At 33.8% G+C, this 279144-nt stretch overlaps 21 protein-coding genes, 5 long non-coding RNA genes and 1 pseudogene across 47 annotated transcripts; 10 read left to right on the top strand and 17 right to left on the bottom strand.

Moving 5' to 3' along the window:
* Positions 1-4543: 4543 nt before the first annotated feature.
* Positions 4544-8984, bottom strand: LOC105233379 (xanthine dehydrogenase/oxidase-like; annotated as a pseudogene).
* A 16972-nt stretch (positions 8985-25956) lies between these two features.
* On the bottom strand, positions 25957-31382 carry LOC105228339 (homeobox protein B-H1). The gene is made up of 3 exons (XM_011208142.4): positions 30441-31382; positions 28811-29039; positions 25957-27131 (listed from the first exon to the last, which is right to left on the bottom strand). The coding sequence occupies exons 1-3, from the start codon at positions 31108-31110 to the stop codon at positions 26489-26491; spliced, it is 1542 nt and encodes a 513-aa protein (XP_011206444.2). The 5' UTR covers positions 31111-31382; the 3' UTR covers positions 25957-26488.
* A 2162-nt stretch (positions 31383-33544) lies between these two features.
* On the bottom strand, positions 33545-35092 carry LOC125778419 (tigger transposable element-derived protein 4-like). Its single transcript, XM_049455780.1, has 2 exons — positions 34315-35092; positions 33545-34260 (listed from the first exon to the last, which is right to left on the bottom strand). The coding sequence occupies exons 1-2, from the start codon at positions 35090-35092 to the stop codon at positions 33545-33547; spliced, it is 1494 nt and encodes a 497-aa protein (XP_049311737.1).
* Positions 35093-105162: 70070 nt separating this feature from the next.
* On the top strand, positions 105163-122479 carry LOC115066315 (uncharacterized). The gene is made up of 3 exons (XR_007422657.1): positions 105163-105909; positions 105978-106341; positions 121311-122479. It is a non-coding gene; the product is annotated as an uncharacterized LOC115066315 (long non-coding RNA).
* A 1967-nt stretch (positions 122480-124446) lies between these two features.
* LOC115066317 (uncharacterized) lies at positions 124447-128337 on the bottom strand. The gene is made up of 3 exons (XR_003845919.2): positions 128180-128337; positions 126086-126247; positions 124447-124762 (listed from the first exon to the last, which is right to left on the bottom strand). It is a non-coding gene; the product is annotated as an uncharacterized LOC115066317 (long non-coding RNA).
* An 8827-nt stretch (positions 128338-137164) lies between these two features.
* On the top strand, positions 137165-138140 carry LOC105228338 (uncharacterized). The gene is made up of 3 exons (XM_011208141.3): positions 137165-137346; positions 137528-137701; positions 137760-138140. The coding sequence occupies exons 1-3, from the start codon at positions 137289-137291 to the stop codon at positions 137975-137977; spliced, it is 450 nt and encodes a 149-aa protein (XP_011206443.1). The 5' UTR covers positions 137165-137288; the 3' UTR covers positions 137978-138140.
* On the bottom strand, positions 138096-140669 carry LOC105228337 (uncharacterized). Its single transcript, XM_011208139.4, has 6 exons — positions 140327-140669; positions 140222-140257; positions 138919-140070; positions 138668-138857; positions 138439-138603; positions 138096-138368 (listed from the first exon to the last, which is right to left on the bottom strand). The coding sequence occupies exons 1-6, from the start codon at positions 140450-140452 to the stop codon at positions 138202-138204; spliced, it is 1836 nt and encodes a 611-aa protein (XP_011206441.1). The 5' UTR covers positions 140453-140669; the 3' UTR covers positions 138096-138201.
* Positions 140670-141304: 635 nt separating this feature from the next.
* Positions 141305-142335, top strand: LOC105228336 (ATP synthase subunit delta, mitochondrial). The gene is made up of 4 exons (XM_011208138.4): positions 141305-141462; positions 141604-141807; positions 141876-142087; positions 142148-142335. Exons 2-4 carry the CDS (start codon positions 141609-141611, stop codon positions 142208-142210), a joined length of 474 nt encoding a protein of 157 aa, XP_011206440.1. The 5' UTR covers positions 141305-141462; positions 141604-141608; the 3' UTR covers positions 142211-142335.
* Positions 142336-144469: 2134 nt separating this feature from the next.
* LOC105228335 (succinate dehydrogenase [ubiquinone] iron-sulfur subunit, mitochondrial) lies at positions 144470-146794 on the bottom strand. The gene has a single exon (XM_019991058.3). The coding sequence runs from the start codon at positions 146014-146016 to the stop codon at positions 145090-145092; it is 927 nt and encodes a 308-aa protein (XP_019846617.1). The 5' UTR covers positions 146017-146794; the 3' UTR covers positions 144470-145089.
* Positions 146795-146941: 147 nt separating this feature from the next.
* On the bottom strand, positions 146942-150594 carry LOC105228334 (protein obstructor-E). Its single transcript, XM_019991056.3, has 4 exons — positions 150394-150594; positions 147945-148136; positions 147529-147732; positions 146942-147384 (listed from the first exon to the last, which is right to left on the bottom strand). The coding sequence occupies exons 1-4, from the start codon at positions 150452-150454 to the stop codon at positions 147128-147130; spliced, it is 714 nt and encodes a 237-aa protein (XP_019846615.2). The 5' UTR covers positions 150455-150594; the 3' UTR covers positions 146942-147127.
* A 5525-nt stretch (positions 150595-156119) lies between these two features.
* Positions 156120-180659, top strand: LOC105228333 (dual specificity phosphatase 29). 11 transcript variants are annotated; one of them, XM_049455544.1, is made up of 7 exons: positions 156120-156453; positions 158536-158571; positions 158744-158803; positions 171997-172166; positions 175033-175161; positions 180156-180280; positions 180338-180659. In XM_049455544.1, exons 1-7 carry the CDS (start codon positions 156436-156438, stop codon positions 180541-180543), a joined length of 744 nt encoding a protein of 247 aa, XP_049311501.1. In that variant the 5' UTR covers positions 156120-156435; the 3' UTR covers positions 180544-180659. The 11 variants fall into 11 exon arrangements, with proteins under 11 accessions (XP_049311501.1, XP_049311503.1, XP_049311505.1 ...); XM_049455541.1 differs by lacking the exon at positions 156120-156453 and adding an exon at positions 157655-158072 and having other exon boundaries at positions 180159-180280; XM_049455540.1 differs by lacking the exon at positions 156120-156453 and adding an exon at positions 157659-158072.
* A 2484-nt stretch (positions 180660-183143) lies between these two features.
* On the top strand, positions 183144-194444 carry LOC105228332 (uncharacterized). 4 transcript variants are annotated; one of them, XM_011208134.4, is made up of 5 exons: positions 183144-183445; positions 188153-188370; positions 188434-188685; positions 188749-189688; positions 191568-194444. In XM_011208134.4, the coding sequence occupies exons 2-4, from the start codon at positions 188170-188172 to the stop codon at positions 189664-189666; spliced, it is 1371 nt and encodes a 456-aa protein (XP_011206436.2). In that variant the 5' UTR covers positions 183144-183445; positions 188153-188169; the 3' UTR covers positions 189667-189688; positions 191568-194444. The 4 variants fall into 4 exon arrangements, 3 of the variants coding, with proteins under 3 accessions (XP_011206436.2, XP_029406944.2, XP_011206434.2); XR_007422655.1 differs by having other exon boundaries at positions 183145-183445; positions 188434-189688; positions 191568-194162; positions 194237-194444; XM_029551084.2 differs by having other exon boundaries at positions 183144-183441; positions 188434-189688.
* Positions 194445-197368: 2924 nt separating this feature from the next.
* Positions 197369-202009, bottom strand: LOC105228330 (homeobox protein 5). Its single transcript, XM_011208131.4, has 4 exons — positions 201534-202009; positions 200493-200650; positions 199980-200172; positions 197369-199918 (listed from the first exon to the last, which is right to left on the bottom strand). The coding sequence occupies exons 1-4, from the start codon at positions 201585-201587 to the stop codon at positions 197942-197944; spliced, it is 2382 nt and encodes a 793-aa protein (XP_011206433.1). The 5' UTR covers positions 201588-202009; the 3' UTR covers positions 197369-197941.
* A 485-nt stretch (positions 202010-202494) lies between these two features.
* Positions 202495-204607, top strand: LOC105228329 (nuclear envelope integral membrane protein 1a). The gene is made up of 4 exons (XM_011208128.3): positions 202495-202730; positions 202800-203310; positions 203362-203836; positions 203892-204607. The coding sequence occupies exons 1-4, from the start codon at positions 202640-202642 to the stop codon at positions 204348-204350; spliced, it is 1536 nt and encodes a 511-aa protein (XP_011206430.2). The 5' UTR covers positions 202495-202639; the 3' UTR covers positions 204351-204607.
* A 2343-nt stretch (positions 204608-206950) lies between these two features.
* On the bottom strand, positions 206951-210925 carry LOC105228328 (probable cytochrome P450 28a5). Of its 2 annotated transcripts, XM_029551147.2 has the most exons (8): positions 210617-210925; positions 210393-210531; positions 210116-210328; positions 207903-208304; positions 207722-207842; positions 207384-207656; positions 207293-207321; positions 206951-207219 (listed from the first exon to the last, which is right to left on the bottom strand). In XM_029551147.2, the coding sequence occupies exons 1-8, from the start codon at positions 210802-210804 to the stop codon at positions 207202-207204; spliced, it is 1383 nt and encodes a 460-aa protein (XP_029407007.1). In that variant the 5' UTR covers positions 210805-210925; the 3' UTR covers positions 206951-207201. The 2 variants fall into 2 exon arrangements, with proteins under 2 accessions (XP_029407007.1, XP_011206429.1); XM_011208127.4 differs by having other exon boundaries at positions 206951-207321.
* A 128-nt stretch (positions 210926-211053) lies between these two features.
* Positions 211054-223488, top strand: LOC125778365 (uncharacterized). Its single transcript, XR_007422656.1, has 3 exons — positions 211054-212339; positions 219391-219594; positions 219648-223488. It is a non-coding gene; the product is annotated as an uncharacterized LOC125778365 (long non-coding RNA).
* On the bottom strand, positions 212415-219012 carry LOC105228327 (dynein axonemal intermediate chain 3). 2 transcript variants are annotated; one of them, XM_049455537.1, is made up of 10 exons: positions 218651-219012; positions 218435-218594; positions 218236-218376; positions 217515-218176; positions 217279-217453; positions 216877-217067; positions 215714-216811; positions 213888-214063; positions 213629-213831; positions 212415-213554 (listed from the first exon to the last, which is right to left on the bottom strand). In XM_049455537.1, the coding sequence occupies exons 1-10, from the start codon at positions 218778-218780 to the stop codon at positions 212939-212941; spliced, it is 3552 nt and encodes a 1183-aa protein (XP_049311494.1). In that variant the 5' UTR covers positions 218781-219012; the 3' UTR covers positions 212415-212938. The 2 variants fall into 2 exon arrangements, with proteins under 2 accessions (XP_049311494.1, XP_011206428.1); XM_011208126.3 differs by having other exon boundaries at positions 218435-218586.
* Positions 223489-225859: 2371 nt separating the features above from the next.
* LOC105228325 (adenosine 5'-monophosphoramidase HINT1) lies at positions 225860-226597 on the top strand. Its single transcript, XM_011208121.4, has 3 exons — positions 225860-226021; positions 226074-226215; positions 226267-226597. The coding sequence occupies exons 1-3, from the start codon at positions 225972-225974 to the stop codon at positions 226534-226536; spliced, it is 462 nt and encodes a 153-aa protein (XP_011206423.1). The 5' UTR covers positions 225860-225971; the 3' UTR covers positions 226537-226597.
* On the bottom strand, positions 226594-227741 carry LOC105228326 (rab-like protein 3). 3 transcript variants are annotated; one of them, XM_011208125.4, is made up of 4 exons: positions 227485-227738; positions 227258-227413; positions 226967-227191; positions 226594-226912 (listed from the first exon to the last, which is right to left on the bottom strand). In XM_011208125.4, the coding sequence occupies exons 1-4, from the start codon at positions 227537-227539 to the stop codon at positions 226701-226703; spliced, it is 648 nt and encodes a 215-aa protein (XP_011206427.1). In that variant the 5' UTR covers positions 227540-227738; the 3' UTR covers positions 226594-226700. The 3 variants fall into 3 exon arrangements, with proteins under 3 accessions (XP_011206427.1, XP_011206426.1, XP_011206424.1); XM_011208124.4 differs by having other exon boundaries at positions 226594-226909; positions 226967-227413; positions 227485-227741; XM_011208122.4 differs by having other exon boundaries at positions 226967-227413; positions 227485-227737.
* Positions 227742-228456: 715 nt separating this feature from the next.
* LOC125778423 (uncharacterized) lies at positions 228457-233782 on the bottom strand. The gene is made up of 3 exons (XR_007422687.1): positions 233309-233782; positions 229142-229191; positions 228457-229066 (listed from the first exon to the last, which is right to left on the bottom strand). It is a non-coding gene; the product is annotated as an uncharacterized LOC125778423 (long non-coding RNA).
* Positions 232112-237097, top strand: LOC105228324 (protein obstructor-E). The gene is made up of 4 exons (XM_011208120.4): positions 232112-232395; positions 236237-236452; positions 236511-236705; positions 236758-237097. The coding sequence occupies exons 1-4, from the start codon at positions 232341-232343 to the stop codon at positions 236985-236987; spliced, it is 696 nt and encodes a 231-aa protein (XP_011206422.1). The 5' UTR covers positions 232112-232340; the 3' UTR covers positions 236988-237097.
* Positions 237098-240121: 3024 nt separating this feature from the next.
* Positions 240122-242360, bottom strand: LOC105228322 (kelch-like protein 8). Of its 2 annotated transcripts, none has more exons than XM_011208119.4 (3): positions 241820-242360; positions 240801-241767; positions 240122-240756 (listed from the first exon to the last, which is right to left on the bottom strand). In XM_011208119.4, the coding sequence occupies exons 1-3, from the start codon at positions 242276-242278 to the stop codon at positions 240593-240595; spliced, it is 1590 nt and encodes a 529-aa protein (XP_011206421.1). In that variant the 5' UTR covers positions 242279-242360; the 3' UTR covers positions 240122-240592. The 2 variants fall into 2 exon arrangements, with proteins under 2 accessions (XP_011206421.1, XP_011206420.1); XM_011208118.4 differs by having other exon boundaries at positions 240122-240737; positions 241820-242357.
* An 8271-nt stretch (positions 242361-250631) lies between these two features.
* Positions 250632-259466, bottom strand: LOC105228321 (rho GTPase-activating protein 15). 3 transcript variants are annotated; one of them, XM_011208117.4, is made up of 6 exons: positions 259187-259466; positions 255302-258580; positions 253219-253396; positions 252650-252671; positions 251508-252020; positions 250632-251445 (listed from the first exon to the last, which is right to left on the bottom strand). In XM_011208117.4, exons 2-6 carry the CDS (start codon positions 258569-258571, stop codon positions 251262-251264), a joined length of 4167 nt encoding a protein of 1388 aa, XP_011206419.3. In that variant the 5' UTR covers positions 258572-258580; positions 259187-259466; the 3' UTR covers positions 250632-251261. The 3 variants fall into 3 exon arrangements, with proteins under 3 accessions (XP_011206419.3, XP_049311767.1, XP_049311766.1); XM_049455810.1 differs by having other exon boundaries at positions 255302-255633; positions 259344-259389; XM_049455809.1 differs by having other exon boundaries at positions 259213-259339.
* Positions 259467-262273: 2807 nt separating this feature from the next.
* LOC125778424 (uncharacterized) lies at positions 262274-264788 on the bottom strand. The gene is made up of 2 exons (XR_007422688.1): positions 264326-264788; positions 262274-264267 (listed from the first exon to the last, which is right to left on the bottom strand). It is a non-coding gene; the product is annotated as an uncharacterized LOC125778424 (long non-coding RNA).
* Positions 264789-268305: 3517 nt separating this feature from the next.
* On the bottom strand, positions 268306-269186 carry LOC105228319 (uncharacterized). Of its 2 annotated transcripts, none has more exons than XM_011208116.4 (2): positions 269034-269186; positions 268306-268975 (listed from the first exon to the last, which is right to left on the bottom strand). In XM_011208116.4, exons 1-2 carry the CDS (start codon positions 269121-269123, stop codon positions 268364-268366), a joined length of 702 nt encoding a protein of 233 aa, XP_011206418.1. In that variant the 5' UTR covers positions 269124-269186; the 3' UTR covers positions 268306-268363. The 2 variants fall into 2 exon arrangements, with proteins under 2 accessions (XP_011206418.1, XP_029407010.1); XM_029551150.2 differs by having other exon boundaries at positions 269037-269174.
* Positions 269187-270733: 1547 nt separating this feature from the next.
* On the bottom strand, positions 270734-275175 carry LOC105228318 (3'-5' RNA helicase YTHDC2). Its single transcript, XM_049455819.1, has 4 exons — positions 274017-275175; positions 273749-273956; positions 273074-273685; positions 270734-273014 (listed from the first exon to the last, which is right to left on the bottom strand). The coding sequence occupies exons 1-4, from the start codon at positions 274587-274589 to the stop codon at positions 271057-271059; spliced, it is 3351 nt and encodes a 1116-aa protein (XP_049311776.1). The 5' UTR covers positions 274590-275175; the 3' UTR covers positions 270734-271056.
* Positions 275176-277917: 2742 nt separating this feature from the next.
* LOC105228317 (uncharacterized protein C9orf85 homolog) lies at positions 277918-278820 on the top strand. The gene has a single exon (XM_011208112.4). It carries the CDS (start codon positions 278014-278016, stop codon positions 278674-278676), a length of 663 nt encoding a protein of 220 aa, XP_011206414.1. The 5' UTR covers positions 277918-278013; the 3' UTR covers positions 278677-278820.
* The last annotated feature ends 324 nt before the right edge of the window (positions 278821-279144 follow it).

The raw sequence follows: 279144 nt of genomic DNA, 5'->3' as shown, positions 1-279144 counted from the left end.
CTACGTGTTCCGGGCGTTACGAAACTTTCTACTTCGTTCATTTTATTACTGGTGTTCACTTCACTTTTTAATACGCTTTTTTATTTTTTATTACTAGCTTTGTGGGCATGTTCGTAACATTTTCCAGTGATATTTAGAATATTTGAGCGAAGTAGCCCACCAAAAAGATGTGCAAAATTTAAATAAAAGTTTCAACTATAGTTGGCGACATTTGTGTAGTATACACAGAGAACGTAAATCGTTTTACGTTCTTTGGTTCAACCTTGTTATTGTCAGAGAACGTAAAAGAATATCAGAGAACGTTTATCATATTATTTTATGTTCTCTGGTTTTATGTTCTCTGGCTGGACTTCTCAACTGTTTTCTATGATAAAGCGTGTAAAAACTGCACATTAATGGGAATTATTAATTTATTGCAGAGAACGTGAAATATAGAGAAGGTTCAGGGTGTGCCGATTGTCAAAATGTTCCTCATTTTGGAGGGGTTGAGTTTTCTATTAGTGGATTTCACCACAAAAGGAGGGGTTGAGTTTTCTATTAGTGGATTTCACCAATATTTAACAGGAGCGTCGAAAATAGCAGAATTGAGCATTTTCAGTGTTAAATGAGAAAAATAATGCTAATTTTAATGTTTAGAAATGTACGCTTACAGATTCGCGTATTTACAATGCGCAAACGGCTATGGATATAATTTATGGATATTCTCCATATATTTGATAACAAAGCTATGTATGTACTTATGTATGTGCAATTTGACCTATTTAATGATAAATTCCATTAAATCTGTTGGAATTTATAATAAAGTCATATTTCCATTATTACCTAAACAAATATACATTCATATGTACGAGTATATATTGGGCATTAGAGGTTTTGATAACATTTTGAAGACCAAGCCGACGCACATATTCGCATATGGATGTAATTATGTGTACATACATATAAACAGATTTTTAAAAACCATACCCGTAATGATAATTATTTTTTTTTGATAAAATCTTAAAAGTCATATGCATATAATTATGTATGTGTACATGTAAACAGATTTCAAAAACCGTACGCATAAAGTTCACGTATTCACATATGTATGTATGTAATTTTGTGTTCATGTAAAAAAATTTGAAAGAATTTGTGTGTAAATATACACACCCATTGTTTCATACAAAAACTCCGTTGCCACGGACAACAAATTGCCGAACTTCACGTTTTGTAAAAAAGTCAAACATTGTATTGTTGGTAGAAAATCCAAGCTATGCCGAAAAAAATAAACGAATGGCCGCCGAATGTCACCGCTTTCCTTGCCGCTGTACAGCTCCGCCTACAAACCAGCGTAAATATGTATGTTTGTGCGTGAGCTTCTATACATATCGACGCAGCTGCATAAAAATATTTCAGAATTACAAAATATTTTCTACATTCCTTGACAAATACAGTCAATCCCGTTTATGTGCCACAATCAAAGATGCAGATATTTGTAGTTAGTTAAAAATAAAAATATAATATGGCACATAAGCGAGTGTGGATACTTAAGCGAGTGGTACTTAAAACAAAAATTTTTATGTATTAAAAAAAAAAAGCCCGTGAGATGTAGCAAAATATAATATAGGCTGTTAAGAGTGATGAGAGAGGGATTTGATTTTCATTTAAGCGGAGTACTACTTAGCCGGGATTGACTGTACACATAAATCAGAGGAATATTGAATATTTTCTTTGAAATATGTATTTCTTGACTTGAAAATCGACAAATAAACTATGGTGGCAATTTTATTCTAGATATATATTTGCGGGGTTGTCACTTTTTTCCATAAAATTTCAGAAATATATTCAATTTATGAATTTTAGCTTTTGAAATCGTCGCGAAAAGACGCTTGTAGGCAAGGCATGCTCGGGGAGATGTAATGGCATCTGCTTTTATGAATGAATCGAATATTCTTTTTGAAAGTACGTTTGCGTTCATGAATGAAAATTTTGTTTTTGTGTAATTTACTATAAATTTTGACGTCGGCAATTTGGCTGCCATATTGGTTTCTGATGCTTTTTCAAACGATTGTTGTTTTTGTAGAACAATATTTGTAGGTGACATATCCACATGTGAACGCATGTAAGTATGTATGTTGTGTATGCATTGTTTGTGTGGGAATGTTATACGAACATATTTACATGTGTACTCATATTGTAAGTATGTACATACATATATGATTTTTGAGACTATTGTTGTTTTTCCAGAAGAATGTTTGTATTTTTTGATTTACATGCGTACGCATATATTATTTGTGTGAGAATGTCATACGCACATAAAAACATATGTGTGTACGTAAATATAGAGAAGCGCGCGCTTTTTATATTACTGATAAATGATAATATCTTGATTTGAAATTGATTTGTACTTGCATATATATCTGCAGGATAGATGCGTATGAAAGTTTTAAATGATAAGATGTGTGATGAAATATAATTTTATTGTAATATATTATGTTTTTAGGATATTCCGATAATATTTCATATATACTTATAGCATACATACATACATACATACATGCATACGAAATTATGTGATATTATCAAAGATAAGAAATATTTAAAAATTAGCTTTTATTTGGACATTAACTATAAATATTACCTTGAAAATAGCATAGCGTTGATAACGTTATTATTAAATGTTATCAATTTTGCTTGAATTTACAAAAATTCGCAAAATTATATTCATATCAGTTGATATGATAGCATGTAAACGTATAAAAATATAAGCCAAAAGGCCAACATGCGTCTGTAAAAGCAATGTATATTTCTGAGCATAATTTTCATTGAATTCTCAGCTCTGTTCACTCATTTCTGTTAAAATTTCTCCTGACGAGCCAAAAGTGGTGAAATCCACTAATAGAAAATTCATGGCTCTTGACAGTTCACACGCTTGTCCGTAGTTGAACCTTCTCTATATTTCACGTTCTCTGTTTATTGTAGAAGGGATCGTGTTGAAATGACAGTTTATGAACGTTTAGATTAATATGTGAAAGACTCACCCATACTATTGTTGTTTCTTATGGTCAACAGCATTTCCCGGTAATCTTTTATGGCATGAATTCATCGCACTATATTTATTTTTGTATCACAACACTTTTCTTAACACACACTTGTACAAAATGATCATTGAACGTTTATTGTTTCGTAATTTAATGCTTTTTCCACTACTTTTACACATTTTTCACTTTATTTTCACACTATTTTATAGTTTAAAGAATGCTGCTTTTCACATATTTACAAACCTTCGTTGCAATCTAAATTTGGTTCATATTGAGTATTGAACTCTGTCCATACATTCACATCACTTATTTACACAAATTTTCACTTTTAATCGCACGAAAATTAGTTATTTCTTTATATTACAATTTTGTCCAACTCTGATACGCAATTCTTGATGAAACTTGTTGATGCCTGCATAACACAAACTCAGTGCATTTGCCTGCATTACCTACGGTGACGCTGAGAGTCATTCTCCTGTACTCATGTATTTTATTGCCTTTGAAATTTGTTATTTCTTTATATTATTAATGAATTTACAATTTTGCCCAACTCTGATACGCACTTCTTTCTTAATGAAACTTGTTGATGCCTGAATAACACAAGTAACGGCGCGCCACTCAGTGCATTGCCTACGGTGACGCTGAGAGTCATGCACCTGTCCTCATATATTTTATTTTATATAGTCATATACCAATACTCCCACTACCAACAACATAGTATACTTCTCTCTTCATTATTTCTTTACCTGTCTTCCTTATCCTCTCATATCTCTTTTTCTCTTATTAAAGCTTTTCTATTATGAAATGTTAACTACCTAGCTGTAAGGATTGGAAATTTCCATAATTAATAAAGTTACATTCGAAAAGAACGTACTTGTTATTATATTTTATACGAAATTTTAAAAATTCTGCTTTCCACATGTTTACAATCTGCTCTGCTGTAATCTACATTTGATTCACATTGAGTATTGACCGCTGTCCATACATTCACAGCACTTATGTATTTACACAAATTTTCACTGTTTAATCGCACTAAAATTAGTTATTTCTTGTTGTTATTAATGAATTTACAATATTGCCCTACTCTGATACGTAGTTTTAAATTCCATTTAATTCTTTCACTTTCAAATGCACAAATCAGGAAGAACTTGATATAACGGGATATACGAGATTTGCACTAATAATTTTTTTTAAATGTGCCACGTTGTGACCAATAAACCAAATCCAACCTATACCCCTAGGTACCGAATATGTGGACCCCAGTATCCATATTTAACTTTTCAGCGAAAATATCATTTGTGCCTAAAATAGATACAATTGGGCGAAAACTTGACCTAGAGCCCATATAACTATTGTACAGATTTTCGATCATCCGGCTGACTTAACACTATATGATTGGTGATTGTACTTATGTACGGTACTTTAATGAAATCCAGGGAACATATTTTTTATATGTGGAATGAAGAAATAAAATTGGGTTGATACTTTTGAACACATGCTTATGTTTTGAAATATAATTTTTTTATTTATGAATTCTTGTGTTAAAAATATAGACATAAATTGCGAAATCGAGGATGATTTTGCAAAACATTCTGCCGTTAGGACCCTCTCCAGGACTAAAGGAATACAAATTTTTACGTCTTTCCGTGCTGTGGTTCTATCGTAATGCGCGGACATACAAAAAAGGCATTTCATTTTTATATACATGTACATATGTATAAGAAGAAGATTATAAATGTACATATATATGTACATATTTGTATGCTTTATAATTCTCTAAGTAAGTTTCTAAATTAATTATTTCAGTACATTTTAATTAGTACAATTAAGTATAATTCAGATGCAGCATGCTCGGTGCAAAACTCGCTCCGGCGTGGTAGGCGCACTTTTTCGCTAAACCAGCATCAGAACTTGAAGACTGTGAGGCTTCCTGCAAAGCAAAGCCTACAGCTATTCCCAATTGCTGATTCGCCAGTTGCTGAAATTAGAAATATTATAAAAAAAAAACATACATGATTAGGTACAAATTAACAAATAATACCTTTAGATCACATAAAGCCAGCTACATTTGGACAGCCGCTTAACATCTCAATGCGAAAATCTATCGGTATGTCTTTAGTGGTTTATAATTCCATGTTCGGTTCGTCTTCATTTCCCCAGTATTTTCATCGACAACTATTTCTCCAAACGTCCAATAGCCGAGACCCATCATAAATGCTCCTTCAATTTTTCCAATATCTATATTTGGATTCAGACTCTCACCTGCATCTTCCAAGATATTCACACGAGAAAGATGACAATTTCCGGTAAGTATGCAGACTTCCACTTCAACAAGGGCTAAAGCACAAACAGTATACAAGTCCATGTCGTTAGGCTTATAATCTTCGCTTACAATTAAACTAATGTGTTGATTGTAAGCAATTTGTATTATTTCTAACCATGAAGGATTTTTAAGTTATTGCCGTACATTTTTTAAATGTTCGTTAATTATATTACAACATTTAGGCACCGCCTAAAATATATATAAATTTAATGAAAGAAATATGCAATAATCGGAAAATATATACGTAGCAGAGTGTTTCGCTGCCAATGGATTCTCCAGTCACCATACTATAAGCACCATTAACAGTATTACTCCCTTTGAATCGAATCATATCCACTGGTATGCCATCACGATGATAAATAGCCAAGATGGCGGGAAATTGTCCAAAATATCCAATATGGTACTCCATGATGGCGATCCCTAGACCTTTCTTTCGTCAGCGATTATTCTCATTAAAAGTTTTAACTTTCTGCTTTCGCATGTTGTAATCAGTCGATTGTATAAAGTATACCAACATTTGTTCCATTTTATGACCTGGAATTAAGTTGGCTTTTCGTACGTCGATTGGGTTTAGTCCTGTTTCAACTGAAATATGTTCGAAGCCCTCGGCACGGTGTGTTACTGGGTGAATCGGTTAAAACCATATAAGCCATTCAATTTGTAATTGTCAGTAAATTAATAGCAATTTACTAAAACAGTATGACCCATCGGTGATTCATTGGATTGGTATCCTGCGTCTTCATAAAACTCACTAAGCAAAGCAACTACCGCCAATCCACCTTCGAATGGTATAACTGCAGCGGTATGCGGTTCTAAGAAAAAATGATATTGCAGACCCAAATCCAATTTTCCTAAAGCACATACATCATAATTATCTTCAATATTTATATTTTCTATGAGTGACTTAACCGTATGATTGATTCTATCTGAGCGGCTGCTCTTGAGAACATCATGTAAAGTAGGAAAAACTTCACTTCCTTCGCCGTCACAAGTGATCTTTACTAATTCGGCAGCCATATTAGCAGTAGCATTTGACTCCGCTACTATTACCCCGATAGGCTGAATGTAAAATTTAATTGCACCGCTAACAAATAGTTCTTCGTTTTCCAAGAAAAACATGGGTTCATCGCCGCAAATTGTATTTTTTCCTGGGATATCTTTGGATGTTAAGAATGCAACGACACCTGGTATTTTAAATGCGGCAGAAGTGTCAATACTTGCTACTGTAGCCTCCACAAGTTTAGCAGTAACAAAAGCAGCCCACAGTTGGTTTACTGCTACGGGAATGTCATTTGCATAAGTTGCTTCCCCTGCTGTTTGCTTTAAACCTTCGTATTTTTCAATGGGTTGGTGCACAAGAAAATCTTCTGGTATACTCTCATACACTTGTTTGCCTGAGGATAGTGGACGCTTGAGGATTTCTGTACCGCTTTATAATCTCTGTGAAATTAAGCTTTCTGGAATATTTTTCAATATGGTTTTATAAAGAAGACCACAGACAAGTTTCTGTCTATATTTAGGCGAACTACTGACTATTGAGAAAACCTTTGCTATAACTTGTGAATCGTATAGCTGCTTTCCTTTTATAAATTCTTCGATTTCCGTCGCAGGACTTATACCTCCGAAACAAATACGAGCATTTTGTATTTTAAGGCTTGGTCTTTCAACATTTGTTAGAAATGCAGCGTTAACGTGCATGTGCATTTTGTGCTCTTATAATCTATCACATAGCAGATTATAAAAAATATAATATTATAGTGTAATGGGAAATATTTACATTGCAAGAATCAAAAATATATTGCTCACGTATGTAAGGTCGGAGAACAATTTCTCTAATAATTTTACTGCTCATCTCAATTTTCAGACGCTCTGTCATTGTTACTGATTTTTCTTTTACGGGACTTTCTTGAAGTACCACTTGAGCGTTTAGTGATTGAAAAACGATGTACACATCGGAAGATTGTGCTTCATGATATGATTACTTGCCAAAGTACCCATCTGAAAAATAAGTTATATAGCTATAATTGAATATTAAAGCAAAAAAGAAGTTTGAATAGCAGCTTCATCTTTAGAGGTTCGATCTGAACAATTGAGAGATTACTTAAGACAATAATCTATGTCGGATTTCGATAAGATAATTTATCAAAGTTCTCATACAAGAATTTGATTTTCATCGAACAGTTTGTGTGACGGCTATATCTTATAGTGATCAGATATCGTCGGTTCCGACAAATGCGTAGCTTTTTGAGGATAAAAGGGGCGTATGCAAAATTTCAGATCAATATCTCAAAAACTGAGCAAATAGTTCGCTTATATACTGACGGACGAACAGTCAGATGGACGTAACTAAATCGACAAAGCCCGTGAGGCTGGTCATTTATATTCATACTTTATAGTGGCACTTCGTGCAAACTTAATCTGTCATATTCACGATATAATTAGAATCCTAAATAGATTTATTGTTAAAATTATGTACTTACATTTCGGACCTGTAGATTTGCAATCAAATCGAAATGATTCCAAAGTAGCTGCCTCTTCAAATATTGCCATTGTATCTGTTAACGCCTAAAGTTAGGGCAGGAATAAAGGGATGTTCAACTTATTCCAGTGTGAGAGCGCTTTAAAATTTGCGTTTTTTATAACATTTTTCATTATGGCCAGATTCAACAAAATAATAATTTTTGGCCATTTATCAACCCAATACCCAATATTTGGTATGAATAAAAATTACTATATAGTGGTTATTTATTATATGGAGAAACTATTTAAATCCTTTTAAAGTATATTAGAACAACAGACTTTTGACCTTTCAATACCCAATAAAAGAATTTAAGCTTGTCAGCTCTCAATCATTAAATGTTCTTAATCATTTTCGATTACTTCAAATTACAAAACGTTTCATCAAACACTTTTAATTTTCACAAATTTATTTAATTTTCGTTGTTTTACATTTTTTATAAGTGGTCTTGAACGATGCAACAAATCCCTCCGTTTACATATTTTTTTGGTAAGATTTCAATCTGGTCATCGCTCGTTTCCAATTGATAAACGTTAAAATATACTGAACTCGATTAGCTGTCAAAATTGAGTAGGTTTTGACGTTTAGCAAATGCTCTCTCACTTCTCTGACTGTACATATAAACGTTTTAATAAATACCAGTAGCAGTGTTACCAGAAACCAAAAAATATTTATTAATTTTTAATTTTTCGATAGTTGAGAATAATTCACCAATTGACTTGGGCCAAGACCAATCACTACCGTCCTTATAATTTATAGGCGGTCGTTTTGAGAGGATAGTACAAGAACTTTTGCACAAATTTGAAGTTTTAGTACATATTATATTATTGATATCTTCAATATCCTGAAACTCTTCAGAAACTTCGATTGTACTATCGACAGCAAAAGACTCCATGGTGTCTAAAATAGGTCGGTAACCAGTACAGCGACAAATGTTGTTCCCGAAAGAATTCTCCACCTCTTCAATAGTAACATTGCCAGCTTTAGATTTCAGTAAACCGTACGTACTCATTACGAATCCAGGCGAACAACATCCACATTGAGTGCCATTCATTTTGGCCAAACGTTTCTGAATTTGATGATAGCCAACACTCTTATTACCTATACCTTCCGTGGTTGTTATGTTTTAGGTTTTCGGAGGAAATACTTTCTTAATACAAGTACGTATGCTAGTCAAAAATGATTTGAATCAGATTAATAATTTCTTTACCGCCATATATCTAATAGAAAGAATTTCGAATTTTCAGTTGACTTCATACCGCATATGTATATCAATAAATGTGTGAGATATTTTAATAAAATTGAGGGAGCGTGTTTTCCTAATAACGGTGCAAGAAAAAAAAATTACAAATATGAAAATAAAATAAATTATCTGCAAATATAATTAATCTCCTATATTACCATTCACCGTTTGAAACTTATTTCATTTTACGATTTCAAAAATGAAATGAAATAATATAATTATAATTAGCAGCGACTCATTAAAACACATAAACCAACCTTGTTTTGAACAAATACTCAGTCACTTTTCTTTGATTGTAAATTGTAATTGGTCATGCCTTTTCTATGGGTTTCCAAGGAAATAGCAAAAGCACATTTTCTTACTCAAACACAAAGTTTTTATTATACTGCTAAACATGGTATGTACATATGTAATTACTGAGAAATATGCAATAGTTAAATTTTGCAGTTTAGTTTAGTTAAAAAAGTTTTCTAATGAAATTTATCAACAAATTTTGATTATACATACTTGTATTGCATTTGCCTCTGCATCAAGACATTATTCTCAAAATGATATATATACATACATACAAAAATTACAATTATGTATAAAATTTGTTCTGCAAAAGTTTAGTTCGATGATGTGGGTGTTTTAAACAATGGCAATATTATTAATATTACTAATTATCTGCCAAAATGCTATTATCAATTCCCAAATTTTTAATTTAATTTCACAAACAATCATACCTGTCAAAATAAATTTGTTCACAATCCGTAAATTGCATTTTATTTGATATCCTGATAGTAATACATTTATGAATTTTATACTTTGCCCAAATTAATGCAATGTCATTTACGACATGTATACTTTGCATATTGTGTTTACGAAAGCGGTCTAAATTTTTATTTACATGTAATTTCACAGCTAGCACATGATTGAAATTATTTTGCTACGCTTCATTGCATGAAAATTATCATGGGATTTGGTGTAGCATATCTTATAGCCATTGCATATTTTTTGTTAGAAACCTTGAGAACAGCATGATAATCAAGGAACGGGTGCAAGGCAGCAAGTTGCCAACATACAGGATTTTGCGCTTCAAAAAGAAGTTATTTTAACAAAGTAAACATTTCGAGTACAAGTGGGCAAAAAATAGTAAGACTCTGTTTATAATATTAAAACTCTTATTCTTCAAGCTCCATGTCGTCTCCCTCAAACTACTCCTCCTTGGCCATAATACACTTTCGCCAAGGTTTTTCCAATCCTCGGTTGTTAAAGTCAGTTTCCAGAGTAGCCTTCAATGCGCGTAGCGATTCACGTTTAATGTCTTCAATTGACTCAAAACGGTTTTCCCGGAGCGGTCGTTTGAGTTTGCTGAATAGAAGTTACACGGAGTTAAATCTGGCGTATACGGTGGTTTGGCGAAGTGGAAGTAGCCATGGTTGGTGTCCGATTTCGTCCATTTTCACAACGTGACATAAGAATATGAAAGCAATGCCACGTATTGAATTTTGTCGAAATCCGTTGGCCAGGTCCAAAGATACGTCATTTCACCAAAAAGTGGGCGGTGCCTCTCCCATCGTTCAATTTTCACACCGGCTCCCATAAAGTTCTCTCATACCATCTCCGTGGTAAAATTTAATGTTTCTGGCGTATTTAGTTTTTGCTTTTTTATCGCTTGTAGTAGCTTTTAGCAGTACCGTTATATGGGGAGAGAGGGGGGATATATTCGATTTCATCCATCACACTGTCGGTAAACGTTCTTATAAGATTTGTTCTCAGCAAATTTAGTTTTTGTAGCTTAACTGGTTTAAGAGATATGCTCAAGTTATAGCTTGTTCGCACGGACGGGCGGACAGATAGACAGGCAACCGGATTTCAACTTTTCTCGTCATCCTGATCATTTATGTTTATATGTACATATATAACTCTATATCTATCTCAATTAGGTTTAGGTGATATGTACAACCGTTAGGTGAACACAACTATAATACTCTGTAGCAACTGATTGCAAGAGTATAAAAACAAAACCTTTAACGTTATGACTTTGAAGCTTGCTAACTTATGTATACATATATACATATAGTACATATGTAATGTTTGTGTGTTCGAATTGATATTCAACTTTGCAACTTCAAAGCATGGCATTTTATTCCATTGGCTACTTTTACGATGAATTCAAGCGATTAATCGAAAAAATATGTTGGAAAATTGCCTTTCACGCTAACGGCTAATTTTTTTTTATATAAACCGGAGGAATTCTATATACGTAAAAAAACTGTAAAACGTTCGTAAAAGATTCATAAAAGATTCATTTTCCTCTACTCTTATGGCGGACGTCCGTTGGGAAAACTTACTAAAAAGCTGGCGGTTAAATTTGTCAGTGAATATCTCTGTATACTCTCATCAGACATACAAACATGGATACCCACAAGAGTATTTACAATACGCATTTTTTTAAATAATTGTAACATCTAACTATACCGTGACTTTTTTAAACTTTATAAATTCAGTTTCCGCAGACTAGATACGTATGTACTCAGTTTCAAAAATTTACTTAAAGTAACTAAATGAAGTGAGGCGATGAATAATGTAGTGGAAAGAGGGTGAATTAGTTGAATAAGTTGTGTAAATGTATACATCCTTCTTTCAACAGTTAAAGAGAATGGTGCCGTTGCATCGTCAGATGGCACGTGCTTGGTATCGATTAACAATGGATTTATTTTTTCTTTGTTGTATGTTAACTTGTGGTTCAAATGTTCACCGTAAATTTTGTCATGATTTTGTCTACTCAAAACAAATTAAACAAATATTTGATAAGTGTGCAATTTGTCACATGAATGTTGCAACACGTGATCGGATGTTATCGCGTTTAAAAAAGGTTTAGTCGGGAGTACTTTCATAATATTATACCTCAGTTCAAATTTTTATTCATGCATTTTATTAGCTAATTCCAGTCTTTTACTAACATTACACAAGTTATTTTAGACGCTCTCAATTTTAAATGAATGTAAAGGGTATTAAATATTTAGAACGTCTTAAAATTTTTTTACATAAAGGAGCAAAAAAAAAATCAACTAAACAAGAAGTTGAGTAAGTAAAATAAGACAATTATGTTCAGTGAACGAGTGGTGGAAAGGTCAAGGACAATTCATCCCGGACTCGTAGTTTTTAGAGGGCCTCGTACTCTGCGAAAATATGTGCACATACATCTGACTATCTAGATATACATACCTACTATATGCATATTAGTGTATTAACATCAAGCTCCTCCGAATACAAATTGGTATAAAATTTTGGGAAATTGCTTATGCCGGCGTATTGAATTTAATAAAGTATAGTTACTAAAGATAAATAAATAATAAATTTCATGAAAAATAATTACTTTCCAGGTGCAAAACGGCTTACGGTATTTTTGAAAGACCGAGGTTATTTTGAGTAACTATTAATAAAATTAATAAAAACGTTGGTTATCGCCGCTTTAAATTTAATAATTATCATTTAAGCATGAACAAAAAATTTTAGTTACAAGTTTGTTTGTAACAATATACTTAATTTAAAAAAACTTACAGTTACATATCAAAATCTAATGATTTCATTCCATATTTTTTATGACAACCACCAAAATTAACAATTTAACTGGAAAGTTTAAAGAAGAAACGGTTCTGTTGACATGTATTTCAATTATTACGTCAGATATTACGACTTTAGAAATACCGTCCCAGGATTTCGGAAATAAAATTGGTATGGTCGGATAGAGGCGGTTCTCAGGATCAAGAAGAGCTGCAAAAAACTTATAGTTTTCGAGATATTTGCGTTTAAAGTTGAAAATTACCACTATTTAAATAACCTATTTTTTCGATTTAAAATTAATATTACACTTATATTTTGCATTTTTATATCCACTAGCACTTCACTAATTTGTTTGTACACATTTATTTTAGATTATATAGTGCAATAATAGTTTTAATTCAATATTTAACTTATTGTTAAAATTTATTTACTTAACAATAACGAAAGAGCTACAAACTGTCAAATAATCAGTGTTAACGTACTAATATATTTGAACAAACTAACAGAAATACAATAGAAAGAAATATTAACAAAAAGAAATTTAACGCAGAAAAAATTTGACAAACCCCGGTGTTGGACCGGCCAGGGTTATTTTTTTGAAGCGCGGCCGAAGCCGCCAACGGAAAAAATAGTTTTACGCAAAAAAAATTTGATACATCCATTTGCGATAGACAACTTCGCGGTGAAAGTTTAAAGAAACTAAATATGTTTTTTTCCTGGTGATAAAGTGCATTCTCACGTCAGAGTAAACTAGATCATCTATTTGTGTAAACAACTCAAGTTTAAGTATATATATAATTAGTTTACAAAAAAATTATTCAGAAAGCATTTCGTCTTTTAATAAAGCATTGCTTTTTGGGGAAAATACTGTTTTACTCATAACATAGTGTGTGTTTGTGCCTAAAATATGTAAATAAAATGGGGCGAAAGCTTGACTTAAGCCCCATATAACTAAGATCGTAATTTTCGAACATCCGGCTAGCTTTATTCCATATTTTACACCTTAAGGTATTTTCCTGGCTTTGATTCATTCAATTTGCAAGAGTATAAATTATTCGTTTGCACTCGAACTTGGCTATTCCTTATTTGCTCAAGATATTCCTCATACATATTGGCCGTATACAAAACAAAGTAAATTTGAAAGTCTATTAAATATATACGAGGATAGAGGAAGTATTAACGTAATTTCAATCATTTTCGACACTAGGATATTAGCAGAAAAATATGCTTTCACACTTTTAGAACTCTATCTCACACACATTGACTGATATTTTTGGCAAAAGACAGCCATAGGCAATGGTGCCTTCGGTATCTGGTGGCTTAAACAGTGGTAATGACTTTGACAATTCTTACTAAATAGTTTTTAAGAATTAGAATTTATTTAATTATGTCACTTAATAGATTTTCATTTATTGATATTTTGTGGGCATTGAAATGTGATTCCACCCATTTGCAATGGTGCAAAGGAATATGTGTACAAATTTTATATATCTGAATTTTAATCAAGTTACACCTTGCCCTAGCGGATGGACGGAAAGGCAGTTGTCTAGTTTCTAACTCCTCCGGTCATTCTGATCATTTTGATGATTTGTACAAACATCATCATTATTTATTTATTTACTTTTGAAAATTATATCTTAATACAAGGATGTTCTGCCGCCTCCCTTTATCTACCTACATACCTACAAGTTTCATGTGGTGGTTATAACAAAAGTGAATTTTTACAAAATATCTTCCATATTAAGTACATATATAAAATTTAGGAACTAGAAGCCACGCAAATACTCACTATACCTGTATCAGTTGCATCTTGTGAAAGATCTTTTAGCAAACTTAAATTGATCAAATCTTACTTGAGATCGACCATGAGTCAGAGTGGATTGTACAATCTTGCATTTCTCTCATTAGATTGTGAAACTTTTTCAACTTTAAATTACATTGATATGATATGTGATTTTGCAGCGATCAAAGCTAGAAAAGTGCATCTTTAAGTTCTATCACAATTTTTAAGAAAGATACTTATAAGCCAAAAGATATAAGACAAACGTTTTGCCGCCCCCAAGACGTTGCGCCCGGGGCGACGGCTAAGAAATAGAATTAAGGTTGTTAATGAAGGAACCTCTGGAAAGAGCAAAATCAAATAGATCTTTTTCAGAAATCGAAGTAAACTCACAAACAGCACGCTAGAGAAGGGCATAATTATCATAGTCATTAGAATTAAGTCGCGTTTAGAGCTAATATCAATTAAATTATGATAGCAGATCTTAAGGCAAGAGCAATTAGAAGGAGCTGCAGAAAATGGGAGAGTAAAATTTTGATTAACATGCGCATCAACTAGTCAGCAGTTGATTGGCGACACCGGCAGCGAACGTATTGAATTTCTCCGAATTACAGCACAAAGTTTGCAATAAAATGCCTTTTTAGATTTAAGATAAAAAAACTACATCAGCCAGTGACACTTGGGAAAAACTCGTTGGATTTGTGCCACTTAATCTTAGGCAGAATACGATTCACGCTTACACCACATACACACGGCATTAAGGGGTTACATGGGCTTACGGGTTTCAATTGTCCTAATTTTCATTTTGGTCTGCGTAATAGTTTCTGAGATACTGTGTTTTTGAAGTCGGTTGGCAATATATGTATATCAAGGATTATTTAACCGATCTTCCTGAAATTTTACACAGATCTTTGAGATACAATTCTTAAAGAATGGGGCGAAGAACTTTTTTTTCGATTACAACTATTTGAAAAAAATATCGCGAAATATTAATTTTTTTGTAAAAATGTCTGTCAATTTTCAGTTTTTTATTTCCTTCGTCGAAGTTCTAAGTTAATGTTCTTTTTCACTTAAGATGATCCTATAAGGAGTTATCTTGCCAATTTATCAAGTCCCCAAATATGAAATATATGGACCGACAGACTTTTTACCGAAAACAGTGATCAATCCCTAAGATAAACAATGAAATGGTGATAATGTGTGCTGGTGTTACTAATGGGTAAAATCGGGTTATTGGTTCCCATAGTTCTCATATTCTTAACAGAAGGATTTCCAAAGTTCCGGTTGACACCCATGGGATATCTCCTTTTTTATTCCCCCTTTATTCTCTAAAAATCCACCTGGCATAATATCCTAGCTTTGGTGCTGACAAAATTAACGTTTTTTTTCTTTTTTTACTTATGAATTGTTTTACCATTAACATAATTGAGATATAAAGAAATCTCCTAAGTTGGAAGAAACTGGGCTCATGGTGCTAAATTATCAGTTCAGTAGTTTAGGAGTTTACCTCGGAGAAAATTTTTATGTATATCGATAGATTTAGATTTACTTTATTAGAAAATATGCAGTTTCCAGCATCTAATACTTAACCCACATTTTGTTTTAAATTTACATATATTTGATAGATTGTGGTTTAGGTCAAACAGGAAACTAGTATCCTTAATGCAAACGACCAAACATTAATTGGATAAGGCAGTTTTGTACGGTAATGTATTAGTTTAATATTTTGAATGCCGTTGAATTTCATTAGAATTCCTTATCTTAAATCCCATATATTTATTATGTACATATGTATGTATATTTGTAGATTCTGCCAACAAATTATGAACCAAAATATTAATGTGATTTCTTGTTTTCCATCAACGCCTTTTTGACAACCGTAACACCCATGATTCACGCCTGTCATAATTTATTCCGATAGTGACAGGATATTTTACACCTACATGCACAGCAAGTTTATTTATGTACAAACATGGATGTGTCGCATTTGAAGACTTTCAGGATATTGCTAATTTATTGAGCTGTGTGTGCAGTTGATTTACAAAATATTTATTATGCGTTTTTCTGACATTTCAAAGTGAATCCTTGTGGATTCCATACTTCGTTATTTGAAATTACCATATTACTGAATGTTGGGATACATTATGCATATATTTGCGTAATATAGGAAATATATGTATATGTACTAAGCGTATGCTTGACAGAATATGTAAAAAGCAATTGGTTGAATACAAAATATTCTTGATTCGTTGAAATGTAACTTTATTCAAATAAAGATTCAACAGCGCATTGAAATTTCATTCAATATCATACGTTTCAAGAGCCCATTTCGTTATTGGTTTTAATTATTTACCTTATGTTTTAAGACCAGAATAACCTGTGCCAATTAGTCTAGACTAAATCGGACTGCACCATTTTAAATGAGAAAATATTATTTCGTTTAAATTACAATAAACAAATTAAGCATCAGGAAAGATTTGAGAATAAAATCTAGCACAAGCAAAGTGTAACTCTAGCCTCCATGTTTCAAATAGTGAAATAAAGTAAGTGACAAAAGTCGGATAAAATAACATATAGCAATAATGTGGATAGATATAGGGTTATGCAATCCCTGAAAATATAAAGATATAAAACTCTAATTTGGCACAAGAGATCGCGATGGACGATGAACCGTTCTCTTTTAGGTGAAAATACATATCTCGAGACTCACCTGACCAATATAAGAAAATACGCTATCTCAATTTTTTTCAACCCCGTCATGAAATTTCCTTGGAAATACTCTAAAAAGAATCCATGAAAATTTTAGCCCTTAATCTAAACAATAAGGACTGGACCAAGGCATGTAAAAATTTTCCTTTAAAAATACACGACAATCGTAATTTTTTATCTTTTAATTTCTATAGCTCAGAGGCATTTTATGGCACGGCTTTGACTTTAGACACATATTCCTCAGAATTGAACACTCTACAAAAGTATCCATTGCGACAAAGGCGAAACTCACACCAGTGAGGTCGAACGGGGCTCTTAATTTTTTGTATATATCTCGTAAATGCCTAAAGCTAAAAAAAAATGTACATTGACAAACTTGTAGGAAATTTTATTTGCAGGTCCGAGGTCAAAATCGCTATCATTAATACTTCTCGTGATATTCGGCTTTTTAAGTAAGGCTTTATAGAATTTTCATAGTATGATATTTAATAAAAAAATCTATGAAATTTCCATACATGCTCATTTCGCCTATTTTCAACGGTTCATCTCCTTGGTGCAGAGCGCAAATTCACCGGTATTTTCCCCCAAAAAGCAATGCTTTATTAACACACGAAATGCTTTTATGATCCATTTTTTGTAAATTAACACAAGTTGCTTCACAAAAATGCTATGTCTCATTAACTAATGTTATAATCAAATTAATAGAAATCATATAGATGGTAGTAGTAGTACATATTATCTATGTGTCACCCACAGCAAAGCGTGGACGGGTCCTCTAGTATATATATAATAGCTTGGATTGTGATTTCTTGGTTGACGGTTTGTACTTTAAGGTATTCCCCTGGCTTTGATTCCTGCAAGTTGCAAGGCGTTCTATCGCACCCGAACTTTGCTCTTCCTTACATGTTTATAATGAAATTTTGCAAATATCTAACTTACAGTCATAAGTCTTTCAAATTGCGAGATTTAATTTGCTGCAACTTCCAAACATTGTCTTTCTTTACCAAATTACGTTACTCAAAAGTAATTTACGGTTGCTTGACCGCAAGTTATCATAAAATGCACGTGATATGAATTCAAAAAGTGAGTACGAACATTAAAGCTTCCGATTATAGATATATTGATTTCATTCAAAATTGATATATTTATGTTAGGGCAGTTCAAAAAGTTGAGCGATTTTCCCTTCTAACACATATCTTGATATATTAATTCATTAAAGTCACTGTCGAGCCTTCTTCTGATGTACATACATACAATTATACATAAATTTCAATGATTCTTCTAAATACTTTCAAACCATTTTAATCTCTTCAAAATTTGCAAATTATTAGCCTTTCATAGATCCCTTCAGTTTTAGTTATAATTTTTCGCTGCCAAAACTAAACGAATAATGTACCTGTAATTGAAAATATGGCCATACATTTGTGGAACAAAAAAGATAATATACTGTGTATTATGTATAGCACGTAAATTTTGCAAAACCAACTTACCTTTTTAACATTCCACGTAAGAGGAACGCGCAAATACAGAAGCCATTGATCTTGCATGATCGTTCCAATTACGATTTATGGAAATTTGTGGTGATGTTGATAACCTGCAAGGAAGAACAAAGGTATATGCATTTTTAAATCTTATTTAGCTTAAGCAATAACGTAATAAACAGAAACATATGTGATCAAGTTTAAAATTCTACCAACCAATTTGTATACCGTGAACAGGGTATATTAAGTTTACCACGACCAGATATCTTCACTTAATTTAGTAAGTACTTATTACCCAAGGTAATATATCTTAGGAAATTTTCCAAATCGGAGCAATGCGGCTATGTGCTATAGAGCTACCATAAAAAGGGAACAATCTAATTCAGTACGTTTTTATTAGACAAGATGTCTTCACGTAATTTTACAGAGAATATTATCCAAGACAATGATACAATATCTGAAGAAATTCCAAATCAGATCACTTTATGTTATAGGTTTCATACAAACTGAACGATCAAAGTCAAGTTATGGAATTTTACTTATTTCTGAAGGGTATCTTAACTTCCGTATTAGCGAAGTTTTTATACTCTTGCAACCAGTTGCTACAGACTATTATAGTTTTGTTCACATAAGGGTTGTGTGTATCATATAAAGCTAAACGAGATAGTTATACAGCTATATACAATACTATATAGTTGATCAGGATGACGAGAAATGTTGAAATCCGGTTGACTGTCTGTCTGATGAAATGTTTAGTCTCAAGAGAATAGTGGCCAAAGAGAGGAAAATGGTAAAAATATAAATTGGCGATCTTGTTTGCTAATTCTTTGCAAAACGAAAAACAACATGATCAACACTTAATTTTTAGTGACAAAAACAAATTTAATTTTCTCTGTTTTTATAATACTATGGATGAATGTTTTTTTATACTCTTGCAACAAGTTGCTACAGAGTATTAAAGTTTTGTATACCTAACGATTGTACGTATCATCTAAACGATTGATATAGATTTATATACATATGTATATACACCCAACTCTCTTTTTACACGGTAGATATGTATGTTCCTCAGAAATCCGTGTAAAAAACAAACCGTGTAAAAAAAGAGGCGTTTCCTATAGAAAAAGGGGGGATACGTTCCATGTAATCTGAAAACCGTGTAAGATTAAATAAAGAACTAAATTTACTTCGAAAAACCGTGTAAAAAAAATTGAAAACTATAAAATTCCAGATATGCATACAAATTGTATGTTCATAAGGCATTTTAGTGAACATTAAAACTTAAAATACACAATTCATACAGGTGAAAAATTGGTAGATTAAGCAAAAAACAAAAGAAATCTGTTCCATTCCAATCCAGTACTAAGAACTGAAAAGTTAGAATATAAATAAGAAAAAAATATTTACATTGCTACATAATTATTCGTCGTAGGAAAGAGTTATGGAATAAGTGTGGTAAAAACAAATATAATTACAAGACAATGATTTTGAAACGGTAACCGTGTAACTTCAAATCCGTGTAAAAAAAGAGTTGGGTGTATAAAGAATCAGGATGACGAGAAAAGTTGAAATCCAGTTGACTGTCTGTCTGTCCGTCTGTCCGTCCGTGCAAGCTGTAACTTGAGTAAAAATAGAGATATCTCAGTGAAACTTGGTATGTATGTAGGTTTCTTAGTACAAAAAACAATGCGAGTTCGTAGATGGGCGTAATAGGACCACTGCCGCTCCCACTAATCGCTATTAACCGCGAGCTTATAAATTGCCATAACTAAGCACTAATTTTGCAATTTTGGAAAAGTGAGCATGGTCACGCCCTCTAAAATATTTAAAATCGGACAACAATCACGTTTACTTCTCATATAACACAATTTAAAATTCCATTTGATTCTTTCACTTTCCAGTACACAGATCACGAAGTAATTAATATAAAGGAATAAAATTTTGCTGCAATAATTCTCTTAAAGTGTGGTCCTTTTGACCAAAAATTGTCCAAATCTAACCAAAACTGTTTAAGACTCTAGGTGCCGAATATGTAGACCCCAGTCTCCATAGTTGACTTTTGACCGAAAATATCGGTTCTTGTATGAGATATACATATAATTGAACTTCAGGGAATTCCTCCTGTGGCAATGGTTTGTCCGCATGTCAAAAATTGGTCGAATTGAGCAAATACTTCCCTGAGCCCCCAGATACTTAATATAAATATTTAACTTCAAGGTGACTTTATGCTGAATATAACAGCCAATATTTGAGTTATCTCAATGAAATTGGGAGAGCGTGTTTTATTCTTGATAGTGTACCCTTTTGCCGAAAATGGATAAATTTGAGCAAAAACTTGACTTAGCCCCCTTATAACCATTACGAGGTATTTCGTACATCCGGCTGTCTTTGCTCCATATGATTTGTGATTGTATGTGAAGTACCTTAACGATAATAATTAATGGATAATATCGGGTCGACTTATGACTTTCGTTTTTCTAACATATCTCTTGAGTTATATAGAGAATTTATACATATACAATTTCTTATATTCCGATCCTATGGTTGACATTTTACTGCGTAAATACAAGGACTGTCGCAAAAGAAACATATATTTTTTTTTTATTTTTCAAAAGTTATATTTTTTATTCAAAGTAGTTTCCTTGTGCTTCGATACAGCGTTTAGCCCGGTCAATTAGCATTTCAAATGAGTGTTTAAGGTAATTTTTTGGAATGCTCTTGAGAATATCGGTCGTCGCCTTTTGGATAGCTGAAATGTCCTGAAACCAGTGTCCTTTCATGGGCAAATGAAGTTTTCCAAATAGGTAAAAATCACAGGGTGCCAGATCAGGTAAGTAGGGTGAGTGATTAATGGTTAATATGGAGTTTTTTGTCAAAAAAATCAGTGACAAGCGTCGACCGATGACACGGCGCATTATCGTGCAACAGGCGCCAGGACCCTGCCTCACGGTATTGTGGTCGAGCACGACGAATGCGTGACAAAAGACGCTTCATAACGCCAAGGTAAAACACAGCATTAACACAGCCGATGACCAAAAGCTGCTGTCACTTTTTGATCGATAACATAAGATCAAACTTTTTATTTCATATACCCACCAATAGGTGGCGCCACCAGAAACATTTATATTTAAAAAGTTCTGTTTCTTTTGCGACAGACCTTGTATATCCCTTGCTTTAATTCTAGCAAGTTGCATGAGTATTAAATGTTTGGTTGCACCCGAATTTAGCCCTTCCTTACTTGTCTAAATCTACAAATAAACATTAATTTAAATATTGTGCTGTGTTTTAGTAAATAATAACTAAGCAAAATATATGTATGTACTCACCTAATATTTAGTATATGGGTCATTCGGAATGATGAATTAACCTTAATTACGTGTTCATCAGGCTATCTACACTCTCCTCTGAATGGCATGGACGAAATCTCTTTTATTTGTTGGTCTTATTTTAACCAGATTTGTTTTCTTTTATTATGTGTGTAATTATTGTTTGTCAAATTTTTCTTTTGGTATAATATTCCTTTGTTTCGTTTCCCAAATCTTATTTGGTCCGTAGTGGCAGTATATGAAAATTTTTGTCTCATCAAATTATAATATCAAGCCAATACTCTCATAAGCCTAATAATCACACCTAATAGCAAACCTTTTTCCACTTCCAATGCATCTACCAAGAAAAACACCAACTGTTTTAAAATATTGCTAATCATTTTAAGAATTATTTGGAATTGGTCTTATATCTTTAACTTTAATGGTCTGCATGCTGAGTGTTTTAATTCGAAGCAAATTTTTTCGGCCAGGTTAATCTATTACAAACATATGTATATAAATTCTCGTATCACGGTGCTATTTTTTGAAAAGTTTTTCGTGATTCAGCACTGAATAATAATAAATAAAAACATACAGTTCAAAGTTTTCGCTCTTATACGGTCAACCCCTGATTTTTAACTTCGATGTTTATATTAATCTGTTGCGTCAGATATCCAAATATAATTTATTAAATTAAATAAAGTATACTTTAATTGTCTACAACTCTAAATTCCATCTTCAACATTCCCCATTCACTTATAGTGTTAGCTAGTTTTAAAATTCTTTCCTTGAAACAAATATTTCCTAAAAATAACGTATGTATATGTATAATAAAAAACAACGTATCCTGGGCCTGCTAGTTATATCATAAATGGCTTTGAGTTTTATTGAGAACAGGACACATATTTTTGTTGGTATTATCCCTTTGTGGTATTTAAAATAAACCAACTGAATGTGATCTTCCTCAATTCGCTACCCAAGCCTACTTAAATGGTGCTACAACCATTTGTAGCATGTGGTACATCCGCACATCCCTTGAAACGCAATTGCATTCTCATTTAATTAATTTACTAATCTGATATATAATGTAGTTTGCTTCCAAAAATTGGTAAAATCGGTAGAATTACTTACTAATCCCCATGTAACCCAAATATTATCTTTATTCTAGTTGACTTAACAACTCATATATCTTTGTCTTTTTGGTAAAATTTATTCTGTATATCAATTAGGAAGCGAGCATCTGAACAAAACCACAGGACACTTAGCACAAGTGGTTTGATGGCATTACTGTTAAATCGGTCGAAATATTTAGTTAAGCATGTATTCGGCACCATATGAGTTCGTACTTGTTAGTCAACTTTATATATTGAATATTAAACAGAATACTTTAATGAAACCAATTCTGCACAAGATGCACAAGACATATTGAATGAAATTCCCATAACGGACAGTGCTTATATCCGGACACGTCTCATAACCAGACAAATTTCATGAACAAAACTAATTCCTCTCACCGAACATGAGTATGTTCCAACGACCGTCACGGACACTATTTTAGTATTATTTTCTTCAAATTACCTCTGATAAACGGAAAAGATTTCATAAAATGTGTCAACAAAATCTATATATATAAAAGAAAGTTGATGTTAGTTACACCATTTATAACTCAAGAACGGCTGAACCGATTTGGCTCAAAATTGGTGGAGAGGTAGCTTAGAATCAGGGTAAGGACATAGGATACCTTTTATCTCTTTATGTCAAAATTTAATACAACTCATAAATACAAAAATTATATTTTAAATCATAAGCATTTGTTCAAAATTTATGTTTGTAGGAATCATTTAAATTTATCGTACAATTTTAAACAATCTTCTCAAAAATAATACAATTGCTAAATATTTGGAATAGAAGAAAAGAACTGCAACCAAATACGCAGTATAATAGATTATAACTGGCTCAGTAATCAGTCGTTGAGTATGTATTATAGCACGTGCTTCCCAAAAGGCTGATGTCATAACCTTTCCCGCCGTCTTTTTCGTTTTTGCTCGCCTGAGAACCGGTTCATCATGTGCAGTCCACTACAATGACTGTCGATTGGACTCCAGTGGGAAATGATGGAGCTATGTTTCTATCACTGACGAAAAATTTCGGCTTTATTCTTTAGAGAGCACTTAAACACTTCTCAGAATCAGTTATTCGTCGTTTTTGTTGGATTATGAACTTGCGAGGCACCTACTTTGCTCATTTCGCCTGTTTCCAGGTTAGCAAATATCTTTTCAACGGTGGATTTCCCTGAGCCCAAATTCAACAGTATTTTCCCCAAAAAGCCAAATGCTTTATTAACACACGAAATGATTTATAATCCATTTTTTTGTAAACTAACACAAGTTGCTTCACAAAATATTATATCTCATTAACTAATAGTTATAATCCAACTAATAGAAATAATATAGATGGTAGTAGTATTATCTATGTATCAGCCACAGTAAAGCGTGGACGGGTCCTCTAGTTGAGTATAATTTCTAGTTCCCGCTTTTTTAACTTCTTGCGCTGCCGTCGTCTGGTTCGCGATGACTCAATGGAAACTAAGGGCATAATTTTTATTCATTCACTCCAGCCGGACAATGTCTCGCATATATTAGTACAGAAGGAATAAAGTTTTGAGTTGCATCTTCAGACTCTTTTTCAACACACAGTTTTGACACGCCCCCATGGGTGGTCTATGCAGTTCCCATTGCCGGACAAAAACACAGTGCGAAAGCGAGAAACTTGTACTTGTAACAGTTTAATTTTTAAAACAAAAATGAGATATCTAAAATGTATTTAAATGTAAACCATAACAAAAAAATATTCTTTAATATCTAAATAAGTGTGTACATATGTGTATGTTTAAAAACTTTCAAAAGGCAGTTCAATGGTGATCACAATATTTAATTGAGCATAACCAAAAACTTATATTATTACTACTTGCGGTCTGCTCAAGCTGCAAACGGTTGCCAATTTGTCATAGGGAGAGAGGGTTATAATACCGCCCCAGCTATTAAAATTATCAATTCAGTATCTCTGTTCTGTCTTAGCTGCATACTTACATACACAATATGCACCTATAAATTGTACACTTGTTTCCATAAGTATATGTATCAACACATGTCCGCTTTTGGAGCTTGTGACTTCAAAGCAAACATGAACCCTTTATTTATGTACATATGTAAATTTAATATCATTAAGATCTCTGTTAAACATGATAGGTGAAATGAGGTGGCACAAAACTTATTAGCAAATTTTTAATAATAACACTAGGCATTTCTTGACAATTTGTCTTATTTGGCAGTTTAAATGTACATACATAAACAATATTTACAATAATTTTTAGGAACGCAAAAATGAGATTGCTATAAATAAGAACTTTTACAAATTGTATACACATGTATGAATGTACATAATCATCACTATTTCAAGTGCAGATGAACATCATGTAGATGTGCATATGTATACGTTAGTACTCTACCAATTTGTATGAATTAAAAATGTGCGAAATGCATCCGGGTGTCCGAGAAATTATGTTATAAAAATGTTGAGTATAAGTTAAATATTATTTATTAGATAAAATTTTAGCGATATTCTCTAATGGCGCCAATTCTTGGATCGTATTAGCTCATAGCTAGCTCACTTTGTTTCATTAACATGTCACTAATATTTGATTTTGTATGAAAGAAGGCCAAAACAATAAATTTTCTGCTTAAGTTATTGACAAACCTCCCCACTTATATGTCCGTTTGATTAATTATTATTTCTTTATTAAACTTAATTTTTTTTATTAAATTGATCTAATATTTCTTATTGTGATAACAGAAGTTAACTACAAATACTATAGAATTTTAACATTATTAAATAACACATCTTTCTGATTATTGATTAGTCAAGCTTACCTTTCATTCCAAATACCTTACAAAGCCATACCACTCTACAACTGTTGAAATGATACTGCCTATACAGCTCTTTCTATTTAAGAATGATAGTTTCCATTTTAATTATATATCATTTATTAATCAATGCAATAGGTACGTTTAAAAATTCACACAACACTTAATCGAATTGCATACATATATTTTATCAACATTAAAAATTTACATTTGTATATCTTATATATGTAAGACTTAATTAATATATTGATCGCACTATGCATATTAAATAAACAATGGATATTTGCTTAATACGTATATAATACATAACCTTTGTTACAGTTCTCACACTTCCCATAAATTAAGCGCTAAGAATGATCTGTAAAAGTTTTATTAAAAGTACAATATTTCGGCACATAAGAACCGACCCCCCAATCACAACTATTATAAGCAGCTATGTATATATTATGATATAAGCAAATACATAGGTATCATGACATACAATCTTTAATTGTAGAGATCAACCTAAATTAATTCTAATAACCTAATGGTAATACATATGCATACTTTAAAAAAAATATTACGTACATACGTACGTCATATTTTGAATGCGCACGTACGTTTGGCCAATGTCTTTTTGATGCTGACTTCAAACTCAAACCTGAATTTGATCATCATCATCAGACTGGAGCTGCGAGCTTTCACGTGATCTGCCTGGAGGGCTTCCTGGATTAAGAGTTGGACTGGGAGAACGCGATAGTACAATGTGCCTTGTAGGCGACTGTGGAGTAGGTGAGCATGGTGAGTACCGCTGATCTGTTGTTGTATTTATTTGAGTTGCCGGTGCTACTGTTGGTGCTATAGCTGGTAATGGAGGTGAAGAGAGCGGCTTGACAACAGCAATTGAATTAGTGTTAGATGTTGTTCCAGCTGCCGCGGCTACTGCTGCCACAGAGGCACTTTGGTAGTAGCTACTTAGAGAAGTAAGCGAATTGGAAGCTGATAGGTGGGAGAAAGGTGAGGTGGCAGAAACTGGTAAGCTTGCAAGCGGTCCTACATTATGAACTCCTGCGTACAAATTATAAGGAAGCGGCTTTTGCATTGCGGCAGCTGCCGCTGCTTGGCGATAATATAAATCAATGCTCGAAGGAGCCGGGCCAGCATGTGGTGACTGTGAGCCAGGGTAAGGCCATGCTCCCAAATAGGGTGTTCCTCCATAAAGTCGTTGAAATGCTGCAAAGTTCCCTGCCTCCGCTAATAACTCCAATCCCACTGCAGTTTGCCGTTTCCATTTGGTTCTGAACGAAAAAGCAGAAATCATTTTTCAGTACTTATTAAAAATCAGAAAAGTATAAGCGTTTTACATCACAAAGCTCACAAATATGAATCCAAATAATCTATGAATTTTAATAATATTATTCTTATATATTTGGTACAGTTATAGTAGTGTATTAAAAATCCTTTATCATATCATTTACATATCAAATAATTATACATACGTGTACCTGCATTCATACAAATATAAAGGTACATACATATATAAGTAATTATGTTCAATACGCGTTACGTTTAAACGTGTACAACAATGCATAAAACGTTAGCTTTTAAAATTTCTGTTTAAAATTGTAATAAAATTTTGGTTTTTCACAAATATAAAAGAATATTCCCGAACAACAGACGGGACGGCGCACAAACTATATTCGGTCTTCCTAAATTGTGACAAAATAGTACCCTGAAATTGTAATTTAAAATCCCCAGGTAAAAGACATTTAATTTTTTTTTTTGTAAATACATAAAAATATCGGACAAAGAATTTGTCTCAAATTTTGTATTTCTAACCAAATTTCGTGTACGGAATCATTGCGAATGCCGGAAAGGGCTTGCCGTGATTCAAAATACGGTTTTATCAAAAACACAAGCCCACAAGTAATACAAAGCCTTCCAAGACGGTCTAGAGATCGTTGCAGACATGCCTCGTTCGGGCCTTCTGCCTCTTCAACTGCTGAAAATATTAAGTGTTAGAGAGAGCTCGACATCTCTCGCGAGTCCGTTGAAAAGACATTGGTAAATATTTTGGGTATGAAACGCGTTCTTAGAGAGGATTATAACTGCTGATGAGACATGTGTTTATGAGTTTGACATGCAAACAAGTTAACAATCATCGGAATGGAAGGAAAAAAACCATCCGAAACCAAAAAACCACGCCAAAGCCGCTCAAAAATCAAGGTGATGCTCATTTTTTTTAGATGTTCGGGGCTTCATGCACCATGAATTTGTTCCGGAGGGACAGACGGTCAATAAGAAGTTCTATTTGGTAGTATTGAGGCGTTTGCAAGAGAACATCCGTTGAAAATTACCGGAATTGTCGAAGAACAATTCATGGATTGTACACAACGATAATGCATATTGCATCTAGCAATGAATACCACCGATCAACCACTGTACTCTCCAGATTTGGCTCGGTGTGATTTTTTCTTGTTCCCCAAATTGCCGCTGCGTGTAAAAATTCGCAGAAGGAGCTGATAGCCCCAAAAAGTGCTGATGAAAAAAGATCTGAGGGGAATTACTTTGAAGACGACTAAATAAATGTTTGTCATAAGTATTTCTAGTTACATTTTCCACAATTTGTACAATATGTATTTACTATTGCCAAACAAAATAAACATACTAGTTAATCCGCCAGGAAGAGAAAAGTTTTCATTCAGCGTCGGCATAATCCTGTTCTTATTTTCGGCGTTCAGGTAATAATAAAAAAATTCTAACAAATATTAATTTTTAAAATGCCGAATATAATGTTTTCATAATAGACAATGCTAAAAAAACTTCACGAAATCCATACTCAAAACCCATAATCCAGGTTTATATACGCAGAAGCCGATTTTTATACCTACATATTTACGCCTTATGAGTAAAGTAAAATTTTTATCATACATATATCTTTGCCGTATTATGTAAATAAAGTCAAAAGCCAACTAACCGACGATTTTGGTACCAGGTTTTAACTTGGCAGTCGCTTAGGTCAAGCTTATGGGCAAGCTCTTGTCTTTCTTGAACGCTTAAATACTTTTGTCTTTCAAACGATTTTTCGAGAGTTTGCAATTGATGATCTGTAAAGGCAGTGCGCGCTTTACGTTGTTTTTTACTTAAGCCGTGTGTGTCATTGGTGGACCCACTTTTAATGCTATTTCCGTCTTCATCTTTAGCACCTGTAATCAAAAAGATGTTATTTTGTAAATTTTTTTAATACTACATATATGGATATGAAGCAATAAAATTATATTCTTTTTTACACAGTACACAATGATCACACGATTTATATAAAAATAAAGCCATATTGATTGCTAAAACATCTGGTTAATTTTTACTTTAAATTCTTTTATTGTGCTTTCTGATTTTTTTGTACATTCAATTGTTTAAATGCTCTTAACAACTTAACTGCAGTGAAACAATATCCATTTCGCAAAGTTCGAAAACTGACAAAACATAAAATGTAGCAAATAACTTTGAATCCTCTTCCAATAACATATCGGCCACATTGGCGAGATCAGTTGGTACATTTGGTATGCAATATTTATATGAAGATCCCAACACCTAAGTATTTCGGATAATAAGCAAGCTACTACATTGCTATGCTAATGTATGATATACATGTATATAATTCTGTAATATCTAAATTAAATAAAGAGGGGATATGTCGCTGCTTATCAGACACCAGTCTTCCTCTAGCTTTTACATTTTAAATATAAATTCTAATTCTGTTTGGCTTTTAGGCATCACAGTAAAATTAGGTCAGCATATTTTGCTTAAAATGAGTAATTTGGTGCTAAAAATTGGTGACTTTAATCTTTGATTCTCATATAAAATACACAAATTGCATATGCAATATCAAATATCAACTACTTCTTCCAGAATTGTGTATTAATATTTCATTTCGTTTTAAAAATGTCTTCAAAAAATTAAGCAATATTTCGCACCTCCATAATTTAAAAATAATGTTTACATATTTAGAGTTAGTAATAGCGACAATGTGTTAGGATTACAATTTATTATTGGTCACATTTATTAAAATAATTTTCTACTAAAGAAGTAAAAAGCAAATATTTTATTAACTAAGATTAACCGTTAGTTAAAATTAAGTAAAAGTAAAACCATATATGAAATGGCTAGGTTCAAACGTAAATCCAAACTATTAGTAAATAAACAAAATTTAAATAAATTAAAAAATAGCAATAATTCAGCTCAATTTGAGAAGAAAATGGTAGATGGGACTGTTAAAAGAGATAGAAACAAATTGTTCTAATTGGTTTGAGAACTATATTTGAAGATGATCCGATTTTAAGGGAATACTAATATGTACATATATCGAATCTGCTCTGTTAAATTCGTATATCAATCTCTATTATTGTAATTATTAATTGAAAATAATATAATAATATTTGGGATTTTATGGGTATATAATTTCTATGTTGCCTTTGCACTTATTCAGCGTAGTCCTGATTATCCAATTAGTCCTGTGCTTTATATGTACATATATACATATGAGCTATGACCAACTACCCAAAAATTTTTCCGTCTCCCCACCCAATATAAATTGAATCTCACCTCACCATTACTACAAACACTGGTATCGTCCAAGTGGCCACCGCTCCCAACTTCACTGTCACAATCTTCGTTGTCCTGGTAATCACTATTGTTATCAAAGTCGCGAACGACTGAAGTTGCATTCGCATAGTGTTGCTGCATTGCAGCCGCATATTGCACTACATTTATACCATTTGAACCGATTTGTGTTGCGCCGACGGGAAAATGAATTTTTTGTGCAACGGCTGCAACTGCGCTAACGGGTGTTTGAGTATGTTGAGGAATTAGCGTATGTGGTGGACCCCTAGAATGATGCATTTGCGACGGTTGAAGATGAGTAGAGTGATGGTGCAGGGTTAATGGGATTGGCGGTGGATCAGACTGTTGTAGAGATGTTGAGGATTCAAATGGTGGTTGTGAGCATTGAATAAACGGAGTTTGGGAGCTGTTGTTCCCACTGTGATTGTTATTATTTATATTTTGCTGTTGCTGTTGATGATGTTGATGCTTGTAAAATACAGCGGCCGCTGCCACGCCAGCTGCGTTAGCTGCCTCTACTGCGGCGGCGGCGGCGGCACTTCCAGCTAGAATATCGTTGATCATAAAACGTGACCGATTCGGTTTCAGATTCGACATTTTTTGCTTTTGTTCACTAGTGGTTGAAGGTGAAGTTATAAATGTCATTGAATCTTTCATGACCACACTATTTGCAAACACGTAAGGTGTAAAAATTTTGTTACAGCACTGTATTTTTTAAGAGTTGTATTTGGATTAATTTAAAACAAAAATATCACTCAATCGTTGCGGTATGTAAATAAATTTTCACATTAACTATTATTAATTACACAATTAATTATCACGTTTTTTTTTCATATAAACCGATTTCAACGGATATTCACGGAGTTTTAACTTTCTTTGCCACCGTCAAAACAAGACTAACCGCACCTGCAAGAATTTCAGCTACCAAGAGTATCGTATTCAACCGCGTCTGACTTCGCCAAGGGAAACTTGATATTGCGGTGGATGTTTAATGATGCATATATATTGTTCTCTTTTACGTTCGCTATACGTGCTACTCAAACCTACTTGCTTATTCACTCACACCAAATAACACCGCCATGTTTTACACTCTCCGCCTTAAATCCAATGCGAATGTTTTCTACTGATGGCAATCCACAAGTTCATGTACATATGTACATATGCATATGTATTTAAACAAATATATAGCATGTGTTATCGTTTAATTATATCGTTCTTTAACATATTAAGAAAAACCGATATTCACAGGTACTTATATATTATATACTATACATATGTACATACCTACATATACTTCTAATGATTTCTTATTTGTTAGTTGTAATATATTGAAGACTAACAGTGTTCTCACTCTTATTAATGAAATTCACCAAAATATATTTATGTAAATGCGTACTATACTATATGCATATACTCGAGGTGAAATGAAGACGCTATAATATTATGGAAAGTACCATATTCCAAAATATGAGCATAATACACATATGAACGTATACGAACTATGTATGTATGTTGCTATTTTAGGCATTAAATCTGCTATGTATTAGCTCTATCTCTAAGCATACTCTAAACTGCGTAATTGAGTACAGGTAAACCTCCTGCAACATGGTTTCCTATAACGCGTTTTCGCTCCAACGCGGTTCCCAAAATGCGGACATTTTCTTACAACGCTACTCTTACAACGCGATTTTTATGAAATTTTTTTAAATTTTTTTTTTTGCGTAAATAAAATTCTTCGCATTTTGTCTATACTTTGATTCCGTTGAAATTGTTGATGCGTCACTAAAGAAATTCGTCTTTCAACACTATAAGCTTGCTTGAAAGCACTAATACCGAAAATAGACGTTCAGGGCACTGTTTCTACACCAATAGAAGATGAATATCGGAACAGAGTAAGATTGGCGCATGCAGTAGAAGGTGATGGACTTGATAAAATAACAATGGCTGATATTCAAGAATTAGTTGCAGACGACGAAATAAACGGAGCAGATTTGGTGACAATGACAAATGAAGAATGACAGTTGGAGGTAGCTCTGGTGATCTTTCCGATGTTGAAAATAAAAACTTTTCACTAGAATATTCGAGAAAGTTTTAAATATGATAAAGCAGTTGGAAGAACACATTTTGGAGAACGACCCTTTGTGACAGAGCTGAAATATTTAAACGAAATCTTCAAAATAATTTAGCTCCCTATCAAGAAATTTTAAAGATTTGCGAAATAAGAGCAAAAAAACTTCAATGCACGATTTTTTCAAACCAATAATCGTCGAAAGGATGCCCTAATATAATAGTGGAATAAGCGCAGATTTTGAACTAGTACGAACAAAACGTTCGAAACAAATGATACTAAGTGATGAGAAGGAGTAGAAAGTTATCGTCCTTTTTGGCATTAATTTATTAAATTATTTAACTTGAATATTTTACGTAGAATTGAAATTTTATTTTATTTTGTTTTGTTTTTTTTTTTTAATAAATGGAATGTTATTAAATTACATAATATGTAGGTTCTTGTGATTCAACAAATAAATACACAAAATTATATTAAGCACATATTTTTACTATGCAAATTCCAATATTTTATTGAAAATTGTTTTCCTTCGGAACCAAACTCTGATTTTTGTATGGAGTTAGAGTCTCCTATAACGCGGAACCTATTCACCGCGTTGTAGGAGGTTGACCTGTACATGCGACTTGATTATTTATTTATATCTCTTTAAGTAATTTTGAATTACGGCTTACCGTTAAATATGATTCCTCGTATTTACAATCAGTGTAACCCGAATTTCAGAGTCCAGGGCTGTACTTTTATGAGTTACAGTAGAATCCAGTTATAACGACATTCAAGGGACCGATGAAAATACGTCGTTGTAACCGGTCGACGTTCAAAAAGAATTTAGAGATTTTTTTTTTGCTTTTGCGCTTCCCCTAGTGTTTTCATACTAACTGTAGTACGCTGGGATAATTTTTTTTTGCTATTAAAAAACCGTTTTCAGTAAAAATAAAATTTATTCCAATTCAAATTATATATACATACATATTATCAACATATGTACTCGTACATAGTAATATACATACGTACAATTATACAAATTTACTTCAAAAAGTCTGTAATTTTACTTTGTTTTTTCTTGTTATGGTGAAAATAAGAATCGCGTACAGCATTATGAAGAATAGACATCATATTTTTTGCAGATTCATCAACGAAATTAGCATGTACAAATTGATTTAAAATTTCTGCAGATTTTAGAGCTTCAGATACGCTTGGAGATGAAGAAATCTGGTCATTTTCATCAGCGCTGTCATCACTATCACTCTGGTCGACAATTACATTTTGCACAATTGCTTCATCGGTTAGTTCTCCACATATTGCAAGATTATTGTCAATACTAGAAAATTCCTCGATTTGTTCTGTTGATATGGGTAGGCTACTTTCAAAAGCACTTGCCCAAACTGAGAGCGGAACATCATCTTCATCATCAAAATCAGATGATATTGAGGTGCTGGTAACGCCTATATTCGCGATAGAAAATCCAGCATGCTTGAAACAGTTGGAAATCGTTATTTCAGAAACCTTGTTCCAAGCATCATACATCATAAGAATGGCATCAAGTATTGTAATCTTCACTTGCCCAACCTTGTTATTTTTATTGTTATCGTGGTCGTTGATTAGTTTTAGAACAAGGAATTTTCGAAAATATGATTTAAACGCACGAATTACTCCTTGATCCATAGGTTGCAATATGGATGTAGTATTCGGTGGTAGAAAAACTAGAGTAATGCTTCTCAAGTCATCGATTTTATGGTGTGCTGGACAATTATCAACCAAAAGTAGGATTTATTTTTTCGTTTTCTCGAGTTCACGATCCCAATCACGCACCCATTTCGTAAAAATATCAGATGTCATCCAGGCTCTGCTATTACTAACATAATCGACAGGTAACGACCGTACGTTTTTGAAACATCTTGGACGCTTTGGCTTTCCAATTACAAGCAATTTTCTTTTTATTGTACCACTCATGTTTGCTGCAATTAGCACAGTTAGTCTTTCTTTCGACAGCTTTCCGCCTAAACATTTTTCTCCTCTAAATTTTAAAGTTTGATTTGGTGTCAACTTATAAAATAATCCCGCTTCATCAGCGTTAAAAATCTCATCATCGCTAAATTGGGCTTTCAAATTTGGCCAAACTTTTGCTAACCAGTCGCTCACATCACTCTTTTGGACTGACAGAGATTCACCAGCAACTTTGCCTGCAACAATATTGTGTCTTACTTTGAATCGGCTGATCCAACTTGTTGAGCATTCGAATCCAGAAATGTTAAGCTTCTTAGCAAAATCATTTGCTTTTTCTTGTAGTATAGGCCCATTTATAGGTATACCCTTATTACGCTGCACTTTAAACCACTGCAATAATGCTTTATCTACATCATCTTGACTCGAAACTCTCACACGTTTAATTTTAAGAACATTTTCATTGAATAGAGATTCAATTTTGCTTTTATTTTTCTTGATTGTAGATATTGTGGAATGACTAACACCGAACTCTTTTGCAAGAAGTGCATTTGATTCGCCAGCTTCTAAGCGATGTATAATTGCAGCTTTTTCTTCAATAGAAAAACATTTTCTCTTTAGAGCACTCATTGTGGCGCATCTTCTTATTGTCTGACCGCGAAAAAATAACTAACTAACTGACATTTATACATTGAAGACGAGATTGATCTACAAAAATTTACAAAATACATATGTACATAAGTAAATAGCTACTTATGTACTAGCGAAAGACATAAAAACATTGTACCGTACTTTACCGTTATTGATTCCGCAACTGATCGGCGACATTCATTCTTAATAAAAAAGCATGCGTCGTCGTTATAACCAGTAAACTTATCTTAAAATTTCGTGAAATTACGTCGCTAAAGCCGGTATGTCGCTAAAAACGGTGTCGCTTTAAGCAATGTTTTTTTCAAAAATTTGTACTAAAACCAAACTTTAAGTTGCGTTTACGTCGCTAAAAGCGGTCGGACGCTGTAAGCGAGGTCGTTATATTCGGATTATACTGTATTTTTCTACCAATAGCTTGTACTGCGTTGCATAAAGCAAAGTCAATCTCACGTGAGTTAATCACAATTCTAAGATTTCACAATGTTCAAAAATGGCCGTTTTCGTAAAAAATGGAGCGGACGTTCTATTACCCGACCTTCTTCTTTCGAATAGCAATTCTTCTTCTTCTTCTTATTGTGTGGCTTTAGAGCCGGAAAATCAATCAAGATGTTTACCATGCGTCAAATCTTGGAAAAGACCCATAAAAGAGAATCGACACATACTACATCTTCGTCGATTTCTACAAAGCTGCTTTTGACACCACGAAAACGAGGGCAGCTCGTGCCGCTATGTCTGAATTTAGTATCCCCGCAAAACTGATATGGCTGTGTAAACGTTTAGCAATACCAAAAGGTTCACTCTAATGTAGTACATATTATGTATGTATAAGTATACATCGTCACCTAAAATGCAAAATAACGTATGATCAAAAAATTCGAAATTGAGTGTTGCATTGATTACGATCCACTACTTCAAACTACATACATATATGTAAATACATATGTCCAACATTTTAAGGTTCTGCTATAAGATGTAACGCAGTTTTAACCAATATTTAAATTTTGTTTCACTCATGTTCCTTTTTATTACGTGTTTCAATCCATCCCCTGCAAATTTCCGAAAATGTTGTTACGTTATTTTGCATTTTAGGTGACGATATGAATGTACATACATACTTATATGAAGTAGTAATATCCGTTTGTTCGTCCGTATATGGAAAACTAGTCCCTTTTGATGTATTGATCTGAAATTTTACACATGTCCTTTTCTCCCCAAGAAGATGCTTATTTGAAATCACCGATATCTGACCACTATAGCATATAACTCCCATACAAATTTACCGACTTTATCTTCTATATTTAAAGTTAGCACATATGATTTGAACTGTTTCCCAATATTTATTAAAATACTATAAAAATTAATCTGATCAATATAAATATTTACTGTTATATAAATTTACAATAAGTTAAAACGTGATGAATATGCTCAAAACAAGATTACAAACTCAATCTCCTCATCGTTCCGATATGTGTAAAAAATTACTCGAGGTTTAGTTTTTCACAATTTGCAGCGAAACTTTAAGTTTTGAAGATCATGAAATTATTTATTAAAATTTATCAAACACTTTTTGCCTAAGATATAACAAAATGTTTTTAAAAGCGTGCCAAGTACACTAACTCTTAAGTGACGTGGAAACGTGTGCATATTATAAAACCATTGTATCTCAAAAAAAGTAGTTCTTAGGAAAAAAGTATTAAAACGTTTTTTTATAAATAACTAGAGTACCCGTCCACGCTTCACTGTGGCTGATACATAGATAATACTACTACTACTACCATCTATATGATTTCTATTAGTTGGATTATAATTATTAGTTAATGAGATATAGATAGAGAAATCCACCGTTGAAAAGATATTTGCTATGCTGAAAGCAGGCGAAATGAGTAAAGTAGGTGCCTCCAACAAAAACAACCAAAACAACGAACATCAGATTCTGAGAAGTGTTTAAGTGCTCTCTAATCGGAATAAAGCCGAATTTTTGCGTCGGTGATAGAAACATAGCTCCATCATTTCCCACTGGAGTCCAATCGACAGTCAGTCCAGTATACTGCACATGATGAAGCGGTTCTCAGGCGTGGAAAGACGAAAAGGGCGGCTGGAAAATGCACGCTGGAGATGCACGTACTCAGCGCCTGTTTATTGAGCCAGTTATAATCTATTACACTGCATATTTGGTTGCAGTTCTTTTCTTCTATTCCTAATACTTAGCAATTGTATCAGTTTTGAGGACGAATCTGCTTAAAATTGTACGCATGTATTCAATTGATTCTTACAAACATGAATTTTGAACAAATGCTAATGATTTAAAATATAATTTTTGTATTTATGAGTTGTATTGGATTCTAACATAAAGAGATAAAAGGTATCCTATGTCCTTACTCTGGCTCTAAGCTACCTCCCCACCAATTTTCAGCCAAATCGGTTCAGCCGTTCTTGAGTTATAAATGGTGTAACTAACACAACTTTCTTTTATATATATAGATTTTATGATCTTCAATTTGTCGTTCTTAAGCAGCAAATTATAGATGTTTGAATCATAAGTAGGGAAACATATTGTTAGAAGCAGTTTAAAAACCAAATGTCATATTCAGCATATGTATGTATCTGAAAGCTTTTCTACATTTTGCTACTGTGTACATAGGATAAAGTAAGACCGATTTTTATCTGTTATATCCTTGCGGTTCTTATTACTGTATAAATTATTATTGTAACTCAAATTTAGACCATTTCTATGCCCTTTTTCAAAAATATGTTGTTCACAGTATAAACATATAAGAAATGAGCATATGCACAATAATTTTATTTTGAAAGTTAATGAACGTAGAATTTAAGCTTGGTCTCTATAACCACAAAATTATTTGCGAAATTGACCGCAAAGTGCCATTGGCAGTTTTAGGTTCCTCAATATTTGTAAAAGCATAAATATATAATATAATTGGAGCTAAAATGCACAAATGCATTTTAATTGCTTGCATTATCATTTGTGTCGAACCCTTATGCTTCCATTCGCATTGTTAATGCTCATCATTAGGAAACCACAATTGTATTTAATTAGAAAATTATAAACACATAAGTATATAACAGGATAAAAAACACACATCATGGCTTATTTTGCTATTGCGGTATACTTTTTGAAACGGTAGGAGGTCATTTATTAAGTGCTGAGTTGGCGCCGTTGAGCGGAAAGGAATCAATAAAACATATTCTCTACCTTCATTTTGATAATTGGTGAAACTCGTATATTTTACTGCATGTGAGTTTTTAGGTTAGTAAATCATTTGGATTATTTCCGCTTTCTTCAATAATTGCTTCAATGGTTAGGACACCCTTATTTTTAGTTACTGACAATTTGAATACTTCTGCAAACGCAAAATGATATATATATAATATCTTTAATTATATACGATGTGTGTACATATATTTTCTATATGCAAAACCCAATTTTTCTGTCTAAATTACATTTTATTTAATTAATTCAGTTAAGGTAATAACAAACCATAATGCTAAGCTAACGATTCAACCATATTACATTTCTCAGGTAGCTTGAAGGTATAGGCTTGGATTTTGCTTTCTTGACATTAACGGCAAAGAAAAACTGAATTTATTATATGGCATATTAAAATTGATAAAGCTCCTTAAGCTTTAATACGATATTAAGTAAAAATTGTATATCAAGTTAAAGAGTCATATTTAAGCAACAAAATATGGATTAATGTATATATTTCCTTCCAAGTCTACGAGGTGTGTTCAAAAAGTATCGCGAATAGTAACTGACAGTTTTCTTCGATTGCAGGGGCGTGGTGCATCATGAGTTCTTGCCACAGGGAAGAACGGTCAATAAGGAATATTACCTGCAAGTTATGCGCAATTTGCGCGAAGCAATCCGCCAGAAACGCCCGGATTTGTGGAAGAACAAAAATTGGCTTTTGCACCACGATAACGCCCCTGCTCACACATCGTTGCTTGTGCGCAACTTTTTGGCCAAAAACAACACACTAATGATGCCGCAGCCATTATTCCCCAGATCTGGCCCCCTGTGACTTTTTCTTGTTCCCTAAACTGAAGAGGCCCATGAAAGGACGTCGTTACTCTTCTCTTGACGAGATAAAGACGGCATCGAAGGAGGAGCTGAAGAAGATAAAAAAAAAATGATTTTTTGAAGTGCTTCGAAGATTGGAAAAACCGTTGGCACAAGTGTATAATATATCATGGGGATTACTTTGAAGGGGACAAAATAGATATTCATGAATAAATAAATAATTTTTGAAAAACACAAAATTCGCGATACTTTTTGAACACACCTCGTATGAGCTCCTAAAATACTTAGCACAACGCCATGTTTCCAGAATTATATGGAGAACGTGATTTCCAAAGAAAACTCACACTTAAACAAAATGCCTGGATGGGAAAACTAGAGCGATTATTTGTTTTTGACATTCCAAATAACTACATTGTTTAAATTGTGATTAAAACACAACAAATGCCGTTAATCCAAAGAAAAAAAATGGATCGAACCCAAAGTAAATAAAAAGCAAAATATCACTCAGGACCTGCACATGTAATGATTTTGAGTTTTCTACCATCTTTAGAAAAGTGTGTAATTGTAGAATTTCTGGAGTCTAAAAGTTATTGATTTGAGTCTACAATATTATTTTTATACTCTCGCAACAAAGTTGCTAAAGAGAGTATTATAGTTTTGTTCACATAACGGTTGTTTGTAAGTCCTAAAACTAAAAGAGTCAGATATAGGGTTATATATACCAAAGTGATCAGGGTGACGAGTAGAGGTGAAATCCGGATGTCTGTCTGTCCGTCCGTCCGTCTGTCCGTCCGTCTGTGCAAGCTGTACCTTGAGTAAAAATTGAGATATCATGATGAAACTTGGTACACGTATTTCTTGGCTCCATAAGAAGGTTAAGTTCGAAGATGGGCAAAATCGGCCCACTGCCACGCCCACAAAATGGCGGAAACCGAAAACCTATAAAGTGTCATAACTAAGCCATAAATGAAGATATTAAAGTGAAATTTGGCACAAAGGATCGCATTAGGGAGGAGCATATTTGGAAGTAATTTTTTTGGAAAAGTGGGCGTGGCCCCGCCCCTACTAAGTTTTTTGTACATATCTGGGAAACTACTATAGCTATGTCAACCAAACTCTATAGAGCCGTTTCCTTCAGGCATTTCCATATACAGTTCAAAAATGGAAGAAATCGGATAATAACCACGCCCACCTCCCATACAAAGGTTATGTTGAAAATCACTAAAAGTGCGTTAACCGACTAACAAAAAACGTCAGAAACACAAAATTTTACGAAAAAAATTGCAGAAGGAAGCTGCACTCAGGCTTTTTTTTTTTAATTAAAAATGGGCGTGGCGTCGCCCACTTATGGACCAAAAACCATAACTCTGGAACTACTCTACCGATTTCAATGAAATTCGGTATATAATATTTTTTTAACACCCTGATGACATATACTAAATATGGGTGAAATCGGTTCACAACCACGCCTTCTTCCAATATAACGCTATTTTGAATTCCATCTGATGCCTTCTCTGTATAATATATACATTAGAAACCAATGATCATAGCGGAATAAAACTTTACTCAAATACGGTATGTGAGCTGAGGTATCCCTTGTGGAAAAATTGTTGTGATCGGACTATAACTTTTCAAGGTCCCTGATATCGAACACGAAGAACTCAGTGCCCAACCTCACCTAACCTAATTTTTCACCGAAAATATCGGTAAATCTCTCAGAATTTAATTCTAATTAATTTTACAGCAAAATAAAAAAATATGTAAATGACGGATAATGAAATCTCGATTTTCACTTTTTCGTGCGAGAGTATAAAATGTTCGGTGACACCCGAACTTAGCCCTTCCTTACTTGTTTATTTAAATGTTTATACTCTTGCAACCAGTTGCTACAGAGTATTATAATTTTTTTATCCTAATGGTTGTACGTATCACCTACAACTAATCGAGATAGATATAGAGTTATACATATATAAATGATTAGGGTGGCATCCCTATCCGGTTGATAGAGTAAAGTCATTTACTTGGTATTACACCTTAAAGTATTTCCTCGGCTTTGATTTTCGCAAGTTGCAAAAGTATAAAATGTTCGGTTGTAGCCGAACTTAGCTCGTTTTAAAAAATAGCACCAATGAGAAACTCTATGACATTCGACGTTCTGACATGAATCCCATTTACAAGAGCTGGTATCGTCAGAGGATATTTCGGAAATTTCATGATGCTAGCTGATATAACTCGGTTTTCAAAAATATTTAACTAGAAAGACGTTACAAAGACCCATTTCATTTCATGACAAGCTGAGTATCCATGCCATTCTAGCATATATCTACCATATTTGGCAAAATGTCTTCACAAAATTTGGGCTAGACTATTGTCTACGACAACGATCCAATCTCCAAAGAAATTGCTCAGATCGAACTACTGCAGCATATAGCTGCCATACAAACTGGCTGATCAATATTAAGTTCTGTTATGAAAACTGATTGGACCTTGTCAGTGTGACTATCGACCAGATTTTCACCATGCGCCAAATCTTGGAAAAGATCCATGAAAGCAAGATCGACACACAGTACCACATCGATTTTAAAGCCGCTTTCGACAGCACAAAAGAGAACTGCCGCAATGCCGCTATATCTGAACCTGGTATTCCCGCAAATCTAATACGGACCGGTAAGAACCTCTCGATTCCAAGCGAGTTTTCAGACAAGGAGACTCCCTATCGTGTGACTTCTTCAATATTTTGCTGGAGAAAATATACGAGTGGCAGTACTAAATAGAGAATGTACAATCTTCTATACGAGTGTACAGCTGCTGGCGTACGCCAATGATATTGACATCATTGCTCTCAACGACCATTCCGTTGCTTTTGATTTCTCCAGACTGGATAGGCATCGAAACATATGGTCTGGTTGTGAACGAGGACAAAACGAAATTGTCATCAAATAAACAGTCATCGCATTCGCGACTTGGCTCCCACGTCATTAGAATGTCCGGTGTGTTTAACGAGGATACCTGCTGACGACAGCCTTACCCCACGGCGCTCAAAAGCGCAGCGGATCAAATCAATGCGTTGATCAGCGCCCTGAGGATGCTAAGCATTTTCAGTACCAATTGGCAGTGTGGAATGGACACACTAACCACCTTACGTCACTATTGACAGTCACAACTATGAAATCGTGGATAATTTCGTCTATCCTGGATACAGTACTAACACCAATAACAATATCAATTTTGAAGTCCTACGTCGAATCATTCTTGCCAACAGGTGCTACTTTGGATTGAATAGGCAAAAGAAAGTCATCTCTCGACGAACAAAGTTTAAACTCTACAAGTCCTTTATTATTCCCGTCCAGCTAAATAGTGCAGAGGCATAGACAATGACATCATTTGTTGAGTCGGCCTATAAATTAAAAATTCACCTTTCTAGTTGATTACAGTAGTAGAACCGTAATTTGCCAAAGGGGATCGCAGTAAAGTCGCCTAGCTAACGAACGAGCAGCTGGTCAGTTATCTCCGAGCACCTGGAGAGTCAGAACAAATTTTTTCGCGTGACTTGTTTCTGTGAGTTAAGCAAGCCGAAAATGCAGCGTTCGTTAGAGCAGAGGTACGCGATTAAATTCAGTGTGGAACTCGGTAAACCTGTGGCAGAAACGTTAGATATGATCAATCAGGCTTACTCAGATGTAGTTTTAGCAAGAAGTGACGTGGGGTTCGGGGGCACCAGGCCTTTTTGGAAAGCCGGGAAGAAGTAGCTAATGAATGAGCAAATCCAAAGTGAAAACGATGCTCATTGTCTGTTTTGACATCGCAGTCGATTAGAAGTTGCACCATGACAAAGAATTGTAACGATTGGTTCAATAAATATTTTTAAATCGACGCAATCCTATTACTTTCAGGACAAACCCCGTACATATCTCCTAAGACACGGAAGCTACAATAACCAACTTCGCCTATCGCAAATATTTTTAAACTCCTACATTCATTGTGAAAATGGATGAAATCGAATGATAACTCTGGTCACTCCCTATATAATAGCCTTGACAGACGGCAGCGTTATTAACTGCGCATTTAATCAGATTCGAATTTGTAGGTAACAGAAGACAGCTATGCGAGTTTGAAACTCTCTTAAACAGCTGATTGTCATTTTTACAATATTTTCAATGAAAATGGATAGAAGATAAACATTGCGGTTGTTAGCCGACCAATTTTTATAAAACCATTTTTTATTACAAAAACGTATCAACACGTCATTTTTAAAACTGCATCATAACATAACATCCTTACATACATATTTTTGTTTTATTATTGAAGATTTGAAAAACAGCTGTCAGTGCTGCTTGTTTTTTATTCACAACGAAAATGCAGCTAACTCTCTAAAATTTTGAGGATTAAATGGGAGGTATCTTCACTAACTCCTGAAATATTAACTTCATTAATCCTGCTGCTGGAGAAAATAGTTCGAGCTGCAGAACTCAACAGAGAAGGTACCATCTTCTATAAGAGTGTACAACTGCTGGCGTATGCCGATGATATTGATATCATCGGTCTCAACACCCGCGCCCTTAGTTCTGCTTTCTCCAGGCTGAATAAGGAAGCAAAACAAATGGGTCTGGCAGTGAACGAGGGCAAGACGAAATATCGAAGAGAAGAAACGACTGGCGCGCTGTTGTTGACTCGGCTATAATCGCGTAAGCGGTGTCCACGCCAGTAAAGAAGAAGAAGAATCCGGATTAACGCTGCTCTGTCAATGTTATAACGGTACTGTTAAAAACGACAAAAAGCGCAGAAAATCAATAACTAAATATGCTAGAGACATTATGTTTTACTCCCGAGATGATACGTAAGGCCTTTAATGGAGCCGAGGTAAAAATTGGACGAAGGTATGAACCCAGTGCTTATAGTAGACTTTTTACCCAAAATATCGGTCAATGTGTGAGTTATATAAATAAAATTCAGCAAAACTCCTTTCCTAATACTGGTATGTCTGTAGCCGCATATACCTAATATAAAGATTTTCGAACTTCCGGGAGCCTTTATACCGCATACATACTTGTATATCGGCCAATAAGTATAAGTATAAGTATTTTAATAAAAATGAGAGAGCGAGTTATTCATATTATGGTACTTAATTGGTCTTAAAATGAATAATATCGGGTGAAAACTTGACCTATATTCCCTATAACGAACAAGCTTGATGTTCCTGAAGGTACCTCCCTGGCATTAAACCTTGAAAGTGGCAAAAGTAAAAAATGTTCGATCTTTGCTCTACCTTCCTTTTTTAATATGAAGTATTTCCAACAATTGAAGGTATCTCCCCACCTTTGGTCCTTGCAAGTTAGAAGAATATAAAAGGTTTGGTTACAGCCGTTAGCCCTTCCTTGTTCCTCTTTATTGGCGGTTATAGCCGAGTTTAACATTTCATTGTGGGCATTTTTTACGTGGCGGGTCCCAAAACCAGCGCGCAACATTGGGGAGGGATGGGTCCTTTTCAAACCGATGTTCTTTGGCTGCCCAGAGGATACTTGGTCTAAGACCGGAAGTTGTGAGTTGTTTGAGCCATGTGTGAAAGAATCAGAGTTACTGGTGGCTGGTCGGCCGCATCTATGATACTTAATGAGTCAGTCGTAGAGTCTTAGAGAGCTCAGCAACGTTTAGCCTAAGCATAAACTTTTTGTAGTCACCGAATTAGTAACGTATGGTGTTAATGTTAACGGTAGTGAAAAACCACTCTTGGTATGTGATCCGCACTAGTTTAGCCTTTAGCAACTAAAATTACTAATTTACTAATATATGCGTCTGTATGTATTCGAGAACGAATTAATTGACCGATGTCACCCATACTCTCCCTGTAATATTCATAAAATGTTCAGGGTAACTTCATTCATTATATGTGGCAACTTTTTCCGAAAAATGTTTGGCTTCACTTTTTTGACTTGAAATGAATACGACAGTAATTAGGATAATACAGCCCTTGAAAAAGGTACTAAAAATGATTCACCACGTTCCGTAATAACGGCCAATGACCTCCGACTTCTATTGCTTATATTCCCAAAACAAGAAACTGCATTTCGTCAGGTAAAAAATTTCTTTTTGTACGAATCTAAAAAATAAATAACTATATTCTAGCCCCTGCAAACTAAGAGATCAATTTAGTTTACTATCGTTAATTTATCAGTGTTTAAAAAACCTAAGGTAATAATGATTTTATGAGCTAGTTTACTACCAAGGTGTTGATAAGATGCATTTTGTCTCTAAGAAAGAGGACAACATCTAAAATTGCTTGGAACTAGAATAAAAAATCGTCTGCTAAAACAAGTTTATGCCTAAAGCCGAGAGGTTATTTGCATGTAAAAATAAGCTTTCGCGTTAAATCTTTAAGTTTCTTTCATTTTGTTTCCTTTTTGGAAATAGCACATAAGAACGGTAATATTTTTATGACTCAATTCAATGGTCTTAAAACGTACATTGTTGCCTGTAGTGTATTTTTATGGATTTTTAATCGGTCTTGCGTTCACGAATAAAAGAGTTGAGTGTTAAGCATTGTTACCAATTATGAGCGAACCAATTAAGAAGTTTAAACCTAAGCAGAGGTATGAAATGTTAAGAGAAACTGTTCGTAAACTTTGCAATATGAATATAAAACATACATTGTAGCAAAACCTAAGGAGAAGAGCATTGGGGCTTGTAATCGCCGTGTACGAATCCGGGAGTACTTTTTAAGTAAAGGTTAATTTAGTATAGCCACATTGTTAGTACCTCATAGATTTTTGCTTTGCTGATCCTAAGCTTAGCACATTTTATTTCTTGTGCCATTATTCACAGTTTCTTGTCAGGCGCAGAAAATTAAGATAGCATTCAACAAAAAAAAAAGAAAACAAATAAACTGTTATATATTTTTTTCATTTGCCTTTGACGATATCAAGTAATCGAATATTAATCAAGCATTGTCATTATATCGAATACAACTCCATACCGAATATACTAGTTACGATGTCATTTTCAATTCAAATAATCGCCGAATTTCGTATACTTTCCCATATACCCTTGTTTGATTAGAAATTTCTGGATCGAAAGCATAAGTCTTGGTAGTAGCAAGTTAACAATTTCACTAAGCACGTTATAAGAAGAAAATAGTTTAGCTACCATACCTGCATTTTTCTGGGTCTTTAATACCTCCAACCAGATGTAGATACCAGTTTAGTATAACTAATAAATAATAATTTAACCGTAATTTCTAGGCTCATAAAATTTTTTGGAATTAAAAAATCAAAAATCTATAAAATTTGTTGGACAACTGTTGAGTAAATAAAAAATGATACCTGATAAATTTTTAAACGTTTCAATTCCTTTCAACTGAGAGGTAAACTTCGTTTCATTCGCTGAATTATATTACTTTTACTTCATGTTTATGTCAACGCTTTTCGCATTTTCAACTCTTTCCATGAATGTAGCAGTAGTTACTGTTTGTATTAATCACATGCAAATATTAAATTAATTGCAACTTTATGTTTTAAAATTGCCACACATGCCAGTACATGCTGATATGTCGCGATAAGCAGCACGATATATTTTTAACACTACAAAACCTGCACCTGCCTAAAATGCACTTCCCGCAAGTCGTGATAGTACTTACGCAAACAGCTTATAATATAAGCATTCAGATATGTGCACCTTTATTCTAAAATAGTGGTAAAAGGTCTGCAAAATTTTTCAAACTTACATGGGGACGGAATCCGTGGAAAGTGTTAACCCAAAACCACATACCTTTTGATTTTTACTAGTTGCCTCGTCAAATTTTCACTCTTTCAACATAGACACATTATGGAAAACTCAAAGGGTTGATTTATGCCTACAGTATGGCTGGAATAGTTCTGATTTGAACGGCCTTCCCGTTCTATTCTACCATAGATTTAATGGGCGCCGCAAATTGACGTACACTTAAGGGAACACGCAATAATTTCTATATGAGCGGTGTTGATTCCAGCACTGGTGCAGTGTGCTTTGTATTTAACTTGCTGGTTTATTTGAATTAGAATTTTTAACAGTATAATTGATTGCTATAACTCGGGCAATTGCCTGAATATTTTGACACGACAAATTTTGTTACGAAAAAATTATGAGGCATAAAGCGTAAAAAATTACGTTGCATAATGTTTGCGGTTGTCGCTTTCATGCCAGCTCCTTGTTAACAAACATAGCAGTATTAGCGGCAACAAAAAGACGCACCAGTTAAAAGACTATTTCAGCACTAGTTCAACCTACTCCATTTCGAATAGTAAAAACTTGTATACTGATCTCTTCTCTTGCCTATACCGACTTGCCCAGTGTTTCGAATGAATTATGTTAATGTAAACATTTGAAGAACAATAAAACATACATATACCATTTTATTATTGTTATCAAACTCAAATAATGCAGGTTATATACATGATTTTTGGTAGTTACATAAGCAAAGCTGTACTAACCATTTAAGTACTACACGTTTACTCATATTTTGAATAGGTTTGCTTTTTATTGAAATTAAACTGTTCTTAAGAAATTGCTATGATGAAAGTAGTAGTTGCCATTATAACTAATTAGCTGGGTTACGTACTACAAGTATATATGTATAAGTGAGGTAACCTAAAACTACTGCGCTTGAATGTGGATAGGGTATATGTAGTGGTAGCCCATGTAACTGACATAGCCTCAAAACATGCATTTATGTCACGAAAGCATTTTAAACGGGCGCCATTTCGCTTCATGGCTACTAAAAATACCATAATTTCAACAATACCAGCGACAGATGAGGAATACACGACATTATTTAGTTGACAATATATTCATATATAAAGATATTTGAAGTTTTTCAAAATTAGGATTTTATTTCTAGAACTTATTTTAAATTTATAATATTACTTGGGGACCCGGCTACTAATCAATACAGTTTAAATTTTATTTACGAATAAAGGCGACAACGTTTTTGTCAGTATAAGAATCCAAGGGATTGTACTTGAGGTTTAATTTTGAACATGTTCATACGAAAAAGTTTCATTGGAAAAAATAACGAATTTAAAGCTGAGAACAATGTCTGGTTAACAGCCTTTCTGTTCAGTTAATAGAGTTGTCCGCTTAATAGATTGTACTTAATAAACATCAACAATTAACATGGTTAAAAGAGATGCCCGCTTAATAGATCGTCCATTTAATAGGGCTTTCACTGTATTTTTTATTTATGAATTGTTTTAACTATCTTCGAAGTTGGTTCAAGCAGGACACAGTGTGTAAAATCGGTTCAGTGGTTTAGGAGTCCATCGCGGACAAACAACGTGACACTTACTTATTATATATAAAGACTAGAAAACACCTGTCCCGTCCAAACTTTATGTACGATATGCAAGTGTGTATGTACCTATGTAATGAGGAAAAAAAATTTCATTAAATCATCAATTATCTTAAAACCTTCTTTAAGAGCTAATTTTATTTTTTATTTGCCTTGAATATTGACATATCGCCACATAGTATAAAATAAAGTAATTGTTTCGGTACCTATGTCCCTTTGTATGCTTAAATCTTTAAAATTACGCAACGGATTTTGATGCGGTGATTGCGGTGGAGGAAGGTTTATATGTATAATAACATCAATTAAATAGTGGATAAATACTGTTTTTTTTTGAGGTTTCTAATGTGATGTCGTAAATAATTACATTTTTTCGGATACATTTCCAAAGCAGTATTGTACACATTGAAAAGGTCTACACAAAACTTCGCGATGGTATATGTCTATCTCTTATGGAAATCCCACAATAACATTTTTTTTGTTATATACTTTTTACGACAAAGAATGGCTAATTTTCGAAGCAATTTTAACCAATACAGCATTAATCGTTACTTAATTAAAAACCCTAAATACATTGTTGATCTAATAAAGATCTACATATATGACCCTTTACAACATATGATTTAAATAAATCTTATAGAAGATACTTGTATTACAGATTTAAAAAATAATACATTTGCTAAATATTTGGAATAGTAGAATAGAATTGCAATCAAATACACAGTGCAATGAATTATAACTGGCTTAGTAATCAGTCTATGAATTATACCACGTGCATCCCAAAAGACTGATGCCATAACCTTGCCAGATGACTTTTTCATCTTTCCAAACTCGTGAACCGGTTCATCATGTGCAGTCCACTAGAATGACTGTCGATTGGACTCCAGTGTGGAATGATGGATGATGTTTCTATTGTCACACACCGACGCAATCTTGATTAGAATTTAATGATGCTGGTTAAACGTGAGGCAGATTTAATATATATGTATGTTGTCATATAACCTTTACCTGCTTAGTATACTACACATTTAACTATTATTATACTTTTTAGAAAACGTTTCAAAATATTATTATTTAATATGTATCACATTCAGACGTAATATCTCACCTTCCTTGCAGGAAATAGGAAAGCTTCTACAGTTTAGAGAAAGCGATTTTGAAATTCATTTCTTATGAAAAAATCATAGATAAAGCCTGCGGTATCATCTTCTATTTCTATGATTTATATGTAGTTATATGTAGATGTACATGTATTTTTAACGGTTTCCGAAAACTTGCCCTTTTATTATTGCATTGCGGTTTGCGTGTAGCTCCTAAAATATAGCGTCAGGTGCCTAACACGAACCTAACCGTTTGAATGCAAGCCCATACATATTAATCATAATTATACTAATAAAATTTTCATAACTTAATAAAACTAGCGAGGGTTAGCGTATTCAAATATACATGTGCATCTTTATATGTATACACATGTAAAACTACATACATAGACTAGACACACCGCGCTTTCAAAATATAAAACAGAACAAAACTGTTAAAACAGGTTTTTTTATATAGCAATTAAGTAATATAACACACACAGTTTTAATTTTCAATTTCACTACATATATTTATTAAACCCTTTGTTTTTTACCTTATTTTCGCGTTTCTGTTATTTAGCTTTTTATAAGATTCGTTTAAATTTGAGTATGAACTCGTAACTTCTCAATAACTAAAACTGTCACAAAATTTTGTAAATTATATTCAGTACAAATCAGCAGAGAGTTAATTGGACAGTTTTCACACCATGGTACTTATGTATATGTATGTATATTTTCAGTAACAGCAAGAAAACAAAGACAAATTGCGTGTTGAGTGGCCTTGCGTGCGTTCAACATCAACTTATAAACGGTAGAAATCAAACCACAATGCGCTCAACCGCTGTTTGCCTTACTTTTCTTTACACCCAGTGCGACACGTCATATCAAGAATATTGTCCCACCCTTTATGTTATACGTAATTTGCCTGCGCACTTACAAAATCAGAAAAATTGTTTACGCTTTAGTCAAGCATTAACCATCGTTAACTGCTAACACCCCCACCGCCGCTTCAGTTTTCTTAAGTGCTTTAGTTCGGTATTTTGTTTCCGCTTGCTATTTTTGCTTCTAGCACCTATTGTTGAAGTTACAACCTTTCAGATGCTCTCTTAATGTTCAATTGTAGTTGTTTTTGTTGTTGCTGGTAATGTTACAATGGGTGAATAAATCAACTTTAACATACACGTGACCACCACAACTACAATCATTTCAACCGCTAATTTGCCCCGTTTCAAATTAATTGTGTAACTGCACTGTGGGAAGATAATACATTTTGCTAGTAAACTGTAGAAGTAAAATGCTTTCTTACTGTATTTCAGCGGTAGTGTAAAATATGTACATACATATACATATGTATAAGTATAAAAACTAAAAAAAAAATTAAGAAATCGCAATGAATCAAAACAATTATTTGGGATAATCAATTATACGCCACATAAAGCTTTTGGAAATATTATTTTTAAACATTTTTAACTTTTTCGTTACAATATGCTTTACGAGTTACCATACCAAAAATTAAACTACCTACATTTTTGTGTAATATTTATTTGTTCCATTTTCATGCTCATCGCAATTGTTTTTCGCTTACTAATTACAGCTTTCCCTGCAGGGAACTTTATTTTATACAAGATAGTATATTTAGGTAATAACTTGGAGTTTATTATGGTTCATTAAATGTTAGGTGCAACTTAATTACGTCAAGGATTGACGCGTTCAAAGCTTTTGTTCTTTTGTCTGTAGTTGTGCACAGACCAATGATGTATTCAATTATTTGTAACGTAACTATTGCTCTATAGTAATCATGCAGAATTTAATTTAGGCTTAATATTAATTATAAAATTTTCCAGCTAAATCTGATATTTTGAGTAATTATTAGTAAACTCTTAAATGCTAACTGTGTTATTACAGACAGAACTAATTACATATTTTCATATTAGTGTACGGTTTAAGGTTGTGTTTTGTAAAAAGTGATTGGTATGTTCCCATAAAAGACAATACTTTGGAAAAGTTGTTTTAATGATTTTAAGAAAAAATGTCTACCCTTGAATGATAAGTGAAAATCATTCGAATGACATAAAAAGATGTTAAGTAAAAAATCTACTATTACATAACCGGTTTAACCTCAAAAGTTTGTAACCTTTTGAAAATATGTACATATATACATATACATTCAAAAAAGTATTTGTACGTATACATACAAACATACATATATCGCCTAAAATTATGTACATGTGTATGATTATTTATATTTAGTATATATATCAGAAGTGTAAGGCACTTCATTTATAAAACGAAGGACTCCTTAAATTTGTTTGTGTTTGCAATTTAATGTTCTCCTGTTGTAATGTCCATAAATGCTAATACTCATAACGCACCGAAACATGGTTTTTACGCAACTTAAGTGCGAACAATAAAGAGATCAACGGAGATTAAAGTCACACAACGTTAGCCAGTTATTATTAAGCTAGCATACGAAGCTGAAAATAAATTGCATGTAGGGTGGATGTTATTGTTAAAGCTTCTAACTGAGACGGTCGGATATAAAAGGAAAATAATACTAATCAGTAACGGTTATTTTCGAGGGTATGGAGTAAAAATTACAAAGGGAACGAATTTTACATTAGGCCATAAACTATAGTACGTACATACGGAACAAATATAAGCACAAATAAATGCCTATGAAACCACTTGACTTCCTGACACGTGTACGCTCTCTCAGTTTACAAAAGGGGATTATGTATACATATGTACATACATATATGTAGAACCACATAGACTTTTGGAGTATTTACCGTAAGTAAATTGTTCATAAATGGGTTTAGCACTCTATACTCTAATTATTTTATGCGTATGTTTTCTAAATAAACTTATAACATATTCTTTTTTATATATAGTACTTATATTTCAAGTCCATGCATAAATAAGAAACAAATTGTACATAGGTTTTAAAACACCCGACCGCTTGTAGTTTACCTATAAGATAGATGTGCATACAACTTTATTATAATAAACTATTTAATACAATGAAAATATTATATATACGTACTCTATAGTAGCTAATCGTATGTTTTACTTATGATTGAAATATGTATATGTTTTTTTATTTACGAATTGTTTTGACTTTAAACATAATTAAGATATAAGCTATTCGATATTTTATTAAACTGAACACAGAGTGCAAAATTTAAAATGTGTTCAGTAGTTTATGACCTTACTCAGGAATAAAAACAGGAAACGTATGCGATTTATATATACATACATAACTCTTGTATATGTAACATTACATTAGCCCAATGATGGCGAGTTGCTAACCAGATATTTGTGATAAGTAGTTCCAAAAGCATTTTCAGTTGGTTAATAATCTAATAACGATAATTTATTTTATATTCTATTTTTTCAAACATTCTTACAGAGTTTTTGTAAGTATCTTCAAATATCTCACACACTTTTAATATCTTATTTGGAGCTGCGTTTGAATCTAACACTTCTCTAACTGTTGTAACTAACGTGGTACCAAATAAATATTTTATGCCATAAGTATATTTAAATGTTCGGATATAAGTATGTACATATGTACTCTTATATACACAAAAACTAATAAAAAACAGTTCCACTATATTTCAACTTCTTCTAAACACAGCTTGGTATTGCTCACCATATCTGAAGTACAAATTAACGATACTAATAATTTAATCGAATCGATAAGGTTAAGAAATCACGTTTCATCCGTAATCGCCGACAAGGTAAAAATGCTTTCGATTCAAACTAAATTTCTACAATCTAATTCTAATAATAGTTGCTATAAATGAACTCTTCTTTCTGGCCTCACGATCTGTCCTCGCTTTGTTAACATTCCCACTTGGTCAATTTGTGTTTATTGCTGTACGATTGTATCCCATATTATTGCACTGATTATTGGTTGTAATGCTGCAAATTAAATGCATTGCAATACAATTTTTAAAGCTTCTTACTCGTTCTCAGGAACTCACCTGGATATACGACTATGCATGAAGGTACTTATTTGTGATTGTTGAGTTTGTCATTTTATTGCAAAAGTTCAAGTTGGATAAATACAGCCGCGTCAATAATCATATGTGTATGTACATAAAAATATTGGTATTTGGAAAGCTATAATTTTGTGCATTTGTGAGAAATTTAGCGAAAATTAAATTGCCACGACCGATCAAATATTCGTGATGGATACCTCCAGCTAATCGAAATATGTATATAAAATACATATATACACATGTATTAATATAAGTAAGTACATATTCGCATAGAGTAGTGTGCATTTATCTTTTGAACACGAAGTCAATCAGACGATGGATAATATACATGTACCAGTACAATACAAAAAAGGAATACATATGTATGTATTTGCCAGTTCAGAATGAACTATATTTACAATTTCAGTTGCAAAAGGAAAAAGAATACTAAATTTTATAAAAATAAAAAGCAGGCATTGATAAAAATGATGTACTCAATTTAAATACTATTTTATATTACCTTAGTCTGGAAAGGGATTTTAAAGATGTTAAAATTAAAATTTGGTATAAATAAGATTCTTTACAATATTCAACACATTTGAAGGGCAAAGTGTGTGAAAATTCCAGAGGTTTTGGAAAATTGCAATAACACTAAAACTATTTTATGCCTCTTCGCCGTTAAACTATAACTATCTATTCATCCAACTTCAGCAATTCAAGTCATACATATACATATATTTAATATTACGAAAGGATGGCATCGGAAGTATGTTAATTAATTTACAAACATTCTTTTGCTTTAAGTAGGATATTTAACATGCAAAATAAATACAACTCATAGAAGATCAATTTAAATCTCTTTTAATTAAAAGACGATGATATTAATGTAACATAAATTATAAAAAGATGAAAAACATTAGTTCCAAGTTTTACAGTGAACAATTTTTATTTTACAATCAAATGTTCTAAAACTATCAGAAAAATATCTCATGAGGACAAAATTCAAGTTAACTGTAATTTTTTTCTTTTCATTGTTTCACTTCAGTTTCTCGGCGAATCGATCAGCAGAAATTAGCAAGCTACTCGCTACTGGCGATTTCCAACTGTAGCGTGTTCAAATCTTCATAATAATAAGAACTTAATGCAAAACTTATCAAAATATTCGATGCAGACAGTAAAAAAATGTAAGTATTGGGTATGCTTGACTTTTTCAAAGATTTACTGCACTGTTCATTTCATTTTCATTTTTAATAAGTACCTCCTAGTCATAGACAGTTATAGCATTTTTATGGTGATTTTGGCTCTTGATGTTATTTGAAATCAAATATTCTTGGTTATTCTTAATCTATAGACATGTCATTCTGGTCGGAACTACTGAAGTTAAATTTCAAGGGTAAATAACAAAATGGCGGACTTTGAAAAAAAAGTACTTTTATTTTAGCAAAGAAAGGGTAGTAAAATAACCACCAGAACGACCAGAAAAACAATGTTTTGAGAAAAACGCGTTTAAAGTTCAACAACTCCGAGAGAGAGGACTCCGAGGTGCTCTAGGAAACTCGTTATAACTCCCGAAATATTTCGAATTTCTGTCTGAATTTTTCACAGTATATTCTCAAGACATTGTACTTTCAAATTAAGCAAAAAAACTTCGAGCTTTTCAACGCAAGTTACCAGACTACTACCTTAAATGGAAAGTTTTAAACTTGGTTGACGTTTCTATTGAATAAGTTTTTAAGTTGCACCATTTGTATTGCTTAAATCATCATGATAGTTTAATCATATCTTGAAAAATATATTGAATTTGATAAAATTGTTGACAGTGTTGCAAATAAGTTATTAAAAAAAATAATTGATTTAAATTTTAAATTAATATTTTTTTTATTTTATAATCCTAAGCACAGGATTAAAAAAAATAATCCCATATACTGAATTAAAAAAAATTATTTTTGATCTCAACCGGATTAAAAAATAAAAAAAAATTTTAGTCCCAAAAAAAATTGTTTTAGAATTAACATGTCTTTGCTTTAGGTTTTTATTAAAAAATAATAATCTAAATATTTTTAAATGATATTGTGCTATGGTCTATTATAATTTGAGATATACGGAAATGTTTTCGAAGCATTGCACAAAGCAGTGCAATATTTAAGTGGAAACGATGAAGTATATGCGTATAATTTCAAATTGATCCTTCCTCAAAAATAATAAAGGACTGATGCCATAACTTTGCCAACCGTCTTTTTTTGTATTTTCACTCTTTAGGACCGGTTCATCATGTGCAGCCCAGTGAACTCCAGTTTGAAATGATGGAGCCATGTTTCTATTGTTACACACCGAAGCAAAAATTCGGCTTTATTACGATTAAAGAGCACTCACACACACCTCAGAATCAGCAATTCGTTGTTTTTTTTGGATTATTAACTTGTGCGGCACCCGCCGAGGCCGGTGTCCTCATATCAAATTAGGGTCCTCTAGTGAAATATATTATATATTTTAAACTTAAAAATTTATCGTTGTGCAATTTCACTTCAGCATGCGATCTCTCCTTCCTAATCAAACGTTATTTTAAATACTGGACCTGGCCTGGACTGATAGACGCGATTTTACTTTCACTTTTTATTAAAATGTTGACATATTGTTGATAGCATAGGAAAGTGCATACCACCTACTAATTAAACTTCATACGACTTTAGATAATTCTCTAAAGAGGTGGACGATACATCAATTATCTACTTCAACATTTTCTAATTAATTTTCGCAATAAAATATCTTTGATGACTTTATTGGCGTAGCCAGTCGTTCTTCCTTTTCGCTCTTTTGCGCCAAAACGATATTCCAAGTGTAGTCAGGTCCTTCTTCACCTGGTCTTTCCAACGAAGTGGAAACCGCCTCTTCTGCTTCCCCCGGCGGTTTCTGCGTCGAATACTTTCAGACCTGGAGTGTTTTCATCCATTTGGACGATATGACCTAGCCAGCGTAGTCGCTGTCTCTTAATTCACTGAACTACGTCAATGTCGTCGTATAACTCGTACTCATTGTTACATCGAATGCGATATTCGCTGTTGCCAATACGCAAAGGACCATAGTTCTTCCGCAAAAACTTTCCCTCAAAAAGTCGTAACGTTTCATCATCAGATGTTGTTATCGTCCATGCCTCTGCGCCGTATAGCAGGAGGGGAATAATAATTGATTTATATAGTACGTTTTTTGTTCGTCTAGAGAGAACTTTACTTCTCACTATTTATCAATATCATCACAATCTTATAGAAGATTGTACCTTCTCGATTAAGCTCTGCAGCTCGAATTATTTTCTCAAGTATTAGAATGAAATAGTCGCATGGTAGGGACTCTAATGTGTTAATTGAAACCTCTTTTGGTATTTAACGGCTCGGAAAGGTCTTTACCGATCCTGACGGAGCTTTTGGTATTGCTTGTATAAGTTTTGCGGGGATACCAAATTCAGACATAGCGGCATAAAGGCAGCTCCTTTTCATGCTGTCAAAAGAAGCTTTGAAATCGACGAAGAGGTGGTGTGTGTCCATCGTATTTTCACGGGTCTTTTCCAAGATTTAGCGCATGGTGAATATCTGGTCAGTTTGTGATTTTCCAGGTCTAAAGTAGTTGACGCAGATTGTGGGGTCTACCTTTTTGTGGATTGGAGAGAGCACACTTAAATTCCAATTGTCGGGCATGCTTTCGTCTGATCATATTCTACAATAAGGCTAATGTTTTCTCCTTATCGGCTCTTCGCCGCTGTATTTGAATAGCTCGGTTCCACAGATTCGCTGTTCTACAGACGGGTAATTGCTATTCGTACTTCTTCATGGTGGGGCAATGCAACGTCCGCTCCATCGTCATCGATTGGGGACTAAGTCAATTGAAAAATATACCAAATCGAATATCTAGATATTCCATTCCCAATTGCAGACTTTGAAGGGAATCGAATTAAAAATTGTATATCGCTCTTGTACAATGTCAATCCAAAGTATGGCATTAAACCCACCATGAATTTTCCGTACTTAAAACAGAGCTAATTGATTTAAATTCAGTGAAATATGTTTGTACATGTTGTAAAACAGTGCGGTTATAATTTTCTAAGCACATCATTTGAGCGATACGAATATAATGAATAAATTCATGTTACATGATGTCAAAATGAAAAATATGCAGAGTGTCCTACAATAAACGCGAAACAATAGGTGTACTTAATTGTGGTCGCACTTATTAAGCTCAACTTTAAACGAAAATCGGTGAAACTAAAATAACAATTAAAATACATACAAGAGCCACTTTTGCGAGCTGGCTGTGAGTTGAACTAATTCTCATTCGAAAGTTGCTCATAGCGAGATAAAATATAATAAAAAATATTTTGTGTCGTGTATTCATTCGTAGGAATACAATGGATATTAAAGCAAGCAAACTATACATGGATTAATATACTTACTTATGTACACACATATCTATGTATCTGGCACATTTAAAAGAACAACTAAACTAGTGGATCAGTAATGAAGCAGTTAAATGAATTTAATAGTGGGAATGTTATGCGCCTTTTATGAAGAAAGGCATCACCATTGCTTGCGTTTTAGCGCTACGTAATTAAACAAAAAATTCATAAGACTGCATATAAATAGATTTTCAGTTACAATTACGAGTACTGGGCGAACAGCTTTAGATCTTAACTTGGCGATATCGTGAAGCACATATGTAGATGTGAAACGTGAAACCCTTTTATTACATATGTTGTTAAAAGTAGAGCACTTTCATATTTGAATTCTATATATTAATGATTGCTCTTATGATAATATGTATGGTATAGTATGTTCATATTTTTAAAGATTATTTATAGCTAAATGTAGATAAATGCTAATGTGAATTCAATGCTTTTATAACCGTTCAAGACACCGGTATATAGTATATCATAGAAATGTAAATTACCACAAATCATTTTCTGGCACTTTTCAGCAGCCGCCTGCAATCCTTAAATGGTAAAATTGACGAGCGACACCCCGAACTCAAACCCGAAAAATTATTCGCATGTACACAAGTACGTGTGTATTTATAACAGATTAAAAATATATATGTACATATGTATGTAGTTAAGGGTGCGACCCACCCATTTGTGAGTAAAATTAGGTAGTTATCATTTGATAAATCTTTGGTAAGCAAGAGCGGATTTGTGTCAACATTCTTATAATAGGTTGCTCAATTTGCAGAAAAGTATTAACCAACTGTATGTGCTAGTGTTGCATTTCGATATCATTCCATCACTGATAAATCTGCTCTGATAACAAAACAAATGAAGCTATATCTTTTAGCGGCCTAATACACAATTTGATGAGTATATGTATGTACATACATACATATATTACTCTGTACTTTATGGATGTGTTAAATTATGTGTGTATGCACTCGTACATACTTAGTCTTGTTATAAATTCAGTTATAAAGTTTACAACGCATACAGCGAGGACAATTTCGAAGGAAAAGTGCTGTAATTTTTTGTATAACCGCGCGATAGAGAATGACGTTAAAATATACACTCCAAAAACTCCTTAAAACTCTTCCTTTGAGAGTGGAAACCGTTTTGAAAAACAACATTCTGAGAAAAACTTTTACTTGAAAATTTCAAATCGACCTTCTAATATCAATCCCTACTAAATAAAAAACACATCTGGGGTACTCACAACGTGTCATAAAGCATCGTAAAATCATAAAATCATAAATTTTTATACTAGTTTAAAAAATTAGTTGTTGGATTGCATACTAAAATAAGTTTACGCAAATACAACTCTGAACGCTATGTTTTCGGATCGTTTTATCTTATAACTTTATGAGACTATGTGAAACCCCTAATTATAGATCGTAGATATGCGGTTGACATACTTTATTGCAATGTATAATACTGTAATCAGGTTGTGTATTTTATCGAAAAATTTCACAAAACAAAACGATGTGGGCCAAGCTTTGAGAATCTTTCGAGGAATTTTTTCTGCAGTGACTTCAATATCATGATTAGTGTGCAGCAACGCCAAGCCGAACAGTCTATCTTGAAGCATGTTCGTCCTCAGCCGTGTTTTATGCAGCGTAGTGTTGAAAAAGAGCGTTCAGAGCTCGCATTCGGCACAGAAGAATAATATGCGAAGAAAAATGTGAATTATGGGGTATAGGTCTACATCGCAGTTCTTCAGCCAGTAGTTTTGCTTCTGCACCCAATGGTACTGCCAGTTATCAAGTTCACCTTTGAGCTTCAATCATCGAATGACGTTGTCATTATCCAAAAGGCCTTTGAATCTATCTATCAAGCAGTCAACAAGGTTTTCCATTTCTTTGGTTTTCAAACTACATACTTTTTTGGAAGCAGTAATTTCAGTTGAAATCCATCCAATAAGTCTCTAGAAAAGCGCGTCTTCAAATCTTCGGAGATTGTATCCAACAGAGGAATGTACATACACTGAGACCATGTAATATTCTTTGCAAGTTCTCACGCAGAATTTTTCGCGTTTTGTTTGTCGTCTGCCGATTCTTGGATAAATCGAAAAAAGATCTTCTGCTTTTTGTCTTCGTTTTTGGAACTTTAGAAGCAGCGTATCTATTATATTTAATACCTGACTATTAAAATTATTAATAAGCCATTTGGCCATTTGGGGGGAAATATCCCCCATTCCCCTCTCTGAATCCACCACTGGTATTACTATTCGATCCCTATCTAACTATGCTATAACGGAAAAGCAGGATAAAGGCATAAACATGATAACAATTAAAACATTATTTCTATGTTTTGGTTTTGGTTTCCTAATGTGAATTATTGCGTTATGTCAAGTGTAAAATGCTAAGTAATTATATTTGCTTTATGCTCACCAAATAAACAATCCCAAGGGCTGGTCAACCAAACTCACGTCACCTGAGTGTCTTCAGCCAACTATAAACCACAAGTATTCAACGATATGGACTGAATGAACGGATCGCTCATTAACAACAAGGAGTGAAAAGGAAAAAATGCTTAAGTCAATTTTGTAGAAAGAAATAAGGATACTATAAATATAAAAATATATAAAAAGTAAATTTCTCCAAGGTTTGTAAAACATAATTTCAAAAATTTGTTGTGTTTTCGTTCTTAGTGTAAGTATTTTATTAAATTTATGATTTTAGTTAAAATGGTTTTTGAATGAAATGAGAAATGTGAGTTAAGTACATTTTCATTCCACACAAAATTGTAGTCGGCACCTTAATTAGTAACATAATACTTGGCAGCTAATTGCCATTGTTGGTAAACTGAAAAGTGCTTCGAAGAACAATTGACAGGCCACAAGCCACAAGCCACAAGCACAGTAAAGCGTAGAGGGTGTTTTACTTAAAGAAGTTAAGAAGCCACTTACTGTTATTTTTATTTGCTTAATTTTTTTGAATACAACGAGCAAAATAAATGAAATATACTTTCATGCTGGATATGTGAGTGCATGTATTTTCGTTACTTTCCGAGTATGTATATGTAGTTACTGTTGTTGAACTTCTAAGGATTCTTCGCGGCTTAAGACTGTTTATCGATAGCTAGAAATATTTCAATTACAGTATACTCCAGATACAAGCACTTTTAGAAAATGTTATTAACAAACGGAAAGAAATATAAAGAATATTCGGTAAAGTATAACGACTGTTTGTAGCTTTCTTTCTCTCTAACACTTCGTCAGCTTTTAGCAACGTTATTCTAAATGAGAGGCGGTTACTTAATATTTGTTAAAAAAAAACACACAAAGATTTTCTTCTTTTATTTATGATGTTTCTTATAGATTATAAAATAAATAAATAAGATGTTGAAACTTATTATAATGAAAAAAAAAAACATTATTTAGTTATGTTCTTACTACGTAAGCGATTTATAATACATTTTCAATTTTATTGCGAAGAACGTATTACTAATGTCTTTTTATTGATTATATACATAATGTATATAATTTCTTGATTAGGTTTCGTAATTTCTGTATTTTTTAGCGGAATTCAAGTAAATAAATAAAATTACTTTCGATTATTTTTAAGATTTGTTCCTTTTATGCTTTTAAACCTTTAACTGAGCCATTGTCGGCATTTTTTTTTTCGAAACATACCTGTATAGTACATATACATATGCTTCACTCCTAAAAGCTGAAATGAAGAGCATCAGACAACCTGAGAAAAAATACTTACATATGTATATACTTATCTATACATTTTTTAATCTGCATATCATATTACAATTTTCGATGCTTTCTCATAACGAGTGTAAGAACATTAATCCCAGCTCATTGTGTGGTCTCTTAAACATGCTTAATTTAAATTCTTCGCATTCATACTGATATCTGTGAAAGTGTGCTTTATTAAAACTTCTTAATATTTTCTTGAACTTATTAATCGATCGTGATGTTCACTTTAGATATTCACAAGCATAAAATATGTATTGTACATAAATATAATCCTATATATATATAAAGTGTTTGATACAAATGTGACATCTTGTCAATAGCAAAATAAAACAACCAATGAAGGAAGGAGTAAAGTCAGCCTGATATTCGAAAATTCTGATATTCGAAAATTCTGATATTAGTTATAGAGCTATGCAAAGTTTTCGCTCAAATTTATCTAATTTAATCACAAAGATACACTGTTATGAACAAAAAACTCTCTTATTTTCATTGGTACAACTCACATTTTGGCCGATATATGCGGTACAAAGCCACCCCGAAGTTCGAAAATATTTATATAAGGTATATGGGGGCTAAGGGAAGTATTGGTCCGATTCAACTCAGTTGCAAAGTTTTATCCCATTATATAATTTTCTTTAATTGTGTACTGGAAACTGAACGAATCAAGTAGAATTTAAAATTGTGCTACATAGGAAGTAGGCGTGGTTGGTTTCCGATTTCGTCCATTTTCAATGTGACGTAACAATGCAAAAGGAATGCCACGTACTAAACTTTGACGAAATCAGTTGGTCGGGTCTCGAGATATGGGATTTCACCAAAAAGTGGGCGGTGCCACGCCCATCGTCCGATTTTAACATCCCATAAAGTTTTCTTCTACCATCTCTGTGATAAAATTAATGTCTCTGGTGTATTTAGTTATTGATTTATCGCTCTTTAGTAGTTTTAAAGTTTGAGCGGGGTTATCCTCTGATTTCACACATTTTCACATTGTCGGGGGTAGAAGTTGTACCGAATTCGGCTCTTCTAGCTTAAGTGGTTTAGGAGATATGCATACTAAACTTGTTAGAGGGCGGGGCCATGCCCACTTTAAAAAAAAATTGGCCAACAAATGTCCCTTGCTACTGTGATGTTTTGACCAGATTACAGCTTTATATCTAAATTTAGCGCCATAACTTTATTTATTTGCGGTTAAGGCGATATGTGAGCGTGGCACTCAAAACGTTTTTTGTACTAAGGAACCCACATACCAATGATGGACATCTAAATTTTTACTCAAATTACAGCTTTCAAGGACCAACGGACAGACAGACAGATCGTTGATCGTCAAAGCTCTGACAAAAATTAGTAACTGGAAAAATAAGGAAACAGGGGCAAAGCAGCGATACTCATCGCAGCTGTGCCCAAGTTTGAATTTATAATTGGGATTTTTCGCCTATGTGATATTCTATCTCTAACTCATTCACTCAGCGTGATTCTTCTATAGTTGGCTTTTTACCGAAAATATAGCTCAATGTGTGAGATATACATATGTCAGTTATAATTGAAGTTTTGAGAAATCCTTTCTTCTAATAACAGTGCGTTTTGCAATTGAAAAAAAGGGTGAAAACTTGACATAGCAACCAGAATTCGAACATCCGGCTGACTCTCCTCCATATAGATTGGTTGTATTATGTGAGGTAGCTTAACATTTAATTAGAATGTGGAATGGTTATACTATGTGGCATTGGCTAAAACAGGTATAATCGATTAAGGATGATTTAGTATAATTATCGCTTTGATTGTAGTTCATTCATGATATTGTCGTACAATGAAATTGAAACCTTTCGCAACATTTTCCAATAATGCCAACACCTGAAGGTACTGCCGGCTGTTTTCCTTGCAAGTTGCAAGAAAATGTCCCCACCTTACTTGTATTTAAATTATTTTTATTTGGTGTGAGTTCTTCATTGAACATATCCGACTTCGTTTACCTGTAATAATTAAAATAACATTGTCAGTAGTAATGTGCGTTGGATAACGGTGCCAGAGTTTTCAGAAGAATACATATATTCGCATTTGATTTGCTAATCATGACTATGGGAATTTTCAATGAATAAACACTACCAGAATATATACCATACGAATACTGCGATCACTACCTGGTTGGTTCGCACAGCTAGTGAAATATGTACTAATAAGCATTACTTACTTGTGTGAATTCAGTCACTTCTTTAATGTTGCTTTTCTTTGTATTTCGAAAAGTTCTTTTTTAGGCCAATTACATTTATTAACATAAAAGAAAATAACAAAACCTAAAAATCAAAAAAATTTAATCGATTTATTAAATTTGTATCTCAGCTGGGCTTATTATTGACATATTATCCAAAAAAATGTATTTAATAGATTATATTTTAGTTGTTTTATTGTTACTTAAATTTCTGTTAATTATTTTTACTATTTTCTGCATTATATATATCTGCCGATTTAGCCATGTTCATCTCTCCGCCTGTATGTACCGGAGCTAGGTCCTTCATTTTTGAGATACCAAACTTTGCTCACCAAGAAGAATATCGGAACATTGTAGAATATAGCTGCCATACACACCGGCTAATTAAAAGTTTTTTGTGCTATAAGTAATCCGCTTGTGAAGAGTATTGAGGCGTCGCTGTAGCCTCCTGTTGTTTGTTTAATATATGTATGTGCATATGTACATATACATACGTACAGTATATGCTTTCTTTCAGGAAGTAAATCAGGCAATAGTATTTAAAATCTCTTGGACTACAGAAAAATTATTAGAATAAACTTGTAACACATAAGGAACATCACTCTGGAACCTAGACACAGTTTCTTTCTCTTATTAAGAAATTTTATTCGACTATATGTTTTTCCGGTTGATAAAATTATTGGCTGATTTCTGGAAATTTTCTTGCACTGTCATATGAATTTAAAAATTCGATTGGCATCCTATTCTTAGACTTTACTTACTGATATCGCCGATATCAGAGATTTAATTTATATTTGTTTTTACCATGGTTAGATATTATACTTTCAAAGTGGTTCGATTTGTTCTGTACCTATGTACAATATGTTTGTATTCAGCTTTCTTTCAATGACTCTGTAATTTTCCACTAATAACCTTTTATGATAGTACTCACCTACGTTTACTAACGAAACCTTACTCCAGTCAAAAGATTCAACAATGTAGTATGTACATATGTACACACATCGGGGTATTGTAATTTAAAATACATAATTACAGCAACGCATGATCCTCCTTATGAGGAAGACCTTTAATGCTGCTATTAGTATATAATTCTGTTAATTTGAAAGTAGCCGATAGGTAGGCGCCATAATACACAGTACCGGAAATAATAATAATAGCCGTTAATATTAAAATAATTTGATCCCACCACACACCTATACTTAAATATGGCGAAAAGGTTAGCCCTGAAGCTATGATGAAATATTAATGAGAATTACGTGGATATGTGTATGTATTGTAGTACTTATTAGGAAGTGGTTGAACGCCGCAACTAATTTATTTTTTGTGAATGCATTGTGATTTCTGATGAAAACCCGAGGTCACTGCCACTAGGTGCAACTTCACCAATTTATTACAAAGCGCATCAAGAGATAAAGCTTAATATTAACAAACATTCCATATTTATTTAAAAAATTAAAAATTTACCATGCATGTATATCCTACTTAAATTGAAAATACAGGTTGGTGATATTGATTTCGGGTTGAAATTGTTGTACAACGTAAACCACAACCCCGAAGGGGTTTATGTATCACTAATGTTATTTTATGAAGACAATTATGAAAACCAACCTTAATATGTACTTTCCAAGTTATTTCAATAGTTTGTTGTTAGCACTAATTTGAACTAAATACTCGTATATCGTCCCCTAAAATTCAAACATAATTCAATAATATACATATATATAACTCGGGCTTACACTTTGCACAAACGAGTACCTAATGTTTTGCATACTTTGGTATCATCGGTAGTACTTGTACCTTGACAAACAATCGAAAGATAATCTATTTCAATGGGTATTCTCACATAGAAAATATCTTATAACAAACTTGAAATTATATCACAAATTATAACACCGAAAACAGTAGTAGCAACTCTAACCAAGCCGCTAACAAATGTATTACTATTATTATAAATATGTACTTTTACAAGAAAGAATATGTGAAGCCAGGCTATAAAATTCATATCTGTATACATATAGTATATACTTTTATGTGCATGCACACTCCTACATCTATCCATGATGAACATTTATCAGCGGTAATGAACTTCAGTGAAAAGAAAATATTTTACTATAGTTCGCCGCCTTTTAAGTCGGCACGATATTAATGCTTTGTTATTCAGAAGTAAAATAAAAATAAATATGTTCATATAATGAAGTGAAGCTTAGGTAGCAACAGAAGAATGGATCATTGCCAAAGCGATTCGTAATGCAGTGGCTGTCGATAGCATTTACGAACGATTGTGGGTTGGACCACTTAATGCAGGTTACGCAGCAAAATGTTGAGTCGTCAATGAAGTTGGTTAGTGGAGTTTAGACAAAAGACGGAGGCTAGATACGTTCACATATGTAGCAATAAATATGTATAAATTTATGTATATATAGTCAGTTTGTGGTGTTTCATTCATTCATGAAATTTGAGATTAAAATGCTTAACTATTCCATTTTCTGTATCTAGCTTCGTTTTGTTATGTTTTCTTCTTCGATTTCTTTACAAATTTCAAACCAACTTTAACGAGTAGCATGAAAAATTGTTTCAAGTCTTGGTTTTGAACAATATACATAATTCTAATGACAATGGCTCTTTTGTGAAGATTATCGAACCCATTTAACTCGTTCAATAATGTTTGAGTTGTTATATTTCTTTTCTTGGCAGTAGTAGACGACATAAAAAAATAATTATAACACCTCGTTAGTTGTTCATTTCATTGATTTTCGGTAGCACAATCGATCTAAATGTCTACACAATCAACCAATCCTATTAAAACTGACACCTCTGCATGTCAGTTATGCCTCCACCACGCACAGGCTGCAGAGAAGGGTCATTACGACTATGTATATATATTTTACCTGCTATATTATGTATTTGTTTGGAACATAAATACACAATTTTGAGAGGACTGTAATTATACCTATGTTTTTTGGAATATAAAATTAATTAAAAAAAATTTTGTAATTATAACGAAATTTAGTTAGGCTTACTTTAGAATAAAGTACGTTTAAAATAATAATGGTCGTTACATAAATCATTTTAAGTTTACTTCATTAATGTACAAAATTAAAAAGTTGAGGACGAGAATTTATCCATCATCACGTACCTGAATTCAAGTTATGAAAAAAAACAACATTCGGAGTATTGATAAACTATATTATGAATATACATATGTGTACAAGTGTTCGTGGAGGAGAATCATACTCATAACCTCTGTTATGTCAAAGCATATAACGCATTAAATGACCATATAAATGTGAGTTTGTTTAAACGAGTCAGCAATCACCGAGCCACTGTGAGCCAAAGCATGACTGCTATTCTAAGCCGGAAGTTGAGCCGATTTTAGTTTTTATTGTCACATCGACGCGAAGTGAAAAGTATGATGGTTTGTGTTATACATACAATAAATATTAATATGATCTCACTTATACATATGTAGGTGTATAAATATGAATGTGCACATACACTTAGTCATGCCAAAAACTGAATTTTTGCGCTTCATGGCTTTATTAATTTCTATATATGCCAGAAGAGCTGTAGGCTAATATATATTTAATAAGGCTCATATATACATACATATACGACAAGTGAGGATTGGGAAGTAAGCATTAAATTTCCATTAAATGGTAAATATTATATATAAATCTACTATAAGTATGACTTTTTTGTACTTTTTACTTCTCAAGTCCTTTCTCCTGCAAGTATTATTATTTATCTATTTCAAGAAGGGAGAACTAATCTCACATTGATCTGGTCGATTATATTGCTATTATTAAAAATTGTGTGCATTCGTAAGATTGTTCATGATGATTTGGATTTGTGAAATTTTGACCGTTAAGAGTTTGATCTAAATACAATATTTTTACTTTTCTGAGTTGTTTCTGAGATTTCTACATAAGTGAATGACATAATGATTGTTGAAATACGTCCGCATAATTTAACTGAGGTGTCATTGATGTATTATCAACATATTAGATAAACGTTCCAAAGAAAACAGACATTTTTGAATCTATCGCCCCCTGCTAGCGCCCCTTATATGTCGACTGGTGCGATAGAATCTGCCATCTTTATCGATTGTCCAGTGAGAATTTCATGACATTTCATGGATTGGAAGTGAAGTTATTTCGTTTTAAGTGTCAGTATGCTTGTGTTATCGGTGCGAAAATGAGCTTCGAACAAAGAGCCAACATTAAATTTTGTTTTTAAATTGGTAAAACTATTACCGAAACGTTTCAATTGATGAAACAAGTTTATGACGATGATTGCCTATCCCGTAGCGGAGTGCACGAGTGGTTTCAACGTTTTCAAAGTGATCGTGAGGACATAAATGACGATCAACATGTGGGAAAATAAAAATCCGTGATCACTGGAAATTCTATCGAATAAGTGCGCGAATTCATCAAAAATCGAAAACATCATTTAAATTCATGGAAATGGAAATGAACATCTCCAAAAATGACTGACGACAAAAAATTGCTCAGAATCCAACATTCGAAGGACCAAATATCACATTTTAACCACTAACCACTCCCTGTATTCACCTGATATGGTCCGTGCGACTTCTTCCTTTTCGGTAAAATGCATTTGCCCATGAAAAGAAAGCGTTATGCAGACATAGAGTCTATTCAAAAGGCTTGTTCGGCATACTGGCAGCCATCCCGACCAGCAACCTAAAACACTCGTTCGACATGCTTTTGGAGCGTGCAAAAAGCTCTGTTGAAGCAGAAGGAGACTATTTTGAATAAAATAAAATGATTTTGCCAAAAAACCATTTGTTTTTTTTTTTTTTAAAGTCCTGTTTACTTTGGAACGCAGCTTGTATTAGAGAAAATATAGCGAATGGAAATATGGGAATGGATATAAACCATATCCACGATAAATATTTATATTAGTTGTATGGGGATTAAAATTCTTCAATTTTAAAAAACCAAATCATATCATGTTTAAAATAAGATGTTTAAGCGTTTTCAGTAAAATATCTCACATGTTGACCTTTATACTTTATACGATATGAAGTCAACAGGAAAATCGAAAATCACTAAATTGAGCAAGCCACGCCTATTTAAACAAGAAGATAATCATAGATGTGCCTACCCAATATGATTCTCTGTCCCGAGTTTAAATTTCAACGTTTTCAATAAGTTTGCTACAATTTCGAACACGTTCAACGTTAGTAAAGAATTGAAACGTTGTTTGGAATATTTCGCCAAAAATTACATTGAGCATTAACATTTCGAACATAGGAATAACTAAACAATGTTTCATTTTTATAATTACTTGTAGTATAATTCATAATGTGCTGAAGCATGACATGAAAAATTGTTATATACAAATTTGTTTAAGTCGTTTCAAAGTAAATATGTAAATTTAATTACTTTTCAAATGTCAGGTGCTAAATGATAGCATCAAAAATGTTAAATTAAATAGGTTGAAAACTGAAATTAAGCCAAATTTACAGATTTAGCTGACAGCTATAGAAGCACCATAAATATTACATGAACCGAGAAAGTATTTATCTAATAAAATAATACAATGAATTTATTTTTCCACCACCGTTCTCTCCCCAGCGTCAGCAGAAGTATGACTTCGATAGAGCCAAAAACAACAAGTGTGGTTATACCTATTTGCTACACACCACTAACCAACGCACTTAAAAAAGTTATGTCTATTCATATAGGAAAGCAACTGACAACACGCAGAGTAACACGAACAATCTGATCGCTTTACCAGCCAAATGGTTTTGCAGTATGACTGGTCACCACCACAACCGGAAGCGATGGTTATCTCCCTCCGTCACCCGTACACTTGACCACTAAAATTATTCCAGCGTGCGTTAAAAAATAATTGCGAGAGCCAATATGAAAGGAAACACCTTTAAAAACTAGTAACACAGTGACTAAATTTATATAATTTGAAACTGTTTCGCTTTTATAAAGGTAAATAATTACAATTAGTATAAATTATGTAAATCTTGTGTTAAATATAGATAGACTATGTGTTAAGTATACAAAAAAAATATGTACCCATGCACACTTTTATTTCAATTACGCATGTGAGTTTCATTAGCTAAGAAAAATAAAAATCGAGCGAAATAAAAAATTACATTTGTATTACAATGGTCTATATTTCTCGATTTAATCTATTTTATTTGTTCAATAAATTAACTCATTTATGGTTCGGACACTCTCTGAAAACGTAAACTATCAACTCAGAACACTTAATACATATGTATGTATGTATATCAGATTAACTAAGATATGCACAGATTGTAAACATTTCTTAATTATTTTTCTAACTCTTTGACTTTATGAGTTTATGCAAAACGTTTTCAGGATTTATACACAATTTCTAAGATGGCAACTTTGTGTGATGTTTTCATCGACAGTTTTTCATTTAACAAATGGCAAATCGAAATGTCATAATAAAGAAATAAATTTCTTAAAGATATCATGTCACATAGATACCTGTAAACATATTACTATCTACATTATATCTCGTCATCGATTTCACAAATGTAAACATAAACTCTCAGCTATGTTTATTGTTGAATTTTATAACTCTATCTAATTGGGAAAATTTTGTTTTCATCATTAAGCTTAATTACTTTTATTCTCAAATTCCTCCAAAAGCAACATATAATAAAAATTAACTATCGTGAACGATCAACTATTGTTGTATCAAAAATTTTCCATTTTGATTAGATTTGATGAAACTATGTATAATTTTTTTAATTTATCATTTAAGTATTTAAAAATACTTGAAAATATATACATTGCCATATTTGTAGTATGTACTGCAACGGTACAACATATCGTAATTATAATTTAAAAATGTTAGAAAAATGGTAAAAAAAAACCTTTAAAGACAGGAGGAATTAATACCGGATAGAAAATCTTTAAGTATTCAATTGTTCAAAAGTCATTTGTTTATTCAATTACAATTCACGGAATATATAATTTTCGGTACGGAATATTCGTAGCTCTTCCTTACTTGCTTAGTATTTCGGGTTACGAGCGAAACATATCAGCAACATAAGGAAAAAATTAATTCATTTAGGTAATACATAGACGTATATACATAAATGCAAAGCTATGTGTACCTACAACTCACTGGATTGCATGTTTACGAATGTATGAGCAAAAATTCAACGTTGCGGAAAACGCAACTCACGAATAAAAAAACATCATGCGATAAGCAAACATTTTACGATTGCATTTACGATTACATAAGAAAATATTATTTACAATTAATCGCATTTAGCACAAGCAAGTTACCACCTGTTCACTGTATAAACTGCAAGACTGCAATTGACGTTTTTTGCCTCATGTTTTAAAGAGGATACATTTATGTATGGAATTTAGCTGTGCAATTAAAAACTAAATCCGAATGATTTTATACATTAAAGTTAGACAGCCATTGATTGGAAACCTTTCAAATATTGCCAAAGTGTCAAACTGCTTACTCACTTATCGCTTAAACTGAATTCAATAAAAAACAAGTAAGGAAGGGTTAAGTTCTGGTGTCACCGAACATTTTATACTCTCGCATGATAAAGTGATAATCGAGATTTCATTACCCGTCACTTACATATGTTTTTATTTTGCTGTGAAATTAATTAGAATTAAATTCTGAGAGATTTACCGATATTTTCGGTGAAAAATTAGGTTAGGTTAGGATAGGCACTGAGTTCTTCGTGTTCGATATCAGGGACCTTGAAAAGTTACAGTCCGATCACGACAATTTTTCCGCAAGGGATACCTCAGCTCAAATACCGTATTTGTGTAAAGTTTTATTAAGCTATCATCATTGGTTCCTAATGTATATATTATACAGAGAAGACATCAGATGGAATTCAAAATAGCGTTATATTGGAAGAAGGCGTGGTTTCACCCATATTTCGTACATGTCATCGGGGTGTTAAGAAAATATTATATACCTAATTTCATTGAAATCGGTTAAGTAGTTCCTGAGATTGAGATGATATCTCAATTTTTACTCAAGTTACAGCTTGCACGGACGGACGGACAGACGGACGGACAGACAGACATCCGGATTTCAACTCTACTCGTCACCCTGATCACTTTGGTATATATAACCCTATATCTGACTCTTTTAGTTTTAGTTTAAATGAAAAAGCTTTCCATACAAGCACTTGATGCCGTCGTTCAGCTTCGATTATAGCTATATGCTTTAGTGACTCGATCTGAACAATTTCTTCGGGAATTGTACCGTTGCCTTGGACTATAACCTACACCAAATTTGAGAAAGATATATCCTCAAATTAAAAAACTTTCCATACTGCCACTTGACTAGTTCGCATATTTACTGAAAGACGAATGGACAGGCAGACGGACATGGCTAAATCAACTCAGCTTCATTTATCTTTAACCTTTTGGGTTTTCATTCACTTTGCAAAGTCATCATGTTAGATATTCACCGATAAATACGCTATAAATTTAACCAGAAGTTTGAAATTCGTATGTTGGGTATATGGGTCCCATGGTTGGTATTGGCCTCATTTTACTTATTTTAAGTACAAGGAAACACTGTTATTAGAGAGACAAGCTCTCTAAATTCTTTTAAGATATTTTACAAGTTCGGACGTTCGAAAACATATATCGCTCATTTGCTGCAAGACCGGCATAAGTCAAAAAAATCGATTTTCCAGAAAACGCGTTTAAAGTTTTCAACTGACTACAACCTTACACGGTGAATCCAACCTTACACCTCTTCTCAAGCGGAGCATATAAGAGGTATTCATATGAATTTTTCACTCAACATGAAGTATGATATAACGAACAATTCTGCAGCATTAACTCAAAAATCACGTTTTTTGATTTATGCCGGTCTTGCAGCAAATGAGCGATATGTTAGCTATACGGAGACTACAAATGGATTATTAACCCGATCCTATCAATTCACTATTATCAAGATGATCTGATTGATTTTTCATAATATGTCAGGCCTAATTTCTCCCATATGACAGAATATGAAGAAATGCTGGAAGAACCCCCTTTATAGATTTATGATTGACGGTATTTCGGAGACTATATCTTTTATTACTCATTTGCAGCTGAAGTTCGAAGATTGATTGGACTTGCCAAACTAAAAAATTACTATTGATAATTAAAAGGCTGAAAATTTTAAACGAAAAATTTTTCACCTTTGACAACACTTCAACCGAAAATTATTTTACGGGTTGAGTTAGAAACCATAACACCGAATTTCAAAACTTCAACCAAAATGCAGTTGGATTGCAAGCCAAAAAGGGACCAAAATTATGGCACAAATCATGTGAGTGTGAATAAATTGGATAGGATATTTAACGTTCCTTCCAGAGATACGATCATGTTTGAACGAGACTTCAGCCTCTTTTGCAAAATCATCAGTAGCGCTTAAAATACTATACTATACTTATATGAAAATTAACATGTAAATACTAATGAAATATTTCTAAGCACTTTCTGTGTGATCCAAGTTTGAACTTTTTGACAATATACTCATAAAGATTTAAGATTACCAAATTTAATACAAATTAAGCACCCTTATTCTGGGAAGTGCGTAAATATTATTTTGCTTTATTACTGAGGAACACGAAATGTTCTGAGTAGTTTCAGTAACCTAGTCATTTGTAACCGCGTACCTCATGGTGTGACTAACGAATGTCGTAGCAAGTAAATGTAATTGTGGCGTCAGTTCATTACAGGTGGTTGGCTTTAATGTTGAAAAATCAACATTTAAATTCCCTGCCCTTCCTCTTAGTTCAACTTAGAAGTACATAAATGCATTGGATTGCATCGAAACGAAACGAATTGTTAGCATTGTTGCAAAAACCCTAACCAGATATAGCCTCAAAGTTGGTCGCCACCACTGCTAACCACGGCACCTATTTGGTTGTAAGCGTGTTCTCCTATGAGCGTACGTATTTATTGTATGTGTATATACATTTACAAGTAAACGTTTTTGTATTAGTTTGTTATGCTAAGAAATTTATTTATTCAGTTATTTACTTATTTACTAAGCTGAGGCGGTCGACAACCAGTTAGTTATAGTAAATTGCTCGCATGTTATTTTGAACTTCTTTTATTATCAAAATGTATGAGGCGTTAACGAAGCATAAAAGCGCACGTTTAACAAATTTACTGAATTTTACAAACAAGAAATACATAGGAAAGAAATGGTTAATTTTTATTCCATGATTGCACAAAACGTAACGTTAAACCTTTAGAAAACTGTCTCGCTCTGCTAAGGATGTACCAATCTGCTATTGCGGTTCATTCTGGTGTTGTATTACTTATTCTAGAAAAAGGAGTGAAGAAAAAATAAAATCAATACAGAAGTGAATAAGTATGGTAAAAATATTTTTTGGTTGCAAAGAAAACTTTATTCTTTATGCTCCGACTATATATACCATTTACAATCTTATAAATAGTTGCCTGTTTTGAAAGAAATTTGGATACTGTTCTAAATTTCGTTTTAAGTTAATATCACACGTTGTACAGCAACCAAATGTCATCAGTTTATTGATATCATTTAATAACAAACAGGATTTAACAAAATCAGAACGGAAATTGACCACAGAATCCGATAAACTTGTGAAAAAATGGCTGAGCTGTTGATGATCACAACAAAGACATTCAATAATTTATAGCTGAATATGTTTATATATATTAATCATGAACTCACTATCGCTCTAATAGCAGTTCTTTAACTATTACTTAAAAACTCATTTAGAACGAATAGAACGTAAAGGTGAAGTTTTGCTATTTTATTCAACTTTTACGGTTTTATTCAATTATCGGTCATTTGTATAATCTAAACTAATCGAAATATTATACTATATCCCATATAAGCTTATATGATATTTACTAATTATTGGTACTAAGCCAAACATTTTATTTCAATGTTACTGAAAATATCAATCTTAATGACAGAAATTCTTTTTGATAAAAGATAGCTAAGAAGGGTCAGAAAAGAAGCTTACTTAGTTGCATCAATATTGACCGATATAAACTTAAAATCGACGAAAGGCGTTGATATATTTATATTGTTACTAATAAATCATTCTACGCTTTTTTGTGCCTATGACAAACAATAAATACTGTTAAAATAAACTATTCAATAAACAATTTTTATACTTGAGCATGTTGCTACAGAGTATAACAGCTTTGTTTACTTAACAACATACAACTGATCTTTCTCTATATGATTGGTAATAGTATGTGATGTATCTTAATGAACCTCGGGGAACATTTTATAATGTGGCATATTAATAGTATGTATAATGAAAAAAATAAATAAAATCGTGTAGATACTACCATCAATTCCCATATACTGCATAAGTATAATGATTTTCGGTTTTCTAACAAACCTTTTATCGAATATGCTCGTCACTGTATGAGCTATATGTTGTACAAGTATATATATGATAACTCGAAGTTCTCCAAAACTCAAACTCTTAAATTGTTAATAGAAGAAAATTTCATATAAATTTCCTTCCATAACTCAAAGTCTCTCTAACTCGATTGTTTGTTAGGGAAGTTCCACTGTATATATACATGTTTGATTCCTACCCTTCGGTTGGCCTTGCCCTTCCTTACTTGTTTTTATTTGAAAACATTTCCATTCCTTATAATCAAATGTTTGGTTGCGTCTGAACCTAACCCTGTGTTCATTGTTTTGTTTACCTTCGAATTGAAAATTTCATATCCTATACACATTCGTAGCTACACTTGTGAGAAACTCAAATTTTGCGATACTAAGTAATTGACATGCTTCAGTTGCAGAGCAAAAAAAGCTGTTATTTCATTTCGTTCCGAAGAGAAAATCAAATTATAAAGAGGACGGACCGCACTGATATCCGTAAGCGGCTTATGGGATTATTGTTTGGAGACATTGACAAGCCGCGCCTTTATAAAATATTCTATATGAATCAAAAATCATTTTTTGAAATGTTTTTGAGTATTAGGTAAATTTATATATCATTTGAAACATTTTGAAACATTTTCTTTCATTTAACATATTTAACACGTACTATTTTACAATATTTGTATTAAATAATCAGTTGATAATTAGCTATGATCAATCGATTTGTACGCATGTAAACGAGCATTGTTTTTGTTTAAGTTATGCTTAGTTCAATATGAAGAATACTGTTCGATTGAAACAAAAATCTTTTCTTTCTGCAGTTAAATGCCATTTTTTAATAATTAAAAAGTGTTTACCTTTTTGTCGGCTTTAAGTTGGATTTAGCTTTAATATGACATTTGCCTTGATGGGATCATAAAGCGAAATGGTAAGTAAATACAATACCTATGATATGTGTACAAATACACGCTCACACGGATACCCAACCAAAATTTATGACAAGGGTTGTGTTTATTTGCCTCACATATTCCTATGATATATATTTAGTTTTTAAAACTATTTTTAAAAAATGTGAAATGTGTTTTGCGTACCGTTGCAATAATAATTTATTACCTTCTAAGGAAAGCATTGCCGATATCAATTATTCTATACGCTGAAATTTAACTGCTAAAGTTTAATAAGAATTTTTACAAAGTAATGTAATATACACATAATATAAGTATGCATGTATATCATTCATGTAAATCAAAATTACGTGTCACCATTTCTTCGGAGTAAATTCCTGAACTTCTGAACCGATTTTAGTAAATCTGTGTCCAGTTTGATGCAAATTAAAAGAGAGTATACTTTATAACTCAATTGTGATAAATGTAAAATAATGATGATCGAATTGAGAGTGACGAATGGTGTCGACGCGGCGCAGTGTGTAAACGAATGCAATGCTCGAATTGTATGTGACGAAAGAATTGTGGCGAATGTGTCTCTATCCTGCTGTCCATCCTTTTTGTTTAGTGGGTACGGGTGTGGTGAGTTGTTTTGGTGTTGTGTGGTGATGTGTGTTCGCCCTTAAGGTGCGCTAGGGGTTGGATGGGGGAAGATTAACTCATTTAAACATCCTGGGCCCCCTAGGCGAATATTTTGCCTAGTATTATGCATGCGATTGCATGTACATATGTCGACGTACTGCTAGTGATGTAGCAAGGCGACCGTCGGATATTTGGTGTTGGAGTTCAATTGATCCATATTTACACTTTTGTGTAGAAACGGCTTTCGTTTGATATGAATTTTAATATACGTTTGAGATAAGAAACTTTATTTTGCGTGTTTATTTGATTTTGCGGACGACTTATCGGTTTATTATGCGGATTATTAATTATTGTTTTTTCCGTGTTATTTGCAATTGTTGCAATTTTTTTTATGATCGGCTTATTAAGGACAGCTACTCCACGCCTGGCCCAGGTATGGCCAGATTAGGGCTTTTAAATGAGAGGGATCTTGCGAAAAAGTAGCCGTGAATTGCGAACGGCTTCATTTTGAATTGTATTGTGATAATTTCCATTTACCTTATTTTTGTTTTTTTTCTTTTTTTTTAAGTGGAATGTTAAAGTTTTACAACAGACTCCCACCAACTACCCTTATGGGGAGCGCTTTTGTAGGTGCGATAAGAGCTACATACCTTTGCTTTTGGTAAGAATAGAAGCGTCACTGTATCGCATTGAGAATAATGTGATCACTTAAACTCAAAAAGAAGTTTTTGCTCATAATTTGAAAATTTTGCTATGAAGCAATATTGAACGAAACATCTCGATTTTTTGACTTTTTAGTATGTACAAAAAGTGACAGATATTTTAATTTTTATTAGTGTCAGATTGAATTCTGACTTGGTTTTTTTTGTCAATATGTGGGATGTTACACAATTGTAGCTCTAAAGGTAGTCATGGGAGGTACTTGCCATTATTTGACCGCGTAGATGTGGCTTTAGAGATGTCTTCACAATACCGATCTTCTAGAGTTTTGTTCGTTATGAGTGTAAGTTTTCTTAACTTTTGAACTTTCCTTAATTGTGAATTAAGGTATTTGTTTGTATTATACTCAACTTGAGTTGGTATGGCTCGAAGGACCATGCTTAATTCCGCAGTTTATTTTCCGCAGTTTATTTTCCGCAGTTATTTTCGCTAGTTGGCACTGAAAGCGCGTAGTTCTAGTTTTATTCGTCGCATCGGGTCATGCTATACCTTTTTGAAAAGCTCATTTCACGCGCTAACACGTGATTGATTGTCGTTTCTTTTAAGTCGTTCGTGAGTTATAGCGTCGCAAACATGGAGCAAAATAAAGAGAAAATACGGCATATTTTACAGTACTACTACGATAAAGGCAAAAATGCATCTCGAAAGAGACCGGCATAGTAGTCATCAAACCGTTATAAACTATTTGAAGAAGCTTGGAGTCACTAAGAAGCTCAATGTATGGGTGCCACACGAATTGATTCAATAATTATACGCACTTATAAGTTTTCGGTTAATGGCGATTTGTGGGCGTGGCAGTGGTCTGACTACGCCCATCTACGAACTCGAACTTTTTTTGTACTAGGAAATCCGCATACCAAGTTTCATCAAGATAACTTAGTTTTCACTCAAGTTACAGCTTGCATGGACGGACAGACAGGCAGTTAATTTCAAATTTTCTCGTCTGTCTCGATTAGTTTTAGGTGATACGTACATACAACCGTTAGGTGAGCAAAACTAAAATACTCTGTAGCAGCAGGTTACAAGAGTATAAAAATATTAAGGGAAAAATAATTTAATAAATTAAATCTATGTATATATGTATGTAAATAAAAATGAATCGCCAAAATGTATGTACGCTCATAACTTTCATACGACTGAACCAAATTTGATGATTCTTTTTTTATAATGTTCGTTGAGGTTCAGGGATGGTTTCTGCGGAGAAAAAAATTCGAATAATTGCCGGAAAACCCCTGAAAACTGCCCTTTTCTTTTTCTCATACAAACGAATGAATGTTTGTTCGTTAGTAACGCTAAGAGAACGGCTGAACCAATATTGATGAAATTTTAAGAGGTTGTTCGTCGTGGATCGGGAAAGGTTTAGAAATAAAGAACCTGTATATCTTTCATGAGGAAATGTCAGAAAATTGAACAATTCCAAAAAGTTAATTTTTTCCATACAAATGTTTTTATTCAATTTTTTTGTTTTGTTTTTCAATTATTTAAATCTTTCAAATTTGGCGTTTGCTTCAAAAATTTTTGAAAATTATTCCGTGAAAATGTTATGTGTTTTTCACACAAAGTGATCAATTACAGCTTAGAATTTGTCACGAAGCCATGAAGAGGTCGCGCTTATATCGGTCGGCATTCTTTTTGGCATCAACATACATTAGCAGCCTAAGCCACATGAACGAGTACTCCCAGGATGCGATGATATACGTGCGGTATTATGGGTCGCGATCAATCAGAAAGCGATCGTCACGATGTCATAGCAAGACTTTTCAACAGCTTCGATGGACATTATCTTGAAGCAACGCATATATGGTGCTGTTAGGTTAGAGAGGTTTGCCGCACGCACACATTCTTCTTTGGATGGTGGAAGGTGGTTACACCAGATCAAATTGATGAAATCATTCAATAATGCGGCAATTCCTGGTGCAAAGAAAGATCCAATATTATACGAAGTGATGAAAACCAATAAGGTTCATGAACCTTGCGGACACCAAAACCCCACTTCGGTTTGTATGTCTGTCAATAAATGCACGAAACAGTATCCACGTACTTTTCTTTCGGAAACACAAACTAGAAATGATGGATATCCGCTCTATCGGCGTCGCTCACCAAACGACAATGGCAGAACATTTAGCATTCAATTTAGAGGCGTGAGTATCGAAGTTGACAACACATGGATCGTACCATATTCGCCACTGTTGTCTAATTCACATTCAAAATTCATGTCAATGTTGAGTATTGCAGTTTGGTGTATTCGATAAAATATGTTTGTAAGTACGTCACCAAAGGAAGCAACATGGCGATTATTGGTCTTGAACGATACGGTCGATACGTGAACTGCAATAAAGCGCTTTGTAGGATATTTAGTTTTGCAATTCATGAACGTTTTCCGACTGTTGTGCGTCTCGCAGTTAATTTGGAGAATGGCCAAAGAGTTTATTTCATCCCAGAGAATACAGTATAGCCAGTGGAAACATCGCCAGCAACAAAATTAACATTGACGAGTTTTTTCTTAACTTTCGTCAGTGATGTGTTTGTGAGAACATTGCTCTATTCGAAAATACCTTGATATTTTACATGGAATGCATCGTCGATTAGTTACGCAGAAAGCAAGGCCAACCAGTAGATTGACATCCAGGTGTCTTATCAACTAATGCCATTAGGGCGAATTTACACAATCCACCCGAAAAACGACGATTGTTTATACCTTCGGTTGCTATTGATTAATGTACGCGGTTCAACTTTATTTGAGTCATTGCTTACTGTGAATGGTGTATGGGAATATGTGCAAGTTTTGGAGAAGTAAGCCAGCAATTGCAAATGCTGAAACACGCTAATCACTGGAATGAAAATGAAATTCGCAAACTTTTCGGTATAAACCTCGACATTGTCAAAGACATTTTACATCGTCATCGCTAAAAATTGGAAATGGTTCAATTTCGGTTGATATTTCCGGTGGTTCGATATCAATTCCATCTTCCCTTTATCAATTCACGAAGGATGAACTTATCACAAATGTTCGGACATTGGCCAAATTATCATAACAACGATTTCTTAAGTGCACGCACAATGTTAGCTGCAAAAAATACCGATGTTGTAGACTTCAACTGGAAGATTCAAAGTCAAGTTCCGGGAGACTTGCGCTCATACAAATCGATCGATCGTCTTGACTATGATGACGACGCCGTGAATTATCCAGTGGTATTCCTAAATTCTTTGGACAGGCTTGGTACGCCACCGGAACAGAAACCGAAAAATGTTGTTTATAAAGCTGCGTTACATTGAAAAAAAAATTAATGATAAATTTAACTTTCTTTTCATTTCAAACTACATAATTTCACGCAGGACAACGGCTGCGGGGTCAGCTAGTAATTAAATAAAATTATTCATTTCTATTTTTATTTTGCTAAAGCATTTTGTACGTCATTTAATTTGCTACAAAATCTATAAAACGAAATATGTTTTCAAGTAGTTGGGAGCGAGGAATTATGACAAAAGTAGAAAATCATTAGGTGGAGGACCTTACCGTTACAAGAAAGAGCTTGTACTTGGAGAGCTTTTAATAGAGATCTGTATCAATCAATTTTTAAGAGTACCATGCGAAAAAAAAATTTATCCTTAACCCACCCTAATATACATATACATGTATTTATTATTAAATAGTACTAATCCTTAATATTGAAGAAAATTTTAATTGGAAATAGATATTGTATAATAATCAAATATACTATAATTTACGCTTTTAAGTCTAATATGAAATATTACTACATATGTACATATATACTTAAAACTTTTCATTTACAAACTTCATAAAATTTTTAAAGATTACAAAGCTTTTAATTACTAACATTCCAAATGTTAGTGGTTCAACTGACCCCATTAACAGAACTTGTTTCTCAAGTTGCTTCAGCTTATCGCCAATCAGCTTAGCCAGCTAATTTGATGTGACTATTCAACATTGAAGCGAATTCTTACAAATAATCGTTTTTAATTACTTACAGTTTCAATTTAAAATTATGAGATTAAGTCATCTAATGGAATAAATTAAATCTTGTCAATATGTCGACTATTTAGTTGCCGAAATACTTTTATTGACATGTTTTGCTACAGATGACTTTGTTCCTCTCAAGGCAGCAGCCAAAAGCACGTCAGTGGAAACGTATCGCGATTGTGGAATATTCAATGTCAGGCATTTAACCTGGCATGTATTGTGAAAATTTATCGACATTTAATAATATATACTTATTTTGTAATTTTACTCTCATTATATAAATACTTTTGACATTAAATGTTTTCATATATTCCAGGTACATGCTCTTAAAACATAGTCCTTATTACGTTTGCTGTGGTCCTTATCAAAAGTGGGGTCTTTCATCCGCGGCTGTTTGTTTTTCATTGGGAGTGATTTCGGCATGGCGAGTCCAAATCAAGCGCACAACCTCGGTAACCGAGCAATATATAGCTTTATACACGTTTATATAGCAAGCCGCTTGTTTCAAGACCGACGCCCGCTCGCCGCACCCCTGGTAAAAAGACGCTGCTATTAGACTTCATCGAACTTTTAAACCGGATAAGTCGAGGTGGCTCCCCTGGAGCTTCCTCTGTTTTAGCCGTGACCTCGTATTGGGTATAGTCCTACAACTGTAACTGCTTACCCACAATCATAACTATACCCCATTACACATCAAATCTTATCTGATAATAATATGATAATAATCTTCCTCACTTGTTTGAAATTAGTTCCATAAATAATGGAATATTACGGTGCCAGAGTTAGGAAGTCAATTTGAGGATTTTATTTTGCTATATACTTGTGAATTCGACTGCCCCAAGCGAAGCTTTTCTTAAGTTTAATGTATACATCTCACAAACTACTGGACCTATATCAACCAAACTTATTGGAAACATTTCATTCTATCATGTAGTGATACAGTGTGAAAATAAACGAAATCTTATAATGACGATGCATTTCGTTCATTAATTTTTCTGTACAAAACTACTGAAAGTGCTTTAGTTTTCTTTAGAAGAACGATTGAAACGTTAAATTTAAGAATAAAGATGGTGCAGTAATATAGCGACTTGGTATGAAAACCAGATATTGAACGTAATACCGCCAAGTCCTACGTTAATTTCAAATGCTTAGCAACTACTCGATCATTTTTAACCATACTTTTATACTCTTGCAACTAGTTGCTTCATAGTATTATAGTTTTATTCCCTAACAGTTGTACGTATCACCTAAAACTTATCGAGATAGATATATGTATATATAAATGATCAGAATGACGAGAAAAGTTGAAATATGGTTGACTGTCTGTCTGACCGTCCGTCCATGCAAGCTGTAACTCGAGTAAAAATTGAAATATCTCGATAAAACTTGGTATGGGGGTTCCTTAGTACAAAAAAAAATTTCTACCACTGCCACGCCCACAAATCGCCATTAACCGAAGACATATAAAGTGCCATAACTAAGCACCTAATTAAGATATAACATTCATATTTGGTACAGGGGTTCACAGTAGCAAGATCTACCTGTGGAAAGTTTTTTTTTTTTTTAAAGAGGGCGTGGCCTCGCCCTCTCACAAGTTTAATATACATATCTTAAACTACTTAAGCTACAATAGCCAAACTTACAAATCTTATACGAACTTCCACCAGTGTGAAAATGAATGAAATCGGAGTTAACCCCGCTCACACCCCATATAACGGTACTGCTAAAAACTACTAAAAGCTAAATAAGATAGATAAATCAACAACTGAATACACCGTAGACATTAAATTTTACAACCGAGATGGCATGAGAGAGCTTTATTGGAGCCATTGTGAAAATTGGGCGATGGGCGCAGTTCCGCCAACTTTTTCGTGAAATCCCATATCTCGAGACCCGACTAACCAATTTTGACAGAATTTAGTACGTGGCATTCTTCCTACATTCTTATATGACATTGTGAAAATGGACGAAACCGGAGAACAACCACGCCTTCTACTTTACTGGCGTAGACACCGCTTACGCGATTATAGCCGAGTCAACAACAGCGCGCCAGTCGTTTCTTCTCTTTGCAAGGTGGTGCCAATTGGTTATTCCAAGCGAAGCCAGGTCCTTCTCCACTTGGTCCTTCCAACGGAGTGGAGGTCTTCCTCTTCCTCTGCTTCCCCCGGCGGGTACAGCTTCGAATACTTTCAGAGCTGGAGTGTTTTTGTCCATTCGGACAACATGACCTAGCCAGCGTAGCCGCTGTCTTTTAATTCGCTGAACTATGTCAATGTCGTCGTATATCTCGTACAGCTCATCGTTCCATCGAATGCGATATTCGCCGTGGCCAACGCGCAAAGGACCATAAATCTTTCGCAGAACTTTTCTCTCGAAAACTCACAACGTCGACTCATCAGATGTTGTCATCGTCCAAGCCTCTGCATCATATAGCAGGACGGGTATTATGAGTGACTTACAGAGTTTGGTTTTTGTTCGGCGAGAGAGGACTTTGCTTCTCAATTGCCTACTCAGTCCGAAGTAGCACCTGTTGGCAAGAGTTATCCTGCGTTGGGTTTCTAAGCTGACATTGTTGGTGGTGTTTACGCTGGTTCCAAGATAAACGAAATTATCTACAACTTCAAAGTTATGACTGTCAACAGTGACGTGAGTGCCAAGTCGCGAGTGCGACGACTGTTTGTTTGATGACAGGAGATATTTCGTCTTGCCCTCGTTCACTGCCAGACCCATTTGTTTTGCTTCCTTATTCAGTCTGGAGAAAGCAGAACTAAGGGCGCGGGTGTTGAGACCGATGATATCAATATCATCGACATACGCCAGCAGCTGTACACTCTTATAAAAGATTGTACCTGCTCGATTAAGTTCTGCAGCTCGAACTATTTTCTCCAGCAGCAGATTGAAGAAATCGCACGATAGGGAGTCGCCTTGTCTGAAACCTCGTTTGGTATCGAACGGCTCGGAGAGGTCCTTCCCGATCCTGACGGAGCTTTTGGTCCCGCTCAACGTCAGTTTACACAGCCGTATTAGTTTTGCGGGGATACCAAATTCAGACATTGCGGCATAAAGGCAGCTCCTTTTCGTACTGTCGAAAGCAGCTTTGAAATCGACGAAGAGGTGATGTGTGTCGATTCTCCTTTCACGGGTCTTTTCCAAGATTTGACGCATGGTGAATATCTGGTCAGTTGTTGATTTACCAGGTCTAAAGCCACACTGATAAGGTCCAATCAGTTTGTTGACGGTGGGCTTTAATCTTTCACACAATACGCTCGATAGAACCTTATACGCGATATTAAGGAGGCTAATCCTACGGTAGTTGGCGCAGATTGTAGGGTCTCCTTTTTTATGGATTGGGCATAGCACACTTAAATTCCAATCGTTGGGCATGCTTTCGTCCGACCATATTTTACAAAGAAGCTAATGCATGCTCCTTATCAGTTCTTTGCCGCCGTGTTTGAATAGCTCGGCTGGCAATCCATCCGCCCCCGCCGCTTTGTTGTTCTTCAGGCGGGTAATTGCTATTTGAACTTCTTCTTGGTCGGGCAATGGAACGTCTTCTCCATCGTCATCGATTGGGGAATCGGGTTCGTCTTCTCCTGGCGTTGTGTGTTCACTGCCATTCAGCAGGCTGGAGAAGTGTTCCCTCCATAATTTAAGTATGCTCTGGGCATCGGTGACTAGATCACCTTGGGGGGTTCTACATGAGTATGCTCCGGTCTTGAAACCTTCTGTAAGCTGCATCTTTTCGTAGAATTTTCGAGCATTACCCCTGTCGGCCAGCTTATCAAGCTCTTCGTACTCACGCATTTCGGCCTCTTTCTTTTTCTGTCTACAAATGCGTCTCGCTTCCCTCTTCAACTCTCAGTATCTATCCCATCCCGCACGTGTTGTGGTCGATCGTAACGTTGCGAGGTAGCCAACCTGTTTTCTCTCCGCTGCGACACGGCACTCACTCCTCGTCGTACCAGCTGTTCTTTTGCACTTTCCGAAAACCAATGGTTTCGGTTGCAGCTGTACGTAAGGAGTTTGAAATGCCGTCCCACAGTTCCCTTATACCGAGTTGTTGACGAGTGCTCTCAGAGAGCAGGAGTGCAAGCCGAGTAGAAAATCGTTCGGCTGTCTGTTGTGATTGCAGCTTTTCGACGTCGAACCTTCTTTGTGTTTGTTGGCGTGCGTTTTTTGCTGCACAGAGGCGGGTGCGAATCTTAGCTGCAACAAGATAGTGGTCCGAGTCGATGTTAGGACCTCGGAGCGCACGCACATCTAGAACACTGGAGACGTGTCTTCCGTCTATCACAACATGATCGATCTGGCTGGTAGATCCGGAGACAGCCAGGTAGCTTGATGAATCTTCTTATGCTGGAATCTAGTACTACAGATAACCATATTTCGGGCCCCGGCGAAGTCGATCAGCCTCAACCAATTTGGGGATGTTTCCTCGTGGAGGCTGAATTTACCGACCGTAGTGCCAAAGATACCTTCTTTGCCCACCCTGGCGTTGAAGTCGCCAAGCACGATTTTGACATCGTGGCGGGGGCAGCTCTCATAAGCGAGCTCCAAGCGCTCATAAAAGTCATCTTTGGTCACATCGTCCTTCTCTTCCGTCGGAGCGTGGGCGCTAATCAGCGATATATTGAAGAACCTCGCTTTGATGCTGATTGTGGCTAGACGTTCATTCACCGGAGTGAATGATAGTACTCGGCGACGGGGTCTCTCTCCCACCACGAATCCCACACCAAACTTGCGCTCCTTTATATGGCCACTGTAGTAAATGCCACAAGGACCTACTCGTCTTTGTCCTTGTCCCGTCCATCGCATTTCTTGGACGGCGATGATGTCAGCCTTTATTTTCACGAAGACATCAACCAGCTGGGCAGCGGCACCTTCCCAATTAAGGGACCGGACATTCCAGGTGCATGCCCTCAATTCGTAGTCCTTATTTCGTTTTCCATGGTCGTCATCAAAAGGGGGGTCTCTCATCCGAGGCTGGTTGTTGCTATTCGCTGGGGTTTTTTTTTTTTACGTGGCGGGTCCCAAACACAGCGCACAACCCTATGTAGGGAATATTTCGCCCTCTCACTTTAGCTCGCCTTCAAACGGATGCTCTTAGGCTACCCAGAGGATACTTGGTCAAAGACCGGAAGTCGTGAGCTGCTTGAGTCATATGTAAAAGAATCGTTTCTGGCCACTCCCAAGTGAATGGCGATCAGAGAACTTTCCTCACTTGCGTGAACTTCTACACATGACTCCATCCTCCACCACGCCTACTTCCCATATATAGTAGCCCAATTTTAAATTCCACTTGATTCGTACAGTTTCCTGTACGCAATTAATATAACGGGATAAAACTTTGCAAGAATAATGTCTTTAATGTGTGCCATCTTATGACCAAAATCTATTTAAATCCAATAAGAACTGTTCAAGCCCCTGTGTACCGAATATTTAGACCCCGGTACATACATCGAAATCGAAATGTCGGTCAATGTGTGATGTATATAACTGAAATTAAGAGATAATCGTTTTCCTGTGTTGAATCGGACAAATACTTCCCGTAGCCCCCATATACTTATTATAAAGATTAGAACTTGACCTAGGCGCTAATTAAACGTGGGCGGTGCCACGCCCATCATCCAATTTTCACGCCGGCTCCCATAAAGCTTTCTCATACGATTTCGGTAAAATTTAATGTCTCTGGCGTATTTAGTTATTGATTTATAGCGCTTTTAGTACATTTTAACAGAACCGTTATATGGGGAGTGAGCGGAGTTATCCTCCAATTTCAACCGTTAGGTGAACAAAACTATAATACTCGGTAACAACTGGTTGCAAGAGTATAAAAAAATCGATTTTTCAAAAATTCTAACTGTTAACCTTGAAAACATTTACAATTTAAATTGGAACCCTATACCTCAGGTTGACTTCTTCCGCATACACCATGAGTATTAAATTTCTTCCCCGTGGTTAAGATTAATGGCGTCTTAAATAAAAACGTGAGTATTTCGATTAATTTTATCTCATTCCATAGTAAAAATTAGTGATTTCGGTTTGTATCTTCCCACACGAGTGAATATGTAATTTGAGTATCTTAGGTTTATTTTTATATAAATCTCTAGTAATGATTTAATAAGATACCAAATATGATTGTAACCCATTTTCTATGAGGGTATACTTTTTCACCTTCTCATACCCTGTGAAAATGAATAAAATCGGAAGATAATCCCGTCCACTCCCCATATAATGGTTTTGTTAAAAACCGCTAAAAAAATACAATAACTGTATAAATAAATACGTTATAAGCGTATTTGGTTCATTTTACTTTTATAACTGTGATACAATTAGAAGTTTCAAGTAAGGCAATGCAAAAATTTGACAATGGGCGTATCACTTGGGTGAAATCCCATATCTATCAAATACGATAAGTAGGAATTTAAACAAAATTTGGTACATAGTATTTAATTTGCATCTAAAAAACCCTTTGGGCACGCATCAGAATGTAGTAATGAAATTAATTTGGTCTCCTTATTTATTTCTGAAAATACAGGATGTATGTACAGAACTGATTTTCTTCCGCCGCGACTGTACTTCGGTGCGTGCGCACCAACTGTATTCCGTAGAGAGCGTTCCTAGTTAACGAACGAGCAGCTGGTCAGTTGTCTCCGAGTATCTGGAGATTCAGGATAAACATTTTTGCGCGGCGTATTTCTACGAGTGATGCAAGCCGAAAATGCAGCGTTGGTTAGAGCAGAGGTACGCGATTAAATTCTGTGTGAAGCTTGGTAAATCTGCGACGGAGACGTTTGATATGATCAAGCAGGCTTATCCAGATGTTGCTTTATAGGGCCCATACACGGCACACATATGCGTTCGATCTGTGTGAATTCGATTTGCCCATACACGACTTTTATCAATTTTTTTTGTATTTCGTTAATAAGTTATTGCAACTTTTATTTTTCTCAAAATTATTTTTATATTTATTACTTTTCGTTTGCCAAATTGCCAATTAATTTTTAATAAGATCAATAAATTCTGATACGAAATCTTTATTAAGATTTTTGTTGCTTAAATCTCTTTAAAAATTATCTAACAACAAACAAAGTTATAGATTGTAATTCTAAATATTGTCGAAGCTAGAAGGCAAATAGTGACCGAACGTCTAACAGATACATATGTATATACATACATATGTATATACATACATATGTATATGAGCGCTTGGGCAAAAAACGAAAACTTTGAAGCGAAATTTCTCGGTTTTTCATTTTTACGATTATTCTTAATTGGCGGGCAAAGTTGGAATTGGGGCAAAGTTTATTATCTTTGGCATAAAATTATCCTCTATTTAAACTAAAAAAACTAAGAAAAGTCAAGTATGAACATATTTTTAAACAAAATAAAGTAAAATTTTTACGTCAAAAACCCCCTTTTTCAGTTTTTAAAAAATTTGTAAAATTTTACACTTTTTTTGGGGAATTTTCTTAGTTTAACTAGAAGATAAGTTATTAAAAAAACATGAATCTCTTTGAATTTTTTGTATCCGAAAGACGACCTGCATCCTGCCGCCGTCCGAAAAATGCACATGCGAGACGCATCGAGCAATTGCTTTCCAAAGGCAGAATATCAAAGATTTCATATTCAAAAAATTTGTGAAAGATGTTCAAATATTATAACTATAAAGCCTAGAAATTTCGCTTGAATCAATTATTTCTTTCCCTCCCAAAAAAATCCTCAACAAGCCCATACACGAGTAAACCGCATGCGCACAAATACCGATCGAACGCACTTGTGTGTCGTGTATGGGCACTTTTAGCAAGAAGTGGTGTTTCTTGGTGGCACCCGACCTTTTTAGAGGGCCGGGAAGAGGTCGTATATGAATTAGCAAATCCAAAGTGAAAACGATGCTCTTTGTCTTTTTTGACATCAAATGTATCGTCTATCATGAATTAGTTCCTCCTGGACAAACCGTCAAGTTACGCTTCCGCGGCCGCCCTACGTTACGTGGAAGTCCTTAAGAGGCTCAAACGAAGGGTCAATTGAGTCCGCTCTCAAGGAATGTAAAAACGTCATATAAAAAAACGCTTAAGAAATGGTTAAACAAATTTCCTGCGGTAAATTTTCTTGTGCTTGTATGCAGCTCTGATGAAATCTAATACGAATTTTTAATACATTTCTTCAATAAAATGCGAATATAGCAATACTGGTTTTGCGAAGAAACATGAAATCAATAATTGTTTCTTAAAGAAATTCAAAGCAATCATTAAATTCATTCTACAATTAGTTAAATCATTATTATGAAATATAGTTAATTTCGAAATTTTGTATAAAACTTACCAGTCTTCATCCATATGCCTTAAATCGCAATGAAAATATTTATGTACTTACACACATAAGTTTAGTTTCTTTGTATATTTTCTCTTGCACTTCTAATGCGCATCATTCACAATGCATAACCAGCTCTTAAAATTACTTGACTACAGCTCAAGGAATAAGGATTTTTTTTCTTTAGCAATTACTTAAGAGCCTTAACCAAGGCCGGCATCCCAACGCTTCCGCAGCCGCCCTACAGCCCAGATGTATTATAACATTTTCACAACAAAACAACACTGTCGAAAATCAATAGTACGCTGAGTTTGTTAATAAGGACTTATTTCTAGTTCCCTTCAAAATGATAAATACGAAAATTGCAAACTAAGCTGTAGAAATCGATCCTAACATTTTATACTTTCATTATACGAATATTCCTTGAGTTTATTAATTTTTATGTTTACCTTCAATTTTATGCTACTGGAAAGATATATAAATTAAATTAACGCAAAGCATAGAAAGAAATACATTCCAAATATACAAAACTCCTTAAAAATGCTTAAATAAATTTAAAAGCTCGTCGGTTTTACTAAATCACTTTACCACACTGTAGCTAAGCTACTCCACCCCTTTGCACTTTTCACAGATCAATTCTGTTGCCAGGGATTAGCAGCTGCCCTCTCTTCAGTTGCATTGTAAACTCCGCCTATTGTGTGTAATTGTTTTGAGAGGCTAAAGTACATAGTCAATATCCCTTCTGCAACGAATCACCAGTAATCAGGTTGACGACGGAACAATGATGTATTCACCAACGTTCCGTCTCTTTTTTTAACCACTGAAATAAGTAAAACACAAAATAGCATGCGCAGTTCCAAACCAACATTGACAATTGTTTGTCTCATTTCATCTTAAACAAATCCATATTGATTGTGACATTTTTATACCTTCAAAAATATACAGTTACCAATTAAAGATTTATTATTTTTTAACTCTACCTTGGATGCTACTTATTGTCTCTTTTCTTACTACATTTTTATTCAGTGTATTACTTCTAGTAAAAATATTACTTCATCATTGCTTTCCAAAAGAAATGCCAAGAAAGGAATTAGGCATAAAGAGTATCCTTGCTAAAATCAGCTACAAGTCATTTCGGAAATAGGCTTCTTCTATTGCCTTCTTTTTAGAAAGCTGTATAACTGAGCTTATATCGTTGGTAGATCTTTGATCCACACATAGGGTTTAATAGTTTGCTTCACCTAACTGTTGCTTGTGCCGCTTAAAACTAACCGATATAAATTATATACCGTTATATAACATATGTATATTGGACAATTGGCACGCTCAAAAAGGGCCATTAATGTAAAACAAATGAAGTGACATACATATGTATCTAAACTTAACATTAAGATGTAAAACTGTTCTACACATCGCATTAGGGAGAGGCACCTTTAATTTGAGAACTTTTTTATAGAGGGCGTGGTACAGCCTCCTAATGGGTTTAATACATACATGTATGTATGTTAAAAGATGTCGGTTACCGATCAAAATTCGACATAAATTTGTTGGAAAACAAAATATATGGGAGGAGGTGTAGCATTGACCAGATTTTATCTATTAACTGTTATCATGCCACGTACTAAAAAAATGTTACCTGGATTTCATTAAGGTACATCACATACAATCACCAATCATATGGACTAAAGTCAGCCGAATGTGCGAAAATCCTGATACATATTAGTCATATGGCGGCTAGGTCAAGTTTTCGCCCAATTTTATTTATTTTACGCAAAAATATACACTTTTATTAGTAAAACACGTTTTGTAAGTTTTAATGAGATAACTCAAATATTGGCCGACATATTTGATCCACACATAGGGTTTAATAATTTGCTTCACCTAACTGTTGCTTGTGCCGCTTAAAACTAACCGATATAAATTATATACCGTTATATAACATATGTATATTGGACAATTGGCACGCTCAAAAAGGGCCATTAATGTAAAACAAATGAAGTGACATACATATGTATCTAAACTTAACATTAAGATGTAAAACTGTTCTACACATCGCATTAGGGAGAGGCACCTTTAATTTGAGAACTTTTTTATAGAGGGCGTGGTACAGCCTCCTAATGGGTTTAATACATACATGTATGTATGTTAAAAGATGTCGGTTACCGATCAAAATTCGACATAAATTTGTTGGAAAACAAAATATATGGGAGGAGGTGTAGCATTGACCAGATTTTATCTATTAACTGTTATCATGCCACGTACTAAAAAAATGTTACCTGGATTTCATTAAGGTACATCACATACAATCACCAATCATATGGACTAAAGTCAGCCGAATGTGCGAAAATCCTGATACATATTAGTCATATGGCGGCTAGGTCAAGTTTTCGCCCAATTTTATTTATTTTACGCAAAAATATACACTTTTATTAGTAAAACACGTTTTGTAAGTTTTAATGAGATAACTCAAATATTGGCCGACATATGCAACTTAAAGTAACAAAAAAGTTGGAACACCTTTATATTAGGTTTATGAGGATTCAGGGAAGTATTGAATCGATTCAACCAATTTTTTTATTGTGTAACCTAATTGAAATTCAGTGAGAGTATATAATAGTGTGAAGTATGTCCAGTTTAATAACGAAAATGTGTGAAATCGGTCAACGCCTTACCCCAGTTCAGTGTGCGAATTATCTTCACGAAATTGCGTCGAAATATGTTCTCGATAGTAATTGGGTAATACCTTCCCTTGCCTCAATGCACCCAAAAAAACTGATTTTGAACTTTCAATTGACTTTAAATTTTTTATGTCGGTCAATATGAGGATCTAAACCTCATATACTTTATATTCTGATCCAATCCTTTGGTTAATGTTTTGTGTAATCTAAATTTTAAGGTAATAAGATATCAAAAATAATTGTAATTCATTCATAATTTCGTAGAATGGCGAATATTAAATACTTTTGTGAAGTTTTTTGAAATTTGCGAATAATATTTATCTTAATATTTTGTTTTCTATATTTTGAAAATAAGTAAGTAATTGGTCATTTGCAATTAATTATTTTAAATGAAATGTATGCCACAGAGGAATGTATTCAAGAAAGCAAAACAATTTGGTATCACATTTCAAACTTATGAACATCAATTTATAGCCTTGACAGACGGCAGCTGGGCAAGATAACTCCGAAGCTAACTCCCATGTAATACTCGAAATTTTAGAAAGTTAGCTGCATTTTCGTTAGCAATATTGTTAAAAATGGCCAATTTTAATATATTGTGAATCAAAATCAAGCAGCACTGACAGCTATTTTTCAAATTTTCAATGATAAAACAAGAAGTTTTATGTGATGATGTTATGTTTTGATGCAGTTTTAAAAATAACCTGTTAACTAACGCTGCTGTCTTTCAAGGCTATTAAGTTAAAATTAAGTTTCTTTGCCATTTTCTTCACATTTAACTAATAAACCGAGACCAACTGTCCGTTATGCCAAGTATTATATACTGCCGCCACTCGGAAAGCATCGTTTCACACACTTCAACGCGACGCCTTTTTTCCAAAAAATTCAATGTTTTCGGTACCAGTCGAGATTTGACGTGCTTCCTTCAAAATGCTATTGGCTGAGCCTTTCGATCTTCATCAGCAAGGTCTCTAATTGTTAATCGGCGGTTTTTCAACACCAAATCTTTGATTTGTTGAACGTGAGCTTCGGCGGTTGAGGGTGATGATCGCCCTGGACGCTCTTCGTCTTCGACACGTTCACGGCCGGCTTGGAACTCACTATACCACTTGTAAACATTTTTTTTAGACATAGCCTCATCACCAAAGACTTTCTGCACCATCCTCAACGTATCCGCAGCAGAAAATTGATTTCGTAAACAAAATTTAATGCAAATTCTTTGCTCAACAAATTTCGACATCGCAAAAAACTAAAAACTCACTTTTTGCAGCTCACAAAACGACACGTATCTCAAACTCTAATGAATATTTTGACATGAAATTTGACATAAATTTGACTGACAGTACTATCAACCTAAAAAAAAATAATTCTCCAAATCCTTCGACGCGCGCATTTTAAATTCAAATGTCATCTTATGGGCACAGTAGTATACTCCCGCAACACCCAACAGTTGTTTGTATCACTTAAAACTAACCGAGTTAGATCTCGAGTTATTTATAGGACCGTCTGTCCTTAAAACAAATAACTTGGGATAAATTTAAATATCATGGTACTTTTGTATGTATCATAATCTTTACAAATTTAAAAACCGATCATACATATATTTCAATGTCTAAGTCTATGTTCGACTTTATATCAAAACTATCGGTCACTTTGATTATCATCATACATGCATACGAGTATATAGTAAGTTAAAAAGTATACAAATTTTAATTTTATTTAAAGCTTTCGTATCTTAAATATATTTGATCGATGTTAAATTCATAATTTCACGAACTGTGATTTTCTACTAGCCATTCAATACATAAATATACATATGTACATACATATGTAGCCCAGATCTATTCAGACTATAACCTTTATTAAAGCGATAGCGGCCACCGCCAACAATTATTACAATATTACGCAGGTAAAAATACCTTCGCACACATACAACCATTTTGAAATTTGTTAGATCTCTTCAAACATTAGTATTTCACATTAATTTGAAATTAAATGGATGTTAATTACCCAAATTATTTTAATCGCAATTATATATGATGCCGCACCTTAACAAACTTAACTACAATCGCGTGCAGTTGTACTCAATTTGGTAGGAGGTTTCAGCAATCGACGAGTTTCCGGAACGCATAGCCAGACATTAATAAGAAGGAAGTGTCCATGTGTGAGAACTGATGTCGAATTGGTCGTATGCATGTACGTTTAAAGCTACAGTTGCACCTTTGCCCTAATTGTTGTTCTTAATATAACCAGTATCGTCTTTTTAACCTTCATTAACATTTCGATCGTCATTTGGCCTTAATTTCTGACAAATCATGTTGAGAGCCTTTTGATGTTATCGCTAGCATTAATTGTTTCTGTAATTTTGGACCTCTTATTTCAGTCTTGTTTCGTCGTTTTGCACCTTTTTCGCCACTTGTTGACAGATGGCTAAGTACTATAAATATATTCACCGATCATCATGTATGTATGTAAGTGCATATATACATATGTATGTATGGATGGTATATATGTACTATGTGCACATTATGTTGGCGCTACACTGTAGAATAACATCCCGTTTCCCATTTAACAATCAATCAATTTGGGAATCCTCTTTTTGTGGGCTCCATAATGCCTACACTAAATAAATATATGTGCTATTATGAACCAGTTTTGAATGTATAATTTGTTGAAGACAGTTGCATTAAATATTTTAAAGTTGCAACGACAGCTGGGCCATGCATATATGTACATATATGCTATGTGTTTATAAAGCGTACTCTGTAGGTGTGAAGTGTGAAGAATTCCTGTGTTTTTCTTATCTAAATTGCTTTCTGAGTATCAATAATTTACCCAGAGAGCGATATAGTGTCGTGGTGTCGTTACGTAGTTTAAGTACAAGAGAGTTTGGTAAAGCCGTATTCATTTTTACCTTATACTTAAGCACTTCTTTTTATAGAGAGCAAATCTTAAGCACTTTCTAAGATATAAAATTCCTTATTCTATAAACTAGATAACACTCGACCCTCGTCACAGTCATCTATGTATATATAATTGAAAATCGAATATTAGTAGGTGAAAACTTAGATGAAATGTGGCGGTTTTCTAACCTTACCTTACGAATGTCTACACACTTTGACAGTCTCTCTGAATCGACGACTCCTCTAGTTCTGCACATATAGGTATGTATAGTATACATACATACAAGTATAAATACATATGTATATATTTGTGTATATGCTTAATATAAATAACGAAGAAGGCTTCGCACTCTTGTCAGATAAATTTAACAATTTACATATTTCTATGGTAAAAATGTGATTTCAATTAAGATTTTTACTACTATAGAAACTAAAACAAAATAAGGTGCAAACAATAGGTTGAGAAATTATCGTAATGTAGGTTAATTTGAATTGAAAAACTTTCATTTGCAAAAAAACAGAATTGTGTCCTCACCAAAAATATGAGTGTTATTATTTTCTTTTAGGAATTACAGATAAATTAAGATATTCTGCAAAACCATTTTGACCCTCATTTCACCTTTTCGTTGTAAAATCCAACAAACATTTTTGTTTATAAAAATTCGGTACTCAATTTTCAAAGGAAAATTTTTCAAAAGCAAAAATTTGCTTGAAGATCTAACTTTGCCTGAGAGATACAGAATGCTACAACGATCATTATAATCGAATTTGGGTACTAATGATCGTTTAATATCATCGCTTAGTCTTGCTTCGAAAATTAAGTCGAATGTAAAGCATTTCCATTCTCAGGCTCAAAAAATTATCGACATTGAATGCTGTGATACTCGATTGAAGGATAAATCGCGCTACACAGTTAGAACACAAGTGGTAAGTCGAGGTAGGTAGGTTAATTTCAGTTAACCACTTAGAGGTAATGAAATATAAAAATGATACACACACATATATAGTATATACCATACCTATGTACAAATGTATTTTGAGCCTTGAGGGACGATTTGTAGATACGTGTTAGAGTATAACGCTTGAGTGTAGATACCGTTTCAAAAACTTTAATCATGATTTCCGCATTGATGATTTAAAGAAAGTTGTCTAAGTTACACTTATATACATACATTTACATATGCATATGTACGTATGTCTATATATTCTCGTAAAATTCTGGTCTATAAAGAGCAACTGTCTTTTTATATTGAGAGCTATCGAGGACAGGTGTAATTTAATTATCCTTACGTGTAAATACTGTAATTGCTGCACCGTATAAAAATTCGTTATTGCCCTTAAATTTGCTCAGCTATTATGTTGAGTTTGTTTATTATTAGTACACATAGTTCCGGTCTCTGACTTTCGTTTTTGCACACTTACAATGTTAATACGAGTGTTCCTTTTAAATTAAACATAAAATTATTGTTCACTTATCTAAGTTGCCACTGAACTGCTGAGGTACGCAACAATACGAAGTGGTTACTTAAGGGTACCGATAAACATATTTGTCTATTCGACGACATATGAACACCACAAAGTGAGTTCTGAACAAATTTCGTCTAGTCATGTCTGCGCATTCGTGACCCTAAATTCCAACCCCACTCAGTGGTCAGACAAACATTTAAGATTGCATGTTACTGTTCTTATGTATTTTTGTTAGAGAAGCAGTTGTCAGGTGTCCTGTCGCTTTTATCCTCATTATAGTTAAAGGCAATTTAATTGTGTAAACGATTACAGTATTCACGTTCAATTATTTTTAAGAGGCGTTAGATTTCACTATTGAGGTTTCTGTGAACACATACATATATATAACGTAATATGTAAATCTATACATTCTTATTAGTTTTACATATCCATAGCATATAAAACTCGAGTACTTGGCGGTAGGCCAAGAAACCGATATTAAATAATTAATGCATATGTACGGCTTGTATTAATTGTTCACCTGAATATGATCGGCGTATGTATGTACGAATACATTGGACGAATTCGTTCCATCACTTCATTGGAACGGAAATAGAAAAATTTACACCTGAATAATTGCTAGTTATGCGAAGAGAATGGAATTTGCCTTAATATTTGTATCTGCCAAGTCTTACAGATAATTTTAGAGACTATTCCCTTCGTATTTATTTTCACATGTGGAAATGTATAGGTTTAATCTGGTCGTGTAAGAAAGCGTACTGATTTTTTAAGTTCGTTTTCGTATTACCACAGTGTTTTTTCATTCGCAACAAAACAGTAGTTCAAATCGCTGCATTTATTATATACAAATTAATATATAATACAGTTATATTTCCATTTTAATAGAGTTCATTGCGTACATAAAGAAATCGAAATAAAAGATCAAAAAGCCGTTAATCGATATGATAAAACAGAGGTCACAATTATAAATATGTACTAAATATAATAGAAATTAATAAAAGGATTTAGAGCAGAGAGGGCTTGAAGTGATTCAAATATTTAAATGATATTTTCCCCGTTTCTCAATTTAACGAGTGAAATTGACATATAGTACAATTGTAGCGGTTAAATTTAAAAGTACGAAAAAAACATTAAGTTGACAATATGGTTGAATTCATAACTCAGCAATTACTTTACCAATTTAAACCGTGTTGAATATTTGAAGTGCCTTCTTCTATCACATTCGTTTGCTTAACCATAAATAAGTAAACTATCAATATAAACATCAAAAAAAAAACCTTGGTGGCACTGCGGCGGGTCTCATATAAGAATCTTTTCTTGCTTCTTTTAACCCACACGAATCGAAAATGAAGATGAAGATGACCGTTCCTAAAGCTGACATTGTTCTGGAAATATTTACCATTATAATAGAGAACAAAATTAATCGGTTGGCTTTATTTTTCCGTACATTATGCACACATAAATATGTCGATGAGTGAGATATGAAATTGAGTTGAAGTGTTTTCTTGAGGACTCTTCAATTCCCGAACAAATTTGGACCATTTGTTACGCTGACCTTCACACCTATATTATTTAAATGTAATCATTTTTGTCCAATCGCGTATACATTAAATTTTACTCCAATAAAGACGAAAAGTTATAGCCGATAAATTTGAAAATGATTAATATACATTTGCGTAAATCTGTATTAAGCGCAAATCAACATAAATTGTTAAGTTTTATATTCAAGTTTGTAACAAATTGATTGTTAGTTGATGATATTATGAATGAGGTAAGTAAGGTAAATCATTAGTTATTTTTAACAGTAAAATTTATAATTTCGTATTATATATATTTGATTTAATTGAGTACTGTTCGGTTCACAATATTCCTCGTTAATCTATCTCTAGCCAGCACAAGTAGATAACGAATGGGAAACTGCAGCCATCTGAATAAAATCATGAATTCAGATAGTATTATTGACATACTCAGCAACAGTACTATTTTCACTTTAATGTGTTCATTCAAAAAAGTTGCAATAACTGTGTACCTAAAAATAATATCGAAATTCCGAGTTTTAGCGATACAAACAAACAGCAATTCATTGTTCTATATACAAGTATACGTAGATATAAGGTTACACGATACAAAAAATAAGGATAATTTTGTTAAAATAAGCATCCACATTTAGATTGTTTTTATTAAAATGTAAGTAAAAGCGGTTTTGTCATGTTTGGAAAAATTCAAAATAAGAAATCGAATTATTGTTTTGAAAAGGTCGTATACATATACATATTCATTTATATTTTGATTACTTTCATTTGTTCATTAATCATTGACGCCACATTAACTTATTATTGCGAAGGCTTCCGTTCAAAAACGTAATCAATTAAGCCCATAACGAATTCGTGGAATGACGCTGCATGGGTAAAATTTCAATGCTGCATGCTCACGTGAAATATACATACATATATGGAGTTGTATATACATATCTGTACATATATATTTATTTATATATATAATAAATGTATGTAGTTCTGAATGCTGCTAAGGGCTTACAATTTAAATTATCATAAAGGACGCAGGCTACCAAATGCTTTGTCATAACCGCAAAATAACGTTTCACTCATTGAGAAAATTGTACTACTACTAGAGTGGTTTTGAATTAACAGAAACTTAGAGATTATTGATTAACATTTTTTAAGTAATAATAAGTAAATGTGTGCCAAATTTCAACGAATGTAGTTCTTATTTCAATTAGTTTGTGATAAACCACAATTATAATAATTGCAATTTCTAATCTGATAAATTTCAATTGTAAGGTCTTAACCTCTTATACATCCATCGGATTTATCGGTAAATTAATTGGAATTATACAATAAATTTATATATGTATATACATACATATTTATGTATCTAGTGAAACTCATTAAAAAGAGGTGTGGAAATAGTTAAGTGAAAGCAAGACAAGCCATCAATCACATTCACTTGACCGATACTTAGAATTGTACCGTGTTCATTCCCGCTTTCCGTTTTTTGAAACTGTACCACGATAAGTAACTCCACAGTGTCAAATTTTTGTCAAGCATGTTGTATGACTTTAACAACATTTTGGCGTTTCACCACACTAGTGTGAGTTGTGAGGACCTTTTCTGCTACAATCCAATCATACCAAAGCCATTAGCTAAGCGAATGAAAGGACAGGTATCAAAATAAATTTTCGTAGTGTAATATAATTTATCATCAATCAAGATGTTAGAGTTGATAACTGGTTGGGTTTCAAAAAAGCGTTGAGGGTTTCCCAATAATTCAATTAACGCTTTTGAATTGAGTTTTATGCATTATGAGTATACATTTCGTATATCTGTATATAAAAAGTTAAATCAAAGTGCTTGTAGCCAATAATTATGTAGACACGTTGAATAACAGTAGTTTTCAAAATAAATATAATATTGATATATATATACAAAATTTATTGCAATGATTTAATTATTCACATTACAAAAAATAAACTTATATTTAAATTGTTCTGGTTAGTTTAAAATTTTAAGTCACTATGAACTATTTTTATGCAAAGACACTTTATACATATTAATTTGAAATGATGAGGTTTTTCATCTGATTTTCATAATTATTGTTTCTGTATGTATTGATTTATCAATCGTAAGGTCCTTGATTTATCAAGGCGTTGATGCCTTCAACAACTTCGGGGATAACATGCGATAATAGAATTTTTCCCGGGATGTAAAACTGAATCACTCATTCCACAATAACTCAATCAAATTTGTAATGATCTTTCCTGGTTATTTCACATTTTTTAACTCATAGTATCACTCAACTCACAAACTTAAAGGCTAATGACGTACTAAATTTCTTACAGTTCGCTGTTTCGCTAACAATTTTTAACGGATATGGTTACAGAATGTCCATAAACAAGAGTCAACAAATTCTACTATAATTATATTTCATAACATGTTGCTTATGTCTTTGAAACAACAATTATGTACTAAAAATTATATTCTGTACCTATAATATATTTTAAATCAAATTTCATAATACTAATGTACGTGCCATCTACAGTATATAACTAAGTCTTGCCACAATTCTTTTACCATATACATATTTTAATCATAAAAATTTTAATTGGTGAAAATTTCAAACGTAAAAGTAGACTAATGAAGATATGTCTAGAAAGGTAATTTGAAGATAAATACATGTATGTATATACATACATATGCACAAGTGTTCATATGCTTGACAAATGGTAGCAATATTCATTAGCACATTAAGTACTTACGGGTGACAAAATTTCCGGTCATCAACCATCACGACTGCAAAAAGTATTCAAAATTTAAGAAATCATGAGGGACAGAGGTAATTAAGAGCAATAAAAGAGTCACAGTTGTCTCTCATTAATGAAAATTTGATACCTGTTTATATTACATACATACAAATACCATATATGTTTATGCAATATATAATTCAGAATGCCTCAAACAATTAAACTGAATTTTTATGAGAGAAATTTTAACTAAAATAACTATAAGCTAATTAGATGTGTTAAAAAATATATAAATTAATTACTAAAAAAAGTACAATTCACAATTGATACGCATCGTCAATCTACCACCAAAAGTATAAGAAAAGCATGGCTCAAATAATTACGTAAAGAACGAATATTACAATCATAAGATAGTAATTTTAAGAGATTTGTAAAAATAATATTTTTTCTTTATACATTGTCATAACGACATGATGAATGTTATAAAACGAGGTTCCTCTAATACCTCCAATTCATAAATTAAAAATTTAAAATTTTACTTCAAAATTCAAGAGGAAATATGGTCTATTGATAACACTATAGTAATCATGTAGGATACTTAGAATAGAGTTTCTAAAAATACACACTGCACTCAGCATACTGGGATATTGCACTGAATATTTGGTATATAAGTATGAGTAAATACATATGTATAAAAAAGAAATATCATTAAGCTTAAACTTTGGAAGCTCGAGAGCAAAAAAACGTAAATTACTTTGGTAAAACACTCATGAATTCACCTTTTAAATATGCAAAAAGAGAGCAATTTACATAAATTTTCCCAACATTAAAACAATTTTAACTCACAACACCTTCACCCTTGACACCTACATATCACCCATAACATACATATCTTCATGAGCCATTTTGTTGGTGGGTGAATTCCCCATTCGAAATTAAGGCACTTCACCTTCTTTCATTTTACTTTGCAATGTTCAGTGTAACTTGGGGGTGAAATTTCACTGACAACTTTGTCGTCAACCACATTAACAAATTTACATCACGCCCTTCCTTGAATTAATAAAACACCCAATGAGTGTATACAAAACTCTTAGCAGGACTTACGTACCCTTCGATTTTTTTTTAATTTTTAGTTTATTATGGATTTGGTTAGGTGTTGATTTGTAAAGTCAGGTGCCCTGCCATGCTGTGGAAAGTGGAAATTATATATTCTGACACCATTAGTGTTAAAAGAGTACACATTAAAACATTTGAATTCCATTCCATGTCAACAAGAATGTACCTACATAGTTTGTCATGCTGAAATATTCGAATGAGATGGTTTCTCCTTTATACAATTTAATTATTTTAACCAACCGTATTTTCATTCATTTTCAAATATAATTTTATGATGTAATCTTTTTGAATATATAGTTACACATTTGGAAAAACTTGCCACCAAGATAGAGTAATTGAAGGTAAATATAGTCTTCCTTCCTTATATTCATGCGCTGTATCGGACCAATAAAGCATATATGTAACTACCGTACAAACGTCAAAATCATTTCCTTCTATGGAAAATCTTATTATTTGATGATACTCGTATATCCTCATGTACTCATTGTCCATAACAACGGTACAATCTCCGAACAAATTGTTTGGATCAGAGAACTATATCTTAAAGCTGTCTTACAAACTGAACGATAACGATAAGAAGGTCAAAAATTTGTATATTAATTATATGGAAATATTGGTCCGATTCAACTCATTTTGACATTCAGACATACCACATTTGACTGACATTTTCGATCAAAAGTCAACTATAGGTACCGGGGTCTAAATATTCCGTACCTAGGGGCTTGAACAGTTTTTATTGGATTTAAATAATTTTTGGTCATGAGGACACACTAAAGACATTATTAGTGCAAAGTTTTATCCCGTTATATTAATTGCTTCTTGATTTGTGTGCTGAAAACTGAACGAATCAAGTGGAATTTAAAATTGTGCTACAGGAGAAGTAGGCGTAGTTGTAGTCCGATTTCATCCATTTTCACAATGTGATATAAAAATGTAAAAATAACGCCACTTACTAAATTTTGTCGAAATCGGTTAGTCGGGTTCTGAGATATGATATTTCACCAAAAAGTGGGTGGTGCCCCGTCGATCGTCCAATTTTCACACCGGCTCCCATAAAGCTCTCTCCCAACATCTCTGTGGTAAAATTTAATGTCTCTGGCATATTTATTTATTGCTTTATTACGCTTTTAGTATATTTTAACAGTACCGTACTCCGATTTCATTTATTTTCATAAGTTCTTATCGGATGCATAGTCAGCAAATTTGGTTGTTATAGCTTAAGTGGTTTAGGAGATATGTACATTAAATGGCGCACCCATTTTTTAAAAAATTGTTGCCCACAAGTGTCCCTTGTTACTCCGATCCTCTAAATCCGATATTCTGTACAATTCTTATTTACACTAGTAAAATATTAGTTGGAACCGTTGTTATAATATTGCTTGTAACTACACTAAAAGATCATATAATTGTATCACTGTATCGGTTTTATACATATGTACATGCATATGTTTAAAGTGGCTTAAATTTATGTTTGCATTTTAGTTAAACTCAAATTCTATCGCTCAATTATGTCATGATAAGACACAGGCACATTGTATGGATTGGTTCGTGCTGAGCATTCTTATTCATTTGCTTACTAACTACAAGCCAAAAGAACAAGTTACAATTACGGCTACAAACAACCATCAAGTTAGTTGCCTGACTTGCCATTGGAAATATGAGGATGGCGTTAAAATCCCTTTAAATTAATGCCACGCGTATTAAATGTGTGTCGGTTCCTTTATTCTACAGTTCTTCCAGTTCTTCCATCTTTCGTTTATTGGTGCTATGAAAACAAATCCCCCTTTCGAGAATCAATTTATTGATGCTGTTCTTTAAAGTTGGTTTAAAATTTATTACCAAAATTATCACCTAAACGATACAGGCGAAAACATACCATGTACAGAACGAATATGTATATCCGAGTTCGATCTTTATACCTACTAGTAGGTGTGAGCTGTTTGACTGCGTCAGTTAAGTAAGAAAATGTACGATAATGGTGTTTCATTCTTACTACGCTTAAATCATTTAATGTGGGCCAAGAAGTCTCAGTGTGTACGTCGACGTGAGACATTTAATAATAGAATGCAAAGGGTTGACATAAAATATAAACCTTTTAATTTGCTTGTAAAGAAAATTTGTTATCTCCTAAACTATGTTGTAAAAAATGTAGAAATTAAAAAGACTTTGCTCATGTGTTTTGATATTGTGAAGTTTAACCTTAGGTCGAGTAGTATAATCTTCAAGTAATCACAAAACCTGTTAAGCGCAAAGCAGTTCTCGCTGCAACGGAAATAATTCAGAGGGTTATATACAGTTAGAAAGCCGAAAAAAGCGAAATTTGCTAATTTTTTTCTGTGAAAACTTTTAAATTTATTGAACCAAAAATTTGTGCAGATGTTGCGGTATCCTTTATCTGTATTCTAAGACTTAGTACTAGTAAAAATATTTATTTGGAAAGGAACAACAGCTGTTCTCCGGGAGCTATATCTCTGAATTGGATCTTCTGAAATTAAGAAATCAAACCGATTTCGTTAAAATAATGTTAAATCTAGTAAAGCAAATCAAAGGGATAAGCAAAATAAACTTTTTTGACAAAATGGCGATTTCTCAAAAAAACATAAATTTTTGACAAAATTTCGGCCTTAAAAAAATATTTATCGGTGAGAAAAACTTGAAAATGTAATTTAATAAAAAGAAAATAAAATTCATATTTGTTATTAAGTATGTATTTTAATTTTTACATATTTAAATGTTTATCTATTTCCTCCATCGTTCCAACAAAGTCCACAATACAAAGATTTAATCAGTTCATAGTTATTATATTTACATATACATATGTATATGCATTATATGTAAAAGAAATAGTTATATATGTACATATGTGTATATAAGATCTACATGCAAACGATAAGACATATCTATATCGAACTACAATGGCATTGTACTTGTGAAAATCATTTGAATATTTGAGATAAAGAATATTTTTTTGTCTTTTTAAATACAAATCCACCGGCCAAATGCACACAAACTACTTGAGGAGAAGTATGTCAGAGTGGGAATCGGCATTCAAATTTATGTTCGAGCTCATAAAACGCAATAAATGTCGAGAACATTGCTAATGGATAATATCGTTAAATACCTCTTAAGTGCTTTCAACGAGTTTATGGTGTCAACGATGTTCATTTGTATTTATGTATTTTAAAATCAATTAAAACTTATGTCGAATTAAATAGATGAAGCCCTTTTGTTGTGATACCTTATTAAATCTTTGCCGTCGCAACAATCAGGGCATTATTTCCATCAACCTAATTATTATTACCTCTTTGTACAGTTCTTTCGTAGACTAACGCTTAATGTATGTGAATATGTATGTATATTAATTACAAAGTATATACATTTTTAGGTTCAATTTAAACTGGTACCGAAGGCTGTTAACTAATTGAAATAACAATTAAATATACATATATCAGTTATATTTATATGTAAATATGTGTCGACGACGACGGTTTAACAAAACACCATAACAAAAGGGTTTCCCAGTCTTTAATATTTACATACATACATATGTATACGGCACGAGTATCAGAAGCAGATTTTGTTTTAATATCATTTCTTTCACATAATGACTTTCCTGCAATGCTAGTTTATTTGGTAAGTTAAATTTCTAATTTCCATTAAAGTTGGTTAAAGTTTTTTCAAATAATATTTTTGTTTGAAAGGTGTTGAAGTAGAATTAATGCTCTCCGATCAGCAGGATGGCTTTGAAATGAATGAGTGCAGTCAAATGTATTTCCGTCTACAGATGCATATACATACATGCAGACGTGTGCGTCCTATCCCTTACTATACCGAAACCGAAGAAAGCCTGCTGTGCTGTATAGCGGTTACTAATCACAAAAATTTGTACAACTGTTTAAAAAGCCTTAATGTACTTCTAATAGCAAAGTTGGCATTACCCTGCTGGCAATTCAAAGTAAACAGTTGCTGTATCCAATTACGATCTGTAATCCCGTCGAGTGGTGTGGCACGCTTCAACAATTTGCTTATTGACTCAACAGTTAAATGCAAACATACATATAAAAGGTACGTATGAGATATGTATGAATATACATATGTATACATGTTAGTGAAAGCATCGATCCATTCATAACTGGGTGACTGCTCACAGGACAATACGTTGATAGAGCGAATTATTTCGATGTAGGTACGCATTTAAATTTAATTACATCAATGCCTCTGCTAATTTGTCAAATGCCAATAAAATCGCAGTTTGTATGGAAAAATAATAATTCAACAAATTGGTTTACTTGAATACAACGCCGAAACCACGAGGCACGTGTGTATTTTGAAAAAAGATAAATAAAATCACCAAATGTGTTTGCCAGACATATTAAAGGTAAATCATTTAATTTTTAGACAATATTATCTTGTAACACAAATTCTAATGTTAAGTTATTGAGTGTTATTATCACTTTCATGCCAAAAATTTATTTTTTGGAAATTTAAACTATCATTTTTGGAAACACTTTAAATATTATTATTTTTATATGATTTATTTTTTTATATTATTATATGTTATCAACAAGACATTATAATTTTCTACATGCAGCAGAGCTTAATCGATCAGGTACAATCTTTTATAGGAGTATACAGCTGCTGGCGTACGCCGATGATATTGATATCATTGGTCTAAATCAGTGGTTCCCAAACTTATTTTGTCTACCGCTCACTTTGAGAATAAATATTTTTTTTAGCGCCCCATTTTTTCACCTATTTAAAAACCACTATAACTCCAAATTAATTATTATGACCTATATATGTATGTATGTATATTAACGGAGAATTCTAAACGAAACTTTTACTATAACCAGCAACTTGAAACCTGAGCGCAGTAGGTAACATACAACGGCGCTTAGGTCTGAAGTTAACTCTTACGGGCTCCACCTGCCAATAAGAATGATTATTGAAACACAACTTTATAGTATTAAAACAGAGAATCTTTTATTAAAAATAAAACTAAAATAATCGATCCATATATAAAAACGAATGTGAAGGATGAATCTGATGCTGTTTAATAAGTTTGTTAATATCAGGTTCCAATTTATTCAAGAACAGTCGCAAGTCGCCACGTTCGGTACATGCAAACGATTTCTATTTTTTTAGTAAGCAGTGTTGTCACAGCACTAAATCTACGTTCACACAAATATGACGATGGGAATGCTATCAAGAATCGTTGAACGATTGACCACAATCCATTTTTGAACTTGATTTTTATTTCCTCGTTTGTTGTCAATTCTATAAGTTCTTCTTCCAGCTGAGGTGACATTGCTGTGTTGACATTTGAAAACGGATCCAACACCCAGTCTGGTATTTCCAAGTTCAAAATGTCCTGGTATCGTTCGGTGAAGTCAATGTGGAGGTTTTCCAAATGTTGGCAGTAGGCAAACAATTCGTCGTTACTGCATGATACTGATAAATTCGAAAAATTGTGAAACTCACGTCTGGCCAGATTCTTTTTGTGTAAAAGCAGTTTGGCTGCGAAAGCAGCAACGACGTTTTTTGTTTTAATTAAATTTAGTTTATCGCCTTGCAGTTGGAGATTCATATCGGTGAACAATTTATACAGGTCTGTCATGTAAGCTATATCATTTTTTGATGTTATGAGCTTGTCTTGCAATTCTGTATCTTTAGTTTCCAAGAACTCTATAACAGCGTCAAACAGGTTGTAGAATCGAGTCAGACAATTGCCTCTTGATAGCCAACGAACTTCAGTATGAAACAACAAACGATTGAAATCCTTGTCATTAGTAACACAAAGCTGATGAAATAATCTATCATTCAAAGAGCTGTTGCGGATTTTATTGACTGCTTTGATGACATATTGCAGTCATTGAAATAGTTTTTCACTTAAGTTTCTAGCAACTAAATGTTGTCTATGAATAACGCAATGTACACCAAGGAAATCTGGAATTTTATTTTTTAAGTGCGCTACTAAGCCTTTATGGCACCCTATCATAGCCGGAGCGCCACCCGTAGCAATTGAAATAATATTTTTCAAAGGAATCTCTTTCTCATCGCAAAACTTTTCCAATATATTGAATATGGTTTCGCCTTTTGTATCGGTCTCTAAATTTCTACCAATTTTCTTCACATATGCTTCATTAGTTGGTAAAGTGGACTCACCGAGCTGAATTGAGAATTGGCTTGTCCTCAGGTGATCGCACAATGATTCTTCAATGTTTTCAGCCATTTCATCAATTCGTCTTTGCACAGAATTATTATTCAAAGGAATTTTTCATTGCTTGATTCGAAAATGTTTTTAGACATAGAAGACACAAAGGCGAGGATGGGTTTGTGGGATTTTGAATGAATCCGAATTTATGTAATGTATTCCGCACAGTATTGCTGTCTCTTCTTTTTTACTTCCGACATTGCTTTGCTTTGAGAAATACGTTTAACTTCGCGAGTAGTGTAAAGGAGGCGTAAGTAAAACTCATCTATTGCGCGCAAAACCACAAATGAATATAAAATAAATTTTACATTGTTTATATAGGAATGCTTAAGCACAATTATTATATAGTAGTCCAAAAATATGAATTCTTATTTTTTCCAGAAATACATTTGTAAAAAAGGATCTTTATCCTTTTTTATTTTCCACATAAAAGATTTAAGGAGTTCAAAAGCTCAAAACGTGTGCTACATCAGCTACCTACCCGACGTCATTTCGCAAGTGATAAAATAAATTTTTCAAGAGCTCAAAGCATGCGGTACATCAGCTCGAACCTACCTAGCCTACACTTTTGCGCAAATGATTATATTATGATAGCAAATGCCCACATACAGATTTGGCAATGGCAAAATCAATACGTTTGACAGTTAGTATCCCATAAATTTTATCCTGTCGAGATGCCCCGTTATGAAACGGAGCGACCGATTGACATGATTTTCATTTTTTCTATATTCAATAAAATAGGACAGATATATGAACTACGCGGAGAGAAATAAAGAACCGAGTTTGAGCAATCTTTTAATTCATATTAGGTGATGTTCACAAGTTGTTGTTGAGAGTCGAGAGCTCATGTAGTTGTTGTCTAAGAGGCCTCCTAGCTAAATAAAATTACAAATAACCCCCCTGGGTCTCTTACCGCCCCCCTTGACACCTGCAGCGCCCACGAGGGGCGTTATCGCCCACTTAGGGAAACACTAGTCTAAATATCCGGCCAGTCAGTTCTGCTTTCTCCTCTCGATATCTCCTGTCATCAAACAAACAGTCATCGCACACGCGACTTGGCTCTCACTTTACTGTTGACAGTCATAACTTTGAAGTCGTAGATAATTTCGTCTATCTTGTAACCAGTATTAACACCAACAACAATGTCAGCCTCGAAATCCAACGCAGAATAACTCTTGCCAACAGGTGCTACTTCGGACTGAGTAAGCAATTTAGAAGTAAAGTCCTCTCTCGACGAATAAAAACCAAACTCTATAATTCACTCATGATATATGGTGCAGAGGCATGGGCGATTTAGGATTTAGTTCGAATATCATTTTATTTAAAACAAGAAATATAATTATTTAACGATTGTTTTGTGCGTAAAAGAAAAAATAGGGTGTAAATAAATACGGGTATTTACTACTTCCCGATAGGTTAGGAAATTGCCGTCACAATTTGGCTTTGAGTGTAAAAGCTCTGATGAGCTAGGGAATTCCCGTCATAATAACGGGGACTTATTTGAATCTGGCGCCCCCTGGTGGTGCCATCTATATGTCGACTGATGCGTTAGAATCTGCTTTCTTTATCAATTGTCCAGTGATTTCATGATATTTCATGGATTGGAAGTGAAGTTATTGCGTTTAAAGTGTTAGTATGTTTGTGTTAACGGTGCGAAAATGAGCTTCGAACAAAGAGCCAACATTAAATTTTGTTTTAAAATTGGTAAAACTTTTACCGAAACGTTTCAATTGATGAAACAAGTTTATGACGATGATTCCCTATCCCGTAGCAGAGTGCAAGAGTGGTTTCAACGTTTTCAAAGTGGTCGTGAGGGCATAAATGACGGCCAATCAAAATCCGTGATCACCGGAAATTCCATCGAAACTGTGCTTGAATTCATCGAAAATCAGCCGAAATCTTCATTGAAATTCACGGAAATGTAATTTAACATTTCTAAAACACCGATTTATCGCATTTTGACCGAACATTTGGGCTTACGAAATTTGTGTGCACGGTTTGCTCCTCACAAATTGACTAACGACCAAAAATTGTTCAGAATCCAACATTCGAAGGACATTATTAAAGAGGTCAAAAAGGACAAAAACTTCCTTCACAATATTGTGACTGGTGGCGAAACGTGGTGTTTCCAATAGGATCCCGAAACGAAACGCCAGAGTGCTGAATGGAAGGCACTGAACGAGTCGAAACCCAAAAAATCGTGCATGGAGAAGTCAAAAGTGAAGAGAATGCTGATTTGTTTTGACAATTCCAAGGATATTGTCGACAAAGAATTTGTTCCACCCGACCAAAATGTTAATGCGGTATTTTACCTTGAAGTTTTGAATCGCTTGGTTCGCCAAATTTGACGTGTTTGGCCCGAATATTGCGAAGATGAAAGTTGGCGTATATTGCACGATAATGCGTCGTCTCATCGAACGACGCTTGCGACCGATTATTTGCCCAAAAATCACATTTTAACCACTCTGCGTATTCACCTGATATGGCACCGTGCGACTTCTTCCTTTTCGGAAAAATTCATTTGTCCATGAAAGGAAAGAGTTATGCAGACGTAGAAGCCATTCAAAAGGCTTGCACCAGCATACCGATATACCAGCTAACGAGCTAAATCACTCATTCGACATGTTTTTGGACCGTGCAAAAAGCTATATTAAAGCAGAAGTAGACTATTGTGAATAAAATAAATTGATTTTGTCGAAAAACTCATTTGTTCTGTTTTTTTTTAACTCCTGTTTACTTTGAAACGCACTTTGTATATAGCCCTATTTCTATCTCGATTAGTTTTAGGTAATACGTACAACCGTTAGGTGAACAAAACTATAGGAACATGACAGCAAAAGTAAAATTGCTCAGGAATGAATCCTATATATTTGTTTATTTTTATTTAATGGAATTTTTACTTGTATATACATAACAGCAAACGATGAACTTTTTTATACTTATTCTTATAAGCAAAAAAAAATTGATAATGGACAACATATTTACAATATTTAAACTTAAGGGTAAAATTTCGGGAATTTTTTAAGGGATATAGCGATCATTTTATTAAATATGAGTTATGCGCTTCGAAAGAACATATTGCGAAGTGAAAAAATCCATTTAACCATTCAGAAATAATGAAAAATATCGGAGTTAGTGCGCTTTCCTCAAAATGCGATTTTCTTGAAGAGGTTGACGGTGAGCACGATTCCGGTGCAACAACTCAACTGAAATCATAAAACACAAAAAAAATTTCATTAGTGCAGAGTCGGTGAACGTAGGGTTTTCCTAAAAAATTTTTTTTGTGGAAACGAGGATCATTTTTTCAAAAAGTCATGTTTACCGACTGAAAAAATTTTATTTAAAAAATCTTAACATTACCTACAATTTAAATTTATATAAAAAAGACTTCGTTGATGGACTGCCTACATTAGTTAACATTTGAACGAAATTAAAAAAATAAAGAAAATCGGTGAGATAGATTGTTCGCAATCGTGCTCACGGCAAAAAAAAAACAATTCCGTTTAAAGCAGGCTGTGCAAGGCTTTCGTCCTATGACTACGTGCGTTATGTAACGCAATAACTTTGGTTCTAATGCACGTATCTTTATGAAAATTGAGGAGGACTTATTCTTTCTGATGGAGCAATAAAATTTTCGATTTTTTGACCGATCGCACCGTATGTATGTAACCCCTTAAATACCAAACTGCTGTGTCCCTCAGTACTTTTTGCAGTGAATAATCTTCAAAAATACCCACCCTACGATGTTTTGTTAGAAGTAGTTCCATGACTAAATTATTTCATTTAATTTCCTTAGTTATGATATTAATTTATTATATAAAAGTAAATCAATAGGGACCGCATGCGGGTTTTTCAATAACAGCACTACAAAAGTTTTTCCAGCGAAGGATTGGCCTGTCACCGCCTACTTTTAGGTGAAATCACATATGTATGTATGTATCTTGGTACCCACGCGACCGATTAGAACCAAATTTGGTAATCAAAATTCTTCTCACATTTCTCACGTCTTCTTTTTGTAGGCGCCGGGCGATTTCGACGTATGTACATATATATCGTACAGCTCGTCACTCCATCGACTGAGGTATTCGCCGTTGTGAATGCGCAAAGAACCATACATCTTCCCCAAAACCTGAAATGATGTCATTGCCCATGCCTCCGCACCACTTAGCAGTATGGGAATAATGAGGGACTTGTAGTATTTGGTATTTGTTCGTTGAAAGAGGACATAACTTTTCAATTGCCTACCCAGTCCAATGTATCTCTAATTGGCAAGAGTGATTCTACGATGGATTTCAAGGCTGATATTATTGTTGGTATTGATACTGGATCCAAGATAGACGAAATTATCTGCGACTTCGAAGTAATGACTGTCAACAATAACGTATGAGGCAAGTCGCGAATGCGATAACTATTATTTTGATTGCAGGAGATATTTTGTCGTTTCCTCGTTCACAACCATGCCTATACGCTTCGCTTCCTTATCCAGTCTGGACAAATCGGAACTAACGGCGCTGTTGTTGAGGCCAATAACATCAATATCATCCGCGTACGCCACAGATGTACACTCTTATCAAGCCCTACCAAATATTTGGACCCCAGTATCTATAATTGACTTTTACTGTAAATATCGGTCAATGTGTAAGATATATAATTGAAACTCAGGAATAATCCTTATTAATACGTAAAATAATACATATACACCTAGGTAAAATCGGGTCGAAACTACCACCAACTCCCATATACTACACATGTATCTATAATGATTTTCTGTTGTACCCAAATTTAGGCCCTTCTTACTTGTTTTGTTTGTATTTATTCCAAAATAATGATATATCCCAGTAAACTATAAAACTCGAGATATACATATCTTGAACCTTCAAGCCAATAAAGTACCACTTACTTTTCACCAGAATCGTTATATCCTTCATTACAGCTTTAAAGCTCATATATTATACTTAGCCGCCTGGTGGCATATTCATTTTATATTTGATTTGCACCCACATTAAGCTTCTTTAAAGCCTATTTACATAAAAGATGAAACCAGTGCCGGATTAGCCACGTAGCAAGAGTAGCAAATACTACGGGCCCCGAGCTCCAACTGACCGTAAATAAAAAAAATCAATTTAGATGGAGCGTGAAATATCATTGCATGCTTTAAACGTGAAGCGTTTAGGCTAAGCTTCACTTCCACCTTCCACCTGAAAATCTAAAAAAATAAGAAATTTTTAGTTCAGCCCAGCCTTAACAATAATTTTAAATTGTACGTCCAAGCAATGCGATCCACTTTTTGAGATATTGAGGCAAGAGCCAAAGATCTGACCGATTGTGAAGAATACCAGCAACAGACATCACGACGAATCAAGCGAAGTACAAAGTACGATCATTTCAGCGGCTCTACTACACTCGACGACTTTGATGAAAATCAAACACCTGGACAACGTTTCGAATTTGAGGTCTTTATTGATAACGTACTGTCTGCTTTAACTCAAAATATGAAAGCATATCATAAAATTACTAGTGTTTTTGAAGTATTTCGACAGCTAAAATGGAAAAATCCTCTAGTATGGTCAGTGCTTACGAAGATGATTTGGAGAACAGCCTAGGCGACGAATTACTGCAGTTCGCAGAGCTGCTGAAAACAGATGTGACTACTGTTATTGACAGCAAGAAACAGGAGTCTCTGGAACAGCAATATTATAAACTTTTATTAAATAATTCTTTAAAATCGTGTTTCCCAAACTTAGAAATTGCTTTGCGAATTTACTTATCTCTCATGATCACTAACTGCAGTGGCGAACGTTCTTTTTCAACATTAAAAATTAAAAATGAATTAAGGAACACGATGGGCAAAGAACGTCTTAATCATCTCACTTTGTTGAATATAGAGCATGACTTGCTTAAAGAAGTCGATATTGAAAGTATTATCTCTAAATTTGCCTATAATAAATCCAGAAAAGCTTATTTGTAACAATTTTGTTTTATTTAGTACCCTAAACTTGAGAACCTATAGCTAACCAAGGGCCCCTTGACAGAATTTGCTACAAGCCCCCCGCTAGCTTAATCCGGCACTGGATGAAACGACAACAATTTATGAATAAAGACATAAAAGGGAAAGAAAAAATGCGAATAATTTCAAATTTATCATAATAATAATAAATAAAAGGCAAACGGTTTTCAATAATTTAAACCTAAATACCACATTTAAATTGTCTCGATGCTGTGTCCCTCAATACGTTTTGTTGTAATATAATATGCAGCATCGCCATAATTAAAACCAGTAAGACTAAATTTGGGTGTAACCAAACATTGTTTGCTCTTGAAACTTGCACGGATGTAGGACGTTAACTTCGGTTGCACCGAAGCTAAATACCCTTCACAGGTGCATTTCTGTTAGTAACTATGTGTTCAGTTTGTATGGAAGCTATATGTTATAGTAATCCGTTCTGAAAAAGTTTTTTAGAGATTACATTGTTGCCTTAAAAAATAATCTATACCAAATTTCGTGAATATATCTTGTCAAATGTGTCCATACAAGCATTTGATTCCGATTGTTCAGTTTGTATGGCAGCTATATTTTATAGTGGTCCGATCGGCCATTCCGACAAATGAGCAGCTTCTTGAAGAGAAAATGACGTTTCAAAACGATATCTTAAAATCTGAGGGACTAGTTCGTATATATACAGACAGACAGACGGACAGACGGACATGGCTAAATCGACTCAGCTCGACATACTGATCATTTATATATGTATATACTTTGTAGGGTCTCCGACGATTCCTATCCGATTCAGAGTATAAAAAATGTAACGAAGAATTCAATATTGATATCATACTTGTATTAACTTATTTTGAAGGCCAAAGACTCACTTAGTTTTGTTACTATATTTTACTTCCCGTCGAAAATCATACTAAAATCATAGTCAAATGAGATACATATATATTGAATTGATGTGCAAAAAATTAACCAGAAGATCGGAATTCATTATATTAGAAGTTCTACTCGATTGAATTATTTCATTTAATTATACTCTATAGCACATATACCGACAAGGGAGGTTTGGCAGGGAAGAAGTCGTTGGAGGAGAGGGCAGTAAGCTTCTTTACCGATGGGTCGAAGCTTGGGGGGAAGGTTGGTGAAGGGGTCTACTGTTAGATTTCCCGACTATTGCAGTGTTTTCCAGGCTGAGGTTGCAGCCATAAAGGTAGCAGCAGATATGCTGCAAAAGAGTGTCTACCTTTAGAGAAGTGACCATTCACTCAGATAGCAGAGTGGCGATACTAGCCTTGAACGCATTCACAGTGCGTTCAGGGTTGGTCGAAGAGTGTCTGGCGTCACTGTCTCTGGCGGCGAGAGCTTTTATTATAAGACTTGTGTGGGTGTCGGGCCACAGCGGAATCGTAGGTAACTGCAAGGCTGATGAGCTAGCAAGGAAAGGCACCCTAGAATCGCTATCGGTAGAATGGGAACGGGTAGGTGCTCCTGCATCCTCTTGTTCTCTACTACTGGATGGCTGGGCCTCGCGGCTGCTCGGTCAGCGATGCTCCAGCATTGGTACCTGCAGAATAGTTGGCAGAAGATCTAGTGATCTCTTTGCTCTCAGTAAGGCTAGCCTCTCATTAATGATGGGGCTCCTGACGGGCCACTGCCCTATTGGCATACATGCTGTAAGACTGGGAATCTTACCGGACGCCGCTTGCAGGAGCTGCTTGGAAGAAGATACAGTATAAACTAACCAGCACCTCCTTCTTGACTGCCCTGCTTTTGGGAGATCAAGACTTAGACACTTAGGGGCACATAGCTTCAGACTACCCGCCGACCTGGCATGCATAGAAATTAAGCGCCTATGCAAATTTGTATTGGATACTAAACGGTTTGCCGATATCTAAATCCGAACACGGGAGTTCGATTTTCAATGGCTTCACAAAGGACTACTTCTATTAGTCCATGTGCGATCTCTGATCAGCCATCTAACCTAACCTACTCTATAGCCAGCTAATAGTTTTGTTCACTTAACGATTATATATAAATACATATATGATCAGCATGACTATAAAAGTTGAAATCCGGGTGACTGTCCCACTGCTATGTAAACTGATTAGGTTTTATCAAATAAAAATATAAACTATACAAAAACTTTAAAAATACTAAGCTACTTAAGCTCTTTTTGGTGCACTGCGGGGCAGGTAATAAAAATATTAAAGAGTAACAACATAAATTACTATTAATAATTGGTGTCGGTTTGGCTACTAAAACAAAATAGAGAAGATTTAAGAGTTTATTATACAAACGTTGGGCCTACCAACTGACTAAATAACAATTTAATTTACATTTTTTTAGCTTTAGTTTTCGGAAAAGTATCAATGACTTCGTTTAAACCCAGGTTTGATGCGATTTTGTTGTCAATTGCTATTAGCGATAAATGTCGGGGTCGGGTTTGGCCCATATAATTTCAAAATAATTTTTTATTAATTTTAATTTGCTAAAAATTTGGTCCTATTATATTATAATACTTTTTTTTTTGAATTCGTCACACTTTTGTAATAAAGTTGCTTCATCAATATGTAATACAAATGCTGGTGTTAGAAAATCGAATATCGTATTCGATGGAACGATGGGCTGTACGAGATATACGGCGGCATTGACATAGTTCCGCGAATTAAAAGACAGCGGCTACGCTGGCTAGGTCGTGTTGTCCGAATGGATGAAAACACTCCAGCTCTGAAAGTATTCGAAGCAGTACCCGCCGCGGGAAGCAGAGGAAGAGGAAGACCTCCACTCCGTTGGAAGGACCAAGTGGAGAAGGACCTGGCTTCGCTTGGAATATCCAATTGGCGCCACGTAGCGAAGAGAAGAAACGACTGGCGCGCTCGGCTATAATCGCGTAAGCGGTGTCTACCCCAGTAAAGAAGAAGTTAGAAAAACGAATATTTGTATGACAGACTGCACTCATACTAATAAAACGTGTATCTAATTGAGATATTACTGTGTCTAGTACATTATTGGAAATTTTAATTTTAAATATTTTTTCTCGGATTGTAAATCGGTGATCAGCAGCTAATTCATCAAAATGTGTTTTAACTTTCCTTTGCTTCTTTTCTTGAAAATGGCTATCAACTTGAATAATTCGAGTTCATTTCTATAAATGTGCAACTTTGGTTTCCGCCAAAACTTCATTCGCCTCGCCCAAATTGATATCGCATTTTTGTAAAGTTTTCGATGCATAATTGATGTTGTGTGCATGAATTCGCTACTCGAAATGTAGCATTTTTGGCAGTAGATTTCAACGTTTGATATACGATTCGTAAAAGAACTATTACCAACAGTAAGAAAATGGAAGAAATAGGTTAACATCCCTACTCACTACAGATATAATGGTCGGGTTAAAAACTACTAAAAACGCCATATAAGAGCCAAGGTAAAAGTTGGACAATGGGCATGGCACCGCCCACTTTTTGGTGAAAACACATATCTCGTGACCCGACATACCGATTTTGTCTACATTTCGTATGTGACCTTCTTCTCATATTCTTATGCCACAATTCAAAAATGGGTGAAATCGGACTACAACGACGCCGTCTTCCATATAACACAATTTTAAATTACATTTGAATCTTTTACTTTCCAGTACACAAATCAAAAGGTAAATTGAATCAAATTTTGCAGTAATAAATCCTTTAAAGTATGCAACTTATGACCTAAAACTGCCCAAATCCACCCAAAACTGTTCAAGCCCCAAATGCCGAAAATGTGGACTCCGGTATCTATTGTTGACCTTTGATCAAAAATATCGCATATACAATTGAAATTCAGAGCGAATCCTTTTTCTGTAGGTAAATAAATTTTAGTTTTAAGATTCTTTAGAATTTTCAATATTAATCAACTTGAAAAACTGAGTCAACGCACAAATACAACACAAATTAATTCCATTCTACTATACATGACTATGAGCGTCATTGTTTTCCATTTCTTTCTATTTTATTTAACGATTTCTGTTAAAAATGTAAGCAATGCTGCCAAATACCAGGTTTCCAATAAGAGTGATATAAGTTTTTTTCAAAGAGAAAAATACTCTCATTGTTAAGGAAATTAAAATGTTTTTTGATTAAGGTGAAGTAAAATCGAAACAATTAACTTCTGAATATAACATTATGCAAATGGCATCCACGACTGCTTTTGCAGAAACGAAATCGATGTCGAGTGCTTTTTCCACTAAATCAAGTCGTATGTCATGAATTCTATCTTGAATTCTTAAGCTTGAAGAAAGTCTGGTACATTGTTTAATACCAATGACTTCGCATCAGAATTGGCAGTTTTGTTTATCTATTGCATCACTCAAATGAAAATCAGCCTCATCCGACCGTTCTTGCAAGCAGTACCTTGAGTAAAAATTTAAATATCTTTATGAAACTTGGTAGATTTGTTTCTCAGTACAAAAATAAATATTCGTAGATGGACGTAGTCGGCCCACTGCCACGCCCACAAATCCCCTTTAACCGAAAACATATGAAGTGCCATAACTAAGCACTAAATTAGGATATATGTATAGTAAAGCTGTAATTTGGCACAGGGAATCGCAGTAGTAAGGGGCACCTGTGGGAAAAACATACGGAAAAAGTGTTCCTGACCTAATAAGTTTAATGTACATACATATCTCCTAAACCACTAAAGCTACAAGAATCAAATTTTCTCAGCGCAAACATTATAAGAATTCCTACCAACAGTATGAAAATGGATTAAATCGGATGATAACCTTGCCCGCTCCCCATATAACGGTACTGTTCAAAACTACTAAAAGCGAACTAAATCAATAATTACTTACAACAAAGACATTCAATTTTACCTCCAAGATGGTATGAGAAAGTTTTATTTGCACAGCTGTGAAAATTGGACGAAGAGCGAGGCACCGCCCACTTTTTGGTGAAATCACATGCCTTGGAACCCGACATACCGATTTTGACAAGCTTTAGTACGTAGCATTCTTTTTATATTTCTAGATCAATTGTCCAAATCCAACCAAAACTTTTCAATCCCCTAGGTACCGAATATGTGGACTCCAGTATCTGTATTTTGGCCGAAAATATCGGTCAGCGTATAGGATATACAATTGAAATTTAGATACAATTGGGCTAAAAATAGATCTAGTCCCCATATAAATATTACCAGTTTTTTCGAACATCCATACTTTAATGAAACCCAGGGAACATTTTTCTAGTATGTGGCATTATAATAGTTAATAGATAAAATTGGGTCGATAATACAAATCGTATCCCGAATTTCTTACTTGTTCAAAATCACTTCTTTATTTTTATAATATTTGATAAAGTGCTAGGAAGAATTCCTAACTGAACTCTCTTTTTGTCTTTCTTTTTCAATTGAAATGATGTAAGCTATAATTCCCTTCACAAATACAAAAGTTCTTTAGAAAAACTTGATTTCGACCATTCAGTTTGTATGACAGCCACTTGCTATAGTAATTCGATCTGATTTATTTCTTCGGAGATTTCATTATAGCCGTAGGTTGTGATCCAAGCTAAATATTGTGAAGATATGTAAATATATCCTCAAATGAAAAAGTTATAGTAAGCCGATAGTTCCGGCAATTGAGAAGCTTCTTGGTGAGAAAAGGACAAGTGCAAAATATTAGATATATGTATATCTGAAAAACTGAAGTCCTAGATCGTATATATACGGACAGATAGACAGAAGGGCTGACAGAAATTAGCATTAGTAACTTCTTTAATACTGTTCAGTAATAAAATTAGATAAAACACCGTTTCATATGTATTCATAACTATGTACATAGGCAATACTAGTTTTTATGAGCTCACATTAAAGGACCAAATGGAATTATTTTGTTGAGACTATAAAGAAATGTGCTTCCAAGTGTAAAAATGCATACGTAGTATACTTGTATATGTACATATGTACATGTTAAGTTCATGGATATGTAGAACAAAGTACTCATATTACAAAACAGCAGTTGACAGTGAAAATTGTTTTCTATAGCGGCTTAAATGGGGGTGTAAGTATATGATGAGCCTACTTCCAGGTCGGAAGTAATGTAGTTAAATATGCGCCACTGATTTACCATGATTCACATTTTTTTAGTATGAGTAAGTATTACATTTTCTTCGTAAGTAACTGCTCACATTATTTGATGATAGTCCAATTACTGGGGAATTTATTGCTTTCGGAAGTGTGCTTAGAAGTTTTTATTTTCCAACAATGGTGATGCGGGACAAATTGAAAACTTTATTTATTACATTTATTGTATATTTGTATAGCCTGGTGGTTGTTGATTGCATTTCTCTATTTTGTTGAAAATACTGCCACCATTTTTTATATTTGGCACGTGATAGGAAATACAAATTTGTGATGAAAGATTAAAAAACTATTTATTGAGCAAATAACATCACCCAGAACATTAACTTCATTGTAAAACTAGTAATATTCCTTTGAAATAATTTATTTATCCCTTTAGTAATACGTTTTTTTGCTTTTGATTGTGCTAATAATCGTATTTTATAAAATGTGTTTCTTCTACAGTTTAATAAAAAAATAAATAAAATTCTATTAAAAAACGTTTTCACTTACCATTGTATATAACATTATCTTCATTAAACATCGCTAAAATGATAAACCATTGCAAACGTCACCATGACGAAATTCTGAATCAAAACAATGATTTTTCGTATTTTCTCAATTTAAACTTTATTTAATTCACTTAGTTTAGTTATTAACTAATTAATCTTGCTTTGTTTCAAAATACTACATATTTACATTAAACTCAACCTAACCAACTCAAATCACTATTTTCAGTATTCCTGGACAGGGTACCTAGAAGACGAGTTCGTATGTATGTCTGTAAATACGCGAACTAGTTCCTCAGTTTTCGCGGCATACTGTAGTAAAAAGCTACCATACAATTGTTCAGATCGGACAACTATAGCATATGAATTGACACCATACAAACTCAACGATGAAGCAGAGAACTTTTACATTGGATGACACATCATCATAATAATTGGCACAGATTATTACCAAGACAATAATGTCATCTCCGAAGAAATTGTTCAGATCGGATAACTATAGCATATGAAAAGCTGCCATATAAACTGAACGATTATAATTAAGTTTTTCCAATTCCTTTGTATTTGTGACAACCGTAGTTAATCCTTTTCCTGGTTTTTACTACGACATGCCATAATGTTGATACAAAATATTCTTGCTTCATTTTATTAACGCATCTACCGCCAATACAGATATTTGAGATATATGCTCAACCAAAAGAAGGAAATACAATCATTAATATTATAGGGTGTATGAGAAAAATACACACCTTTCTATTCATATCATTAAAATATCTCACATATTGAGATCAGAAAGTCGAAAATTATTATTTTAGATATATAGGGATTAGGACAGGGGAACATCTGAACTGATTGCATTAATTTCGATAGTTCAACGCCAGAGTACTTGAATTATAATATATCCAACAATATTTATAATTATTTAAAAATGTTATAATTATTAGTATAATAAAAAAAGTTAAGTATTTAAATATTTTCGTACCTCTAATTTAAATTCCGACACAAATGATACGAGATTGTGTCCCTTTACTTTCAATTGATACTATACCAAGCTTGCCAGTTTTTCTTGACACATAGTACATCATAGGTTGTTTTTGATAACTTTCAATTTAGAAATTTAAATAACATAAAATAAATAAATAAACAAATAAAGAAAATTTGCCAATATGACGTCCTGGACCTAAATTCCTAAATTGCCCATCTGAGCGGGCTGGCCCTGATATCAAGTAAATCGATATTGTCGATTTTTAGAATTAAGTTGGTTATATTTTTATTTGAAAAAGGTAGTTTCAGCATAATTTCAGTCATATGTGACTGATCGCATCACTCATGTACTCATAATCAGTATCTAAGGTTAGAAAATGTAGAGACTGTTTTTCATTTCGAGATGAGAGGTGCCTAGAAAGAATCCAATGGAATTTAAAAATTTGTTAAATGGTTAATATGTGTGATTATATGTGATTTGTCTAGTAAGAGATTTCACCAAATTTGATTGATAAAGATTTGATTCACATCTATCTCTAATATAATAGAAATGATATAGAATACTTATAATTAAAAAAAACAATAGTTTTTACGGATTGTGAAAAATGTTTTAAACATTAAAATTTCAAATTTGATTTTATATAGGAAAATCTAGCAAAAACAAGCAACCTTCTAAAGCGTTTCGTTGTTTTATAAAATCAGAAAAAATAGAGTTTTTCTGGTTATCACCACCCCAAAGACGATTAGCGCTTATTGGTATTCATATACATTTAGTTATTTTATTAAATCTGTGCTTGTGTGATCTTATTATGCTTTTAATCTTCACAACGAACGCTTCGGTTAAAGATAAAATGCGTAGGAACATATGTACATATGTATATAGTATGTATGTAGGTAATACATATGTATGTTTGTATTTTTTGTCTTCAACTTGAATCTCGTACTCATCTGGTCACTTATCGGTGGGTACCTGGTGTGGTTTGTAACCGCTTGACATGGGCGGTTGTGTTTTCAGTTTTTGAAATTGCATTATAAGTAGTATAGCAATAAAATGTAATGATCTTTGCTATTTATTAAAAAAACTAATATCAAATTCTGGCGTACCCTACAGGATATGTTCACGCTTAAATTTTAAGTATACTTATTGCACTTCAAATATCTGCATTTTAACCCTGCAAATTGAAATGTTAATGCAGACATACATACATATGTGTGTAAGTGGTAAGCACGGATTTGGAAACAATTTCGAATTTCTCATAACGATCACATCGAAATATATCAAGTATTTCTCAAGTGTGATTAATATGTAATGAAAATATAATAAAACCGGCATATAAAAAGGAGGTAATGTGCTAAACAAAAACAAACAATAAAAGTCATTGTAAAGCCAGTGAGTTGGCAGTTGTGCAAAATATGTAATACAAACAGGGTGAAAAATATACCGTCGATTTACTGACTGCAAATTTCATGTTTTGCCTACAAGAGGTGGTGAGAAAAAGTGAGCAACCAGCGTGCGACCAATATTTTTCGTTAACCGTAAAATATTGTATCCGAAAATAACAATAAATACCAAGTAATGTAAGTCAAATAAAGTGCACTCAAAGGAGTTTATATATATTACATACATATATGTATATAGCTATAAATGTGCTATATTAATTATTATTTCTACTATTCGTATCAAACGATCTTTATTAATATTGTATGCATATATCTGTATGTAGATACAGATTTGCAAATAGTTGCTATTCATACATATCTAACTAAATTGTGACGAGTTGGTACTAAAAGACAAAAGCTAGAAACTTCTTTGAGTGCACCTTATTTGATTTACATTACTTGGTATTCATTGTTATTTTCGGATAAAATATTTTTCAGTTAACGAAAAATATTGGTCGCACGCTGGTTGCTCACTTTTTTATATATGTATACTTGTACATATGTATATGTATATATATATATCTTTCTGCATTGGCAAAACTGTGTTTTCTTTTATATAGCATTCGTCCATATGAATAACAGCTGCAGAAAGTTATTTTCGAGCTTTTATTGACTTATTAAGTTATTTTATTGTTGTTTCAATAAAATTACTCAGATGGAAGTAATGAGTACTTCACCCAACTCGTGTGCAAGTACGTTGTGGGTATCGAGTACCATTCACATGTATTTGCGTGGTTAAATAGGAAGGAATATGAACTACTTAAAAAATACAAAATATTACATTTTTGCGCTTATTATCCAATTCACAAGTTAGAACGTGAAAGTATTTAATCTTCAAAATGATTAAGGTATGAAAAATGAATGATCTTACCTATCATTTGAACCAAAATAACTTTTTTATACATATACCATTCTACTATAGGACACAAAATATAGAATCATTATAATAAAATATATGTAGAAGTTTATATCTGAGTTTTATAATGGAATATATATTGCAGCATTTCAGTTATGAGTACTTAACAATTTTCGAAATATTAGATTCAAGTTATACGATATCACAAAGTGTTTCTAAATAATATTTTCAAAGATGTATTTCATTCATAATAACAATTTCATTATATGTAGATATTATGATAATCATAATTTGCGCCGGGTTTTCCTGCTTTTACTTTTTATGTACAATATCTGATGAAAGTAGCGGTGATGTTTTCTATATCTGGTACTTCTGTATCAACTGTGATAAGATGCCACCACCTGTAAAATATTTGAATAATGTTTAGCGACTATATACATATACATAAATATGTACATATATGCAGACCCAATAAGCATTTATGTAGTTTATAAAATTAATTGATTCGCTGTAATAAATATTAACGATAAGTTTTCAGTAATCTGTGAGACTTTATAATGCACCGTAATAACCCCGCTTCGTTATTATCTATTTATTTATTGCTAATCTTATGAACTTCTCAGTGGCTAAAAAACGCAGATTTCAGAAGGAGGTTTTTTTGTCCTCTTACCACTCTTTGGTAATTTATGATATGTCAATGAATATTATTATTTGAAAGACACAATATTATAAATGAATTAACACAAAGTATTATATACAATTAGAAGTAATGAGAAAACATTGGCTTTTGAAAAGAGCGGCCTTCCATAGACAAGCTTAGCATAATTCCCTGTAAAGGGAACAAGTGACAAGTTTTTCTGTTCAAGGTTCAAGTTTTTCTGTTCATATTCGTATTTTCAATATTTAGCTGATGTTATTGCAAAATAAAAAATTATAATAAATGTGTTGCTTAAAATACAAAAAACGATATATTTCGAATTATATGTGGTTTATAAACTTGTTTACAAAATAATATTAAAATTATTTATTGCACGCACTCAAATAGAAAGTCATCAGCAAAATTCTAAGGAAAGCAATTGTTATCATTATGATATCTAATTGATGTAATGTAACTAACAAAAAAAATACTCGAGAAGCTTTTAACCGCGATAATTGCAAAGGGCACACTTTTTCATTCGTTTTGGTATGCGGTGTATTTCAAATTGCCTCCACTCTGTTCCACTATTAAGAAATTCGATACGGAGATTTTCGTAAAGCCAATATAACTATGGAAGTTCTCTCCATGAATTCAAGTGAGAGGTTGAAGCAGTCAATACTTATTTCAGCGTCATTAATCTTCTATCATCTCTACAATCAAAGATGTGTGAGGAGAATGAAATTATTTTCAAACCCTTCCTATATTTAAGAACTACGTCAGTGCTCACATATATGTACATACATACATACTTAGTTATATTTTATTTCATATTTTCATTCATTCTCTCCCGAACTGAAGGTACATAGCTCTCTAGTTTAGAAATAATGTATCCATTGCTCTTGAAATATGACTGTGCATATGCACACTTATTTACATATATCAAATACTTTGAAGTATTCTCGATAAATGTAGTACTCTATTAGAGTGAAATGTTTATGTTTAAAATTACATCATTATTATCAAAAAATAATAAAAAAAAAATATAAAAATATATAAATTTGGAGCTACAGATGATTTTAAAAACTACCTTCGATTTCGATATGAAGTCTTCACTCAGCAATCATTCAACTCGATCACCTGTTCGGTATTAGGTTTTTTGAAGTTTGAATGATATTTCCAGAATGAAAATAATCCGCGTTTCCCGTTAACTTTTGTTAGCTCCATTAGAAACTTACACTTCCAGCTATACCTGCAGATTTATAAGAGGTAGAGATATATTATGAGCAGTGCCATTTTTACAAAAAGTGTTGAAAGAAACATTAAAAACAAAGCAAGCGAAAACTAAACAGTACTTCGACGTCAATTTATCGACGAACCTCGACAATAACAACTCCCAGTTTTTGTTGTTTCCTAAGTATTTTATTCATACAAATACTGGAGCACTAGCCCTCAATAATAATTATTCAAGTAATATTAACGAATATGTATGTATGTACATAAACCCTAGATAATATATTTACTAGTAAAAATATGATTGGTAAGATATGCTATAAATGTATACACATACAGATAAATTTGTAGTAAATTAGTATTCACATAAAAATTATTCAACTTGCTTTATGTACACAATTACGTATACCTTAGCTAAATTACATTAAACGCGGTGAAATGCGCAACTGTTATAACAGTCTTATTCGTTTTGAAGTTCAGATGAATGCTACATTTCGAACTACGTATATATAGTATAATGGAAATAATAATGGAAATCGCTTTTAGTTCGTAAATATGTATGTATATACACATATGTATATTCCGTAAAATATATATAACTATATACATATACATATACATATATATATTTTACACTAGACATTTTGTTCGATAGCCTTCTGTCCCCTTTACAACAGATATTTCGAAGCTTAGAACAGGTATTGAAACAATACAGTCCATATTATACATGTGAAATTAAAGCTATAATCCATATAGTTACTTCATTATTATGCCAACTCCTTAAAAAGACTAACAAACTTTCATTTTTAAATATGGTTTTGGTTTTTATTTTATGCTAAACATGAAATGTAACTGTAAGTAAAAGACCTACGGAAAACGCAACCTGGTATTCTATCATTCATATACATACATATATGGTAGTATAAACGATTATTCATCTACTTTCGACATAGTTATTTTGTACCAACGCTTTGATTAATTTATAGTTTTGTAGTTATCAGTCGTTTATAATATTTATAAGTTACTACTACATTAGTAATATTATCAAAAAAAAATATATGTATCTGTATATGCGCTAATCACATTTATTACTGGTCTTAATATTAATGTCTTCATCACTATTAATATTGTCACCATTATCGTTGTTGCTTTGCTTTTGAAAAGGAAAAACTTGAACTTCGGTTGCTCCGAAGCTCCAATACTAAATAAGTATTCGCAGATTGTACCGTGTAAGATACCTTATCAAATAAGAAAGCTCCAGTCTAATATCGGTAATTCCAATGGGGAGAGAGAAAAGGGCGTACATTTCAGATCGATATCTCAAAAGCTAAGACACTAATTCGCATATATACAGACCGACAGCAGACGGATATAACTAAATGAACTCAGCTCGTCACTTCGATCAACACTCGTAATACATACAACGTCTCCGACGTTTTTATATGTCTTACAAACTTAGTAATAAACTTAATATTCCCTGTTCTGGGTATAAAAAATTGTGTCTATTGAGTTACATATACACCTTTTATAAAGTCAGATGGAATACAACAATAAACGTATGTGTCGAACTTTGATCGCAGAGATCTTGAAATGATTTAATACCATCTTTTGTTACTTTTAATGCACTGTCAATGGCGTTTTCATTTTGATTAAAATCCATTTCTGCAACGTTCCAGGTAAAGTTAATCATTTTAGTTTAGCTCTAGTATCGATGGTTTCACATACATATACATAAAGGGTTATAACGTTAAATGTGGGTATATCTCAAACAAATATTTTCTTGTAGAAGATATTAACATATTGTTGTATCATAGTATGTATGTTAGTATTTAAATCACTCTTCTCTCACAGAATATTTACGTTTAGGTAGGTTTGTACTATAGGGATTGAAAGTTACCAAACGTATTCCTAATACTGAAAGTTATATACACAAATCAATTATTTCAACTACCGTGAATTGTACAGGTAATAATTCCGTCGGTATCGAGATTTTTAACCAAATATTCGTTAGCATGCGATTATAATTTATCATTGGATAACATTAACCATTCGTTTTCAATAACAGTCCGAAACTAAATCATCACTCCGCTGATACTTCAACTTAAAACCAGTAAACGCTCTAAAGATACGCACGAACACAAACAAATATCAAAGTAGCTCCACCAGAGTAGCGCCGTTAATCTTTCAAACATATCCATTCACCTGTCTCGTCTTACGTTGTCTCGTTTACACCAACGTGGGGAGTTTACTTCTTCAATAAAGGGTGTATTTTACATACTGTTATACATATTTACATACAGGTATCTGTGAATATGGGACTGCAATCTTCTTTCTCAATGGACTATGTACGCGCATGCTTTGTATTACCTACCTTATATATGGTACATAAGTAAGTTGTTTCTATTGATCAGTATATTAATAGTTATTGGTTGTAATTATTTCCGATGGACATTCGTTAGTCACTGTAGAAAAAAGAATTACATACATACCATTAAAGTCTCAATCAACACGAAATAAAATACAAATGGTTATGTATGTTGGGAATGTATGGTGAATTATCAAATACTATCATGAGGTGAGTTTTCTAGATGCCGATGCTACGTTCCTCCCTCTTAAGCCGAATGCCAATCGGTAGATTTTCTTTCTATGTTGAATTGGGGTAAAGAAAAATTGTGACTACAGAAATTCATAACAAACGCTCACGTAAGGCTTAAATTTTTATACTTTCATTAAATTATTATATTCGTAAGAAAATAAAATATGCGCTTGTAGGCAACACGTTATTTGTTGCATCCGAACTATGTATATATTTATATGTATACGTAGAGCAGATAGTTTTAGCTGAGTGTTTTAGCGAGTTGACATTTTCGGAATTTGATTTATTTTAATATCTAAAAAGAATGTGCGTACACTTAAGTTCCCAGACGTCTGTATGTACATAATAAAAACGCTACAGTAATATCGAAAAATAGTTTAATATATACATACATATGTATGTACATACATATGTAAGTAAATACACAGAAACGTAAATTCGAATATGTAAGTAATTATGACTTTTGAGAGTTTTCTGCTAGTTCTTGTATTACTATTATACAATTAACATGCTATAATTTCAATTACTTCATGCTATAATACTAAATATTCAGCATTGTAACCCCTATTTTGCGCTCATGTCTCCTATGCAGTATATAGTACATAGTACCATATAATGAAAATTATCCAATTTCATTTGGCATCTTTAACATCCAATTGCTTCGTGTGACGCTGAAAAAGTTAACTCCACCCCGACGTACGCCAGTTTACAGCATCACCAATACTCAGCTACAAAAAGGTACACTCGTGTACACATATAGCTATTCCGTTCTCTCATCATTTCAAACATGTCCAAAAATAGAAAATCTTCGAGCAGGGGTTGACATTGGCAAAAGTACGAGGCAAGTCTCGTCTCCAGCAAATATTTTTCAGCTATTAGTCTTTTTTGTATGGCATTTTAACAGTAAATTGGCATTGGTAAATGGTTACTACTCTTCTTTCAACACTTATACCGAATTTTTTAATTTTTGTAGCATAAATGAGAATGTATTTGAAATGCACATATGTATATGCAGATATATTGTATGAATTTGTTTTGGTTTATTTTCAAATATTCTAAATTTGAAATAATTCTAAACTACATTCATTTAAATGGTTAATTTTTATTAGCAATAAATGTAAATAATAAAAAAACTGTTAAAAAATGTATTGTACGCTGTAATCTTAAAGCACAGTACTCAATAATACTACCATGAACAAAAAATAGTGAGACCTTGTTCACAATTTTAAAGTTCTTAATTTACTCTTCAAACAATAAACTTGTACCAACGTTTTTCAATCCTCGAAACAGTTGTTAAACAAACAATATACTTGTGCTAACGTTTTTCAATCCTCGAAACAGTTATTAAAGTGAATTACAGAAATAGCCTTCAATGCGGCTAGCTTCACGGTTAATGTCTTCAAATGACTCAAAACGGTTTCTCTGGAGCGATCGTTTGAGTTTACTGAAGTCAGTTGGAGCTAAATCAGGTGAATACGATGGTTGCGGCACGATATTGGCTGAAAAATTGGCGAAAAACTCACGAATAATCAATGCAGTATGCGACGGTGCACTATCGTGGTGCAAAACCTAAGAGTTGTCAGTAAATATGTAATTCCGGTCTCTTATTACGAATAGCTTCACGCAAACCACGCATAACACAATAGTATTCCTTGTTGACAGTTTAGCCAATCGGAAGAAATTCGGAGTTGTGCACTCCCCTATAATCGAAGAAAACTGTCAACATTATCTTGATTTTTGACTTGGTTTGGTGTGGTCGTAAGCACAGATCTAAGACTCATCGTCAATAATAATACGTTTCATGCCATCCTCGTAGTCGGAAAGCATTGTTCCACAGAAGTTAACGCAACGCTGTTTTTTTTTTTAAATTGTGCTTTCACTTTTAGACTCAAATGATCTTTCAAAATGGTTTTCAATGAACCTTCTGATATTCCAACGATGCCACTAAGTAGGGGTGTGCGAATATTTGAAATTTCGAATTATTCGACGCGATTCGAACCGAATTATTCGAACTGAGATTCGACCCGAATATTCGCATTATTCGAATAGTTCGAATAACCCGAATACTTCGAATAATTTTAGTATCTATTTGACTATTTGCATGATTTTTTAATTTTTCCAATAATTTTTCTGAGGATTTTCGGTATTATACAAAAATTGACATGACATCAAGTTCATGAGATGATTGATCTTCGGTTGATGGATGCTGTACTTGGAGTCTCGTTCAACTCTGTCCAGGACTTCAGGGAATATGTTTAATTGATCATTATGATCTAGAAATTTTAAATAGATGAACGTTGTTCTATTAAAGCACGTGAACAAACGAACTTATTAGAAATAAGTATTTAATTAGAGACGTTTATGAATTTATGATTAATTATATTGTTCAAAATGTTGTTAATAAATATCTAAATCAATTTGAATTAAATAATAGTTTTATTTTATTTAATTTTGTTCTATTACTGCAACAGAATAATCTATTTAAGATTTAAGATGAATTTATGATTAATTATATTGTTCAAAATGTTGTTAATAAATATCTAAATCAATTTGAATTAAATAACAGTTTTATTTTCTTTAATTTTGTTCTATTACTGCAACAGAATAATCTATTTAAGATTTTACTTCTTCGAATATTTTGAATTATTCGAATAGTTCGAAAAGTCGATATTTGGATAAGGATTTGCGAACTCGTTTTCAGATCTTAATGTCAAAATTATACTTTAATTTCCCTGAGAAACCCGAAGCAGCATCTAAGTTTTATTATATGGAAGAAGTTACCAATTGTTTGAAATATATGTTTGCCAAAACTCCTACCGCTAGTTTCCGCCAAAGCATCGACGAATCCATGGAGAAATTTAAAGGCCGAATTTGTTATTCAAATTATAGCATGGAAAGTTGATGTTTAAGCTACATAGTTTTAGGGGCATTTTTTTGTTTATTATTTTGTTTTTGCAGTACCTATCAAACTGTTGATTCTTTTTTCAGAGTCATTCAGTTTCAGTACCCCTGAAAAAAGTTACAAATATACAGGTGAATCTAATAAAAGCGTTATAAAATAACTCAAATGCTCTTGCGTTCAGATATCAGATAAAATTAAAAGTTGTGTTATATAGACGTGGTGGGTTGCTGGGTTGGCAATGTGTGATAGGAATGGCTGGGTTACTTCACATACCTAATTTGGTTGAACTTAGTCGAGTAGTTCCTGAGATATAGGATTTCATCTTAAAAGTGCGGTAACACGCCCACTGTTAAATTTTTACACCTTCTTTAAACTTTTTCAACATAACCGTAATATGATAACAGTGATTATTATAAGATTTTACCCTTTCTTCAGATAATAATAGATACATCCTATATTGTATTTAAAGATATATCTAATCCCTTTTTAAACATTTTTTTAGCTTCACTTAAACTGAGCAGAGCTTTCTTTTCAAAATGAAGAGCAATAAGTTTGTTTTCACTTTTAGATATCACATGATCCCTCATAGGTTTGTTCCTTCTTAATGGTCAGACCACCTCTTCACAAATATACAACTCGTATTCAAAGACTTTGACATCTGAGACCTTTAGAATACTCGGTTTGAAATGCTACTTAAAAATGTTTTATACTGAGCACTAATTTTTTTCTTATTTCACGGCACGACGTGATAAGAACATTGAAAAAAAAATCTGGCTGAATTGTACACAAAGTGTGTTTTTCGTGAAATTAAATTTTAAACTAGTGAGGAAGGACTAAGGTCTGGTGCAACCGAACATTTTATACTCTTGCAACTTGCAAGAATAAAAGCAGTGGAAACAGTACACTTTACAGCATGCTCGGACGGACGGATGGGCGAACAGACAGACAATCAACCGGTTTTCAACTTTTCTCATCCTAATCCTTCTTCTGCATAAATTGCAACTCTATTTTATATACTTTTAAATTTTGTCAACATTATGAAATGCTATGATAAAGAACATGATTGATAAAGGAACATTGCGAAATATTTATTGATAGTCTTATCATACTATTTTAAATTACATACATTACATGTATGTACATATGTATACAATTTGTCAGAAAATTCCTTAAAACATTTAATATTTTTTTGCAGCATTGCATTTCGGAATTTGGTGAAAAATAACGCGAAGTCCAAGTCTAAGTTTAAAGTACAAAATTATAAAGTTTCCCTTTAAGTTTTTACCCTCATAAGCAACAGCAAATTCAGCTAATTAGTTATAAAGCAATAATAGTGATGGTAATAGATTACATAACCAGCAATTTATTGGAACCCTGGTTCAAAAACCTGGTCACTTCATATTGTTTAACTAAAAGTATCTTCTTCTTCTTTACTGGCGTAGACACCGCTTACGCGATTATAGCCAGGTTAACAACAGCAAGGCTGTCGTTTAGTTTTCATTGGTACTGTTTTTACGTGGTGGGTCCCAAACCCTGCGAAGGGAAGGTTTCGCCTTCTCACTTTAGCTCGCCTTCAAACGGATGTTCTTAGGCTACCCAGAGGATACTTGGTCAAAGACCGGAAGCTGCTTGAATCATATGTAAAAGAATCGTTTCTGGCTACTCCCAAGTGAATGGCCATCAGAGAACTTTCCTCACTTGCGTGAACTTCTACACATGACTCCATGCTCCTAACTAAAAGTATATGACTTTTAAATATTACTAGTCTGAAATTTAATGAATAGATCTGATCAACTCAAACGTAGAATACGCGCAAACGATTTCAGAAAGCACAAAATATTTGCACATAAACGAAAGAAAAATAATCACAAGATTAACTATGGTAGAAAAGGTTCTATGTATGCATGTGAGTATACAAATTTTATTTGGTTTTCATCCTGCTTTCATCACTCAAGCTGAACATAAAGTTGTTGTGATTGTAATAATGTAAATCCCAGCCCATGAATATTAAATGAGCACAGACGATTCTTGCTTCAAACAAAAGTATGTATGTATTTGTAGTAACAACAAATCAAAGTTCGAATATTTCAGTAAAATGTATATTTATACATAAGAAGGTCTTGAATTATATATTAAACAGAGTACCTTTTTGAATGAAAATTATTACATTTTTGGTAAATTTAAAAATGAATGCATTTACATACATAGGTATGTACCCACACTAACGCATAAACTCATCTTAAATACGTTTGTGGCATTTTCATAAACTGAATTATGATTTGGATCATTCGATTATTAAGTATGTTATAAGAGAAGGCAAAATAATTTTCATGAACATGTCATAACCGATTCTCAATGAAAAAATTAGGAACTAAAACAGGTTTCTGGGTAAGCGCATGAAGATTATATGCAACGCTGCAAAAAAAATAACTTCTATATAAATTACGAAATATGGTTATCTGTAGTACTAGATTCCAGCATAAGAAGATTCATCAAGTTACCTTTCATCCCCAACCAGATCGATCATGTTGTGATAGGCGGAAGATACGTCTGCAGTGTTTTAGATGTGCGTACGCTCCGAGGTCCTAACATCCACTCGGACTTGTTGCAGCCAAGATTCGCACCCGCCTCTTTGCAGCAAAAAACGCACGCCAACAAACACAAGGAAGGTTCGACGTCTAAAAGCTGCAATCACAACAGACAGCTGAACGATTTTCTACTCGGCTTGCACTCCTGCTCTCTGAGAGCACTCGTCAACAACTCGGTATAAGGGAACTGTGGGACGGCATTTCAAACTCCTTACGTACAGCTGCAACCGAAACCATTGGTTTTCGGAAAGTGGAAAAGAACAGCTGGTACGACGAGAAGTGCCGTGTCGCAGCGGAGAGAAAACAGGCTGTCTACCTCGTAACGTTACGATTTACCCCAACACGTGTGGGATGGGATAGATACCGAGACTTGAAGAGGGAAGCGAGACGCATTTGCAGACAGAAAAAGAAAGAGGCCGAAATGCGTGAGTACGAAGAGCTTGATAAGCTGGCCGACAGAGGTAGTGCTTGAAAATTCTAATTCTACAGAAGGTTTCAAGACCCGAACATACTCTCGTAGAACCCCCAAAAGGTAATCTAGTCACCGATGCCCAGAGCATACTTAATTTATGGAGGGAACACTTCTTGCCTCCAGCCTGCTGAATGGCAGTGAACGCACAACGCCAGGAGAAGGCGAACCCGATTCCCCAATCGATGACGACGGAGTAGACGTTCCATTGCCCGACCATGAAGAAGTTCGAATAGCAATTACCCGCCTGAAGAACAACAAAGCGGTGGGGGCCGATGGATTGCCGGTCGAGCTATTCAAACACGGCGGCGAAGAACTGATAAGGAGCATGCATCAGCTTCTTTGTAAAATATGGTCGGACGAAAGCATGCCCAACGTTTAGAATTTAAGTATACTATGCCCAATCCATAGAAAAGGAGACCCCACAATCTGCACCAACTACCGTGGGATAAGCCTCCTTAACATTGCATATAAGATTCTATCGAGCGTATTGTGTGAAAGATTAAAGCCCACCGTCAACAAACTGATTGGACCATATCAGTGTGGCTTTAGACCACGCGACTTGGCTCTCACGTCACTGTTGACAGTCATAACTTTGAAGTCGTAGATAATTTCGTCTATCTTGGAACCAGCGTAAACACCACCAACAATGTCAGCCTGGAAATCCAACGCAGGATAACTCTTGCCAACAAGTGAGGTCGGCAATTGAGAAACAAAGTCCTCTCTCGACGAACAAAAACCAAACTCTATAAGTCACTTATTATTCCTGTCCTGATATATGGTGCAGAGGCTTGGACGATGACAACAACTAATGAGTCGACGATGTGAGTTTTTGAGAGAAAAGTTCTGCGAAAGATTTATGGTCCTTTGCGCGTTGACCACGGCGAATATCGCATTCGATGGAACGATGAGCTGTACGAGATATACGACGACATTGACATAGTTCAGCGAATTAAAAGACAGCGGCTACGCTGGCTAGTTCATGTTGTCCGAATGGACGAAAACACTCCAGCTCTGAAAGTATTTGACGCTGTACCTGCCAGGGGAAGCAAAGGAAGAGGAAGACTTCCACTTCGTTGGAAGGACCAGGTGGAGAAGGACCTGGCTACGCTTGGAATATCCAATTGGCGCCACGTAGCGAAAAGAAGAAACGACTGGTGCGCTGTTGTTAACTCAGCTAAAAGGGGCCATCCATAAATTACGTCACACGAATTTAAAGACTTTTTCAAGCTGTAGGCTATAGTGATCCGATATTAGCGGAGAGAAAAGGACGAGTGCGATTTTTCAGATCGATTTCTCTAAAACTGAGGAGCTACCAAACAGACGTTTTCTTGTAGACGTTCCAAATTCAGTGACAATGTTAATAAACCCAATCCAGAGTGTATTTCAAAAACGCATAGGTATTACTGACGTGAGTTAAATATCATTCAAAAGTATCTAAATAATCAATTTCTAAGCAACCAACCCAAAAAATTATAAACAGTTACAATTTAATTATGCATCCTAGCGCAAATATCCCATAACCTTAAGAAAAGAATAACTGAAACTAAAAGGTCCTCTTATAATCAACACATTATGTTGATATGCCACACCTTAGATTAATCTATACAACAAACATGGACAACACGTCCTCAGTTGCAAAAATTAACTTTATTACACAGTTATTGAGACAGCTGCACAACTACATATGTAATTGTGTCCATAAGAACGCGTGTATTTTAATATTTGGCACATGTCGCTTGCAGTCTGTCGCGCTCTATGTGTTCAGCACTTGAGACGAACCCTTACGGTCATCTTTAGATATTTTAAATCAAGTTTTTTAGTTTTTAGTCCTCTATTTTATTTTTTAAAGAAGAATGCAAGTAATCATGGAAGTTATAGGAAAAAAATAGATCTAAAATGAACAAATATTGCAGATATAAAATGACAACTTTTTCAGCTTACCACCATGATCGGTTAACGTCGTACTATTTGTTAGCTCGATAATGTTATCAGAGGCAACATTGCCAAAAGAAACAATTTATTGCTTAATGAAATAATTTCCTCTAACTGTTGAATGACATCATGTACAAATTATCGCTCACTTATATAATTAATATTTATAAAAAAAAGTCTTTCAGTCTTTTTAAAATTATAGGTAAAAAACATTTCTGTTATTGATAATAATTTTATCTTGTAACAGCAAGGCCAAATAGTTTGCTATAGTTATTACCAGTACTACTAAGCCAAACTGCTTAAAATTTAAATATCGAAATATGTAAATATTAAAAAATACGTTGCCAATTAATACTTACTTGAAGTACTTATATCTTACTAAACATTTACTACAAATTATTGTATTTTTTATAATCAATATATTGCATTATACATAAAATATAAAGCTCTCATTCGACTTGGCAACTCCATGTAAATAAATACGTTGCGAAATTTCCATTCTATACATTAGATCGTTAATAAATTTATTTTTTAATCAAATTAAAGAAATACATCTAGTTGAAACTTGAAATGCATAAAAAAGTTCTAGTTGCTTCGTTATTGCTTCTTTTTATCCAAATGTCAAATGGCTAGTATTAAAAATGCATGGCGTTCGTGCTCTGTTGAAGTCTTTTGTTTTGTTGTTGGAAAAATATTCATTTACACATTGATACATATTAATTATTTTTTAATCATCAAATCCAACAAAACAAAGCTTTTTTGGTTGTTCTTTTAAGTCGACAAATCTAAACAATACTAATTTTTTTTAGGTTTGCTTCGTCGGTGTTTTCAATGTCGATCTAGAGGTGAACTTGGAAGCTGTAAAGATCCATTCTCATTTAATGCAACTGATGTTGAAAATGAACCCGGATTGTCGGCTGTACCATGTGCATCTGGATGGTGTGGGAAAGTAATTGAAGGTGGTGGCACATATGCCGTGGACGGTATACAGCAACTTTTAAAAATTTCAGTATTACACATTTATACACCTGTATTTTTTAGACTACGATCAAGCAATACAACGGATGTGTGTGCAACGAGGCCCTGATGACAATCAAGATCGCTGCGCCAACACAGTTTACAATTATAAAAAAGTGTATATGTGCTTTTGCCAAGGAGATTTATGCAACTCAAGTTCAAATATTAGCAGTCATTTTTGTTATTTGGTTATTGTAATAGTCGCCTTTATATGTAATATTTTCTTTTCTTTCCAACGATAAATTTAGATTAGGTGTTCCTCAACACTATCTAAATTAACTTATAAATACTGAATTTCTTTTATTCCCAGGAAGTTCCCGTTTAGCCTAGCTTAATATTTGAAGAACGCTTGAAAATATATACATACATAAGTCATAATATTGTTAATAAAAATGAAACGCGAAAGAGTGGAATTTTTATTTCAATTTACATATTAATTCTCCAAACAAAATTAGCACTGAAGCTTTTATCCAGAACTATCATTTTCTGGATCACATTTGATAGTATTAACAATATTGAACAGGTTGCGCATTTGCAATTTATACATTTTGCTTTCTTGCTGTAAATTCACTCGCCGATCCTTTTCATGAGCGAGTTTTTTTTCAAGCTCTTGTGCAGTGGAATGCAGAGCATCTGCTTTCAAAAAAATTAAATTAATCATTAGATAAATTTCTTTTGACTTAAGCAACGTTTAAAATCTCACCTTTACTAGATAAACTTGATCGTTGACGTTTACAAGCAGGACAAAGGTTCTGTAATACATTTCCTTGAACAGAAACATTTGAATGAGTAGTTGTTTTTTCATCTTCTTCTATATGACATAATTGATGGTAATATCCTTTGCATTCGAGACATTCATCAAAACAACCTGAAGCGATCAAAGCTTTAAATTGTAACACCTTAAACCTCAGTAGTTATTTTAATTTACATACCCCCACTTTTTAGGCATTCATTGCAGCAACGTTTTTCGTCTGGTGAGCTAGAGCTAGATCGAGAAGGTGCTTGGTTCTCATTTTTATCAGTATTAGTACGCTTCGGGCGTTTCGATTGTAAAACGCGTTTTACTTGTGGTGAAATAAGAAAAGCCTTGCGCTTTTTTTCTGGAGGAGGATAGCTACCATACTAAGAAACAAATATTTAACACATTAACTTTATATCAAAAATATTTTAATTGTAATTTTACCTCAATGCGGCCATAGTGAAAATCAGCACGTTCGTTGTTATGGACAGTACGACGTTTACGTTTCGAACGACGTTGTTGCATCTGAACGAGCATTATTGGGGTAAAAAGTTGAAACAAACGTAAAAACATTTCTTGTCCGTAATGTTCGGGAAGAGTTCGAAGTTCAGTCGAATCCATGACAGCCCATTGGCATTGGGGTGTGGTTTGAAGTCTTTCAGGATTAGAATCATCAGAAGATGAATTTAATTCTGATGTATTTTTTTCTCTTGCGACTATTGCACCCGTTATTACATTTCCAGCAGTATTTTTTGAAGATCTTGTTCTGACTTCATACTTTCGTTGAGAATGTGTTACCGATTCTAAAGAAGTAGAGACAGGACAAACCGAAGTCGAGGAAGTGGGTATAGCTCGCGCTATCATGCTTGCAGCTGCTTTTGCTACCATATTTTCAGTACGCGCTTTATTAAGAGCTTGACGGAGATTTAGGCGGCTTATTTTTACGTTCTTAGAAACAGGTAAATCTTCTAATGGCTCAATAGATTCGTTACTTTTATGTGACGTACCGGGAAAATCGGATACATCTTCTAGCGGCAGTACATCATCCTTTAATGCCTCATCATTACTTTTTTCTTCCACAAGGTTCATTTGCAGGAATTTGGAAGCGTCGGTAAAGCGCCCGCTGCCAACCAATCGTTGTGAAATTGGTTTTAGTAAAGACATTTGAGACAAACTATTTGAATTTCCCCCAGGACCTTGCAAATGGAAGGCATCATTACTATTTGCGCTAAAATCATCAATCAAGTCACCTGAAGACAAAATTTGATTATGGTCTTCATCCGAATCTTCAATTTCATATACTATCTTCTCTTTCTGTACTTCAAAATACTTTTCGATTAACTTTTGTTCCGTATTACGAAAAAGTACCGTTGCGGGTAATATTTCAATAGTAAGGTCATTTATAAGTGGTACCACCTCCTTGGAAATTGTAGAATTTATTGCTTCATAATCGATGAGGACGTCATTCCTTTTCAACATTTTCGTGAATTCATCAACTATACGACGTAGTCGTAAAAATAGAAAATGCTGCTCAGCATTTATTTCGTAAATCTCCGATTCAATTTCTTCCAAAATACGTTGTTTTTGAGCGGGATCCTGCAAAATATTAGTTATATTTTTTGGTAATACACATAATTATAATCCTTCATTTCTAAAAATACATAGTATACTTAATATAATGAATATCTTACGACAATATTGGAAAGAGTATTAACTTAAATAACGCGCAAATTCTGTCTTAACTTACGGCATCTTCCTCCTGGTTAAAAACGTCGATCACCATCTAAAATATACAGCAGTTCATAAAGTTTTAATACATGTGATAATTATTTACATACAAAATAAATCATACCTGATGGACCTTAATATGAGCCTTTAAAGAGCGCTGACAGTAAACAATATCATTCCTTATTTCTTTGGGAAATTTAAAGAAATTATCCAAATAATATTGAAAAACACGCGAATTCACTGTCATCATCTTTAGCAAAAAAATTTGCAAGGTTAAATCAATTTATGATTAAACGAGGACGTTGATACTTGTGATAAAAAAGTCTTTTAAAATAGTCATCCAGTTCCAACTTCCGCTTTGAAATCAAGATTTTGTGATCATAGACAAAATCACAACAATATTTTATTTAAGAAGTAACTTACAACTTCTGTCAAGGAATGCCAATTTCGATACATTTTTTTATAACAATCGATTCAGAGAAGACGATTCCTAGAGAAAATAATATACTTTCTAACCAGTGCTACCCTTTAATGCATCTTAAGTAAATTATAATTCCTCGCATTTTATTTATAAAAAACTAAATATAAAGTTTTAAGTAAATTATCATTGAAATTGACAGAGAACATATTCTCTAATTGAACTACATTAATTTGGTTAAGTTTATTCATTAAAATTAACAACAGAAGGCACGATAATCATTCGCTTAACTTAGAAATTATTTAACTATTTAACCAGAGGGCATAAAATAATTCTCATTTTTGTATCAGAGAATATAATGTGTTTTACATTCTCTAATTCAATTTACACCTTCTCAGATTAAATTATTTAACATATTATCAGAGAACGTATATTTACGTTCTCTGGTGGAAACGAAACTCATCAACAAAAGATGTCGCTATTAAGACAATACAGTACAGAGAAGTTCAATTTATTAAAATAAATAGTTTTTTGTGATCATAGTTTAGGGTAAGAATTTTCATTTGATTTTTGGTTTGAACAGAATATTTTTGCTTTTTTTTACACAACAAAACATTGCGATATTGTATGAATGTAAAAGTTTATAAAATCGTATTCATTATGTTTTGATATGTTAGATAGTGTGGCAACTCTACCGATCACTTCTCGGTAATAATTATGTTATCGAATATTATATGAAATAGTGCCGATTTCAAAGCTTTCCGTGTGTGGTTCTGAAAAACACAGTTTTGTATATTTTTAACAAATTATTCGGTCATTGCAATTTTTTGCTTTTAAAACATGTAAGATTATTTATATAACAAGTGATTTAGTAATATTAAAAGAAGTGCTCAATTAGGAAATTTATTTGTGGACTGCACCGGTTCCTAACCTTCAACATTACATAATATCGATTGGCATATTGAATATGTTTTTTATTGCAGATAAAATGTCGTTTGTTCGGAATGCTCGTTATTTAATGGGGCGTAGCATCCATAATATACAAAAGCGCGGATTTGCTGATGAGATGAAACTTACTTTCGCTGCTGCTAATCAAACATTTTATGATCAATCGGAGGTTCGTCAGATTGATGTTCCTTCATTCAGCGGAAGTTTTGGTATTCTTGCAAAACACGTACCCACTTTAGGTAAGAGTAACTACAAAAAATACCTGAGTATAAATTTATATAATTTTTATTTAATGTTTATTTTTCAGCCGTTTTGAAGCCTGGTGTGGTGCAGGTCATTGAAAACGATGGAAAAACCTCAAAATATTTTGTATCAAGTGGCTCAATAACAGTAAATGAAGACTCATCTGTTCAAGTTTTGGCTGAGGAAGCGCATAAGGTCGAGGATATTGACGTTTCTGAAGCGAAACAGCTTTTGTCACAATATCAATCACAATTAAATTCTGCTTCCAGTGAAGAAGTAAGAGTGTTCATGTTTCTTTATAATAAATTTTTGATTAATTATTTTACTTTCATTCAGGCCAAAGCGGAAGCAGCCATAGCTATTGAATGTGCAGAGGCTCTTGTCCGCGCTGCAGAATAAAATTGATTATTTTCTCTACATCGTTAAGGTCATAGAAAATGGTATACCAAATGAATGTCTGTTTGAATGTTCAAACTGAAACTCATACTTAAAGTTTGAATAAACTATAAAAATGTCGACATGTGGTGATTTCATAGTTCTTTTTTGTTTCTAAAATAAAATAGGATAATTAAGCCAACCAAGTGAAAATATTACATGGGCAAATCGCGTATGTGTAATTGAAACGATTTTCGAATATAATATAGTTTCAAAATAATTACAGGAAATGAAACAATATATATACATATGTTTTTTTTTTCATATGTGAGTTTCCGTGCTTTTTTCACCTACAGTTCAGGTAATTTTATCATAACGTTTCTAACATCTAGAAAGAAACGTTGGCTTCAAGATTTTTTAAAATTGCCAAATTTTTTTATGGTGTTAATTATGCATGTCTCTGAAATACGAAAACATTTTTAGCTGTATTTATTGCTTACTTTGTGTGTAAATTCTTGACCAAAAACAGTACTGTAACGATGCTCGAGACTCGATATTATTCCGACATGGCTCCGTGAGACTTTTCTTTTTCCAGAAATGCGGATAATTTCTTCAAAAAGTGAAAGCACATCGTACTTATACAATTAACGACAATAAATAGAATCAAAAGTTTTGTTTTAAAGCAATGTTAATATTTTTTAAAATTTTTCATGTATGTAGTAACTTTTCCTCACAATAAAAATAAGGAAAGGAAAGTTAACTGTAATTAAAAAAGTGTAAATAGCGTGCCTCGCGCTTAATAACAAAATCATTAACGAAATGGTTCAATAAGCGAAAAATATTGAGTTAAAAAAGCGTAATAAGTATTTATATTAACTTAATTAGATCTGTGGAATGAAAATTCATATGGGTCGAGCAAAACATTGTTCATAGAAGGAAAGATTGTGCGTCCAAAATTTGCAAAGAATGGGTCACACGGAAAGGGGAATTGCAAACATATTGATATATGATATATGTCCTAAAAACTTGTGTTTGATGCCTCGAAATTTCTGAAAAAAGGTAAAAAAAATGTCGATGCGCTATCCGTTTGAGGCTACTGCAGTCAAGAAGAATTAGTTGCATAAATTTCTTCAAGAACAATAAGAAGACGACTTGTGGAGAAACATCTCTTTGGCATATTATCCGGAAAGGTGCCAAAGATGAGGAAACGGCATAGATGCAATAGTATTCAGTTTGCAAAATGACACAATAATTAGGGTGAAAAAAATAGTTCGACATTCTATGTAAGATTTATGGCTTGGCCAGCGCAATCACCAGATTTGAATCCAGTCGAAAAGTTAATTAAAATATTGGACGCGTTAAAGCGGAACTCCAATAGAAACGGCATAGATGCAATCGTATTCAGTTTGCAAAATGACATAATAATTAGGGTGAAAAAATGGTTTGATATTCTATGTAAGATTTATGGCTTGGCCAGCGCAATCACCAGATTTGAATCCAGTCGTAAAGTTAAGGAAATTTATTAAGGGGGTTTTTAACACATATCGGGGATATCAAACGAATTAACAATTATTAGTAATAAAAATATAAATATATTAGGCAAATGTACTTAGAGAAGATTAACAAAGTAAAGAAATATTTATTTTATTTCTCCTTATGATCAGAGGATTATTAGAAGTATGCCTTCCTTTCATAGCGTAAATTTTTGAATTTTTGATTTTAAAGACTTTCTTGGTATAAATGTGAAAAAGCAACACCATCTACCAAAATGAGAGAAGGAATAACAAAACGGTGATTACTTTAGCACCTATGAATTTGGATATTCATCCGCAGTTTCGGCTACGACATGTAAAGATTTTGAAATCCTAAATCTATCTTACGGGAAAACTAACGAAATCGTTAAGTAGTTGTACGCTATTAGCGGAAGTGCAGTCTAGCTGAAGATCTGTGTAATACTCCAGACACGTTAGTAAAATCGCAAAAATCTCTTAGAGAACCAAATATAGTTACTCTAGTAGTTTTTCGTCATCAAAAGAAATGCGACTGTAATGTAATTGGAGTACATACTAGAATTGAAAAAAAGTTGTCGTTGTTGCAGCAGGAAAAAACATCTCTTAAGCAGTTTATTTGGTATGTCAGGGTCGGTTCTTGATATCTATCCACGTGGAAACGGGGATCTTCAGCGGTGGTTCCCGGAAAAATATCCTAAAATAAATAAATATAAATTTAGTAGTGGAAAAATTATATTATACCACTAGTAGATACGGCCATGCGTTGCGGTAAATATAATGTACAATAAATACTATTAATTTTGAAAATGATTGATGCAAACATTTGTCAATAAAAGAAATAATGAACTTTTGGAATTTAGTTTTTGGAAATTATTATTTATTTATATTATTTAAATATATTATTTAGTTATGAATTGTTTTAATATAATTGAGATATAAATTATTCTATCTTTTAAGTTGGAACAAACATAGTCTGTTATATTTGACTGTTATAGGTTGAGTAACTTAGGGGTTTATCCCGGACAAAACTTGTTAAGCAAAACTTTGTTCTCAAACACTTGCCTCCTCGCTATTTTACATATTTATTAAAACATTTTTTTTTTGGCGCTATGCACAAGTTATATTCAATTAGTTTTCTTTAACGCCTATTTAAGGCGTTTCTTCGTATATGGCAACAGCAATTTGCTAACGTGTAGAAAGTTTTAATTTATTTATTCTGAGGTTAAAAGATAAAAACATAAATCATATTCAAACAGAGATTAATAATCAAATCATATAGTTCTTATTAATTATCAAAAATACCCGGTATCTATGACTTCATGTTTGCTTATTAAAACAGCAAACATACAAATAGGATAGAAAAAATGACTTGGGATTTTTTTCATTAATTATCTACTTCTGAAGCTTAATTGTGTCTAGTAGAGCAGTTGGTTTCGATTTCAAACCACACAATAATTGCTTTAATTTAATAATGGCTTTACCAGGATTAAGCCCTTTTGGGCAGGTATTTGTGCAATTCAAAATAGTGTGGCAACGATAAATACTATATGGGTCTTTTATCTGCTTCAAGCGTTCTTCAGTAACATTATCTCGAGAGTCTACAACCCATCGATAGACCTGCATTAAAACCGCTGGTCCCAAATATCTATCTCCATTCCACCAGTAAGATGGGCATGACGACGTACAACAAGCACAGAGGATGCATTCATAAAGCCCATCTAATTTTTTGCGATCTTCAAGGTGCTGTAAATACTGCGCTTTTCCTATTGCGCCTTTAATAGTATCCTTACGTTGAAGCCATGGCTTAATTGAACGGTATTGAGCATAAAAGTGTCCTAAATCTGGAACAAGATCCCGAACCACATACATATGTGGCAATGGATATATTTTTAATATTCGTGAAGGATTTCTATCAATTTTACTCGTACACGCCAATGAATTAATACCCGCAATGTTCATAGCACATGAACCACAGATTCCTTCTCGGCAGGATCGTCTGAAAGTCAATGTTTGATCCATTTCGTTTTTAATTTTGATTAGGGCATCAAGAACCATTACTCCACATTTCTGTAGATCTATATGGTAAGTTTGAAGTCGAGGTGTTTTCCCAGGCTGCCAGCGATAAATCTGAATTGTCTTTATAAGGGCAGTATTTTTCCTGTCGTTTGCTACGGTTGTTTCTTTAACTGCTGATATCTTAGAAAAACTTTTGGCATGTGTGTTTTTTCTATGAATTAGTTCTTCACATATATAATTGCACGCACATTTAGTTACCCGGCAATGTCCGCTAGAATTTATTAATATTCGACCGCTTAACATTTTGCAAACAAGATATTATGAAATATTTGCTTCTTATATAAAGTGAAGTGAAATTTAATATATATAATTTAAGGCATACTTTTCATCACCTACTCTAAACTTATGGAAGCCATATATTTTTGTAGTGGGTAGTTATTCTTCAAAAATACAAACATGGAACTAATACCGCAATAAGAATTTTATTATGTCTAACATGAGAGGAATGGTTCGCGTATTCCTTTAATAATGAACACTGATTAAATACGCCGAATAAGCTTTTAATTCTTAAAAAATAAGAGATAATATTACTTTGGTTTAATGGTTGCACCTGATGGGCATTCTAAGTTGAAAAGAAAGATTGTAACTTAAGATTTTGAGTCCTCCTACTAAAAATGTATATTTTAAGTATTAATATTATAATTTTGGTCCCGAAATAGGTCAGGCTTCACATACTTGTACATATTTATGTATCATATATCGTTCTGCCACGACCTCTTTGGCTTTGTTAATGATTCCTGCTTACTGGTTCCCTAAATTAAGATGACGTTTTGTAAATAATATATTTAAAATTACTTTAAAATAATCGCCTGAACCAAACAAATTAATACTACACTCAGCAATTTACCTCTACATTTTTGCCAATTTGATAATATAAATTTTTTTAATGTTCGAATGAGATTTTAATTCGAACAGAGGTATACAAGTTGTATATATGCGTACCAGGGATAATTCCTTTCATCTTCGCTTGTATATATAATGTGCCACAGAGATTTGTAATCAAAAATAGAGCAAACTTCTAACAGCTTTTTTTTTTTTTTACATTCTTACCTGAGTTTATTGATCTCTCGTAACTTGTACTGCAAAACAAATTAGATCAGCTGGATATTCTATAACAAATATACCATTCGATCTTAGTAATTCCATATTTTAATTATGAACTTATAAATTATAAAATATATGACTTATTTATTTAATATCCACAGATATTGTACTTCTAAAACACGATTCATAATTTGAAAAGTGTTCATATACATACGTAGTGTCTGGTAAGAGTAGATAACCACAGATCTTGGAGTAGAACATAAAATATACATATTTACATCGACACACGTATGTGTAATAAAATCTATTGTTATTCTTTTTTGTCATCGGAATCCTTGTACCAATCTTCACAACCGGGAACATTTTCAGGAGCATCACACATTTCCGTTTCTTCATTGTAGACTTCGCCTAATTGACAGGCTAGATCGCGTGGATCTTCCCCATTTAAGCAGACATGGAATTTTTGACAGTCTGTAGGATGGGGGAACTTCGGATGAGTAACTACCTGACCTTTATCATCATTCTTTGGGCGATCCTTCGGGCACACAAATCCGGTCGGAGATTTTTCTAAACCAAACGAAAGTAATTAAAAATACAAGTGTGTAGAAAATATGATTGTTATATGTATGTATATACTACGAGTATATACGTAGCACAGCAGATTTTAAGATAATTAAAATTTTCTTTCCCTATAAAAGAGGTACTACTTACTCTGTGGTGCTTCGCAACCTTCACGTTTCGCAGTATCTGGCCAAACACAAGTTCCACCAAATTCATCAAAGTGCAATCCAACAGTACATTTCATTTCTAAAGCATCTCCATCAATACAATTGTAAAAAATATCACATACAGAAGAATCAGGATGTGCGAAGAATCCGTTTTTACGAGGACAAAATTTAGAAGATTTTGGCTCCTCTGTAATTTAAAGTAATTATTGAAATAAAAATAGTTCAAAAATATATTTATATGAAAAAATATATTTAATATATACAGAAGTACATATGTATATAATTATATAACAATTCTTGTTTATTTTAAATTTATGAAGTCATGATTTTATTATCTGAATTTTGCAAAACTTCTTAACGTAAGCATATATAGATATTAAAATAAAGATTAAAACTTACGCAATTCAGTTCGGTCACCGCAATCTACATTGAAAGGTTGATCACACTTATTGATGTGCCTATTGAGCGGATCGAACACTAAGCCATCTGGGCACAACTTTTCTTTTGCTACGCCATCATTACATTGATAGTATTTATCACACTGAACATCATCAGGATATTCGCCCTCAGGTTTGGGACATTGGAATGCACCTTAAATAAATGAATTTAATAAAAAAATTTAGAATTATGCTTAACTGAATTAGAGTGCAGCATCGGTAAATATGTATGTATGTATAAATATTATTATCCCAAAGATTTACAGAAATCCAATGAAGAATAATGATTCTATAACTGATAATGTGGTAAACACCTTAAATGAAGTAATTTTAGAAATGAATAAATATTACTTTATGTAAAATGTAAAAATAAAAATTGTTTCAAACTTTACTCCTTATACATGTATTGGTAATGTTATGTGAAGTACCTTAATGGAACTCAGCTAACATCTTTTTTATATAGATAAAATCTGGTCAATACTACCCTTATGTCTTATATACAAAATGTAAGATTTTCAAACTTCCGGTTGGCTTAATACCGTATATATCGTTCATTATGTAAGATATCGTAAAAAAATTAAATTAAATTATTATACTTTAGTTTAATACTCAATATATGTATCTAAAATGATTTATACTATGCTTTTCGTTACTCTATCAATCCGTATGCCGAATATATCGGTCAGTGTGTGAGTTATTTCTTTATAAATATATCCTGTACAGTGATATCCGCTTTGAAGCTGTATTTAAACCATTTAGATCAAAAATGGTTATATAAATCAAATGAAGTGGACAACTCCTCTTTTTTTAAAACTATTATAAATTTACAGTTTAGTTCTGAATATGAATAGAGTGAGTCTTGACCTTAGTCTAAATGTCATATCCTTAACATAATGAGTTCCGTTTCTCTGAATGACGTTTTGCACATCAACTCAATATACTGAAATTATTATCTTCGGTTTTGTTTATATAAGGTATATCTTATTTGAAGATAATTTTAATATAATTTTTGCTGGCGGGAGATAGTCTGTTTCGTCGAACAATTAATGTTGAATTCTTCCGCAACATTTTTTTATGCAATATATATAGTTTTGCCAACAACTGAAATCATTTCCTTGGTTTTGATCCTTCCAAGTTGCAAGAGTATGAAATTTTCAGTTGTACCAGTGTTTAGTCCTTCCTTACTTGTTTTCGATTAATTTAATTAATTTTGTGCATGTACATATATCAAGAAATATGCCAGGACAACAAAATTTGGCTTTGATAGTAACAATTCGCAAGACTCCAAACTCCCGGTGTCGATCGAAGAATAACTACATGCTTCTGCTGACGCCTATCTTATCAAGAAAATTTATTTACTTATTATTTTCCTAAAATACCGATACTTTATTCCTAATTCTGAGCCTGAGGACCTACTTAAAAACCGTGACGTAAATTGGATATTTAAAAATTTTAGTTCGAATATAAGAAAAATGTGTATATAAATTTAACCTTTGCAACTTTATTTTGAAAAAGAAAAAATTAACATCGGTGTAAAAAAGCAACAATATGTTCTATGAGAATTCGTTTGACAAGAAATAAAAATAACAACTAAGCTACAATGCAAAAATATTGTATTTAGTCCAATTGTAATACCATGGTTTTAAGATATATGTATATGTATATATGTATACATGTATGCATTTTGCGAATTGTAATGATTTGATATGCGTACATTATGGTAGGTATACTAGTAAAGCTGGTTCCATATGAAACACTCCCTTCCTATTTATCTTTCAACATAATTATTATTACATACATTATGAGTATACAATGTAGTATATGAGCAAAGTCATTTCTTCTTCAATTTCATACATATACATATTATATTATGTTGGTGCATATGCAACATTTTATTGGATGTTCGTATGGAACCAACCTAAATATGCAAATGACTATTTGTATCAATGATTATATTTAGTATTATTTATATCTTCATGAGAGTAATTATGCAAATTTATTCAATGCATTAAAACTCTGACGTCTATATATGAATATCCGAGTATGTATGTATATTAAATATTTTTAGCACAACCATTACTTGTTACTGGGCAAAATGAGAACGACTAAACAAGTTTGTGATTTTAAGGTTAAAATTTGAGTTTCGTAATAATACCAATTGCTCAAGGTGATATAAATTTTTGTAAATTTAAACTAAAATCCATGCACACATATGATAATATACATACACATTTCTGACTTTTTACTTTCTCCATATACAAATAAATGCACTCACCATTAGTGCATAAATATGTAAATATAAATGTAATGAAAGACTCACTGAATAGCAATTAAATGCTACGCCAACTACATATTAACAACTACATAAATTATATTTGAAAAAAATTAAACAGTATTTCCAAATAACTTACTTTCCGCTACGATGCACACCGTCAAAGTGACAAGTGTTAAATACAGAAACGAATATTTCATTTTGATATTTATATTTAGTTATAAAATAATTTCACAAATAATTTTAATAGTAAATAAAAGTGGTCTTTTCGTACTACTACACCGTACGACAAGTGACTACAAACTATTTTTCTTTGCCCACGATACCGACTTTTGAAGACTTTTATTGTATCCAGCATGTTAATTTATAAACGAGTTGACTCTCTTTATTAGTTTTTCTGTTGTGTGGCAAAACAACTTTAAAATCCAGTTTGTTAACAAAATGCATAAAGTACAAATACTTGGACTGGTCAATAGCAAGCGATATGGATAATTGCTAACTTACACATATACATATTTTCTTGGAATCGGTATAAAAGTCGCGAAATACATATATGTAAAAGTACATAATTATATTTTTCAATTCTTTTACAGCTCTCCAGAAGATACGAAGACTCTTATTCAGCCAAAGAGAGATAATAAATGTAAATTTATTTACATATGCGCCATTCTATACGCGTTGTACATTATGTTCAAATTTTATGTGCGTGGTCTCCCAAATATGATGGCAATGCTATACTGATTATTGTGTTTGGATAACGTAAGTATTGTCTAAAATTGTTTAGGTCAAATTATGTCGGGATATCATAAGCACCAATAGCACGTTTTTATATACGTAATATGTATAAACAAGTATTAGCTAAGTTCGGGTGTAACCGAATATTTTGCAAGAATCAAGCCCGGAAAATTCCTTCAGGTGCTGGCTAACTTTATATTAAAAAATGTTGCGAAAGAATTCGACAATCATTATTAGATGAAATGGTGAATAAATTACTATTCAATTTGTCATCTCTTTGACTTATATATCTTGCAAGCCATTAAGTTAGACTTAGTTTTATTGCTATCTTTCAGTCCGCGTCAGCTAAAATTGAATTAAAATATCTTCAAATAGGATGTATAGTAACGTACATATGTACATATATACATGCGATATTAACTCAACCGAAGAGGCTAAATTCAATACATATGTATATTGAAAAATGTCAACCAGACGATAGAAATTTATTATATTATATTACGAATATGAGGTTTAAACAAAAGTCTAGACCAATTTCATTCTAATTCAGCACTTAACTATAATTTTTAAGATAACCTGTTTAGTAATTTATAAGTGGAAAACGGAAAATCAATTTATAAGGTATATTTGGGGCATAGGAAAGGATGGCATTATTATAATCAGTCAGTTTTTTAATACTCGAGAAGCAATTTTATATATAAATATACGTATATACGTAATACTCATAAAACTTGTTAGAATAACGAAAATCATTATAAGTAGTATATGGTAGTATTAATTCGATTTTATCCATTTTTATCACACAGTAACAAATGTACTTAGCATTTCATCAAAGTCAGCCGGATGTTCGAAAATTAGTTATTTTGGAGTAAAGTTTTCGCCATCCATTTTTGTTATGAGCTAAACATGCTCTCTCAATTTTTTTATTAGGTATATTGGAGCTTAGGAAAGTATTGACCCAATTCAACACTGTTTTCGCATATATGTAATACCCTGAATTTCAATTAAATATATCTCGCACATTGACCAATATCTTTGTTAAAGGTTAAATATATGTACTGGGGTCCAAATATTCGGTAATAGGGTCTTGATCAGTTTTGGTTCGATTTCGATCATTTGTCACTCCATCGTCCATTTTTGACACCGGCTCTTATAAAGCTCTCTTGTCCCATATAAGTGTTAAAGTTAATGTCTCTGACTCATTTGGTTATATAACTATAACAATTTTAGTAGTTTTTTTACAAAACCGTTATATGGAGATTGGGTGGGGTTATCATTCAATTTCAATAAATATTACATTAGTGTAAAATCGGTTGAAAAGGTTTGCCTCGTACTAATTCAGATAATACATTCATCTTGACTAGTTTGGAAGATACATAAATTAAACTTCTTAGGAGGCGGGACTTGCCCACTTCTTTAAGTTTTCCAAACCACAGGTGCCCCTCCTTAATGTGCTCCATATAATAGCGATTGTCAGAATGCTTTCTATTCAAATCAAATATTCATATATTATATGTAGATAGTTAGTATTGGTATAAGTTTTAAATAAACTAACATATCAATGCAGTAGGGCACAGTCTTTACAAATTTAAATCTTCGTAAAGTATGCTTCTAATATTTTTGGCACATAATACAAAAATTCCGTACAAAGATAATTATAGGATTCCACTCAGAGAAAAATGAGGATTATTGAAATTAAAGTTCACTTTTCTAATATCCCTGAAGGTATTTGTTGAAATAGATACTGGATTTATTGAAATTTATATTGATCTCAAACATCACATGGAGAAAAAAAAGGAAAACTTTGACATAAAATTGATGATTCTTATTAAGAAAGAACTATTTTTATTGGAATAATATAATTAAACTATCACGGTCAAGTCCCGTAAAGTGGGTTTAAATCAAAATTTTCGTTAATTTAACATTTTCACCTACTTTTAATTTGAGACCATTTTAAATACCGTCAGATTCTCTTATTTTATAATATTGTATATAATTAAGTACCACTGAAGGTGTCGAATTTAAACTAGTGGCTCTAATCAGAATATAATATTTATATTTATCATCATATTTAAGACGTAGTTAAAAGATCTAGATATAATGTTATCTGCCAAGTTGCTATTAAGCTGCAGCTGATATGAGATTTTAACTTAAAGTAGGCTATGTCATGCTCACTGTCTATTCTCTTATCGATTCACATGAAAACCGAGTGTACTATCTTAATGGTTACATTATAGAATGAGAACAAACAACAAAAATAAAATGTAAATACTTATTAAAAGTCCATTTACCACTTGATTTTTTTTTCACTATTTTCAAATTTTTCGTTCTTTGGGTAACTTTTATATGGATTTAATAGAATACGGGGAATATATAGATATATATATATATGTATAACGCTGTCAGTTCGACTGGTTATCTTCCTTCTCAGACCTGTCCTTTTCTTTGTCTCCAAGCGGTCCTCCTGATTCTTTTTTTTTAATAAATTGGGCACCGAGGGATGACTACAGCCGATTCTTCTAGAAATGTCTCTACATGAAACTCCTTCTTCTGCCAAAGTGAAAATAACCATTTTTTCATCGCGAGCCAGTCGTTGGTATTTGGAGCTCATTTTGTATGCCTTCCGACTTAACGATTAATATATGTTTGACACAACTTATTTTTTTTTAAATATTTTATATTTGTGTAAGTCAAAGATCACTTCGTTAACGGAAAAATTCCATTACCGCAACAAGTACCGTTACAATGAGTGATAGAACACGTGTTCGCTAGAAATTTCTTAATGGTAAGTTACGCTTGGCCGCGGGTGTATATACATACATACTCATACACTGACAGACAAGTTATAGCTTGCGCGGACGGAGGACAGATATTCACACGGATTTAATTTTTTCTCGTCATCCTGATCATTTATATATCGCTCATTTGCTGCAAGACCGGCATAATTCAAAAAACGTGATTTTTGAGTTAATGCTGCAGAATTGTTCGTTATATCATACTTCATGTTGAGTGAAAAATTCATATGAATACCTCTTATATGCTCCGCTTGAGAAGAGGTGTAAGGTTGGAGTCACCGTGTAAGGTTGTAGTAAGTTGAAAACTTTAAACGCGTTTTCTGGCGAATCGATTTTTTTGACTTATGCCGGTCTTGCAGCAAATGAGCGATATGTATATATAACCCTATATCTAACTCGTTTAGTTTTGGGGGATATGTACAACCGTTAGGCAAACAAAACTATAATACTCTTTAACCACAGGTTGCATGAGTATAAAAACAAAAAAGAAACAAGTTAGGAAGGGCTAAGTTCGGGCGCAATTGAACATTTTACACTCTTACAACTTGCAAGAATAAAAGCCAGGGAAACTCTTTATGGTCTAAAACGTCAACCTGAGGATTGAAATCCAAGCAATTTTATATATATGTACATATACTATATATAACTCCTATACTAACAGACACCTAAGGTTTGTTAGAAAACCGTAGTATATGGAAGTTGGGGTAGTATCGACCAGATTTTATCTATTTTTCCCAGTACCACATACTATTAATACTACCGTGATCAAATTGAATTTTTAAATTATACTTCGCGTGTATTTGCATCGGTAATTTTTTTCGGCGGGAAAAAATATGACGTGGTTTCATTGGTTTACTTTTGTAGCGCAGCTATTAAAAAACACAAAGACCAGAAGTCGTGAGCTGCTTGAGTCATATGTAAGAGAATCGTTTCTGGCCACTCCCAAGTGAATGGCGTTCAGAGAACTTTCCTCACTTGCGTGAACTTCTACACATGTCTCTCTCCTCCCTCATTTCTATCGAGCGTATTGTGTGAAAGATTAAAGCCCACCGTCAACAAACTAATTGCACCTTATCAGTGTAGACCTGGCAAATCAACAATCGACCAGATATTCACCATGCGCCAAATCTTGGAAAAGACCCGTGAAAGGAGAATCAACACACACCACCACTTCGTCGATTTCAAAGCTGGTTTCGACAGCATGAAAAGGAGCTGCCTTTATGCCGCGATGTCTGAATTTGGTATTCCCGCAAAACTAATACGTCTGTGTAAACTAACCAGCACCAAAAGCTCCGCCAGGATCGGGAAGAACCTCTCCGAGCCGTTCGATACCAAACGAGGTTTCGACACCCTATCGTGCGATGACAACAACCGATGAGTAGACGTTGCGAGTTTTCGGGAGAAAAGTTCTGCGAAAGATTTATGGTCCTTTGCGCGTTGACCACGGCGAATATCGCATTCGATGAAACGATGAGCTGTATGAGATATACGACGACATTGACATAGTTCAGCGAATTAAAAGACAGCGGCTGCGTTGGCTAGGTCATGTTGTCCGAATGAACGAAAACACTCCAGCTCTGAAAGTATTCGACGCAGAGGAAGACCTCCACTCCGTTGAAAGGACCAAGTGGAGAAGTACCTGGCTTCGCTTGTAATATCCAGTTTGCGCAGCGTAGCGAAAAGAAGAACCGACTTGCGCGCTGTTGTTAACTAGGCTATAATCGCGTAAACGGTGTCTACGCCAGTAAAGAAGAAGAAGAGTTATAAAATTCATAAGTACCGTAAGAGATTATTTTGTAGAGCATATAGAATCCATAGAACGAAGTATGTTTTCAAGTAGTTGGAAGCGAGATATGAATGGTTCTAACTGATAATAAGAGAAAAATAAAAAACCGTTAGGTGAAGAACTTTCCCGTTACAATTAATAGCTCATAAGCGCTTACTTGGAGAACCTTCCTTGGAGCTGCCTATCAACGAATTTTTCAGAGTACCTAGCGAAATCTAACATTCGTTTCTTTTTTCAATAAACTAATAAACAAACATTTCACAAATTTACAAAAATGATTGAGATTTTATTTAAAATGACAAGTAAATTTGACAGTTTGTTGCCTCTGCTGATTCTCCCATTTCTCATAGCCATCATTCAATGATAGAGACAAAATGACACGTGTTGGGAGAGTATAGAAATTTATACACCCCACCATTCATTTGTACATACATGTATACACGAATGTATGTATGTATTTGCAAAAGTTTTGAAACCCATTTACAAAAGCTTTGAGTTAAATGCAATGCACAAAAGAGCTTTCGTTTTCCCTGAAGTGAAGAAAATAGCTATTGTGCAATTTAGTACCTAAAAGAACGTCAAATAAGATTTATAATAAAGTGCCAATAGCAGAAGTGAATGACATATCAGGATTTGACGTGTTTTAATAAATTAATAAATTTTTAACAACCCAACCGAAACAAACTTAACAAAACTCAAAAGTGTGAAAAGAAATAAATCGAGACTACTTTAATATATTATATGTATAACCACATATGTTTATGCGTTTACAAAATTTCATAACTATTTGAAATATAAGGATATATTGAAATATTGAGACGATAACAATTAAATTAGTAACGCCAGCAACAATAAATTCATCAAAATGTCATGGAGATATACGGTACACTTAATCTACTTTTCTGTTGAAATACGTATTTGAATGCATGTGTTTCCAGCCTTTTCCATAAGCGTAAATATATGCACATTCTCATTTGGGCATATATACTTATGTGCATGCATAGTATATACACATCTTCACGTTTAATGAATTGAAACACAGCTTCAATATACATTTTAAAAAGAAAAATTTAATAACATGATATAGATATAAACATAAGTATGTATGACGTGCATATATAAAATTTATTTTATTTACTTATTATACCGCAAATTCATTTAATTTGTTAGGAGGCGAACGCTCGTTCTTTTATATTTGATTTAGATGTAAACATATGTATGTATAAATACAAATGTATGTACATATGTACATATGTCAAACTGATGTGTTTTTGTGAATTTGTTGTGCTTCTTCATTGTTCTTGTATTTGCGCTGCTGCTCTCACCTTGTATACATTCGCTTTACATATGTAATATTGATTATGTTCAGGTATATAGCAACAATCCGCAAAACTGCAATGTTGTGCAAGGTTAAAGTTGACTGCTAAATACTATATATGCAATTGCCATATAAATAAATATGTATACCAAATGGTTCCTTAAATACTTGTGCAGATATAACGTTAACAATAATAAATATGAATAGTAAACAAATTTCTATAATGTTCTGAACTCAATGCGTTATAGAAATTTGTTTTCTTTTCATAAAGTAAAAATCCGATTTTTAATTTGTTCTTGTATTCAAATAGTGAATACTCAAGTCAAAAAGGTTAAAATTAACATAAAAAAAATTATTTTTATAATAATTTACAATGGTCTAATAATATCCTTTGATTGGAATGAAAATTGTGTAAGAGTTTTTAAACAATGCTCATAAGTGGTTGGATTTTAGACAACTGTTGAGATGCACGCACATTCTTTGTTGTGTCTGAAGGTACGAAGGTCAAAGGAAAATGCTTAATTTACAAAAAAGTTATTTTTGTGAAGGCTTTCTAATAATAAAGTTAATCAGAAAAATCATTTAGATTTTTCTTATACTTGTATGTGATCTTTCTGTAGGAATGGAACTAATTTTAAGTCTGCTATCTGTTCGGTAAACCGATTGCTGATTATCGTAAATAAGTGGTAAAAAATAAAATGTGTATATCAATCAATACGTGTTGTAAATGTTACTAATTTATATTAAGTACGATAATTATAATATATATAATTGTATATTCACGTATCTGCAGCTTTTAATATGCGTTGAGAGTATGAAATGAGAGTTGTCGTTTGTTTCTATTATGCAAGGCATACACACACCAATTATTGTATCAATTTCAACGAATTGTACAACTGATTGCTAAATACGTATGTACATATGTATATGGGACAGTTGAATGAGTTGAATCAACTGATTGGATGAACATCAAAATTTTTTGATATTTTGTCAAGTTGGTTGTGTTAATTGGATCGTGTTTGGGTTGGTCGTGCGATTTCAAACGATTTCGTCATTTTATTTCGGCTGTCGAAGAGAGCGCGTCATATATAATAAGTAAAGCAACAACTTCCGAACTCATGTTTAAGCAACGAAGTGAATATTCAAAAAGAAGTTGGAGTCAAAATTGTATTAAAAGTTGTGTTGTATGTAGCGACAAGGGCAATTTCTAGCCCAACTCAATCAACCAACTAATTGTTGTGTGTATGCCTTCCATTAGATTGCGTTAGTCTCAACGGACATTCTAAATCAACAGAAAATTCTAAAGCTTACCTGATCGTATTTATTTTATTTTTAATAAAAAGAAAATTACCGCCTACAAACTAACCAATTAACATTTCCAGAATGAATATTGCTAATATGTATTACTATTTCTTTATTGAAAGCTTTAACACTGATGTGTATTCCACACATGGTAATGTGTATCCATAATTACCAAAGGAATATTTTTGCGCATTGCAACTAAAGAATTAATTAAATGTAATACAATTATGACATACTGCTTTACTGTTTATTTTTATTACCTCAGTTAATAAACACCTTTCAAACTAATCAATCGAAATTATTCTAATCGGATGATTATCGTGTTTTAATTGTTCCTTATATTAGTGGGAGGCAATTTCATCGAAGCTAAATAGTATTCTCGTAAGTAGAGATACCTATTGTTCCACACCGTAAAATGCATGCCATATACATACATATGTATGTATATTATAAAGTTAATGACAACATAACTCTATGAACATATTTGTATGTAATACATTCATTCATACATATACATATATATATATATTTAAAAATATATACAATTTTTCAGCCCCCCAATGACAAGTATAGCACCAATATTGGGGAAAGGTACAGTCCGTTGTATTACCAGGTATATTATTTATATTTTGTTTGCTTGTGTGTAATTAAACGAAACTTAAAGAAAATACTATATGATGGCAAAATTTATAGAATTACTATAACATATGGGAAAATTTACATTTAAATGTACATATAGTATGTATCCAACATTCTTTTTTAAAGCATTCAGTTTAACTAGGTACACAATCGTCAATATGTACTCATGAGTGGTCGTGGCTACTAAACTAAAATTAAATCGCTTTTATATGATACAAATATCGAGATTAGAATAGTGCTTAAATTCCTATTCTGGAAGGACTTACATACATATGTACATATGTTACAAAAATTAGTAAATAAGCAAAACTATTACAATTTGCAAATGAATGAATTTTAATTGCATAAAATTCACATTTGAGAAGTATAATAAAATTACTAATTTTTATTGAAAATGCAGATCGATTATAACTTATTTTGGGATACTTAGATATTCATTTTCATATTTCATTCAGAAAAAAATGTATTCTTACTCCATTGTAACTAAAGTAAGTTTGTAGATTATCTTCTTGATTCATAATTTTCACACTCGAAAACATACAGGTATGAATATTATAACTGCTTTTCGAGAATTGTTTACGTTTAATGCATTTTTTTTCTCAGTTAAAGGCAGACTCACTTTCCTAAATTATACATACAGGTATATGATGCTTTCATGAATCATAATTGAAATACACATGTATTGTACACACATACATATACATATGTGTGAATGTACATATTTATAGTTATGACCATGAAATTCTCGTTGGTTGTTAGACTTATGTATAAACTTTATTTTTTTAGTACACTCATCAAATATAAATAGTCTGGTGTGAGGAATTCTATTTAGAAAATATTTTGGATATTTGCCAACAGCCATTTTCAGAGCATCTGTCTGTACGAAATTCTATAAGAAGATATTAGAAAGAACATCATGAAACAAATTTAGATACTGTTAAGTGTATCAATTTTAAATAATGTGTATATATGTAAGTCTTGCAAACTTTTAAGAAACAAAATAAGTTGTTGATATTTTTATACGTTCCTTTCGCTTTCTCCCTCATAAACAAAATATTTTAAACCTAAAATTTTCGACAAAAGCATTTTATATATAGCACATGAGTAAAAGATGAAAAAATATCATCCACTTCGAAAAAAAGAAAATAGTAGGACATTGTGGTATTCCCGTTCATTATACAGTAGAATCCGGTTATAACGACTCCGCTTATAGTTTCCGTCCGGTTATTGCGACGAAAACTGGATGGCTTGGTTGGTCCCCATACAAACTTACATGAAAGGGCCTCCGCTTAGTACGTCTCCGCTTTTAGCGACTAACCGCTTATACCGACGAAATTTTTCAGAATTCAACCGGATATAGCGACGAAAAAAAAATCAGCGAAATAATGCCAACAAATTTAAGCATCAAACGACGTAATTAGAAATGTATGTATTTATCAGTGATCAGCACCCTTGCTTGTGTGCGCAGCAGCGACACGAAGGCTCTTACACTCTCACTACTCTTTGTCAGTTTTAGCCGTCGCCTTAGCAACGCTGCTGCTGGAGAGAGATAGTCGAAGTGCAATCCTGACGTCACACAAATGTTTACAGCGTGCGTGTGCTGACCACATAGCCTATTCGATAGGATGTCCCGTTATATTTCTAGTTTTTCTGCTTTTCTCCAATTTTCCATTTTTTTGAATGCGTAAATTCGCCAAATGTGAGTTAATGCGCAAAATGCGTAAAATGCACAAAATGCGCAATAAGGAAGTTATTCAGTTTAAGCTCGACACTTGTGCATTAAACCCGCAAAATTTCTCAAAAACGAAAGTGCTTCTCTGTTGAAGAAAATATGCAAATTATTCGGCGCCTGGAAGCCGGTGACCGCAACGTTACTCTGGCAAAAGAATTCTGCGTGGGCCACACAACAATTGCCACAATCAAAAAAAAAAAATCAATAAAACGTTATTTAATAGTAAATCTTAAAGCCGAAACGCGTCAGAGCTTCAACTCAAGATCAAGTGGACAAAGCATTGTTACAGTGATTCATATTGCAACACAGTCGAGGAATCCCATTAAGTGGTCCACTGCTTCAAGAAAAAGCAATTTTTTTCGCTAAGCAATTTAATTCAGAATTGTTGAAAATATATTAGATGATGGACAAGATAGCGACGACAACGTGGAAGATCGAAATGAAGATGAGTCAGCACCTAGCCTTTTGGAGGCACTGAAGGCTGCAGATCTACTAAATAGATTTGTCCATTCCAATTTTAATGACGAGAGTTTTACGCACAGCATCTCTCGTTTAAATAATGCGGTGCGCGACTGTTTTTATATGCCAAAAACAACTGCAAACAATCAAAAATTACTGATTATTTAAATTAAGAATAAAAAGTAAAAGAAAAGAAATTAATCTAGTTATATAAAGTTTATGAATATCCGTTATATGTATACGACCTATTTTGAAAAACCAATGTTATTGAATCAAATTTTTTGTTTTGATTTAAAAATTAATTTGTTTTATTTTAAAAGCCTATTACGAACATGGCAACCATAAAATAAACAAAAAAAATTTTTTTTGCTCCTTCTGGTTATTGCCCCCTCCGGGTATAACGACGTAAAATCGTCGGTCCCTTGAAAGTCGTTATAACCGGAATCTACAAAGAACATACTTTAACCCTTGTGTTGCCACCCGAAAAAATCACACTGTTTGCCGCCCAGGGTACCCGGGTACCCGTACGCAAATTCGTGCGTATAAGTGCGTTGTACGTAAAAGTAATTAAGTGCATTCTATCAGGATCTATGTATTGACATCTTAGAAAGATATTTCTACTTGAATGTACCATATAAATTATGTACAGACACCTTTATAGTCCTAAATCAGGAATAAAACGCGCGCTGCTATAACGTAAATTTCTCGTTTCTCGAAAGGCAAATGCGTGGAATTCGAGTGCTGGAGAAACAGGTCGCTCTCTGAATTGCTTTGTACTTCAGGAACGTTCGAGAATCCCGTGAAACGAATATAAGCTGTATAGTTCAGATTCCGTCGTTGACTCGAAGAAGCCAGGCGTATCGCTGCAGCCACTCCAGTCCTATCGATATTCGAAGTTATTTATTTATTGCAATACTATTGACAAAAGTTTGTGAAGTGATAAGTAAAGATAATTGTATTTTATTTATATACCTCAGATAAATAAAAGGATGGAGGAGTTATCGAAACCACAGTTTTTGAGGTAACGTAAATAAAATAAATACACGATTTATTTACCACAATAGGTTTTTAATTTTATCGAAAATTGAATGCGAAAAATATGAAAACAATATTTTCGAGGAGTATGGGCAATATATAGTAATGTAAAACGTATTTTCGTGTATTCTGGCATATACTTTTATATATTCCAAAGAAGAACAAAGCTCTAATACTATATTACTTGTACGATGCACTATGATTATGAAAATCTGATGCAGCTCACAAAAAACCAGAAACGATTTTGTTTTATAATCAAACAAGAGCTGGCGTTGACATCGTGGATCAAATATGTTCGAGGTACTCCACCCAACGGCGTACGTGTAGAAGGCCGCTGGCTTTCTTTTTCAACATCCTCGACATTGCAGGTGGAGCTGCTTATGTCACCTACTATGAGAATAACAGCATGCTTCGCAAGAAAACAAACATACGAAGACTTTTCTTCGACAATTGTCAGAAGAATAAGCAATGCCGATGATCGAAGAGCAAGCCCCGAATCAGTAAATAATGCGAAACCACTCTACCAAAATCGCAGTCGAAAGTTTCTTTGAAAGGGCAATTTCTGGGTGGTACCCAGAAATGACCAACGTTGAGACGCTACTGGGAGAAGAGCTGTTATTGGATCTTTTTATATTTGTAACGAGCAGCCTATTCGCAAACGACGAAAGATACGGAAATCCTGTATTGAGTGCGATAAGCCCGTTTGCGATCAGCATTCGGTGAACATTTCTAAATGCTTACATTGCAATGAGTAATTTTTAATTTTTCTTAGTTTTTTAATTAATTCTTAAAATTTAGTTATTAAAATTTACTTATTCAAATTATTACTTATATTTCACTGTGCAAAAAGCAAAAAAATCATTCATTTTTTTATAACTTCATGTCGCAAAACAAAATTATTACTATTATTATATACAGTATATTTTATCAATAAATATTTATAAATGAACATAATTTGTTATAGTTATCATACAGATACTTATTTACTCCTTTTAGATATAAAATAAGATTATAATCATAATGTATTACACGAAATGCGCCGAATTTCTGTCGGGGTACCCGGGTACCCGGCTGGCTGAGACGTATTTCAATTTTCAAATGTAACATTTCTGAAGTTAGAAAAAAATTTGAGCTATTTATAATACTCAATTCGCTAGATAATCGGTTAAACCATGGGGATCCAAGAGGATTTTATCCTATCCTTTTTAGAAAAATTATTATTCAACAAAATACACGTCGGTGGGTACCCGGGTACCCGGGTGGCAACACAAGGGTTAAAATAAGCAAGTAAAGAAAAGCTTCTATTCCGAAAACCTACATACTTTATTATACACAATTCTTTTAAGTTGACAATAATTTACGTATTCGTCACATTAGTTCTTGAGCGAGACAAGAACAGATATCTCTAAAATTTGATAAGCGACATTTTATTAAGACATATCGTACTCAGATGTAAAGATGAAAATATTAAATACAAAGACATTACGTTTAACTATTGTGTCGAGTTTTTTACATATTATTTTTAAATGTACAGTAAAACCTGTCTATGTTGGACGCCTGCGGTACATCACTTTTTGTCCAACTTATGCGAGTGTCCATGTTATAAAGAAATGATTCTTTTCTTATTTTATTGACTTTATTTTAAAAAATAGTTTAAAAAACGTACATTGAATTCAATATACATATAAGTGTGTAATAGAAAAACAAATATTAACACATTTTAGAATACGGATATACAATATGTACAACTTATATTTTAGAAAAATATGCATCGTTTTTGATCTATATTTTGTTTTTACATTTTGAATAATTCCTTGGTCGAGAGGTTGTATTTCTGCCGTTAGGTTTGGTGGCAAAAATTTTACAAACACATTTGAATATTCATTTATTAAACTGTGGCTTGTAGCGTTGTCAATGAACAAAATAATTTTTCTATTTTGCTTCTTCATTTGGTCATTGATAGAACTAAGCCAATACTGCAAAATTACACTTGTCATCCAAGCCTTTTTATTGTGAACCCATTGCACAATAAAATTTTGAGTGTCGATTTTATTTCGGTGAAATGCTCGCGGCTTCGCAGCGTTACCTATAACCAACGGCATTAACTTTTCTTCTGTACTGCTGCAGCAGTTTTGCCAGTTTACCTCCTTTACAAACTGCGCCTCTTGCAACGAGACTTCGAGTAGGTAATTGACGATAAAACAATCCAGTTTCATTCGCATTAAACTGATTCTCAGGTAAATAATTTTTGAAAAGTAGGAAGTTTTTCTTTCCAAACTGAGGCAGCTTTAAGATCTACATTCGCTCCTTCACCACTTAAAGCTGTAAATTCAATGTTATATCTCAAGTGGAAAGGTTATAACCACCCATTGCTTACTTTAAAGTTCTCTATTTGTAACTCAGAAGCCAATAGCTTAGCCTTTTCTTGAATTATTGGGCCACTGATCGGAATATTCTTAGACCTGCTTTTTTCAAAAAACGATTTCACTCCCTCATTTATTTTTTCAAAATCAGTAATACTTTTATAATACGAATATGTTCCTTTTTATTTTTAATATTAGCGATTGTTGATTTGGAAACTCCATATTTTTCTGCCAATTTCCTTATAGATAGGCTTTTATTAGCCGGTTCATTCAATATCTCACTTTTAATTTTCAGAGATAACTCCACTGGGTGTTTTCTTTTTGACATGATTGCAACAACAGATCAAATATGCATAATTGTGTCAATAGCTAATCCATGAAATTTGATACATATGTACGCAAAAATAGCTGCATTGCATCGTTTGAAAAATTTCATTGATGCCGAAATACAAATAAGTACATTTGTGTGTAATATACATAGGTATAGTACATAAGTAAATAGCATACAAATATGCATACATATTAAATGTATTGTCCAAGATATAAAGGGATTTTAATGCTTTCTGTTTAAAAATTGAGACAAATTTTGTCCAACTTCCAAGATAGACAGTGTCCAAATTAAGCAGTGAATATATGGATATTTTGTACGATATTATTTTGGTACAGAACTTTTTGTCCAATTTGAGCGAGTGTCCAAGTTATAAGGGTGTCCAACTTTACAGGTTTTACTGTATAAATTTAAACAGTCTGTTTGCACATAACGTCATTTTCTTTTCAATGTTTTAAACATTGTTTAAACGTTAAATACAAATTAATATATTTTTGAATCTAATAGTTAAATATTATTATATTGGCAAGACTATATATGATTATATCGCAATAAATTTAATAATTTTATTGGAAGTTCACAAAATATTTTACATTTCACATCATTTTGCACAGTAGTACAATAAATTATTTCACCTCAAAGACATAACTTAAAATATTCAACGAATTTAGACACATTCTCCTTCTTCTTTACTGGCGTAGACACCGCTTACGGGTGGGTAATGCTTCGAATACTTTCAGAGCTGGAGTGTTTTCGTCCATACGTACGACATGACCTAGCCAGCGCAGCCGCTGTCTTGCTGATTCGCTGAACTATGTCAATGGCGTCGTATATTTCATACAGCTCATCGTTCCATGGAATGCGATATTCGCCGCGGCGAAGGCGCAAAGAACCATAAATCTTTCGCAGGACCTTTCTCTCGAAAACACATATTACATACTAAAAATAAAAAAACACTAATTTAAAAATATTGTCGTACCCACAACAGTTTTCATCTCCGACACTAGAAGCTATATTGTATATTAATGTTTCCTAAACCACTAGAACTATCTTAAGCAAAATTCGTTAATTCGCAAAATTGGTTCAAATGATCACTTCCGTATCATGTTCGTATTTCCTTAAAGCTAAAATAAAACGTCATTAAAAAAATTGTAGAAATAATTAAAGCAACTTTATTCTCTGAAGGAGGCTACTCTTCAGAGCAGTATATCCATCTCTACCTTGATGGCAGCCACCTTCTCTTGAAAGGCGCTACACCCTTATTTATTTAATTAAAGCAACCTTACAACTAAACTACAGTTAACTGAGAGAGAGAGTTAATAAATAGAGAAGGCGCAATAGTTTTCAGGTTTAAGCATTCAATAAATGTCCGAGCTTTCTCTTCATAAGAATTTGTTAGTTTAGGCCCCATTACGGCTATCACCCTAATTGCATTTTGGTTGAAGGCATTCGGTTATATGGTTTTTAGCACAATCTGTCGAAAAAAAATTTGGGTTAAAGTGTTATCCAACTTCGCCTTTTTTTTAGTATTACGGTTATCAACTCTGTACTAGTGGGGTTGACTAGAGTATCAAAAACGTTCAACTCTTAACAAGCAGTTACAGTTAAGCATTGATGAATTTATTTAGGAAAAATATGATAAAATGAAAAAAACTATTTTATTTATAATGCCTAATGTCTTATTTATAACAGAGATAATGAGATGTCCAACTCCTCTCTCACTGGAAGTGAGAGAACAATTGCTAAACGTCAAAACCACCTCAACTTTGACAGTTGACTGGATTGAGGAGGTTTTGACGTTTAGCAATTGGAAACGAGCGATGGCCAGACTGAAATCTTACCAAAAAAATATGAAAACGGAGGGATTTGTTGCCGCCGTTCAAGATGGCTAATAAAAATTTAAAACAATGAAAATCAAAGAAAATGAGAAATTTAAATATATTTCATGAAACGTTTTGCAATTTGAAGCACAATAGAATTAATTTTCTATTACAATTGATTAAAAACATTTATTAATTGAGAACTAACAGGCTTAAATCACCTTATTAAGTATTGAAAGATCGAAAGTCAGTTGTTTTAAAATACCATAAAATCATAAAAAAGGAATTAAGTAGTTTCGCCATATATTAAAAGTCCAATATATAATAATTTGCAATCGTAAATAATGTTGGGTATTTTAATTTAAAATGCCCAAAAATTCTTATTTTGTTCGATCTGGCCACAATAGAAAATGTTATAAAAAACGCTTATTTTGAGGCGCTCTCACACTGGAATAAGTTGGGCATCCCATTATCCCTGATTTATAATGTCTAACTAATATTAAAATAAAATCAAAAGACCGTGGAAAGTGTTTCGAACATAAAAACTCGATACAAACTACTACTGATAGAAATATACTTTTTGAGTAAGATTGTCATTCTCTTCAGTCAATGCAAAGTTAAAAATATTTAAAAGGCATTCTTGATACCTACCGGCAGCAAAACAAAATGACTCCTCATTTAAACGAGGACAACTTATGAATCTGCAATAAACATTAATTAAAATTTATTTAAATGTCAATAATACTTTGGTTTACGTGGGCTTAGGAAGTTCGAATGGATTTCTGTGATAACGAAGAATTTTTCTCAAACGCAGCACATATGTTTTGACCCCAGCTATGTTGGTATTGTAATATACAAGTAAATAAATACTGATGTCCAATTAAATAATTATTCACCTTTTTGTGAGCGGTAACTATCGACCACAACACGTGCGGGATGGGATAGATACCGAGAGTTGAAGAGGGAAGCGAGACGCATTTGCAGACAGAAGAAAAAAGAGGCCGAAATGCTTGAGTACGAACAGCTTGATAAGCTGGCCGACAGGGGTAATGCTCGAAAATTCGACGAAAAGATGCGGCGACTTACAGAAGGTTTCAAGACCGGAGCATACTCCTGTAGAACCCCCAAAGGTGATCTAGCCACCGATGCCCAGAGCATACTTAGATTATGGAGGGAACACTTCTCCAGCCTGCTGAATGGCAGTGAACACATAGCACCAGGAGAAGGCGAACCCAATTCCCCAATCGATGACGATGGAGCAGACGTTCCATTGCCCGGCCATGACGATGTTCGAATAGCAGTTGCCCGCCTGAAGAACAACAAAGCGGCAGGGGCCGACGGATTGTCGGCCGAGCTATTCAAACACGGCGGCGAAGAACTGATAAGGAGCATGCATCAGCTTCTTTGCAAAATATGGTCGGATGGGAGCATGCCCAACGATTGGAATTTAAGTGTGCTATGCCCAATCCATAAAAAAGGAGACCCCACAATCTGCGCCAACTACCGTGGGATTAGCCTCCTCAACATCGCGTACAAGGTTCTATCGAGCGTATTGTGTGAAAGATTAAAGCCCACCGTCAACAAACTGATTGGACCTTATCAGTGTGGCTTCAGACCTGGTAAATCAGCAACCGACCAGATATTCACCATGCGCAAAATCTTGGAAAAGACCCGTGAAAGGAGAATCGACACTCACCACCTATTCGTCGATTTCAAAGCTGCTTTCGACAGCACGAAAAGGAGCTGCCTTTATGCCGCGATGTCTGAATTTGGTATCCCCGCAAAACTAATACGGCTGTGTAAACTGACGTTGAGCAACACCAAAAGCTCCGTCAGGATCGGGAAGGACCTCTCCGAGCCGTTCGATACCAAACGAGGTTTCAGACAAGGCGACTCCCTATCGTGCGACTTTTTCAATCTGCTGCTGGAGAAAATTATTCGAGCTGCAGAACTGAATCGAGCAGGTACAATCTTTTATAAGAGTGTACAGCTGCTGGCGTATGCCGATGATATTGATATCATCGGTCTCAACACCCGCGCCGTTAGTTCTGCTTTCTCCAGACTGAACAAGGAAGCAACGCAAATGGGTCTGGCAGTGAACGAGGGCAAGACGAAATATCTCCTGTCATCAAACAAACAGTCGTCGCACTCGCGACTTGGCACTCACGTCACTGTTGACAGTCATAACTTTGAAGTTGTAGATAATTTCGTCTATTTAGGAACCAGCATTAACACCACCAACAATGTCAGCCTAAAAATCCAACGCAGGATTACTCTTGCCAACAGGTGCTACTTCGGACTGAGTAGGCAATTGAAAAGTAAAGTCCTCTCTCGACGAACAAAAACCAAACTCTATAAGTCGCTCATAATTCCCGTCCTGCTATATGGTGCAGAAGCTTGGACGATGACAACAACCGATGAGTCGACGTTGCGAGTTTTCGAGAGAAAAGTTCTGCGGAAGATTTATGGTCCTTTGCGCGTTGGCCACTTCGAATACCGCATACGATGGAACGATGAGCTGTACGAGATATACGACGACATCGACATAGTTCAGCGAATTAAAAGACAGCGGCTACGCTGGCTAGGTCATGTTGTCCGGATGGATTAAAACACTCCAGCTCTGAAAGTATTCGACGCAGTACCCGCCGCGGGAGCAGAGGAAGAGGAAGACCTCCACTCCGATGGAAGGACCAAGTGGAGAAGGACCTGGCCTCGCTTGGAATATCCAATTGGCGCCACGTAGCGAAGAGAAGAAACGATTGGCGCGCTGTTGTTGACTCGGCTATAATCGCGTAAGCGGTGCCTACGCCAGTAAAGAAGAAGAAGAACTAAATTAAATTGTTTTGATTTTTCGTTTAAAAATTTTCAGCTATTTAATTATCTGTATAATCTTCTTTTTTTAAGTTGGCAATACCAATCAAAAATTTGTCTGAAAATAGTTGAAAATCGTAATACCAAACAAGTAAGGAAGGGCTATGTTCGGGTGTCACCGAACATTTTATACTCACGCATGATAAAGTGATAATCAAGATTTCATTATCCGTCATTTACATATTTTTTTTATTTTGCTGTAGAATTAATTAGATTAGTAGTTCCTGAGATTAGGTTTTTGGTCCATAAGTGGGCGACGCCAGGCCCATTTTTTTTTAGTCGGTTAACGCACTTTTAGTGATTTTCAGCATAACCATTGTATGGAGGTAGGCGTGGTTATTATCCGATTTCTTCCATTTTTGAACTGTATATGGAAATCTTCTTCTTCTTAATTGGCGTAGCCGAAGTTTTCATTGCGTGTTTTTTTTACGTGGCGGGCCCCAAACCTAGCGCACAACCCTAAGTAGGGGATGTCTCGCCTTCTCACTTTAGCTCGCCTTAAAACGGATGTTCTTAGGCTACCCAGAGGATACTTGGCCAAACACCGGAAGTCGTGAGCTGCTTGAGCCATATGTAAAAGAATCGTTTCTGGCCACTCCCAAGTGAATGGCGATCAGAGCACTTTCCTCACTTGCGTGAACTTCTAGACATGACCCCATCCCCCATATGGAAATGCCTGAAGGAAATGACTCTATAGAGTTTGGTTGACATAGCACGCCCACTTTTCCAAACAAAATTACGTCCAAATATGCCCCTCCCTAATGCGAACCTTTGTGCCAAATTTCACTTTAATATCTTTATTTATGGCTTAGTTATGACACTTTATAGGTTTTCGGTTTTTGCCATTTTGTGGGCGTGGCAGTGGGCCGATTTTGCCCATCTTCCAACTTAACCTTCTTATGGAGCCAAGAAATACGTGTAGCAAGTTTCATCATGACATCTCAATTTTTACTCAAGTTACAGCTTGCACGGACGGACAGACAGACATCCGGATTTCAACTGTACTCGTCACCCTGATCACTTTGGTATATATTACCCTATATCTGACTCTTTTAGTTTTAGGACTTACAAACAACCGTTATGTGAATAAAACTATAATACTCTCCTTAACAACTTTGTTGCGAGAGTATAAAAATGAGTTGGGTTGATCTGAAGTTGAATTGCCGAGTGGAGTTGAAAACCATATTATTTTAATGCCGCAGTAGGTGGAGCACTTTTCGATTTCACATAGTAATACTTATAGTAGGGGAGCCCGGAGTGCTAAATTTGCAGTTACTGGAGCGTCATGGAGACTTACTAGATTGTCAAGATAACGTTTAAAAAAAAAAAAAAAAGTCTAGGTGAAGTTTTCCATTTTAGTGGGGAGAAGAGCATTCACATGAAAATACTCAAGCGCGAGCGTGTCAGATTTTCTAAGCGAATGTTAATGAACCTCTAAAAAGTGTACCATTTCAATTTCTGACAATTTCGACGTGGACAAAAGTCATTTATTGATTTTAAAACTTGTAAAAAAAGGTGACCTTGAGATACTCGAGCGCGTCAGATTTTTATACTGGGGGATGAACTTGATGTCAGAGTCTTCCCAAAAGATAATCTGACAATTATATAGAGGCATATCGTTAATCTGATGATTTAAAGGTGGAAGAATTCTGTTTGGTTCTTGTTTTTGTTACAGGCTGTAATAAATAAATATATAAATATAGTATAATTTATATATATATATATATATATATATATATATATATATACGTATTTATATTTATTTATATATTTATAATATAATATTTATATACTCTCATATATTTTTTAAATAGAATTATTGAAACGTTAATATAATCAGAACATTTTTTTATTAGAAGAATTGAAAGGAATAATTTTTTTTCAACATCACAATTTAATACAATATAATAAATAATCTATTACATTAACACTTACTCGTCTATTGTATCAACAGCCCCTATTATGAAAGTGGTAGGAGTAGATATCTCTACCTTTTGTCGACCTGTATCGCCCCACGGAAATTGTCAGATTATATGATTTTCGTGATTCTGACAGAATTACCTTTAAAATGAAAAAAAATCTATCGCGCTCGAGTATTTCAAGGTGACGTTTTTTTTTTTACAGATTTGTCACCCTGCTATTTCTCTAAGCCACCCTAAAACTGTCAGAATATTGAAATATACACTCGTCTTCATGCATTTAACTTACCATCTCTCAATCTTACGCGCTCGAGTTTCCCGAAGGATCGATTATTTTTCTCTAATCTGACGAACTCCCCCCAACGCACGCCTCCATATTAAGGGCTCATATTTGGTAGGGGTGCATAAAAATGTGCAATGTTTCTCCCCATATAGTTTTCTGACACGCTTAAGTAACTGCAAAAATCCCCTCTTGGGCTCCTCTACTATATGTATTGGGTTGTAATAGCGTATGTATGTATACATTTTAATTAAATTTAATGTTCAATATGTTGTGTGTAAGAGCAGACTATATTTCACATTCATATTATAGATAAAGATTTAACGGTTAACGGTTTCAATATTTATGTTTACTTTAAAGCCAACGAGTCGATTGGATAATTCAGACCAAACTACAGGCCGTCATTTACAAAGAGTCCTATATTATTCAATGACACCTTGCAGAAATCTGACAGGGCTACGAAGAACAGAATGCGCCTTACATGATGTTGACTGTGATGAAGTATATCCTGGTATTTATATTGGTGATGTGTAAGTACTAATATGAAAATAAATTATGTTTCTGTGTATGTTTTGTTTCTGTAAATGTAGTAAGCTACTGGTAATAGATGTATTGAATTTATTCCAGAATTAGTCTGCTTAAATATTTGTATCTACTATCACATCTATCACATTGAATTTATTCATCGTATATCCTGTAATTTAAATATATAATTGGTCCGTACATCACCATTAGTTTTACGTTTTTCACGTCCAACGATAGCCGGGGCTTAATAATTTCTAATTGATCAACTTTCTACTGCTGTCAATTTTTAATCCCAACGGAGTACTAACAAACAATTTAATTATTTGGGGGGTTCAATAAAGCCTTCTAAGGTTTTCATACTATTTTCTCGTCAATATAAAAAAAGAAGGAAAATATTGTATTATTCTTCTTTTTTACTTGCGTAGGTGCTTATGCGGTTTTAGTGTGCGCCAGCAGTTCTTTTTTCGCTATTTGGCGCCCATTTCAGATACCAGACCCACATGCTCACACATGTATTTGAGGCCAATGATATCAATATCATCGGCGTACACCAGCAGCTGTACACTCTTATAGAAGACTGTACCTTCTCTATTTTCTCAAACAGTAGATTGAAAAAGTCACACGATAGGGAGTTTCCTTGTCTGAAACCTCGCTTGGTATCAAACGGTTCGGACAGATCCTTCCTAATCCTGACGGAGCTTTTGGTGTCGGGCATGCTCTCAGCTGACCATATCTTGTAATAAGTTCTTCGCCGTCGTATTTGAAAATTCGGCCGGTAATCCATCGGTTCCTGCCGCTTTATTGTTCTTCAGGTAGGTAATTGTCATTCGAACCTCAACATAGTCCGCCAATATATAACATATATTTTATCGTCATCAAATGAGGAATCTGATTCGTCATCTCCAGATGTTACACTTTCAGGGCAGTTAAAATAATGTTAAGACCTAAATATGCAACATACATTTTACCTAAAATACGAGTAAGTTTAAATACATATTTACTTGCGGCAAAATCTGTGAACATGTTGCTAATTTATTAAGGCTCTATAATGACGTGAGTGATATCATTATTTTTGGGTACCAAACGAAATATGCTCAACTAACTTTACCAAAATATTTCGCAAGCTTAAATTCATATATTCAATATATGAAGATTATGAGAAAGTGCGATATGGCGTTATATGGAAAATATGCGTATTTGAGACATAAATCTGTTCATTTTTAATATATACTATAATTGAAAACTGTTCAAAACTTTGCATCTATTTTTAGGAAGCATCGGCATATGCCCGTATAACATAGCATTATTTGTTAAAATTTATATATTAAATGGTAGAATATTTATTACACATAGTCGAACGGACGGAAAGTAAAGCGTGGTGATATAAAATATTCTTTGTTTTTCGGAATACTTCTTAATACCCACAATTTGGTAAAATCGATTTACCCAGAAACGTACTAGATAACAACTAGAAACTGCAAGCGGAAAATAAAGTAGCCTAGAAATTTTCAAATTAAAAATAAATTTACGATTTATTAATAATTTACTTTATTTCAATTCAACGATGTAGTACTAATAAACCTAGTCCATCTGCCATTGTTAATTACTATAATTTCATAACAATAATAGCTTGTAATGTTATTTAAGGTTATACTCCTGCATACTTCGCAGTGGTCAACATCAATTAAAAACAAGTAAGAAAGGGCTAAGTTCGAGTGTCGCCAAACATTTTATACTCTCGCATGATAAGTGATATTCCTGAGATATCATTTTTGGTCCATAAGTGAGCGACGCCACGCCCATTTTCAATTTTTAAAAAAAGCCTGGCTGCATCTTCCTTCTGCCATTTTTTCCGTAAAATTTAGTGTTTCTGGCGTTTTTAGTTAGTCGGTTAACGCACTTTTAGTGATTTTCAACATAACCTTTGTATGGGAGGTGGGCGTGGTTATTATCCGATTTCTTCCATTTTTAAACTATACATGGAAATGCTTGAAGGAAATGACTCTATAGAGTTTGGTTGACATAGCCATAGTTGTTTCCGAGATATGTACAAAAAACCAAAAAAGTTACGTCCAAATATGCCCCTCCTTAATGCGATCCTTTGTGCCAAATTTGACTTTAATATCTTTATTTATGGCTTAGTTATGACACTTTATAGGTTTTTGGTTTTCGCCATTGGGCGTGGCAGTGGGCCGATTTTGCCCATCTTCGAACTTAACCTTCTTATGGAGCCAAGATATACGTGTACCAAGTTTCATCATGATATCTCAATTTTTACTCAAGTTACAGCTTGCACGGACGGACGGACAGACAGACATCCGGATTTCAACTCCACTCGTCACCCTGATCACTTTGGTATATATAACCCTATATCTGACTCTTTTAGTTTTAGGACTTACAAACAACCGTTATGTGACCAAAACTATAATACTCTCCTTAGCAACTTTGTTGCGAGAGTATAATGAAACAATTTCAGATGCACATAAATGTTTCTTCTGGATGCCTTACCTGATCATTATATCAAGTTATCATTCTACATATGTACTATATGTATATTAATGTACACGAGCACATACATATGTACATATGTATAGCATTAACAAAAAATGTACATTTGGTAAATTGAAATTAATTTTTTCTCAAAATATGCAATATATAGTATCAATGAATTGATGCATCGGGGATGGAAAAAACTGTTATATAAAGTTATTGATAAATAATTATCAATTTGATACATAATTAGTTTAATAAAGACCATATGTTTTACAACAAACTGTTATTAAAGTGCTTAATATCGTATAGAATAAAGTACGATGTTTTACTATTTTAGGTTCTTAACATAACAATATTTAAATATTTTGTTTATTATAGAGCTGCGGCGAAAAACAAATCATTTCTGCGAATGATGGGCATTACACATGTGCTAAATGCAGCTGAAGGTTGCCGCTACGGTCAAGTGGACACTGGTCATAGTTACTACCGCGATATGCCAAGCATAAGGTTCGTTTACATGATAGATTTTACATGAATAAGAAAGTTAGTCACAAACAGTGAAATTAACATAATATTTTTTTATAAATAGTAAACTAAACAACTAAACAAAAAAGTAAGGAAAGGCTAAGTTCGGGTATAACCGAACATTTCATACTCTTGCAACTTGCGAGGATTAAAGCTGGGGTAATACTTTCAGGTACATAAGGTTTGTTGTTCCTTCTGAGGATAAAAACCGTCATTAGAAAAACACGTTCTCTCAATTTTATTAAAATAATTCACATATTGGCCGATACGGAAGTATTGACCCGATTCATTCTATTTTTGATACACTTTAAAGGTATTATCCGCGAAAAGTTTTATACCGCTATAATCAAAAGTGACCGTAGTTGTAGTCCGATGTCATTCATTTCAGAATGTTATATAGGAGTGTCAGGAGATTATCCTATACCGAATTTAGTTGAACTCGTGCGGGCGGGTGTCGAGATATGTATTTTCAAATAAAAGTGGGCGGAACCACGCCCATCGTCCAATTTTGACGCCATTAAAGCCTTGTCATACCACCTCGAAAGTAAAATTTAATGATTTGGCATATTTAGTTATTGATTTATCGCACTTTTAGTAGTTTTTAACAATTATATGAGGAGTAAGCGGGCCTTCATACTATTTCATAAATTTTCACATTGTCGGTAGAGATTCTTATAATATTTGCGCTAGGTAAGTTATTGTAGCTTAAGTGGGTTAAGAGATATGTACATTAAAGTTATTAGAAGATGGGGCCTTGGCCACTTTTTCTATATATTTTGTGCACAGTTACCCCTTGCTACTGCAATCCCTTATGCCAATTTAGAGTTGTATATATAAATTAAGTGCTTAGTTATGGTACATTATGGGTTTTCGGTTAATGGCGATTGGGGGGCGTGGCAGTAGTCCGATTACGCCCATCTACGAACTCATACGTTTTATTACAAGGAATGCGCATACCAAGTTTCATCAAGATATCTCCTTTTTACTCAAATTATACTCGTTAGCAATGAAACTAATAAATTTACCGTTAATGGCGACAACTTGTCCACGATTTCCGAATTCATAATAAATACCTCTAAATATGAGTAGTGTAAAAAATATTTTATACTTTAAAAATTTCATTATTGTCACCAAAGTCTAACCTACTTTTTTTTTAAAACATTAAAAATATTGCAATCGTAGGATTGAACGAAAAGTACGAATGATTTCTTATTTTCTTAAAATTAAAATCTATTTGTTCTTTTTCATTACTGCATAATTTTGCCTGTGCTATTTTAATACTGAAGTTTATATTTATTGTTAATTAATTAAGTTAACAATCAAAAATGTGTCATTGTGTTATTTTTTATTGATTTCGATTCACCATATCTGATGTATATGTCACAAATTTTAAGCTTCTGCGATCAGAAATACCCAATATATGAAAAATTCATAAAAAAAAAACATATTCAAGTGCATAATTTCGTTAAACAAAATAACGTACCATCACTCATGTAAAAATAACAGATTTTTTTATAACGAAGTTAGCCTTAATTTATTGTCTATGCTTATTTTTATTGGTTATGTTCAATATGCTTTGGTAAGGTTGGGTTAGGTGGCTGATCAAAGATCGCATGTGAACTACTATATGTAGTTCTTTGTGAGGCCATAGAACTATAAGTTAGCAAAACACTTAGTAGCTAATACAAATTTGTACAGGCGTTTAATTTCCATTCCGGCCTGCTCGGGAAAAACAACTTTTGCGACGACGAGTGTACCAATGGTGATCCAACGCTGACTAAGCTTCCGCAAGGGCCAGCTATTCAGTAGTAGAACGCAAGAGGATACGAGACCACCGACCCGTTCCCATTCTACCGATAGCGGTTCTAGGGTACCTTGAACGCACTGTTTAAGGCTAGTATCGCCTCTCTGTTGTCTGAATGGATGGTCCCTCTTCTAAAGGAGGCCGCAGCCCCGTCTTGGAAGACACTGCAATAATCAGGAAATCTGAAACTGCAATTGATTGAGAGCTCCTGACAGTACCCCACCACTCCACCAACCTTCCCCCCAAGCTTTGACCCATCCGTGAAGAAACTCACTGCCCCTCTCCTCCAACGTCTTCTTTCCACCCCCAACTCCCTCGCTGATAAATGGGTAGAAAAGGAGCCGACAGAGTTCGGTTTAGCGACTCCATGATCCAAGTGATCCGAGTGTTCAGACTCGTAATCTTTTAGGAATTCAGCAGCTTAATCGTTTGCACCCGCAAAGTTTAACGATAGCTTAGAAGAATTGTAACATCTGCAGGGCCCAGAAGCTTTAATTCCTGCAGACTATCATTATTTTATGATAATATACCTTTTGATAATTAATTGTTTAATAAATAATAATTAAACATTATCATCATGTTTTTGGCTTGAAATAATTCAATTTTTTCTACTACTTATGAGTGCATCAACAATAATAATAACATGAAATATGAAAAACTTGTAACTGTTTAATTTGTTAATATTCAAATTTTTTATTTTTATACAAATTTAGATTCATCATATGTTATTTTGTTTCAAAAATGAAAATTCAAAATAACGTAGGACACATACTATAAAATTTACATTATTATTTCTTTATTTTTTTATCTAAAATATACTTATAGTTTCATGTTAATTCAGATTTTGTTTAAATATCTCAAGTTTTCTTTTTACGGTTTTCCTCCTGTAAACCTATGAAAAGTGATGTTACGTTATTTTGCATTTCAGTTGACGATATGCATAATAATATACTCGCGATATATTTTCCGTTAAGGTGTTTTGCTTCAATTTTAACTCACGGTTAAACTACAACTACTTTCCAACACTCCTAATAATTATATGTATGTATATGTGAATGTAAGTTTCTTAGGAAAGGAGGACGCATAGTATGTAGAATTTCTATTATTAAAAAAATATATTTTTTTTTGCGGATTGTGAAAAAATTTATTTTGGTAGATACGATTATTTGTCGAAAAAATTTTGCAAAGCAAAAAATGGATCAAGCGTATTCGTTATATTTCTATAAATTGCTAAACTGCCAATTAAAAATCAATGAATATTAATATTTTTATTAATAGTAATATAATAAATTTACTACATACATATTCACCCAGCGAAACAAAAGACTCGTAGCAAGTGTTTTTCACAAATTCATTGTAAACGGTTTTGGGTATTGCCCGAAAATAGCAGCACAATTAAATTTAAACAAACGCTCAGTGCGACGTTTTTTGGAAAGATATCGTAAAACTGGCGAATTAGAAATTAAGAAAACTTCAAGAAGAAAAAGCAGCACTAGCTTTGGAGAACACCGTGCTAACTTAAAAATAAGTTTACAAGACCGATTCAAAAACGCAGACGAGATGAAAGCAGAGTTGAAGAAATCATTTAGCCACGCGTTGACCAGAAAAATTAAAGGAAAGTGGTTAAGATGGATTGTAAATAAACTTTACTGGACGCAAACGAAGTGGAAAATTGTAATGATGTCTGACGAATTGTAGTTAACCTTATTGGACCTCATGGCTATCAGTAGTTAACCTTATTGAACCTGATGGCTATCAAACAGTTCGTCGCAGAAGTGGTGAACAACTATTCGCAGAAAATTTTATTATTCCTACTGTGTAATATTCCCCCTATATAATAGTAAGGGTATACATTTCTAAGGACAAATCGGAATCAATTTTAAATTGGAGAATTCAGTGAGCGCTGAAAAATATAAAAATATAACCAGCTTGGTGCTCTTGAAGATTTTTCACTCCCGTCATTTTTTTAGGTTAATTCGTTAATTTTGACATTTGAGATTGGAAAATTAAAGGAGGATATGGGTATTATTTCATTGGATTTGCCATTAAGCGTCCGGATCTTATACTATGTTCAGACCGACACTTAATCACACGATTTCGGCTGTTGAATAGATTATCCCACTAATCTTAAAAAATTATCAAGATTTCGCCATACAAAAATGACAGTTCCAAATCACTTCATTGAAATGATTTGATCCACGCAAAATCTCTCTGTGCGACTCTGATTTTGCGCCATCTATTTGTCAACATTGGAAATCTGTTACATTATCACAGCTGATTTAGACACTACAAAGGGGAAAAAATGTAAACAAACAAATTTTTTTAAAGCAATGAATCTAATTTCACCTGAAAATCGACTTAACAAATGAAAAAATGCATCCACTATTTCTATTATATGGAAAATATTTGAAAAAAGACGGCTTTTATTACAAAATACTATATGACAATGTTTTCTTTTGATAAATATTAAGCGATGTGACTTCATGAATGACAATAACAGCTGTTTTTTGATCTTTCTAACGGCAGTGAGAACACTGTTGGGTTATGAAATGATTAAATGTAATCTAATCTTTGAAATTTTCGGTCTGAACATAATATTATACCAATACAGAACGTGTAAGTGCTAATAAACTCTAAAATGCGCAAAAATGAACCCAAAACAATCGTTGAGCCAAACAATACAAGCGTGATTCAAAGCAGTAGTTGCCGACTATACTATATAAGCGCATAAAACGAATCCATCATAAAAAGAATTACAAGTATCATAAACGCTAAAGGTGGAACTACAAATGAATAAAGAAATATAAAACGAGTTTTTTTGTTAAAAAACTAAATTAATACGTGCATTTATTATAATGAAGTATTACTACATAATATTTTATATAAAAATATTAATGTCATCACTATAAGTCTGAAAAAAGTCTACCATTTTTGAGGGGAAGGAATTCAACACGGTATATTTTGATAGTTTTGATACTTATATGCAATATATTCGGGAAATATTGCACGTTTTGTTTTGTTTCGGTGGGTGTATAGTATATGCTACTAAAACAACTCTTCAAAAAACTATATCGAAATTTAATAAATTGTTTGGCTTTGTTGGTTTATCGATCTACAACCTTTTTTATCACAAATCCCTATTTTTGATAAACAAAATATAACAACATTGTAGAAGAAACAACAAAGATACTATTTTCAGATATATGGGCTTCCCAATGGTTGACGCACCTACAACAGACATATCTCGATACTTTTATGTCGCAGCGAAGTTTATTGATAGCGCAATTAGCAGTGGAGGTGAAAAAAACCAAATACAGGATTTGTCTATGTAACTAATTATTTTGTTTATTCTAGGGAAAATTCTAGTTCACTGCTTAGTAGGCATGTCAAGGTCCGCCACATGCGTACTCGCTTACCTGATGATTTGCCGAAAAATGACCGCCTCAGATGCGATACGAAAAGTTCGTATGCGTCGCGAAATTCGACCAAATGAGGGATTTCTGCAGCAATTAGCAGATTTGGATATGGAACTTAAAAGGAACAAAAATTATCAATACTGAGTTTTCAAAACTACTACTACTTGACTACTTTTTTAATACAATATTCGAACGTTTAGTACAACTGGCGATAGAATTTAGAAACACTAATAAATGGATTCTAAAATACTAAAAACTCATGTACATATGTTTAAGATTTATAAAATATTTGAAAAGTACTCATATATGTGGTATGAAATAATAAGTATAATAGTTTTGTTGACCTAAAGTATGTTTAAAACATCTAAAACTAATTTAAATAGGTTTAATATAAAAATTTGGCGCAATGAGATGTTTTGTAGCTGAGCAAAATAAATTAAGCTACAACACCAGAGTAAATTATAGAGAAAGTCCAACAACAGTTCGGAGGAGAAATTTTAACGTGGCGCGTAAACACAACTGAGCATTGAATGAAGAGGTTTGCATTTATACTACATCCCTAATGCTTTTGTTAGGCTTTTGGCTTATATTTTTATGTCTTTACTAGAGGACTCGCCTACATTCTACTGTGGCTGATACATAGGTAGTACTACTAATACCATCTATATGATTTCTATTAGTTAGATTAAATTAAGTATTAGTTAAGGAATAATCGCATTTTTGATGAAGCAACAAAAATGAATCAAAAAGCATTTCGTGGGTTAAGAAAGAATTGGTTTTTGGGGTAAAAATACTATTGAATTTGGGCTGTGCATCAGTGAAATCAATCGAGTCCAATCGATTGTCAGCCTGGTGGACTGCATATTAAGAAACGGTTCTCAAGCGTGGAAAGGCAAAAAAATCGGCTGGCAAGGTTATGGCATCAGTCTTTTGGGATGCCCGTGGTATATTATTCATCGAATGATAAATGAGCCAGTTTTAATTCATTGCCAATATTTAGCAATTTTATTATTTTTCAGGAAGGATCAGTTTGAAATTGTACGCATATATGTATTCATCATTGCCGTTTAAATATTGTATTGCTCTGTGCAATGCTTCGAAAAGATTTCTGTATATCTCAAATTTTTTATCAACACTTCAGTTATGCCGCTATTTTTTTATGCCAGACCTTTTGCAATTTTAAATTGCCTGTCAAGATATCCCCTCCAATAGTTAGCAGGTATGAAAAAAATGTTATAGCTACCCATAGATGTATTGAATCACCCAATTTATTACTTAAGAACGAACTTTGTCCACAATATAAAAACTTGATCCACAGATGTCGCCTTTCACTTTGACATCCTTTTGTTTAATGCACGTTTACGCCAATTTAAGGTTTGAATATTGGATACTGCGATGGTAGCGTCATCTATCGGTCAAACATTCCAAAATTAACAATTGATTAAAAATGAAAAAATAATTTAAAAAACATTTTCCAGTGGACCAAATTGTAAATCTAAACCATTCTCGAATCTCTTTGAACATACACACAAAATTTCATCAAAATCGGTCCATCCGTTTAGGAGCAGTTCAAATGCAAACACACGGTCAGAAGATTTATATATATAAAGATATGCAATCATTTGTATTGTCTCAGTGCCACTGAAATAAATTACAAACATGCAGGTGAAGCTAATAAAAGAGCTTTAAAAGTTAGATTAAAATGTTATTTTTTTCAATCATCCTTCCATTTAATGTCGAAATGAAATTAAAATCCCATTATAATAATTTCCATCCCGTTGGATGCCATAAATATGGATAAATAACTGGCGTACCTAAATAAAAGCGTTGAGTGGCGACTTTTTTACCGCTTAGTATTAATGCCGACTCCACCTCCCTATAATAAAACAATAACTTCACGAAAAATTCTCACATAAATCCAGAAATTAGTTCAGAAGAAATTATGTGAAAAAGGAATTACATTATTAATAATACTAACGTGCATTTGTACAAGTATTAAATATCGCGCGAAAATAATTTTTTCAGAAAAAATACAATTACATACTTCGTTTTCTGCAGCCAACTTTACTTCATAACGCATTGTCAAAATCGAATTTTTCGACGCTCAGCATTGCTGCCGCATTTATTTATGTATGCGCCATTAACAATATTTAAGCCTAATGCAAGGCATACACGCACCAATTATTATACCAATTTCAGCGAATTGTACAACTGATTGTTACGTATATGGGGCAGTTGTATGAGTTGTACCAACTGATTGGATGAACATCAAAATTTTTTGATATTTTGTCAAGTTGGTTGTGTTAGTTGGATCGTGTTTGGGTTGGTCGTGCGATTTCAAACGATTTCGTCATTTTATTTCGGCTGTCGAAGAGAGCGCGTCATATATAATAAGTAAAGCAACAACTTCCAAACTTATGTTTAAGCAACGAAGTGAATATTCAAAATGAAGTTGGCCTCAAAATTGTGTTAAAAGTTGTGTCGTATGTAGCGACAAGGGCAGTAAGTCAGTTGTCGCAGTATACCATTTATGAGAATATTACAGTTAGGATAATGTTTTTGGTTGTAAAAAAAATATAAAAAAACAACTTTCTAGCCGTAAGGACATCTATCAAATAAATTATATTTGAAATTTTTAAATTTTCCACATTTTGACACACAACTCTTAACAATTTCCAAACACTTCCTTAAAGTAATTTTAAAAATATCGAGTGGTAAGTCAATGAATCGAAGATTGTTATTTTGAATAAAATAAGGTGGTAGCACTGGAGTATTTTATTCAATTTAATTTATATTGGGTAATTGTGTTATTTGTGGGTATAGCTCGCTTCAATAATTTTATCGAATAATGTTGAAGTGATGATTGAATACTATTGGTTTGGTGTCATATTTAAAGTAGTATAAATTCATTTATTTGGATTACTAAACGGCATAATTCCAAATGTCTAGATGAAGTATGCTGGTGCCTTGCTGTTTATGTAGTTTTGTGTCTAAACGAACTTAAATGGGCCCATGAATGGAAGGAAATAAAGAAACTTATATGTATGTAAGTAGATGTACGCATGGAAATTAACAACAATAGAGTAGTTATATGATATCATATAGCTGTCGCTGACTTCTAGTTTTTAAGACATTTGAATTGAAATTTCAAAATCTTTATCTGGAGAATCTTCTATCTCCCTATTCGCCGATACCCAGTTTATTTCCGAATTCGTGGGATACTATACTAGATCTCAACCTATATTTCATGTTAAATAGTGCCATAATGTTTTAATTCAATAGATATTTAATTTTTTGTTCAATTCTAATTATTTAACAATACGTAAGTATAAATAACGCCTGGTCGGTCAAACTCCAGAGCGTCCTCAATTTTTTCGCGTAGACCTCGTTAAATCTTTAGGCAGTTTTTTATATTCCTAATCTGTAAAGCCTTCTTTATCCTTCCATACACATTTTGAAACCGAATTCGTGGGGTCCCGGTCGAAAATTTTATTTTAATATTATATTTTCAAACATATGTACATATGTATGTATATCTGAAAATGTTTGCTATTACATGAAGTAAACAATAAAGAGTCTAATAAAAAAAAATAAGTCGTGTTTTCCTCCCTGACGCTATAACTCCAGAACGCACCAACCGATTTCCACCGTTTTGCATTCGTTGGAAAGGTCTAGAGCTCCGTGAGGTTTATAGCAAAGAAAATTAAGGAAGAATTTTAACAGAAAAGCGAAAAAGTCTTTTTTTACATACAGCGCCATCTCTGATACATAGCATTGTATTTACTACAAATCAATATTTTAAGTAGATGGTGCCGGTGCGTGTTACAATGTGTGAAACAGATCCATTCGCAGCGACGCTGATGTACGTTGAAATGCCCAAGTATTACACTTGGAATCAATCAACAAAGAAATTACAACGTCGCAAACAAGGAACCCCAGTTCCAGATTGGCCACAGGTGTTTTCCACTGATGCACTAGGTCGCATGTATACTGTTCATCCTAGAAATTATGAATATTTTTATATGAGACTGCTGTTGGTAAATGTACGTGGACCAAAATCATTTGCGCATTTGAAAACTGTGAATGGCCAGCAATGCCAAACATATCGAGAAGCATGTCAACTATTGGGTTTGCTGGAGAACGATTCTCATTGAGAATCAATGCTTGACTATTGCTATCAAGCTACTGATTGGAGTAGGAATGATTGCGCCAAATCGATCGATGCACGAAGCATTCAACCAAGAATTAAATCGAGAGCTGCAATACAATGTTGATACATTGCAGGAATTCCTTCGAAATAATGTGCCGTTGCTGAATGAAAAGCAAAAACAAGTATACGAGACATTAATGCAAGCATGGACAATAATACCGGCGATCTATTCTTCCTAGACGCACCTGGAGGAACAGGGAAAACATTTGTCATTTCATTGATTTTGGCAACTATTCCATCAAGATGTGACATAGCTTTGGCGTTAGCATCATCTGGAATTGCGGCGACTCTTCTAGATGGCGGTCGTACTACAATTTCTGCGCTTAAGTTGCCACTCAATTTAATCACAATTGATACTCCAACATGCAATATTTCCCGATCCAGTGCAATGGGAAAATTGTTGATGCAATGCAAGCTAATTCATTGGGATGAGTGCACAATGGCACATAAAAAATCACTTGAAGCACTTAACTTCACACTGAAGGATCTTCGGCGAAATAACAACATCTTTGGCGGCTTCATGATATTGTTGGCAGGCGATTTCAGACAGACGTTGGCAGGAATTCCCCGTGGAACGCCTGCATATGAATTGAATGCTTGCCTGAAGGCATCACCTTAACGTAAAAACATTATCACTTACCACTAATATGAGAGTTCAACTTCAAAATGATCAAAGTGCTGCACAATTTTCAAAACAATTGTTAGCTGTTGGAAATGGAGAAGTCCCAGTTGATGCGACATCTGGATTAATTACTCTTACCAACGACTTTTGCCGATTTGTAGACTCTCAATTAACTCTTATTGAAAATGTTTTCCCGATGAAGTTTGTAGTAAATTATCCAACGGAGTTTTTGAACTCTCTGGAGCTACCAAGATTTCCACCACATAACTTGCAACTCAAAGTTGGTACAGTTATTATGATATTGCGTAATTTGAATCCATCGCGACTTTGCAACGGTACTCCACTTTCGGTAAAAAGACGTATGACGAATTTGACTGAGACAACCATTATTAACGGAAAGTACGCAGGTGAAAATGTATGTATTCCTCGAATACCAATGATTTCGACTGATCTTCCGTTTGACTTCAAACGATTGCAATTTCCAGTTCGCCTTGCATTCGCAATGACAATTAACAAGTCGCAAGGCCAATCGCTTAGTGTTTGCGGGATAAATTTAAAAAATCATTGTTTTTCACATGGGCAGTTATACGTTGCGTGTTCACGAGTTGGGAAACCATCCGCTTTGTTTGTGTTAACGTCAGACCAAAAAAACAAAAAATGTGGTTTACCAAAGAGCACTTCAATGAAACGGATAATTTACAGACATGTACAACGCTTCGATTCAGTATTTACTTTGGATTCACTTTCATTTACTTAGAGAAGTTCAACTAAATAACATTTCATTTTTGTAATCGAAATGAATTCATTACTGTTGTGAAATGAAATATTATACATATAATTTTTCTTTTCATAACATAAAACATTAAGCGAAGCCATTTGGTGGCGAAACGGAGTTCGCCGGGTTTGCTAGTATACTTATATTAATGTTAAAAATTAGATATGCATATATGTACATGTATACATATGTAAAGGGTGATTTTTTAAGAGCTTGATAACTTTTTTATAAAAAAAAACGCATAAAATTTGCAAAATCTCATCGGTTCTTTATTTGAAACGTTAGATTGGTTCATGACATTTACTTTTTGAAGATAATTTCATTTAAATGTTGACCGCGGCTGCGTCTTAGGTGGTCCATTCGGAAAGTCCAATTTTGGGCAACTTTTTCGAGCATTTCGGCCGGAATAGCCCGAATTTCTTCGGAAATGTTGTCTTCCAAAGCTGGAATAGTTGCTGGCTTATTTCTGTAGACTTTAGACTTGACGTAGCCCCACAAAAAATAGTCTAAAGGCGTTAAATCGCATGATCTTGGTGGCCAACTTACGGGTCCATTTCTTGAGATGAATTGTTGTCCGAAGTTTTCCCTCAAAATGGCCATAGAATCGCGAGCTGTGTGGCATGTAGCGCCATCTTGTTGAAACCACATGTCAACCAAGTTCAGTTCTTCCATTTTTGGCAACAAAAAGTTTGTTAGCATCGAACGATAGCGATCGCCATTCACCGTAACGTTGCGTCCAACAGCATCTTTGAAAAAATACGGTCCAATGATTCCACCAGCGTACAAACCACACCAAACAGTGCATTTTTCGGGATGCATGGGCAGTTCTTGAACGGCTTCTGGTTGCTCTTCACCCCAAATGCGGCAATTTTGCTTATTTACGTAGCCATTCAACCAGAAATGAGCCTCATCGCTGAACAAAATTTGTCGATAATAACACATTTCGAACCGAACACTGATTTTGGTAATAAAATTCAATGATTTGCAAGCGTTGCTCGTTAGTAAGTCTATTCATGATGAAATGTCAAAGCATACTGAGCATCTTTCTCTTTGACACCATGTCTGAAATCCCACGTGATCTGTCAAATACTAATGCATGAAAATCCTAACCTCAAAAAAATCACCCGTTATGTATATTAGTAGACCCCACCACTACACTGTATAGTGAAAATATTACAACACATTAAGCAAAATTTTACAAAAAGCATTTCAGTAAGTTACTAGTTTACTCCAAAGAAAGCGTAAAAATACATATGCATACCATAAACTCGTCGAAAAAAACTAACTCATATAGAGTAGCTATACTATAAGTATATCGCAAAACTAAAGTCATGTTATCTTAAGTTATACAGATTTTTTTTTTTGAGAGTTAACCAATTTTCTATACTTTAAGTTTAAAGTATGTTCAAATAACATAACAAACCAAAATAAAAGTATTTGTAAAAGAAATTCTTAGTATTTTGTGGGTATTTTCCTCCTAATAAAATGTTATTTTGCCCACTCTAGCTGCTGTTTCTTCATTCGGGAAAGAAAAGTGTTTTTTTGACTGGGCGTCGCATTCGTAATCCAATATTATTCAGGATATTAATTCAGAAAGTTTTGCTTTTATCGGACGCCCACTGCCCTTTGTTCGATTTAAAGAATTAACATTCGTATAATTTTTAATAATACTGAGCTCACTCTAAGCACTTATCTTAATCTTTTAATACATATATATATCTTATCTCTTAATAAATACATATTAAACTTTATGTCATATAGGTCAAAGTGTGAGATAATATATATTAATACAATGGCATGAAAGTATGTTTTCAAATATACTTCAATTTAATGCCAACAGTAAATACAATCAACTCAAACTTATTCCTAGTCCCAACATATCCAATATAGTGATATTCGGCTTACCAGTTGAGTGTATTCCGTTTATGTTAGCCATTGTGAAATTAAGTTTTCATATTTCCTTGGTGATTTAGAATTAAATGAAAACGATCTATACAACCAATACACAGTTTCGATTAATGAATTTAAATGTTGCTATTTTATTAAAATAAAGTTTTACGTTTTTGGGTCTTGCCAATAACGAGATTATGAAACATTCGGGTTTTGGAATGCTATAATATAATTTTTATATAACATACCCCTTCAGATATTTTCCAGGTAAAAATGCAGAATGGAATTTATTATAAAGAGATAAATACCGGCACTCAATCAGACATTAATCCAAACTTCTCACCTGCCAATGAATTGGTGGCATTTAATCGTGAAAAAATCAATTACCATTGTGAAGGTGTTGATCTTATATTAAAAGATCGACATAAATGGCACGGAGATCGAAGCGATTGGGATGTGCAAAATGGAAACCAGGTAAATCTCTGTGTACCTACTCTTTGTCATAATAGGCACACTTAACAAATTTTTATATGACAGGCGAAGTGGTCACGTAACAATATCACTGCGACAATGGAAAGATTTGAACCTACAGGTGATCCTCTTCCACCTCCACCTTCATCTAAATTTTTAGATTATGGACTTGCTGCCACCGTAGTTGCCTCGATTAAAAAAGAAACAGATGATGTGAAAATTGTAAATCCTTTCAATGGCGCATCAAATGATATTGAGTCTCTGGGCGCTGTTGGATCAGTAGATCACGTTTATTCGTACGCTTATTATGAGTCTCGGGTAATGAAATGTAATTCAAATATCTCTCAAAAAGAAATAATAGAAAAATGTAAGAATGAACAGATCAGTTCCCGACGAAATGTATCCAAGGGGTTTCGTTATAAAGCAAGTAATGAGCAGAAAACATATTTATCCTTGGAAGATCGTCATAGTTATACAACTCATTATGGAACAACGGAAAATTTGTATGAAGAAGTTAACGAAAAAAATGTAAAACATGTTCATTGTGATAATCATATATCAATATCTGCAAATAGCGTTAAAGAAGAAATTTTACAAGTACAACGCAATCACTTCCGAGTAATAGAAGAGCTTAATTTATCACTGGAAACTTTTATTATGCCTCCTAACCTGACCTCGAACAACATAGAGGAAACTGAAAGTATTGTGCACTGTGGAGGTGCTGAAAGCAATTTGTCGTCGGCTGTCGAAACCTCAAATAAAATATTACCTCCGAAAAATTGTAAATCTGGTTTGATAGGAGGACCTTCATCTTCCTTATCCATTTCAGGTCATCGCAGAAAATTTTCAAGTACAAGCCTTGAAGATATTGTAGAGACTTTTCAATCTATGGACCTAAAAGATAATTCTCAACATTCTTCTAATAATGTAGAATTTGATGAAGAAGATTTGGACAGCGGATTTAGTGGTAGTGTTATTAGTAGCGGGGCTAGCTACAATGAAAGCTTGCGGTACAATAAAAGTAGAGGTGCGCCACAGACACGCAGCAACGCTTTTTCTAAAAGCTCGTGTTGTTCATCCCCACCTTCGAATGAGTTTTCCACAAAAAATAATGTGACATCTCAACAATCTACCTCTATAACAAATAAACGATTTTGCGAAAATTTGCTCCCAAGGAAAAAAGGTCATGAAATAACTCCATTTAATAATTCCCATCGTTATTCCGATATGCATCATTTATATATTCGTTCAACACCAGAAGCACTTTCAACTGGTTTTAAATCTGGAAATAACTTTTAAACTGAAAATTCCTGAAGTTGTTGTAAGTAGATCATGTTAATCGTACCAAAAACTATTTTATTACCTCTCGCAAACAGAAAAATCTAATAATTAGAGCGGGCTGGATAATGTCAATCAAATTTTTCGTTCTCCTACTGTTAAGGCTTCTATTCTAGCTCATCTAATTAAAAGCATAACAAAGTAAGAAAAACGTTAAGTTCGGCTGCACCGAAGCTATAATATCCTTCACAGGTACATTTCTTATAGTATAAATGTACGGTTAAACATATAAATAGAAATTCATGATAACAAAAAATGTGTCGATTTCTATCGATCTTATAGCTGCCTGTTTCTCAGCTTGCCTTTCTACACGAACTCGTGTCCGAATAGGCGTTTTTGCTCTTCTCAACATAGCTTGATCTTATCTTCTCATCAAATTATACAGGACAAAGCACTGTTTTTTATAGCTTATATCAATTTTGATTGACGAGTTTCGGTGAAACTCGAAATAAATTGTATGTAAGATGTTGTATTACTTTGTGCAAAATATGCATGTGCAAAAATACTGCTGCTTACGGCAATGAATTTTACAACAAAATGACATCCATATACATATATGTATGTATGTTTGTAAGAATAAAAATAAATAGATATTTTCCAAATATTTCATCTAGATAACTGTACTTTAAAGACAATTCCTTTTTTAATTTAGGGAAACTTAAAATAATCTTTTCGTGCTTTAGCGTCAGAATATTTCCCAGCACCTTTCAATTAAGGAAGTCGTAATACGAGTATTGCAGGTTAACTGATCCATAAGGACAGGGGTTAGTTTCAGCGCATTTTATTATTAGCTAGGTAAATGTTAGATTTCGAGTAAATTGTTCGATGGAGGTGCGCACAGAATCAAGGCCCGCCATCACCGTATCATCAAGCAACAAGTATGTATTTTATATGTACCGATATAATAAAAGTGACAGATTTTACATATAATGAAGTCAATCATGGCTAACTTGGATTTATTGTAGTTTTGCTTTGCCCAAATCTCGTAGTATAAACTTATATGCATAGTATATTTGGCACTTTCGTTCAAAATCAAAAGATTTTTTGCTGTGCTTATTTCTTTGCATACACGCTTACCATATTTTTCTCCCCATATGTAACGATAACCATTTTCATAAACCCGGAAATAATAATATACATTTTAGGGTAAAATAAAGTAATATTTTTGCTGTGTAATATTTGGAGGATGCTGCTTGAAAAATTTCAATGAAACTATAGGGACTATGGGGTAACCACGTGCTTTTGCTATGATTGTTCCATTCCCGCGACCGGCGGGTTGTTGTAGCGGCATAAAACATTCCTGAAGTAATTTCGAGAAATGGTGCCGAGTTGACAGTCCTTGGCCGGATAAAAATACGTTTGGTACAATGCAATCGACCGGCCGGTCCTCAACTACGCCGCACTTATATAGTTGCCTGGATCCAGTGCTTCCAGTTAAAGAGCATAATGAACTCCTGTCCAAGCAGTTCCTGCTGGCCACCGCTTTGCATGTCCAGCCAACCCCCCTTATCTGACACCCTTTGGTCCGATCTGGTTATTTTTCCCGTAAACACTTCATTTGACTTCAGTAAAACATTTTTATTATAACGGCGTTCAGGTTTTCTGTAAAACACCTAGGGGCGAATAACACTCCTATGAATAAATTTTTGTCTTTTCGTAACTAATAATAAATAGTTTTCCGTGACTTGAGCGCACAAACGAAAATTATTACTTTTTAACGCACTATGTACTTGTTTATTACATTTGTAATATATATTTTAATTACTGCATATTCCTTAAATCTTTTACTGTTTATAATTTTATGTAGAATTAAATACTCCGAAATACGCAATACAATTTTGTTTGCATTTTATCTTTTTCAGAATTAATGCAACATAAATACAAAAATATACATAAGTACATAAGGGCGCATGTTTATGATGTGAGGAGATTCACTTATGTGTTATACTTATATTCCACATGAGTATCATTGAACTAAAATAAGCTTAAGAAAGCATCTAATTGTATGAATGTGGAAAAATTCAGAAACCCGTAAAAGCTTTGTTTGTATTTATTAACAAAGTAAATATAAGTAAATTTTAAAATAAATATAAAGAAATAAGACAATTATTTTCCCAAAATAAATAAATAAAGCAACACAAAAATTCGAAATAATCTGAATTTTAACGATATAACTAATGTAAGTATTTAAAAACTGTCTTAAAGGATTAATGCAAATTATCTCGAAACTGTAATGTTATATAATATGTTGTTTATTTCCCATGTCACACAACATTACAAAACCGAACATTTATACTCTAAACAATATGCCGAGGAAATATCTTCAGATCGTGACAAAACTTAATTTTAAGAAATGGATCACATTCAGATTTATTTATTATGATATTTGGATGTGATCCGCTTTGATGATTGGTGGATCGCGAGTGAATGTTACACGTTCTATAATTATCAAGTCTGCACTTATTTAAAATAAAATAAAAAAATAGTTTTGCTTTATTATTTGTCTAATTTTATGTGTTTTTTTAATGCTTAAAGAAAACTAAAGAATTTAAATGTCTATATAATATTCAAAGAAAACATTAGATCAAAAAAGTAGCAACCATTGAAAAGATTTCATGAATGAAAATGAAAATAAATATATATGAATATAAAGAAATAATAAAATTTTAATGAAAATCGCACGGTCATCCAAAATCAAGATTCATTTGTTAGGTAACTGTTTAAATGGTGTTCAAAATTCCAAAAGGATCGGTTGAAACATGTATGAAAATACTTATAACGTCGTCAATTTCGCTCCAATCGGCTTGTAATGTTAACACAATAATAATTAATTGAAATGTTATGCATTAAAACAAAATTTTAAATCCTTATATTAAGTATGTGAAGGCTATGGAAAGCATTGACCCGAGCTTAATCTTTTTTTGCACCAGCATACATTATTACCAGGAAAAGGCGTTCTCTATGTTTCATAGTTGATGTTCACAGATTGACCGTTATTTCGGTAAATAGTAGACCATATACACTCAGGTTCACATATTCGGGTTTTGTTGGCGTAATAAGTTATAATCCTATTTCGACGGAAGATTGAATTTGCTGATGTAGTTTCTGATATAGGATTTAACCTATAATAGTCCGATTACGACCATCTGCCAACCTCTCAATTAAGTCATAGATCATTTATATATGTATATGTTTCTGATTAGCTTTAAGTGAACAAACAACCGTTAGGTAAACAAAAAATTATATCCTTCAGAAACATGTTGCAAGAGAATAAAAACCGCAACACCATATCGTAAAATTTGGGCAATAATTCTCAAAATATTTTTAATACAATGAAAAAAGAAAGTTGTATGTTGTGAGAATTCAAGAGATTGAAGACTTGGTCATTAGTAACTATCGGAATAGTATACCATATTCATAAGTATACGTATTGTCTATACTCTTGCAATAGCTATGTATGTGTTGTTATTTTATTTTTTGAAGTAATTATTATTCAGATGATTCTCACATGAATTTAGAACACTTGCTTACGATTCGAAATATATTTTTTTATTTATGATTTGTTTTGACTCTTAACAAAAATATAGTATAAACTATCTTATTTTTTAAGTTGGATTAAACTGAACAAACTGTGCTAAATCTTGCTAAAGTCGGTTCAGTAATTTAGGAGTTTACCCCGAAAGAACCGCGATTTTTTTGTAATGTTAGCTATTTTGACATTTCTTTTTAAATTAAAAGCATAGCACTTGTCTTTATACATACAATTATTTTCTTTAAATTTTTTGCAAATATTCTTGCAATAACTAAAAAAAGAAATGAATTTCCACCATTTTCTTAGTTTTTTATTGATGCCTCTATATACACGTATCTCAATAATCAAGTAAAACCTTACCTCTCTTTACCTTTTAAATACGTTACACTAATTATATCACGGATTATACTCCATTAACATTCCGACCAAATGCATCATACCATTATTGTTATGCACTTACCATTATAATTTATCTGGACACATGATTCATAATATCAAAACCAGCTGTTTCTCTTGTATTGTTTTATCTATGTACATATGTATGTATATCTTTGTATATACATATGTATGTATATAAAAGTGAATCCTTTTTTCCCGTGGCCGCGGCATCACGCGTGAATGGTTGGACCGATTTCGCTAATTCTTTTTTTGTTGTATTTGTTATTATTAGGAGAAGGTTTTTATGTAAGAAAAAATTACGAAAGTTGCGTCCATAATATAAAAATGAATCTCAAAATGTGTTGCTAAGCGCATAACTCAACAATGCCTGGACAAATTTGACCAATTCTGTTATTTAAATGTTCGTTGAAGTTCGAGATGGTTTTTACGGCGAGAAAAATTCGAATAATTACCGGAAAACCCCTAAAAACACCCCTTTTCTTTTCCCAATACAAACGTATTATTTTGTATGTATGTATGTAATTATGTAAGTAAAAATGAATGTTTGTTAGTAACGCTAGGGCTCGAGAACGGCTAAGCCAATCTTTTTGAAATTTTCAGAAGTTGTTCGCTGTGGATCTAGAAAGGTTTAAAAATAAAACCGAGGAGGGTTGCACTCCGGGAGTCCAGGCAGAAGTGAAAACTTGAACTTTTTTGGATGAGCATTTTTAGGTGCGCTCGCGACATGAGAAATTGTGCATGAAAAATCAAGTTTATCAAAGCAATGTGGGCACTTTTTGAATGGACATGAAGTATAATAATATAGAAACTATATTCGAAGGAAGTGGCTTTATTTAAAGTAGTAAATATTAGTAAATAGTAAATACAAAATTTATCAATTCTCATCCATAATTTCAACAACTCTTACATCAGCATTTTCATCAAATTCTAAAACTGAAACAATGGGTCTATGGTAACTAAAGTATGAAATGAACAATTTTCATTTAAATCTATTTATATATCTTGTGAATACTGCATCAATAGTAGTTTTGTATTTTGTTGTGCTAAGATTGCGATCATTGGACATCGTTAAATCAAATTCTTCATATAAAAATTCAATTAATGATTGATTTTTGATATCTGCAAGGTTCATGTTGAAATCTCCACTCAAAATCATAGGATAATAATAAAATCTTCTATTAATTTTCATCATAAATAGCGCGGAAGCAGCTTTAGAATAAATGAATAAATTTTAATAGAAGAACTCTCGTATTGCTTGTAAAGACTGTTTTGGTGAAATATAAACGGCAGCCATTATTATTGTTTGTCCATTAGAATGGCATTGGGAAATATATACTTATATCACCAATATTCAAAACATTAGTGCTAAACATACTGGTATATCTCGCATGCACTTCCATATGATCTGTAGAAAATGTGGCCATAGTATCATCGGACCGATGATAAATAGCCACCCCACCTGCTGGACGATTGTCTCTTTTGAAACTTGCTATAAAGTTGAAATTTGGAATGTCAATGGTTTCTTCGTTACTCACATGAGTTTCTGATAATATTAACACACTCATTGTCTCAACAAGAGCATCAACTGATAGGTCATGTACATGTCGTCGTAAGCTTTGACAATTGAATAAAAAAATAAGTATACCTTTTTTTTTTGCAGAAATGAAATCAATAAATGTTTTAGTAACAGTTTGTAAGTTATTGTCATGTAATCGTTTCAGTTCGATGGATAAATCATCACGATGAGTTGTAGATATCTTTTGGTCTTTGCTTGTGTTTGAATCATCAGTCGGTGCGTTTCCTACTCTACCATGATGAAATAAACAATAGCATTAAAAGTACTTTCCTGAGACTGGTGAATCGTCACTAGTGGAAAATGTTTTCTTTTCGCCACTATAGTTTTGTTGTTCAGTGGTATTGATGATGTTTGAGCAGAAATTGGCACAGCATCTCTGTCGATTCCCAAGCGTTCAATGTCATTTCTTGCCTTAGTTTTGCGCTTTTGACCAGCAGATTTTGGAAACTTTAAGCAAATTCTTGTAATTTCATCATTTTCTCGTCTGTCGCGAGGGCACGAATGCCCATGCAAAGAGCGCGTATAGTATACATATATTATAGAATACACGCGGAGTATATCTGGGTAAAATCTCATCTGTCGTGAGAACGGCTGAAAATGCGCAAGTTTTCACTTCAAAAACCTTATACTTTTCATAAGGAAAAGTCGAAAGATTGGAAATTTCCAAAAAGTGACTTTTTTTCCATACGATTTTTTTTCTTTTGTTTTTCAATATTTTGATTTGTAAATTATTTGAAACTTGGAAACCATCTTCTCTGTACATTTCCGCACCGGAATAGAAACCAAAAAAATGTTGTTTATCAAACTGCGTTACATTGAAAAAATTTAGAAAAATCGAAAGTAAATTATTTTGAACACAACGTAAACTCAACTTTCAAAACACATAATTTCACGCAGGACAACGCATGCGGGGTCAGCTAATTAATAATGATTCAAAAATAAAATTTTCAAATATTTCAAGCAATGAAAATGTGTTTTTTGAGTGATAATTGAATACGAAAATATTGTAAATAACACAAAACCATCGAAATGTAAACAAAAAATTGATGAGAAAAACAAAAAAACAAATTTTTACATTATGCATTAAAATACGTTTTAGTCGCTCCATATCGTCACAACCTCCTATAATTGAATCATGATTAAACATAACCAAACTATGAATACTACTGTGATCAAATTGAAAAGTGAATTGTGTCAATTTCAATTCCTTCAAAGTAATCCCCTCCCACTGTAATACAATTATGCCAACGAGTTTTCCAGTCACCATAGCACTTGGAAAAATCCTCAGAGCCTTATTCGATTCAGCTTTTATATCCTCGATTGAGTCAAAACGGTGTCCTCGGAGTGGTCATGTGAATTTGTTCAATAGGCAAAAGTTACACGAAGGTAAATCAATCGGGATTAGTTGAAAATGTGGCGAAATGATCACGAATAACCAATGCAGTATGAGATAGTGCATTATCGCACTTCTTTGTTCAATAAATTCAGACAGTAAAAATCGAAGAATTCACTTTTAGAGCCTCACAAAATGACGCGTATCTCAAATACTAATGAATATTTTAACGTGAAATTTAGCATAGATGTCACTAACAGTACTACCAACTTCCAGAAAAATTTACCGATTCGAAAAACACGCAAAGTATAAATTAAATATTCACCTTTAAATTTGATCACAGTAGTACATAAGTATATTAATTTGACTTAAATTCGCGAATGTAATTTCCTTGTTTATTTCAAAATAACGAAGTATTATCGTTGTTTCCTTTAAGATATTTATTTAAATTTTATTTTTTCCTCATGATAAAAAATCTTTTTTTTCAAATATTGGGTCAGAATCTAGAATTTTTAATGACACTATGGTTCAATTTGCAAACAACGTACATATATAACTGAAAATGTGGTAAATAAGGCAAATATTTATAGGAGCAAAATAAACTGCTGAAAACATAAATTTAAACCTACCTCCTTGTGTTATTTTTGTAGAAAGAAAATGCTCAGCTCATTTCAGAGATTTATGACATAGTTTTTTCGATTTCAAAAAATTCAGTCGGTTAATAAACGCTTGTCTATGCTAAAGTAAAACTGCTAAACTGGCTGTAACTTTGCCATATTTTGACCTCAAGCCATGACCCACAAAACACGACGAGATAATACGATTTTCAATATCAATACACTATATCTTCATATAATATATACATTTTAACCATTAATAGCTTATCTTTAGTAACACGTCATTTTACATACATATAGTATACTAATTGGCAAAAAAATCGAAAGAATATTCTTGTTTTAAACGACTTACTTGGATCTAATTTCCTATTAAGAATAATCATTTGTTTCGATCTAAATCATCATAAAAGTTATTTAAATAGATTTGGATTTTTATTTTTATTTAACATCTGTGGACGTTCTCTCATCAAGCTACTTGAACTTCTCATTTTTTATGGAAGATCTGTAAAAATTGTAATTAATATTTCACTAAAATATTTTCATGCAGTTTCCAAAACTTCAATGACTTGAATAATATATGTATATGTATATAGAAATAAAATATTTCATTGTATAACATTATCAAGTTGAAACTGATTATTTAATCCAATATAGGGAAATGCATATTAGTATAGCAAAGAAGTAATGTAGAATAATAACTTAAGTGCGAATTAATTATAGTTTTCCCCCTAATTTCTAAGAACATAATTTCATATTTTTTCGACATTATATTGAATATTTTAATTTTGGTCAGTCTCCGGATCTTCATCATGTTCTGGTAATAATGGACTATCATCACTTAACGGTTTAAGAGGTAACGCGGTTCCTGGTGTTGAGGGTGCCGAACGTGATATAAAAATTTTACGCATTTTACCTCCTCTACTAGTGAAAAACTTTGCGCCCACTATACTATTGACTGGACTCTTCAATGGGAATTTGCTCGAATTCGACGATGTAGCATTCGGAATCATTGGAATATATAGAGCTTTATTCGATTTTGGAATAAAATGTTTAATTTTGTTTTGGTGCAATGTTGTAGGACGTTTTAATAAATTGTCGGTAACATTAGGCGATCTGTGTGTGGTTTGTGCTTTAGCTGTAATTGTTGCTTTTGCCTTGTCTAATGGTGTAGTTGATAAATGAACTGTTGTTTTAGCAAACATTGGATTGTTAGAGCAATTGAGACTTGAGTTTGACTGTATTTCACAGCATGCAACGGAATTGCGTTGTAATTTTCGCTGTGTATATTCGTTAGAGGTCTTAACTATGCCAGCAGGTGTGCTTGATGGTGAGGACAACGTATGACGTAGCGCAGGCTTCATATGAAGCAGCAGATCTTCATAGCTTATTTCTTCCTGCCACTGACGTATTTGATTGAGAATGTCTTTCACTTCGCCAGTCGGGCTAGTAGCTTGTGGAGGCGAGCTTGGTATACAAGCATTTGCAATACTACTAACATCAGAGCAATTATCTGAAGTTGTATAATTAGGTAAATCATCTGGAGTATACTTATTAAGGTTCTTATTAACAGGAAATGATGGGGATTCTGTGTTATTTACCGATGTTTGAGGTTGTTGTTGTTGTTTCTCTAAAAAATTGTAACATGTTTCCAAACTTTGCCTTAATAAATTAATATCTTTCAACTCTGTCTCTGACAAATCATTTGTAGCTCCATTAAAGCCAGCAACTGAATCGCAAGATTTATACGTTGGATTCAGTATACTGGTGTTGATTACAAGTTGAGTGGGAAATGTACTGGTATGATGTAGTTGTTTAGATTTGATGTATCCGTTGTTAAGAATCACAGTTGTCCCGTGATTGCTTGATTGAGCTTGTGTAGTAAAACCTTTGAGATCAGTAGCCAATGTATGTTGAGGTTTCACTCCAGTCTCATCAAAATTAATTACTTCAAATGATTTACTAGCATTTCCATTAGAGCCATTATTAAATCGGTCTACGGAATTATTGTTTATGAAAATATCACTAATGCTGCTGCTGCTATTGTTAAAATAACGAAATTGCTGTTCACTTTGGGATTGTATAAAAGCTTTTGGAATACAACCTCCGCTAAAGTTGCTAGCGCATCCACTGCTCCGATTACTCTTAGCCCCACTTCCATTACCAGTGTCACCACGGTTACCATTTTGATTTGAAATGGAACGATTAGAATTGTTCTCGACGGATTTTTCATTGAAATTGAATTGCTCAACTACCGAAGTTTGTAAAATAGTGCTGTAAGGTGTTGTTGAGTTTGATGTATTTTCTATATCCACGTTGTTTTCATTCCCGCCAACTGAACCATTTAGTGCTACCACAGTGAAATGCGGAGCTCTATTTTGTTTAAATATTTGCTGAGTGACTATACCACTATTTATATCGTGCATACCCATATTATTATTGCCTCCATTACCTCCACTTGCATAAACTAATTGCGAGGCAGATCGCGGTATTAAAAAGTCCTGGGGGAAATGTGAATTAAAACCAGTTTCTGGGCTGGCTGCACGAGAATATGGTGGTGGTACCAGAGTATTTGCTTCGTTAATATTACAAATAAAGCTTGAACTTAGAGAATCTATCGTACTAGCTGCAGACAATGATCCAATTGGCCGGACAATATAATTTCGAAAATATTGTACCATTAGGTAACTGGAACCAGTTTTAGTATTGTCGCTGTTGCATGTAAAAACAAGTGGATAAAGATCCGGCTTCGATGTTACCTTCAATTATTCATTAATAAAAATTCGGTTATAAATTGAAAAAAAAAAATAAATAAAATACCTCGGTATATGGAGGCGGCGGATGATGAAACGAATTACAGCGGCTATATTGTGGCGGGGCATAACAGGACCCTGCCGAGTCACCCTCAGATTGAGCACGATGGTCAGTGAATCCCCAACCGCAAAGTGTTCGCCGCTTCTTCCACAAGGAGTATGCACACAGTAAAGCCAACATGATCGCAACTACCACACACCTAGTTTTATTTATGTTTGTCATATAAAGATATAATTTAATATGTGATAATTAGGATGATGCCATAAAAATAAAAGATTATTTATACTAAAAAAACTTTCTCATGTATTGTCTATTAATATGTAAACTGAGGTTGGTTTACAATTACCCGTTATGTCCCATTAATATTTATAAAAAATATGTAATATATGTATGTATCTATATACCCATATCTTCTAAATCTGCTGCTCCTATTTTTGTTAAATTTATATATATATATATAAATATTAAACAATAAAATTAATAATTAACATATATATATACATATATATGGAATCTTACCAGAAAAACCAATGACTTATGAAAAACAAATTCAAGACATGTTCTGATGATGGTGGTAATTGACGAGGTCCACTTTGGTATGGAGGACAGCATCCTTGAGTGCAGCATTCCCTCGGCAATGAACAGTAATGACCTCCTTCACAAAAGCGTGCATGAACCTGGTAATTACAATAAAAATAAGTATGACAAAACAGATGTCAGGCGGAGCCTAACATTAAATAATCTCACAATTTGTGCCCACATTATCTAATTTGTCCACATATTTTCATTAAAATATCTAACTTAGCTTTATATGTGCACGGTATTTAGCACACCATAACGACGGAAATCTTAAGGAAAACTAAGATAGTAGATTGATTTTGTAGTAATGACTTATAGTTAATGATAATACTGTATTATATTGCAGAAGATGAATAAAAATTACAAATTTCAGAACGGAAACAATATAATATAATATATTATACATATACTCTTCAACTAATTTTTAAACTGAACTTTCTTACATATTATTCATTTCCTTAGAGTAAAACCAATATCTCAACGATTTGTGAATGAAAAACACAAAAATCAGGCAAATATTTGTCAGCACAAAATTAATGTACAAAATTTTCTGTAAAACTCAACAACTTTTTGTCCACACAAGTTTCGCATGCAATATTTTCCTGTATTACAGTAATTTTTCCTACCAAGAAATTGAATTCTAAAATTTGAATGGATCTGATGAGGTAAACAAATTTTTAATGGTATTTGTTTTGGAAAAACAAAACCTGGTGGCTTGAACTTTCCTTTTTAAGAATCGAATGAGCCGTGCAGATCTGATGAGCTGAAACAATATGTATTGACGAACAGCATTTATATATGTATACAAATACATACACATAGAATGTAGGTAGAAAATAAAAGAAATAATTTAACACTTATGAAAATAAAAGAGTCTTCTCTGAAAGACACATGCATACATATCTTGATATATGATTCTTCATTTAACCAAAGTTCCACCTGTATTTACATATTTATTTCAATATAAATTCAATAACTTACAAGATTCGGCATACGGAAGATGTTAAACATCAAAATGGCAGGGATCAGCAACATTTCTTTTCGCCCCTAAAAACCGTTTGTCATTGATTGTAAGTATGTCGTAATCCTTCGTCCATTAAGAGGAAATTAAAGTATCGCTTTTGTATTTTTGTTAACTTCACAATTTTGGAAGTCCGAATATTTTAGTGTGACTGTCTAGATTTGAGTGATATTTTTGCTACGAAATGTCTGCCTTTCGGTCAAAAAAGATTAAAACTCAAGAAAATCATTTTATATTCGTTTTCAAGTATAAGTGGTATTGCGAGGTATATTATCATCTATTAATCACTTTTATATATGTACATATGTATATTTAGGTACGTCTTTTAGTGATATATTATTTGTTATTGGCTATCAATAATCGCGTAAATTAATTATTCTTTATAAAACCCAGTTTTGACATTATGTTGCTATGATAAATATTGAAGGTGAGAAAATTTGTAACCCACCCTTAACAAAATACTCGTCATTTCCCTTTCCATTTAAATACGTAGTATTGCCAACAGAGATATATTGATGCTCAAAAAACGGTTATGGGCCTATTCATTTTTAGCATTTAACAATGAATCGAAGGCGCAACAAAACTTTAAAGTTATTCAAGCAAGTTCCTTAGTGACTTCGGGCAATTAAATACTTTATTATAGTATACAGTAAATTTTGGAAAATATGGTTTCCATTTTTGCCATATTATTCGTTCGGAAAAATTCGTAAATGGTTGCAAATGTAACCTAATTACTTACAATGACAAATATCTAAGTGTTTTTTCTATTAAAAAGGAAGAAGAATTTTCATTTACGTTCTTCGGTTTGTCTTTCCGTTCCGTTCCCACGAATTTTATGCAGAGAACGTTTAACAGAGAACGTTCTCTGTGCATATTTTACGTTCTCTGGTATTACCCTGTAGCACCGGGCAATTTGTAAACAATCAACATTGTTACCTTTACTTTCAATAAAAAAGCGCAATCCGTGAAGAATTGGGATTTAATTTGGTTTCAGTAGTTCAAAATCTTTTACGAATATAAACTTCGACCTATAAAAAATTGCTTATTTATAATTCGGTGATATTAAATGAATTCGTATATTTTGCGAATTTATCTTGTAATATATTACTGCAATGTATTCATAGCAGGATATTCAGATGGCATCAATGTGCCTCAAGGTATTCAATATACATTAAATTATTTATTGGGTTTGTTTTATATCTTAATAATATTTATTTACTCTATAGTCGTATTTTTGGAACCAGGAACAATAGTTGACTATCATCCAAAGACGCGCCACAAGGGATTTTTCGATAATGATATGCGAATTTATTGTTACGGTGGGTCTCGAAAAGATTGGACCCATATTTTTGAGAATATTGAGCTTCAATTGGAAATTGAAAAGGATGAATTCAAACAATATGAAGGTGCTACGCCATCAGAAGTTCGACAGAATTTTGAGGATCGGCAGTCTCTATTTAGTTTTAATTTGTTTAGTAATAAGCGGACACGTTTAAACCTGTATCCCTTTAAACAACAATGCATTGGAATTGACACAACGCTGCCCTATCGTGTACGACTGCATCAATTACGATTTGACTATTTTCGCATTATTCAATTCTCCGTGGGTATATGTTTATTTATATTTGCTGGAAGTCTTAGTAATAACTCAATATTGTTTTATCTGACTGGAGTTACTATTGGAATAGGCTCATCTTTTATGCTTATTATTTGGTTAACAAGTAAATTAATGCCCAGGTAGGTTTTATTTCTAACATTTTTGTGCATTTATAATTAACTTCTTAATAGGCGTCCTATGGTGTACACCGTCTTGATTGGTGGATGGTCAATTGGATTTTACATTATTCAACGACTTTGGGATAACCTTCATTTGATTTTTCAAATGTATCGCGCGTATGTTCTTTGCTATATATTCACGACGGGAATAATATCTTTCTTCTTTTGTTACCGTATTGGTCCCCCAACAAATCAACGATCGAAGAATATTATAAAGTGGGTTCTACAAATAATGGCTATAATTATGGCATATTTTTCAATACAATATGAAGAAGCCAGTGTACTCATTTTAGCCGCAGTCATATTTTTTAGTTATTTGCCGAGTTCACTCTTATACAAACCTCTCAAGATTTATAGATGGCTGTTTCCACCTAAAAGACGTTTGCTTACCAACGAGGAATTTTATGAAGAAGGTATTAGAGAAACTTCCAAAGCCTTAAACGAATTACGAGCATATGCCAGCAGTCCTGACTGTAAACAGTGGAAAGTATGGCCATACATAACTTTACCGAAATCTTTGTTTTTAAAATTTCATTTTACAGATTATATCCAAACTAAGTGATCCTTTACGATTTGCAGCTTTTGTAGAAGGTCAGTCTCACCTGCGAGAAGAAGAAATCTTACGCTATGAAAATCACACAGAAACTATTGAGCATAGTGAAACCGACTCAGATGAAAATTTCGAAATGGAGAAAAAATACAAAAAAAATAATCTCCCTCGTTCCTATTTTAAAAATGAACAATATGGTTGGAATCAAAGTAAAATATTTAGTAATAATACTACATATGACGAAACGAGCGAAGAAGGTGAGAATGATGAGGATGATATTGTGTATGAAGATACTGCAAATTCAAAAGGTTCTTTTAATAATATGAATAATCAGAACAAATCGAATTATGAAAGAAGCGGTACACACAAATTTTATGACAGTAATATAGATCGCACATTTTCATCGAAATTTTCTAGTAACACAAAAAGGGAAACGAAGCCTAAAATGTGAACTTGATATTACACTTAGCTGTCCACATTATTGCAGCTGGTGTAAAAGTGATAATTAGTGAAACCTTCCCACATAAAAGAGACCACAGTCAGGGCCAGTGGGAATCACATAACGTTATTGTTTATAAAGATTTGTACAACTCTCTCTACCTTTAAATTGTGTATCTATATTTGCTTTTTAAATATTTTAGGATATGTATACTAATAAAAAAAGACTGCTATTTTTCATCTGAAATGTTCCTAGTGTTTTTGTTTTTTTGCTGTAGAAAAAGAGTAAATACTCCACAACAACTTTTACCTACTTTTTTCCCATTCATAATAGAGAATGGAGTAATACTTTTTCCGCAAGGTGGCGCTAATGGGAAATTCCAAACGAAGCCAGGTCCTTCTCCACCTGGTCCTTCCAACGTGCGACAGCCGCTATCTTTTAATTCGCTGAACTGGGTGTATAACGTAATGCCGACAATCAAAATCTCGGAATTTAGAATACTGACAATTGAAATACCAACAAATCAGAACACTAACAAATAAAGAGAAGGTGGTGTTGTTCGTTCGAGGCCCTGCGGCCTACGGCTACGAAACGCTCAGGATAATAAACCTTATCAGTAGAATTCTCTTTCTGTGCTTCGATAGAAATAAGGGCGTACAAGGTAACATAGGGATACAGTTAAAATATTGAAGTTCAAAATGACGACACATCAAAATACCGACAAAATTTAAATATGCAGCTAAATCAAAATTTTGATTTGTCAGTATTTTGACTGTCGGGATTCTAAATTTCGAGATTTTGATTGTCGGCAATACGTTATACACCCGGTATACACCCGGTAAAATATTTTTTCACACGTCGGCGTTATGGTTTGTCGGTATTTCGATTTTTCGGTGTACTGATTTGTCGGCATTTTGAACTTCGGCATTTTAAGTGTATCCTCGCTGAACTATGTCAATGTCGTCGTATATCTCATACAGATCATCGTTCCATCGAATGCCGTGCACCATTCTGCACCATAAAGCAGGACGGCGATAATGAGTGACTTATAGAGTTTTGTTTTTGTTGGTCGAGAGAGAACTTTACTTCTCAATTGCCTACTTAGTCCGAAGTAGCACCTTTTGGCAAGAGATATTCTACGTTGGATTTCGAGGCTGACGTTGTTGTCGGTATTGATGCTGATTCCTAAATAGACGAAATTATATACAACTTCGAAGTTATGACTGTGAACAGTGACGTGGGTGCCTAGTCGCGAGTGCGACGACTGTTTGTTTGATGACGGGAGATATTTCGTCTTGCCCTCATTCACCACCAGACAAATTTGCTTCGCTGTCTTATCCATTCTGGAGAAAACAACCGCTAACAACCGCTCCGGTTAAGGCCAATGATATCAATACCATCAGCATACGCCAGCATCTGTACACTCTTATAGAAGATTGTACCTTCTCGGTTTTTGCAGCTTGAATTATTTTCGCCAGAAGTAGGTTGAAGAAGTCACACGAAAGAAAGTCGCCGTGTCTAAAACCTCGTTTTGTATCGAACGGCTCGGAGAGGTCCTTCCCGATCCTGACGGAGCTTTTCGTGTTGCTCAACGTCAGTTTACACAGCCGTATTAGTTTTGCGGGGATACCAAATTCAGACATCGCGGCATAAAGGCAGCTCTTTTTTGTGCTGTCAAAGGCAGCTTTGAAAGTGACGAAGAGGTGGTGAACGTCCATTCCTTTTCACAGGTCTTTTCCAAGATTTGGCGCATGGTGAATATCTGGTAAGTTGTCGATTTGCCAGGTCTAAAGCCACACTGATAAGGTCCAATCAGTTTGTTGACGGTGGGCTTTAATCTTTTACACAATGCGCTCGATAGAACTTTATACAGTATTTGGCGCAGATAGGGTCTCTCTTTTTGTGGATTGAGCAGAGCACACTTAAATTCCAATCATTGTTCATGCTTTCGTGTGACCATATTCTACAAAGAAGCTTATGCACGCTCCTTATCAGTTCTTTGCCACCGTGTTTGAATAGATTAGCCGGCAATCCATCGGCCTCCGCCGCTTTGTTGTTCTTCAGACGGGTAATTGCTTTTCGAACTTCTTTCTAGTCGGGCACGTCTGCTCCATCGTCATCGTTTGGGGAATCGGGTTTGCTTGCTCATGGTGTTATACTTTCACTGACATTCAGCAGGCTGGAGAAGTATCCCCTCCATAATTTTAGTATACTCTGGGCATCAGTCAGTAGATCACCTCTGGGGGTTCTACAAAAGTATGCTCCGGTCTTGAAACCTTCTGTTAGTCGCCGCATCTTTTCGTAGAATTTTCGAGCAAAAGGTTATTGGAGAATTCAAAACCACAACCAGATTGACGCAGGATATAAACATACTTTCAACTGAAGAGCAAATGGTAGAAGAAAGCCGAATTGCAAAAGCTTACTATACGCAATGGAACACACCGAAGCTGATATCCACATACTTGTAGTTTTAAGTAGATGTATGTATGTATTTACAGAATGTCCATTACCGTTAGGATTCCGTTTTTTGTCGGACCGAGATCTGTCAACTCCGAAGTATTATTCTAAATCATTTCTGGAATTTTTTTCGCCGCTACAACATCAACACTAAATTGTTGGGATTTTCTGTATTCGTTATTTTTACAATTAGTAATGAAATATAATCAGATCATTTTGTCGAATCTTTGTTTTGTAACATAATTATGGGTTGAATTTAATGTGATGAGAATAGCAGCTTATTTCAGATTGCCGATTATTGTTTACATCTTAGGAAAAACCGACTGCCAAGTCCTTGATTCGTCCTAAGATTATGTAATATATCTTCTTTCACTAAAATTAAGCCAAACACCACCATCTTGTTGTGTTAGAAAATATTTCGGATCTAGTTTAACAAATGGTTTGGTTTTTACATTCAGAGTAACACTAAATTGGCTTATAATTGAAGCGATGGCTACCTTTGTTTGAATCGTAGCAAAATTAATGCCTTTAAAAAATAAAAGATTTCATTATATACCTGTAAATAATTAAAAAGAAAAAAATTCGTACCCAAACACATTCGAGGCCCATCGCCAAATCCTAAAAACGCTCCAATATTGCGAAGTAATTTCAAATTATTTCCATCTTCTGTAAGAAATCTTTCAGGCTGAAATCGATCTGGATTACAATAATGATTTTCATCATGATGAATTGCGTATATTGGAATCATTACAGAGTCACCAATTGCTAAGGAGACTTTGCCACCGTTTTTGTTAGTAAAAGTATAAGGTACGGTGCATCTCTTAATGGACCACAAACCAGGCGGAAGAATTCTAATACTCTCTTATGTTGAAAAGAAACATTCTTACATTAGTAGTGCAAATATATTAATTTTGTAAATAACATACCATATACGCAAGCATTCAAATAAGGAAGTTCATTCAGTGTTTCAAAACATATTTCACCGTTAATGGAGTTATTTACGATTTCTTTACGTAATCTTTTTTGGACAGTTTGGTAACGACCTAACTAAATTCAATAATAAGTACGATTTAAAAGCGTTAATATTAGGGGCAAAATGTCTCTTACTAGAAATAAACAGTGAGATATAACCGTCGCTGATGTATCTAATCCATCGATGAGGAATGTCATTGTATGCGAAATCAAGTTTTGCTCGCTAAGGTTGTGGGTTTTCTTTAGAGACATTAAATGATCCATGAAGTCACGCCGTTTTGTTGAACTTTCTAAATAGATTTTCAAAGCCTCTTGGATTAACTTTTTAAAAAAATCTTCACATTTGCTAGGAATAAATTTCACTTTAAAGATGTTTATAATTTTAGGCAATATACCGGCCATGATGGTATATAAAATAAAAACGTTGTTGTTTTCGGAAAGCATCTTCATATTTTTTGTAATTTGGTCAACAAGAGTTATTTCACTAATACCGAGCACACTTCTTGCTATATTTTCTGCAGTGAAATGAAGTGCAATCTGAAATGGTTAATGTAAATACATATTTCTTCATAAATTTAATTGATTTTTAATAATTAATACATATTAGAAATATCCTGTTATTTTAAATAAACTCCTAATACAATATCCTTAATTGAACAATTAGGGACAAGTAAGAAATTATTCCATTACAATTTAATTTTGTACCATTTCAATAGCAATTGACTTTCCAGAAAAGTTATCACTATTAATTATTATTTTTTATTATTTATTGTAATATTAAAAAAAAAATTGATTTCTTATTCTTCTTTTCCTTTTTTACGTAGGACACCGCTTACGCGGCTATAGCCTAGTTTACAACAGCGCGCTAGTCGTTATTCCTGGTAGACAGGTCCTTCTCCACCTTCATTGAGTCATCAGATGTTGTCAGACAGAAATTTTGTAGTATAAAACGGATGTGTAGCGCTTTCAAAAAGGCAGCGGTCACATCAGATTTATTCTCAAAAGTTTTCTTTATTTCGTTTAGCAATGAAATCTTATTAACAAAAAAGGAAGGGCTAAGTTTGAGTGTGATCGTATCATATATACGTAGAGTAAAGTCAGCCGGATGTTAGAAAAGCCTGATATTAGGCTAGACCAAATTTTCGCTCAAATTTATCTATTTTAGGCACAAAGATACACTGTTATAAGTAAAACACCCTCTCTTATTTTCACTGAGATAACTCACATGTTGGCCGATATATGCGATACAATGTCACCCCGAAATTCGAAAATCTTCCTATTAGGTATATGGGAACTAAGGGAAGTATTGGTCCAATTCAAGCCATTTTTGACATACAGACAAATTATTATAAGAGAACGATTATCCTCTAATTTTATATATTGTATATCAAACATTGACCGACATTTTCAATCAAAAGTCAACTGTAGGTACCGGGGCCTAAATATTCGGTACCTAGGGACTTGGAACAGTTTTTATTGGATTTAAACAATGTTTGGACATAAGGTGGCACACACAAAAGACATTATTCGTGCAAAGTTTTATACCGTTATATTAATTGCTTCTTGATTTATGTACTGGAAACTGAACAAATTTATAATTGTGCTATATGGGAAGTAGGCGTGATTGTTGTCCGATTACATCAATTTTCACACTGACGGTAGAAACTCTTAAAATATTTGTTCTCAGCAAATTTGGTTTTTGTACATTAAACTTGTTAGAAAAAAATTTTCCCACAAGTGGCCCTTTTTACTGAAATGCTCTGTACCAAATTACAGCTTTATATCTTAATTTAGTGCTAAGTTATGGCACTTTATATGTTTTTGGTTAATGGCGATTTGTGGCCGTGGCAGTGGTCCGATTACGCCCATCTACGAACTGGAAGTTTTGTTTGCACTAAGAAACCCACGTACCCACGTTTCATCAAGATATCTCAATTTTTACTCAAGTTACAGCTTGCACGGTCGGACGGACAAAAAGACAGACAGTCTGTCAGACAGTATGAAAAGTTTTTTTTTATAAAAAATTGCGTGCTCAGGTTCAGGGAGGACTCTACACACTTGAGTACATATTTTTAGCAAACAATAATTATCAAAAGTTTTTAGGAAAAAGTTCGCGTGCAATTTTATATAGTATTTTAGATGAACTACAGCACATGGCTTCGTCCCCAACACAATAACACGTAAACCCGCAATATCGTTAAGATAAATATTTGTATAGTTTAGAAAATGAAGTATTAAGGAATGATGCAAACCTAGCGAAGGTACATAGGTTCTGGCTTAGAACTCTATTGCAAACTACATATGTATTAGTATATATTAACACAAGTTATAGTGTCACTGAAACTTACATCTTTTCCATTTAGACCGTCTTTTGAATGAATATTCATCTGATGTTTTAAGAACTCACACCAAGACTTACAAACCAATTGCATTGTACCGTAGGAGGATCGCATACGAGCGATTGTAAAACCTGGAGATACTAATGATCGCTGTTCCCGCCATTCCTGGTCGCTCAGTAAAAAAGGATTACATATTAATAACGGATCCTTATTTTTGTCAATCTAATAAAAATTATAGTTATTGTTTAAGAGTAACGTAAATTATAATTTACAATTTTTGCCTCACCAGTTTTGCAACATCATTGGAACTAAAATGTTTAAAAGCAGTAACAAAAACGTCATGCACAAGTTGTGGTTCTAATAGCATAAGTAGTGGAGAACGAAGGAGAAAAACACCCACGTAACTTTCACAATTTTTGTATTTTCTAGAAAGGTAAAAATATTTACGTTTCAAGGTACTTCAAATTTGATATAAGAATAATTTTATCAACTTGTAATTTATAATCTTGCCTATAAATATTGTTTATATCGTCTGCAAAATGTTGTTTGTTGGTAACTAATCCTGGAAATGATCCAAATAAAGGTAACGGTTTCGGACCTTTTATACCACGAATACTCCAGTATGTAAAATTCCATGTCAGAAAAAGATATATCATGAAAAATATCACCGTTAATAAGATATATGAAAATAAAACCATTTTCTTTCCTTATTTAAGCAATTCTATAGTATATACAAATGTAACTCTTATCTAATCTATCTACAAACTATTTTGTTCAGCTGTCGTGATACCGCGTCAGAAAACTTCTAAATGAAGCTGTGCTTACTTGGATTTTATTTATAGGTAAGTGTACATATGAAAATTACATGCAAAAATGTTTATATTGTGTATGAAAATCCGAAAGTACACAGAACGAACTAAATTCCGTGACGATAAACGTTGTGTTGTTCAGCATATTAATTTTAAAATAAAATGGGAACGCCTTAATGAATAGACAATTTTGTAAAATTAACTTTGAAAATATTGCTAGGGCTATGGCTATGATGGAACTTTATGTGAGCGCCACAAGCGATCAAATATTTTGATGTATACAAAACTTTCCTTTCTTTTTCTTTTTACGTATTTTGGTATAAAATTTACTTATGATATAGCTAACATGTCTAGTACTTTCTATCTTTATTTATCTGAAATATCTGTTACAAAAATAAGTGGACTTTAAGAAAGATTATCGTAAAAAAATGGACCAAAGAGTTTGAAACCAACACGAAACTATTAACATTATTGTAACTGCTCAGGAGTTTGAAGGAGCATTCTTTACTTGCACCAATAATAAAAAAGAGAGTTTACTTAGCAAAAATATGAAAGAATAGATCATTTAAAAATTAACTTAAGTAATTAAAAAAATCTGTACATATTTCTGTTACATGGAGCCATTATCCTCGGTGTCAGGCAGTAGTTGTGTAATTTAACCCTGATGTGACAAACCGGGAAATATTACTATTAAATCCTACTAAATAGAAAAAACACATTATAAATCGTATATGTGAGGAGGATGACATACTTGTACTTTATTGCAATGTACATATACAATCTACATCGCAGTTCTTCAACGTTTCCAATACCATTGTCAGTAACTTATTGTCTTTTGGCTTTGATGGAGGTAAATGTCCCCCATTTCCCCCCTCTGAATCCGCCACTACAAATGTTACACCTAAAATTTAACAGTTGGAATTGTTTGGCTCTTTTGAGCGCTTGCCATTGAATGATGTATATATTAACTATATTGAGCTCGACATCGTCTCAGAGGATAGCTATTCCCTACAGGGGAGTATTCCTGCGGTCGATGTCACCATCGATCAGACAATATTGCACAGGCTAGCCCTCCACAAGTATCTAGCTAACAATCCTTACCTACAGTCCGGAAAATTTCGGGAAGTGACGCTAGCCAGTACAAGAATTGCATTTGACTGATAGAATGTTCCAACGTATGGCAGTCGGATACACGGAACAGACTGTGCGAGGAACCAGGAATTGCTGAGTGGTCGATTTCATTTACGAAGTTGATGGTATTGCCAGTTAACTGCAGTGTAGTGAACAAGTTTGAAACGCATTAAAGTTAATTGCTTATTTTGGCGCGGAGTATGCATACTTCTTCGAGAGTTTAGAGAGTAGGTTTAAGAGAAGCTCTCAAAGAGAGACGATTTAAATAGGCGAAGAAAACAAAGTAAAATCATGTAAGTACTATCTTTGAATAAGTATTTAGTTAGACATCTAGTAGTGGTTTGTATTAATAATTTAAAACAATATTCGTTTTATAGATAAGCGCATTTATTATCAAAGGTATCAACCTTAATAGTAATGTGATATATTTAAATACTTTGTACCTTAGTTAAAGTATTTCGATAAGTAGATGACCTACACATAGAATTTAATTGGGGTTTGCACCGCGATCTAAGGTCACAAAGGCCCAGCACTTTGACGAGTTTCAAGAACTTGCTGGGCGCTATTGAGGCGATGTGATCCTTCACTCACACATACTAGTAAATGGAGTCATCCTATCTATCCAAAAATTTTAGTATACACTTAGGGTAAAGTTAGCTTGGCTAAAGTATTGTGTAAACTTCGAGAGAGACAATACCTTTTAGAATTCGGACCACACGTTTGATTTTCACATCAAGTATTTAAAGAGTTTTCGAATAAAAGTCTAGCGTACTTAATGTGTCGATAAATTTGTAGAAGTTTGAAACACTTTACCTATTTCGTCAGAGGGCAAAACCAATCAATGAAAATCTGAGATATTTTTGGTATTTTTTACATTTATTATTGTAAATCTTTAGTCTCCCATATATGTTGACCTCGTATCGGAGTCCAAATTTTGTATTTCATTATTTTTATTTGCATTTAAAGATATTTGAGGGTCAAGAAAACTATCGTACCACCAACTACATTCTTCCAAGAGATCTTCATCTTGGATGCATTCATACCAATATATTCGTTCAGTATTCCCACCTATTGACTTGTTCAGCAAACGTCGACGATGATCTCCACGGTATAGAAAATCTATGTAACTTAAAGTATCAAATGCATCAAAATCCTTTACTATTTCATTGGATTCCATTTCAATATCAGCATAATCATCGACGGCCTCCATTAATACTCGTACAGATGAGATTATCATGTCGATACGTTGTAAATCAACTTTTTCATGTGGTAGTATCCTCGCTCTTACAGATGCTACTTCTTCTCCTACTCTTTGTTGGATGCGAATTAAGGATTGTTTTTTTGCAGCCTCGTAAGCTAAATGTTTTTTCTCAAGCCGAGTTTCTCTCTCTAGCTTTTCCTCATCAACACGCTTGCGAGACATTAGAATGCTTAATAAACGATTCAAATTCAACTCATCCCATTTACGTTTCATTCGTTCCGTATATGAAAGGTTTTTCGATTCATCTCTGACATAATAAAAAATGTATTTGATTAGAAGAAAATAAATTTTTACATAGAATGAACACTTATTAAATAATACTTATTCTCATCTCCTCCTTCTTTAACTTTGCGTGTTGCATTTATTATATACTCCTTTTCGAGGCGTTCTAATTCTTTCCTGGTATCTATTTCGGCCTGACGTTTTGCTTCAATTATATCACGATTATTTTCGAAATACTGATGTTCCCAAGCCTGAATAGATTTTTTACGGTTCTCTTCCTTACTAAAATACTCTTTTACTCTCTGATACAAAGGATAATATATTTATATGACAATAATATTATTTTTCACGAACTAACCTCCAATTCTTTCGGCTCTGGGGTATAAAAACTTTGTGGTAACTTCATCATCCGGAAACTACTATTATAATCACCTATCCCAAGTAGCTTCTCCGGTTCTGAAGGGCGATGTTCCGATATCGCCGTAATTATTCCACCACCCAAAATGTCATTGTAGCAGGCATCATCGTCTCGCGCTTAATAATATGGGAAAATGTTATGTTATATAATTGGTAAAACTTCCAAAGTTCCATAACATTAAGGTTTACTTTCCGTTTTTTTTGTTTATTTAATTATGCTTTCGCAACATGTCGCAGAGTAAATAAATATAATATAAACAAGTAAGGAAGGGCTAAGTTCGGGTGCAACCGAACTGTTTATACTCTTGAAACTTACAAGAATCAAAGCCAGGGAAATACTTTAAGGTGTAATACAAATCACATGGAATAAAGTCAGCCGGATGCTCGAAAATCCTGATATTAGTTATATAGCAGCTTGGCTAAGTTTTCGCTCAAGTTTATTTATTTTAGGCACAAAGATAGACTGTTATGAGTAAAACACGCTCTCCTATTTGGAATAGCTCACATATTGTCAAATATATGCGGTACAAAGTCACCCGGAGGTTGGGGTAGAAGTTTTTATAAGATTTGCACTCGCAAATTTTGTTGTGGCAGCTTAAGGGGTTTAGGAGATATGTGCATTAAACTTGTTAGAGGGCGGGACCACGCCCACCTTTTCAAAACTTTTTTCCCAAAGGTGTCCCTTGCTCCTTCAATCCTCTGTACCAAATAACAGCTATATATCTTAATTTAGTGCTTAGTTATGGCACTTTATATGCTTTCGGTTAATGGCGACTTGTGGCCATGGCAGTGGTCCGATTACGCCCATCTACGAACTCGAAATTTTTTTTGTACTAAGGAACCCACGTACCAAAATTCATCGAGATATCTTAATTTTTACTCCAGTAACGGACGCATGGACAGACAGTCAACCGGATTTCAACCTTTCTCGTTATCCTGATCATTTATATATAATATATATAACCCTGCAACAATCTTGCTTAGTTGTAAGTGTAAGTGATACGTACAACTGTTAGTAGGGGCATGCGAATATTCGAAATTTCGAATTATTCGACGCGAATCGAACCGAATTATTCGATTCGAGATTCGACCCGAATATTCGCATTATTCGAATTATTCGAACTATTCGAATTACTCGAACTATTCGAATTACTCGAACTATTCGAATTACTCGAACTATTCGAATAGTTCGAATAATTTTAATATTTGACTATTTGCATGATTTTTTAATTAGCACCAGTAGTATCTGAATCTCTGTCATGCATCCGACGTACATTTGTCATTTTCGTTTAAAATTTTCAAAAAATCAATCGACCCGTATATTCGCATTATTCGAATATTTCGAATAGCTCGAATAATTCGAATTATTCGAACTATTCGAAATATTCGATATTTGAATCCTTAGATTCGATTCGACTCGAATCGAACTGGATTCGCATACCCCTAACTGTTAGCTGAACAAAACTATAATATTCTATAGCTACTGGTTGCAAGAGTATAAAAATATAAATGATATAACTACACAAAGTCAAATTGATTCAATTCATTGGCACATTGATCGTATTGATACTGATCATATTTTTACTGTTGACTTTATATTGTTGAGCTATTTTTGTGAGTCTGTTAAGCTCTGGTCAAAACTTTATTTATTATATAATATAACCTTCAATTAACTAATCATGGGAATTGCTTTTTGTTATTTTTAAGGAATGTTGTGGGGTTTACATTTCTTAATATTAAGATAATTGTTTTTATTATAGCAATTACCTAAAATGTCCCAAGCCTCCATATTTCCATCAATACGAGTGAGATATAAAATTCCAGGTCGTGATTCACTCCATGTAACAGCTGTTAAATCTGCGGAGCATTTTCTCCAAAATATTGGCGAATAATTAAAGTTCTCTTTCCACACAGCAAATATAGTCCGACCTATTGAAACAAATACAACTGGATAAAATGGATTTTTCCTTATTGCAATTACTGGTCCATCATGAACTCTAGCAAAATTTATTGATTTTGAAACGTTTTCGCGGCATTCTTCATCAGCATATGAACCTAACCAATTCAGTCTTTCAATGTGTCCATAAAATGATGAAGTTATAACTGACTGTCTGATTTCCTTTGGATTAATTGGTTCTAAAATCGTAGCAAAATTATTCGAGTTTACTCTTTTTTTTGCAGAATCAGGAATCTTGCAATGAAATACAGATGAATCGCAAAATATAGATGTTATGGGTTCATTAAACACAATAGTAAATATAGGTTTTAGCAATTTATTTTTATAGATGGACTCGCTCTGTGTCAGAGCTTTGGGTTGGTCATGTCTTAATGTTCCAGCTTGAAGTTTCTTATCATTTGTTGAATCCAAGTCCCAGAAAGAAATTGTTCCATCCACAGAGCAAGTGAGAAAAAATTTATGCACAATCTCTTTATTTGGATCATTTAGAGTCTTTCCAAAAGAATTTACATAAAAATGTTGACCCAGCCAATATATACCAGTAATTGAAGACTTTTGTGATACCTCTAAAGCTGATGACATGACGGGCGGTACAATAGCATCTTCATTTATCTGTATTGTCCATTTTAAAAAATCAGCTATTAAAACACGATATTTCGATTGTGCCGCTGTTAGTATTTCTTCAGCGTCAAGCTTTTCTGCCCGACCTTGTAAATCCCAAGCAATTATTTGACCATTTTTACCTCCACCGAATAAAAGATTGGGGTCATGTGGACAAAATGATAGAACGGTCACTTCTTGCGATGTTTCAAACTCTAATTTGTAATTTAAATTATCAGCAAAGCTCCACATTAATATCGGATTTGGCTGTAATACAGCCCGTTGAACTACATCTACATGTCGTGAGACTAAAAGTTATTAAGCATTAATTACACAAATTTTTATACCAAAATCAATCTAAAAAAAATTGTACTTAATTCAATTGTTGCAGGAGTATTAAATGTATAAGAGGTTGCAATTAATCCCGACAAAGAGGAATACCAATCTATCCCACAAACGTAGCGCTCATAGCTTTTGGAAATATTAGCAAAACACAAGGTTTCTTCTAAGTGTGGAGTGGTATAGTGTTCAATCGGTTTATTACAAATGTATGCATAATCATTACTAAAAATATAAAAAGAAACAAACAAACAAAGCGAATAATTAAAGAAAAAGATCTTTATCTTATCAAAAATAGGTATATTCACTAATTCGGATGTATGCGTTCAACTCCGATGTTACTTACTTTCAATGATTTAATTAAATACTTATTTAGGCAATTAGAATATAAAAGATTTAAATTTGAAATTCCTTTAAAAAGCAGCCCATAACTTACCGATACATATCAATTTGATTAAACTCAAGGGTGTCCAGTAACAGTCGAATATTAGATGACATTACGGGCTGTGGTTTAGGTGTTCGGGGTTCTATTGGAGATGGGGTTGGACTTCGGCTAGACCCATGTATTTGATCCTTAGAGGTCTCGTCTTCTGATGTTTCATCCAATTCATCTTTGTTTTAAAAAGTTATTGAAATTTAATTAATTTAGTCATATAAAAAGTAATCAAAAACCTTCATCATTTATTTCATATAGATATTGTGCCCAGGCATTTGTTGGAAATGTAGGGTCGGTTTGCTGTTCAAGATCTATTAAAGTTGGAGCGGATTGTATTCCAATGGTAACTCGACGCCGCGTAACATTTTCAAATTTTATTAAATCACTAGGTAATAGCTCTACATATCCATCTCGTATATCCGAAGATTTTCTTAAAGAAAATTCTTTGACCTCAGGTATCCTTAAAGGATATACACTCTGCACCTCGACCTCTAACGGACTTGAGTGAGCTTGCTCTATGGTCATATTTACTTCATTTTCACTACCGAGGGATATCCATCTACGAGGCTTTTTTATCAAACGTTTGTTTACAAGCCACCGCTCATACAGCTCCATATTTCGAATTATTGTTAATGCTATTTTCGCGTCGGCAGGACTTAAAAAAACAATGAATGGATCACCCTCAGGAACATCATCTTGGTTCTCTGTTAAAATTGGTGCGTAACCAAATAATAAATGGTCCTCTAAATTAAACCCTTCAAGAGCTGAGCTCATAAAATCACCATCATCTATATTTTCAAATTGGTCTATTAAATTTTTATATTTTATTTGTTTCCAAGGGAATTCTTGAGTAACATTTAATCCAACCAAAAGTTGTAAACGTCGCTGCACATTTTCTCTGCAAGATAAAGTAATGTTAATATTATTATATGAATATATTAATATATAGATACATACTTCAGGATTATTTGATGACAGGATGGCAAACTAAAAAGACTTCGCCAAGCTTCAGCAATATCATAGTTATGCTCTGGGTTGCCTTCATCATCTGAATCAGGTTCCCGCCACTTCTTAACTTGCAGTTTACCTGTTGTTACTCTTTAAATTGTAAAAATAAGAAATATTTAAATCAAAGCCTTAAATAAATTATCCCTACAAATGAACATCGGAGTCTTCTTCTGCAGGCATATCATCTTGTTCAGTAATCACAGTATTCACTGTGGTCGGCTTGGCTAAATGAGTCTTTGATGGTTTTCTTCGCGATTGCGGTTTAAAGTTCAAGCTGGTAATAGACTTCGACATTTTCTTCTTAAAAACTAATTCGAATGAGTTTTTTTATATAGGAAATAAAATTTTCAAATTAAAAACTTACAATAAGTTTTTATCGACTGAAGAATAACACAAAAATCAAAAGATTGTTTAATGTTGATTTTCATTGGAATTCTATGGCAACAAAAATTGTTTTTTTTTTTCTTTAAACAAAAGTAGAGTAGTACATACATATGTATAACTCGAAAAAATAAGCTCTTTTATAACTGAAACTTTTTGTTTCCTTATTTTTAAACGTTGAATAATAATGTTTATAAAAAATAAAAAAATAGTAAAGGTACATGCTTAATTTAGGTTACCTTATGTAACAGTGGCCGAGGCCGGCATAACATATGTACATAAGTATGTATGTATGTACATATACATATAAAACATAGAAGTGCCAGCCGAACGTTTCATAGCCATGCATTCATGAAATGTATTGATTATTGATTTGTATTGAACACGTGAAATATTTGAGATGAGTAAAAAATTATACAATATTATAAATCAATTTTTGACCTACATATGTACATACATACATATGTGTATAATATGAGTTAAATTCGATCTTCGCTGGTTATCGAAAATTGAAATTCGAGTGGAAAATTACATATGTATGTACGAGTATGTATCGAATTTTCTATAGAACGAAAGTAACTACGAAACTCCAATGCATTGAAAGAATTAGTGCGGAAACTAATAGCCCTGACAGACAACAGCGCTAATTTGCATTAGCCGGCTTAATATGCATTAACTTACGCATTCACCCTTGTTAATGCAAACTAATTAGAATATTTTTAGATGGAAGGAAATAAACAATGAACTACATATGTGGACAATCAGTGACGAAAATGCTTTAATTGATTTACGGCGTGAACGAGTCGGAGAGTTGCGACGTGCTAAACGAAATTTGCCCAGCTATGCCGTTATATCTGTGCAAATGGCACACAAATTTACTCCAAAAGAAGTTCATGTAAAAATAAGGAATCTCACACAAAAATATAGGTATACTATGTACGAACATAATCTTTTTGACATTAACTTTTGTGAAATTTCAGAGAGGAAAAGAAAAAAGTTGGACCATCGGGGGGCAGTCCATCGGGATGGAAACATTTTGCTGCGGTCCATCAAATTAGCCAATGTCAACTGAACCGGTGTGTACGCCAGTAATGATATTGACGAACTCGCCATTGGGTAGCTCAACATCAGCAGTGGGTACATCTAAAATTTTCAAACATTTCGTATGTGTAACTCATTTAGTAATAAACGGATATTTTCATTAAATTCATTTTGATCTTCTAAAAATAACAAAATTGCCATTAATATTTTCTTCTTATTCATTTTTATTTCACTACTAGCTGACCCCGCAGCCGTTGTCCTGCGTGAAATTATGTATTTTGAAATGAAAAGAAAGTTAAATTTATCATTTCATTTTTGTTTTTGCTTTTTTTCAATGTAACGCAGCTTTATAAAGAACGTTTTTTGGTTTCTGTTCCGGTGTACAGAAAAAAATGGTTTTCCAACTCGTGAGCACGCCACGGCCGTGTGAAAAACATAGCATTTCCAAATTTATGCCTCACACTATGCGACTACCTTTAGGTCCTGTTGATTGACATCACAAGTGCAATTTTCGCTGGAAACGGAATACGTTTGAACTTAAATGAGAAATCGTTAGACCTCAAAGGAATTCGTAGAATCAAGCATTCTCCCCAATTAAGAAGAAGAATCATTCTCCCCCTTGTATTCAATAGGTGCGTCACAATCAGTCGGGTTCCATTACACACTTTCGGCGCATGAAGATTGCGAAACATAATAACGACGGATCCTACTTTGAGACGCAAATGATGCGGTGGCATACCAAACCTGTCAAAGAATTTAGAAATACCACTGGATAATTCACGGCGTCGTCTTCATTATCAAGACGATCGATCGATTTGTATGAGCGCAAGTCTCCCGGAATTTGACTTTGAATCTTCCAGTTTAAGTCAACAACATCGGTAAAATTCACGGCGTCGTCTTCATTATCAAGACGATCGATCGATTTGTATGAGCGCAAGTCTCCCGGAATTTGACTTTGAATCTTCCAGTTTAAGTCAACAACATCGGTAAATTTGGCAGCTAACATTGCGCGTGCACTTAAGGAATCGTAGTTACGATAATTTGGCCAATGTGCGAACATTTGTGATGAGTTCATCTTTCGTGAATTGATAAAGGGAAGATGGAATTGATATCGAACCACCAGAATATCAACCGAAATTGTACCATTTCCAAATTTTTAGCGAAGACGATGTAAAATGTCTTCGGCAATGTCGATGTTTATATCGAAAAGTATGCGAACTTCATTTTCATTCCAGTGATTAGCGGGTTCCAGCATTTGTAATTGCTGGCTTACTTCTCCAAAACTTGCACAGATGGAACCATTCACAGTAAGCAATGACTCAAATAAAGTTGAACCGAGAACATTAATCAATAGCAACCGAAGCTAGAAACAATCGTCGTTTTTTCGGGTGGATTGTGTAAATTCGTCCTAATGAATTAGTTGATAAGACACCTGGATGTCAATCTACTGGTTGGCCTTGCTTTCTGCGTAATATCAAGGTATTTTCGAATAGAGCAATGCTCTCACAAACGCATCACTGACGAAAGCTGAGAAAAAACTCGTCAATGTTAATTTTGTTGCTGGCGATGTTTCCACTGGCTGTAATGTATTCTCTGGGATGAAATACACTCTTTGGCCATTCTCCAAATTAACTGCGAGACGCACAACAGTCGGAAAACGTTCATGAATTGCAAAAGTAAATATCCTACAAAGCGCTTTAGTGCAGTTCACGTATCGACCATATCGTTCAAGACCAATAACCGCCATGTTGCTTCCTTTGGTGACGTACTTACAAACGTATTTTATCGATAACACCAAACTGCAACAGTGGCGAATATGGTACGATCCATGTGTTGTCAACTTCGTTACTCACGCCTCTAAATTAAATGCTAAATGTTCTGTTATCTGGTGAGCGACGCCGATAGAGTGGATATCCATCATTTCTAGTTTGTGTTTCCGAAAGAAAAGTACGTGGATACTGTTTCGTGCATTTATTGACAGACATACAAACCGCAGTGGGATTGTGGTGTCCGCAAGGTCCATGAACCGTCTTGGTTTTCATCACTTCGTATAAAACTGGATCTTTCTTTACATCAGGAATTGCCACATGGTTGAATGATTTCATCAATTTGATCTGGTGTAACCACCTTCCAATATCCAAAGAAGAATGTGTGAGTGCGGCAAACCTCTCTTTTGCCACTCAACAGAGTACATCTAGCATCTAACAGCACAATATGTGCGTCGCTTCAAGATAATGTCCATCGAAGCTGTTGCTTGAAAAGTCTTGCTGTGACATCGTGACGATCGCTTTCTGATTGATCGCGACCCATAATACCGCACGTACATATGTCAACGCATCCTGGGAGTAGTCGTTCATGTGCCTTGGGCTGCTAATGTATGTTGATGCCAAAAAGAACGCCGACCGATATTAGCGCGACCTCTTCATGGCATCGTGACAAATTTCAATCTGTAATTGATCACTTTGTGTGAAAATCACATAACATTTTCACGGAATAATTTTCAAAAAATTTTGAAGCAAACGCCAAATTTGAAAGATCTAAATAATTGAAAAACAAAACAAAAAAAATTGAATAAAAAAAATTGTATGGAAAAAAATAACTTTTTGGAATTGTTCAATTTTCCGACTTTTCCTCATGAGAGACATACAGCTTTTTATTTCTAAACCTTTCCCGATCCACAACGAAGAACCTCTTAAAATTTCATCAATATTGGTTCAGTCGTTCCCTTAGCGTTGCTAATAAACAAACATCCATTCGTTTCTATGGGAAAAGAAAAGGGCCGCTTTTAGGGATTTTCCGGCAATTTTTCGAGTTTTTTTCTCCGCATAAACCATCCCTGAACCTCAACGAACATTTTAAAAAAAGAATTATCAAATTTGGTTCAGTCGTATGAAAGTGATGCGCGTACATACATTTTGGCGATTCATTTTTATTTATATATGTAGATACATATATATACTTAGATTTCTAATATGTAAGTAAACAAATTTCAACATCAGCTGTCTAAATGCACAAGTTTGCCGTCTGGAGGATGGAGTCATGTGTAGAAGTTCACGCAAGTGAGGAATCTCTGATCGCCATTCACTTGGGAGTGGTCAGGAACGATTATTTTTCATATGACTCAAGCAGCTCACGACTTCCGGTCTTTGACCAAGTGTCCTCTGGGTAGCCTAAGGACATCCGTTTGAAGGCGAGCTAAAGTGAGAAGGCGAAACAAACCCCTACATAGGGTTGTGCGCTGAGTTTGGGACCCGCCACGTAAAAAAACACCCCCAGTGAAAAGTTTCAACCAGCCTCGGATGAGAGACCCCCCTTTTGATGACGACCATGGCAAACGAATTAAGGACTATGATTTGAGGGCATGCACCTGGAATGTCCGATCCCTTAATTGGGAAGGTGTCGCTGCCCAGCTGGTTGATGTCCTCGTGCAAATAAAGACTGACATCACCGCCGTCCAAGAAATGCGATGGACGGGACAAGGACAGAGACAAGTAGGTCCTTGTGAAGAATAACAAAGCGGCGGGGCCGATGGATAGCCGGCCGAGCTATTCAAACACGGCGGCGAAGAACTGATAAGGAGCATGCATCAGCTTCTTTGTAAAATATGGTCGGACGAAAGCATGCCCAACGTTTGGAATTTAAGTGTACTATGCCCAATCCATAAAAAAGGAGACCCCACAATCTGCGCCAACTATCGTGCGATAAGTCTCCTCAATATCGCGTACAAGGTTCTATCAATCGTATTGTGTGAAAGATAAAAGCCCGCCGTCAACAAACTGATTGGACCTTATCAGTGTGGCTTTAGACCTGGAAAATCAACAACCGACCAGATATTCACCATGCGCCAAATTCTGGAAAAGACCCGTGAAAGGAGAATCGACACGCACCACCTATTCGTCGATTTCAAAGCTGCTTTCGACAGCACGAAAAGGAGCTGCCTCTATGCCGCGATGTCTGAATTTGGTATCCCCGCAAAACTAATACGGCTGTGTAAACTGACGTTGAGCAGCACCAAAAGCTCCGTCAGGATCGGGAAGGACCTCTCCGAGCCGTTCAATACCAAACGAGGTTTCAGACAAGGTGACTCCCTTTCGTGCGACTTCTTCAATCTGCTGCTGGAGAAAATTATTCGAGCTGCATAGCTTACTCGAGCAGGTACAATCTTTTATAAGAGTGTACAGCTGCTGGCGTATGCCGATGATATTGATATCATTGGCCTCAACACTCGCGCCGTTAGTTCTGTTTTCTCCAGACTGAACAAGGAAGTAACGCAAATAGGTCTGGCAGTGAACGAGGGCAAGACGAAATATCTCCTGTCATCAAACAAACAGTCATCGCACTCGCGTCTTGGCTCTCACGTCACTGTTGACAGTCATAACTTTGAAGTTGTAGATAATTTCGTCTATCTTGGAACCAGCGTAAACACCACCAACAATGTCAGCCTGGAAATCCAACGCAGGATTACTCTTGCCAACAGGTGCTACTTCGGACTGAGTAGGCAATTGAAAAGTAAAGTCCTCTCTCGACGAACAAAAGCCAAACTCTATAAGTCGCTCATAATTCCCGTCCTGCTATATGGTGCAGAGGCTTGGACGATGACAACAACCGATGAGTCGACGTTACGAGTTTTCGAAAGAAAGGTTCTGCGAAAGATTTATGGTCCTTTGCGCATTGGCCACGGCGAATATCGCATTCGATGGAACGATGAGCTGTACGAGATATACGACGACATTGACATAGTTCAGCGAATTAAAAGACAGCGGCTACGCTGGCTAGGTCATGTTGTCCGGATGGATGAAAACACTCCAGCTCTGAAAGTATTCGACGCAGTACCCGCCGCGGGAAGCAGAGGAAGAGGAAGACCTCCACTCCGTTAGAAGGACCAAGTGGAGAAGGACCTGGCTTCGCTTGAAATATCCAATTGGCGCCACGTAGCGAAGAGAAGAAACGACTGGCGCGCTGTTGTTGACTCGGCTATAATCGCGTAAGCGGTATCTACGACAGTAATGAAGAAGAAGAACTCATTTAGTAATAAACGGATGTTTTCATTAAATTCATTTTGATCTTCTAAAAATAACAAAATTGCCATTCATATTTTCTTCTTATTCATTTTTATTTCACTATTTCTAACAAGTAAACAAATTTCAACATCAGCACAAATGCACAAGTCTGCCGTCTCTTACCATAAAATTTTAATGGGCATTAGCGTTGCTTAATGTGTCTTAATTTTGCGCGTCTGTCAGGGCTATAACACATACATAGATTATAATTATATAAATATTAATCTACATTCTCTGCATGTAGTTTACAGCGTTGTGAATAAGATAATATGACATTTGAAGGATAATGTGCTGAACACGTAGAGTGCGACAGACTGCAAGTGACATCTGTCAAATATTAAACTACATACGTTTTTATGGCTACAGTTATTTAGACAGCTGCACGACTGCAGGCCGTCAGTTGTCGCTCTCGCTAACTTCAAAACATTCTTAAATTTGCCACCGACAGTAGGACGGCAGTAAAGTTGGCAGTAGAGAGGAGTGATGCCACTAATATGTTAAATGTAAAATTATTCAAAGCTTTGACAAACCTGACGTTATTTTACAAATGAAAGCATAAAATAGCTCCGTTATATAATTTGTAATAACAATTGATAATTTAAAACGAATAAATTTACCTATTTACTTATTTTTTGCATAAAAAATTTCACTTTGTACAAAATATTAGAATTTCTTTGAAGTGCAAGGTATTAGTATGGCCACAACGAAATTGTGTACATGCAAAATGGACAGCTGTGTTGTCTTGTGTACATGCTGGCCATTGTTATGTCGTTGCCTTCTTACAAATGTTCATGTAGATGAATTCACAACGCCATTTACAGTTCACTGTCGTGCTGCCATGTTGTGTCGCGCAGAGCGTTAAGTGCTGAACACATAGAGCTCGACAGACTGCAAGCGGAATTTGTCAAAAATTACAATACACAAGTTCTTAAGTACACAGTTATTGAGACAGCTGCACAACTGCATAACAGTGTCCATAAAAACGTGTGTATTTTGATATTTGACAGATGTCGCTTGCAGTCTGTCGCGCTCTATGTGATCAGAGTGTAAACAAGAAGCTTGTGGAAACGACTAATTAGGTTCACATCTGTTTTGAAACGGCAGCACTGTTGGTGGGCACTATCAGAGAACGTAAATATAAAAAAGGTAGAGAACGTATATCATATAATTTACGTTCTCTGCTAAAACTTCGGAACTACATACATGCGTATGAATTTTCTCGTTTCAAGTGCAGTTTTGGTTTTACGGAAAAGGTAAAATTTTTGTAATTCTAAATATTTGACTCTCAATGTTGACTTATTCTAGCTTGCCTCGACCTTTAACCAATATTGCGAAAATGTCTAGTGAAGTTGAGAAGGCACAAACAGCGGGTGCCGCCGAAGACACTATTTTCGGAAAAATTTTACGAAAGGAAATTCCATGCAATTTCATATATGAGGATGAGAAGGTTAACTTATAAACTTTTTTTTACATGGGTTTTACAATTTCTTGTTTTTAGTGCGTCGCATTTCATGATATAAATGCTCAGGCACCTACACACTTTCTTGTAATACCTAGGAAGCCCATCGTGCAACTATCGCAAGCAAGCGGAGATGACAGTCAATTACTAGGCCATCTTATGTTAGTAGGTGCAAAAGTAGCCAAAGATCTAGGATTAGACAAAGGCTACAGAGTTGTTATAAACAACGGTCAACACGGAGCACAATCTGTTTATCATTTGCATCTGCATTTTCTCGGAGGACGTCAAATGCAATGGCCTCCAGGCTAAGGTTTTCGATAAAAAGTAAATCAAATAATACAAAATAAAAAAGATCATTACAAACACTCCATTCTAAAGTACTTTTTATTAAGGATATGATAAGGGTAACATTTTACATAAGTATACATACATATACATAGTAGTGTCTCCTTTTATTATTGTTTTTTTTTTAATCAAGTAAATTGTGAGCTTATTTTGTTCCCAGCTTCCGCACTTGCATGTTTTCTTCTATCTGAGGATGCATTGGGCAGCTCGCGAGAATGATTTTTCTTCTCAATAACACGGTCGAAAAAACGAGATAATTTTACGGCATCAGTTGTTCCTGCAGCAAAACTACGAGAATCTCTACAATTTAGCCATATTTCTTCCGAACCACAATGCTCTGCTGTAATTTTGTCCATGTATTTTAGAAATAAAACTTTAAATTTAATTTACTTACCGATCGAACCAATTTTTTGAAGTTGGTTTGATTTCCGTTTTTCCTCTGATAAGTCTAGCTTTGCACCAACTACCAGCAAGGGAAGTTGTGTCGATCCTAAAAATTGCTCTGGATCAAATGTATTGTCACAACTTAAATTTCTAATGTCTTTTCCATCTTTATTAAGGATTTCAAAAAGCCAATCCCGTAAATTCTCTTGACTTTTACGATTTGTTAAGTCATGAACTAGAATAATTCCATGTAAAGTTGTATAAAACACACCTCTCGTATTTCTATGGCTTAATGACCCACCAATATCAAACAGTTCAATAAAATACGTTTTTTGATGAGGGGTCCCCTCCTTATATTCGTGAAGCTTGACTTCTATATTGCATCCGACAGTCCATCCTGGCCGGGTTAACGATTCACTATGTGCTATCAAGTGTGTTAAACATGTTTTTCCAACTCCTAGAAGAGGATGTCGCATATAAAATGCACTGCGTTCAACGCAACCAATAAAAGAAAATATACAAACATACCTGAATCTCCTACTATAAGCACTCTGGCTTTTTCAATGTTATTCGCCATCACCATTCATAAAAATACATGTTTGTTCGCAAAAATTGATATTAGTTAAATAATTTAAATATGAATAATTATTAAAAATCAGCGATCTATTATCGAACTATTTAAATCAAATCTTTGATTTCAAAATACTTATATATGGGTTTGTTTTAATCAATTAAAGTGAATCAAAACATAATCAGCTGTTCTATTGTTATAAAGGGAAATAAAAATGAACGAATTCGCTGTCATTGCCACCTCGGTGCATTACGGGGCATCTCGACAGGGTAAAATCTATGTCTTACTAACTGTATTGGCGTGCCTATTAGTGATGAGCGATATTTCACTACCGGTGATTTTTTCACTGTGATTGAAAAATCGCAAATCGCAATTGCGATCACTTTTTATAAATAGCAGTCGCTTCTATGAACTGCGATTGCGATCGCAGTTCGAAACTGTGAGCGCAGTTCGAACCTGTGATTTACGATAGCAGTTCGAACCTGTGAATCACGATCACAATAGCAAATAGCAGAAAAGTAACAACTTTCTTCAGGGTATTGTATATATCGTATATGCTATTTTTCGTCATAGCGGTTTGAAGTTTTGAGTGTAACGTTCTTATATAAAGCATTTTGTGATGAAAACAAGAATTGTAACTAATTAATTTCAGAAAAAATGATGGAATAAAAAAATTACGGGTTTAGCGGGTATTCTAAACAAACAAATTATCAACCACACTAATGGTAATTCCTTCTAAGAAATGTGTGCAATACGCTATAAGTGTCAGGTAGCCGAACCGCTCCAATATTTGGGAAAATTTAGTGAAAAGAAAGGCGGAAAACCTACGTAAGTGGTAAGTGGAACAGACCCGGACTTTTATTCGGCCAAACAGTGTCAAATTGGCAGAATCTGCCGCCACAACAACAACAACGACGTTTGAAACGGCATTTCGCAATGTGATAAAATAAATTTTTGAAGAGCTTAAAGCATGCGCTACATCAGTTCGAACCTACCTACGCTACACCTTTGCGCAAATGATTATGTTATGATAACAAATGCCCACTTACAGATTTGGCAATGGCAATAGCAATAGATTTTATAGTTAGTAAGACATAGCTTTCATCCTGTCGAGATGCCCCGTCACATAGAAATTTTGAACGCGCCTTTACTGTTGATGTTTTGATCCAAGCAAATACATATGACTTTTTTGGTCGTTCACCAAGTAATCTCATTTTTTAGTGCAAATTTTTGTTGTGTAAAATATTTTATGAAAGTTTATATTCTTCATTTTGATCCAATACCTTTTGTCATGCTTCGGGCAGAGATCAGAGATTGATTCCATGCTCATAAAATTGTTTATCCTTGTAAGCACCACTCAACTTGCCCAGTTGATCCCAATACACTTCAGAATTTCTTTGAAATCCCAGCTAAAAGATACCCTTCGATTATCGGCCTAAGAAGTGGAACAATACGCTTCAAAAATTGATAATTTCTTTAACGTTTGATAAGCAAATCACTGTCATTGATGTGACGAACCAAATTTCATTCTGTAAGAACCTGTGGAATCCATAAGATGCTTAGATGTTTAATATGGTGTTGCATTAGACAAATTTAATCTTTCAACAATCTCACCAATTTCAAGAGTACTTCCTGGACGTGGTGCATCCTCAAAATCGAAATTACTGGAAGGAAATTTTCCAAAATAATGTTTACCCTTTTGAAAATAAACTAGTAAAATATGCCGAAAATGCTAATTTCGATCTACCATCTTCGATAAGGCAGCAAACCAAAACTTTTTCAAACAATTAAATATTTTTTTTACATCGTAAATCGGATAAGTGTGAGGTTGGCTACGAAAATATTCAATAAGATCAGCTGTTGGTAAAAAATGAACCTTATTATAGACTAGTGCTTTAGGTTTTGAAAATGTTAAAGAGGGGCGTGGTTGAGTTTTTAAGGTTTAAAAATGGTTTATCTCTAAAAGACCTGCAACTTTTATATGCAGACTTTTTTCAAATTAACTTAAAAGTTATGTGAAATAATCAAATAACTAAGTTTTTAGTTTTTTTTATTGTTTTCATGTTCAAAAAATTTGTTTTTTTTACGATCTCTACTCAAAATTTCATAGGTCGAAATAAGTAAATTTGAAGAAATTACAATCACAACCTCTTAATAATCACATAATTTAATTTATTAAGCATGGCATTGGAGAGAAAATAATGAATATGTTGAATAACCAGAGGAAGCATTGAGTTTACACAATAGAGCAAAATAAACGTAAAAATCGCCTATCCGGGAAATATTCTACGGATCATTCTTAACAAGAGGATATGGGTTAAATATATACAAATGATCAGAACAATGAGATGAGTTTAAGCCCGAGTGACTGTCTGACTGTCCGTCCATGCAAGTGGTAACTTGAGAACCCCTACGGACCGTGTGAAAATTATCATAACTGCGCGCACTCCCCACATAACGACTTTGTTAAAATCTACTAAAGCGCGTTAAATAAATAACCAAAAACTCCAGAGACATTAAATTTTTATACTGATATGGTATGGATACAGTTTTATAAGAAGCGATGTCAAAATTGTACAATGGGCGTGGCAACGCCCTCTTTAAGGTGAAATTACATATGTATCTCGGTAATTACTCAAATTATTTCAACCAAATTTAGTATATGATATTATTTTCATAGTGTGTTTTATGTCATAGCGTGAAAATGAGAAAAATCTGACTACAGCCACACCTACTTCGAACATATTACACAATTTTAAATTCCTTTTGATTCTTTCGCTTTCCGGTATACAAATAAAGAAGCAAATAACATACATAAGTACGAGTATATATAAAACTTTGCACGAATGGTGCTCTTGAAGTATGCCACCTTATGACCAAAAATTGTCCAAATCGAACCAAATTTGTTCAAGCCCCTATGTACTGAATACGCGCACCCCAGTAATTATAGTTGACTTTTGACCGAAAATAGCGGTCAATGTGTGAGTTATCTTAATAAAATTGAGAGTGCTTGTTTTACTAATAACAGTGTGTCTTTGTGCCTAAAATGGATAAAATTGGGCGAAAACTTGACCTATCATTAGCCGATACCACTAATATTAGGATTTTCGAACACCCGGCTGATTTTGCTTCATATGATTGGTGATTGTATTATATGTGCGGAACCCTCATGAAACCTTGAGAGCATTTTAGAGAGCATATTAGCATATGGCCTTTTAATTGTATGTAGTATTGGCAAAAATTAGATAAAATTGGGTCAATACTATGTCCTTTATAACTAATATGAGATCTTCAAACTTTTGTCAAATTTAACTGAAGCAAATCGTTTATTTTAACACACCAGACTTGAAAGTTAATAAGACAAAAAAGTCTCATTCAAGTATTTATTTAACGATCTACTTAATGACAAAACGGTTTTTTGAATACTGTTTGCTATGATGATTAAGTTTTTGAACAAGTAGTTTAGAAGTGAGCTTTGGCGGCAGCGGCAGCTACAATCTACAAACAAGAGAAATAAATGTTCGAATTAATGGTCTATCAAGAGCATTATAATTTTGAATTATTCACATAATTTTTTTGAAAGTTCGAGCCCCACAAACATAAGATATTGAACAGCATGAAAAGCAGCTGTCTTTATGCCACGATGTCTGAATTTGGTATCTCCGCAACTGACGTTGAACAACACCAAAAGTTTCGTCAGGTTCGGGAAGGACCTCTCCGAGCCGTTCGATACCAAACGAGGTTTCAGACGAGGCCACTCCCTATCGTGCGCACACCCCACGGCGAATATCGTATTTGATGGAACGGTTGACATATACGATATACGATGACATTGACATAGTTCAGCGAATTAAAAGGCAGGAGCTACGCTGGCTAGGTCATGTTGTCCGAATGTACGAAAACACTCCATCTCTGAAAATTATCGACGCAGTATCCGCCGGGGGAGCAGAGGAAGAGGAAAACCTCCATTCCATTGGAAAGGCCAGGTGGAGAAGGACCTGGCTTCGCTTGGAATCTCCAATAGGCGCCATGTAGCGAAAAGAAGAAACGACTGGCGCGCTGTTGTTAACTCAGCTATAATCGCGTAAGCGGTGTCTACGCCAGTAAAGAAGAATAAGCTATTGAATCATGTGTCGGAAATAAAGCTTCGATTAGTTGCAACAGTTTCCAGCAAACATTTTTTTAAATTCGACCAATTAAGGTTCAAAGCTAAAAGGTTCCTTGTACACAAAATATTTTATTCAGATGACATATGTATACTTAAGAGGAAGTATACATATATCTCAAAATGGAGTTTTTCCACAAAATTTGATATTAACTAAAAACTGTAATAAACAAATTCGTTTACTGTGGATGTACATACATATGTATGTATGTAACATCAATTAAAGGCAAAGGCAAAGGCAAAGGCATTTTAGTATTAGATTGAACTGTTTTGTTCCTTTGGGATTTTAAGGTCTAACCATGTTTAATAGGTAAAAGCTTTCCTATCGCTTTTTACATTGTATACAACAAAACAGCAATAGGGCAAAGTTTTATTTATAAACAAGCTCGCGAGTATATCAAATGAGTGTATATAAAATATCTAAAATCACGTTCCTACTTAACTGCGAAGTGGTTTAACATTTCTTCATATTCAAAGATATTCAGCTTTTTGAGGTACTGTGACCAAACATATTCAGTTAAGATCGAATCGCAGTTGAGCAAACACGTTCCGGTCTCGCTACATCAAAGCAGCTATTTACAGTTACGCAATTTCAAAATTTGAAAAATTTTGATCGTTTCATAAATAATACGTTAAAGTAATAGTGTAATGCAGCAAAAAAGTTTATGTATTTTATTAGTCCTATTTGGAGTCATAGCGCAAGGTAAAACATATAAATATTTTCAGTTATTTTTATATGGAAGTGATTCCTTTCAAATCGACGATATGTACATACATACATGCATAAAGCGAACGTATGTGTGGTTGAAAGTAAAAGTAATACAGCAATAGATCAATAAGTAAAATGTATGTATGTGTGTATATGGCCACATGGTTGGCACTGATGTTATGTAAAACTTCAACGATGCATTCGTATTTATTGCACATACAGAGCATACGTATATACATGCATACATACATACATATATGTAGTCTTTTGAGTATAACATTTGTATAAAATTGAGTAGAGTTCACTTACGAATGAAAAGAAGTAGTATGAAACATTACATAACACTTGTATATACATATGTATATACTAGGTGATTTTATGAGTGCATATGTGAGTATGTATAAAAATGCAAATATGAATGGAAGTATAATAAGTATTGTTATACACAAGGTGCAATAATCATTACCCACTTTCAAGTGAAGTGGAGCATGAAACTTATATTGTACGATCTAGCCAATCATTAATTGTAGTTATTGGACATAAGTATCTACCTTTCTACCTATAAATGAATATTTGTACACACTCCACCGTTTAGGCAACCAAAGCAATTCCGGTTGAATAAACGAGCTTTCAAAATTCGCTTTCAAATTAAGGCCATTCTCCGACCATTTGATATGAGCGTTTGGAAAGAACCCTGTTTTACCAATTTATTAGTAATATTATGTATTCATGAACATGCATATACACATATGTATGCACCCTATAGGAAATCGGTCAATAAATAGTGTACTTTTTAACCAGAATTTCTAATACAATTTCAGGTTGTGAGTAGGCTTACTGTCAAGGAATGTTTATTTTATTAAAGTTTAAGTTTTATTATATTATATGTCAACATTTCTATGGTTACCTTTTTCATATAGCAGATCGAAGCCAACGCACGTATAATCCAATTATTTGTTCTTAACTTCCTTTTGCCTTGTGAGCCGCAAAGCAATTCATCAGAGCATCTAAGAGAATATACACACTTAATACTTTTCACATTCCGCTGCAAAAAGAAGTTATTATGTCAATTGTGTTGTCGTGAAAAATCGTGATTTCACATTATTTTCAATTCTTTCTAATCCATAGTTAAAACCAAGGCATGAGTGTCACAACTATATTTGGGCACTTGCATTGATTTTCTCACTATCTACATATAGCTCGGATGAAATTCGATTAAGAAGAATTAAAGTACAAAATGTTTGCAGAATACTTCTTGGTGTCTCTTATTAGGTGTTAAAATATATATTGTTCTGTTTTCTTGTTCACCTTGACAGTATGCATAACCACAACTAAAACGACTTCTTTTGTAGCTAGGTTTCAAATAATTGCCGCTAACAAATGTAGGTGCATACATACATACGTACACATTAAGTTGATGCATACAATATGCAGTATATGAAAATTTATTGTGATTTATAAGGCTAATAATTTCACCAATGGCATAGAAATTTAATTATCCAAAATACTTGGAAAATCACACACACATTAGTAATAAAATACAATTACAGAAGAGGGTATATTAAGTTTGTCACGAAGTTTGTAACACCCAGAAGGAAGCATCGGAGACCCTATAAAGTATATACATATATAAATGATCAGTACGTTGAACTGAGTCGATTTAGCCTGTCCTGTCCTGATTCTGCCGTCTGTCCGTCCGTCTGTCTGTTTATATAGGAACTAGTCTCTCAGTTTTTAAGATATCGTTTTGAAATTTTGTAAACGCCATTTTCTCTTCAGAACTGCCGATATCGGACCACTAAAGCATATAGCTGCCATACAAACTGAACGATCGGAATCAAGTTCTTGTATGGAAAACTTAAACTTTAACATTTTGGTATGGAAAACTTTTGGTAAAAGTTACTTTCTAAGGCGACAATGTAATATACGATGAAATTGTTCAGATCGGGTAACTATAGCATATAGCTATCATACAAACTGAATGATCGGAATCAAATGCTTGCATGGGAAACTTCCTCATTTAACGATATATCTTCACATATATAGCATATAGTTGTCATACAAGCCGAACGATCGGAATCAAGGGCTTGTATGGAAAACTTTCGCATTTGACGTGGTATCTTCACGAAATTTGACGTGGATTACTGCTTAAGGTAATAACATAATATCCGAAAAAATTCAGATCGGATTCCTATAGCATATATGTATGTAGCTTCCATACAAACTGGACACATAGTTACTAAAAGAAATGCACCTGTGAAGGGTATATTACCTTCGGTGCAGCCGAAGTTAAAGTTTTTTCTCGTTGGCTATAACTTTAAAAAACACGTTTAAAAAGGTGTCCTTTATTAAATCAAAACACAATAATCGCAGCTCCCAACAGAGGACAAGAATTTTTATCCTTTCAAAGAAAAAGTTATAATTTTGCATAATTAGTGGTTGTATTTGTTCATTTTGAGATATATGTAGTATAAAAAAAGTTAAGGTGGGAAATATGTATAATAAATTACCATTGAATGTTTCATCTATATGTATGTACAAACACTTACATATGTACTTACAATACTTTAATAAATGCATAATATATCTATTTATGCATACATACATGCAAGCCATATATGTATCGGTTAAATAATACGTTAATTGCCGGAGGGCTCTACCAGATATTTCTGTTAAAGTTTCTTCAGGCCGAATTGGCCTAAAACTCTTATACGTATGTATATATGTGTGATTGCTCATCACTTTCTTACGCATAGGGGTTATGAGTTGTAACGTGCGTATGTACCAGTTTCTATGATTTTAATGTTCGCGGCATGCTTTGGCATGTACATACATATGTATATTCATATGTATATATTTGTCTATACCTTTTAAATACCATGAATTCGTTTGCTGTATTGCAAAATATGACTTTTCCTCAATTACCACAAAAAAACCTGTTTTTTACTTTTAAGCAATTTATCACCTGTTGCTATGTAATGGCTTTTCAGTAAAAAAATTACAAAAAATATAGACAAATTGGAAATTTTTTTATATAATTAAAAGATATATTTATGTATGTATGTATGTATGTATTTCTAAAATATTTTCCTAAGCACATACATACATATATTACATTACTAAAGAAATTACTGACATACAAAAGAACGCGAAATCCGTGAAATAAACCTAAACACCTACATAGCTGTAGGGATGTCTCAGGGAAATTAATCTGTACACACTTACATATATTTGTACCGAGTCCACCACCTAATCTTAGATTGAAACCATCAAATCTTGATCAAGCCGGATAGGTACAACCAGAGAACGTATATGTATTTATTTTCCCTGGTACAACAACAAGATATTAAAAAAAAAAATATTATACTAGAGGACCCATCCACGTTTTACTGTGGTTGATACATTGTTAGTACTACTAATACCATCCAAGTGGTTTCTATTATTAATATTATGACTATTAGTTAAGAAGGTATAACATTTTTGGTGAACCAATCATTTTCAAATGATTCTTACATGAATTTTGAACAAATGTATTTATGAATTGTATGGAATTTTAACATAAAGAGATAAAACCCCTATGTCCTAAGCTACCTTCCCACCAATTTCCAGCCAAATCGGTTCAGCCGTTCTTGAGTTATAAATGGTGTAACTAACACAACTTTTTTTTATATATATATATAGACTATATATGTATGTATGTACATTTTTATTGTATTTAATGTTGCATATACAAATTCCAAAAATAGTTGAATGAAACAGAAATTTTCAAAAAGTATAAGTATTATTAATTAATCAATTATTATATATTTGTGCGCATTTCATACTGTTATTGAAGGTCATGGCGGTCCCATTCAAACATCCGAGTGCCCGGAAAAGATAGGTGAACAGGCATATGCTCACACTGAGCGGTGTGATCAATTTTTTCTATGTACAAATGGTACTTTGACTTTGGAAACCTGTGAAAACGGCCTCTTGTTCGATGGGAAAGGTTCAGTACATAATCATTGCAATTATAACTGGGCTGTTGATTGTAAGGGGCGAAAATGGGATCGTAAGTGTTATTCACTTTTATATTATAAGTAAATAAATTAACCTTTTTTTGATTATAGCGACACCGATAACAACACCTGGTTGTGATTATCAGTTCGGTATTTACCCTGTATCAAAAGAGTGCACCACTACATATATAAAGTGCGCATTCGGTGAGCCAATCGAGCAGGAATGCGATGCAGGATTAGCTTATGATGATAGAATTCATGGTTGTAACTGGCCCGACCAACTATTAGATATTTGCAATCCAGAAGGTAGGTTATCAAATATCTGAAAATTCAGGTAAAACACATTTATTTTATACAGCTGTCGTTGGTTTCAAATGTCCAACCAAAGTTGATTCCGGATCCCCAGCTGCACGCTTTTGGCCGTTCCCACGTTTCCCTGTTCAAGGTGATTGTCATCGTTTAATAACATGCGTTGAAGGGTATCCACGTTTGATCACATGCGGGGAAGACAAAGTATTTGATGAAAATACACTTACTTGTGAAGACGCGGAATATGCATCCTCTAAATGTAACAACTTTGGAAAATAACTGACATGATTGGTTTCTTTTCAATAGACAAATACTCTGTAAATAATTTTGCACTCTATTTACAATATTTTTTTTGTTTTATCCTAATAAAAAATGTGTATATAAATAAATTGGATATACACTACTGACCAACTGAATAGGTTCACATAATTTCGATTGTTTACCTCGGTGATCGTGAACCTATTCTGTTGAGCCGTAGTGACTGTAGTCATATGTATGTACTTAAAACGATAATATGCAGATCATATTTGACATATTTTCCTTCCATTTACGTGGTTATAGCCAAGTTAACAACAACAATCGCTATTAGGCCGATTGATCGATTTAACTCTATGTCGAATTACAGAAAAAACGTCCCCATCTGGTGGAAAAAAGTACCCTTCCACCATCACGACCGCCGCCATATTCTCCCGGTTTGGGTTCATACGACTTCATTCAGTTTGTCACCGTCACGGGGGCTTATATCGAAGACCTCCATAAAACGCATTTTTAATACGTTCCAGCCGGCGTGAACCATTGGTGGTCCACGAGCACTGTGCTTATCTGGTGAAGTGGACCACTGGTGGTTCACAGGCAAATTTATTTTTCTAGCGGCGTGGACCATGTAAATAAAATAGATTGGAGAATTAAAAATTTATATTTGTTGTAGGCGTTTTCAACATAAATAAAATTTTTTTATAGTACTTTCTAAAACAAGACAATTAGAAAAGAATCGTTATACGAACTTGACAATCTTGTGCACACAATGTATAAAATCATATGTAGATAAAAATGCGCCGGGTAGAACGTGTTAAGACAGGTTAAAGGAGTTTGTGCATAGCTGGGACAAATGTATGGAGTTGTTTTTGTCATAATGTTTGTTTTACAATGGTTTGGTTCATTCAGATTATTGTGTATATTTTGTATGTGCTGAATTTATCAAAGTTCGGTACGTAAAATATGAACTAAGGACTAAAATGATGGAACTGGCAATGGGACTACGAAACGAATATACAAAGTATTTATGCAAAATACAATTTGGTACACGGATATGCAAGAGGGGCTGCCATCTGTGGTTTAAAAATACATTAAAAAATAGGTGTGGCCCTCCCCCAGTAGATACATATCTCAGAAACCATTCAAGTTATTTCACCCAAACTTGGTGAGGACAAGACATTTGTGAAAGTGTGAAAAGAATCGACGACTATATCCACAGGCACCGAGTATTAGGACCTTTTATCGGCTATCCATGAGATTTAATTAAGATATTATTAAATTCATGAAATCAATGATTGAGACACAAAAATATATAAAATCGGAAATACGTCCCCTAACAGAATAATAATGATTTTCAATGATTTTCAATTTCTCCGGTTGACTTGATACTATTAATATCGCTCAATATGTGGCATATGGGTATCTTTGCAAATTTATGTAAACTTATAACAGAGAGCCATAAATAGACACAACGAATGTTCATTGATGAATTAGCGATGCGCATGACTATTTAGATTTATGTGTCAATTTCTATGATAATTTTTATTTATAAATCTCTTAAATTAAAAAGGCGGATTATTGCTAAAAACCGCGGAATAAAATAATGATTTATTAATTGGAATCTTAGCAGATTTCAATTTATTTACTTTAATAGCATATTTTACTTACAGAGATAATTAAAATATTTTAACAAAATATGTTTTGGTCTATGAATGCTTATTTATATACATACATATGTACATGTGTATGACAATCACACATACATTCATAAATACACATACTCTCATGCTTGCTTCTCCTTGATGCGTGCAAACAATGTCGCAAAGTCTACACTTTTTCATTCATCGGCTAGAACGAAGCAAGTTAAACGATCGAAGGCAAGAAGGTGTCAGGGGGCGCACTGCCACAGATTTATTTTAGCTTTTTTTTAACGATTTTATTTAAAAACTTTTGAAATTTGAATAAAGTTGTGAATATTTACACTTTAAGTAAATATTATTAAATTATGAAAATAAGGTATCAATATTTCTCAAAACAAATTAATCAATGATGTTTTCTGCGGCTACAACTATAATCACAGGATGGACACGTATACATATAAGAATACGCAAGAAATGGGGTACAGGTAAAATAGCAAAGCTCATAATGACGACCCATTAAAACATCGACAAAATTCAAATATGCAGCTAAATCAAAATACCTAAAAATAAAAACACCAAAAAATCAAAATACCGACTTGTGAAAATTATTTTATCGGGATACACTTAATATATCGAAATTCAAAATGCCGATACATCAAAATACCGACAAATCAAAACAGCGAAAAATCAAAATAGCGACAAACCAAAATGCCGACATGTGAAAAATATTTATCTTGAACCCCCTTATTTCTATCGAAGGGGATACACTTAAAATATCGTAATTCAAAATGCCGACATATCAAAATACCGACAAAATTTAAATATGCAGCTAAATCAAAATACCGACAAATCAAAACACCGAAAAATTAAAATAGCGACAAACCAAAATGCCGACGTATGAAAAATATTTATCTTGAAGGCCCTTATTTCTATCGAAGCCCAGAAAGAGAATTCTCCTGACTAAGGGTTAAGATCCTGAGCGTGTTCGTAGACGGAGGCCGAAGGCCGCAAACCCTCGAACGTACAACGCCACCTTTAATAAAAAAAAAACATAGTTTTGTTTTTTGTTTTTAATTACTTAACTAAAATTCAGAAATTTAACATTCGGTTAGTACCATATTAACCTTTTTTTGTAAATGTACGTTACTTTAAAATTTCTTCTGTCCGTATTTTGAATTGTTGGTTTCTTGATTTGTCGGTATTTGGAATTGTCGGTGTTTTGTTTTGTCTGTATTACGCTATACACCCAATATTTTTCCTTTTATTTTATCAATTGGAAACTAGCAGATCTAATTTCAATTACTGTAAAATCATATTTTATATGCATCATATATCAATATATATGCATGTGCATTAAATATTGCTTGTTTATACGTATTTACATAAATATTAATTTATTAATACACGTATGTGATTACCTCTCCTTGACTTTTCCTCATTACTTATTATTTTAACTTTTAATTTGGACCAAACTGGACGCAGTGTGCTGTATTTTACTAAAAGGAGTTGGAGTTTACCTTGAACTAAACGTGCAATCTATTTTTTATTTTTATAGAAGAAGACATGCATATACATATATATATATATATTTTGATTGTTTGTTATACATTCCTTACTTTAATTTAAGGTAATTAAAAAGGTGTATTATTGTATGTATACTTATATGTAAATATGTATGCAACAGCTGTAATAAAAAAGAAATAATATAAATTAATATATAATATGTAAAACGAAAAAACTTATTCCATAACACATCTGGACTGTTCTTGAGGTGTAGAAAAAACTATAGCTCGAATTAGTCCGTCTCTAACTGATTCACTTGGATTGCCTACATTGAACATAAATTTTACCCTGTTACAGACAACATCTGGTACGCAAGTGTACATTGGATACCAACCAACTTTGTTGAAAACTACATACACCTTATATATTAAATTTCGATAAACATAAACAGGGCGGTCAAACGTTATTTCTAGCAAAGAATCATATCTAACACGCGACGTACAATGTGTGTACGTAAGTCTCGATCCTTGGATGTCTTGAATATGTGCGTAGAGAATTTCTGTATATCTCTCGGAAAAACCGGCCGAATTCATAAGCTCTCCACACAGAACCTGAGTCGGTACTTGCACCCCTGTATATATGTATATAATCTTGTTAACGGTATTTAAAAATATGCATTAGTGATTTAACAAACCTGTTATCCATATATTACTATCCACTTGAAATGTTAGTCCGCAATCGGTAACACTGGTATTTCTATAGTCAAATTGCTGATTTAGCGTACGAACACAGTATGAACGTCGAGTGTCGTTTGTAGTTAAATCAGAGTCACTACCACCTTGGAAAGTACTTACGTTATTTGAAGATGCCTGCGGAGTAGTTGTTACAACAGAAGCTGTATTCCCCGTGAAAGTTTCAAATGGAGCAAATACTGCCGGACCATTTGATGGGGTGGGCCGATGGTATGATGGTAAATCTCGTTGGCTTCGCGATTCATAATATTCCCGACTTGTTCTCGAGCTGCAGAAACCTTCGGGCATGGGACAGTCATTAATAGTTGGACTTGAAATTTTAATAAGAATTGCTAGAGCTTCATTCTGTTTGAGAAGCTTAGACCGCGCAGGACCTTCAGCAAATTGCTGAGGTGTGAGTGTAAGAAAACGTATCTTCTGAACAGCTTGGCGTATAAGAGCTTCATCAATTTCATTATTTTGACAAGAAAATGACGCAATCATGCTTATTTCTGTCGATGACGCATTATTATGCCCATTTTTTTCTTCATACGTAGTGGAAGTATCGTTTTCTACGACAACCACGTCTTCCACTAAATGAGACGTATCAGAGGAGTTTTCTTGTCGACTATGAACAAGGCTGGAGTCGTCTGGCTCCATTTTAATCTCTACAACTTCGGATGTGTTATTGTCTATATCAAAAGATTGTTGCAATGATCCCTTATCTAACGATGAGGATGGCGTCATCGGCATAACTTCGTTTTCAACAAAAAGTGCGCGCTCAGAAGCATATTTCACTAAAGCATTAAACAGTTCCAACTCAGACGTAATATTCAATCGGTCTTGATCAAGAATAGCCATTAATGTTGAGATTTCTATATCAACAAAACTGGGATCAGCTAGCACATCACGTGTATTTGCTGCTATAATCTAAAAAATAATTAAATGTACATTTGATTTAATTAAAATATATATTACTTACACTCATACTACTCTGCATTAAACGTGGTTCATCAAATAATTTAGCAAATTCATATGCACGGCAAGCATTTTTGGGACTTAAATCTGCCCAGAGAAAATGGGTGCATTGCTCTACTACATATGGCAGCATATACTTCTTTGCAACATAACACAATTCACACGCCTTATCAAAGGAGCTTATGCTGATGCGATCTGAATATATATACTCTAACATAGCTTGAAAGGCATCGGGTTGAACATCAGGTATTAAAATAGGATCACTCTCATCTGGAAGGTTACCATAAAACATCCTTTCAAAAACAGGTGAGGACATTGCTAAAATTAGTTTGTGTCCACAAAGAATGCGTTGATTTGGGGCAGCCCCAACAAGAAATTTACAATCAGACCACTTTTCTGACTGCAGTAAGTAAAGTCCTCGCTCTTTTATTTGTTGAAAACCATTTTGCCAATCTAACTCCATTTTTTCCGATTTTTCAATTAAATAAACCACACAACAATTCTGTATATTTACAGAAATGAAAAAAATAGATTCCGTATTGCCATATCAATGAAATAGTTTGTGTACAATAATAAAATAGTCGCCATATTATACCTCGTTTACAAAAAATTAAATAGAGTACTGTAATGAGAATTATTTATTTTAAAAACGTGTTCAAAGTGTACTTTTGAACTTTAACGCATAATATATTGAAATTTCACTTGCATGAGAATTCAATTCTTTTCGCAAGTTACCTTTTCATTTGTTAGGTCAATAATAGCACAATTTCGGAAGAGCATTCGGTTATAAAAATATGGCGGCTTTTTAAAAATAGTGTTGAAATAGTGTTGCTCCTCAATCTGGCTTTTGGGTCGCTCTTAAAAATATACCAATTGAAAGAATACTACAAAATATATCCAAAGTGTGTCATATTCTTGCGAATTTACTCCTTACTAGTTTACTTTGCTAGGTTCGTATCTCTGGATTGACGAATAAAACCAAACACTGTTTAATTCAATTCAACAACTCTTTATTTTACAACTCGTCTACACGATAACAGTTTACTCTTAGCACTGATTGATTACGTTGGCGCTGCCACGGCTTATATAGCCACGCACTTCTCGCTGATGCCGACGTGTCCTTCTAGAATATTGCGTCTGGAAATTACCAGAACATAATGATATACGGCGCCAGACTCAGCAATTGTTTAAGTAGACAAGCAGACAGTGTGGCGCCAGATGTCTATTGTTTCGACAAGCAGACAGCCGCGGCGCCAGTTGTCTACAACAAGACAAATGCTATTCCATATACCTACAGCTATTGTTCATAATTAGGGATGCATATAGCAATACAAATACAACTTAATACTACTTTTGTAACAATATTTATACCGGAATTTTGCACTGTGATAGTCTATTATTACATGCGGCAACAAAAGTTGCTAATTCTCGGGCGATTCTCTTTTGCTGTCGCCCAACGAGCAACTTGTGTTGCGCAACTCTGTTCGAGTTTTTTTTTTTTCATTCTCTTTCAGTTTACTTTAACCCATTGTCTACTCTTTACTTTAACCCATTGTCGTTTCTTTTTTCTTATAGATATTTGTTCCACACTATCACTTACATTAATCAGTTCTGTCAATTTAGAAATACATTTTATTTATACCGCTTACGCCAGGGATGGGCACATTAGCCCTCAGTGGCATTTTGCCCGTTCGGGCACGAGTGCACATTTTGAGGGCTAGGTGAGGGGATCATCGCGGGCAAACATGAAGAGGGAAGTGAGAGCAACGTTTTACCACTCCACATTTACAAATGAGAGCAACGTATTTTCCACCACCATTGACTGATCTATCACATGTACAGTGGTGTGAACAAAATAGAAACAACCATAAGGTGTTGTGAAGTTTTAAAATATGCTGTTTTCTTATTAAATAAAATTGTTTTTAGATACATAACATAACATATATATATTTTTTCCTTACAGTGATTAAAATTTCCCACCATGCAAAGGTAAATAAAAACAAATTTTAATGCGAAACTCTAAACTCTGCAAATTATGTTTACCCCTTTTTGTTCACACAACTGTACAATTCCGATATGAAGTAAACTTCCACCCTTAAATTTGTGTACAATGTCAGTATTGCCGCAACCACTCTGCCAGGGATAAAGGGTTGTTAAACTTATTCCAGTGTGAGAGCGCCTCAAAATAAGCGTTTTTTATAACATTTTCCATTATGGCCAGATCGAACAAAATAAGAATTTTTGGGCATTTTAAATTAAAACACCCAACATTTAGTACGAATAAAAATTACTATGTAGTGGTTATTTAATATATGGAGAAACTATTTAAATCTTTTTAAAGTAATTAGAATAACTAAATTTTGACCTTTCAATACCCAATAAAAGAATTTAATCTTGTTAACTCTCAATCATTAAATGTTTTTAATCATTTTCCATTGAAAACAATACTATGATGCTTCAATTTACAAAAGCTTTCATCAAATACCTTTAAATTTCACAATTTTATTTAATTTTCATTGTTTCTCATTTTTATAAGTGGTCTTAAACGATGCAACAAATCCCTCCGTTTACATATTTTTTTGGTAAGATTTCAATCTGGCCATCGCTCGTTTCCAATTGATAAACGTCAAAACCTACTGAACTTGATTAGCTGTCAAAGTTCAGTAGGTTTTGACGTTTAGTAATTGTTCTCTCACTTCCAATGAGAGAGGAGTTAAACATCTCTTTATCTCTGACTCTGCGATGAACATCAAGTTACGGAGGAATGTAATTCATTTTTTTCGCAATTTTACTCAACTTGTTATGCCCTTCTCTTCGTAAACTGATATTCCCCTCATCTAGCCCCCGTGCGCACTTTGCTAACTTTGCGGGCTAAAAATGTGCCCATCCCTGGCTTACGCGATTATAGCCGAGTCAACAACAGCGCGCCAGTCGTTTCTTCTCTTCGCTACGTGGCGCCAATTGGATATTCCAAGGGAGGCCAGGTCCTTCTCCACTTGGCCCTTCCACCGGAGTGGAGGTCTTCCTCTTCCTCTGCTTCCCGCGGCGGGTACTGCGTCGAACACTTTCAGAGCTGGAGTGTTTTCATCCATTCGGACAACATGACCTAGCCAGCGTAGCCGCTGTCTTTTAATTCGCTGAACTATGTCAATGTCGTCGTGTATCTCGTACAGCTCATCGTTCCATCGAATGCGATATTCGCCGTGGCCAACGCGCAAAGGACCATAAATCTTTCGCAGGACTTTTCTCTCGAAAACTCGCAACGTCGACTCATCAGATGTTGTCATCGTCCAAGCCTCTGCACCATATAGCAGGACGGGAATTATGAGCGACTTATAGAGTTTGGTTTTTGTTCGTCGAGAGAGGACTTTACTTTTCAATTGCCTACTCAGTCCGAAGTAGCACCTGTTGGCAAGAGTAATCCTGCGTTGGATTTCCAGGCTGACATTGTTGGTGGTGTTTACGCTGGTTCCAAGATAGACGAAATTATCTACAACTTCAAAGTTATGACTGTCAACAGTGACGTGTGTGCCAAGTCGCGAGTGCGACGACTGTTTGTTTGATGACAGGAGATATTTCGTCTTGCCCTCGTTCACTGCCAGACCCATTTCTTTTGCTTCCTTGTCCAGTCTGGAGAAAGCAGAACTAACGGCGCGGGTGTTGAGACCGATGATATCATCAGCATACGCCAGCAGTTGTACACTCTTATCTTCTCTGTTGAGTTCTGCAGCTCGAACTATTTTCTCCAGCAGCAGATTGAAAAAGTCGCACGATAGGGAGTCGCCTTGTCTGAAACCTTGTTTGGTATCGAACGGCTCGGAGAGTTCCTTCCCGATCCTGACGGAGCTTTTCGTGTTGCTCAACGTCAGTTTACACAGCCGTATTAGTTTTGCGGGGATACCAAATTCAGACATCGCGGCATAAAGGCAGCTCCTTTTCGTGCTGTCGAAAGCAGCTTTGAAATCGACGAATAGGTGGTGAGTGTCGATTCTCCTTTCACGGGTCTTTTCCAATGCAATGCGCATGGTGAATATCTGGTCGGTTGTTGATTTACCAGGTCTGAAGCCACACTGATAAGGTCCAATCAGTTTGTTGACGGTGGGCTTTAATCTTTCACACAATACGCTCGATAGAACCTTGTACGCGATGTTGAGGAGGCTTATCCCACGGTAGTTGGCGCAGATTGTGGGGTCTCCTTTTTTATAAATTGGGCATAGCACACTTAAATTCCAATCGTTGGGCATGCTTTCATCCGACCATATTTTGCAAAGAAGCTGAGGCATGCGCCTTATCAGTTCTTCGCCGCCGTGTTTGAATAGCTCGGCTGGCAATCCGTCGGCCCCTGCCGCTTTGTTGTTCTTCAGGCGGGCAACTGCTATTCGAACTTCTTCATGGCCGGGTAATGGAACGTCTGCTCCATCGTCATCGATTGGGGAATCGGGTTCGCCTTCTCCTGGTGTTGTGTGTTCACTGCCATTCAGCAGTCTGGAGAAGTGTTCCCTCCATAATCTAAGTATGCTACAGGAGTATGCTCCGGTCTTGAAACCTTCTGTAAGCCGCCGCATTTTTTCGTAGAATTTTCGAGCATTACCCCTGTCGGCCAGCTTATCAAGCTGTTCATACTCACGCATTTCGACCTCTTTCTTCTTCTGCCTGCAAATGCGTCTCGCTTCCCTCTTCAACTCTCGGTATCTATCCCATCCCGCACGTGTTGTGGTCGATCGTAACGTTGCGAGGTAGGCAGCCTGTTTTCTCTCCGCTGCGACACGGCACTCCTCGTCGTACCAGCTGTTCTTTTGCACTTTCCGAAAACCAATGGTTTCGGTTGCAGCTGTACGTAAGGAGTTTGAAAAGCCGTCCCACAGTTCCCTTATACCGAGTTGTTGACAAGTGCTCTCAGAGAGCAGGAGTGCAAGTCGAGTAGAAAATCGTTCGGCTGTCTGTTGTGATTGCAGCTTCTCGACGTCGAACCTTCCTTGTGTTTGTTGGCGTGCGTTTTTTGCTGCACAGAGGCGGGTGCGAATTTTGGCTGCAACAATATAGTGGTCCGAGTCGATGTAAGGACCTCGGAGCGCACGCACATCTAAAACACTGGAGACGTGTCTTCCGTCTATCACAACATGATCGATCTGGTTGGAGGTTTTTCGATCCGGAGACAGCCAGGTAGCTTGATGAATCTTCTTATGCTGGAATCTAGTACTACAGATAGCCATATTTCGGGCCCCGGCGAAGTCGATCAGCCTCAACCCATTTGGGGATGTTTCCTCGTGGAGGCTGAATTTACCGACCGTAGTGCCAAAGGTACCTTCTTTGCCCACCCTGGCGTTGAAGTCGCCAACCACGATTTTGACATCGTGGCGGGGACATCTCTCATAAGTGCGCTCCAAGCACTCATAAAAGGCATCTTTGGTCACATCGTCCTTCTCTTCCATCGGGGCGTGGGCGCAAATCAGCGATATGTTGAAGAACCTCGCTTTGATGAGGATTGTGGCTAGACGTTCATTCTCCGGAGTGAATGATAGTACTCGGCGACGGAGTCTCTCTCCCACCACGAATCCATCACCAAACTTGCGCTCCTTTATATGACCACTGTAGTAAATGTCACAAGGACCTACGCGTTTCTGTCCTTGTCCCGTCCATCGCATTTCTTGGACGGCGGTGATGTCAGCCTTTATCTTTACGAGGACATCTACCAGCTGGGCAGCGGCACCTTCCCAATTAAGGTGCATGCCCTCTAATCATAGTCCTTATTTCGTTTGCCATGGTCGTCATCAAAAGGGGGATCTCTCATCCGAGGCTGTTTGTTGTTTTTCATTGGGGGTGTTTTTTTACGTGGCGGGTCCCAAACCCAGCGCACAACCCTATGCAGGGGATGTTTCGCCTTCTCACTTTAGCTCGCCTTCAAACGGATGTTCTTAGGCTACCGAGAGGATACTTGGTCAAAGACCGGAAGTCGTGAGCTGCTTGAGTCATATGTAAAAGAATCGTTTCTGGCCACTCCCAAGTGAATGGCGATCAGAGAACTTTCCTCACTTGCGTGAACTTCTACACATAACTCCATCCTCCATTATTAGTATTAACTACCGTGCTTCATAAACCGGCGGCAGATATTATCCGAAAAATTCCTTAGAGTAATAATTCTGTGCAAAGACGAATTGATGAAATGGCCGAAAACATTGAAGAATCATTGTGCGATCACCTGAGGACATGCCAATTCTCCATTCAGCTCGATGAGTCCACTTACCAACTAATGAAGCATTGTTGTTGTCTTTGTTGTCTTACGTGAGGTTTATTAAAGATGAGAATATGATATATGAGAAATATGTGAAGAACTATTATTTGCTAGAAATTTAGAGACCGATACAAAAGGCGAAACCATATTCAATATATTGGAAAAGTTTTGCGATGAGAAAGAGATTCCTTTGAAAAATATTATTCCAATTGCTACGGATGGCGCTCCGGCTATGATAGGGTGCCATAAAGACTTAATCAATCACTGCACTCAATCACTGCAATATGTCATCAAAGCAGTCAATAAAATCCGCAAAAGCTCTTTGAATGATAGATTATTTCATCAGCTTTGTGTTACTAATGACGAGGATTTCAATCGTTTGTTGTTTCATACTGAAGCTCGTTGGCTATCAAGAGGCAATTGTCTGACTCGATTCTACAACCTGTTTGACTCTGCTATAGAGTTCTTGGAAACTAAAGATACAGAATTTCAAGACAAGCTCAGAACATCAAAGAATTGTTCAACGACATGAATCTCCAACTGCAAGGCGATAAACTAAATTTAATTAAAACAAAAAACGTCGTTGCTCATTCAGAAGTGACATTGTGTGACAAGCGGCAGGGGGGTCAAAAGCTTTGTGACATCACATTTCAAAATTTGTGATGTACAAACGTGAAATTTATAGGTAAACAAAAAATATTAAACATTTATAAACACAATCTTTGTTTTTAATACTTAAGTTGTAACGAAGCTTTTTACTGCCCATGCTTCTTACAAGTACTATAACTTGTTCAGGTATACACGCCGTGCCCAGGGTTCGTTACAATAAATTTGTAAACATTGGGGCTCTTCTGCGAATCATACTTTATTTTATTTTATATTATAATTTTAATCAAAGTTACAAAATTGTCTCCCGCGTTATAGTTTGAGCTTCACAACATTTTAAATATTTTCATTTAGATGTAATTTATATAGCTACAAATGCCCCAGGAAGGAGGCATTTAACTGAGTTGAACAACACATGGCACCTCTCAGTCGCGAACTTACTGGTGTACTATTGAATCATGATGATTTTGGGTCACATCTTGATTCAAGTATTCGAACTACGTCTCAGATCTAGAAAAACGAAACTTCAAAAGTGCGGGCAATGTGTTGGCTGACATTTGGAGCAAGTTAGTCATTGATAATTTTCCAGTCGTTGCTGAATGTGTTGCACCAACTGTTACTGGACTGGATATTGAACAGGCTATGACGTGGAAAAATAATGCTACTTGGTATGGTAATCATGTGCGTGAGTCACAATATTTTTTACAAATAGTTAAATGTGAAACTATTGCATGTTGCGGTGTAAGACGTTGTAGTCTTTGGAAATTATTAAAAGAAGGATTTTTACCACCACCTGTGTTAATTAAACAGACATCAGAAGGTTATGGAGTCACAGGGAGTGATGACAATGACGCTAAGTTTGTCCCATTATTACAACAGATATTATTAAATCTCCAAGCATCATCCCATCTGAAACAGGTTCCATATATAGTTATTACCCTGGTGTCGAGTCATACTTGTTTAAAAGATCGTGTAGCATATGTGGCCTATATTTTTCTTCATATTAAGCCACCAATCAACACAAACAATGACATAAAAAACAAGAGCTGTTACCTATCGCGAAAATTCGAACTCAAAGAATCGCGGCTAGACGTGCCCGAGAGATTCTCTGTTTAATGAATGATGACGATGCTTTATGGATGGAAGAAGACGATGTTGATGCGAAAAATGTTCCTGACATTCAAATTCAGAACGAAAATGAAGTGCCTGATTTACCAGTAATAAATGATATAAAGGAGTGGGTCAAAAGTCCATGGACACAAGATGATTAAGTTTTGTATTTTTAATTAGCATAATTAAGTATTTATTATTTCTTGACTAGTCATTCGTTGTGTCTGTACTTTAATATTTGACTAAATGTTGATTTTATTAAAGATTATTCAATAAATATAAGAATAAAGAGAATAACCTGCTTTTTTATTTTTTTCTAAATCCATAAAATTGGAAAATGTGTGACGTCACGAAAGGGGCGGCGGCTAGTTCAAAATGTGACAACTTGTAACAAGGAAAGTTTTAGCCCGTATGTACTTTAATCTTATTAGTGGGCGGGGCCATTTCCACTTTTTTTAAAAAATTTTGACCATAAGCGCTCCTTGCTACTTCGATCCCCTATACCAGATTACAGTTTTATATCTTAATTTAGTGTTTACTTATGGAACTTTTTAGGTTTTCGGTTTTTATGTTTATATTTAATAATTTCGGTGTCAAACTTTAGTACGTGCCTATTAGGAGGCATTTATTTAAAATTTTAAATGTTGTGCATCTGACTAATAGTACTTTTCCGATCAATGGACACATGTGCGTGCTCCGTGCTATTTATTATTAAATTTCTATTGCCAACATGATCACTTTGATATATGCATACACATAGCTACATTCCGAAGAGAAAATAGAAAGGAAATATTAAAAAATGTTTACTTATCCTGATTATCTTGTGTTTCTAATTAGCGGTCAGTAGCTTTATATAATAGTTCAGAGATAGTGATTTTACTAGTTTATTGCAATTTAGAGCTCTGCACTCATACATATATTTAATATACATATTTTATCACAATGTAAAATTTGGTTAATTTTAGCGTATACTTACTTTTCATTTTAGCATGTTTTTTAATAAAGAATTAAGGAAAGGCTGCGTTCGGTTGCAGACGAAAATTTTATACTCTCGCAAATTGCAAATCAGGGTAAGTTTCAGTTAGCTAAGTATTAAACTAAACTGTACTTGCGAACAAGCTTTCACACAATTTTATTAATACAATTACTATACCATATATGATACGATACCTTTGACATAAAATTCACAAGCATATCGATCTGTATAAGTAGAATGGAGAAGTCTTGGAACGATTTTAATATAATAATTTGAGATTATTAAGATTGCTGGTTAAGTTAACTGGATGTCAAATCATCTCGTCATCCTGCTGATTTTGATATAAATTTGTAATTATTTATGTATGTAAATGAAACCATTAGGATAATAACAATAGCAAAATATTTATACGCTGTTCAACATGTGGCGAGAGTATAAAACATATGTAAATGTACAGGGTTGGCTAAAATTTTGACTTAATTGCAAAAATAGTTCTAAAACGTGATGTATTTTTATCACAACTTAATTTACAAGTCGCTCATTTTCGCTAAATATGTATTCGTAGTTTTCTATAAATAGTTTAGTTAGTGTATTCATTCGTCCGATATCACCAAATACAATTTGTTCTGATGTAAAAATGCATGGACCCCATACAATTGCCAAGTTAGATGCAGGCATGCGGTTTTCTTTACTGAAGGCGGCAACACTGAAAACAAAAAAAATATAATACAAATTGCAAATTTTTTCCCATAAGTATTTTAAAATTACTTCTTTAAATGGCGTATAAGATATTTCAATGTTGCTCGATTAGGATCAGGCATTTCTTCAAGTGTATTTTTCAATGCTTCAATACCAACAGTTTCAAGAAAATTACGTCCGAGTTGATTATATGTATGCTGGGGAATCAAAGGGTTGGTCAATTCTCGAAAGAATTGTTTTAATAAACTGGTAATAGTATGTATGTCATCAGCAACCAAAAGATTTGAATTGTAGACGAAGCTTTCGGATAGCTTTTTTTTCAATTCATCAATAGCTACTTTGTTGCCAGAAGCACGATATAATCCATCTTGTAATATAAAGTTTTTACGTTCGATATAAGCTACACAGTCCACAACAAAACGTGGAACATGATGAACAACTTCACTCATTTCTAATTTTTCAAGTGGTGCCCCGAAAATTGGAAATTCAGGTTGCGCATCTGTTTCCACATATAAACTTCCCGTTTTTGCAGAGCGAATGATGTCATTTTGTTTCTTCTCGGATTTTGGTGAACGTACATTTCTATAACATAATAAATAACATTATAATAAAAATTAATGTTGATTGAAATTCTAACTAGTTTCTGAAGATTGAACTTATTGAATTATCGGTTTTTTTATTGTTAGGGCAGTTAAAAATCAATAATGGTTCACTCTTCCAAATTTGTTTTAAATGTTGTTCTGAGTCTAAAACGAAAAAGGTAAACGAAATCTTTCAAATCTTAATTTTTATGTACCTAGCGTACTCAGGTTTTCTAGATAGAAATTATAATTGTTACTTCGTTTCGAAAAGCAATGTACACATATCTTGCTTTAGCTACATATGTATTATTCAAATATTTAGTTTTGTTACTTCAGAGCGAACACCCTACCCTCTTCGAAACAAATTTTTATTCCATAATGGCAAAAAACTTTATTTTTGTTTTGTTTTAGTTAGATTGGTAGAAATCTTTAAAAAATGTATTTTGAATGATAAAAACAAAACAAAGTGGTAAAAAGTTAAAACACTTTTGACAAATTGTTGTTTTTAGCTGCGGACTTGGTGGGCAATCCACTGGGAATGCAAAAATTTGGATTTTCACAACGTTTTTCTAAATAATCGATTATATTATTATGAAGGTGATTTTAACATATTTCCGTAAATATACTTACAGTTTGAAGACGCTTCTTGGAACTGTGTGAGAAATGGGAAAGAAATTGAATAGGTTAAAATACACATTTTATTTATTTAATATATAAAGATGGCAGTTAAGGTATTATTTCTGTATGGGATTGAAAATGCATCTTGAATGAGGTAATAAAAAAATTTCTTCTGCATGAAACGCAGACTGAAAAAGTATATATTATCGTTTCCAAGAATTTTTTTCAAGTAAAAAAAAAAATTTAGTTTCAAGGATGGTGAGACTCTGATTATACCGGTAATATTCATTGATTTATTTTCAATTCCTCAAAACGTTTCAGTAACCTTTTTATTTATTTATAGTTGTTTTGACGTTTTTTATGATTGAGCATCTACAAACACTGTCCACAATCTTTGAAATGTTGCTTTTTTCGGATGATTGTGTGTTCGTGCGCCATCTTTGTATTAACTTCGTGTTACAACGTTATGTTAAACATTCTTGTGGCGCTCTTCCTTAGAAGCGATATGAACTTTTCAGTCTGCTTGATTCCATATGTAACATAAGCAACAGGATAATGTACATATGTATATGTATACTCACATTTACTACGCACACGTTCGGTAATGGTTTTTTTGTCGTCCACACTTGGTATATCCAAAATATTACCGGACGAAACACTTTTAATAAGCTGGGGAGCAGATAGTTTTGGAGGCGAACTCTCATAATCGGTATTCTCTTTAAAGGCTTGAGAGCGCAAAAGCTCTTTCTCTGACACGAACTATTAAATACAGTTAATAAGCAGTTACGTTAACTACATACATATACATATATAAAATTAGAATCATCAAAGTAAAGTTAAATGTAAACAATTATCATTTATTAAAATTTACACAGATTCCTAATTGGCGCGCCAATAGTCAGCCTTAATAATGTGGCACTGTGTAATCTATCAAAATCCATTCTTGGCTTATGAACACATCACCGGCAATTTTGACTTTTTAAAAATCCACAACTTCGAAGAGATTATGATTGAATTACATACATATTTGTGTTACCTCGGAGTTTCCCTTGCTCTTACGAAACAAATTTTAACCATAAAACCTTTCATTGTATTCCTCAAGAATTTCTTGTTTTCATTTTGATGATTTTGTGAGATTTATTTTCTATTCGCAACCAACGTTCCAAATTACCTAAAGTTTCGACAACCGTGTTCGTCGTACTTACAGTGGGAGGTACTTTGAAAAAATTAATTAATTATATTTTGGTTTATTTTAATCAAGCGGTTTTTGTTCGAACGATTACCTGATATATGTATATCTTTTAATAGATCAAATTTTAAAATACATTGTAGGCATTTCAAGACATTAGCTTATTCTAAATGCTTTGGAATGTAATTTTTTGATATTAAAATGGCTTGCTTATTTAAGTTTTTGAGTAACTAAATTGAAAACTCCCTGCCCTTCGAATTTTCGCAATAGTAAACCTATATGAAATTAAATAGTTACTATTTAACTACAAGAAGTAAGCGTGTTCTTTTAAATTAGGTGTATCGTACCTTCAACATTGTTGTAAACAGATAAAGCCGCTTCGTTATGATTCCAAATATAGAAACAAGATTTTTAAATTCCTGTTACTCAGGATGGTCATGAAAACCATCTTTTCTCCTTATGATTCCAAATTAAATTTAAACTCTTTGACTTAAAAAAATAATTACTTCTAACCAATTCATTACCTTTACCTTTAGAATTTTCAAAAAAATGAAATTTGTTTTTCGGTCTGATCAATTGAAAAACTATTCAAAATATAGTCTCGAAGTTTCATTGGTTTACTCCGAATATTTTCAAAAAAATAGGCCCTAGAACCATTGCATCTCATGCTGCATTCTATACAACCGAAGAACTTTGAGACTCGTTTCTTCGAAACTAACTTTTTTCATCCGGCGGTCAAAATTTCGAGGGAATTATTTAACCGATTTACTTGAACTAAAGAATATTTTATTACTCAAGTCCGTGGCATTTTAACAGTTATTTAAGAATTTTGGTCTCGAAAAACACAGGTAAAAATAGCAATTTTTCCAAAATCCTGGTTCTACATCCCCGATTTTTCGAACTTCTCAAAACCCCTCTACTATGCACTTGATAAAAGCTTCCAGATAAAAAAAATTTACTTTTTTCCTTTCGAATAAGAAGCCTAGCCAGGAAATTGACGGCCGCAAAAAAATGTCAATCAAGGGATCGTTGATATTTCCGTCATTTTGGTTTTTTTTGACAAAAAATATTTTTTATTTTGTAGTTCAATAATACCTCTTAATATATGTACATATGTATTTGCAAAAATATCGGATGTGATCTGTTTTTATTCTGCCATAATAAAATTAAAAAAAATTACCTCTTTGACGGCACTAAAGGTATCCCCCCCTTAAGATATACTCAATTACAAACAATTTGAATTGAATGTTCTCTTCGAAATCATATATGTACATTAAAATGATTGGAACAAATTCCTTTATTCAGCTTTTTTCCGAATTTCATCAATATACATATGTATGTACATATGTATGTTACCAAGTTTTGTCAAAAAATATCTAATTTATGATATAAGTATTTATGTCTGAGGATAATAACGCAGTTATCCAAATTTAAAGAGTAATATGTAGTTCAAATAATCGCTTATTTTTACTCACCAAGTCATCTTCATCTTCAATGTTTGATATATTTAATAGGTTCAGTTTCCACGCATTTATTGGATTCAATCTAGAGTCTGTGGCAGGTACATTATTATATATTGTTCTGTTCGTTTTTGTTGATGCAAATGCTATGTTTTGATGATTATTATTTGATGCCGGTAACCAATTAAAAGTTGGTGTATTCGTTAGTTTCAATTTTCCGTTGGCCTTATTGTAAGAAAGCAAGTTTGCATTTTTGTTTTTTGCAAAATAATACCATGATTGACTATACGTGTAATCATATACGATTGCACGAATTTTAGGTTCCTTTAAGCTGAAAAAAATGCATACTGTACGGAAGAAGGGATGTTGAAAATTTGAGTGTGATGATGCAGTAATGATGTCAGAACTCGAAGCACTTGTGATTGTGCTATTGCTCTGAGAAATTGTGTTGTGTGATGTTTGTAATGGTATCAAGTCGTTTGCTCCGCAGTATTCATCTAACTGTTTTGAGAACATAAATTCGTCATCGGTCTCCCAATCTCCATGATCTTCCCCATTGTCAGATATAACACGACATGAAATTGATGAATCATTTGACATACGTTGCTTCCTTTTATGCAAATACTTCGAATTACAAGTTCGATTACTCAAATTATAGTATTCAGGATCACTATCGTATAGAGCCTCTCCAACGGTTTGAAACTTCCAAATGGGTTGGTAAATGTCTTCTTCCTTTACTTTTATTATAGAGTTTTCTTTAGTGTGAGACGAGTTATTTTTTTCATCAGAAAGGCTATGATTATTTGAAATTTTGGTTTCAGTTGTCAAATCAATATCGTCATTTTCATTATAATCATAGTTGTTTAGTTTAACTACGTTTTCATCAAGATCTAAATATTTCCCTTGAGCTTTTTTACTTCTTTCCAACGTTTCCTTAGTTTTTGTACGTAGAACTACTTCGTCTTTGCTTTTCTTACACTTGTTTTTAACCATATTTTGTGTCGCACTTAATTGTACACTCTCATTCTCATTAACAATAAAGTCGCTCTCCAAATTACTACTTTGAAATGCCATTGGAATAAATTTCGTAACTTGCTCGCTCACTGTGCTGTCAATTGGTGCTTCACCATAAATGTTCTCCCCTTGTTTATCATATTTCCATAAACCTCTATGTCGCTTTACTGAGTCATTCAGTACAGCCCATAATTTAAATGATATTTTAAAGCTATTATAATTAGCCAGCACCCTCAAAGCACGTTTAACAATGAAGCTCCACGGGTTGAAATTGTAAAGAAGCCAATCTTGAAACCAATTAAAGTACTGCAGTCGATTGGAACACAAATGCAAGACGTTTGTATTAAGGCTATACGATATTAACACATTGTTAATTAAATACACAAAGTTAAACTGGTTGATTTTTGGATTTTGATTGTTCACTTCGTATATATTAAATGAATTATTGCAAAATTTTCCTTTACTTTCGAAAAAATAACCGTTTATTTGTTTGGTGTACCGCCCGTGTGCTTTGTTGTACGTATTGATCATTTCCGATTTTTCCTTATAACTTCTTTCACATTTTTCTTGGTTAATTTTGATTTTAGTTTTTTCTTTTGATACCCCTCCACCACCTAGACAACCACAATGATAGCACTTGCTTTTGATCACATTGCAAGTTGAAAAGCAACTAGTTCGACCTTTCTCAGTGGTAACTGTTGAGAGCGGCTGATAATTCATTACCGCAATCGGACTGTGTTCGGAGGGCCATTTGGTTCGCTGCAGTGAAGATCGTATTACATAGTTTGCTTCTGATAATGTGTTGAGCGAATAATTGGAATGCTCAACAGATGTTTGATTCTCTCTCTGTTTATGAAGTATACATTTTGCTTTGAGATTTTGTTTAAATACATCCACCATTGCCTCAAAACGATTTTCAATTTGCTTACTAATATGAATATGACTTATGTTATTTGTAAATGTAGCATTTTCTTCTTCTACGTTTTTATCAGTGATCGTCAAATTAGTCATTCCTATGTCTAAATAGAGGGGGGAAACAAAATCGTACATTTCATAACTTGAAGCAGCATCGCAATATGTGTGCATCAACACGCTTCTTGATGGAAGGCTCTTAGGAATACATAAACCGTAATCGCCATCGTCAAATGATGTACCAGGACTGTAATAATTATGAACTTGTAGACGCAGCAATTCCAACCAATAACAAACGCTTTCAGACAGTGGAGTATGAAGCGTTTTATAATATTGTGTATTAAAAGGACGAGTTGGAAAATGTTTTAGAATTTTGGATGATTTAGTTAGTTTCCTCGAAGCAGATGAACACTCAATAGAACTTTTGTTGTAAACGGAATCTAGATCTCCCTTTAGGAATTCACGGGGTTTAGCCACAGTATGATTAGAAGTCATTTCTAAAGGAATTTTACCAACAAAATATTCGCTAAATTTTAATCGGCCGTATACATGTTGCTCTCTCCGGAATGCATTGTGCTTCGTTTCCTTTTGCTTAAAATCGAGTATTTCTTGCTTATTAAATACGTTATTTGATGGGGAAACATTAGAGCATCCTTTAACGTTATACATAGCCTCCATCCGTTTGTGTTTTTTACTTGAACATTCTTGTTTAGGTTTTGAACTTTTCTTCAACGATCCCAAAATTCCATCGAAGAATTTAGGCTTATCCAAATTCTGAAAATACAATGTTTTCTGCTCTTTTTTCATAACTTCAAGTTTTTCTGTTTTTGATGTTTCCATGAATTTTTCGTTTCTTATGCAGAATTGACATTCTTGAGTATTATATAAATTGGAACAACAAGAACAAATATTTTCATAGATATTCTCCTCAGTGTTCACATGATTTTTATTCATTTTTCGCAAACTTTCGGATTTGTTACTTTTGTGACCTTTAACCAAACATATACAAAAGTCACACAAATAATTTTTCCCTTCAAAAATACCATAACCACATCCACGACACAAGTTTTCATAGATAATATCATTATTTTTCGCTGTTCCAAACAATTTTGTAAATAGTAGTTTTTGGCTTGATAATTCATTGGGTTTAATATTGTCGTATATCGGCTGTCTTTTTTCAATCAACTTCGAATTTAAGTCATATACCGTAAAATTAAATGCACTTTCGTTTCCATAGCTATTGTCTCCATTGGCTCGAGTGTTTTTTGGAAAAACCATTTTACCATACACAGTACTATTTTCCTTGTTTTTTACTAAATTTGGCCTGTTCTCATATATAGTAAAGATCTCTTCTGACATTTTGCATTTCTGAAAGAAATTTATTAACATTTATAATTGCTCACTTTTCCTTCAATGCCGTGTATGTATAATTATGCAAGAAGAATGTTGGAATTAAAATTAATTAAGAGTAATAAATGAATTTATGTATATGCATAAAGGAATATACACCATTTCATGTTAATACATTTGCACTATGTGCATATTAGGGTGTTACATTTAAAACTTTTTTGTTTCTTCTCGGGTACATAAAATGTTTGTATCTTATGTTGAACAAAAAATTGCTACAAATTTGATCTGGGTTTTAAATATAATATATAAATTTCATAAAAACCTTTATATTTTCATTTTGTTTATTAAATCGTTTACATCTCTGAAATAATTCACTTGATGAACGTTAAAACCGCTTGCTCCCTCAATTTTTTTCAAAAATATCTGATATACATACATACGTGAAAAACAAACAGGTAGTACAAATTGTGGGCTCTAATTTTCAGGGAATTATTTTTTAAACATAAAAAACAAAATTTGTATGTGTCGGCGAAGAAATAAAAAAAAGAACTTTAAATGAAACGTCCCGATATACATACGTACATATATGCATATTGTACATATTGATACATAGATATGACTTACTCAACTAAGCCGCACCCAAAGCTTACTTCTAATTAATGTTTTAACGCGAATGTGAACTTGCAATATAGACGCATAATGTAAGCACAATGTTTCGCGGTACACAGTATTTAAACATATGACAATTTCGTACTAAGCAGTATAGTTTTTAATAACATACAATTTATTATATATTTTGAGTGTATGTACATATGTATGTATGTACATGAAGAATTTAAGTAAAATTTACTTTTTTTTACAAATTCAGAATTTTCTTCGATGAGTTGCGTATATTTTGATAGCGAGAGGCTTACTGAAAGGCTTGATCTGAATTTGGCGCCACACTACACCCAATCTCAATGATGAACTTACAAATACCATATATACGAACAAATATCGTTTTCTTTACACTCAAATAATAATTGTGCAATGAGAACACTAGAGCAATACCAGCGTAAATTTTCTTATTCTTTTGCTTCAATGTTTTTCTCTGTCAATGTTATTATGCACATACATATATACATATGTATATGCGAGCTCAATCCGATACCCATTCTCGCAAATGGAAGCTTACGTGTGGATGTATACCATAATGATAGAGCACAAGATCACGCCCTGAAAGTACCGCTATCTTTTTGTTTTTACTGGTCAACCAGCTGTTCGCAACGTGACGTCATAAGCGAAAGTAAAGTAAGGCAAAAGTTAGCTCTGGCAAAAGGAATTAGCTCGGTTAAATTAATCTTTCCGAGTTCAAAAAAAAAAACGGGCGCTGCATTAATAACATAGAAATTACTGAAGATAACGGAGTTTTTAAAGTGTCTAACAAAGTTAACGAACAGATCGAAAAAGATTTTAACAACCGAAAATGAGTTTTCCGAAGCAGTTGAAAGCAACAATAGTTTAATAAAAATGTAAAACAATAATGATACAAATCAGGTGATAGATCTTATCATTATCTGCACGATAATGTTCACGAACTATGTAGGTTGCCTTTTAAATTTCGGAGAATATTTTGAAAAACAATAAAGCGATTTTTAAATATAATATTAATTTTGTTCTCTAATCCCGAATTGTAAAAAACAACCCGAGTATAACAAATAAAAATAAGTCTCTGAGACATTTTGGTTAACTTTTTCGAGATTTCACTGCATTTCTTAATTTAAGTTTAATAAATTTGTGTATGTATCTAAATGATTTCAGTTTTAAGACTTTGAAGTTTACTGTTTTTTCGCATATTACCCAAAAAAACTCTTGCTCTTCGTTTATATGTGAATTTGTAAATATGTATCTATGGTAAATGCTGAAATCAAGAAATAGGTGAATAATTGTTTTCTTCAAATTATTAAATTATTACGGAATTTGACATAGTTTCTGCAGACAATTCGACTAAAGCTTAGCGCAAATTATTCTACCTATATTCTGATAGCTTTACTATATTTGTCATACCTTTTGTTTTCTACGCTTCGTTGTATCAGTATGACAAAGAGGGAAGTTTTATGTGAATCAGCCTTTAAGTTCGGGGGTAATTAAACAATTTATACTTTCGCAATTTGCAGGTATCAACTCCAAGGAAATACTTACAAGTGTTTGCACAATATTATCATAATCCCCTACCTTTATATTGTCCCCGATAAAAAAGTAAAATAATATTCATTTTAATAAAATTAAAATATATTAGTATTTTAAATAAATAAATTTATTTTTCTTTCTCTTATTTTTTTTTGATATTGGGTTACAAGAACACTTATGGTACCATAATGAATTGCTGTCATTTGCTTTGGTAACGGACAAGTTTGCAGAATATCCAATTGTTTTCCAATTCTCAATAATCGTCTTACTTAAATTAATTATTTTTAAACTGTAAAGAAGAAAAGAAAAAATAATAATATATATATATATATACATATATCCATATAACATATACATATATGTATTAAAAAATAATTAAATTTATTAATCACAAAATTTTCAGTATTATGTAAACATTCCTAGAGCCAAATGTCGATATGTTAAGCTCTTAAATCCTATGTTTCTGACGTCAGAACTCAACGTCCGGATTTGCACTTTTAAAACATGTAAGACCTCATATACTCCATCATTGTGAAAAGTTCTATTCTGTTAGTATTTGGTTAAATAATTATAATATAATAAAACATTTTAACTAAACGACAAAATTATAAGAACATTCAATGATACATACATATTTATAAATAGATAACTGATATTTCATACTCTTAAACTTTTCTACTAAAAATAAGAAATGTGATAAATTTGATTACGTATTTAAAGAATGAAATTAAAATATAATGCCAGAAACGCTTTAGTTTCAATTGCAACATTTTCTGATTTGGAAAACAAAGTGATGTATTTGTAGATCCATTTGAGAAACTTGTTGACGTTGCGGCTTGCTTTGTTAAAAATTTTATAAAACTGTCTCTTCTATCACAAAAATTATTGATGTACATATGTACATACATATGTATATACCAATAATACAGCTGTTATAGTTTTCGTATTAAAAAAGGGCACGAAAATTTGATTATGTGGAAATTATTATTTAGTTATATTTAGTTTTTGTAGCCATTATGTATGAGAAATGTTTCATCCGTTTCCACGACAGTCGGGTCTACGTAACCGGAAAGGACCCGGATTTTTATCCAGCCAAGGATTGTCAACGCGGCAGATTTCTGCAAATTACTTCAGGAATAATTTCTACCGCTATTAACTCTGCTTTCGGTTTTAACTCAGTTGCCGCATCAATCTACAAATATGCCAAATTTCATATGGAAAGACTTTCTGACCACGTGAACACTGAAGCCACTTGACACTTCTCGCTCAAAAGAACATATCGAGAAAGGCTTAAATGCAAAATATATAGGGTTCCATATATATAAATGATCAGGATGACGAGACGTGTTGAATTCCTATGGACTCTTTGTTTGTCCATGAAAGAGATAACTTGAGAAAAAATTCAAATAACTTGATGAATCTTAGTGTACAAATTCCTTTCAAAAATTTTCTTAGGATCCCTATCCGCCATGTGAAAATAAGAAAATTCCGGTTTTATCCCCGCCCACTTACCATATAACGGTTTTGTTAAAAACTACTTACGCCATGAGTGCTAAGTACTCGTCGCACTACGAAGCTGTGTTCCTTTGCATCCACCCGAAAGGTCCCAAAATGTCGCAAGCAGCGGCTGCTAAATATATGAGAAAGTCGAAGACATTTGTACAGAAGTGGATACAGCGATATATAGTGGTTAAAAATGTTGATGATTTACCAGAACGTGGTTCGATAGGAAAAGTGAACAAAAAAGATGAAAAAGAATAGTGAATCTGTTTTCGCGAAAATCCTGCTTTAAAACTGTGGCAAGGACAAGCAAAATTAATGGCAAAAGGTTTAGATATATCCTACAAAACTATCCGAACCCTTCTTCATACTGACTGACATACATACTGACTTCACACTGAAATGGCGCAACACAATGAAGAAGCCTCTGTTGACTGAAAAAATTATGACAAAGCGACTCGCTTGGGCGCATGAGAATATTGTTAGAGATTTTGAAAATGTCATTTTTACTGATGAATGTTCTATATGGGCACGTTCTGTCCTTACGCGAGCCTGGTCAACTTCCACCAATAGGCTTGTTCAGCGGACCGTAAAACATGGAATAAAAGTACATCTTTAGGGCTGATACTCAAAGCAGGGATTCGGCACTTTGTACCTCTTTACTGACAACCTAAATGCCGAGAAAATGGTAAAAATATACAAAAAGGCTTTACTGCTATCTGAAGATTGGATTCTGCAGGAGGACAACGATCCTAAACACCGCAGCAAACTCAGTACTCAGTGGAAAACTAAATCTGGCATCGTTACATTGGATTTGGTCGCCCGATGCAAACCCTATTGAAATTGTGTTGGCATATATTAAACAGAAGTTTCGTGGAAGACGCACATACATTTTTAGTCACATCGTCCTTCTCTTCCAACGGGACGTGAGCGCAAATCAGCGATATGTTGAAGAACTTCGCTTTGATACGGATTGTGGCTAGACGTTCATCCACCGGAGTGAATGACAGTACTCGGAGACGGAGCCTCTCTCCCATCATGAATCCCACTGGCCAATGTAGTAAATGCCACAAGGACCTACTCGCCTCAGTCCTTGCCCCGTCCATCGCATTTCTTGGATGGCGGTGATGTCAGCCTTTATTTTCACCCGGACATCAACTAGCTGGGCAGCGGCACTTTCCCAATTAAGGGACCGGACATTCCAGGTGCATGCCCTCAAATCGTAAACCTTATTTCGTTTGCCATGGTCGTCATCAAAAGGGGATATCCGTGGCTGTTTTTTACTGTTCATTGGGGCCTCTTTACGTAGCGGGCCTCAAACCCAGCGCACAACCCTGTGTAGGGGTTGTTTCGCCTTCTCACTTTTGCTCACTTTCAAACGAATGTTCTTTGGCTACCCAGAGAATACTTGGGCAAAGACCGAAAGTCGTGAGCTGCTTGAATCTTTTCTGGCCACTCCCAAATGAATGGCGATCAGAGAACTTTCCTCACTTGCGTGAACTTTGACATGATTCTAATTTGACTTTACTCCTTATAAATTGTCCAACATGTATGATATCTTAGCAAAATTACTGAAGGTATAATATTTGATATACTCTAGTGTATTGCCAAAAATATGTGAAGTTGGTCCACGAATTACCAACATTTCTAAATAAAGTTTTGCAAGCACCTGGAGATATTTCCTCTGCTTTTATCCTGATAAGTTGCAAAGTATGAAATGTTCGGTTACATCAGAACTTAGCCGTTCCTTATTTATTAATTGATTAATGATTACTGCTGTAGACTATTACATGACTTTAAGGAGAATAATTAGTGATTAGCTAAAACAAAAGCCTTTATTTTGTGTGCAGTGTCTGAAAAATAGATCGACAAATAACATATGATTCAAGATTCTAAAATAGCTTTAAGATGCAACTCCGTAAAAAACCTTGTGGTCCACTGGGAAGGTAAATCAACAAACTGAAAAAATGCGTACAGAATATATCTAATTTATGTAACTCGTGAATTAAAACTTTACAAAAGAACATTCGCCCGTTCTGTGAAAATAAGAGTTCGTTAGACAATATAATATTTATACAATATTTTGACCATTACCTGCATATGAACGATTTGGTTCTAGACCAAGCTAAAAGATTGCAGATAAAATTGTTTTGTTAAATATTTGCTTTTGACATTTGGTTGTAGCATATTTGAACTTGCATTTTGGAGAAGGCATTTAAAATTTCGATATTGAATGTTTTCAACATCATTATGACATCATTAGATGCTATACATGTATAGTATAAATAATTACTGCTTCGTGACCTTAACCCTCACAAATGCAAACAAACATTCTCACACACTCTGCACTGGAATGAACCTAAACAGCGAGAGTGCAACTTTTTATCTCTCAATTTCTCTTTCAATATAAGTAGAATGGATTTTACTATAGGACATTAATAAAATATTTCGCGTTCGGCAATCGGCCCTCAATCTTATTTACCTGATTTCACTAGGTGCCTACTCGGCTCATGTTTCAATGCTATTTAAACTTGCAATGACATTTATATTTCACAGTACTCACCGAAACAATTGTTTTATGATCGTCATTTTGGTTTTATTATTTTACTAAGTCATATTTAATTGAAATTATCTATTACTGCGATAAAATTATTAGTTGCAAACTAGTATTATTTGAACAATAATACCATATACAGTCATGTCTTCGAACATTAATTATTTTGTGAATAAAATATATTCATCGGATTTCAATTTCGAGAGATATTATATTTTTTGTAACTTCAAATGACCACGTCTGGTTTTATTCACGTTTAAAGAACAACTAATACTTCTAGTTAACAAGTTCAAAGCAGTAATCAAAATTCAGTATAAATACATATGTACATATGTACATTTGAATATGGCTTACACACCTCACAGAGTATCTATGTTACACGAATGAAATTTTTAACACACATACAAACAAATATAGGCATTTTAAAGAACAAACGAGTACGCAGCCCGACTCAACTTGAACTCAATGTATTTATTTAAAACTGGTCGTGAAGCTGCGCTTGCTACTAAAGTCTTTCGTTCGTCATTTCATTTGGTTATACCCTCTCAGTCGCCGTTGCGGACATGGTGTCTTTCGCAGTAGATTTTGTGATTTTTAAACCATAAAAGGCGTAAAATTTTTATGTTTATGGATTGGTGTGGTACTTAATACTTTTTTAGTTTGAAACATCGTAACTAAGAGTTTTGCAAATATTGCAATATGAATATACAATCCGATTTTAATGTAATCCTAAACTATTGACGTGTTCGAACGGCGAAGGTTATATGTACCTGCTCTTGATTAATACAATTTATTTTACATGCAATAAGTCGTTAAATTAAAAAGTAAATAAAAGGTGTAGTAATTTTTGTTCTTCCAGATATTTGGTGATTTTCAATTTCCAAACTTAGTACCCAGGGCAATTCCAATATGCCAGCGTAATTTAAAATTTTAGAGATAATAAAAAGAAACATCTTCACGAAGCTTTCAACATGTAAAACCAGGGATTTTTTTGGAATATAAAGGTTATAGCCAATCAGTTGTGTGTCCGTCGATATTTAGGTGGAAAGGCACATGAAACGATTTTATACTCTTGCTACATGTTGCTAGAAACTAGTATAGTTTTGTTCACCTAGCGGTTGTTTGTGTCATTTTATACTAAATCGGAGTTATATATGTATAAATGATTGGCATCACCAGAAGAATTGAAATACGGGCGACCATCTGTCCATCCGTATGTCCATGAAAGCGACAACTTTAATAAAAATTTAGATATCTTAATGAAACTTGGTATATTGTACATATGTATTTCTTGATACCCAATTAACCTTAAGCCTATGAAGTGTCATAACTAAGCTCCACACAAAGGTAAAAGGCTGTTATTTATTACAACGAAACGCATTAGGTAGGGCCATCTACGGTTGGACATTTTTTTAAAAAGTGGGCGTGGTTGTAGCCTTCAACAATTTTAATGTACATACCTTCTAAACCATTCAAGCGATAACACCCAAATTTATCCTATACACCCTGTGAAAATAAGATTCTGATTATAACCATATAACGATTTTGTTAAAAACATGTGACGTTTAATCAATACAATTAATCCTCCACGACTTCCTTTGCAGGAATGAATGAATACGATGAACTCAATTTACGAGTACTTTTTCAAGTAGTATGTCATGAATAGCACCTTCAATATTGACTTCTAAAGATTGAAGATAGCCTGGTTTCTAATGGTGTTAAATCACAACTTCTTAGAATCCTTCAATGTCACAATTTTGTGTAATAATCCAATAACCAAACTTTTCATACAATAATTCGGTTGTTGCATATACAGTGTGACACGTAGCCCTATCTTGTTGGAACCAGATTTTGTCAAGATCAACCTTTTTCTAGTGCGGTTATAAAAAGTTGGTTATCATCGATCATTACCGCTATCCATTGACAGTAACAAAACTTCATTTTGAAAGAAGTATGGGCCGATGATTTCACCAAATCAAAAACCAGAACAAATTGTCAACTTAGGTGAATGTGTATGGTGTATGCACCACTCAGATATGGTACAAGTGAGTTTTTTTCTTAAAAAAATTGTTATCGCTTTCAAGTTGTTTCAAGGCAAAATTAACAAGTTCACGACGTTTACGGTGGTCCAATGGCTTCAGTTCTTGAGTGAGAACAATTTTATATGGCTGCAATCCAAAATCTCTTCTCAATAGTCACAAGGTTGTGGTTTGAGACAGCCCCAATCCTACAGAATGTCTTGGATTAGACAAATTGCGATCTTCAGTAACACTTGCCAGACCGGCAGAAATATTTTCTTCGACCGGTTCTTTGTTTTATTGGAATAATGAATTCTTTCGCAACATTATTAAAATAAAAATGTGCCAACACCTGCAGTAGATCAAAGTAAATTTTTAAAAAAATGAAATTCGTAGTAGATTGAACCCATTAGACATGAAAGATCAATAAACAAACATTGAGGAAAAAATAATTTGCGATCGATCTGAGGTCAGAAAAAGAAAGGGAAGGATGTGAATGAAGGATTAGACTTTTTTGTGAATAGTTCGAATTTTTGGGTTTTTATTTTTACAAATAAATTTTTTTCCCAAAACTTGGTGGAAGCTTACGTTGTTATTTCCCAAACAAACTGCATTTTGATACTTTGCAACCAGTTGCAACAGAGTATTATAGTTTTGTTCACCTAACGGTTGTACGTATCACCTAAAACTAAGCGAGATAGATATACGGTTATATAGATATGTACATATATATAAATGATTAGGATGACGAGAAAAGTTGTCCGTCCGTGCAAGCTGTAACTTGAGTAAAATCTAAGATATCTCAATGAAACTTGGTACACAGGTTCCTTAGTACAAAAAAATTTCGAGTTCGTAAATGGGCGTAATCGGACCACTGTCATGCCCACGAATCACCATTAATCAAAAAAATATAAAGTGCCATAACTAAGCACTACATTAATACTTGTATATGTATATCTCTATAATTTGATACAGAGGATCCTAACAGGGGAATTTTTTTTTTTTTGAAAAAGTGGGCGTGGCACCGACCTCTGATAACGGAATAAAACTTTGCACGAATAATGTCTTTAGTGTGCCACCTTATGACCAAAAATTTTTTAAATCCAATCAAAACTGTTCAAGCCCATAGGTACCGAATATCTAGACCCCGATACCTATAGTTGATCCTTCTCTTATAATAGGTGACTTTGTACCGCACATATCGGCCAATATGTGAATTATCACAATGAAAATAAAAGAGCGTATTTTATTCATAAAAGTGTATCTTTGTACCTTTCGAACATCCGGCTGACTTTACTATACACATATGTTTGGTTTTACACCTTAAAGTATTTCCCTGTTTTTGATTCTTGCAAGTTTCTAGAGTAAAAAATGTTCGGTTGCACCCGAACTTAGCCCTTCCTTACTTGTTTATTTAAAATATGTATTACTTCTCCTTATATTGACGTAATGTCGAAAAAATCCTAATTTTAACTCAAAAAATCGCAAGTCAAAATATCAAATACTTTTTAAAGGTCTCGGTGGGTATATACTCCAATAAATATTTCTTTATTTTTTTTTTTAATTATTTTCATTTATACAGGAAACAACATCGGTATGAATGGCATTTAAATCAACAATGGCTAGATCTGCAGCCGTATGTGTGCAATCATCTGCTTCAGAGAATACTGCAGGAACACGATGTTTAGCACCTTTGATAGTATTTATAGATCGACGCGAGTTTTTAATGTACAATGTAACTTTAATTGATAGTTTAGCGTAACAGGAATTCTTTAAAACACTGTTTTTGTAGTTTTTGCATTTTTGATAAAGTTTTAAAACGTCATAACCGTCCAATACTATCTGCTGAGTTGCAGCGTTAACATCATTCATAATTCCCGCGGACGTTTTAACAGCAATAGCGCCGCAAACATTAATTTCATCATGTAAGCTGTCCACCACGATCTGAACCTCAGGATCCTTAACTTCTACACACTTTGGACTCTCTTCGCGGCGATCCTCAATATTCTGTACTACAGCGTCAACTTGGTTTGTGGGTTCTACAACGATTATTTTATATTGCGATTCCAAAGCGTTGGCAGTTTTAATAGTAATTTCTTGAGCTTCTTTTATAAAATCATCTACAATTCCTTCATAGTTAACTTTTGGTAATACAACTTTGTTAGCACCAATCTGAAAAGGAAATTTATATATTTCACATTCTAAATTTCAAGAAATGTTAAACAATTACCACATTCGCAAGGCAAATAAGTAATATTACTGTGAGGACTTTCATTATTTCAGTTAATGTTAGCTGACGAAGAATTAACGACTGTTTCATTTTAAATTTTACTTGGCTATTTTATAAGTCGAAGTTACCGATTGTTTAGATTGTAGAAAATTTACGATTACCATCATAAATCATATAGTCATTCAGACATATGTATGTATGTATGAATACCTTTTACAGCGGCATCGTTTAGCTACAAATTATTTCTGTTATTGAAATTTTATTATTTGTTTTAAACTTATAAATATTTTTATGTACTAATATATTTCATAATTCGAATATCCAACTGAACATGCAACTTTGAAAATCAGTTTGATCAGAATTGGATTTATAGATTTAGTTATATACATACACATTTGCGGACTAATTACATTTTCTTTCTTATTTACTAATATTTGACCTATTATATATACACAACATTTTTAATTAGCAAATCATTCTTAACAGCGTATTTGCCCCACTGTTCGATGTGGATAAGAATTAATTCGCTAATTTTAGATTAACCAATATAAAACAGTTAATGATGGATTAGCTATTATAAAGAAACTTAATCTTTTCTTTTTCCAGACTATTCCCAAAACCTTATAGTACATAAATACATACTTACATATGTAGGTATGTACGTATGTATACTACTGATTGATGATGGAATTGCTATTATAAAGTAACTTAATCTTTTTCCAGACCATTGTCAAAACTTTTTATTATATATGTATATATTTACATGCATACTGGTACATACATATATATGTGTGTAATTCACATAATTTTTATCCATACGTGTATTAACAATGTTATTTTACCAGTATATTACCAAACGCACTACGCACTATGTAAAGAATATGTGCATCTATACTACTTGTTTAGCACACATACATATGTACATATGTACATGGGTACAATTAACTATGAATAACCTTGAACAACTTATTTGCCATTCTACCCATTCTAATTGTAACTAAATAACCAGTTCAATTTTTAGGTTATAAAAATGTTCAAAAATAATAGTAAATTAAGTGCTTACATGGTTACTTAATATCTACGCTGACCCAACTAAGTATATATGTATCCGCATCTGATCTAATGTATTTATTTAATTTATATACTTTTAAACTATAGATATTAAGAATATTGTCAAATGAATTTGCATCTTCACACAGTAAAGCATTGCCGCGCCTCCTGGGACAAAAAGTTCTGTAGAGGATAAAGGTCTTACACATATTTCTAGGGGAATGCGGGATGCACCGAACTTAGTCCTTCTTTACTTGTTTGAAACTATTTTTATATGTATTTCTATTGACTTAAAAGTAGTTCATATATAAATAGTGCAACAAAGTGGTTATACATATATAGTTTATGTATAAATTCATTTGAAATAGTTTATTTACTCTTTTTTCTACCTTCTACTCCACAAATGCTCAACTATAACCATTAGGTAGCAGTAATGCCACGAAAAAGTTCGAATTGAGTTGTTTTCGCTCAAGAAAAATTTTGAAAATTCAATTGAAATCTAAACCGTAAAGCATCATAAGTTTATCAGTTGTCAATTCCTACTGTGTTGAAGTTGTAATTATCCGAAGGGCAGGAGTGTAAAATATTTGAAAATATATAAGATTACCAAGTCTACTAAATTACATACAAAATATCCCAAGATTCTTAAATATTTGTGTTTTTATTATTTATTTTAATGTCTTATATTTTAAAATCCTAGGAAGCTTATAATAGAGATAATAACAATACACCAGTTAAAAAAATGTTTGTTTACGGGTTTTGAATAAAAAAAAATATCTTACACATTGCCAAGCAAGCATTGAAAATATTTTTATAGTTGAACATCAGCTTCAACATTTAATGAATTATGTATTTATGTATATAATATGGATATATAAAATTTCATATTAAAAATACATAATACAGTGACTAAATTAAGACAGTACTTGCGGTATTAAGTATTACAATACATATAGATAAAAACAAGTGTAATTTATGTTGGAAAAATATTTTCTAAACTATGAAGAAGTTTTTGTATGCAATAAACTGAAGTTGATGTTTGCATACAATGTCCACTTCGTAAAAATGCTTCAAATTGAGATTTAATTAGAACTCGAAGTTGTAAAAGCATTTTAGCGTCTTTGGTAGGTAATTCAAATTTTATCCAATGATCCAAAGACATTATAGCGCTTTGGTTATTAGCTGCTGTAGGTTCTGATAATGAAAGTGCTTTTACGCTTTTCTTCAGTAATTCGTTTATTTTTGCATCTGAACTATCTTCTTTCGACTCTAAAAGCGGTTCTTCGCTATCTGAAATTTCAGAGTTGTCTGATATATCTTCATCCAATAAACAATCTTTGCCACAGTGAAGAATAATTACTACTGGTGAAACTACAGTGTTCATGTTTATGGAACAAGTTTTCCCAACACGTGTTTTTTCATAGAACACCACCCAATCGTATGGTAACTCATCAATGAATTCTTTAAAATTCTTCATACCAGGCGGGTTCAATGCGGATGTCCGTTGTAGAAGCAATCGTTTCTCGGCCCCCGATATTAAAGTTTTATGTTCACGATCAATTACTGCCACATTAGGATAGAACCCGGCAACCAAACAGCAACGAACAATATTCCAGTCATCATTGAATAGAGATGCTTCTTGGCCAACATGAAATTTTTGTGATGATAGGTCAGCTATTTGACGTCGCGTTGCACAAAATGTTTCCATAGCAGAGTGTGACAGGAAGTATTTGCTACAGAACTCTCGAACTCGTTTCTTATTGTTACGAACCGAGCAATAAGATTTATATAGCAACAATATGCCCAGCTGATCACTAAAAGTCTTTCCTGCAAAAGATTTACGCTGAAATGAAGCATGACCTTGGGCTGCACGGTCTGTTGGTAAGATGAAAGGATCTTTTACAGAATGATAAGCGACAATTGTCAATATAGAATCAAAACATTTTAAAAAAATTCCGTACATCAAGCACTTGCCAAGCTGAACATCTAGGGGAATTTCAACTAGATGTCTGCCTAACTCCGTAACGTTTTCATCGCTATCAAAAACTTCTAGTATTCGCAGTTTTTTAATAGCATTCTGTACACTTACGTTTGAAGGAGGGTTTAAAGAACGAGCTAAATATGATTGTACATCGCTTTGACGATCTAGCGTCTTTGCATACAAGCAAATTTCGGTCAAGGGAATCCGCATAAATTCGGGAACGCTAAACTTTGGCATATACTCATAAGTTGCGGTAGAAAATAATCGATAACATACACCATTCTGAGTCCGACCAGCACGTCCAGACCGTTGATTTGCGTCTGCTTTTGATATCCATACTGACTGAAGTTGAGACGACTCCGTTATTGAATCATGCGTTTTCATTTTAACTTTTCCCGAATCAATAATGTAGGCCAAATCTGGTATTGTTATTGACGTCTGCCCAATATTTGTAGATAGTATTATTTTTCGAACTGAATGTCTTTGCAGGGCTTCGATCTGATCGTTTGAATCCATCTGACCATGAAGAATACATATCCGAAATGTATTAACTGGAAGTGTACTTTGAATAAGATCTCTTTGTTGCACTATATCATTGTATCCTGGCAGAAATACCATGATAGCACCAGGGTGGGGACTACGATAAAGACCTTCTATTAGTGATAAAATCAGATCATGATCAACTTCATTCTCATCATTAAATTGCTTCTGATAGGCGTATAAAATACGTTGCTTTTCGTGCAATTCCTCGCTTAATATCATTTGTTCTTTCTGAAAGATATCCAGACTTTGCAATATTTTCATACAAATTTTGTCCGAATGCATGTTCGCGTAATCGAGAGCAGTTAAGCCGTCGACATTAACCAGATGGACATTAGCTTTATGATGCAGAAATAGTTTCAAATATTTTGGCAAATTACATTTACTAGCTGCCATAAGTGCGGTTGTTCCTATAACATATTTAAACATTATTATAGTTAAAAATAATTATATGAATCATTTTTTTTACCTGTTCGTGAATGCACCGTATCCACTGGCATACCTTCACTTTCAATAAAATACTGAATTTGATCAAACAAAGCGAATAATTCCTCTTCGCATTGGTAGTTTTCAGCAAAGCACTGATCAATAAGGGTATCTAAACTTAGTTGTAAATGTGTATCATTTATATTTGATGGCATCCCATTTGATTTGCTCTCATCTTTGTCAGTGTTCGTAAATATTTCCCTACACTTTGTTGTGCCGATTTCGTTCATTGAGCGTAAATATTTGTCCATTAAAGCGGTTCGGTAGCCCGTTCGATAAAGAATGTCTTCAAGGTGGAAAATTTTTACATTATAACCCTGACCGGGTACATTTACCACTGGGCAATTTTCGAAGTATTTTGACAATAAATTTATATCCATTGTAGCTGACATTAGAATAACTTTGAAATCTTTATTTTTCCGTAGTTGGTCCTTAATGGTTATAAGTATAAAATCAGTGTACTTATCTCGTTCGTGAATTTCATCAATTACTAAATGAGATATTTTTCGAAAGAAATCATTCGCATCGGTCATTATGGATCGTAGTAGACAACCACTTGTTGTGTAGATCAAATTTGTATTTTTATGAACGCGACCTTAAAATTGATATTATGGCATTATAAAAACGAAATCTTTTTTGACACTTATCCCTTACATACTTTCCAAACGTATTTGATAACCAACAGTATCTCCAATTTGTTCACCCCTTTCTTCTGCCACTCTATTGGCGACAGAAACCGCTGCTACTCGTCTCGGTTGTGTAACCACTACTCTACATGGACGACTTCTACGCGTACTATCGTTTAAAATATATTGTGGCACTTGGGTGGTTTTCCCCGAACCAGTTTCTCCACTAATAATAAAAATCTGAAATCGTGTACATAATTAAAAAAAAAAGCTTAGTTTCCATTAATTTGATTTACTCACGTGACTTTCTTTCAAAATTTTATTTATTTCGTCTTGATAAAAGTAAATTGGAAGTTCTCTTTTGTCTCGATAAAGCTCGGTAGATATGCGCTTTGGATGGGGTGGCACAAGACGTGGTCCCAATCCACCTAATAGAGCCTCGCTACGCAGTCGGTTCTTTTTTTGTAGACGTTGCCGACGTTCAAGTGCGCTTCTCTCAATTGACGGGGTGTCATATAAATGTAATTTTTCCAATACCGATCGACTAGCAGACGGCAATTCAATTTTACGTAAACACCCTGATGATTTTAGACGTTTACGGTGTGTAATATGTAATACGCGGTTATTTTTCGAGCCATAACTTCGCGACAATAGTCCAAGGCGAGCAATATATTTATGAGCATATTTCCTTTGGGCATTGGATAACCCTGGAATAATCAACTCAACATCTGTGCCGGCTATGAATTCTGATATGCGCTGTTGCAATTGTAACCGGTCGCCTTCAGGTAAATTTACTTCATTGTGTACGTTTTTTTCTTTATTACGGGATCTCGTCGTTATCATTTGTTTCGCAATGTTTTCATCGTCAGTCATTTTTACTTATTGATACTCTGAATTTTTCAACTTTTTAAAACCTTTATAAAACTTTTTCGGATCCTTTTTAGATGTATTTGCAAAATTTTCATCACCTCTTTACAACTATTCTTGAATTAGTAAACTACCAATAATGAAATTTCACCACAACAGTAACAGTGTTCCCACAAAGAACATTTCCGTGCGATTCTGTACTGTGATACAGTCTCAAGTCTCTAATAGCGGGATTCTGTAACCAGTCTCTAGTCTCTATTTGAAACATTTTGAGGCAAAGTCTCAATTTGAGACTAGTTACTATTCACTAAACAGTCTCTAGCGTTAGTCTCAAAATATTGAGACCTGGTAGTTAGCCGGTCACAAAACTAAAAAGAGCTCTTGTCTGCCATTTTGAATATACTGAATAGAGATCATCATAGATATTAATCGATTGTCGTATTTTTATATTTTGTAAGCAACTCAAACACGAAAAAGTTAAAAATAAATAAATTTTACATAAATTTCGTAAATATTATGAAACAAAGTCAACATATATTTTCATTTTTATTGATAACTATGTTTTTTGACGATGTTATAGAAAATTTAATATTTGTTATCGACATATTTATTTCCATTCAACTGTAAAAAACTACTCTGAATGATGAAATGTAATAGATTTTGTGACTGTCACTTACAGAATAGCAAAATCGTCTCAAGTCTCAAAAATTGTCTCTAACTCAAAATCTCAAATTTAGAGACTTGAGACTGTCTCACGTTACAGAATCGCACGGTAAATTTAAGATTTTAAGTTAGAGACAATTTTTGAGACTTGAGACGATTTTGCTATTCTGTAAGTGACAGTCACAAAATCTATTACATTTCATCATTCAGAGATGTTTTTACACTTGAATGGAAATAAATATGTCAATAACAAATATTAAAATATCTATAACATCGTCAAAAACCATAGTTATCAATAAAAATGAAAATTTTTGTTAACTTTGCTTCATAATATTTATGAAATTTATGTAAAATTGATTTATTTTTTACCTTTTCGTGTTTGAGTTGCTCACAAAATGTAAAAAACGACAATCGATTAATATCTATGATGATCTCTATTCAATATATTCCAAATGGCGAACAAGAGTTCTTTTTAGTTTTGTGACCTGCTAACTATCAGGTCTCAAATTTGAGTCAATATTTTGAGACTAATGCTACAGCCTGTTAAAAATGGGCATACACGACACACATGTGCGTTCGATCTGCATAAATTCGTTTCGCCAATGCACGACATACAAATCCATTTTGCGTTCGTTCTTCACACAGTGAACATGTGCGACAGGCAAGCGGAACATTTCTTCGAATTTATATCTAATGTAGCACTTTTATCTATTTCTAACTCCTCTAACAGATATATGAGCGCTTGGGCAAAAAGCGAAAACTTTGAAGCTTGATTTCTCGGCTTTCCATTTTTATGATTATTTTTAAAAGGCGGGCAGGATAGAAAAAAAAAATAAACGTCGTATGGAATTAGGGCAAAGTTTATTATCATTGGCATAAAGTTACCTTCTATTTAAACCAAAAGACTAAGAAAAGTCAAGTTTGAATATATTTTTAAACAACATAAAGTTAAGTTTTTTTGGTCAAAACCCACTTTTTTCAATTAAAAAAAAATTTTAAAATTTTACACTTTTTTTTTAATTTTCTTAAAAAATTTGTGAAAGATGTTCAACTATATAACTATTAAGCCAGAAATTTTGCTTGAATCAATTATTTCTTTCCCTCCTAAAAAAAATCATCAAAAAAAAAAAACGATTTTTTCAAGCCTATAAAGCAGGCTCCCCCCTTAACACTTGTCATTGTTCGTCTGCGATCTTTACTGTTCGGCGACACGAGAGAAATGAGATTTTGTGCGCAAACAACGCCATACACGACACACATGTGCGCACACCGATCGTATAAAATCAAACATTTTCGCGAACATGGATCGGTACGCGCACAAACCTATACCGCATGCGCACACATACCGATCGAACGCACATGTGTATCGTGTATGCCCACTTTAGGTGAATAGTAACTAGTCACAAATTGCGTCTTGAATTTTGGTAAAGGTTCAGGAGAGCGGCTTTTCCGAAACGTGCACCAATTTTCACGGAAGAGGTCTTAAAATTCGTGTTCTTAATTCCATTTTATGAATATATATGGCGCGTTATCTATTTTTCTGTTTTTTTTTTGCAATAAAAACAATAAAAAATATTTCGATTTTGGACGATATTTACGCTATAAACGGCATCACTGTTCGAAATTCAATTGAGCACTAGTGATACAAACAGTCATCGGGTTCGAAATATCGATACTCTCGATATTGGAGACTAACAGCCCTATTCTGAAAAAACCTCTCAACTGAGTTGAGAGGAAAAATTTGAGAGATTTCTTGTGAGGCATATTTTGTGAGGCTATTCTTGCTCAAACCTCCTAAGAAAAAAGCTTAAAAAAGTCACCACGTGAGGTAATAATAAAAATAAGCAAACAAAAATGAACACACAAATGGATAATCAGCATATGTAAGTAATTTTACAAATTTTAAACATATATATATACAATAATTTCATATATTCCTAGGCGAACAAAAACGGAAAGGACAACTCAGGAGCAGCTGCAACATTACATAATGTTTTGCAAACAGCGGGAAGCTAACTCCGACCAACCTTGTGCTTGTGTATGCTTCACATTATTAAAATACATATGTTTCCATAGTCATTGAAGTTTTTTTCAATTTTCGCCAGAATAAGGTAACCCTCACTATAGTGATAAACATCACTGTAGTGAGGTTGGTGACTTTTGTGAGGGCATGAGAATAAGGCTGTAAACAAGAATTGATAAAAATTAGAGATATATAATAGAAAAATATTATTAATTGGAAAAATAAAAAGAAATTAAAATATCGATATTCTCAATATTCGAGTCTGAAAAAAAATTGGTAAAACTGAAAAATACATAATAGAAAAATTATAATAATAAGAAAAAAATAAAGTAAAATATCGATATTCTCAATATACGAGTCTGAAAGAGAATTAGTAAAAATGAGAAATACAAAATAGGAAAAGTTATAATTAATTTTTATTGCAGTCCCGTGAAAATTGGTGCACGTTTTCAGAAAAGCCGCTCTCCTGAACCTTTACCGAATTTTTTATTGATTATCAAGTTGCTTGCAGCCTACGACAATTCAAATTAAATTTGAAAAGTAGATTGTGTGATCAACTTGATAGTAATTTCCTGATGCGTAACTGCAACGTAAAAGTTTCAGGTTTCAACAAGTTTGTTTCTAGATATTTGAAAAATCGATAATTAGTTTATCTGTAATCGATTGATTAATCTCATATCTTAAAACATGTTTCATACCACTTTTTTATTTTTAATTGCCTAAAATAATAAAGTTATTGTCAAAATGAGCACTCAGCGTGGTAATGCAACGAGGACACGATCTCAAAAGCATAAAAATCGAACAGTTTTCAAAAACGACCTGCACGACAAAACAAATCTACAAAAGAAAATAAATTCTTTGCACGTCTCCGAGGTTTGTCAACATTGCAAAGATGTCATAGAATGGAAAATTAAGTATAAGAAGTATAAACCCCTTACTCAACCAAAAAAGTGTACTCGTTGTGAGCAGAAGAATATTATCAAAGCGTACCATGTGCTTTGTCGACACTGTGCTCTAGAAACACATGTATGCGCTAAATGTCTGAAGAGTGAAGAGCAAGTTGTCATAGAACCACCACAGCCAACAATGGAAGAACAAGTCAAATTGAAAGTGGAAATGGAACGACTTATAAAATCTTTACCAGAAAGGAAACGAAGGGCTTTCATTCGGTACATGGATAAGGGTAAAAAGCAAGAAGATTTAGAAGAGACGGGTTCTGGTGAAGGAATTGAAAGTGACACGCAGCTTAGGAAACAATTACATGATAAAATAAATTTACCGCATACTAGAGAAGAATTAATTCAAAAGATTGAGTTTCTCAAGTTAAGTAATGAAGATGAATATATAATATCCGATGCGGACCCCGAAAGCGGCGATGAAAGTCCCATATATGTAGTTCAAAATTGAATTCTTTGAACCTGAATTGAAAAAAATATTTTAAGTGACTTATGTTATTTACACAGAGCTTAAATATATTTAAAATATTTAATATTAATGTATATTACGCAAGTAGATAATTATTAATAAATATTTATTTTTAACACAGTTCAATTTTGGCTTACACTTTGTAAAATTATTAGTTCTATAACTATCTTAGAGAGCAATTTAAGAGATAAATTCTATGGAAAAAAATCTTACCGCTGCTGACGACCTATTGATTTAACACCTCCAAAGCGAGACGCACATGTTCCCAGTCAGAGGGCATAATGAACTCCTCTCAAAGCAGTTCCTGCTGGGATGTTTTCGCAGAAATCACCCCTGCAGCCACCTGCTTGGAGCGGAGCCGCCTCCTAGGACCATCAAAAGCTCATTCCTCGACTACGTCGACGACGACGACCGGACTTCGGACACAACAGACTTTCGACAAGTACTGAT

Source organism: Bactrocera dorsalis, chromosome 4 (genome assembly GCF_023373825.1).
Source record: "Bactrocera dorsalis isolate Fly_Bdor chromosome 4, ASM2337382v1, whole genome shotgun sequence".
NCBI lineage: Eukaryota > Metazoa > Arthropoda > Insecta > Diptera > Tephritidae > Bactrocera > Bactrocera dorsalis.
The sequence above is the reverse complement of the archived record's forward strand: the minus strand, read 5'-3'. Positions and strand labels throughout refer to the sequence as shown.

Bases quoted from the DNA above. Each gene is read 5' to 3' on its own strand.
- LOC105228332 (XM_029551084.2), top strand. From the start codon at position 188,170: ATGCAGAATGGAATTTATTATAAAGAGATAAATACCGGCACTCAATCA. The intron at 188,371-188,433 runs GTAAATCTCTGT...TTTATATGACAG, and splicing joins ATGTGCAAAATGGAAACCAG to GCGAAGTGGTCACGTAACAA.
- LOC105228327 (XM_049455537.1), bottom strand. From the start codon at position 218,780: ATGTATGTACTACTCTACTTTTGTTTAAAGAAAAAAAAAAACAATTTT. The intron at 218,595-218,650 runs GTAAGTTTTTAA...CATTCGAATTAG, and splicing joins TCAGTCGATAAAAACTTATT to TTTTTAAGAAGAAAATGTCG. The intron at 217,068-217,278 runs GTAAGTTATGGG...TTATATTTTTAG, and splicing joins AATCAAATTGATATGTATCG to TAATGATTATGCATACATTT.
- LOC105228325 (XM_011208121.4), top strand. From the start codon at position 225,972: ATGCGTATGAATTTTCTCGTTTCAAGTGCAGTTTTGGTTTTACGGAAA. The intron at 226,022-226,073 runs GTAAAATTTTTG...GACTTATTCTAG, and splicing joins GTTTTGGTTTTACGGAAAAG to CTTGCCTCGACCTTTAACCA. The intron at 226,216-226,266 runs GTTAACTTATAA...TCTTGTTTTTAG, and splicing joins TCATATATGAGGATGAGAAG to TGCGTCGCATTTCATGATAT.
- LOC105228317 (XM_011208112.4), top strand. From the start codon at position 278,014: ATGAGCACTCAGCGTGGTAATGCAACGAGGACACGATCTCAAAAGCAT.
- LOC105228328 (XM_011208127.4), bottom strand. From the start codon at position 210,804: ATGGTTTTATTTTCATATATCTTATTAACGGTGATATTTTTCATGATA. The intron at 207,843-207,902 runs GTAAGAGACATT...TATTGAATTTAG, and splicing joins TATCTCACTGTTTATTTCTA to TTAGGTCGTTACCAAACTGT. The intron at 207,322-207,383 runs GTACGAATTTTT...TATTTTTTAAAG, and splicing joins TGGGCCTCGAATGTGTTTGG to GCATTAATTTTGCTACGATT.
- LOC125778419 (XM_049455780.1), bottom strand. From the start codon at position 35,092: ATGAGTGCTCTAAAGAGAAAATGTTTTTCTATTGAAGAAAAAGCTGCA. The intron at 34,261-34,314 runs GTGAACTCGAGA...ATAATTGTCCAG, and splicing joins ATGGGTGCGTGATTGGGATC to CACACCATAAAATCGATGAC.
- LOC105228338 (XM_011208141.3), top strand. From the start codon at position 137,289: ATGCATAAAAAAGTTCTAGTTGCTTCGTTATTGCTTCTTTTTATCCAA. The intron at 137,347-137,527 runs GCTAGTATTAAA...AATTTTTTTTAG, and splicing joins TTTTATCCAAATGTCAAATG to GTTTGCTTCGTCGGTGTTTT. The intron at 137,702-137,759 runs GTATACAGCAAC...TGTATTTTTTAG, and splicing joins TGGCACATATGCCGTGGACG to ACTACGATCAAGCAATACAA.
- LOC105228329 (XM_011208128.3), top strand. From the start codon at position 202,640: ATGAATTCGTATATTTTGCGAATTTATCTTGTAATATATTACTGCAAT. The intron at 202,731-202,799 runs GTATTCAATATA...TTTACTCTATAG, and splicing joins TGGCATCAATGTGCCTCAAG to TCGTATTTTTGGAACCAGGA. The intron at 203,837-203,891 runs GTATGGCCATAC...TTCATTTTACAG, and splicing joins CTGACTGTAAACAGTGGAAA to ATTATATCCAAACTAAGTGA.
- LOC105228324 (XM_011208120.4), top strand. From the start codon at position 232,341: ATGCAGCAAAAAAGTTTATGTATTTTATTAGTCCTATTTGGAGTCATA. The intron at 232,396-236,236 runs GTAAAACATATA...CTGTTATTGAAG, and splicing joins ATTTGGAGTCATAGCGCAAG to GTCATGGCGGTCCCATTCAA. The intron at 236,706-236,757 runs GTAGGTTATCAA...TATTTTATACAG, and splicing joins AGATATTTGCAATCCAGAAG to CTGTCGTTGGTTTCAAATGT.
- LOC105228318 (XM_049455819.1), bottom strand. From the start codon at position 274,589: ATGACTGACGATGAAAACATTGCGAAACAAATGATAACGACGAGATCC. The intron at 273,686-273,748 runs GTATGTAAGGGA...ATCAATTTTAAG, and splicing joins TTATCAAATACGTTTGGAAA to GTCGCGTTCATAAAAATACA. The intron at 273,015-273,073 runs GTAAAAAAAATG...AATATGTTATAG, and splicing joins TACGGTGCATTCACGAACAG to GAACAACCGCACTTATGGCA.
- LOC105228330 (XM_011208131.4), bottom strand. From the start codon at position 201,587: ATGTTGCTGATCCCTGCCATTTTGATGTTTAACATCTTCCGTATGCCG. The intron at 200,173-200,492 runs GTAAGATTCCAT...AAATAAAACTAG, and splicing joins ATAAGTCATTGGTTTTTCTG to GTGTGTGGTAGTTGCGATCA. The intron at 199,919-199,979 runs GTATTTTATTTA...GAATAATTGAAG, and splicing joins CGCCGCCTCCATATACCGAG to GTAACATCGAAGCCGGATCT.
- LOC105228334 (XM_019991056.3), bottom strand. From the start codon at position 150,454: ATGAAATATTCGTTTCTGTATTTAACACTTGTCACTTTGACGGTGTGC. The intron at 148,137-150,393 runs GTAAGTTATTTG...CATTTATTTAAG, and splicing joins GGTGTGCATCGTAGCGGAAA to GTGCATTCCAATGTCCCAAA. The intron at 147,385-147,528 runs GTAAGTAGTACC...CGTTTGGTTTAG, and splicing joins AGGTTGCGAAGCACCACAGA to AAAAATCTCCGACCGGATTT.
- LOC105228336 (XM_011208138.4), top strand. From the start codon at position 141,609: ATGTCGTTTGTTCGGAATGCTCGTTATTTAATGGGGCGTAGCATCCAT. The intron at 141,808-141,875 runs GTAAGAGTAACT...TTTATTTTTCAG, and splicing joins AAAACACGTACCCACTTTAG to CCGTTTTGAAGCCTGGTGTG. The intron at 142,088-142,147 runs GTAAGAGTGTTC...ACTTTCATTCAG, and splicing joins ATTCTGCTTCCAGTGAAGAA to GCCAAAGCGGAAGCAGCCAT.
- LOC105228321 (XM_011208117.4), bottom strand. From the start codon at position 258,571: ATGTCAGAAGAGATCTTTACTATATATGAGAACAGGCCAAATTTAGTA. The intron at 253,397-255,301 runs GTGAGTAAAAAT...TGTATTTAATAG, and splicing joins TTGAAGATGAAGATGACTTG to TTCGTGTCAGAGAAAGAGCT. The intron at 252,672-253,218 runs GTGAGTATACAT...TTTCTCACACAG, and splicing joins CGAACGTGTGCGTAGTAAAT to TTCCAAGAAGCGTCTTCAAA.
- LOC105228322 (XM_011208118.4), bottom strand. From the start codon at position 242,278: ATGGAGTTAGATTGGCAAAATGGTTTTCAACAAATAAAAGAGCGAGGA. The intron at 241,768-241,819 runs GTAAGTAATATA...ATTATTTTTTAG, and splicing joins TAATGCAGAGTAGTATGAGT to ATTATAGCAGCAAATACACG. The intron at 240,738-240,800 runs GTTTGTTAAATC...ACATATATACAG, and splicing joins TAGTAATATATGGATAACAG to GGGTGCAAGTACCGACTCAG.
- LOC105228335 (XM_019991058.3), bottom strand. From the start codon at position 146,016: ATGTTAAGCGGTCGAATATTAATAAATTCTAGCGGACATTGCCGGGTA.
- LOC105228326 (XM_011208122.4), bottom strand. From the start codon at position 227,539: ATGGTGATGGCGAATAACATTGAAAAAGCCAGAGTGCTTATAGTAGGA. The intron at 227,414-227,484 runs GTATGTTTGTAT...ATCCTCTTCTAG, and splicing joins GCTTATAGTAGGAGATTCAG to GAGTTGGAAAAACATGTTTA. The intron at 226,913-226,966 runs GTAAGTAAATTA...ACAAAATTACAG, and splicing joins TCAAAAAATTGGTTCGATCG to CAGAGCATTGTGGTTCGGAA.
- LOC105228333 (XM_049455540.1), top strand. From the start codon at position 158,007: ATGTTTAAGCAACGAAGTGAATATTCAAAAAGAAGTTGGAGTCAAAAT. The intron at 158,804-171,996 runs GTATATTATTTA...TTTACTTTAAAG, and splicing joins ACAGTCCGTTGTATTACCAG to CCAACGAGTCGATTGGATAA. The intron at 180,281-180,337 runs GTGAAAAAAACC...TGTTTATTCTAG, and splicing joins TAGCGCAATTAGCAGTGGAG to GGAAAATTCTAGTTCACTGC.
- LOC105228319 (XM_011208116.4), bottom strand. From the start codon at position 269,123: ATGAAACAGTCGTTAATTCTTCGTCAGCTAACATTAACTGAAATAATG. The intron at 268,976-269,033 runs GTAATTGTTTAA...TTTCCTTTTCAG, and splicing joins TTATTTGCCTTGCGAATGTG to ATTGGTGCTAACAAAGTTGT.
- LOC105228337 (XM_011208139.4), bottom strand. From the start codon at position 140,452: ATGATGACAGTGAATTCGCGTGTTTTTCAATATTATTTGGATAATTTC. The intron at 140,258-140,326 runs GTATGATTTATT...TGTATATTTTAG, and splicing joins CTCATATTAAGGTCCATCAG to ATGGTGATCGACGTTTTTAA. The intron at 140,071-140,221 runs GTAAGTTAAGAC...AATATTTTGCAG, and splicing joins TTAACCAGGAGGAAGATGCC to GATCCCGCTCAAAAACAACG.
- LOC105228339 (XM_011208142.4), bottom strand. From the start codon at position 31,110: ATGAAAGATTCAATGACATTTATAACTTCACCTTCAACCACTAGTGAA. The intron at 29,040-30,440 runs GTGAGGTGAGAT...TTTTGATTACAG, and splicing joins TACCAGTGTTTGTAGTAATG to GTGCTAAAGATGAAGACGGA. The intron at 27,132-28,810 runs GTTAGTTGGCTT...TTTTTCGTTCAG, and splicing joins ACCTGGTACCAAAATCGTCG to AACCAAATGGAAACGGCAAA.